The following is a 285,970-nucleotide window of genomic DNA, read 5'->3' as shown; positions in this document are numbered from 1 at the left end:
ATAAGGGTTTTAGACCCGATAAGACACGATCTGCGAGTTCATTAAACGGCTTAGAAAACTGATGATGTATGTTTTCATATTGTACAGAATACTTTACGAAATGAACCAAGTTTGATAGAGAAAATCCAAGTGCAAGTTTATGCAAATGAAGACGAATCTATATCAGATATAAAATCACCTTCATGGTCATAGTTCCTATGATTGTGTTTCCTTCATGAATTATTAATGAGTTTTCTAACAGAATTTTGTACACTTTGAGCGGTAGACCTCAACACGGCTCAATGGTCAAGTTAAACTTCCAACAGAATTCTGTACACTTTGAGCGGTAGACCTCAACACGGCTCAATGGTCAAGTTAAACTTCCAACAGAATTTTGCACACTTTGAGCGGTAGACCTCAACACGGTTCAATTCAATGGTCAAGTTAAACTCTTAACAGAATTTGGTACACTTTGAGTGGTAGACCTCAACACGGCTCAATGGTCAAGTTAAACTTCCAAAACAAACGAGAAGGCAAAATACGATTGAATTATACCTCAGTTAACATAGAAAAGGAGGTCAGAACCTGTTGTTCTGGGTCGTAGATGAGAGTGACACAAAAGGGAGTGTTCACGTTAATATATGTATAGCAATGCATGATATTTTATCTTATTTTTACTTATAGCCAACTCTTAGGTTATCGATATCTAGTGGGTTAAAGAAAGAAGACTATAAAACGTATCGCTGAATAATAAGAGATCAAATAAGAAAGGCTAGGAATCTACTACAGGTTTTCCCCAATTACAATAGATCCTGTCAACTAAACGGTATGAATAAATGATTTAAACTAAACTGACCTAAATCGGTCCTTAGAACTTAACCTAATAATTCTCCAAGCTAAACTAAATGGGAAAAAGGAACAAATGGTCTCTACTGAGTAAAACCTTTCAATTAACGTTTCGGTCAGTTTTGTGAAAAGAAGAAGTCGTTGAGTATTTCGTAGAATTAAGATTCAGCTTGGGTAGAAGTAGAAGTATCTTCATGATTCCATTTGATGCCAGGGAAGTTGAATCCACCTGCCATGATTACACGGTCATAGCGGGAACAAAGAAGATTCAGCAGGGCTCGGAATTGGCCAATCCACGTGTCTGGAGAATCAGGGGGTCTGTAGATGCAAGCAAGCATGTAAATACTCAAGCAAGCATGTAAATACTCGCTATTATTCTTAGCACTTATAATAGGAAAACATTACGCCCGAGTCGAGGAAGTTTATTAGAAGACTTTTTTCTGGTGCCATCGAGAAGGAAAAACTTGCTTCTCTTGCTAAGATACTGATTACACAATACTGCACACAGAGTGAAATAAATATTAGTCTAATAGTCACATTAGCAGACCCTAATTGCATTGTCTTCTTTAGTGCCTATTTGACTATAACATGTTGACTAGTATTTTTTTCATTTCTCGGTTTTAAATTCCTTCACTCTAATAAAAGAACTCCAATCACACCCGGGTGATATTTTCTCATTGTAAGATCTAATTTTCTAGAGCTTGGTGCAGAACACGTTTTCTCACAAGCATTTACTGGGAAGGTGTGACGTAAGGTAGCGGGGGATAGCTCAGTGTGACGATCACTCTAAGTCTTACAAGTCATGTCTGTAATAACCTGTAAAGCCAGAATTGAAAATAAAAATGGACATGAAATTTACGAAAGCAAAAACAAAATACAGGACGTTTTCGATGTTTAAAGCTTTCTGAATAAGAATTGCAATTGCCTTTTGTTAAATTATATTAAGGTTACTAATTTGTTTTCAAATAAATAAAGGTAATATATATGTATATATGTATATATGTATATACATATATTGAAATAGCTTTACGAGAAAGTAGTTGTCGTTAGCGAATACCTGAAAGTAGAATTGCTCGAGGTTCTGAGCAGAATTTTGTGAAAAATTTAAAACACAAGAGACACGAATGAAACACTAAAGGTTTTTTAGCATGAATGAGAGAGAAAGAAAAAAATTGCGAAAGTAGCAGCCTTGTTGTTTATCTGCTCTGTCCACATAGAGTGTATAGCATAAGTAAATAGACTTTTTCTCCTCAGGCATATTGTTTTCCATTTTAGACCATGTCTTGTTTAACGGTTATCTTGTTCGCAAAGGAATGAAACGTGGTCCAAAATAGGAAAACATTACGCCCGAGTCGAGGAAGTTTATTAGGAGGAAAAAAATTGTCTTGCTAAGATACTGATAACACAATAACTGCACAAAGAGTGAAATAGATATTAGACTAATAGTCACATTAGTAGACCCTAATTCCATTGTCTTCTTTAGTGCCTATTTGACTATAACATGTTGACTAGTATTTTTTTCATTTCTCGGTTTTAAATTCCTTCACTCTAATAAGAGAACTCCAATCACACCCGGGTGATATTTTCTCATTGTAAGATCTAATTTTCTAGAGCTTGGTGCAGAACACGTTTTCTCACAGGCATTTACTGGGAAGGTGTGACGTAAGGTAGCGGGGGATAGCTCAGTGTGACGATCACTCTAAGTCTTACAAGTCATGTCTGTAATAACCTGTAAAGCCAGAATTGAAAATAAAAATGGACATGAAATTTACGAAAGCAAAAGCAAAATACAGGACGTTTTCGATGTTTAAAGCTCTCTGAATAAGAATTGCAATTGCCTTTTGTTAAATCATATTAAGGTTACTAATGTGCTTTCAAATAAATAAAGGTAATGTATATGTATATATATACATATATTGAGATAGCTTTACGAGAAAGTAGTTGTCGTTAGCAAATATCTCAAAGTAGAATTGCTCGAGGTTCTGAGCAGAATTGTGTGAAAAATTAAAGCACAAGAGACACGAATGAAAACACTAACGGTTTTTTAGCAGGAATGAGAGAGAAAGAAAAAAATTGCGAAAGTAGCAGCCTTGTTGTTTATCTGCTCTGTCCACATAGAGTGTATAGCATAAGTAAATAGACTTTCTCTGCTCAGGCATATTGTTTTCCATTTTAGACCATGTCTTGTGCATAGTTTAACGGTTACACTCGGTTGCTCAAGAGAAGACACTTGAATATGGATACAAACCAAACAAAGAATCTTGTTCGGAAGGAATGAAACGTGGTCCAAAATAGGAAAACATTACGCCCGAGTCGAGGAAGTTTATTAGGAGGAAAAAAATTGGCTTGTCTTACTGAGATACTGATAACACATACTGCACAAGAGTGAGATAGATATTAGACTAATAGTCACATTTGTAGACCCTAATTCCATTGTCTTCTTTAGTGCCTATTTGACTATAACATGTTGACTAGTATTTTTTTCATTTCTCGGTTTTAAATTCCTTCACTCTAATAAGAGAACTCCAATCACACCCGGGTGATATTTTCTCATTGTAAGATCTAATTTTCTAGAGCTTGGTGCAGAACACGTTTTCTCACAGGCATTTACTGGGAAGGTGTGACGTAAGGTAGCGGGGGATAGCTCAGTGTGACGATCACTCTAAGTCTTACAAGTCATGTCTGTAATAACCTGTAAAGCCAGAATTGAAAATAAAAATGGACATGAAATTTACGAAAGCAAAAGCAAAATACAGGACGTTTTCGATGTTTAAAGCTCTCTGAATAAGAATTGCAATTGCCTTTTGTTAAATCATATTAAGGTTACTAATGTGCTTTCAAATAAATAAAGGTAATGTATATGTATATATATACATATATTGAGATAGCTTTACGAGAAAGTAGTTGTCGTTAGCAAATATCTCAAAGTAGAATTGCTCGAGGTTCTGAGCAGAATTGTGTGAAAAATTTAAAGCACAAGAGACACGAATGAAACACTAACGGTTTTTTAGCAGGAATGAGAGAGAAAGAAAAAAATTGCGAAAGTAGCAGCCTTGTTGTTTATCTGCTCTGTCCACATAGAGTGTATAGCATAAGTAAATAGACTTTCTCTGCTCAGGCATATTGTTTTCCATTTTAGACCATGTCTTGTGCATGTTTAACGGTTACACTCGGTTGCTCAAGAGAAGACACTTGAATATGGATACAAACCAAACAAAGAATCTTGTTCGGAAAGGAATGAAACGTGGTCCAAAATAGGAAAACATTACGCCCGAGTCGAGGAAGTTTATTAGGAGGAAAAAAATTGCTTGTCTTACTGAGATACTGATAACACAATACTGCACAAAGAGTGAGATAGATATTAGACTAATAGTCACATTTGTAGACCCTAATTCCATTGTCTTCTTTAGTGCCTATTTGACTATAACATGTTAACTAGTATTTTTTTCATTTCTCGTTTTTAAATTCCTTCACTCTAATAAAAGAACTCCAATCACACCCGGGTGATGTTTTCTCATTGTAAGATCTAATTTTCTAGAGCTTGGTGCAGAACACAGGCATTTACTGGGAAGGTGTGACGTAAGGTAGCGGGGGATAGCTCAGTGTGACGATCACTCTAAGTCTTACAAGTCATGTCTGTAATAACCTGTAAAGCCAGAATTGAAAATAAAAATGGACATGAAATTTACGAAAGCAAAAGCAAAATACAGGACGTTTTCGATGTTTAAAGCTCTCTGAATAAGAATTGCAATTGCCTTTTGTTAAATCATATTAAGGTTACTAATGTGCTTTCAAATAAATAAAGGTAATGTATATGTATATATATACATATATTGAGATAGCTTTACGAGAAAGTAGTTGTCGTTAGCAAATATCTCAAAGTAGAATTGCTCGAGGTTCTGAGCAGAATTGTGTGAAAAATTTAAAGCACAAGAGACACGAATGAAACACTAACGGTTTTTTAGCAGGAATGAGAGAGAAAGAAAAAAATTGCGAAAGTAGCAGCCTTGTTGTTTATCTGCTCTTTCCACATAGAGTGTATAGCATAAGTAAATAGACTTTCTCTGCTCAGGCATATTGTTTTCCATTTTAGACCATGTCTTGTGCATGTTTAACGGTTACACTCGGTTGCTCAAGAGAAGACACTTGAATATGGATACAAACCAAACAAAGAATCTTGTTCGGAAAGGAATGAAACGTGGTCCAAAATAGGAAAACATTACGCCCGAGTCGAGGAAGTTTATTAGGAGGAAAAAAATTGCTTGTCTTACTGAGATACTGATAACACAATACTGCACAAAGAGTGAGATAGATATTAGACTAATAGTCACATTTGTAGACCCTAATTCCATTGTCTTCTTTAGTGCCTATTTGACTATAACATGTTAACTAGTATTTTTTTCATTTCTCGGTTTTAAATTCCTTCACTCTAATAAGAGAACTCCAATCACACCCGGGTGATATTTTCTCATTGTAAGATCTAATTTTCTAGAGCTTGGTGCAGAACACGTTTTCTCACAGGCATTTACTGGGAAGGTGTGACGTAAGGTAGCGGGGGATAGCTCAGTGTGACGATCACTCTAAGTCTTACAAGTCATGTCTGTAATAACCTGTAAAGCCAGAATTGAAAATAAAAATGGACATGAAATTTACGAAAGCAAAAGCAAAATACAGGACGTTTTCGATGTTTAAAGCTCTCTGAATAAAATTGCAATTGCCTTTTGTTAAATCATATTAAGGTTACTAATGTGTTTTCAAATAAATAAAGGTAATGTATATGTATATATATACATATATTGAGATAGCTTTACGAGAAAGTAGTTGTCGTTAGCAAATATCTCAAAGTAGAATTGCTCGAGGTTCTGAGCAGAATTGTGTGAAAAATTTAAAGCACAAGAGACACGAATGAAACACTAACGGTTTTTTAGCAGGAATGAGAGAGAAAGAAAAAAATTGCGAAAGTAGCAGCCTTGTCGTTTTTCTGCTCTTTCCACATAGAGTGTATAGCATAAGTAAATAGACTTTCTCTGCTCAGGCATATTGTTTTCCATTTTAGACCATGTCTTGTGCATGTTTAACGGTTACACTCGGTTGCTCAAGAGAAGACACTTGAATATGGATACAAACCAAACAAAGAATCTTGTTCGGAAAGGAATGAAACGTGGTCCAAAATAGGAAAACATTACGCCCGAGTCGAGGAAGTTTGTTAGGAGGAAAAAAATTGCTTGTCTTACTGAGATACTGATAACACAATACTGCACAAAGAGTGAAATAAATATTAGACTAATAGTCACATTAGTAGACCCTAATTCCATTGTCTTCTTTAGTGCCTATTTGACTATAACATGTTGACTAGTATTTTTTTCATTTCTCGTTTTTAAATTCCTTCACTCTAATAAAAGAACGCCAATCACACCCGGGTGATGTTTTCTCATTGTAAGATCTAATTTTCTAGAGCTTGGTGCAGAACACAGGCATTTACTGGGAAGGTGTGACGTAAGGTAGCGGGGGATAGCTCAGTGTGACGATCACTCTAAGTCTTACAAGTCATGTCTGTAATAACCTGTAAAGCCAGAATTGAAAATAAAAATGGACATGAAATTTACGAAAGCAAAAGCAAAATACAGGACGTTTTCGATGTTTAAAGCTCTCTGAATAAGAATTGCAATTGCCTTTTGTTAAATCATATTAAGGTTACTAATGTGTTTTCAAATAAATAAAGGTAATATATATGTATATGCATATATTGAGATAGCTTTACGAGAAAGTAGTTGTCGTTAGCGATGCCTCCATAGAATGAGATTATTGAACTTCTACAGGATCCCAATGGATTCTTCCTGTAAAATGTTAAATAGATTAAACTTAAGCACCGATTGTTCAGAATCTTTTGCAACGAAAACATTGGGGTTTCTTTCTTTGTGACAAAGAATTAGACACCGCAATGTGTCTAAAGGGTCGCAATTTTCGTTAGCCATAAGGTAATATATTATATGTATATAAAATATATTTAAATAGCTGTACGAGAAAGGATTTGTCGTTAGCGTCGCCTCGGAAGGATGGATGGAAGTATATTGAATTACTGTGGATCCCAATGGGCTCTTCTCGTTATTAATACCTTTCTCGTTAGAACCTCTAAGGCCCGCCATTCATAAGCAAACTTAAACAAGGCTTAAAAATTGTAAGGTTTTCGTGTCCAACATGTTGCTTGTAAATATGCATTAGGATAGCCATTTTTCCCTCTAAATATAATATTGCTTTGTATTTGTTTCAGTTTTAATAAAATGTATGTAAGATATGCTTCGGAAGCACGATTAGCGTAGGTAGCGTTGAGAGTCCCGCAGGGCTCGTCGTCGCGTGTTAGTCAGTAGAGTTGCTTATAGGTTTTATATATTCTGTGCTACAAGTAATTTTCTACGGTTTTCCTCTCTCCACAAAACCTAACAATCCAAAATCCAGTTGTTAGACATACCCTGACTTAGGTTAGAGTTTTTTATATTCAGTTATATTTGTTGTTTTTATTTAATTGAACCGCATAGAATGCCTCAAAGATAAGAAATCACAGTTGCAATTCAAACGATATCGGAAATAGAATCAATGAATTCTGAAACGAATTTTAAGATAACAATAAAATCTGGTCCTAGCTAAACTTGTAACTGTGTATATACGAAATACACAATAGATGCGTTGTCATTATTATCATTATGTATTTATTAGGTATTTATATACCTGCGGGGTCCTTCAGGACTACTGATAAATACTAATTACAATCATTAAAGTGCTAATCTTTCCTTCAACACAATATTTCCAAAGAAGTGATGGGGAGGGGCGGGAAAATGTTTAATGCATGAATTAGACCATATAAAGTGCGCTGCTTCATGCTCTTGCTTCATAGATGTCATCAGCTGAACACTCTTAAGGAGCACCAGCAGTTAAGGTAATAGATGTTTCTAAGTATTGGTAACTTGTTCATTTTCTATTTATACTATCTCTTGTCCCTATCTGTTTAATCCCTTGTGTGTATATCCAATCTTTCTATACTACAGAATAATATTAAAGGGAGTCTATGGATGGCGACTAGTGCTCTCACCTCTGTGGTGTAGAGTTTCATTCCAGCAACCCATGTATAGTTTTTTTGTCTCTTTCTTGATTAAAAGGTTTTTCTTCGGGTTCTCCGGTCCTTTCTTCACAAAATCCTAACAAGCTATATTCCAGTTTAATCTGTGAATTAGCCAAGCTCGGCTGACTTGTACCAGCCTAGAGATTGCTTAAATCTTTTAATTTGATAGTTAGCTTTTTTTCAACTGACATTTTAACACGAAAAGTGATAGGATTTTTTTATTATTGATGCAATAAAAATATTTTTCAATAATGATTGAAGGTATCCACGAAGCCACGATCGAGGTAGTGAACTCGCCATTTCTAAAACTCATGATTCGTTTTTATTTAACATTTTAACACGAAAAGTATTAGGTTTTTGTTGTTATTAATACAATTTAAAAAAAAAAAAACGGGTTCCATCTGTGAGTCAGTAAACGTGCCTTGACTGAGATCAGCCCAGAGGTTCTTTCAGTGTTCAATCTGTTAGTTAGCCATGCCCTGACTTGGATCAGCCCAGAGGTTGTTTCAGTGTTCAATCTGTTAGTTAGTCATTTCCTGAGTTGGATCAGCCCAGAGGTTGTTTCAGGGTTCGATCTGTGAGTTAACCGTGTCCTGACTTAGATCAGCCCAGGGATTGTCTAAGGTTTTCATAAAATAGCACTTTTGAACGCTAAATCGAAGTTATCGAAACAATACAAATTTCGATAAGCATATACACTTACAAAACTAAATTATTATTACATATTTTGTACTGTTTCACGGATTTAGTGTTTGTCCTTTAATTCTCGAAAATAAACTGAATTTTGAAACAAAGACAAAAATCATTTTGAAAAAGAAAGGAAACGAACCACTTTATCCGATTATCATTTTTCGTTGCCACCACCAGCAACGAGACAGTCTTTCAGGAATGTCCTGCCTAAGGCGCGTTCGTATAGCTATATCTCTCGACCTTCACCTATCTGCTTCGAAGCAAGTGACACGTAAAGGCTTCTACAGTAGCTACACTTCTAGGTTATTATTATTTTTGTTATTATTAATGCAATAAAAATTATTTTCAGTGATAATTGTTGAAGTTAGTCGGAACTCGCCATTTTTAAAACTCGTGATTCATTTTTATTTCAAATTTTAACGCGAAAAGTGATAGGATTTTGTTATTATCAATACAATAAAAATACTTTCAATAATTATTGAAGGTATCCACGAAGGTACGATCGAGGTAGTGAACTCGCCACTCTAAAACTATTCTCACTGCATACATAATTGGCGTGTCACGTAGGAATTTAGCAACCCCCCATATGTGGACATTGGAGTTTGCGCAGTGCAGGTGTAATGCTTTACAACCCCTGCATATATAAGCACCACACCCAGATCTTCGAATCATTCCGTCGGAAGCTGCCTAAGGAGAGAGTAGAAGATTGCGGTTGAGGACGCATCGCATGCTTTTCGCGTGCTCATTGCCAGCAGTCGCGGTCACCTTCCGTTTCTTAATTCCCTTGACTCGGTAATGAGTATGCAGTGAGGATAAAATACTCATGATTCGTTTTTATTTATCTGACCTTTTAACAGGAAAAGTGATAGGATTTTGTTATTATTATACAAAAATATTTTCGAGAATTGTTGAAAGTTTCCTAAAAGCCACGATCGAGGTAGTGAACTCGTCATTTCTAAGATCAAATAGATCTTACAGATCAAGCCATGAAGCAACCAATGACAAGTCAGGATACGGCTAACTCACAGATTGAGCCCCGATGCCCCCTAAGTGACACGCCGTATACAGATGGAAGCACACTGACCTTGGACAATTTCATTTTTCAGTTTTGATTTAATTTTTCTCCCATATCTTTTTGGCTTTACTAACAGGATGTCGTCTCTACTTGTTTCAATTTTGGTTCTGTTGTGTTTAGGCACTGCGAGTGCTCTTGGTAAGTACATAGCCCGCCTGTTTTTTCAGTTAGCTGATTTAACCATCGCTGTTAAAGTGCTACTTGGACGAAAATCGCTCCAAAATTAAAACTCTTTCATTCGAGCTGGAACTTTGCTGAAATAATCTTGAATACATTAAGAACCACTCACTGAAATATCTTTCTGATATTCGAAAGAAAAGGGCCAAAATGTTACGATTTATTTTCGTCCGCCATTAATTTCTTGTTACAAGAATTCGGCTCAAGAAGACTGGCACGAGTAACGTATGACGTCATACATTCAACCCAAACCAAAATATTGGTGGCTAATGTATGTGCCATGTTCGTAAATCTCGGTTTATTTGGTTTATTCAGAAAATATATGTTTCATTTGATTCCTTAACTACTATATGACCAAACAATGTCTAGGCGCTAGTTTCAATAATATTGACGATCATAATTGGGAAATTTCAATACATCTCGGCACGCCAAGAATCACAACAAAGTTCAGAACGCAAGAGAGAGATTCTAGAGGCTCTATCGCGCGAAGTGTCGGGGAGATTCGGGATTTATTCGAATCATTCTAAGGATAACACTAAGGATAAAAACTTTTCAAGATATATTTACATACGAGCGCAAAGAGCAACCTCACAATTTATGCACTAGTCAATTGAAACCCCCACCCCCCGACCCCCGCGAAATACCGGGGAATTTAACGTTTGAGTGGTGTTAAAATCAGACATTTTCCCCGGTAGTCGGGGGCATATTCACTGTTAAAACCCCCGCTATTGTGGCCCCGTTATTTTGGTTTAGTAGTTAACAAGGAAACATTTCACGCCAACTCCAAAATCTTGTGCTACACAGAGCCAATTGTTGTGTGTTTCATGCACTAAATATTCGTGCTCAATATTTTCATGGGCTCTGAACCTCAAATCGTGCGAAAGCATTTAGGTTTACGTCTAGCCAGCTGAGAATTTAATGGTATCAAATTAAAAATGAACAATGCTTATAAATATTGCGAAGCATTAGTTTTAAAAGATTAATCATGATCTGATTCTACATTCGAACTGACCGCCACGACTGAACAAAACCCGCGTATAAGAACCTAGGTTTTAAGAACCTGTTAGGCTAAAATTTTCACTTTAAGACCCCTCCACACGAGAACCTATTAAGGCTACAATTTTAAGAAAGGTTCTTATCAGTGGAGTTCAGTGTAAAAGTGTATAGGTAGAAACTGCTATAAGTTTGTTTGAGCATGTCCCGGGGAGCATGTGTTTTCTGAGGAAACACAACGCCTTCTTGTTTTTTTTTTCAAGATGGCCGACCTCTTGTTTCCAGGCCCTTACATATTCAAACGAGTGTTAAAATCCCCGCTCGATTCCCCGCTGAGAAAACCATTCGTTAAATCCCCGAACCCCCGGTGCAATCATGCTCTTAAAAGCACATCAAAAACGCGTCACGTCCCCGTTCAGTGCCCCGCTTGCCGCGGGGGTTTCAATTGACTAGTGCATTAGGTCCGCGAGACATCCGACACAAAAGTGACAGACGCCGCTGTCGGGCGGGTAATAAATAAGAAACCTTTGACGTTTTTTTTACAAAGATAATGTTAGATAATCGTATGTTTTTACCTATCAAATGCAGAATAAACATTTTGGAGTAAATAATAAACGTTCTGTAGCAAATCAATTACGAGCTCCTCACATTCTGAATTATTCGGCACATAGATCTAAGTATAAATTATCACAAATCTTTATATCACAACGCAGAATTCAAAAGGCAATCAGATATTTTCACATCATCAATAGCTGTTAGGTTATGTTGAAACCTCAAATTTAAATCTTTATATCATGGACAGTACGTAGCAAATACAAATCATGGAATGAAAGCAAGGAATTCTTATGAAAACCATTACACAAGCATTGCTTCTTCTTCTAGTTCGGCTTTCTTCGTTGGTAGCAACTGGTTCTAACTCTTCAGGATTGACAAAGAGAGCGTCCAAAGGACTTTCCACCATTTGGAAAGGTATCAAAGCTTTAAAAAAAGTTAACTGAGTTCATTCTTTTGACGATAACGCGTATAAAACATCAAATAAACTTCAGGTAATCGAACAAGAAATGTATGGTGAAAGCGACGCTAACTTGAATGGGTTGCATGTATGACGTCACAGAGAGAAACCGCTGTACTTAATGACTCTTTGGCCGTGAGACAAACAAATTAATGGCGGACGAAAATCAACCATAAAATTTCGGCACTTTTCTTTCGAATATCAGAAAGATATTTCAGTGAGTGATTATTAATGTATCAAAGATTATTTCAGCAAAGTTTCAGCTCAAATGAAAGAAGTTTTAATTTTGGAGCGATTTTCGTCCAAGTAGTTTAGGCACTGCCTAAAAGCGGAGCTCCCTATACGGAAGTCACAGGGAGAACAATTTGCATGAAACTGAAAGGTAAAAATAAGATCTGTGGGAAAAATCTTCAATTATTTTTTATTCGAGATGAAGATCCAATACAAAATCAGGCTTAGTGAAATTCACCTCGAATGTCTTTCATTGAAATCGAAAATCTGGAGATTTAGGACAAATCGAGACCAAAAAACAGATTGAAAACTGGTTAAGGTGAGCAAAAAACTTAATAACGGAGCATCCGGCCCGCGCGAGCGGAGCCCCATACTTAAGAAAAAATGGTAAACCATCGAGTTGATTTTTCATGGTTTGGCTGACGTCACTTCCGTCCGTCCGTCCGTCCGTCCGTCCGTCCGTCCGTCCGTCCGTCCGTCCTTCCGTGTACACAACACAGGAATCCCGCTTGATATCAAAGCAAAACTACTCACAAATGCGGCTCTCAAATGCACAGAAAAAATCGCTTTAGGACAAATTATAGGCCAAAAACAATTAAAAAAACACTTTCATGTAGTCAAAGATAGATCAAGAAGTGTTCTTCAAGAATTCAGGTGTGTGTTTTTTAGCAAACAATCATATATATATATATATATTTTTTTTTTGACAAGCATTTTTCTCGACGAATCGACAAATCAAAGACTTTCTCTCAAAACGTTTTATATTTCTATCGATAAGATTAATTTATTTTAACGCTGGAGGAAATATAACATGAAGAGCATATTACAACAAATATTCGTCCTTTTTTTAGCTTTGTAAATCTTTAAAAATTCGGTTGTTTTTAACCAGCTATCGTATGTTTTTCGTTCAAGAAAAAGCTTTGTTCGCCTCCTATCGCGGGGTCCAGTCGGCAAAACAAAGAAGACTTTCATTTAATAATTTTATATCTTTCTACACGGATAATTTATTTAATCATTAAATGAAATATAAATTTTTACCAAATATTCAACTGTTTATTAAGCTCTTCGAGTAAGTATGATTATAAAAATGAGCTTAAATTTGTGTTGTTGAAAGATGTTATTGTATAAAGACCTACTAGACTTTCACTCTAAAAAGCTAAAAAATATTCAAAAACATTTACAAACGCCAATTTACTGCCAAAGAAATGAGTCATTTTGTATTTTGCATTGCCTTTTGCATTATTTTTTATTTTGTCTCAGTTGTTCTTGTCAACTGTTTAAATGAATGTAAGCTCTGTTTTTTTAAGTAAACCTCATTTTTTGCTCACCTTAACCAGTTTTAAAGTCTGTTTTTTGGTCTTGATTTGTCCTAATTTTCGATCTCAATGAAAGACATCCGAGGTAAATTTCACTAAACTTGATATTGTATTGTATTATCTGTAGTTAGCTTTCGTTTTTCTTTAAGTAAAAGAGATTCAAAGCCTAAAACTGTCGGCCTTGGAAAACTTTTTGTCGAAGAATCTTCCAAGAACAAAACTAGCCCCTGAGGGTGGTGGTAAGTTGTGTACAAAATTCCTAAGTGGGAGAGTATGCTCGCGCAAAAAAAAAAACAAAAAAACAAAAAAACAACAACAACAAAAAAAAAACAAACAAAACAAACAAAAAACAAGCAAACAAACAAAAAACGATGTAGTGCATTTTGATTCGATTTCACTGCATGGTTTTTATTATGAGAGAAATTATCATCATTTCGAATAAAAAATAATTGAAGATTTTTCCCCCGATCTTATTTTTACCTTTCAGTTTCATTCAAATTGTTCTCCCTGTGACTTCCGTATCGGGAGCTCCGCTTTTAGGCAGTGCCTAAATATATATATTTACGTCTTTTACAGAACGAGACGAAGTTTACATTCAGTTAAACTTCAGAAGGACAACTGAGACAAAATAGAACATAATGCGAAAGGCAATGCAAAATGCAAAATGACGAATTTCTTTGTCAGTAAATTGGCGTAATTTACCTTTTTTTCTTACGTATGGTGCTCCGCTCGCGCAGGAGCTCCGCTATAAATAATTAGCAATTATTCGCCGAAGGCGAAGTGAATATCGGGGAATATTTACAAGTCTTCGAAAGAAGTAGACCTTTGTGGACGGAACAAAACTGGACAGTCCGGGAGAAAATATCTCAAACCAACAAGCAACTCTACTGAAAGCAAAAACAGGGATCGGAAACAGAAATAACCAAGAGTTCTAAAATTGCATTGTCGCTTCCAGAAGCATTATTGAAGGTTTCAATATGGAACTAATGGCAGAGAAAATGCTCAATGATATCAATTACATGAATACTCGTTCCAGTCTCGCTCCACAAATAGCCTCTTGTTCAAATAGTTTGTGCAGTGTTGTCAGTGTCATGAACATTAATTGTACTTATGATTTTTTCCCAGAGCCTAAATCCACTCGAGGTCACTTTGGAATAGCATTGGGCAAAAGAACGCCTAGTGGGTCGTTTGATAAAGGAAAGGAAAATCCCAGTCTTAGTAATGATCCTTTCTTTGGTATTGGAGGAAAAATAGGAATCGGTCATAATCATGGTGATTGTGATGGTCATTCGCATGGAATTGGCGTTAGCGCAGGCGTCGGATTGGGTAAAAGAACGCCTAGTGGGTCGTTTGATAAAGGAAAGGAAAATCCCGGTCTTAGTAATGATCCTTTATTTGGTATTGGAGCAAACTTAGGAATCGGTCATAATCATGGTGATTGTGATGGTCATTCGCATGGAATTGGCGTTAGCGCAGGCGTCGGATTGGGTAAAAGAACGCCTAGTGGGTCGTTTGATAAAGGAAAGGAAAATCCCGGTCTTAGTAATGATCCTTTATTTGGTATTGGAGCAAACTTAGGAATCGGTCATAATCATGGTGATTGTGATGGTCATTCGCATGGAATTGGCGTTAGCGCAGGCGTCGGATTGGGTAAAAGAACGCCTAGTGGGTCGTTTGATAAAGGAAAGGAAAATCCCAGTCTTAGTAATGACCCTTTCTTTGGTATTGGAGGAAAAATAGGAATCGGTCATAATCATGGTGATTGTGATGGTCATGGTCATGGAATTGGCGTTAGCGCAGGCGTCGGATTGGGTAAAAGAACGCCTAGTGGGTCGTTTGATAAAGGAAAGGAAAATCCCAGTCTTAGTAATGACCCTTTCTTTGGTATTGGAGGAAGAGTAGGAATCGGTCATAATCATGGTGATTGTGATGGTCATGGTCATGGAATTGGCGTTAGCGCAGGCCTCGGATTGCTTGGCAAAAGAGCGGGTCGTGTAATGAAGGAAAGGAAAATCCCTGTCAAAGTAAATAAATGATGCGATTTCATTGAATACCTAGCTAGAAAAGCAATAAACTGAAATGGTAAATAAACTAGATTGGCATGGAAAGATTTCTTTTTTCCCTTTTTACTCTGACTGAACAGCAGCAGTAATAATCATATTTGGTGTAATTAATACTTTATCCTGTCCTGTCCTGTCCTGTCCTGTCCTGTCCTGTCCTGTCCATGGCTAAAAAGCCATGTAGGCGAACAATGTAAGCCATAATGCAAAACTGAGGAGTACTGAAAAATGTCCAGCGGTCAATATTAAAGTTGCCACAAAATAACTCAAATCCTTTATGTTACGTCATAGTCATTAACATATTGGAAATATAAAACTTCGTATCTCAAAGACCCGACATTAAATGAACGAATTATTTTCACAATCAACTATTCACTATTTAAAGAATCAATTCTGAAAATATTGTGTAAAGGCTTATAAGCACCTTAATATTGTGTCAGTATTATCAAGTGCTCATTAGTTTGGTGGCCTGAAGAAAATCGCTGATTTGGAGAGGAAAAGTTACACCTCAGTTTTGAAAATAAGTGTTCTTGATTTTGATTGCCTAACATTTTTTCCCAAATCAGCTAGCCTTTCTCGTCAATCTTTGTCTTTTAAAAAACTCGGAAAAATTGCGACATCCTACATATTTTTGAATGTACTACATGGTAACCATTGTCCCGATCAGATAGAGATTTGCAAAATTAAACCCGCGTTTAAGAAGTCAGCGGTTCTAGGTCATGTCAACAAAGCCGGATAGCGATTGATCGAGCTCTAGAGCAAAAAGTGTAGCAGATAATCGCTTAATTTCAAGGATTTCATAAAGTTAAACTCGGGATCTGAGAACATGTACAATGCAGTTTTCTGTAGAGAAGAATCATTGATCTGTTGTGCTGAAGGGATTTTGGAGACAAAGGAAGGATTAAACATGATATTTGTGGCTATCAAGGCACGAGTGGAAGGGAAGGGATGGCGCTGAAGGGATTTTGAAGGCACTCACTCGCTCACGGACTCGCTTGTTTGCGATATGACATGGAAACTCGTGAATAAAAACGATATCAAGCTTTTAACATGTGATAATCTCTATATATTTTACAGCAATTATAAATGATAAATTTGAGATTATAAAAAAGTGCAGAATGAGTGTTTGATAAAAACATGAATTGCTAGTTTTGAAATGATCTTTACATTCAGCAGCCTTTAAACTTTCACATTTTATCGATAAATTGGAACAGCCTCTGGGCTGTCTAATCCAGGACAATGCTAACTCACAGGCGCTTTCAAGAGCCAAATATTCTTTATAAAAAAATGAAAATGCATGTGAAAACGTTATTGACAAACTATAAAAACTATATAAGCGGCATATTGAATAAATTAATTAATAAATTTTAATAAAAAAATAAAATTTTAACATTTTAAAAAACTGGATACCCGAATGATGGGTGGTATATGCATGCCTAATAAAAATCTAATCAATAACTATTCATTTCTATAAAAACTATTTACAATTTGTGCATTGTCTATGTCATAATTTAATTTCTTAATAGTTCTCGTTCCTCGTGTATACTCGTATATATTCGTTATAAATAGTTCCCAACAAAATTTTGAAGATTCAGACATAGAGTTAGCAAAAATCTTCCAAAAGAAAGTATTACATGCCCAGTTAAAGATTGTCTTTCAGTTATCCAAGACCTTACTCATCCTTAGAAGATTTCAGTGCGCAGTCACTGTACGTAAACCTGAGAAGCCAAACTATAGATATATATCCATAAACACAAGAAAAAGAAAAATTATGCGGTTTTGAATGAAAATACGTTTACCTGCAGATGTTTTCTTTGAAATATTCTTCCTTTGGTGATTACGAACACTGAGATCTATATGTCGGACGAATAGAGCTTGTATTTTAAGCTTCCATTCTTGTTCAAAAAAGTCGACACACGCTCATTATAGCTTTGCATCTAAACAAATTCGGTGACTCCCATTTGTAACTTTGTTTTCTACTCTTGTACTCAAAAGCTAACTTAGTGCCAATTTTTATGACATTTTTCATCAAGAACAAATTAATGATTTAATGATAATTATTTATGATTGATATTATATTTATATTTATATAGCGCTATAAATGTAGATATAATCAAAGGCGCTTTACAATGAATATGAGTGTGAGATTGCTTTTTAGGCAATTTACAAACATGAAAAAGCAAAAAATGTACGATCGCATCAGCTTAATTTAGTGGGCTAAGAACAAATGAGTTGGGATATTTCCTCTATCAAGGAATCATACATTTTGACAAGCCTCAATCTAAAACTACTAATGTCGATCTTAAACACCCAAGAAATTGCCGATTCAAAACTATTCGTTTCAGATTGCCTTGATGTTCTTTGCAGCTCCCTCTTGCACGGCAAGACTATGCTGATGAGCGCATCGGTGTACTTCAGGAATATATAGGTATAGGAAGCACACCTGTTTTAAGCATTGTTAATATATAAATTTAGGCACTGCCTAAAAGCGGAGCTCCAAATAGCAAAGGGAACCCAATTTAGATAAAACTGAAAGATGAAAATAAAATCGGGCAAAAGATCTTCAATTTTTTCTTTCCATCGAAATGAAGATAATGTTCCCCATAAGGAAAACCATGAAGCGAAAAAATGAAATGGAAATGCACTACATCGTTTTCTTCGCACGAGTCTTTGTTTTCGAACTTACATGATACACAATCCACCACCGTCCACCCCAGGGGCTAGTTTTCTTCTTGAAAAATTCTTCGACAAAGTTTTGCATGGCTGACATTTTTATGCTTTGAATTCCTAGTTAATTTCACTTGAAAAACGAAAGACAACTACAGATAATTCAATAAAATATCAAGCTTAGTGAAATTTACCTTGGATGTATTTCATTAAAATCCAAATTTCGGAGATTTCCTGAACTTTTTTTGGACAAATGAACACGGCACATAAAGACAGACTAGAAAACTGCTTGAAAAGGTGAGCAAAACATAAGCTTACTCTTACTTCTTTTACATGATAATGTTTGGTTATCCATATGAAGGGGTTAGGTTTTTATAAAGAACCGTATTTTTACCGCAATGAAATTAAGAAAATAAATGATTTGGTAGCATCAGAGAGAAAATTGAATGAAGATCATAACTAGCCTAAACTTGTGAAATGAAGGCACTGAAATATCTCGAAACCTAATGTGTCATCAGTCAAATAGTATTCTGATCCTAATTATTCATTAAAATATTTGTATTCCTTTTATATACGCGTTAACTACTTTTCGATAAGCTTGAAAACTTAGCTGTTAATACTATATATATAGATTTTGAGATTCGATTTTAATTTGATTTTTTTTTCCATCTGTTTTCATGCGCGAGAAAGATACGGAAATCACGAACGACCGAAAAGGTTTTAAAGTTTTTAAACTTTTTAAAAAACAACTGAGAGAAAATATAAAATAATGCAAAATACAAAATGATGGATTTCTTTGTCAGTAAATTGGCATTTGTAGATGTTTTTGATTATTTTTTAGCTTTTTAAAGTGAAAGACAAGGCCTTTATACAATAACTAACATCTCTCAACAACACAAATTTAAAGCTCAATTGTATAATCATACTAACTCGAACAGCTTAATAAACAGTTAAATATTTGGTGCAATTTTATATTGCATTCAATATTTAAATAAATTATCGATAGAAAGATATAAAATTATTGAATGAAAGTCTTCTTTTGTTTATAGGAGGCGAAAAGCCGCAATTTTCTTGAACGAAAACATACTATAGTTGGTAAAAAACCACCGAATTGTTAAATATTTACAAAGCTAAATAAAGGACGAATATTTGTTGTAATATTTGCTCTCCGTATTATATTTCATCCAGCATTAAAATCAATTAAGCTTATCTATAGAAATATTAAAAGTTTTGACACAAAATCCTTTGATTTGTCGATAAACATTCTCGTCATAAAAAATATCAATATGATAATAATAATAATAATAATAATAATAATAATAATAACTTTATTTCTTAATATAGCATGTTTCACAAAATCTCAACACGCTTTACAAAGCCTAAAAGAAAAAACATATTAACAATATTGAAACAGATTTTTAAAAATGAAAACTTATAGAAATATACAATTGTAAAATGTATATTTAAAAAAAATTTAACATCATAAAAATTAAAATAAGTAAATAATAGTTCATTGTTTTTAATAAAATTTAACGTCATGTTCAAAGAAAAATATTTTTAAATGTACGATTGTTTGCTAAAAACCCACACCTGAATTCTTGTAGAACACTTCTTGATCCACCCTTGAGTACATGAAAGTTTTTTTCATTTTCTGTTGTTCTATAATTTGTCCTAAAGCGATTTTTCTGTGCATTTGAGAGCCGCATTTGCGAGTAGTTTTACATTGACATCAAGCGGGATTCCTGTGTTGTGTATACGTACGCATGTACGTACGGACGGACGGACGGAAGTGACGTCAGCCAAGCCATGAAAAATCAACTCGATGGTTTACCATTTTGTCTTAAGTATGGTGCGGGAGCTCCGCTATTACTGCCGGTTGTCACAGTGGGCTATTTTTTTTATAGCTATTTGCGAATGATTTTGAAAAATTGTACATGTAGCCAAATCAGTATTTAGTTCAACATCACTTGAGCTATTTTGTTTGCCCTCGGTTTATTTTTTTATATCTATAAAGATAGTTTTGCAATTGAATATAATATTATCAGGAGTAGTCCTTTTACCTTGAAGTGCTCTTACATGGGATCCGTCGTCGTTTCAACGTATGTCATTCTCTTCACATTTTCAAGCTTTGCTTTAAGGGTATCGTAAGTGTAGATTGGACAGAAGGAACTAGATAGAAAACTAAAATTATCGTAATTCACCAAGGAGATCTATCACTACAAACTGTCTTAGGACCCAACCACACTATGCCGGATAAATTTGAATCCGATTTTTTTTTTTCGGTTAGGCCTACCGTCTACACTAGTCCGGGCGAATCCGGAACAATTTTTCACCGAAAACGAATTTTTGAAATGGAACAGAAGAAACTATAGAAATTCGGATTCAAATTTATCCGGCATATTGTGGACGGGGCCTTAATGTCAATTTATTATACGACACACTCGATTTCCCGTGTATAACGACCATTTTCCGAGTCCAATTACAGAGCGATAACACTTTACACGGTGAACCGGTTTTGAATAATTTTTTTTTGCTGATGTCAGTGCGAGGATATTTTTTCCTTTTCGTTTGTTCAGCTCACATATCAGTGACACGAGTGAAAAACTTCTGCGCATGCTCTGAATCCTTATGCAAATTAGTCAAATCATATGTAAATTTGACTTTCAGACATGCCTGATAAATTGGACTTCACAAAATGCCAAAACTTAGTGTCCATGCTTGAAACTTAAGGCTAATTCTTTCATTTTGTTTTATTTAATACAGTATCGTGGTCTGACGAAAGTATACTCGCGAAATATTTTGTTATACTTGGAGAAAACAAACATTTTTTTCCCACTCTAACTCTTCAAAATTCTTAGAAAACGTGGTGAAATGCGCGCATGCGCAAACGTTTCTCTCTAGTGTCCACGTCAGTGGTTTGCCTCGTGAACAAAATTAATCATGAAACTGTACTTTTCTCGTCCCTGCGGGGCTCGAAAAAATACGGCCGTTTTCACTCGTAAAATTATGTGGCTGTAAAACACAAACTAGTAGTGTAATGACCTCTATTTGAATACCGACAAAGCTACCCTTGTTCCTGTACTGTCAAAGAATGTTCACCACTTTCCTCTTATGACCCACCATGCATTCTTGTGGCTCGCTCATTAAATTTGAATATTGGTAGGCTATCGCATCTATATAAAAGTGGTTTTCGACGACGAAAATATGAAACTCGTGAAAAAAAATAAAAATTTAAATTATAAAATTATAAAAGTAGTTTATGCCACGACTGCCGCCAGCGTATTTCTCAGGATTAAAAACTCCGATAGCTGAAAATTAATTTTAGTTGTTCCTATTGTTAATTGTCCTGTGAAAATAATAAAGGAGCGTGTAGATGGAGCTGACCAGGCAGAAAATTGCTAGGGTCATGGAAAACGAGGTCTGCCATACCAGGTGCCTGGGACCTGTGTGCTATAGCTTCAATAAACTGAAATCGTCACACCCTCCATCGCCTTCAGGGACTCAGGTCCATAATTACCCAAGCCGTTGTTCTTGGTTTCTGAACATGGATACACAGGAATAGATCGATGGGCTAGCTTCCTCTAAAGGCTAGGGATAGACAAAAGGAAAACCGGAGGGTATGAGCCGAAACGAACAAAAGTTTCCACTTATAAGAAAACATAACTCCTTCAATAACGAAACGCGTATATGTCAATAACTGCGAGACCCGAGCCTCCTGGAAGGATGGTATGACAGCCTGACCGAGTAAAACTGGGGGGAGGGATTTTGCTCCTGTTTCAGGCCGATACCATCCTAGCAGAAGGAGAACCAAAACACAGGAAGAAGAACAGGGCAAAGTGGAAAGCAAACAAAATTTTATTCAAATACAGGAGATAAAACACTCAGCTACGAAAAACCTGGAGGTGTGGAAGCATTACCCTTGGGCAATGAAACAATATAAACGCGCTCATAAGGGCCAAATTCCAAGAGAAATTTGTATTTTCAACTTTCAAATCAAACAAAGAAAGAAAGGAAAACATGTAAGCATGTATGGATAGCGATAAACTTTTGATAGTAAATAGGTGGTAGACCTCGACAATGGTCAAGTTAAACTTCTAAGTACTGTTTAAAAAACGAGCCGGAGTGTTTTATCGGGTATAAAACACGAGGCGCAGCCGAGTGGTTTTAGACCCGATAAGACACGATCTGCGAGTTTATTAAACGGCTTAGAAAACTGATGATGTACGTTTTCATATTGTACAGAATACTTTACGAAATGAACCAAGTTTGATAGAGAAAATCCAAGTGCAAGTTTATGCAAATGAAGACGAATCTATATCAGATATAAAATCACCTTCATGGTCATGATTCCTATGATTGTGTTTCCTTCATGAATTATTAATGAGTTTTCTAACAGAATTTGGTACACTTTGAGTGGAAGACCTCAACACGGCTCAATGGTCAAGTTAAACTCTTAACAGAATTTGGTACACTTTGAGTGGTAGACCTCAACCCGGCTCAATGGTCAAGTTAAACTTCCAACAGAATTTTGCACACTTTGAGCGGTAGACCTCAGCACGGCTCAATGGTCAAGTTAAACTTCCAACAGAATTTTGCACACTTTGAGCGGTAGACCTCAACCCGGCTCAATGGTCAAGTTAAACTTCCAACAGAATTTTGCACACTTTGAGCGGTAGACCTCAACACGGCTCAATGGTCAAGTTAAACTTCCAACAGAATTTTGCACACTTTGAGCGGTAGACCTCAGCACGGCTCAATGGTCAAGTTAAACTTCCAACAGAATTTTGCACACTTTGAGCGGTAGACCTCAACACGGCTCAATTCAATGGTCAAGTTAAACTCTTAACAGAATTTGGTACACTTTGAGTGGTAGACCTCAACACGGCTCAATGGTCAAGTTAAACTTCCAAAACAAACGAGAAGGCAAAATACGATTGAATTATACCTCAGTTAACATAGAAAAGGAGGTCAGAACCTGTTGTTCTGGGTCGTAGATGAGAGTGACACAAAAGGGAGTGTTCACGCTAATATATGTATAGCAATGCATGATGGGATATTTTATCTTATTTTTACTTATAGCCAACTCTTAGGTTATCGATATCTAGTGGGTTAAAGAAAGAAGACTATAAAACGTATCGCTGAATAATAAGAGATCAAATAAGAGAGGCTAGGAATCTACTACAGGTTTTCCCCAATTACAATAGATCCTATCAACTAAACGGTATGAATAAATGATTTAAACTAAACTGACCTAAATCGGTCCTTAGAACTTAACCTAATAATTCTCCAAGCTAAACTAAATGGGAAAAAGGAACAAATGGTCTCTACTGAGTAAAACCTTTCAATTAACGTTTCGGTCAGTTTTGTGACAAGAAGAAGTCGTTGAGTATTTCGTAGAATTAAGATTCAGCTTGGGTAGAAGTAGAAGTATCTTCATGATTCCATTTGATGCCAGGGAAGTTGAATCCACCTGCCATGATTACACGGTCATAGCAGGAACAAAGAAGATTCAGCAGGGCTCGGAATTGGCCAATTCACGTGTCTGGAGAATCAGGCGGTCTGTAGATGCAAGCAAGCATGTAAGAGCGACTTTCTGTAAGAGTCGACCAAACATCGGCACAAGTCAAAAAATCGATTTTCGCTCATATTTTGTTTTTAGATAGCCCTTAGTGTAAAATAAATCGAGGTGTTGTTAGTTTTGAAGAAAAAAAATTTTTCCCCCACGAAATTTACGAAAATAGATTTCGCCCAAATGCAGGGGGAAAATGACCGACGAGGTCAAGGAATTTGGTACAAAAATAAGCGCATCCTACAGCTAAACTACTTAACAATTTTTTCGGTTGGTACTTTTTACCGAAGGAATAGGTATTCCTCTTGCTTTTCGTTGTATCTATTCTAGAATATTTGGCGATTTAAGATTCGAAATAATTTTTCTACCGTGTACACTTTTTCCAAAGTTTAAAAACGCAAATTAAGGCCTTAAAATACTGCTTATAAAAACTATGTGCAGAGATACCAAATTATTCAAAACCTACACCCAGAGGATTATCTAATGTATTTCTATCAGATTCAAAAGAAAAATCTCTGGGCAAATCATTTTTAGCTTTCCGTTGAGGTCTTTTTATGATCTCTATTTCGCGATATTTCAACCGTAAACAGCTTGTTGCGTTACCTCCACCGACGTGACTATAATTTTAATTGCAATCATTCCATCGCTGAATTTGCTAAAACTAGGGGATCAAACCAAGAAAAAGACATCATAGTAATACCCAACACATTTCAATTGCGAAATATTGACATATTTTATCACATACTTTTTTAACTCATTCTATTGCGTGACACAAAGCATGCTTTGTCAGTAAAATGAACACGCAGATGAAAATCGGACAACAATAACTTTCAAACTAAATATATCAGTGAACTAACTTTATTTTATTTAGCAGCTCTTTCATTGGATTTTAAAAATATGGTTTTACTTATCCAGTAGCATTTAACAACAGCAATTTCCTTCAATAAACATTGTTTTGATAATGCATGAAACTAAAATTGAGTTGACTGCAGCAATGATTAAAATTACGGGCCATCTTTCCATGGGAAAGTTCAGCAAGCACTGTATAAACATGGAAGTGGTTTGTTCGTTTTAATAGTTCTATAGTTGGAGGTCCGTGTAGCTATGATCGAAGAGACAGAAATAAGTCAGTCGAGCCGTTACCCGTCAAACGCAAGAAGCTATATCAGACAAGCTCGAACAGATAGGCAAGTCCTGTTCCTGCTCTTGAGATAATGCACTTGTCATCGGCTTCCACGAGGGGGGGGGGGGGGGGGGGGGGGGGGGGACCCCGGGCAAATGTGGGGACTTTGCTTTGAGACTAGAGGAAAGCTATCTGTATTTCCCCAGATATGGGGCAAGGTTCTTAGAAAATACCCCTATATTCCACCAGCCCCTGGGGCAAAATTGTTATGGAGTTGAAATAACAGATCACAAAAGTAACACAAAACAGTAGAGTGCACACACTAAGTCCATAAAACAAACTGGAGACAAGATCTTAGTCACATGTATAGCAAATAGAGCATTTGATAATATCTTAACTTTCTACAAACTCTTACTGAAATACTAAATCAGCATCTGTCTCAAGCTTTCACTTGCTGCTACAGTTGACGTGTCGCTACAGTTACAGTAACTTGACCTTAAGTATCCGCCATTTTGTGCATGAGTTAGTTAGTAGTTGATGCATAGTTTTCAGTTTACGAGCGGCGTAGGTTAACACAGCAACCCCAATGCCATTAAATCGAAGTCAAAATAAAACTCAAACAAAAAACGATGTTTATACCTCCGTTTGCTTTTTTAGACCTTTAGAGTCCAATACTTTATTGAAAACAGCTCTTTACAAAGAACTCTAATGATGCTTCTAGGGGGTTTCAGAACATTTTATCTATCTACCACTATTTCCCCAGGTACTGGGGCAAGGATTTAAGGCTAAGTCCCCACTTTCCCCCACATTTCCCCGAGTCTAGCCCGGGGTCCCCCCACCCCCCTCCTCGTGGAAGCCGATGACAAGTGCATAAAGTTGGTATGGATGAAATTGCTTCTCGGCTTCTAGTGAAGAAGATATATGAAAATTGCATTCTGACGAAAATACGCACATTGTGGTAGTTAGTCCTCCTACGTACTACTTTTGACATTTGGTAAATAACGCTAACTTGATAAAAGTATCCTATATTCAATAACAAAAACCAATACCCCAAAGGAGGGTTTGACATTGATTGTTTTTTAAAATCTTTTTCCTTGTTGTGTCATCGTGTTGAATAATTAAAGTAATCTTTCACACCAACCCAGGCATCCATCTCTCTCGCTGGAGTACTTCCCGGTAACTTCGACCGAGAAGTACTGGAGCAAGTCTAAGATCTATATTAATTATCGTTTCAGAGATAAATGTATACACTTATTTCAATAAAGTTAGTCACCAAAAACCTAGAAAGCTGAGATCACTGATATGAGCATCATGGGAAACTTTTCATATCAAGGAAGCATATATATACAAAGCTTTTTTAATACAAACTGCAGCTCGATGATGCTCAGAAGAGGTGAGACTATAACCGGTAAAAGATTCGCAAGTCCATGAACAGTTATCAAGCGGTTGAACGTGTAAAATGAATCTACCCATAATCCTTGTCGGCCTCAGCTTTATAGCTTTTCGGGTGACTAACTTTTTTGAAATAAGTGTATAAACTTTTTATAGACAGACAAACATATTTTATTTGGCGTTTTGTACATAGTTGCACATCAACTTAGTTCCAAATAAGTTAGAGTGCTCACACTAAATCCGTGAAACAAATGCTAATTTTTAGCACTAAATAGTGATAATTAAACAATAGAAAACAAAGGATTCTGTATGAAATAGTACTAATTAGTACTATTTAATGTTCACGGTTTTAGTGCGTGCACTCTACGAGTATATACGTATGTTTATGTATGCGCATAATATCTATATTCACATATTCCACACATACACGTCAGACGTACATATATATTCTGTATATATGAATGTTCATATAATTAATTCGATAAAATGCGTTACTAATCCTAATCATCTTTATGCAATATTATAAAAGTATTGATTTTTATTTGTTTTGTTGTTGTTGTTATATGAGGCTGCGTTAATAATGTATGGCAGAGGGGGGGGGGGGGGGGGGGCAGGTAGAAGTTTGAAATGTCCAGAATAATTCTCAACATCCCCCCTTAAAGTCATGCAAAAAAATACGATCCCCCCTAAGCAAGGCTTGTAGCTTCTTTCAAAAATTGTGCATCCCCCTTTTTCCTACCAAAATTTTCCCGATCCCCCCTAAATTTCACCTGCCCCCCCCCCCTCCCCCCCCCTCCCCCTCCCCCCTTTTATACGTTATGAACGCAGCCTAATTTAAGTTATTTACACGAGTGAATTTCGCTGGTTGGCAATACGCACCATTTTTATGATGTTAATATATGTTGAATGTTTGGAAATGTTCTGCATCTAAATGAGGACAGTTCAGCTGTTTCAAAGTCACGCTGAAGATCTTGCGAAAGCATATATCAATCGCAAAAATGTGAGATTGGAGCCGGTTTAGTTCACATACTTTTTACTGACAAAGCATGCTTTGTGTCACGCAATAGAATGAGTTAAAAAAGTATGTGATAAAATATGTCAATATTTCGCAATTGAAATGTGTTGGGTATTACTATGATGTCTTTTTCTTGGTTTGATCCCCTAGTTTTAGCAAATTCAGCGATGGAATGATTGCAATTAAAATTATAGTCACGTCGGTGGAGGTAACGCAACAAGCTGTTTACGGTTGAAATATCGCGAAATAGAGATCATAAAAAGACCTCAACGGAAAGCTAAAAATGATTTGCCCAGAGATTTTTCTTTTGAATCTGATAGAAATACATTAGATAATCCTCTGGGTGTAGGTTTTGAATAATTTGGTATCTCTGCACATAGTTTTTATAAGCAGTATTTTAAGGCCTTAATTTGCGTTTTTAAACTTTGGAAAAAGTGTACACGGTAGAAAAATTATTTCGAATCTTAAATCGCCAAATATTCTAGAATAGATACAACGAAAAGCAAGAGGAATACCTATTCCTTCGGTAAAAAGTACCAACCGAAAAAATTGTTAAGTAGTTTAGCTGTAGGATGCGCTTATTTTTGTACCAAATTCCTTGACCTCGTCGGTCATTTTCCCCCTGCATTTGGGCGAAATCTATTTTCGTAAATTTCGTGGGGAAAAAATTTTTTTTCTTCAAAACTAACAACACCTCGATTTATTTTACACTAAGGGCTATCTAAAAACAAAATATGAGCGAAAATCGATTTTTTGACTTGTGCCATGAAAATTCGATTTTGGTCGATCCTTACAGACAGTCGCTCGTAAATACTCAAGCAAGCATGTAAATACTCTCTATTATTCTTAGCACTTAGAATAGGAAAACATTACGCCCGAGTCGAGGAAGTTTATTAGAAGACTTTTTTCTGGTGCCACCGAGAAGGAAAAACTTGCTTCTCTTGCTAAGATACTGATTACACAATACTGCACACAGAGTGAAATAGATATTAGTCTAATAGTCACATTAGCAGACCCTAATTGCATTGTCTTCTTTAGTGCATATTTGACTATAACATGTTGACTAGTATTTTTTTCATTTCTCGTTTTTAAATTCCTTCACTCTAATAAAAGAACGCCAATCACACCCGGGTGATGTTTTCTCATTGTAAGATCTAATTTTCTAGAGCTTGGTGCAGAACACAGGCATTTACTGGGAAGGTGTGGCGTAAGGTAGCGGGGGATAGCTCAGTGTGACGATCACTCTAAGTCTTACAAGTCATGTCTGTAATAACCTGTAAAGCCAGAATTGAAAATAAAAATGGACATGAAATTTACGAAAGCAAAAGCAAAATACAGGACGTTTTCGATGTTTAAAGCTCTCTGAATAAGAATTGCAATTGCCTTTTGTTAAATTATATTAAGGTTACTAATGTGTTTTCAAATAAATAAAGGTAATATATATGTATATACATATATCGAGATAGCTTCACGAGAAAGTAGTTGTCGTTAGCGATGCCTCCATAGAATGAGATTATTGAACTTCTACAGGATCCCAATGGATTCTTCCTGTAAAATGTTAAATAGATTAAACTTAAGCACCGATTGTTCAGAATCTTTTGCAACGAAAACATTGGGGTTTCTTTCTTTGTGACAAAGAATTAGACACCGCAATGTTTTCGCAATATATATGTATATACATATATCGAGATAGCTTCACGAGAAAGTAGTTGTCGTTAGCGACACCTCCATAGAATGAGATTATTTAACTTCTGGATTCTTCCTGTAAAATGTTAAATAGATTAAACTTGAGCACCGATTGCTTATGCTTATGAAGAAATATGGGTACGAATTTTGCAAACATCGTACACACTTCAAAATCTTTTGCAACGAAAACATTGAGGTGTCTTTCTTTGTGACAAAGAATTAGACACCGCAATGTTTTCGTTGCAAAAGATTATGAAGGGCACCCTTGCGTTAATGATCAAGAGGGTCGCAATTTTCGTTAGCCATAAAGTATTACGTAATATTTATATAAAATATTTCTAAATAGCTGTACGAGAAAGGAGTTTTCGTTAGCGTCGCCTCGGAAGGATGGATGGAAGCATATTGAATTTCTATTGATCCCTATGGGCTCTTCTCGTTGTTAATGCCTTTCTCGTTAGAACCTCTAAGGCCCGCTCTTCATAAGCAAACTTAAACAAGGCTTAAGAATTGTAAGGTTTTCCTGTCCAACATGTTGCTTGTAAATATGCATTAGGATAGACGTTTTGCCCTCTAAATATAATATGCTTTGTATTTGTTTCAGTTTTAATAAAATGCATGTAAGATATGCTTCGGAAGCACGATTAGCGTAGGTAGCGTTGAGAGTCCCGCAGAGCTCGTCGTCGCGTGTTAGTAAGTAGAGTTGCTTATAGGTTTTATATATCCTGTGCTTAGAGGGCAGAAAAACGGGTTCTACTTTCGACGTTTATGCGTTAATAAGCTTTATATTTCATAAGCAGGCCTTTTTGGGTTGATTGAAAAAATACCAAAAGTTGGGAAAATTAAAGAATGCGTATTTGAAATATAACGCCTTCAACGTTGGGAGAGATGATATTTTGATCAGCACAAAAACTCAGAACATTTTCGCTAATACCTCGAGGAAGAATTGCTCGAGGTTAGCAGAATTGTGTGAAAAATGTAAAGCACAAGAGACACGAATGAAACACTAAACGATTTTTAGCATGAATGAGAGATAAAGAAAAAAAATGCTAAAGTAGCAGCCTTGTCGTTTTTCTGCTCCTTCTCCTGTGCCACAAGTATTTTTCTTTCGGCTTTCCTCCACAAAACCTAACAATCCAAAATCCAGTTTAATCTGTAAGTTAGACATACCCTGACTTAGGGTCTTAGGTTGGAGTTTTTTATATTCAGTTATATTTGTTGTTTTTATTTAATTGAACCACATAGAATGCCTCAAAGAAAAGAAATCACAGTTGCAGTTCGAAAACCCTATAGTAAATAGAATCAATGAATTCTGAAACGAATTTTAAGATAACAATAAAATCTGGTCCTAGCTAAACTTGTAACTATGTATATACAAATACACAATAGATACGTTGTCATAAATATTATTAGGTATTTATCAGGCATTTATCTACATGTTGGTCCTTCTGGATTACTGATAAATACTAATTACAATCATATTAAATATTTGTCCTATAAATTCTCTCCCCCTCCCCTCCACCTTCCCCTCCCCCTCCCCCTCCCCCTCCCCCTCCCCCTCCCCCTCCCCCTTTCTTTGCTCTCTCTCTCTCTCTCTCTCTCTCTCTCTCTCTCTCTCTCTCTCTCTCCTTCAACACAATATTTCCAAAGAAGAGATGGGAAGGGGAAAATGTTTAATGCATGAATTTGGCCGTATAAAGTGCACTACTTCATGCTCTTGTTTCATAGATGTCATCAGCTAAACACTCTTAAGGAGCACCAGCAGTTAAGGTAATAGATGTTGCTAAATATTGGTAACTATCTCTTGTCTATCTGTTTAAACACTTGTGTGTATATCTAACCTTTCTATACTACCGAATATTATGAAAGGGAATCTATGGATGGTGGCAATAGTGCTCTCGCCTTTGTGGTGTAGAGTTTCATTCCAGCAACCCATGTATAGTCTTTTTTGTCTCTTTCTTGATTAAAAGGTTTTTCTTCGGGTTCTCCAGTTTTCCTTCCTTCACAAAAATCGAACAAGCTATATTCCAGTTTAATCTGTGAATTAGCCAAGTCCGGCTGACTTGTACCAGCTTAGAGATTCCTTAAATATTCCATGCAACTTGAGAGTTAGCTTTTATTTAACTGACATTTTAACACGAAAAGTGATAGGATTTTTTTATCATTAATACAATAAAAATATTTTTCAATCATTATTGAAGGTATCCACGAAGCCACGATCGAGGTAGTGAACTCGCTACTCCAAAACTCATGATTCGTTTTTTATTTAACTGACATTTTAAAACGAAAAGTGATAGGATTTTTTTATTATTAATACAATAAAAATATTTTTATAATATTTAGATCAGCCCAGAGGCCTCATTCAGTGTTCAATCTGTGAGTTAGCAATGTCCTGAATTAGATCAGCCCAGACGAGGTGGTTTCAGGGTTCCAACTGTGAGTCAGTAAACGTGCCCTGACTTAGATCAGCCCAGGGGTTGTTTCAGTGTTCGATCTGTGAGTTAGCCATGTTTTGACTTAGATCAGCCCAGGGATTGTCTAAGGGTTTCATAAAATAGCACTTTTGAACGCTAAATCGAAGTTATCGAAACAATACAAATTTCGATAAGCATATACACTTACAAAACTAAATTATTATTACATATTTTGTACTGTTTCACGGATTAAGTGTTTGTCCTTTAATTCTCGAAAATAGACTGGATTTTGAAACAAAGATAAAAATCATTTTGAAAAAGAAGGGAAACGAACTTCTTTACGCGATTATCATTTTTCGTTGCCACCACCAGCACCGAGACAGTCTTTCAGGAATGTCCTGCCTAAGGCGCGTTCGCATAGCTATATCTCTCGACCTTCACCTATCTGCTTCGAAGCAAGTGACACGTAAAGGCTTCTACAGTAGCTACACTTCTAGGTTATTATTATTTTTGTTATTATTAATGCAATAAAAATTATTTTCAGTGATAATGGTTGAAGTTAGTCGGAACTCGCCATTTTTAAAACTCGTGATTCATTTTTATTTCAAATTTTAACACGAAAAGTGATAGGATTTTTTTAATATTATACAATAAAAAATATTTTCGAGAATTGTTGAAAGTTTTCTAAAAGCCACGATCGAGGTAATGAACTCGTCATTTCTAAGATCAAATAGATCTTACAGATCAAGCCCTGAAACAAACACTGGCAAGTCAGGAGACGGCTAACTCACAGATTGAGTCCCGACCTCCCTAAGTGACACGCCGTATACAGATGAAAACACACTGACCTTGGACAATTTCATTTTTCAGTTTTGATTTAATTTTTCTCCCATATCTTTTTGGTTTTACTAACAGGATGTCGTCTCTACTTGGCTCAATATTGGTTCTGTTGTGTTTAGGCACTGCGAGTGCTCTTGGTAAGTATGTAGCCCACCTGCTTTTTCAGTTAGCTGATTTAACCATCGCTGTTAATATGAATAATGTCTATTATAATACGTTTCATTTTAATTAATCTTGTAGAATGGGAAGCCCTTGGATGTTATAAGGACAGTAGTGACCGCGCGATGGGCAATTACTTCCATTCAGCTAAATACGATGCTCAAAATCCGAAATTCCAGGCTATGTTCGAAGAGTGCCGAATTAAAGCCGAAGCTGAAGGTTATGACTATTTTGGTATCCAAAACAAGATCGAATGTTGGGGATCAAATGACGCAGAAAAAACCTATAACAAGTATGGCTGTGCTTCAAACTGCTTGGTGGGAAACGATGATGACTATGGCATAGGGCAAGAATGGTCTAATTTTCTTTATCGGGTGAAGAAAGGTAATGTGATGAGTACCTTAAAACTCAAAACTTTCATGTTTTATTATTGATACCCTAAGCCAGCATCTGGGCTCACAGATAGAACCAATGCGTGAGACAACATCTGGGCTGATCAAAATCAGGGCATGGCTAACCCACAGACCGAACCCTAAAACAATCTCTGGACTGATCTAAGTCAGGGCACGGATCGAACCCAGTGAGACAGCTTCTGGACTGTCGACCTAAGTCAATACATGGCCGAACTCACAGATCGAATTATTGAGATCATAATTATTGGAGAAAAACCATCGAGGGAAAAACTTAGCAATATCAAACTCTACTCACAAGTTATGCCGAGTCTGATAATCGAACCCGAAACTCAAGAGGTGAAAGGCAACGAAGTGCACTTTCACTACTCCACCCCTACTAGTTGATTCCCACTTACATTGAAAGGTCTAGGATATTTGAAGGAGGTGCGATCGATAGAGTTATTCCATTCTCTGAAACAAGGAGAAGTAGTTTGATAGACATTAGCAGTCATTGATTCTTTTATTTTAATTTGAAATGTTCACATTGACCATTAGTCAAAATATTCGCGAAGATTGAATGCAATCCTTCTGCAAATGTGTACGTTTTGAGTATTCCCTTGATTTCATTACCACCTAGCTTTTTTTCACCTTTTGATTTTCTAAAGCGGAAAGAAAAAAAGCCAAATCAAAAAAGGGAAATAAAACATTTAAGGATTGAAAAGGTCGATAAAGGCGAAAGTAGTTTCCGTTAAGAATCTTGATTTTTAATGCGTAAATTTTTTTAATGTTTAGAACCTCGTATCATGAAATTAACTAAATCTTTTGCAATCCAAGCAAAGAAAATATCAGTTATTTGGAAATCTGGTTTTGGAAATACAAAGAAATTTTAAAAATACTTTATTTTGTCTTGTAGAGTGGACAAGCTGCGACAATACGAAATGCGTTCAGTATAAAATTGTGACTTCTCCAACCTCCAACAACGATTGTCCCTCTTTTAACAAGGAGGTCAAAGTGACAGAAACTTCACGACCATGTGAAAATAAAGACAAATGTGTTTGTAAGTATCGCAATTATTTACACCGTTTACTTAAATGATCTTATAAACCCAAAGGCAACTACTGACTTGACAAATTATGTCATACCAAAGGGCTTCCCTTCTAGCAGAGTCTCCCTCGTTGGCGATTCTTGATGGAGACTCTACTTGCAGGGAAACAAAAGGCGGTACGTCAACGATGAAATCACTCATGGCCTAATTTCAGTCTAGTACAGTTATGTTAATTTGAAATAGTGAGAATTATCTATCCGAGAATAAAAACGATTACATAATCGGATCGAAAATCTGTCTTCGATAAAAGGAATCTATCCATTTTTTTTACGCGCCAAAGAGGAATTCTTGGCAATCTCCAGGATGTTTTTAATCTTGGGAAAAGGGTCTTAAGATGACTGCCTACTTTTGGAAAACAATTTAAACTTTTTTTAAACTTCGATTTTCCTAATTGAAATTTAATGCTGATTCCAAATCTAGGAAGAAGATTGGGTGTCTCTAGCTTGTTTTCGAGATAATCAGCATTTAATGGAAGCCTACGCGCGAGCTTTTGGAGCAAAACTTGCTCCACCGGAAGAGATTAGAAAAAACTTAAGATTCATAAGATAATAGCTATTTGCAGACTATATGATTGCACGAATGAAGGCTAGTCAATAATTCTACAATAATACATGGATATTTTCGACAAAAAGACAAAGAGATACATTGATTTGTCATATTTTGTAGTTTCGGTGCTCTTAAAAAATCTCATAAAGTGAAATAAAATTCCCTACAAAAATCTATTTTTTCATGTGTTATTGATATAAACTTTTTCTAAAATGTTAAAACCTAGATTTTTATGAGTTTTTTCAAATGAGCTATTAAAAAATAGAGAGTCCAGTGCAAAATTTGAGGGTTTTGCCCTGTTGAAGCTCAGAACGCGTATGGTTCTTCAATAAAATGTTGTAGACTTTTCAGCGGTTTTTGAGCGCGCGCACATCGTGGGCTCAAATCCAACGTTCATAAGTAGGCAGTCACCTTAACAAGAAAATATGTATCAAGGGCGAGAAAGTTGCACATGCAGTTCAAGATAGCTGCTACAAAACTCAATTGATTTCTTTATTAAACCTTTGATAGAAGACAATGCAAGACTGACTTTATATATATATATCTCACGATATGGCTTGTTCGTATAGTTTATTCGGTGGTACAAGCAAATTGTTTTTGACTCGGAGGCCAGACAACTGGGTACCTTTTCTGACAGAACCGCAATTCTTTTTATTTTTTACTCTCGGGCTCTTTGATGCCTGAGCAATGGACAAGGAGTTCTAATGTATGATGAACAAATGAAGAAAATCATTCGACGTGTTAAAGGACGTGTTACATTCAAACAAGCTCAAGCGTTGACCCCTAGATTCGAGTAATGAAGTCATTAGTTAATTATTCCTTTTATACGTACGAACCGGAATAATGCAATATTGCAATATTCAAATGAAAATTCAGTTCATTATTCGACTTGTGATGAAGAAGGTAAATCATCTAAATTACAGATACTATCGAGCAGAAGTCGCTCTCTTATTTCATAAGCATACACGCTAGGTTTTGTAATTTCCATGCCTCAATTACTTGGAGGATATCATCAGTAATTTTGTAGGGAACGCTCCGAAATGGAGGCACAGTTCCATGTTGTCGATAATGTTGAAGTATTTTCTGGACTCCCCAACTAGAAATTTTCAGTTGTCGCAAAATTGCTTTATTGGACAATCCGCTATTGCTGAGATGAACAATTTCCTGTCGAATAATATCAGGTAAAGGCCTTCCCGGCACATAAACACGGCCAAGACTATTTCTGACCGCCATGTTTTCTTGGTCTTCCTGTGTTAACACTGACTAACTAATCAAAATATCGTATATTGAATTTAAAGTTGATTGGAATTTTCATATCTTCGTTTTCGACGTTGTAAATTTCAACTGAATAATGAAATCAAAGTTCGAAAATTCAAATAATTAATCGACTCTAGGGGTCAACACGTGAGCTTGTTTGACTGTAAACGTGTGTTAAAAAGACGTACATGAATGGACTCGAGAAATGCAAGAAAATGACCTAATCAGTCGACCTGAATTAATTCTTTTTTTACTTTCTTGCCCTGATTATAACATGTAGTCGTGTTTTATCACGAAGTACAAAATATAAAAATAATATCCAGCGGTTTCGTGATTTTTTCCAGCTAATGGTGGGTGGAGTGAATACTCAGAATGGTCGGAATGTACTGTAAGTTGTGGCGGTGGGACGAGAGAAAGAACTCGCACCTGTACGAACCCTTCTCCAGCAAACGGAGGCAAAACCTGTGAGGGAGAAAGTAAACAGACCCAAGTCTGCAACCAAAACAAGTGTGGTAAGTTAAGCGGATATTTTTAACACTTGATTAAGGGCGCTTGCAGGCATTGTTTGCGCGCATCCTTTCTACTCATGGGGGCGTAATGTATAAAGGCAATTGGCAACAAAATAAATACATCGTCCTTGATTTACGAGAGAACAAACCTGTGGTCCTCATTCCATGATCAAATTGGTAAGATGTAGACCTTTGTGGATGGAGCAAAACTGGACAATCCGGGAGAAAATCTCTCAAACAAGCAAGACCAGGGATCGGAAACAGAAATAACCAAAAGTTCAAACATGACATTGTCGCTTCCAGAAGCATTATTGAAGGTTTCAATATGAAACTGATGGCGGAGAAAATGCTCAATGATATCAATTACATGAATACTCGTTCCGGTCCCGTTCGAAAAATAGCCTCTTTCACAAATAGTTTGCGCAGTGATGTCTCGTGTTATGAACATTATTTGTACCTATGATTTTTTCCCAGAGCCTAAACCCACTCCAGGTCCTAGCCTTAGTCCAGGTCGTTGTTCAAGCTGCAGTAGATCTTGCGGAGGAGGTGTCCAAACATGTAGGTGCGATGGTGGTCACGAAGGTCACGGGGGTCACGGAGGTCATGGTCACGGTTTACACTTTGGAATAGGATTGGGATTAGGCAAAAGAACGCCTAGCGGGTCGTTTGATAAAGGAAAGGAAAATCCCAGTCTTAGTAATGATCCTTTCTTTGGTATTGGAGGAGGCATAGGTATCGGTTTCGGTCACGGCAATGGTCACGGTCACAGACCTTGCACGAAAGGATCTACATACACACGAAGCTGCAACGTGGAAACATGTCACCACAACATTTTCTGGTAACCCTATGAGGCGGGTGACAACTCTACCTTACAATTAGAATGAATGTGACCACAGACAAAGTAAATAAATGATGTAATTTCATAATTTCATTGAATACCTAGCTAGAAAAGCAATAAACTGAAATGCTTAATAAACTAGATTGGCACGGAAAATTTTCTATTTTTCCCTTTTTACTCTGGCTGAACAGAAGCAGTAATAATCATATTTAGTGTAATACTTTAGCGGGCACCTATCCTATCCTATCCTATCCTATCCTATCCTATCCTATCCTATCCTATCCTATCCTATCCTATCCTATCCTATCCTATTCTATCCTATCCCATCCTATCCCATCCCATCTCATCCCATCTCATCCCATCTCATCCCATCTCATCCCATCTCATCCCATCCCATCCCATCCCATCCCATCCTATCCTATTCTAAAAAGCCATGTAGGCGAACAATGTAAGCGATAATGCAAAACTGAGAAATTCTGAAGCCTGCGAAAATTTACCAGCGCGAAAAACAAAATACATTCCCGACATTGCACTAAAAATAGTGCTTATAAGCCTTTGCACAATATTTTAAGAATTTATTCTTTATAGATAGTGGATAGTTGATTTTGAAAATATTTCGTCATTTGAATGTCGGGTCTTAAATGTACGAAGGTCTATATTCCCAATATGTTAATGACTATGACGTAACATAAGGGATAGTTTGATATACAACACTGAACTCGTTCTGTGAATAAAGTATTTTAAAAGCATCTCCCTTTCACTCGTGACTCATGCAAAGCTTCTTACAAATTCTAAAAAAATGTAAAGCGTTCAATATTAAAAGTTGCCACGAAATAACTCAAATCCGTTATGTTATACGTCATAGTCATATCATATTGGAAATATAAACCTTCGTATCTCGAAGACCCGACATTCAAATGACGAATTATTTTCACAATCAACTATTCACTAATTAAAGAATCAATTTTGAAAATATTGTGTCACAAGTGCTCGTTAGTATGGTGGCCTGAAGAAAATCGCTATTTTGGAGAGGGAAAGTAACACATCAGTTTTGCAAATAAATGTGTTTGGTTTTGCTTGCCTAACATTTTTTTTCCAGATCAGCTGGCCTTTCTTGTCAATCTTTGTCTTTTACAAAACTTGTCGGAAAAATTGCGGCATCCTACATATTTTTGAATGTACTACATGGTAACCATTGTCCCGATCAGATAGAGATTTGCAAAATTAAGCCCGCGGTTAAGAAGTCAACAGTCCTAGGCCATGTCAACGAAGCCGCATAGCGATTGATCGAGCTCTAGAGCAAAAAGTGTAGCAGATAGCAAGCAGGTTTATCATGAGCTATGCAGGCGCATAAACATGCATCAACATGGCTTCCTGTGTTATATGAGAGGCTCGGCAGCTGGTTCTGGATCACGGGAAAGCAAAATGGCGTAGGAGGATATGTGTTATTCGTGTTTTGCAACCACGAAATACGTTTGTATTTCTTGTGAAATGCCAATATGCAATAAGTGTTCATGTTTTGAAAGCGATAAAGAACAGCCTGGTCAGTGAGTTGCAGGAAGAAGTATAGGATGGACGAGCGGGGGACTGCGGCACTGCGGAAGAGTCTGATTTCTATATTACTGTATGTCAACCGCTGTCCTAAATGCATGACTTGGAAAAATCTAATTGGATCTACTGAATTTGGTACGACGTCTAAATCAAAAGTAGATATTTGACGATCTTTGGTCGATCTTCAACGTGTTAGGTTCGGTTCATGAAAAGTTCGACGTATGAAACGGGCCTGAGCTGTCTAATCCAAGACAAGGGTAACTCACAGGCGCTTTCAAGAGCCAAATATTCTCTATAAAAAAATGAACGTGCATGTGAAAACTTTATTGACAAACTATAAAAACTATATAAGCGGCATATTGAATAAATTAATTAATAAATTTTGATTAAAAAATAAAATCAAAAAATCAAAAAAGAAACTGGACACCCGAATGATGGGTGGTATATGCATGCCTAATAAAAATCTAATCAATAACTATTCATTTCTATAAAAACTATTTACAATTTGTGCATTGTCTATGTCATAATTTAATTTCTTAATAGTTCTCGTTCATCGTGTATACTCGTATATATTCGTTATAAATAGTTCCCATCAAAATTTTGAAGATTCAGACATAGAGTTAGCAAAAATCTTCCAAAAGAAAGTATTACATGCCCAGTTAAAGATTGTCTTTCAGTTAGACCTTACTCATCCTTAGAAGATTTCAGTGCGCAGTCACTGTACGTAAACCTGAGAAGCCAAACTGTTGATGTACATCCATAAACACAAGAAGAAAAAATTATGCGGTTTTGAATGAAAATACGTTTACCTGCAGATGTTTTCTTTGAAATATTCTAGCTTTCTTTGGTGATTACCAACACTGAGATCTATATGCCGGACGAATAGAGCTTGTATTTTAAGCTTCCATTCTTGTTCAAAAAAGTCGACACACGCTCGTTATAGCTTTGCATCTAAACAAATTCGGTGACTCCCATTTGTAACTTTGTTTTCTACTCTTGTACTCAAAAGCTATCTTAGTGTTAATTTTTATGACATTTTCATCGAGAACAAATTAATGATCTAATGATAATAATTTATGATTTATATTATATTTATATTTATATAGCGCTATGTAGATATAATCAAAGGCGCTTTACAATGAATATGAGTGTCAGATTACTTTTTAAGCAATTTACTTGAAAAAGCAAAAAAAAAAAGTACGATCACATCAGCTTAATTTAGTGGGCTAAGAACAAATGGGTTGGGATATTTCCTCTATCAAGGAATCATACATTTTGATACGCCTCAATCTAAAACTACTAATGTCAATCTTAAACACCCAAGAAATTGCCGATTCAAAACTATTCGCTTCAGATTGCCTTGATGTTCTTTGCAGCTCTCTCTTGCACGGCAAGACTATGCTGATGAGCGCATCGGTGTGCTTCAGGAATATTGTAGCGGTCAATTAATATAAACTATTAGGCTATTGTTATTTTTCTCGTTGTACCGTTCGTTGTAATCACTTTCTAGTCTCTAGCAAGTGTATTCGTTATGTTAATTTCTCCTTAAAGTCAGCCTTCGTAAAATTAATCAGTTACGGTTCAAGTCATAGTCAGTTACCATACAAGTTATTTTTCGCCAACGTATGTAATAATAATAATAATAATAATAATAATTACATGTTTTACCAGGGTAAGCTCGTCAGCAAACAGCTGTTATCAAGGAGCGCCCTGGGGGCAACAAAAATTATCAACAAAATAATAAGATAATTAAATATATATATACTGTAAAATACTAAAATGTTAGTAAAAATCAATACAATTCATTAAAACATTTAAAAAATATCTTTGAGATTAGACTTAAATAATAATAAAGAATTAATCTCTTTAAGAGAGCTAGGTAGACTATTGTAAATGATAGCTCCAGAATAATAAAACGTTTTCTTGGCTGATTCAGTCCTAACTTTTGGTATGATAATATTTAAACCATTTTGTCTAGTATTATAGCCATGTGAGACATAATTAAAGTAACCATTAAAAATCTCAGGTGCAATGCCATTTAAGCACTTAAAAATAAAAATAAGCTTATGAATTGAACATCTATTTCGAAGACTCTTCCAGCCCAATTTATCTATCACCTTATCATGGTCTAAGCTACAATCCTTTAAAATTATTCGGCCAGCTTTCGTTTGTAAATGATCTAAAGAGACATTAATAGAAGCAGCCAAATTGATATTCCATGTAAAATCACAATAATCTAATTTTGGTAAAACCATAGTGGTATAGATTTTGTTAGCTGCATACGTAGTGAGACTATTTCTCAATCTACTCAGTAAGCCAAGCTGACTTGAAACTTTCTTTATAAGTCTGTGGACATGTTCTTTAAAGGATAGCGATTGGTCTAGGTATACTCCTAAATACTTATAAAAGCTCTTACGTTCAAGAATATCGTTATCTAAATAAACATCAAAGTTTAAATTAGAGTCAATTTGATTAAGTTTCATATGAGTTCCAAATACCACATATTTGGTTTTCTTGGGGTGGATGTAGAGATCATTTAACTTTGACCAATCAGCAAGGTTTTTAAGCTCGTTGTTTAGCTTTTGAGTTAACTGAGCCATGTTTGGGGCAGAGCAGTAAATAACGGTATCATCAGCATACATCAGTATTTTAGTGTTTTGTAAACAATTCGGAAGATCTGAAACATAAAGAGAAAACAACAAAGGGCCTAATACGGATCCTTGTGGTACTCCAGAAACCATAACTTGAGGATCTGACAATGAACCACCAAGAAATACTGACTGGGTACGATTTTTAAGATATTCGGCCATCCAACGTTGCTCTTTATCACAGATACCAAGTAGCTTCAGTTTTTCTAGTAAGGTAGCATGCTCAATAGTGTCAAACGCCTTTCGATAATCTACAAATACCGCACCTGTCAATAATCCCTCATCCATATTCTTTCTAATGGAGTCTGTAACGAAATTTATTGCTGCTTGCGTGGAGTACTTGCGGCGAAAACCACATTGGTATTTTGACATAAGATTGTGTTCATTAAGATACTCAATTAATTGTACTTGAACTGCCTTCTCTAGGATTTTTGATAGCACTGGTAGAATGGAAATTGGACGGTAGTTGTCCATTTCGTCTCTCCCTCCTTCCTTGAATAACGGTATAATCTTTGCATGTTTCCAGTCAAGAGGAATTTGTTGTGTTCTGATGGAAAGATTTATAATAGACGTTACAGCTGCACTAATGTACACAGCTCCATCTTTTAACAATCGTGATGGAAGACCATCAAGCCCAGTCGCTTTGTTTGTCTTTAACTGCAAGAGTTGTTTACAGACAAAGCCGATATTAACTTCACTCAAGTGGAACTTGTGATTAGTAGATCTGCTAAGGGGAAAGAAGATTGTTGACGAATGATTTCTATTCACGCCTGATATCCGAGCTTTTACATCTGTGAAAAATTTACAAAAACTGTTAGAGATGCATTCTTTATCCGTGATAGTTTGACCATTGATCTTTAGTTGATTGATTGCATCTGCTTTTGGAGATTTACTCGGGAGGATTTTTTTAACTGCTTTCCAAAAGTTTCTCGGAGAGTCCATATTTTCTTCAATAAAGTTCCTATTATAGTCAGATTTTACGCGCCTTATTGCAGCAGTAACTCGATTACGACATGAGCGATAAATGAACCAATCTTCGTCTTTCCCAGAAAGCTTTGCTTTACGTAAATGATAGTCTCTAGTGTGTATTAAGCATGAAATTTCTGGCGTCATCCAAGGATTAGAACAACCACGAACCTTTCTTGTTTTCACAGGAGCATGTAAATCACAAATTTTGGTAAAAATGCTTTTAAAATTATTCCAAGCATCATTAACACTATTAGAATAAGACACTGAGTCCCACGAAGCATTCTTTAGATCGTTCACAAAGGAATCTTTGTTGTATTTACTATAAGTACGGCCCGAAACCATGTATGTAAGTATTTCTCTTAGTTTTCCAGTTCAAGTTTATTCGTTTTCTTCCGTCTTCTAATTCTATTATGTTTAATTTATTCTAGTTGGATCGTTTCATAGTTTATTACATCCATTTTGAAATCACAAGCAAATCCTGCAATCTGATTGGTTCCCTGCAGCAGTGATTTCAGCATAAATTGCACGATTTTGAGCTCTAAATTGCACGATTTTGCACATCAACTGATATGAACCAATCACAAGAGAGACATGTCATTTTCTAGCCAATTATATCAAGGAATCCATCTGAGTGTTGAGCTCACCGCTTCTTGCGAAAAAAAAGAGCCACGGCTCAAAAAAAATTTTCTGAAGAACAATTTTACCGTCAAAAGTCGTAAAAAAGACTTTAAAAGCCTTAAAAAGGACTTAAAAAGACCAACTGATCACTTAAAATTGTCAAAAGCATCTTTGTAATGTAACTGCTTAAGTAAGTTGAAGATATTACAGCGAAAAGCAGTGGGGGAAAGTGCAATCGGCAGCTTTTGAATGTGACTTCTTTGCGATTGATCGTGGAAAGTGGTTTCCTTTTCAATCTGTAAAGCATAACAACACATCGAAAATACAGTCATTAAAAGAAGTTTTTCTTAAGAAGAAGATTTTTGCTGAGCTACGTGACTTCTTAAGGACAACCGAAGGACTAAACAACCTTGGATTTTTGATGTTTTCTCGGCACAAGTGTGATCTTAACATGTTGAACAGAAATCTTAAAAATACAAGCAGTGAGCATTGGCTGTATGGACAACAGCCAGTTCATTACAACCCTTTTGGGCAGGATTGTCTTGCTATTTAACGTAAGTAAATGATTCTTAATACATGTAATGCCTTTTGGTCCTGTATAAATTAATTTTAGTTTTGGATTGAAAGTGTTGGTTTTCAAGATGAGAATCATTGCTCGATCAGTATAAACAAGTTCTCTTGACAGCATGTTTGAATCGACTGCTTTTAGATTGTAAGTCATTTCGGTTTAACTGGAAAAAACGTCTTTTTCAAAAAAGATTTCAAAATGGATATAATAAAGTGGTAATTAAACTTCGTGTCGTGCAATTTTGGTCTGAAATCAAACTTGCGATTTTGTAATCGCGCGTTTGATTTCAGACCAAATTGCACTCCACTCAGTTTAATTACCATTATAAATCATAACGTATGCCAAATTAGCGAGATCTTAGTACTGACTAGTAAAGTATTTAAAGTTAAAGTCTACAAATATATAGGTATAGGAAGCAAATTTACGGATGTTGGCTGGTAGGGAATTATTATATTTTTAATGATATTACGATGAAGATAGCAATGGTGATAATGAGATGATGAGAATTATGATGAAGATGATAATGGTGATGTTAAGGTTGAGGTTGATGATTTTTTTTTTATTAAAAAGTAAGTAATTTTACTGCGCTGATCAATATGAGAACACAAAAAATATTTTCAAACTAATTCAAGCCATCTTATTTTTGTAAATACAGTAAATAAAATTCCATGTCAGCTGATGCCGAAAACTTGATTAAATGTACATAGTACTCATTGTGGATATCAAAGAACCTCGGATAATAAAGAAAACAAACACCCTGTATGAGTTTGAATAAATCTCAAGTCGAACCCTTTAAATAATTTACAAGAAAATAAAGGAGTTTCATAATTGAAAAGTGAATCTTTTTAATATATTTATAGGAAGAAAAGACTAGAACTTTTGCAATGAGAGATATGGAAAAAGATATGAAAAAATAATGTATATTTATTCTAAATACTTTCTATTGAGTCATTCTTTTAGAAGAAGAAAATTTCGGCTCCGTTCTACTTGAAGTCGGTCATGTTTCATTTTGAAAATCTACAAAAGCACATTCGTGGTTTTACTTCGAATTCATTGTTTGATTTTCTCGCCGGCTCTTAGCAATTGCCTTCATCTTGCGGTATTAGTCATCAGTTTGTTATTTAACTTCCACAAATAATCATAAAAAATCCAGAGAACTCAAATAATGAATGCTTTCCGTTATTGTAAATGGTGGCTGGTTGCGATGAACGAAAAAAGAACCGAGTCAGAAAGGAAAAAAAAAAAAAAAAACCAAACAGCAAAGGAAAAAGAAAGGAAAAAGAGGAAAACGAAAAGTCAACAAATTACGACGAAATGAAATCAAATAATAACAATAAGAAGTAAAAAGGTTAAGTGGTCGGATGCCATTAGATGTTTTCAGAAATTATGAGGGAGTTAAAACGCACAACACTGTAACCATGCTCCGAAATATTCAGATATGCAAATTAGAAGTTTCGATTACTATATTTGGAATTTTGGTTTTCAGATGGCTGCTTTTCTCATATATGAAACTTTTCACTAACTTTCCTAACTTCCAGAGGAGAGTTGAATCTTTCAATTGAACATTTGGGATATCTGTCTACAATTCAGTTTTTGGAATTTTTGAAGCAAAAGGACTAAACACTAAACTATGTATGGCTGTTGCATGTTTCGATCCCGTTATTATTTTCTCAGATATTTTGTCAGTTCAAATATGCCTTTTTAGCTTGCACGTAATGTTTTCCTATTTCATTTCATCTGCTATACTCTTGACAACAATATTCCGGCACTCCTATGTCTTTTTATTTGCAACCATGACAATACCCTAGGAAATGACACGTGTATGAAATAGGAAAGCAATACGCCCAAACTAAAGAGGTCTTACTTTTTATAGTTTGTAGTGATCAAGTCAAAAAATACAGAGAGCTCAAGGAGCAGTCAAATAGTCGGCTCCATTAACTTTATTATAGCTGAAATCTTTTTAAGTCAAAATACTTTACAGTCGTGACTTGATAAAGTCTTATGTCATATCGCCTGTCTTTCGTAATTTATTCTATTCTTTGCCTCAGATTTCTATTAGAGAAGGGATTTGCTCAAAATTGCTGCACCCAACGTTAGGTTATAAATGAACTTTACTTAAATACCTTAAAACACTTTTTCACATCTTATTTTCAGGTTAATGTTCTTATTTAAGTAACTTTGTGAATCTTTAATTTATTTGAAAGAATTTGCTAAAGCTTATTAAAGATTACGTCTCGTCTTCATTCAGATAAGAACGAACGTTATTTGAGATACTTTTTCACGATGTCTTCTTGTTAGGCAAATGTTTTCATTCGGGTAACTTTCTGAACCTCAAAGTTTTATATTTTCCTTGTAGCTTGTGCCATCAGCTGCTTTGAATGATCCAACGCTTTTGAACGGATTCTGATTTTGATCAAGTTTCGTCCATGGAGCGTCTTTCCTTGCTGTTCGTTCTGGGCTGTGCTGGGTTTGACTTTGCAATAGAGCGGCGCAAGGAATGCTGTACGAAAGTCAGGTATGCGTGCAATGTAAATGAATACATCAAGCCCATAATTACTAAGCTGCAGGGATTTAGTAGCAAACAGCCACTCTATTTACAAAATCGGACATGTTTTATAAAAGAAGAAAATGATTTAGACAAGAGCGTGACAATAAGGAGCGTGACAACTAGCCTTCGGTCACGCACAGCCTGGATTTTAATGAGGGACCGTTTTTGGCATGTATTGACTTCGATCCCAATGTACGAGAAGAAATTCATGGCGTCGTGAAAACTCAACAAATTGGCGACGAGTACGGGATCTTTTCCACGCTTAAACTCAGGAAAACAATCCTAGAGAGTCCCTCGATTGGAAAATTGGCTGAAAGCTTCCAGGATATAAGCTGTATGTAAGGCAAAAAAGGGGAAAATGCCGGATGAAGCGCCGGAGTCCAATGAAGGCTGTCGGGTAAGTCCAGAAGTATGTTGTTGGAAGCGACTGGGAGTCGTATGCTGAGCCGCTAGACTTTTACTTCGTGGCCAACGGTATTAAGGACGCAAATAGGAAGAAAGCTATCCTCCTAACAAATATTCCGACGGAAAAATACCAGCTTATAAAGGATTTAGTGGCCCCAGAAACACTAAGAAGCGATTCAATTACGTACGATGTTATCTTCGAGCGGCTTGCGGGTCAGCTAAAACCACAAAAGTCTGCCATGGTAGCCAGGTATGAATTCGACAATCGAGCCAGGAAACTGGATGAGTCAGTCAATGAATATGTCGCAGTTCTGAAGCATTTAGCTACGGAGTGCAAGCTTAATGAAGCGATGGGAGCCGAACGTCTTCGCGATAGATTGATCTCGGGAATTCGCGACGCCAAGATGATAAGCGAGCTGCTCAAGGTCAAGCTCCCAGACCTCACGTTTGATGTCGCAGTGTGAAAATGCTTGGCGATCGAACAATCGAATAAAGACGTCAGTACATCGAAGGGCGATGCAAACGGGTCTGTTGTCCCCAGAGAGCAAGTAAATAAATTACATGCAAAGAAACCTGGAAAGAAAACCCAGCCCAAAGCCCAAGCAAGCAAACAACCCAACCCGACATCCGCGCCAGGCGAAGCGAACTGCTATCGCTGTGATGGGCACCATGCCCCAAAAAGTTGCCCTTTCCGTAACGAAAAGTGTCACTACTGTAAGAAGGTGGGGCACATCAAAAAGGTCTGTAGGAAAAGAAGGGGTGAAGAGAAAGGCAAGACCCCTGTGAACACCATGCAGGATGGTGGGAAGGGAGAAGAGACGGATAGTGATTTTGGAGACATAATCACGTATCTTCAAAAGGGGTGGATCACCCATTATTGTCACGCTACTTGTGGAAGGTCAAGAGTTGTCAATGGAGCTTGATACAGGGTCAGCCGTGTCGGTCATCGCCAACTATTCCGGTCATGCGCCCGCGTGCAAATGCAGCGGTGTCACTTGAAAGTGCTAAGCGAGTTAAGTCAGATTTTACAAAGAAATGTATAGAGAGTCAAGATAGTTTTCGATTTATAAATTTCTGTGTAAACAGTTTTCCACTTGCCGGGGTAGAAGAACATTATATAACATTAAAGCATTTAATTTTTACCAAACATACTTTAATTTGTTTGGAAAAACCTTTTCGTCTCGATAGTTAGATTTTAACAGCCTCCTTGCCATATGTGCTTTGTTAAATTGCAAGAAAAACACAAGAAGTCAAATATTATGAACAGGATTTCTCAAAATCAGAACAAGTTACCTCGTTTGCTGGGGTCGATCCTTAAAATACACACATTCTAAATTACTGATGTCGAATCTGTGGTCGATTGAACGAATTTATACCTTTCGTTTTTTACTTTCAAAAAGCTCCGATTTGAGACGAGTATTTGTGAGATCCTTTCTTCAAGAATAGTCACTTTGTGAAGTAAAAACCTTGGAAATTATTCACAAAATACGGCATGTTTGGTACCAAAATAAAGTTTGAATCTTAGCTCTCGTTTGCCATCGTTTCAATATTACAGTATCAGGAACAGATACATGTTCTCCATTTGTATGTTGTCGAAAAGGGAGGACCCACCTTCTTTGGCCGGGACTGGCTAAAGTACATTCGCTTGAATTGGCCTCTGTTAAAACTGGGGACGGCAGACAGGCTACACGACGTGCTCGATAAGCACAAAGTGGTTTTCTCGGAGGGTCTTGGGAAGTTGAAGAATTTCAAAGCGCACACCGAGCTAAAAGAAAATGCACGGCCCAAGTTTGGAAACCTCGACTCGTAGCGCTAGCACGCAAGCTGGCGGTGGAACAAGCCCTTGATGAGCTAGAGGCTGAGGGAGTGATAGTGGGGGTGAATTATAGCAAATGGGCAGCGCAATTAGAAGTCGACGAATACCCCCTTCCACGCATAGAAGACATCTACGCCAGTCTTAGTGGGGGGAAACAGTTCAGCACTCTTGATTTACGCCAGGCCTACCTCCAAATGGAGGTAGATGAACAGTCCAAGCATTACCTTACCGTCAATACTCACCGAGGGCTGTTCCAATATCAACGCTTACCGTACGGTGTGGCCTCGGCACCTGCCATCTGGCAGAGAGCGATGGATCACGTATTACAGTGCCTTCCAGGAGTACAGTGTTACCTAGATGATATCGTAGTGACCGGTAAGTTTGAAAGAGAACACCTGGATGTGCTGGACAAGGTGTTGCAGAGGCTGGAGGAGCATAGGCTAAAGGTCAACAAAGAGAAATGCAAGTTCCTCCAAGATTCCGTGGAGTATCTGGGTCACGTGATTTCTGCGGAGGGTCTACGCCAATCGCCCAAAAAGACTAAAGCCATCGTAGAGATGCCAGCACCCCAGGACGTAGCACAGCTGCGCTCGTTCCTAGACATGGTCCAGTACTATACAAAGTTCATACCGGATCTCGCTACGGTCCTAGTGCCACTTCATCATTTGCTTAAGAAGAATGTTAAAAGGACCTGGTCGAAGAAGGAAGCAGATTGCTTTGAGTCTGTTAAGAAGATGCTGGAGGTCAAAATACTAACCCACTCGGACCCCGACCTCCCGCTAGTTATGGCTGGCGACAGCTCATCGTATGGCTTTGGAGCTGTCCTATCTCATCGTATGCCGAATGGAAACGAGAGGCCGATCGCGTTCGCCTCTTGTTCATTGTCCAACAATGAAAAAAAGGATTCGAAGATCGAGAAAGAGGCGTTGTCCATCGTGTGGGGAGTAAAAAGGTTCCAGACATATCTCGAAGGGAGGAGTTTCGAGCTAATAACAGACCACAAGTCGCTGAAATATATTATGGACCCTGGGAAGGCAGTACCAGTTATCGCTGCCGCAAGGCTGCAACGTTGGTGCCTTTTCCTGGGAGCCTTCACGTACGCCACCCAACACCGAAACGCCAAACAGCACGCGAACTGTGACAGACGTTCTCGCCTACCGCTGGCGGAAAGCCCTAAGGACAAACCCCATGAAGCCGAAGTTTATTAATGATGACTGTGGTGAAAGATCTCCCAGTGAAAGAGAAGGAGCTCACGAGGCACACTCGCAGAGATCCAGTTCTGGCCCATGTCCTCGAATTAGTGCAGAAAGGATGGGAGGACGATACGATTACTCTGAAAATCGCCCCTTATGATCACCGCATAAATGACCTTACTGCACGGAGAGATCCTGATGTGGGGAACCAGAGTTATTGTTCCGAAGAAGTTGCAAGTCAGGGTTCTGCAAACTCTTCACGAGGGACATATCGGGGTGGTTAAAATGAAGGGCCTCGCCCGCGGTCACGTGTGGTGGCCAAACATCGATAAAGACATCGAGCGTGTTGGGAGACAGTGCGAGGGCTGTCAAGAACTGGCAAGAAATCCATCATCTGCATTCCTACATCGATGGGAGTTCCCCGCGCAACCTTGGCAGCGAGTCCACATAGACTTCGCGGGACCTTTCCAGGGGAGAATGCTCCTAGTCTGCGTTGATGCCCCTACGAAATGGCCGGAAATAGTGGTCATGAAGAACACTACTGCTAAAGGGACTGTGGAGGCTCTGCGCTCACTTTTTGCTAGACTGGGTCTCCCAGAACAAATAGTGTCAGACAACGGGCCGCAGTTCACTTCTGCAGAGTTTAGGAAGTTCACAGAAGGGAACAGAATCCGTCACGTTACAGGATCGTCCTACCACCCAGCAACCAACGGTATGGCTGAGAGGCTAGTCCAGAGTTTTAAGCATGCAGTGAAAGCAGAAGAGTGGAATAGAACGCTCCAACACAAGATTGATCGGTTCTTGCTGGCGTATCGCACTGCGCCGCATGCTACTACTGGTATAAGTCCAGCGCAGTTGGTGTTCCAGAGGAATCCAAGGACCAGGTTAGATCTCCTTAAACCGAGAGTCAAGAGCACTGTAGACGGAAAGAACCTACAAGATGAAACTAGGCCTTTCTTTGTTTTCCGCGAGGGTGACCGAGTCTGGATTCGGAACTATCGAGATGGTCCCAAGTGGGTTCATGGTACTGTACTGGAGTAGGTGGGGCCGGTGTTATACAAGTGTATACGGTGTTATAAGTCCAAACACAAGGGAAAGTATGGAGGAGACATTTTGAACAACTGCGTCGTGACCAGTTCCAGTTGTCACCTAGGCAAGAGCCCCCGGCTAGTACAGACGCTGTGAACTTGAGTGGTCATGATGTCAAGGTCAGCACTGACTGCCCAGCTGAGGGTGAAAGAGCGCCATCAACCGCTGATCCTACCATGGATGTCAGTCAACCCGTTGATGCTCCTAGGCCGCAGCAGAGTCAAGCAGCTAAAGGTCTAAAGTCTACTCGCTCTGGCCGGGCTATTGGACCCCAGCAAGGTTCAAGGATTTGACTGCTCTGGACGATAAGCCTAAGAACGCTTAATATTGAACATTGTTGAGTTTTCCATGTATTTGAGCGGTAGACCTCAACCCGGCTCAATGGTCAAGTTAAACTTCTAACAGAATTTGGTACACTTTGAGCGGTAGACCTCAACATGGCTCAATGGTCAAGTTAAACTTCCAACAGCATTTTGTACACTTTGAGCGGTAGACCTCAACATGGCTCAGTGGTCAAGTTAAACTTCTAACAGAATTTGGTACACTTTGAGTGGTAGACCTCAACACGGCTGAATGGTCAAGTTAAACTTCCAAAACAAACGAGAAGGCAAAATACGATTGAATAATATCTCAATTCCTGGCCTGGAAGAGGGATAATGGGAGGAACCTGTCCTAGTGCTGGATATTGGATCTGATTTCCCTCTGCCATGACGCGTTGTGAAACGTTCAGTTAACGTAGAAAAGGAGGTCAGAACCAGGTGTTATGCGTCGTAGAGTGACACAAAAGGGAGTGTTCAAGCTAATATTTGCATAGCAATGCATGATGGGATATATATTGTTATTTAAACACTCGCTTTTATTCTTAGCACTTAGTGTGACAATCACTCTAAGTCTGACAAAGTCTGTAATAACCTGAAAAGCCAGAATTGAAAATAAAAATGGACATGAAATTTACGAAAGCAAAAGCAAAATACAGGACGTTTTCGATGTTTAAAGCTTTCTGAATAAGAATTGCAATTGCCTTTTGTTCAATTATATTAAGGTTACGTACTAATGTGTTTTCAAATAAATACAGGTCAGTAATATATACATATGTATATACATATATTGAGATAGCTTTACGAGAAAGTAGTTGTCGTTAGCGATGCCTTCATAGAATGGGATTATTGAACTTTTACTGTATCCCAATGGATCTTCCTGTAAAATGTTAAATAGATGAAACCGATTGCTTATAATTTTAAGAAAATATATGGGGACGAATTTTGCAAACATCGTACACACTTCAGAATCTTTTGCAACGAAAACATTGCGGTGTCTTTCTTTGTGACAAAGAATTAGACACCGCAATGTTTTCGTTGCAAAAGATTATGAAGGGCACCCTTGCGTTAATGATCAAAAGGGTCGCAATTTTCGTTGACCATAAGGTAATATGTTATATGTATATAAATATTTTTAAATAGCTGTAAGAGAAAGGAGTTTTCGTTAGCATCGCTTGGAAGGATGGATGGAAGTATATTGACTTTCTATGCATCCCAATTGGTTATTCCTGTTATTAATGCCTTTCTCGTTAGAACCTCTAAGGCCCGCCCTACATAAGCAAACTTAAACAAGGCTTAAAAATTGAAAGGTTTTCCTGTACAACATGTTGCTTGTAAATATGCATTGGGATAGCCGTTTTGCCCTCTAAATATAATATGCTTTGTATTTGTTTCAGTTTTAATTAAATGTATGTAAGATAGTCTAGGAAGCACGATTAGCGTAGGTAGCGTTGAGAGTCCCGCACGGCTCGTCGTCGCGTGTTAGTAAGTAGAGTTGCTTATAGGTTTTATATATCCTGTGCTACAAGTATTTTTCTACGGTTTTCCTCCTTCCACAAAACCTAAAAATCCAAATTCCAGTTTAATCTGTGAGATAGACATACCCTGACTTAGGTTGGAGTTTTTTATATTCAGTTATATTTGTTGTTTTTATTTAATCGAACCGCATAGAATGCCTCAAAGAAAAGAAATCACAGTTGCAGTTGGGAAACCCTATAGGAAATAGAATCAATGAATTCTGAAACGAATTTTAAGATAACAATAAAATCTGGTCCTAGCTAAACTTGTAACTGTGTATATACGAAATACACAATAGATGCATTGTCATTATTATCATTATGCATTTATCAGTTATCCAAATTCCAGTTTAATCTGTGAGATAGACATACCCTGACTTAGGTTGGAGTTTTTTATATTCAGTTATATTTGTTGTTTTTATTTAATCGAACCGCATAGAATGCCTCAAAGAAAAGAAATCACAGTTGCAGTTGGGAAACCCTATAGGAAATAGAATCAATGAAATCTGAATTTTAAGATAATAATAAAATCTGGTCCTAGCTAAACTTGTAACTATGTGTATACGAAATACACAATAGATGCATTGTCATTATTATCATTATGCATTTATCAGGTATTTATCTACCTGTGGGTCCTTCAGGATTACTGATAAATACTAATTACAATCATATTAAATATTTGTCATATAAATTCCCTCCCCCTCCCCCCCCCCCCCCCCCCCCCCCCCCCCTCGCTTCGTTCTTTGCTCTCTCTCTCCCTCTCTTTCCTTCAACACGATATTTCCAAAGAAGAGATGGGAAAGGGAAAATGTTTAATGCATGAATTTGACCATATAAAGTGCACTACTTCATGCTCTTGTTTCATAGATGTCATCAGCTAAACACTCTTAAGGAGCACCAGCAGTTAAGGTAATAGATGGTAACTTGTTCATTTTCTATTTATACTATCTCTTGACTATCTGTTTAATCACTTGTGTGTATATCTAATCTTTCTATACTACCGAATATTATGAAAGGGAGTCTATGGATAGTGGCAATAGTGCTCTCAGCTCTGTGGTGTAGAGTTTCATTCCAGCAACCCATGTATAGTCTTTTCTGTCTCTTTCTTGATTAAAAGGTTTTTCTTCGGGTTCTCCAGTTTTCCTTCCTTCACAAAAAAACTAACAAGCTATATTTCAGTTTAATCTGTGAATTAGCCAAGTCCGGCTGACTTGTACCAGCCTAGAGATGCTTAAATATTCCATCTTTTAATTTGAGAGTTACCGTGCCCTAATTTGGATCAGCTCAGAAGATGTTTCAGGCGGGTTCGATGTGTACATGTGAGTTGGCCATGTCCTTACTTAAGATCAGTCCAGAGGTTGTTTTAGGGTTTGATCTGTGCGATATCCGTGCCCTGACTCAGATCAGAGCAGAGTTTTTTTGGGGGGTTCGATCTGTGAGTTAGCAATGTCCTGAATTAGATCTCTGAGCCCAGAGGTTGTTTCAGGGTTCCAACTGTGAGTCAGTAAACGTGCCATGGCTTAGATCAGCCCAGGGGTTGTTTCAGTGTTCGATCTGTGAGTTAGCCATGTCTTGACTTAGATCAGCCCAGAGGTTGTTTAAGGGTTTCATAAAATAGCACTTTTGAACACTAAATCGTAGTTATCGAAACATTACAAATTTCGATAAGCATATACACTTACAAAATTAAATTATTATTTTATATTTTGTACTGTTTCACGAATTAAGTGTTTGTCCTTTAATTCTCGAAAATAAACTGAATTTTGAAACAAAGACAAAAATCATCTTGAAAAAGAAGGGAAACGAACCACTTTATCCGATTATCATTTTTCGTTGCCACCACCAGCAACGAGACAGTCTGTCAGGAATTTCCCGATATAAGGCGCGTCGGTATAGCTATTTCCCTCGACCTTCACCTATCTGCTTCGAAGCAAGTGACACGTAAAGGCTTCTACAGTAGCTACACTTCTAGGTTATTATTATTTTCGTTATTATTAATGCAATAAAAATTATTTTCAGCGATAATTGTTGAAGTTGGTCGGAACTCGCCATTTTTAAAACTCGTGATTCATTTTTATTTAAAATTTTAACGCGAAAAGTGATAGGATTTTGTTATTATCAATACATTAAAAAATATTTTTCAATAATTATTTAGGGTATCCACGAAGCCACGATCGAGGTAGTGAACTCGCCATTTCTAAAACTCATGATTCGTTTTTATTCAACATTTTAACACGAAAAAATTAATAGGATTTTGTTATTATTATACAATAAAAAATATAATCGAGAATTGTTCAAGGTATCCTAAAAGCCACGATCTTGTTATTGAACTCGCCATTTCTAATAGATCTTACAGATCAAACCCGGAAACAACCACTGGTTTGATATACGTCAGGATACAGCTAATTCACAGATTGAGCCCCCCCCCCTCCCCCAAGTGGCACGTACACAGATGAAAACACACTAACCTTGAACAATTTCATTTTTTGATTCAATTTTTCTCCCATATCTTTTTGGCTTTACTAACAGGATGACGTCTCTACTTGGCTCAATTTTAGTTCTGTTGTGTTTAGGCACTGCGAGTGCTCTTGGTAAGTACGTAGCCCGCCTGCTTTTTCAGTTAACTGATTTGACCATCGCTGTCAATATGAATAGTCTATTATAATACGTTTCATTTTAATTCATCCTAAGACTTGAACAGAGTGCGAGGAAATTCATTGTAAAGTGTTATAGAGTGTAATATATGACGTTATAGAAATTTATCAAATTATTATTATTATTATTATTATTATTATCATCATCATCATCATCATTATTATTATTATTATTATTATTATATGTTTATTTCAACTTCAGACATTTTTGCTTCATGAATACAGAATATTGCGGGCATGAATAGTCTAAGCAAATATCTGCATGACTGGTTTTACAAAGATGTATACAAATTTAACAATTGTACAGACGATTCACAATCTCACAGTTCTGTGAAATAACCCATTTCTGACAATTTCTTACAATTTTTAGACCATCAGTGAGGCCTACATCAGCCAGTTTACTAATTATCATCATCATCATCATCATCATCATTATTATTATTATTATTATTATTATTATATATATTATTATATTTTATTTTTATTATAGAATGGGAAGCCCTTGGATGTTATAAGGACAGTAGTGACCGCGCGATGGGCAATTACTTCCATTCAGCTAAATACGATGCTCAAAATCCGAATTTCCAGGCTATGTTCGAAGAGTGCCGAATTAAAGCCGAAGCTGAAGGTTATGACTATTTTGGTATCCAAAACAAGATCGAATGTTGGGGATCAAATGACGCAGAAAAAACCTATAACAAGTATGGCTGTGCTTCAAACTGCTTGGTGGGAAACGATGATGACTATGGCATAGGGCAAGAATGGTCTAATTTTCTTTATCGGGTGAAGAAAGGTAATGTGATGAGTACCTTAAAACTCAAAACTTTCATGTTTTATTATTGATACCCTAAGCCAGCATCTGGGCTCACAGATAGAACCCATGCGTGAGACAACATCTGGGCTGATCAAAATCAGGGCATGGCTAACCCACAGACCGAACCCTAAAACAATCTCTGGACTGATCTAAGTCTAGGCATGGCTAACTGACAGATTGAACCCTGAAACAACCTCTGGGCTGATCTAAGTCAGGACACGGCTAACTCAAAGATTGAACCTAGTGAGACAACTTCTGGGCTGTCAGAACATGGACGAACTCACAGATCGAATTATTGAGATCATAATTTTTGAAGAAAAACCCGGGAAAAAAGGTAAAGTCCTAGCAATAGCAAACTCAACTCACAAGTGGTAATACTTAGTCTTAGAATGGAACCCGAAACTCCCGAGGTGAAAGGCAACGAAGTACAGTTTCACTACACCACCCCCACTAGTTGATTCCCACTTACATTGAACTGCGATAGTTGAAGAAGGTGAATGTAATCCTTCTGCAAATGTGTAAGTTTTGAGTGTTCACTTTGATTTCATTGCCAACCTAACTTTTTCACCTTTTGATTTTCTAAAGCGGAAAGAAAGCCAAATCAAAAAAAGGAAATAAATCATTTAAGAATTGAAAAGGTCGATAAAGGCGAAAGTAGTTTCCGTTAAGAATCTTGATTTTTAATGCGTAAATTTTTTTTACTGTTTAGAACCTCGTATCATGAAATTAACTAAATCTTTTGCAATCCAAGCAAAGAAAATATCGGTTGTTTGGAAATCCGGTTTTGGAAATACAAAGAAATTTCCGCCTTCAGCACTAACATCATGTAGAAATTAAAAATAAAATAAAATAAAAAATAAAAAGAGAAGAAGGACAAAAAACCGAAGAGCTTGCAACTGAAGCGGAAACGGTCAAAATGTCAAAATACTGTCAACCAAGACTCTGCAGGGGATTAAGAACGGTGGACCTTATAAAAGAAGTGTAAGCACTAATCAGTAAATACTTTATTTTGTCTTGTAGAGTGGACAAGCTGCGACAATACGAAATGCGTTCAGTATAAGATTGTGACTTATCCAACCTCCAACAACGATTGTCCCTCTTTTAACAAGGAGGTCAAAGTGACAGAAACTTCACGACCATGTGAAAATAAAGACAAATGTGTTCGTAAGTATCGCAATTATTTACACTGTTTTCTTAAAATATCTTATAAACCCAAAGGCAACTACTGACTTGACAAATTATGTCATACCAAAGGGCTTCCCTTCTAGCAGAGTCTCCCTCGTTGGCGATTCTTGATGGAGACTCTACTAGCAGGGAAACAAAAGGCGGTACGTCAACGATGAAATCACTCATGGCCTAATTTCAGTCTAGTACTGTTACACTCATTTCAATAAAGTTAGTCACCAAAAACCTAGAAAGCTGAGATCACTGAGCATCATGGGAAACTTTTCATATCAAAAAAGCATATATATACAAAGCTTTTTTAATACAAACTGCAGCTCGATGATGCTCAGAAGAGGTGAGACTGTAAGTCCATGAACAGTTATCAAGCGGTTGAACGTGTTAAATGAATTTACCCATAATCCTTGTCGGCCTAAGCTTTATAGCTTTTCAGGTGACTAACTTTATTGAATTACCCGAGAGAGAGAGAAGAAAAAAACGATTACACAATCGGATCGAAAATCTGTCTTTGAAAAAAGGAATATATCCCTTTTTATACTCGCCAAAGAGGAATTCTTGGCAATTTACAGGATGTTTTTAATCTTGGGAAAAGTGTATTAACATAAAATATGTATCAAGGGCGAGGAAGTCGCACATGCAGTTCAAGATAGCTGCTACAAAACTCAATTGCTTAGAGCGTGCGGTGGTTGATAGGATTTCGTTATTAAACCTTTGATAGAAGACGATGCGAGACTGACTATATATAAATCTCATGATATTCTCACGATTACATGATTAATTCGGCTTGTTCGTATAGTTTATTTGGTGGTACAAGCACCTTGTTTATGACTCGGAGGCCAGACAGCTGGGTACAATTTGTGACAGAACCGCAATTCGTTTTTTTTTTTAACTCTCGGGCCCTTTGATGCCAGAGCAATGTACAAGGAGTTCTAATGTATGATGAACAAATGAAAATATCATTCGACGTGTTAAAGGACGTGTTAAACGAGTGATTAACCGCCACCCGGTTAGCTCAGTTGGTAAGAGCGTCGGTCTGTTGTGCGGAAGGTCGTGGTTCTAGCCTCGGACGGACCAACACTCAGGGTCTTAAAATAACTGAGGAGAAGGTGCTGCCTTTGTAATTATATCTGCAAACGGTTAGACCTTCAAGTCTTCTCGGACAACCCTTCCTAACCTACAGTAAATGGGGGGGACATAAAAGAACCACTGGGGCCGTAAAAAGAAACCCTGGCAGTGACCACCTTCAGTGCCTCCACTTCATACTAACCATCTGTCATGCTTGTAAATTGCATTAAAAGCTAAGCAATCTGTCATTCACAACTCCATGTGAAAGCGCCTTTGATTATATCCACATAGAAAAGGGCGCTATATAAATCATAATCATCAATCATCATCAAAAAGACGAACATGAATGGACTCGAGAAATGCAAGAAAATGATCTATCCAGTCGACCTAAATTAATTCATTTCAAAATATTAAAAAAGAAAAACAAATCCCGCGGTTTCGTGATTTTTTTCCAGTTGATGGTGGGTGGAGTGAATACTCAGAATGGTCGGAATGTACTGTAAGTTGTGGCGGTGGGACGAGAGAAAGAACTCGCACCTGTACAAACCCTGCTCCAGCAAACGGAGGCAAAAACTGTGAGGGAGAAAGTAAACAGACCCAAGCCTGCAACCAAAACAAGTGTGGTAAGAAAAGCGGAATATTTTTTTAACACTTGATTAAGGACGCTTGCAGGCATTGTTTGCGCGCATCCTTTCTACTCATGGGGGCGTAATGTATAAAGGCAATTGGCAACGAATAAATACATAGTCCTTGATTTACGAGAGAACAAACCTGTGGTCCTCATTCCATGATCAAATTGGTAAGAAGTAGATTTTTGTGGACGGAAACAAAACTGGACAATCGGGGAGAGAATCTCTCAAACCAACAAGCAACTCCACTGAAAGAAAACCCAGGGATCGGAAACAGAAATAACCAAGAGTTCAAACATGACATTGTCGCTTCCAGAAGCATTATTGAAAGCTTCAATACGAAACTAATGGCGGAGAAAATGCTCAATGATATCAATTACATGAATACTCGTTCCGGTCCCGCTCGACAAATAGCCTCTTGTTCAAATAGTTTGTGCAGTGTTTTCTCGTGTCATGAACATTATTTGTACTTATGACTTTTTCCCAGAGCCTAAACCCACTCCAGGTCCTAGCCCTGGTCCAGGTCGTTGTTCAAGCTGCAGTAGATCTTGCGGAGGAGGTGTACAAACATGTAGGTGCGATGGTGGTCACGGGGGTCACGGGGGTCACGGAGGTCATGGCCACGGAGGTCATGGTCACGGAGGTCATGGTCACAGAGGTCATGGTCACGGAGGTCATGGTCACGGAGGTCATGGTCACGGAGGTTATGGTCACAGAGGTCATGGTCACAGAGGTCATGGTCACAGAGGTCATGGTCACGGAGGTCATGGTCACGGAGGTCATGGTCACGGTCACGGTTTACACTTTGGAATAGGATTAGGATTTGGCAAAAGAACGCCTAGCGGGTCATTTGATAAAAGAAAGGAAAATCCCAGTCTTAGTAATGATCCCTTCTTTGGTATTGGAGCAAACCTAGGAATCGGTTTCGGTCACGGTCACGGCCACGGCCACGGTTATGGTCATGGTCATGGTCATGGTCATGGTCATGGTCATGGTCATGGTCATGGTCATGGTCATGGTCATGGTCATGGTCATGGTCATGGTCATGGTCATGGTCATGGTCATGGTCATGGTCTTGGTCATGGTGATGGTCATGGTCATGGTCATGGTCATGGTCATGGTCACGGTCACGGTTATGGTCATGGTCACGGTCACGGTGGGGGTCACGGTCACGGTGGGGGTCATGGTCATGGTCATGGTGGGGGTCATGGTCATGGTGGGGGTCATGGCCATGGTGGTGACCACGGTCACGGCCACAGACCTTGCAGGAAAGGATCTACATACACACGAAGCTGCAACATGGCACCATGTCAGTAAAAATATTTCTGGTAACCCTTTTACAACTCTACCTTACAATTAAAAGCAATGTTACCACAGACAAAGTAAATAAATGATGCAACAAACTGAAATGGTAAATAAACTAGATTGGCATGGAAAGATTTCTTTTTTTTTTCTTTTTACTCTGACTGAACGGAGGCAGTAATAATCATATTTAGTGTTATACTTTAGCGGGCACCTATCCTATCCTATCCTATCCTATCCTATCCTAGTCATTGACATATTGGAAATATAAGCCTTCGTATCTCGAAGACCCGACATTCAAATGACGAATTATTTTCACGATCAACTATTCACTATATAAAGAATCAATTCTGAAAATATTGTGTAAAGACTTATAAGCACTTTAATATTGTGTCACTATTATCAAGTGCTCATTAGTTAGTTTTTCTTGGTGGCCTGAAGAAAATACCTAATTTGAAGAGGAAAAGTAACACCTTAGTTTTGCAAGTAAAGTTCTTGATCATGATTGGCTAACATTGTTTCCAGATCAGCTGGCCCTTTTTGTCAATCTTTGTCTTTTAAAAAACTTGTAAAAAATTGCGGCATCCTACATATTTTTGAATGTACTACATGGTAACCATTGTCCAAACAGATAGAGATTTGCAAAATTAAGCCCGCAGTTAAGAAGTCAGCGGTTCTAGGTCATGTCAACGAAGCCGGATAGCGATTGATCGAGCTCTAGAGCAAAAAGTGTAGCAGATAATCGCTTAATTTCAAGGATTTCATAAAGTTAAACTCGGGATCTGAGAAAATAATGCAGTTTTCTGTAGAGAAGAATCATTGAGCTGTTGTGCTGAAGGGATTTTTGAGGCAAAGGAAGGATTAAACATGATATTCGTGGCTATCAAACACGAGTGGTGTCGAGCTGGAGTCGCCAGCCTAGTTTATTAACTGGTGGGTTAATCGTCTAAAAACTGCCCTAAAACGACAAAAAATCACCCAGAACGAGTCAAATACCATTAACAACAAACAAGAGCAAGGTATGTTCAAATTTATTGAAAACAAAATTACAATTTTTGTTTCGTCATGCTTGCTATCGTAAATGCCTTCGTACACACCACAATCAAATAGTTTGGGCTGCCTTTGCTCCAACTAAACTGCTGTCTCAAAGTTTTTATTTTTGCTCAAAGACTTGCGAATGATAAGAGCTTCCAGAATCACTCCTCGAGCAGAACGAAAGATAACCAATGAAATAGAGGCATACATCTGTAAGGTCACGTTGCCATAGCAGCAAGATATCTCGTCCCGAACGAGCATATACAAGTTATGCACCTATCATTGTAAGTCCCGTTGGGTGAGGGGGGGGTATTCGGGCAAGGGGTGGGGATTTGAAAAAATGCTCTTAACAAAATTCAATTGCCCCAGGGTAGAGAAGAAGTTGTCAATCAAATTTTTCAAAAAGCCCTAACCAGAGAGCAATATTTGCAATATAGTGCAAACAAGATTTATTCACCTTTTTCTTTGAGCTCCTCAAAATTATTTGCACTACGAAGAAAAACAGCTCAAATACCATGAGGCTTTGCTTAGTGACCGCTCCTAGAATGTTACCACAGGAATCTCAAGCACTTTCAAAAATCAAATTTCCCGACCTTCGGGACAAGGTTGTGATTAAATTCTCGACCCAGGGGGACATAATTACTATCAAATCCCCACCCTTTGCCCCGAATCCCCCCCCCCCCCCCCCACCCCACGGGACTTACATTGATAGGTGCATTAAAATGTAGACTCCTACACAGGTGACAGACACTAAGAACTTCTGCATAAGGAGGACAGTTAAAATGTTGAGTAAACTTAGATAATTTTAATACTTAGTACAATAATTATACTGATTATATTCTTATAATTATTATAATTATTATTATACTATAATTATACTAAAATCCGTCAATTGAATAATAATGATGATGATGTTTATGATGTTTATGATGATGATGATCAATACGTAGTTATTATTGCTCATTAATAATCTTATTTTATTATTTTAGATGATAAGTGGCTGATAGAAGTTATTCTATTACGAAAAAACAGAAAATTTTATCTAATCGTCATTTGGTATCCTTACAGCGCTTTTCAATCAGACGCGCTAAATCGTAAACATTTCGCGACAAAATAAGGTTTTGGTGGACGTAAACCAAAGTTTTTCCATGACGTTGCCGGAAAACAAAAAGCTTTCGAGAGCACGTGCCTATGGAATGTTGTGAAAACGCCTTGATTGACGTCCACCAAAACCTACTTCGTCGCGACGCCACGATTTCGCACGTGTGATTGAGAGGCGCTGTAAAACTTTCCATTTCTCTTGTAACCCCACTTATCGTTCTTGATCAAAAGTTTTGTCATCGAATTGATTTCTTTTTCCAAAAGAAAACAAAATCTGATATTTAATTTTAACTTTAAAAATAACTTAATGGACGGGAATAGAAAAGAAAAGAAAATACTAGAAATAGGTTTTCCAAGAATGAAATGATACTAGAAGGATGATTGTCTTTGAAAACAGCTGGTGGCAGAAACATATGTAATTGAATTTGAGCAAAGTGACATTAGTTGATTTACGAACGTAACATCTGCGCGTAGCGCACTTTACATCTCATATAATTTTGCTTTGCAATATCCGTCATTACATTAATATTATTGTAAAATAAATGGCTTATTCCTTAGGAAATAGCAGCACACCTGTATTCTATCAAGGCCCAGTTGTACGTAGCCTGGATAGCGCTATCCGGCGGATAAACCCTTATTCAGTGGATAAGTCGATGCTGTTTTCCAACAAGTTTATCCATTGGATAAGATTTATCCGTCGGATAGCGCTATCCAGGCTTCGTACGACCGGGCCCTGTACTGTATTCGGTGACCCCCACTTTTTATTTCATATTCTTTTTAAAAAGTCAAAAACATGCATTCGTTCAGTTTTTGAAAAAGAATGACATTCATTTATCGCACGGAAATGCCACAGACATTTTCTGCTTTATGTTGACTCGCGAGAGCGACATAAAGCGATAGCATTGTTCGAGCTGTACCTTGTTTGTTTTTCCGCTCTCAAAAAGAGAGTGTTAATTTTATTGCCTCATAAACAAAAACCGTACAGAAAATAAGCTATAACTGCATTTTAATTGATATTTTTTTCTCTATAACGGTGTAAGAATCACAAATGATTTGTAATTTTTTTACATGTGAGGAACTATTTTTTGTCTTAACCGCCTGATGACTTGCACGTTGCTCGTGATTTATATGGTAGTCGTGGAAATGATATCGAATACTAAGTTATTTTTACTTGCAGGATTGCCTAGTAACCCCTATTATTTTTTGGCCTAATTTGGCGTGTCTTCTTGTTGTTTTAATCACTGGTTATTATATTAAGTTTCAGAAAATTGACCGATTTTCTTCACATTTGATTGCCTGCGAACATCCTTAATAGTGATATTGATCATGAGACTAAGATCTCGCACTCTAGAAGTTTTTTGAGTTATATCTTTTTACGATACAAGACTTTAAACTCTGCCACTTTCATGAGAAAATTTCTAAAACTTGTTAAATAATATCAAATTTGCAATTTTCATTATTTATTAAAGCAGCGGGGAATGCTTGATTCATCAAGGCTGTCACAGGCTGTAAAACAATGTAGTATTATGAGACTAGGCTTTTACTTCTTCATGGAAATGTTTTTTAAGCTTGTTAAAAATAACAAATTTCAGTTGCACTGTTACTATTTTATCAAAGCAGCAGGGATTCGTGGCTTGAACCATCAAAGCTGTAACCTAATAAAACAATGTAGTATTCTAAGGCTTTTACTTTTTCATGGGAAATTTTTTAAAACTAGTTTAAAAAATATCAAATTTGCACTGTTAATATTTTATAAAAGCAACGGGGGGTTGTGTCTTGATCCATCAAAGCTGTCAAATACTGATAAAACAATGTAGTCTTGTGAGAATAGAAAGCTTTTACTTCTGTTTGTTTTGTTTGATCACGGAACTATTATAAAATAATCTCTAGGGATCATATCAAGCCAGAAGCAAAAAACACATTTGACGGGACATCTATCTTTTCACATCCACGGTAAGTTAACATCCTTTTATACAGCTTCCACAACATAAAAAAAGGTTTTGTAACTTTATCTAGTCTAGTTTTATCGTTTACTTGCTGAACTATTTCAGTTTCAGCTTTCCTAGATTTTCGATAATCTTGTTTTAGAATTGCAAAAAAAAATTTTCGACTCGCTGCAGGAATTTTTTTCGGCATGATTTCATTTGCAGGAATTCATTTTTATCGCAGTGAGTTTATAATTTTTTTAATACACAATAAAGTTGCCAAAGGCCAATGTTGGTGGTCAGAAATTGCTATTTAAGGGAGTCTCCCCCAGAGAAAATTTTGCAAGATGTCCGGAAATGCTTCGAAACATGGAGCTTTGCACGATTTATTTTTCTCTGGGGTTTGTTCTGCACGATATTTTTTATCTTTAGGATATTTCTAGCAGAGAAACCTCTTTTAACCTCTAGGAAAGCTTTCGATAATACTTCACTGATAGATTGGTCACTTTTATTGGTAAATGTCGCAATAATATGAAATTTATATTCTTCTCTGCTAAATAAAGTTTCACCGCATGGAAATTGCGCGACCTCGAGTATAATTATTAATTAATAGGCACAGATGGCTTACGACTAGGGGAGTTCAATTTTAAAACTTTCAAAACAGTACACACGTTTTTTTTCCCCTTCTTCTTCTTCTTTAATTGTATTTTCAAGTAGCTTAAAGTAGTTTTCGTATGACTTAAAAAAGCCTTACGGCACGAACACGGTCGTGACAATGCAAGGCTTACGAAAGACCAATCACATTGTACGAGAATTTACTCTTCATCCATTCTCGAACTCATTAATAATTCATGAGTTGATTGCCCAATCGGAAGCGCGCTTTTTGGTCACGTGCATGGGTTTGGATATCCCGATCTCAAACTGGGATCTCAACCGATGGGTTTGGATCAGACATCCAAATCCATGGTCTTTGGATCTCATTAGCATAAAAGTAATTTCCCATTCTTTCCACTAACTTCACTCTCTTTTTCCCTTACCTAATTATTTCCCTAACATTCGGTGTATTTCGTAAATAATGTCCAGTGACTCAAAACAAGGTACCTCTGGCTTTATATTCTAGAGCCTTATTAACGAATCTAACTGTGAAATCGTTGAAAGTTTTGGGTTGAGAGAACTAATATATATAAAAGACACGAAAAAAAAACACCAAAAAACAAAAACGGAATCAACATTTATCCAGGGGCACCCAGTTTAACAAAGCTAGTTTAATGGAGCCCCGAAAGCCCAAGATCGAATCAGAATTGAGAAGTTGATTTTGCATAAGTAAAACAACCCAAAATTTTATTCCAAACGTTTGGGGATATGCAATTAGAGGCATTGTGCCCTATAGAAACAAAGCTCGCCTACTATTTACTCATGGAAGCATTTGACTTTCTTTCATGAATTATTATGAATCAGAGAAGCCATTTCTTAAACTCGAGCTTCGCTTTGGATCAGAGGTTTCAAACACCTCGAAACAATAAAAGCACTCGGCCTACGGCCTCGTGCCTTCATTAGTTTCTCGGTGTTTGGAACACCTGATCCAGCACTTGCTCTCGTTTAAGAATACATCAAATACACAAAACACGGCACGAACACGGGGGGACACGGTCACGCCAATGTCAGGAAACTGCCAGAACAATCACATTCCCCGAGGAAAAAATCCCCCAATCAACATTCTAGGAAACATCACAGTCGCGGCAGGGCCCGCATACGGCACTGACTCACCGGATACGTGTGGACGGTGGGCCAATCCGCTTAAAAAAAAAAAAAAAAAAAACGAAAACAAAATACAAACAAAAAACAAAAACAAACAAGCGAAACAAAACAACAACAAAAAATCCGTTGTCGGAAATATCCGGATATGTGGACTGGCCATAAGATATTGTAGACCTCAAGATTTATTTACAAAGGAAATGTACTAGCCAAATAGAGTAAAGTGCAAAATACTTGGGCCACACCGCAACCCCAATCTAAGGATTAAAAATAATATCATATAAATATGTTTGATATGGGCCTCTTTTTTTAAGTAGCACAAATATGATAAGTAGTAAATGTAATTTAAGGAGACTGACTACTTTAGCGAAAGGAATGTTTTTAGTTTGAAAGATATTTTATACCGAGAAGTTAACGTTGATTCTAAAAAATGAAAAGACACTATGGGGTATCCTGAGTTTGTTAAGATATTAATGTAATTTAGTTTGGGGATGCAGCCTAGTTGATTAAAGTCATGATACAAAGGTAGTTGATAAAGATTAGCGCCTAAATGGAACTTCTGAACCCCAGCAAGATTGTGGTTCCCTAGAGTTTTCGGTAGTTCCAATTAATAGGACACAATGCAGGCTCACACGTTGATACCCAAAGGGCCAACCACATTAAAGTTCATGAGTTTTTTGTTCAATTTTTATGAATCTGACACACTATAACACTATAACACTATAATGAAGGTTATTCTCTTCTTTTAAAAAATTAAGAACTCAAGTTTTCCACGGTGATTTTTAATTTTTTTTATTTATAATAAAAGTACGTTACCTCACCTTTCATTTGACGCAATGCAAAAGCATTCGGTACTACAGAATTTCAAATAATGCGAAATCTCGAATTTGCTGAATAAAAAACATTCCATAGTACCGAATCTCTAAATATTTTGACAACTGTTTAACCTTTACATGATAAAAATGTATAGAATTTTTTGAACACATTTTACCGTCCAGTTTTTGAGTTTTTTTTTTTTTAATAACGCGTGCGAACGAAGTTTTCATGACGTCAAAATAAAAATTCTTCAAGTTCTGGTTCTGCGCAATATCAATTATTTAATATTAATAATGTAATTTAATTTGGGGATGCTCCCTAGTTGATTAAAGTCATGATACAAAGATAGTATAGATAAAGAAGAGCGCCTTAATGGAACTGAACAACACCAGTAAGTACGAGAGGTATCTTTTAAGAAGCACAAATAAAATCTTTAATATTAATAACGTAATTTAATTTGGGTGCTCCCTAGTTGATTAAAGTCATACAAAGCTAGTAGATAAAGACGCGCGCCCGAAAAGAACTCAAAATATAAAACAAAGCGAGGATAATAAAATAGCGGCCTTGGAACCTTAAGGTGGCCGACTACTTTGGTTAAAAATAAACATGAAATTGAAAATTAGATAAAGACAAGCGATTGAAAAGAACCTAAAGTATAAAACAAAGCCAGGATAATATAATAGCGACCTTGGAACCTTAAGGTGGCTGACTACTTTGGTTAAAAATAAACATGAAATTGAAAATTAAGATTTTTTAAACCTGAAATTTAATGCTGATTCCAAATATGAAAAGAAACATGGGTTGTCCTGGGCTTGTTTTCGAGATAATCAGCCTTTAATGGTTCCTACGCGCGAGTTTTGAAGCAAATATATATTGCGCCAACGGAAGTGATCAGAAAAAAATTAAGATTCATAAGATGATAATTATTTTCAGACTCTAAGATTGCACGAATGATGGCTAGTCAATCATTCTACAATAATAAGTGGATATTTTTGACAAAACGACCAAGAAACACATCGATTTGTCGTATTTTGTCCTTTCAGCCTCTCAAAAACTCTCTGAAAGTCGAACAAAAAATCCTACAAAAATCTATTTTTTCATGTGTTAGAAAAAAACAACTTTTTCTAAAGAAATGATAAATATGACCTAGATTTTTAGAAATTTTTTCAAATGAGCTCATACTTGGATATTTTTAACAAAACGCCACAAAGAAATACATCGATTTGTCATATTTTGTCCTTTCAGCCTCTCAAAAACTCTCATAAAGTCGAACAAAAATTCCTACAAAAATCAATTTTTTCATGTGTTAGAAAAAAAACATCTTTTTCCAAAGAAATGATAAATTTGATCTAGATTTTTAGACGTTTTTTCAAATAAGCTCATAAGTCCCGTGCAAAATTTGAGGGTTTTGCCCTCTTGAAGTTCAAAGCGTGTATGGTTCTTCAATAAAATTGTGAAGATTATTCGGCGGTTTTTGAGCGCGCGCACATCGTGGACTCAAATCGATCGCTCAAAAGTAGTCGGCCACCTTAATTCATATGAAAGAAACAACAACAACAACAACAACAAATGAGCTGTCGCGAAGAACTTTTTACAAAATTCAAAGCCCTATTTCAATGATGTTCTTGTTAACAGAGGTGACGTCAGAAGTCCATAAATGGACGACTTCTGGTGACGTGCCTAGCTAACTTTATTGCAACGTTTTTGTTGTCGTATGATTTATGATAGTAGTTGTTTAACGACAGCAGGCGTATCCGCATTCATCTGATTTGATCTACGAGTGATAAATTTTCTGCAATTCGTGCATTTGTCATTAAACTTCATATTTCATTTTGTCAATTCCGTTTATAGGCTAGGCTTCAAAATGAATGTGAGTACAAACACGACGGTTAAGTCGCCATCCATGTCCAAACTTAATCAGGTGATCTTCATAGCCAAAATGACGTCACTAGGGCTGCTTGGTGCCATCATAATCTTAGGTAACCTGGCCTCCATCATCACCTTTGTCAAGACCCAGTCTCTTCGCAGACGATCTCACTACCTTATCATCTGCTTATCTGCAGCAGATCTCCTCGTTGGCGTGGTGGCTTCCTTGTTGTTGTACCATTTCCTTACTGGCCCCAAATTAAACGCCTATGCGTATGCTCTTGAATTTCTCGACACCTTAACAGGAGTGGCGTCTCTTCTTATTCTGTCAGTTATTTCTGTTGAGCGGTTCTCAGCAATCCTATTCCCATTTCGTCATCGTATGTTACGATTCAGAGTGTACGTTGCACTGTCTTCATTTCCTTGGATTTTGGCCACTGTTATTGCTGTCATGAGCATCATAGGCCACTTCAAACGATCGGTTTATTATACATATTTGCATATCTCTTTCGTTATTGTCGCCCTGGCGTTACTGACTATCGCGGTTTCGTACATCAGTATGGGGTGCAAGATGAGACGCCAAAGTAACGTAAGAGCAGAAAACCAGAACCGTGCATTGCGTGACAAGAAACTTGTCATCACGTTACTGATAGTCACGCTTTCCTCACTCCTCACCTGGATGCCATTACAAGGTTACGTTGTTGTGAAAAACTTTTGCAAGGAATGCCCCTTGCCAGACTCCAACGATATCTTCATTATGAAGTTCCTTCAGTTCTGCAATTCTGGTCTTAACGTTTTCATCTACATGGTGCGCATGCCTGAGTTTCGTGTCGCGTTTCTTGCTATCTTTTGTAGAAGAAAGAGACGCACTATGAAACGACCAAATGACACTATGCAGAAGACCAACCAAGCATTTACGACCGATGAGAACACTCGAGTATCTCGAAGTACCATAGTTCAAACCACTGAATTCGATGATTTGCAAGGCAAAGAACAAAACCCTTTCAACCAAGAAACCAATGTTATCGATAACCAGATCAGCAACACTATCTACAATAACAAGATAACAGTGTTCTCACAAGCCAATAACAAGCCTAAGAAATTTAACGGTGAACGTGGAAACACCTTTGGAAAGCCCAATGAAAAGAATACAGAGACACTGAGCAATCAAGGACACATTGAAGAAACGCAAGGCAGCAATGATCGTGAGATACTACAAGCTTATCCTGAAAATGGTTTCTCATCTTCAAAGTATGAAATCGCCCTCGACAAGCTTGAAGATTACGATACACCAATGTAAATCATGCCACACCATACTCCTCTTTCATAATGCCAGATTTGTAAATCCGGTACCTAGATCTTCTTTCACTGAAACAGCCTAAACTATCTGAAAGAGTTTTTACAGTGCGACTACTCCAACCAAAGCCACTTCGACAAATTTTCTGCAAATTATCCAATAGTGTTTGAGTATTTAGACAATATTGTAGCGGCAAATTTTGAATTTAGATATTGTTCCGTTGTTCCGGTTGGTAAAACTAAATGATGAAGAAGAGCTTGTAATATATTTTCTTCGCAAATTAGTGATTTGTGTCACCAAAGATAGAGAAAATTAGTAATGTACGACTTCAAATACGACAGGAAAGCAAATTAGAAACCGTATGAAAGACAGTCATTATGATTACAGTGTTTTTCTTCCAGACAAAGATATTATCAGGCTGACACTGTGAGATCTTATCACCATGTTGCTATGCGACAGCACGCTTATATTCGACAACAGAGGTGCCGTCAGTCTTCTCAGCCGTGTAAACCCATGGATATTTGTAGCAATTCTATTGTTCAGATTCCTACTTTTGATTGGCTAATTTGTAGGAAATTTGTCGAGGTAGGTGGCTTTGGTTGGAGTAGTCGCACTGTAATTAAAGCCGTCAATAAATGTACAAAGTCTGCGAGATGAACAGGTAACACGGTCATAAACTTAACGCTTATCGTGTTCATTATTGTACTATAATTATTTATGTTATATATGTTATATATTATTTATGTTATATATCCCTTAGATATATGATAATTAAAAGAAAAGGAAAACGTGATTTAAAAAAGATTAATAAGAAATTCATCTTTTTAATTTTTTTAATTTTTGCTCAGGCAAAATTTAATTAATTTTGCAATGAGAATGTACTGTTTTGCATCATATTCTCTAAAGATATAAAAATAGTCCAAAATCGACCAAAACTACGGTCCATGCTATATAACAAAATATTGGAAAATATTCTATTTAGCATCCATATCAGAAATTTCATATCTTCTCATGTGCAAAATGGCCAAAAATCGGTCAGAACCCATGAACTAAAATATTTGTTTGTATGTTTGGTTTTTGCTAAAGCTCAAGAAAAATGAAAACAAAAAGAAGACAAAGGTTTACGAAAACTTTCTTTTATTAAATATTTACAATCAGACAAAATGAAATAAAATTTTGACTAACTTTTTGTCAACTATTTAGACTGGGATTAAATAATTATGTATAGGTATATTGAAACATTAATTAAGCTTTAAAAAATAGCGTAAGTAATATAACATGATAATAATGCGAAATAATGTGCCACCGATCTTGTTTGAATATCTCTGGGATTCAGGCGGTAAACTGTTCAATAAATCTAAAAGTGAAAAACAATAGAGAAGTGATTAATAGGTTTCTGTATCTTCTGTGTAATAAAAAGGAAGGGAAGATAAGTTATAGTGATACTGCATTTAATAATATTCAATGATCACGCGTTCGTTATATCTGGTTATGTGGTGAAGGGGTTCATGGGTATTTGTTTGATATCAATTGCTAGGTGGGTGGGTTGGTGGGTTGCTTGGTGAGTGTATGGGTGGGTTGGTTGGTGAGTGGGGGGGAGGGGGTGTGTGGGTTGGTTGGTTGGTTGGTTGTTTTTTCCCAGTTTTTTGTTTGGTTGGCTATTTAGTTAGTCTTGGTTAGCTGTCTTGTTGTTATTGTTGTTGTTGTTGTTGTTGTTGTTTTCGTCGTTGCTGCTGCTGCTGTGGTTGGCTGATTGGCTGTCTTGCTGATTGGTCGTTTGTTTAAAAGAAATAGAGAAGTACCGTTTTTTGCCAGGTCTTGATAGCGGTGGGCCATTTTCTACGAAAAGGAATAAACAATGAAGAGGAATTAATTTAATTCTAAATAATCATTAATTTTCGTTATTCTAGCTGAGAGTATAGTAATCTGGTATAGTATCTATTTCAGCTTCTTTTCCTTGATATACGTCAGGGTTTATTATTTTTTTTACAACGGCGTTGTTTAATTTCATTCTTTACCTGCATTCATATCGGCGTCTTGGTCATCCAATTCTAAAACTGAAATAAAATCGTGAAAAATGAAAAATCTCTTGTGCTGTGCTGTGCTGTGCTGTGCTGTGCTGTGCTGTGCTGTGCTGTGCTGTGCTGTGCTGTGCTGTGCTGTGCTGTGCTGTGCTGTGCTGTGCTGTGCTGTGCTGTGCTGTGCTGTGCTGTGCTGTGCTGTGCTGTGCTGTGCTGTGCTGTGCTGTGCTGTGCTGTGCTGTGCTGTGCTGTGCTGTGCTGTGCTGTGCTGTGCTGTGCTGTGCTGTGCTGTGCTGTGCTGTGTACGAATTCCTCGGACAACCTTTCTCAAGCCCGCTAACTCAGATAGTTTTTCACCATTTTTGCGTTGATTATTGCGAAGACTTTAAAAATATTTAATTTAACTTACGCCTCTTGAAAATTTCTTCTTTTCTACGGTACTCGTCGCCTTCTTTTTCCTTCCCTTCAAGAAAATCAAAATCAAAATTTCATCTTAAATGGTGATGATTTTTTGAGTGGTGATTATAAGGATACTGATAACGTTATACAGTGTAGCGGTGTAGCGGTGTAGCGGTGTAGCGGTGTAGCGGTGTAGCGGTGTAGCGGTGTAGCGGTGTAGCGGTGTAGCGGTGTAGCGGTGTAGCGGTGTAGCGGTGTAGCGGTGTAGCGGTGTAGCGGTGTAGCGGTGTAGCGGTGTAGCGGTGTAGCGGTGTAGCGGTGTAGCGGTGTAGCGTAGCAGTGTAGCGGTGTAGTGTAGCAGTGTAACGGTGTAGCGTAGCGGTGTAGTGTAGCAATGTCGCGGTGTAGCAGAGGTTTTCTGGGTATGTTCTTAGCAGTTCTAAGTAATAAATAAAATATATGAGTAGCCATATGTTGTATATTACAATATACACAAACGTCTAGCGTTATTTCCCTTTTTTTTTTTTCCACTGAACTTTTGAAGATAAAAGTGAATCTTCCCAAGAAAATAGAAGTGAAAATAGAAAAAAAAAGTTAAAGTTTATGCAAATAAACAAGAATTATAAAACTCTTCACGGTCATGATTCCTATTGTGTCTCCTTAGGAATTGTTATGCTTGTTAATATTCGCATGTATACACCTACTTCAAACAAAAATAATAAAATAAAAAGAAAGAAAGAAAGAAAGAAAGAAAGAAAGAGTTTTCGGAGCGAACAGAGATACGATAGCGATATGATAGGTCTTTCCAAGACGGAAAGGAATTATGGCATACATAATTCAAATAAATTTCGTCGACTACAAACAACCAAACAACAAACGACACTGAGTGTCTTAACACTAAGCTCTGTTATCTTGAGGAGAATAATAAGAAAGACTAGAATAGCTGGTTATTCCGCCATAGCCATCTCCTATCGCTTATCGCCTATCATTCCAACAACTTTTTTTGAATAGGCATAAATAGGAATGTGTTTTCATTAGGACAATTTAAACTAGCTTAAATATAACACCGGAAATAAGGAAAAGTTAAACTACCTAGCAAGATGGTTTAAGTTGTCCTACCAAATAAATGGGCTAATCACAGTGTTATTCTTGAAAGGTGGTTGTCGGATTAAAACACCTCCAGGAATTTTAGGCAAGTTAACATTTCTAGTGAAAACACAGCCTATTATGGCTCCGATTAAAATAAAGCGTGTTTGGATTCGTTTGCTCGCGTGCCTAACGGCTTCAACTTGTTAATTCTAAGCCCAATACTTTTAATCCGATAAAATATGGCTGGGGCGTTCATTTTTACACTTCAATGACTGAACCAAAAACACGAAACCGAAATTTTCGTTTCCACTCAATCTCTTCGAATTAAAAAAACACTCATTGTGGTCAAAAAAATAGATATAGACTCAACAAATAGAATGTTGTTGAGATTTGAAAGATGCACAAAATTTAACATTGAGAAAGTTGATGTAAATTCAAAAAAGGCTCCACGCATTACCATGACAACGCGAGCTTCAAGGTTCCTCGAGTGCATCGAGTTGTAAAAAGCAACATGGCATTTAGTTATGAGTTTGGTTTGAATTCTGTTCCAATATCTGTCAAACCTTTTAAAAGCTTTCCTAACGGTCGGTCATAGATAATTAATGCAAAACGTCGTTATGATGTCTAAAATCAAGTTTTTAATGAAGTTTATTTTTATTTTCAAAATGTCTAAAAAATGCATTATCAATAGATAGAGGGGAAAGCATTTATCAATAAAGATGTTATTTATGTTCTTGGTTATTAGAGCTATTTAAGTCTTGGCCATCAACAGAAAAGGTGTGTTGCTAGAACATATAATATACCTCTGCGTTCCTTTGACATGTATCGACTTTCCACGGTCAGAATAAAAAGAACCAACATCATCAGTGCTAAAAGCAGCTTTTTGGCCATCGTGAAGTTAATGTGTTACTCGAACCTGGCAAGAGAAAAATGTAGAACTGATCTATCATATGTTACATTATCATTATTCACATTCTTATTTATGCCATGCATATTCAGAAGCAATTTTTTGAAAGATCTATAGAAATACTGTTATAGTTTGAGAATGGGCTCCGTAGCGTTTTATCTTCAAACATGCCAGGAAAGCTAAAGATATAACCTTGAAAAATATCACTCACAAAATTGTCAAATTTTAAAAATGGGCTAGCTAGTTACCCCCTAAGATTATACTTATCATTTTTACAATTACTAATTTTTGATTTAAAAAATTTAAATTTAATCTAAAAATTTAATTTTGATTGTCATTTGAGGCAAGTTTTCTAGTTCGTTAGGTTTCAAATCTTTCAAATTTCAATTTGAGAAAAGAATACCAAGTTTAAATTTAAATCGAGAAAGAAGTTAAAAGAGAACTCGAGAAACAAATTTCAGGGATTTAAGTGAATTAGATTTTGAAAGCGTCTTAGAAAATTAAATCTGTCCAAGCAAAGGTCTCAAGAAATAGAAAATAAAATTACCTTACCTTAAGAAACTGAACACCTTTCTGTACGCTCACTGATTAGGAAATGTGCCGTTGAAACACTGATAGCATACTTAAGTAGGCTTGCTTTTTTGGATATGACGTAATGAGTGATACAGTTGTGGTTTTTGCAGCGTCCTCCATGTGATTTTATCCATATTTGTACGGCGTGTATCATTATGCTATGAGTACCCATTCAAGGAGTTATTATCAGAGCAGCTTGAGTGCATTGTATAAAAGAATAACCAACCAACCACTTAAAAGAGGTTTCTTGAGTACATCCTTAACTGTCTCCTCTAGGGTATTTATAAATGAGTCGGTCGATGTAGAGGTATGTGTCGCACTACACCTTTACTACGACCACTACTACGGGTATCCTCCATTATATTGAATAAACGTTTACAAATAGTATAGCATTATTCTATCCTGTAAGCCAAAAAGATGCCGAAATGTGTAATGAATAAAAGAAGGTACCGACTTGGAATGATTCGCTAGAGTGCATTTCAAAATTCGATAGGATTCTGCTTTTATTTCAGTGTAATTTTAAACGGCCTTCTTTAATTTCTGCAGAGGAGCTGTGTTGAACTACCACTCATTGTCAGCATGGATCCGAAGCATCTCAATAAAATATAATATCATGGCAAGTTATCTTTTAATAAAATGTAAAAACGACATACTTCTTTTTAGTTGGGATCGTATGCTTCGCAGATTGGTAGCCATTTGAAATACGTTAGCAGCTCTATCAATGGTTTTTGAAATTTCAGCATATTAAGCATCAAATGTCGGGGGGGGGGGAACTTTTTTTAATGTTCGTATATATTATTTCGCCAAAAGCCCCCCTCTCCCCCGGCTCCGCGGTCCCCTGTAGTTACCACGAGTCGTCTAAAATGTATACGTTAATGTTAATTAGAGCGGCTGTCAATGTCCTAAAATCTGTTGGAAAAGATGAAAATAATGACAAAGGATAATCTAGATCTGGAATGTGCTAGAACGTTTTTATGACCACATCGTCAGTTCCAAGACAAAGAAAAAATTGATGATGCAATAAAAGATGCATTAGAAAACCAACACCCAGATTTAGAAAAAATTAGACGACACTCTAAGAGTGTGTAGTCGGGCTACATGTGGGAGAATAACTAGTATATGTATTGTAGATGATAGCATCCATGGATAGAAATTTATTTAGCAGTCAAAAAATGATAGTTGTAAGTAAACAACTTGGCATATCGAGACCTGCATTCCTCTATTAATATTGGGATTCTTTATTATGATACAGATGTAGAGATAACTGTGCTGCTCTCTGAAATACATCACTGTCATTTTCTATAGAATCTATCCTAGTCTTGGTCGATATTATGAACTGGTGTACAAACAAAGCCACGTATGTACAAAACAGCCATTAACGCGCTCGTTATGATGCCCATTCGAACAAACTACACACTTTTCAACATTATGAACGAAAACAAAATAATACACAGCAAACTTATCGTTAGAATAAGTGCAAGGCTTCTTCGCTGTTTATTTAATGAGTTGAAGAATTCTAATATGACACCCATGTCGTTGTTGGCGGTGGAGATATTTTTTCTGTCTCTCTCATCTTCAGAGTAGGCAACAAAGCCCCTGCCTACTAAAGAGTTAAGAGTCAAGTCCCTCTGAATAACTTCTAATAATTTCGGTAGATTTGAGTTCATTTGAGTTTGAGTACATAGTTTTGCTTTTGAGTTCGCGGAACGGCCCGTTTCGAAACTGACGCTCGACAACAGTATCAGTATCAGTGTCATTCCGCTATTTCCAACTATAAGTTGATCAGCAGGGACTATATAGTCTACACAGAGCCAAAGTTCTGATGTAGTAGTCCTTTTAGAACTTTTCTGTCTTGTGTAGATTTCTTAGCTTGGTGTTTATCAACATTAAGTAGTTGACTAATTTTGATCCATGGATCTCTAACATATTTAGCAGATGGAATTGCAAACAGCAACTGTTTCGTTAAATTTGAATTTGGTCTTCTACAAACATGTGCAATGTACTTCAAGTAGCGTATGTATATAAAATCACGAAGTGCCAGGGTTCCCACTATTCTCTCCAGGTCTAAGTTCCTATATTTAAAGGCAAACGTTTCTTCTCCGTCACTATTAATTTTCCTTTCCCAGCCATTCCGTACCATTCTTCTTAGTAGACCAAACCAACAGGATTCAAGCTTTTTCAGTTCATCTTCATTTGGTAGTTCAGCCTCAGTACAGTAAGTAAGTCTGGATCTGATACAGGATTCCAAGAGTTTTCTACGTGTATTCATAGATACTTTATGATCTGTAAGGACGTTCTTGAGCTCATGGAATTTTCCTGTTGCACTTAGTATTCTGTTATCGACAAAACTTTCCTTCTGATCACTATAAAACATATGACCAAGATACTTGAACTCTTTTACATTTTCTATATCATGTCCTGATATATTTAATAAGCTCTTCTTTTCCATAAGCTGCGCATCATGAAATACCTGTGTTTTGGTTTTCTTAAAACTTAACTCAAGCCCATATCTTAAGCATGTTCCATGGATAATTTCCAGTATCTCCTGTAGATCAGTAAGATCCTTTGACAGCACAACAACATCATCAGCATATAAAAGCCATTTAATTATCTCCACACCATTCATTCGTCCAGTACTCCGTTGATGACATGCATTAGCGATTGTATATGTACATGGTATTCACCATCCATTTGGAAAGCGTTGGTCAATTTCACGGGCAGCGACCTTGAGTACCCAGTCAAAGAACCAATTGAATACTGGAGGACTTTCCACACCACCTTGTCTGGTCCCTGCTTCAATAGGAAAATCAGTTTTATCTCCACATATTTTCCCGATTGTTCCATCATATAATAACCATAGAATATCAATTAACTTCTCACATCCAGTTCTAACTTTCAGAACTTCATACATAATATGTCTGGGTACCTTGTCAAATGCAGCTGTTAGATCAATATACAGTACAATTATACCACCTTCAGTGTTCTTTATTATCTGTCGTAGTAGAAAAACTCCATCAGTCGTTGATCTATCCCTTCTGAAGCCAAACTGAGCCTTTGAAATATTTTCCTCATAACATTCTTTCAGTCGTGTGATAATTATCTTTGACAAAATCTTAGAGATGTTAGAGCCCACTGACAGTGCACGGCAATTACTTGCTTGATGTTTACCTCCTTTCTTATGGAGACAGGTGATAGAAAGCTTTAGCCAATCAGCAGGAATCGTCATTGTTAACCAGATACTATTTAATAACATCCAGAGAGCTGTAATTAAATGATTTGAGTGGATTCCATACTTCAACCCTTCAGGTGGTATATTGTCGGTGCCAAAGCTCTTCCCATTATTAAAACTCTTAAGAGCAGATATAATTTCTTCTTTTTCAGGTGGATTGGAATTAATTTCTATTTTCCGGTCATTAAATAAATCTGGATATTTCTCAGAATTTGCAAGCTCTGCAGGCATTTCAATGTCAGCTCTCTTCTTGAAGTGATCTTCAAAATAACTTTTAAGGTCAGAGGGTTTAATTTCAACCCTATTCTGTAACTTTGGGATCATACTGTAATTCTTTGAGAGAGCAAACTCACGTTCAACTTTTCTTGCGTTACTAGCATCATTCAGTTCATTTGCCTTTTTCTCATAATATTCATTTTTGAGCTTTAATTTTAACTTCTTAATCTTATCACGTTGTTCTTTAGAGTTGTCAGAATTCTTGATTAGATCTAATAGTTCACTTGATTCCCATGGTTTTTTTAACTCTTTCTCCTTTTGCGCTACCGGGATTTCACTGTCTAACGCTTCATGAATGGCATAAACAATGTTTTTGTTGATTTCTTCAGGTGCTGTGCAATCAAAATTGCAATCGCTTAAGATACTGTCAATTCTTTTGCAGTATTGTTTTTTACATTCACCATCATCTCTAAGATGAGTAACATCCCACTTTCTCTTTTGGACCTTTTTTGTTGCCTTCTTTTTGAGTTGTTGTTTTAAGGAGTTTCTGTTACATGGTATGCTTATATCAGATATCAGAATCTTGTGATCAGTACCAATTGTTTGCTTCCAGCTGTTTGTTGGTTTATTGTAGACTCTACAATGTTTCATTAGCTTAAGAAGTTGGGTTCCTGCCAGTATGTAATCAAGTCTTCGATTGATACCATTAGGAAGAGTGTGCGTGTGTGGGTCTACCGCTAACGACGTGTAGGTGTTTATGTACTTGGAGCGACACAGAAGGAAAGGTACTCGCCATAAGTGTCAAATTCTAGAAAACCAGTGGTCGCTAATGGAAGGTACATCGAAACGAAGAAAGCATAAATATGGTTTCCTTAACCCCGTGGCGTTATGATGTCATTTAATCACGTGGTTGCCTCGTTTTCATGGCACATTCGCGACGTGAAGATAGAAAAGGTAAACCTAGAGTCGGCCTTGAAGGTAGCCCGACTAAAAAAGATACTCTCCCGTTAAATGAATTGGACGAAGTATAAACTTCTGGGCTTAAATTGTGATCTTCGAAATTATTTTTTAAACATCCAGGCCCTGCAAATTTTGAAAATATTTTAGCAGGCAATTTTTTTAATTTTGGTGTAAGTGCGACCTGGACCTAATGTCTTTAATTTTTCAAGTATCAATTTAATGAATTGAAAGAGAGTAAGAGTATGAACAAATAAGTCTATATTTCTCTAACGAAACAATTGAACAAATTCCAGATGGTTTGGTGTGGTATTTCCCTCTTATTTACCGTGATATGACGTCAGCAGTTGATCAAAATGTATAGCATAGTCGTGCGGAGTCTAGAGATTTTTTATTGGCCATACCAGTCCCGATTTTGAAGTATCCCTTACCTGCTTTACGAGTATCCCTTCAACTGATTTAGGAGTATCCCTTCACCTGCTTTACGAGTATCCCTTCAACTGATTTAGGAGTATCCCTTCACCTGCTTTACGAGTATCCCTTCAACTGATTTAGGAGTATCCCTTCAACTGATTTAGGAGTATCCCTTCACCTGCTTTACGAGTATCCCTTCAACTGATTTAGGAGTATCCCTTCACCTGATTTAAGAGTATCCATTCACCTGATTTAAGAGTATCCATTCACCTGATTTAGGAGTATCCCTTCACCTGATTTAAGAGTATCCATTCACCTGATTTAGGAGTATCCCTTAACCTGATTTAGGAGTATCTGATTTACCTGATTTAGTAAAAGAAGGTACCGACTTGGAATGACGGATTCGCTAGAGTGCTTTTCAATAATACGATAAGATTTTTCTTTTAACTTTAAACGAGCCAGCTGTGATAAGACCTGCTATTTTTTCAGCACGGCCTTCTTTAATTTCTGCAGAGGAGCTGTGATGAACTACCACTCACTGTCGGCATGGATCCGAAGCCACAACAAAATGTAATATCCACAAGTTGTCTTTTATGGAAAACGAGATACGTCTTTTAGACTTTGGGGATTGCATACGTCGCAGATGTGCAGTGATGCCAAGTCAAGTAAACTAAACTTTCTTAAATGATCGAGTGCAAATAAGATTACCCTCATCAGCAAACTGACCAACAACTCCATGGTTATTAAGAAGTGCAAAACAGAATTAGATGGTTTGTCATATAAAATGTTACTAATTGAAATGCAACAACCATCACTGAATGTTAAGTCAGACTCCCTTAGGGCAAAATTATGGATGTCAATTTCAATCAGCAAAATAAAGAAAAAATATGATTAATTTTTATATGCTTCTGTGAACTTTCAAAATTACGCTATAAAATAAGTCGTATATAAAACGCGAACTCTGCCGATTGGTCATGGCCGGCGTGCTCTATAAGAGCACACGGCGTGCACGAAAGAATAATGTGTATTCTAGCTATAAAAGAAATTTGAAAAGTTTGTCTGCTGTGCTTTGTGCAGTTATACAGCATTTGGGATCGATCAGAACACTAAGAAGCGTTGTCATATACTCGTCGTGCGTCATCCATCAATTGTCTCATGTTTAAATCAATCCCTCGTGCTATATAAATACAGATAATACGCGGGCTCGCGTTTTCTTTTCTTTTTTCCTTTCCTTCTTTCAAAAGATGTACTTTTTCCCTGGTTACCTCTGACCTCAAAATCGCTGGCCTAGTGCTTAAAGTTATGCTTGGAATGTGACGCGTCAGCAGCAGCACTGTTTACCTTATGGCTTTTGTTTTGCATATTCCATGTCAGCAGCGAGAGCGAGAGCGAATGTGAATATTCTGCTTGCAACGTTGTGGTTTACTAGGTTGTTCAAATTAACTAGGTGAGTACAAGACCAATGTCTTTCCTATATTGTACTTTATTGTAGCTGTGTCTGGACAACTGAATACACGGCATTCAAAGTGAAAGTAAAACATTTTGTTATCTAACTTCGACCAACTTCGACTAACTTCGACCAGGAAGTATACTATCATGCTAATAACGTTATATACTGACAAATGTCGTAATTCTAAAACAAATATGGTGTAATTTTCCAGTGTTAAAGTGCACATGAACACTTTGACAATACTTCCAGTACTGATTCTACGCGAGATAAATATTTAAAATGGTAAAATATTTCTTGATTTGAGTGATTCTTCTTTAAGTTATATAGGTTTATATTTTCATTATGTTAATGACTGTGACCTCCGGTACAACGTCTGTGAGTGTATTTCAATTTAACTCGTAATACTAAATTCTGTCGAATTCTGGCCATTATGTGGGGAAATGAATCTGAAGTTACATTGATGTAAACCATGAGTAAAACAATGATGCTCTTTATATACTGTTGGTGTGAAACAGTTCAATTTTGAATATTAGTATTAAAGCCTAATAGACGTCACAGTCACTTAATATCCCTGGTCAAAGGGTTCATGTGCACCTTAAAATCTAAAAAAATAAGCCACAAATATAAGAAATTAAATCTTGAAAAATACAGAGAATTGAGAGGCAGGCAGACCATAGTGCTCTGGTTGCCGAACGACTGTCAATTGGCGAGTTTTTTGTCGTTTCGAGTACGTTTGGTATCATTTCCTCATTTGAACTGAATCTCAAGTAATCACTCATGAATTACAATATCGCTGTTCTGAAATTAAATTGAACTGAAATGCTACTTCAAAAGCGTAGTAAACACGGTGTCATTTAAAGCTGCTTTTATTGTTTTGACTACACATACAACACTAGTTCATCTTGGATTTTTCGCTTCTCTACTGTAGTTTCAGCATATTTACATTGGTCTTTCTGGAAAATTACTCTGGCTCATCTTATTCTGATTTGATATGATTATTGAATCGAGTATTTCTCGAAAGGTCGATGAACACTTCAAAATATTTGCCTACAACTGTCGTATGTAAGCTGTTTACAGCCTGATTGGGTAGTGCTAGCGAGTTGTAGGCTTCTTGTTAAATTATGCATTACGCGCGCAGGTTGCATGCATATATAAAGCATTTTCTCCTCCACCCCCCCCCCCCCCCTCTGACTTCAATAACGACTGGTGCCTAATGATAAGGGTGATGATGAGGATGATGACAACGACGATGATAATTAGGATGATGATGATGATGATGATGATAATAATAATAATAATAATAATAATAATAGTAATAGTAATAGTAATAATAGAGACTTTATGCAATCTGTAGTGCAATTGAACGGATAATAAAATAATAATAATAATAATAATAATAATAATAATAACGGTTTAATGATGACATATCTACATATCTATGAATCTATTAATTGAGAAAAGTTATAAATAAGAAAGCATACATAAATATGTATATAAATAAGAATTAAGAAAAAAATGTATATGTAATAATTAATGCCTAATGAATTAAACAGTCTATAGACCGGGCAGAGGTTCCTACCTGGAGCCCAAATCGTAGAAAGAACAGCAAATAATAATAATAATAATAATAATAATAACAATAATAATAATAATAATAATAATAATAATAATAATAATAATAATAATAATAATAATAGAGATGTCCGTTAATATTTTCTTATGTTCTACAGATATCCATGGACGAGGACTTCTTGAGAAAAGCGAGAATTTTTGTCCGAGTAAGCTTACAGTACGCAGCAACTGGTGCACTCAACCTCACTGCTGAAGAATGCCTCCATCTTTACCTAGAAGCCTTTACCATGGCAGACTTCCTAGAAGACAAAGACACCATAATGCTAGTGTGCAACCAACTTGGAATGTTATTTGAGATGCTACAAGTTTACAATGAGGCTCTGCAATACCGCAAACTTCATTTGACCTTCGCACTTAAATCAGAGAATAAAGCAGCTCAAATTGAAGCTTACACGGGTTTAGGAAATGTCTCTATAATAGTCAACAACCATCGAGATGCTCTTGCTTGCTATCAAAAAGCGAGGAACATTGCAATGGAGATAGGAGACAAGGACAATGAAGTAGCCTGCTGTGCAACCATAGGAAATCTATACAACACATTAGGATACCATGGTGACGCTATAAGCTATTCCAAGCAGTGTCTCGCTCTGGCCTTGGAGACGAAAAATGCAGTATACCAGAAGTTGTCATACGTTAATATGGTATCTGCTTACACTGTAATGAAGGACTTTCCACAGGTCGTCAACTGTTGTGAAGAATGCTTGTTAATTGCCACGGAAGATGACAAAGAGGTGAACGTGAATATTTATAAATTACTTGGAGATGCCTACCAAGAACTGAAAGACTCCCAACGAGCCATTGAAAGTTACAAAAAGACACTGGAGATCGCCAAGCAGCTTCAAATCTACGACATGGAAAGAGTTGCTTACCAATGCCTAGGAAATTTCTATTTCACTCAATCGAAGTTCCACTTAGCTGTTGACTATCTGGAGAAAGAGTTAATGTGTGCGATCGAGATGGACGACAAAAACAATGTGGCAAGAGTGTATAGTGAGCTAGGTGGAGTGAGCGCAACCTTAGGTAACTATATTCAGTGTTAACGATGTAATCAGTTGTACGTTAGGGAAACCGGTAGTCGTTTTAATGTTCTTGGTTTGTCTTTAGTTACTCGCCGCGTAATAATAATGCAGAAAAACTGCGTCTTTGCATTTAATTTATAATATATATTAGTAATTCAATTTCATTTTACTACATCTAGGTAACTATGGTGAAGCCATTGAGAAATGCCAAAAAGCTCTCGAAATTGCTGAGAGTATTGGTGATAAGTATGTCGAGGCGTCAGCACTGAAGCACCTTGGTATTGCTCATCGAAATCAAGGCGACTATCACAAATCTATCAAATATCTTGAGCGCAGCTTGCAAATTGCTACAGACCTTGATTCCAAGGATGGACAAGCTCGAGCCTACAGTGGTTTGGGAATGGCTTACCAGTCATTGGGTAAATACTACGAAACAGTGAAGTATCAAAGCAAAGCTTTGGAAGTAAGTGTTGAGATTGACTACAAGAAGGGCGAGGAAACTGCGCATGGCAATTTAGGAGTAGTCCTCGCATTGCTCGGCCAATACCAAGAAGCCATTGTACATCTAAAGAAAAACCTACAAATTGCAAGGCAAATCGATGACAAATGTGTCGAAGGAAGAGCTATTTCTAATTTAGGAACTTGTTACTTTAAGGTCGATAAACTTGAAGAAGCAGCAAATTGTTTCGAAGAAGCTCTAGAGATCGCTCGCCAAGTGAAGGACAAAGAAGGCGAGGTAGATGGTTATGGAAATCTTGGAAGTTGTAAGGCAGCTTTTGGCCAGTATGACAAGGCATTAGAAATGTTTGATGACAAGATCCGTCTGGCTGAAGAGATCGATGAAAAAAGTCAACAAGCCAGGGGATATAGCGAAAAGGGATGTGTTTATATAAGTTTAAACGAACGCGGCAAAGCAATGGAATGCTTTCAAAAGGAGTTGAAAATTGCTATCGAGACGGACAGCAAAAGCGAACAATCATCCAGCTACAATAACCTCGGAAGTTTGTATGCAATTTTATCACTTGAGAACAAAAACAACGGTGGACAAGAGAAAGAAAGAGAGGAGTGTATTAACAAGTCCATACACTACTTAAGAGAATCGCTGCGGTGTAGTGAATGGCTATACAACCATCTTCAAGAACAAGACCATTTCAAGATATCTATCGTTGATACTTTCATCGAGCAGTATAAGCTCCTGAGCACGATGCTGCTGCACAATAACGAAGGCAAGGAGGCTCTTTTGGTATTAGAGCGTGGAAAAGCTCGAGCTTTGGACGATCTTTTGATTTCAAAGTATAACCTGAACCAAGACACCCACTCAGGACGAAATCCAATGTCTTACGCTGCCATAGAAAAGATGGGATCAGAGTGCTCCATTCTCTTTTATTCTCTTCAATCGTCATTCATTTTCACTTGGATCATGAATTCCGCCAACTTAGTAGCTTTGAGCATTGGTAAAAGTAAAGCTGGAACAGTACTTTCTGATGCTGTGAACGACGCCTATAACACAATGAAAGTCAGAGAGGTCAAGTGCGAGGACCGATCAATTCAAACAGAGCAGCATGAAGACAAAGTAAATGTGTCAGTCGTCCCACAGACGTCCGGTTCTCTGGACGTAGCAGAGAAGGTGCTGATGTCTTCGTATGGAAAAATCAAACAAAGATGCATACCAGACGAAGATTTGTACGATGACGATAATCCAAACCCACTTGAAGGCTTGTATAACACTCTGATATCTCCAGTTCTCCCCCTTCTCACTAAAGACGAGATTGTCATCATCCCTGACGGGGTCTTATTTACTGTACCATTTGCAGCACTTCGTGACCCAAAAACTGGACGGTTTCTCTCCGAAACGAAGCAGATTCGCCTCGCACCATCCCTGACGTTTTTAAAGACGATACAAGAATGCCCTGAAGATTTTCACAGCAGGAAAGGTGCACTGATAATTGGAAACCCCAAGGTTGGCACAGTGATGTTCAGAGGGAAAAAAGAAAAGATCTCCGATCTTCCGTCTGCAGAACAAGAAGCTCAAATAATTGGTGAGTTGCTTGGTGTCAAGCCATTTATAGGATCACGAGCCACCAAAGAGACCATCAAACAAAGCCTCCGAGAGGGTGTGGCTGTAGTTCACTTTGCAGCACACGGAACTACCGATGGAGAAATATTCCTAACACCCTCAGGAGCCTGCGACTCGCCTAGTGAGGAGGATTACATCCTGACAATGAAAGAAGTCCAGGAAACTGGTGTTCGTCCTCAACTCGTTGTCCTTAGTTGTTGTCACAGTGGTCGTGGTGACATCAAAGCAGAGGGGGTGGTTGGGATGAGTCGAGCATTCCTTGCGGCTGGAGCTCGTGCTGTGGTAGCGTCACTGTGGGCGATTGCTGACCAACCTACTATGGCGTTCATGGAAAAATTTTACACTCATCTGAAAAACGGTCAAAGTGCAAGTAAGAGCCTTCAGCAAGCCATGAAAGATATTAGAGAAATCCCAAGTTACAGCGACGCGCAGTTCTGGGCCCCATTCTTTCTCATTGGTGATGACGTTACCATCAATATTTTAAAGTGATTTTTTCCAAGTGACTTTTAAAAGGTATTATTTCAATGTAATATTATTCCTTCTTTAATGAATTTCCTTTTGAAATCAGTGGTGATTTCTACAATCTGATTGCATCCCAGCAGTGCGATCTAATCGCGAATCGTGGAAGACGAAATTGAACTTTGTGTCGTGGAATTTTTGTCTGAAATCAAACTTGTGATCAACATATTGTCATGCAACTTTCTAATCACTGTTTGATTTCAGACCAAATTGCACTCCAGTCATTTTAATTACCATTATGAAGGGCCTAGACCAGATCTTGATAGGTGCTTACTAAATTGCTTATTAATTGTCAAGCAACGTTGTAATCACTCGTTTGAATTCAGAAGTGCATTCCACTCATTTCAATTACCATTATCAAGCGCCTAGAGAGAATCGGAATACGTGCTTACTTAATTGTGATTATTATTCGTTTTGCAAATTTTATTTGAAAGTGATCTTTGATTTCATATATATTGATTCTAGTATATATAAGGAAAGCTATTTTCCAATAAAACCATGTATAATCAGTACGCTATTCTTAGAAATATTGCAATATCAGTTAATTTGGTCCATTTTCGGGCAAATAGGATGGCTTATATCCCATGGTTTTGATGATATTTTGACCTAATTTCAAACCTTTTGGAAAAATTTGAAAAATTTATGGACGTATCAAATTCAATTATTTTTGGCCATTTTCGGGCAAAAAGCAGGGACTATAGCCCATGGTTTTGATAAATTGTGTCCTGTTTTCACAACTTTTTGGAAAAATATGAATCATTTATGAAGGTATCAAATTCAATGATTTTCTGCTATTTTAGGGCAAAAGCATGGACTATAGCCCATGGTTTTGATGAATTGTGTCCCATTTTCACACCTTTAGGAAAAATATGAATCATCTATAATAGTATCAAATTCAATGATTTTTGGCCATTTTAGGGCAAAAAGCATGGACTATAGCCCATGGTTTTGATGAGTTTTGGCACATTTTCACACCTTTTGGAAAAATATGAATCATTTATGAAAGTATCAAATTCAATGATTTTTGGCCATTTTAGGGCAAAAAGGATGGACTATAGCCCATGGTTTTGATGAATTGTGTCCCATTTTCACACCTCTTAGAAAAATATGAATCATCTATGAAAGTATCAAATTCAATGATTTTTGGTCATTTTAGGGCAAAAAGCATGGACTATAGACCATGGTTTTGATGAGTTTTGGACCATTTTCATACCTTTTGGAAAAATATGAATCATCTATGAAAGTATCAAATTCAATGATGTTTGGCCATTTGATTGCGAAAAGCATGGACTATAACCCATGGTTTTGATGAATTGTGTCCCATTTTCACACCTCTTGGAAAAATATGAATCATCTATGAAGTATCAAATTCAATGATTTTTGGCCATTTTAGGGCGAAAAGCATGGACTATAACCCATGGTTTCGATGAGTTTTGGCACATTTTCACTCCTTTTGGAAAAATATGAATTATTCATGAACGTATCAAATTCAATGATTTTTGGCCATTTTAGGGCGAAAAGCATGGACTATAAGCCATGGTTTCGATGAGTTTTGGCACATTTTCACACCTTTTGGAAAAATATGAATCATCTATGAAAGTATCAAATTCAATGATGTTTGGCCATTTTAGGGCGAAAAGCATGGACTATAACCCATGGTTTCGATGAGGTTTGGACCATTTTCATACCTTTTGGAAAAATATGAATCATTTATGAAGGTATCAAATTCAATGATGTTTGGCCATTTTAGGGCGAAAAGCATGAACTATAAGCCATAGTTTTGATGAGATTTGGCCCATTTTCACACCTTTTGGAAAAATATGAATTATTCATGAACGTATCAAATTCAATGATTTTTGGCCATTTTAGGGCGAAAAGCAGGGACTATAAGCCATGGTTTTCATGAATTGTGTCCCAATTTCACACCTTTTGGAAAAATATGAATCATTTATGAAAGTATCAAATTCAATGATTTTTGGCCCTCTTATAATTAGGGCGAAAAGCATGGACTATAGCCCATGGTTTTGATGAGGTTTGGACCATTTTCATACCTTTTGGAAAAATATGAATCATTTATGAACGTATCAAATTCAATGATTTTTGGCACTCTTAGGGCGAAAAGCAGGGACTATAGCCCATGGTTTTGATGAGTTATGGACCATTTTCATACCTTTTGGAAAAATATGAATCATTTATGAAGGTATCAAATTCAATGATTTTTGGCCCTCTTAGGGCGAAAAGCATGGACTATAGCCCATGGTTTTCATGAATTGTGTCCCATTTTCACACCTTTTGGAAAAATATGAATCATCTATGAAAGTATCAAATTCAATGATTTTTGGCCATTTTAGGGCAAAAAGCATGGACTAGAGCCCATGGTTTCGATGAGTTTTGGCACATTTTCACACCTTTTGGAAAAATATGAATTATTTATGAACGTATTAAATTCAATGATTTTTGGCCATTTTCGTGGAAAAAAATGGACTATAGCCCAAGGTTTTAATGAATTGTGTCCCATTTTCACACCTTTTTGGAAAATATGAATTATTTGAAAACATATTAAATTTAATGATTTTTGGCCATTTTAGGGCAAAAAGCATGGACTATAGGCTATTGTTTTGATGAGATTTGGCACATTTTCACTCCTTTTGGAAAAATATGAATTATTCATGAACGTATCAAATTCAATGATTTTTGGCCATTTTAGGGCGAAAAGCATGGACTATAACCCATGGTTTTCATGAATTGTGTCCCATTTTTACACCTTTTGGAAAAATATGAATCATCTATGAAAGTATCAAATTCAATGATTTTTGACCATGTTAGGGCGAAAAGCATGGGCTATAGCCCATGGTTTTCATGAATTTTTGCCTATTTTAACACCTTTTTTAAAAATATGAATCATTTGTGAATGTATCAAATTCAATGATTTTTGGCCATTTTAGGGCAAAAAGCATGGACTATAGCCCATGGTTTTGATGAATTTTGTCCAATATTTTTAGGGTATAAAAGAAGTAATTATTTGTGAAGAATGTAAATTCAGTAATATTGGGACATCATTTATGAAACATCAATTAATCATTCATGAAGATTTCCAATCTTCTTAGAACTGGAATCTATTGTTTTGCTTCCCGGATTGAGCTGCATTTCAAAGTGCTTCAATGAGTCTATTGTATATTTTATAAAGTTAAGTTGGTCTTGGCACTGCTTCTTTGATAGTTTTTTGGAGTTCTCACAAGAAATATATTTGTTTAATATAACAACAATCAATAGTTTCAAACTGTATTCTTTATTATTTTCTAAGTATAATTTGAGATTTTTCTATTTCATATGTTGAAATTAAATGTACAAGCAAGCTGGTGATGTTAAAGCATTATTGTTGAATTTAACATTACATGGTTATGGAATTGATTGAAAGTCAGGATGAAACTAGCTAGAAACAGAGGCTTTCCCTTTGCCGATAATCTGTCTTCTCTCTGTGTTAATCATTCAGTAATTCTCTTGAAAAAGGCTAAAACACAAGGAAAATAAGAAATTGAATTAGAAATGCAAAACATATTTATTCATAACAGGGCGGCAGAGAAATAAATAATTTTGTTAGCATCACATTATATTATACACGTTAAGCCATAGTGCAAACCATATATTCGTGAAATAGGACAAAATCTAAATAGCACTAAACACAATATATATTGCTTTTGTTTTCAGTTGTTTCATTGGTCGCATGTTGTACTAATTACTTAGTAATATTTTATGGATATATAGTTTGCACACTTCTGCCGATTAATCATCGCAATTGCTGGCGATGATGTATTTGGAAACCAAAACGAGAAATCTAAATTTGAAAGAAATTTTAATGAGAAATTTTATATTATAGAATAGAGTAAGTATCTCGTACCGCTTTTGAAATTCAGTTATATTTGGAAAGTCGAGGTCTAATATATCCTTATTGAGTTCCAAATCACCGCTGTGTTTAATTTCTTGATTACAGACTTATTTGCTCAGGCTAAGCCTCGAATCAGTGTCTAATTACTCGCAAATACCAACGGTAAAGTAAAGAATGCACAAACTCAACAATACGAACACTTTGAAACTTGACGGGCCTTGACTGGAAAACGTGAGTATTCATAAAATCGAGGCTAAGCCTGAGCAAATGAGTCTGTAATCAAGAAACACAGCGGTAATTTGGAGCTCGAAAAGGGTCTATTGAAAGAAAAGTAGAAAACAAAAGCAGGTTCGAGACTTGTGCGAGGATGTGCTGAAAGAGGCAAGACCTACCGTTTTCTGCCTGGTCGGGGTAGAGGGCCGGGTGGTAAATCTTCTAGGAAAAAAGAAACAGTTTTAGAATTTTATTATTGAGATCATTAGTCTTTCTTTTTTTTCTTTTTTTTTTCTTTCTTTTTTTTTTTTTAGTAATTTTTGTGTGTTTGTTTTTCTTTATTGTTCAGTTCTGATATTTAATTTGCATTGCATTCTTCTGTGTTTGTTCCATCTCTTTTTCTACCTGTTTTCTTTTTTTTATTTTTTTTATTTTTTTATTTTAATTATTTTAATTTATATTCTGTGTTGTTGTTGTTGTTTATATTTTTATCTCTCTCTCTCTTTTTTTTTTTTTTTTTTTGCTTATTTTGTAATGTCTTAATGTTTTGCTTCTTTTTTCTATTCATTTCTTTGTTTTATTTCCTTTTTTGTTGTCTTTCACTCACCATAGTCTTCTTCTTGTCCATCGTATTCTGTTAAATTAAGCAATAAAAAAGAAAATGTTTCAACAAAACTAGAAAAAAAAATTCAACTAAAAAAAATATTTTCAAAGAAAATGAAAACGTTTTGCGTATGCTACTTCTATTCATTATTATTAGCCATTTGTATCTATTATATTATCCTTTATCTCTATTACTGAATACACGAGTTTGTCAAGTTCGAAGACGTTTGAAAATAATGGAGGGTGGGGGGGGGGTGCATAATCTACATCTATATTTATTGTGTTAGCAAAAACTATTAATAATAATTAATAGGTAACAATGACTATAAAACTATACTTCATCTTACGTTTCTTTCCTGGTCTTGGGCGGTATCCATCGGCTTGTACAATTCCTTAATTAAAAAAAAAAAAAAAAGAAAGAAAAAAAAAGAAAGAAAACAATAAATATAAAACGTAGTAGGTCTGCGGTGATGATGCATGAGGCTTTTTAATCAAATAATAATCTAACATTCTTTATTAAATAAGAATCTAATAAAATATATTCAAATAACATATACACAGACAAACGACAGACAACATCCTGCAAGGCTGTCTGTGTTTACAGTATGCAATAACTAAAGATTTTTGTGTCGTATGTAAGTAGCGTTGCTCGTTAGTTCTATCGTGTGCTTTAAGAGTTTTTCTCCACGTTCTCCGGTTTTCCTCCCTCTACAAAAAAATATATTCCAATTCGATCATGGAATGAGGGCCACGGTTTGTTAGCCACTGGCCAATCAAGTGCCACCCTCGTATAACAAGAGAGGACGATTTACATTAATTATTTGATTAGAGACAAAATAAGTACATAGTAGCTCAGTATTCACCTGCTTTTTGCCGACATTCTACAGACAGGACAAACACCGCCATCAACAGAGCCATACATAGCAGTAATTTACTCGCCATTTTTTAGTTTTCGGTTGAATCTGAACTGGTCTGGAAAAGAGCAAAACCAAAAGTTCGATTTAAAGAATTTAAATTTAAAGTTTTTTAAGGTGGCAAATAACAGATGTCATCATCAACATAGAGCTATCAGCTATGACGTCCCAGTTAAAATAGCTTTCTGGGTTTAAAATGAAAAAGCCAATTCTGTAAAAAAATAAAAAAATCATCTGATATTGCACCCGGAAAAACGTCAAAAATCTCTATTCTAGACACCTCGCATGCATTTGAGACGATCGTTTTTGACGTAGGCTGTTTGTGACGTGATAAAAATATAAAAAAGATTAGAGAAGAGGTGATATTTTTTATATTGCATTTTCATCATAGACATAAGCTCCCAGACTATCATTATTCCGATATTTTTCTCCATATTTTAAGGTGTTTCTCCTTTCACAAAATCTAACACTTTAATCACGAATCTTCTCCAAGTCCTGACCAAAGCGCATGCATTATTGTAAAGGGCGTCACCTTTAATGTTTTTTTCAATTTCGACCAAAACACAGCCACCGTCTCTTTTTGAATGGGCCGACTTTTTAACAACGTGCAAGCATAAGCGGTTCTCTAGCGGATTCTTTAACTTCTTTTAATTTTTTTCTTCAATTTCGTCCAAGACATAACAACCATCTCCCTTTGAATGGACCGAAGTGTTATTGACGTGCGCGCAAAGCCGGTTCTCCAGCGAATGATTTCAAGTTTAGGAAAAACAAAACTTGATTTCACCATCATGTTCATATAACTAGGAAATTATGCGTCATACCCTTCTTTTTTTGGTTTTTGTTTACTTTGGCCTACCCAGGGCTCCGAAGGTTCTATTTCGCTTCTTGTAGCGAGCGCGCGCCAAAGGGACTTCCCTTCAAAACAACAAACGCCGGAGCGAGAATAAATAACCTCTGGACTCCTGGGTAACTCTTTCTCATGTAAACGAGCTTTAATATTCTATAAACCTCACAGGACATGCACAGAAGAATAATTATCATAGCTGGAAAGAGAGTAGTGTTAAAGTTAGAAAAACTGTGAACCTTGAAGAAAGGAAGTCGCAAAAGATATTAATTTTCAAAAATCGAAATTTTGTACGAAAACATTCGTTAGAGGCGTCACTTGCCTCCTGCAAAGCCATATGAGCATATTTCTCCCAAACTCCCCAGTTTTACTGTCTTTAACATGCTCTTTCTAGCTCTGGTAATTCTTTTTTCTGTCAGAGTAATTTAAGAAAATCCATTTAAAAGCTTAAGTGATACTGAATCTGATACTGTAACTCAACCAACTTGCTAATATCTTAGCTTCGATTCCTAAGCAGTGTACTTTGGTAGCTTTAAGTGTTTCTTTGACGACCTAGCCTCCTTTGCAGCCGTTCTTAGGGTCGTCTGCAAAGGAGGCTATTGGCGGCCTTGATTTAAAAAAATTGTGTAAACAAGAATACGAACTATAAATTAAATAAGTTATTTATTTATTTATTTATTTATTTTACAAAATGCTCCAGTTTCGAGTTCTCTGTTGCTCAGGGTTAGCCTCGATTTTGCGCAGAATATTGACGAGTTGCAGTAGAAATCCTTGGATTTTCAAAGTGATTGTATTGTAGAAGTTGTGCATTCTTTACTTTACTATTAAATTTAAATAGAGAACAAAGCATCGACGAATCGGCCAGCTTAATGATCAATCGAGGTTTCTCGGTCTTTCTCTCTCTTTCATTCCAATTTTACCCGCCATCTTTGGCTTATATATACTAAAAACACTAGTCAATATAGAAATTAAGGCCGACTACTTTAAAAGGCTTGTAATAATGCATTATTTTTTCCTTTGAAGAACTGTAAAAATACGATGGAATGTTATCCTAAAAAATCGTCAAAAAAAAATCTATAACTTAATACCTCCTGTGTGAAAACTTACCGTTATGTCTAGTCCAGTTGGCTTAGAGTTGTTGACTGCTCTAATGCGCTGAAAGTGAATCTTACGAACTGTGATGATAATGATAAAAAGTCCTCTGGTACCTACTTTAAATATCCTCCATTTGCATGACGGAAAAACCGGAGGTTTTATATATATCCTAATAAGTATGACACATCGTATTAATTAATTTTCTCCCCTGAGCAATACGAATAAACGGATGCATATATGCAACGCAATATAGTTTTTGACCGTTTATGAGCCTCTTTTTATAATAACTTAAATAATACACAAGGTCTCTTTGAGTTGAAAGAAATTTCATTTCCAGTCAAAAAGACCCGTGATAAAGATTTGCAGTCAGTCTTAGACTGAATGGGTTATTTAATGTGTTATTACGGTAAGGAGTTGATCACAGACTGTTCATCAAGTTATAGTAAAGCGTTATTACTTTGATTTGACTTCCGAAATGATCTTTGAGATTAAATTAAATTAATAGACAGCATTTGGGTACTTTTGATGAGTAAGCTATTCCGTTACCAAATCATTGTTCTATTTATATATTATATACATATTTATTTACTTCTTTCTTTTTTATCTTTCAATCTTACAGGTTTTTTTTTTTTTTTTTTTTTTTCAATCTATGTATCTTTTTATATCTTTCTTTCTTTCTTTCTTTCTTTCTTTCTTCCTTTCTTTCTCTCTTTCTTTCTCTCTTTCTTTCTCTCTTCCTTTCTTCCTTTCTCTCTTTCTTTCTCTCTTAGTAATCATTTTCGTTTTCTTTCTCTTTTCCTTCTTCTTTTTCTTATCATTCATTCATTCATTCATACTTTTTTGCTAATCAATCCTTCTTTTTTCATTTATATAATAAACTGTCTGCAGTCTCTACATTTCATTTTATCATCATATCAAATATATGAGAAATCCGATGAAAGTTCATCAAGGTTATCATTGTTACTTCAACAGATTCTCATTCACTTTTCAACAAACACGAAAAAAAAAATCAGATAAATAACTTTTAATTCGATTGTAATTTGTTTCTCAGTATTTTTCTTAATAATTGGATTGAACTTTGAAAGAAGTATTGGCAGTTGAAAATCAAAGAGCTTGATGATCGCCCCAGGCAATATCATTATTCCTGCTAAACTAATAATTGTAAAAACTGCAAGAGGTTTAATGATAACATAGGACGTGATAAAACCAAGTCACTTCATTGGTAAAATGAATGATAAACCCGCCCTCTTCCGTCGACCTTGAAAAAAAACACAAAGCTAACAAATCCCGCATATTAAACGAACGGAACAACAAGACTGCAAGTGTTTATAACCGATCGACAAGACCCCGATATTGAAAAACTTTTATTCATATTTAATGCTAAGATTTATTAATGCAGTTGAAGAGAAATATGTTGAACCTTATAACACCTTTAGTCAGTTAGAGAAATTATAGCGACAGCCTCTTGGAAGCCAAATTCACGTTAGTAAATATTAGAAAAGATTAAGCTTCTTATTTAACATTCAGACGGTTCTTTTATCGTTAAGTTTTGTCGTTTGTTAATAAACTTACCGGGCTACCTGTAGCAGGGTGATAAGTCGAAAATTCCATTTTTAATGTTTAATTGGATTTTAGATATTATGGTCGTGAAGTTTTCTCTGCGCTGGTTCATAGTTATTGCAATTTGTTATTAATTTAGGATGTATATAAAAAATACAGAAAATATATTCTTCTGGACTTGTATTCCGATAATCAGTTATTCAATATGCAGTATTTACTGTACAACGGTGCAGATCATTTTGAAATTATTGCCACTGATATGAACTACGATACTCAGGACTGTTCATAAATATGAAGATATAACTAGCTAAAAACTAGTGTGAGCTGCGTCGGTGTTTCTAATGAAACAGTAATGATAAAAAGGTAAATTATATACCGTGAAAAGATGAAAAAACTTACTGACGTTTCGGACGCTAGTCCTTCGTCGGAGTAAAAGAAGGACTAGCGTCCGAAACGTCAGTAAGTTTTTTCATCTTTTCACGGTGTATAATTTACCTTTTTATTATTACTGTTTATAAATATGTAGAATTCTTTCTTTCTTTCTTTCAGTTCTCTAATAATAAGCGAAATCAGTTCCCCCAAGAGATAAAAGTGTAACAAGTCAATGAAAACCCCAAAACAACACTGATCATTGGCCGGGCACGTCTTCCCATTAGTTTCAGGCAAACTTCGTGAAGATGAACTGAAGGCCAGTATAAAATACAATGTTCGAGTCCTAACTAAACTAGCTGAAGTCAAAACTTGGGCTTAATTAAATTTTACACGATGAGTTTCGACAGTAGAAAATGACCAAATATTGTTTAAAATAATAAAGTTTTGGTGTTAAATTGATCTTACGAAACCAGGAAGTGCCCTAAGCAACGCACAACTAGCTCGAATCCCTGTCAATCGTTGGCGGTTATTAAAATTATTGCTCCTAGAGGTGCCGCTCAAAGTTTTTTCTTTTCAGTAATATTCAAGGTATCATTGTTTTATTTAAGATCTTTATCGTTTATATTATATTACTAATCCGACAAAGACTTGTCACATACTTGCTTCTTTAGCGAAAACAAATCAAAATCATATCATAGTAATATATTTTTTTATCGACCTAAGGCATTCTTGGTTTTTACGTGATATAATCAAAAAACTAAAATCCAAAGTATTCACCGCACAAAACGAATATAGTCGAATATTTTGTTTATCATAAGAAGAGTCCTATCAACTTCTTTTAGCTAGAATTTTGGCCACTTTTGTGGCCTGTGGAAGTTTTTTTAATAAAAATCGTTGCAAAAATTTTGATGACGTAGGTGGAAACCAAGAATAGACCGACTTGCACTTATATGTCACGTGATCCTACCTCCCTTAAAACGAGCAGTTGTGTGAAAACGAACTTTATGATTGAAAAGAGCAGCTTTATATCAGTAAGAGGGCGAAGTTTCAGATCATAATATTGAATATAGGATGAATGGCATTAAATATAAAATAGAATATATTATACGGATTTGCCAGTATGGGAAAATGTGCTGGATGGCAATTTCCTGCTTCGCTTGTTATGAGCTGAAACTCCTCCACCCGAATAATATCGAGGTGCTCTTTTCATCGTTGTTGTTCATTTTAACACAGCTGCTCGTTTCAAGGGAAGTAGGGTCACGTGACCCGTTAGTGCTATTAAGGAAGTCTTCGATAAACAGACGTGAAGGTTTTGTTTATACGTATAAGATATTTTTCTTCTTTTGTTTTTTGCTTAGTTTTAATTTTAGTTTTTGTTTTATTCGTTTACTTGCTTATTCCAAAGGAAATCTAATGGTGATTTTTTGTTTTTTGTTTTTGTTTTTTTGTTTTTTTGTTTTTGTTTTTTGTTTTGTTTTTGTTTGTTTGTTGTTGTTGTTGTTGTTGCTTTTGCATGCAAATAATCTGCATTTCGCTGTTTTTTACTTGTTTATAATTATACTGAAGTCATTATATAGCCCTTGATAATGGTGTCAGTATGAGTTCGAAAAGTCGGTTTCTTTCGCTAGTTTTTACTCGTTATCAATATTCTGCAACACGAAAAAGCGCCACGTTTATAAAGAAGAATAGAAACTTTTTCCTACTAAAAAATGAAGCAATAAATAAGAGGTTTAAATTCATTTTAAATTCATTTAATGAAGCTACCGTCGGTGCCCTAAATTAAACTTCCCCTCTAATCATGCGTTTTCGAAACGCTTCGTTTTAGTCTTTCACCGATGCATCGCCGTAAATCTAAGCTTCCTCACTAGCGTTTTCACCCGTTCACACCAAAACGATCAAAAACGAAGATATCATCATCTGTGCATGAGAAAACAGATGTGCAAGTGTGAACGACGTCAGCGTTTTCAAAAGTCTCTGTTTTCGCTGTCCATACTAAAACGAGTTAATAAGGGCTTCGTTTTCAACTGTCTCCAATCTGGAGAGCATTTTCAAATGTATGGGCGTTTTGAGCGTTTTCGATTGTTTTAGTCTGGACGCAAGTCGATGGAAAAGCATGTGCATTCAAACGAACATGCACTAGTGTTAACGATGAACGAGGACTTATTGAGTTTGTTTTTATAACATTTAACAGTTGTGCATGAGAAGACACATGAATGTGGAAACAACTGAAACAAAGAATATTATTCTCAAGGTAATAACACGTGGTATGAAATGGAAAAGTATTACGATTAAGGTAAAGAGACTCATTCGTGTCGTCAGCATGTCGCGCTCGACATTTGTGAGAAAATCGAGAGAATTTGAGAGAAAATCGTATCGTAGATAACGGCTTTTACATATTTGATAATCTGTTGTCTTTCTATGTTTTTTAATTTGTTTTTATATAGTCAATATATTCTTATTATCAACTTACCGCTATGTTTGGTTTTCAATACATTAAAATTTTTTTTTGAAAATTCAATCCCACACATGCGCAATATGGTAGTAAACCTTGTTTGTTTTTTTGATTTCGTTATTTCTTTATCTACCGTTTTCTTTATCTTTTTTTTTTTTTTTTTCCTGTAATAAGATAAAAAAGAAACCTATTGCAAGGTACAATGAATTAATGAATGATAATAATAAAAATTTCGAATTGTAAAATGTTGTTTTTCCATTAAAATATGGTTGAATATAAAGTGTAATTCAAAGGTTTACCTTCCTCTTATCAAGATATCTAGTTTTACATTTCCTGACTGGAATTCCACTCATACAGCTTATTAATGTTACTTGAAGTGTACATTTATGCCTCGAGGCTGTCATACGAATCGTACAAGCCACTATTAAAGTATTATTAGCCTAAAAGTTTGCCTGGAAGGCTTGAGAACGATCATCGGATACGAAATGGAGAAGCAATCGATAACAGTTCTAAGAGATTCAATTTTTTGTGTTTTCATCAAGCTGTCACATTTACTAAAGAGCAGACTAAAGATGGCCCTAGAGTTGTCATTTTGCAGAACTAATTACGCACATAGACAAGGTGCTGCTTCGCTTCAATAAAAAAAAAAAAAACACTTAAAAATAAAATGCGACAATCAAATTTCCAGAACGCGTGATGGAGCAAGTTAGATTGAAACAAAATGCTACTTGAGATAAAATAACTACATTTCAACATGGTCTTACTCTAAAGAAATGCAAATTGAATTGTGCATTTAATACTAAGTGCAGAGTTACATAATTGGTAAGGGCAAATGACTAGGTTTTCTGTCGGTAGGATCATGCAGAAACATTGTAAGCTGTTTTGGAAGATCAAAATGAATGAGCGAGAGAGAGAAAGAAAGAAAACGAAATGATCTCCTACCGTACAGAATAAGAGGGAATAAGCAAGAATCAAGAAAGTAAGAAAGAAAGGAAGAAAGAAAGGAAGAAGAAAAAGACCAGTAGCAAAGAACGAAGCAGGAAGAAGTAACCCTCACCCACCCCGACTTACACCATCCCCTTCCGCCACTTCCTACCCCTTCAGACTAATCCTCTCCTTCCTCCTCCCCTTCCTCCTTCCCCTTCCTCCTCCCTTCCTCCCTTCCTCCCTTCCCTCCCCTTCCTCCCCCGCCTCCTTCCCCTTCCTTTCCTCCTCCTTCTCCCTCCCTTCCGCCACCCTCCCGCCTCACGCCCGCCGACAAGCCCGACCCGCCCCTTCGACCCTCCGAAAAAGAAAGAAAGAAATAGAAAGTTAATTTTTAACTCTTTAACCTATAGCACTATAACAAAACCTTTTCTTTATCATATAGTAATATATGGATGCTTTCTAGCTTGCGTGTTTTCGATCCCAACCAAAGTAATAAAAACATCACCAGCATTAATCAACTTTTCTAATTTATTATCCAATATATTTTTCTTGACGGGAGGGCAAAAAAATGACATACCATAGAAAAATATGTTTCTTTATTTTAATTACATTTGTAAATAATAAATATTTACTCAAAACTCCATTGGAACTCTAAATATTTTTTTCACACAGAATCAAAATATTTGTATTTTGTAATTATCTTATTTTGGGAAAATTCCCGATGTCGCTTATTTTATCTTCCACCTACAGAATACAAACATACAGATCTTAAAAAAGTTCATTTTTGGTCTAATTTTAGTTCCCCTAGTCGCTGGTAGTGGTCGCCGTGCGGTTTAAACCGTATTTAAATCATATTTATAAAACAAAAGCCAGAGCGAATGAATTGAGAGTTTTATAACAACAAGTTGATTACAAGTATTCTGCATGAAATTTCTATTAAAAGACTATGAGAGAGAGTTCAATAAAAGCTTTGCACCATCCCGTGCCGTCGAGCATAATTCAGCGTGGACTGCCTGTGACCAGATGGCAGAACAAAACCCTTTTCAAAGCCTCTATGACCTAAGCCGTAGAAATGAAAGGTAAAAATAGCACAAATTGGAGCCAGGTAAACATGAGTGTTTATGCCAAACATTTTGTATTATTTCCTTCTATGCTCGTCCATAATAAAAATGAGAACATCACGAGTCAAAAGTATTACACAGGAAGTAATTGTCGTGATAATGAGGTTGACTTTCATTGATGCTTGGATAAGTGGAAAGCAAGCTTAACCCGGTACACCTGGTAGATACGCCTATCTCACACAATATGTTGTTGGTTGGAGATCTGAAATTGGAGACCGAATAACCCGCTGCAAAATATATTGAATGCCGCAGAACGGGTGGGGCAGGTATCCGTTTTTTCCATACTAGTCTCTTATACTTTGCAATATTAACCCCTCCCCTTCCCCCCGTCCCCCCTGCCCACTTTTAAGGGTGCTCCGCGGCCCCTGATTCCTTTTAGACTGGAGTATGAAGCATGGCTTCTGAGTATCTTCGTCAGAATCACAGATCGCCCATTTCAGATCTGCAACCGATGTTTTTTTCAAATAGGTGTATATGTATGGATAAATAGATGAATTTAATTCCTTTGGCTCGTGTGTGTTTCTTTTGTTGTTTTTAAAAATTAAAATTTTCCTTCAATTTCACAAAAAAAGAAAATTAAAAAGCGCAAATCCTTGAAGGCAACTCGGACAACGAACGACTCTCCTACAATTTTTGAAGGAATTGACTTCCTCTTTTCTGGAATATCATACCAATTAATCCTACAGTTTAAGTAGTTATATCGTTTCTTAAGCTAGTTAAAATTAATGAAATAAGCGGCAAAGATAATTGATTAGTTTTGATTAATTAAAGTGAAGTAAAGTTGTGTCATATATCAAACACTTGTGGTTTTGCCCGAGTTAATGAGACTATAAAGTTTAATTACCCTTCATTTTATGATCAAATTCCCAGAAGTCGAAGACAAGATCAATGCTCACCGGAATTTGTTGGTGTGATAGCGAGAATATTCGTTGCTGTAGTGTAATGTATGCTCACCCAAAATGGACAAAATGAAGAGAGAAAGAGAGAGAGAGAGAGAGAGAGGGAGAGAGGGAAAGAGAGAGAGGAAGAGAGAGTCGTGTTCTCGTTGACAGTTCTAATTATTCCCTAAAAAGGACATTTAAACAAAGAACATTCGTATAGTTATGTAGACACTGAAACTCCTATTGAAATTTATAAATGATCGAAGAAAAGATATTCGTTGTCAAAAACTAAGATTTTCCCTTAAAACAAGCGTCGGTAATCGGTGCATGTAAACGTATGACAATAAAACTTTGTTGACATTGATTTACAATCCTATCCATGGCAGTGTGCCCTTTCCCTGGGGTAGTATTGTTTATGGATGTCAGCTATCGTAAATGCTGGCAGGTTTAGCCAAAAAGGACGAACAAGTGACTAATCACAAGATGTTCTTTGGATCTTAATTTACATTTCAAGCCCAATCCACTGATACAACTTATTCCTTCCGTTCTACAGCCTCCCTCCTCCGGGTTCTCGGGTTTCCTCCCTCTATAAAAATGAACATGTGAGTTGAGAGTTGTTTGACCACTAGTAATAGACATTTGGATAGGTTTCTTCATCAGGAACCACGTCCCTTTGGCGTCATACACAAACTATGTCGACAGTCACAAAAGTCCCTCAAAACTGAACCTAAGAGTTGCCCACACTAGTAGCTCAACTCCAGACAGAGTTGGATCCTATAATTTTACTTTTTCGTGAGAAAAAGTTATTTTTTTGAATTAAAAAAAAAAAAAAAAAAAAAAAAAAAAACGCATTTTCGCAAACGTTTTGTTCTTTAGAAATTAATTACGACGAAATGTTACGGAAATTCATTAATTTGAACTCAAACCTTCTCTTTTTCGAACCAGTTTGCCCTAGTCAATTATTTTGTCGTTCCTGACTTTAATTGATATGTGCCTTTGACGGTCAACCATCAATGATCATTAAAAATGTCAAGCTGCTAATGCTTTTCTTAAAAGTGAGATACAAGTAAAATGGACCCTTTCATCATCTGTAAAGGAAAATAACGAAGATTTTATTTCAATCGAGAAGACAAGCTACTACTTTCGTTTGCTGGTTATAAAGTAGCACTCAGCGTCATAGAAAAGTCAGCGTACATCGGAAACACTTAAAACTATATTCCGAGTTGTTTTCTTAGTATTTTTCTAATTTAAAGAAAGGGCTATTTTGTTTTGTTTATAATTCTTATATTTGAATAAGGTTTTTTGTTTCTGTTTAAAACAAAAGGCTTCAAAAGTGCTTTCTTCGAACCTATGCCAACCTTAATTTACTTCCTGGAAAAAATCTATTTATTCTTTTATTTTTCTTATCAACTTATTTTTCTTGTTTTAAGTATGTACAACTTATACGTAGCCAGTTTTTTTTTAAATCTTTCTTTACTAAGTATTTCACACGCCTCTTGTTCAAGGATCTGGTTACTAATAACTTTTAGCAAAACATATATTTATAATAATGGTTTATATAACTCTAGTTGCTGCAATCATTATTCATTTTAAGGCGCCGATAATGCGTTCTTCCTTAATAAACTTAAGATTACCAAGCGAAATGATAACTTATCGGTAATTGCTGGCATGGCTCAATATGACACAGGTGAACTTGAGATTTCAAATGTCAGATTTAAAACGGCTCAATAGCAGTTTGATTGATAGTAAACATATGGATTTTTAAATTTTAATGTCAAATATATAATAAGCAAGATCATAGTATATAGATATTATTCAATAGCAGAAGGAATGTTGAAAAAACGATATACCATTTCAAGTAAAACATGTCAAGCTAATTTCGGGCTTCGCCCTAATTTTAGGGCGCGCGACCACTGTCGTCATGCCTGGGGGTGGTGCCGGCACAAGTGCTTTCTATATTACTCAATTTTATATGTAAAAACACAATTCATTAAAAAGAAAAGGGGAGTGAAATGTAGAAAAAACAGATGAATTTTGTTCTCTACATATTTTATTGACAATAATAAGTTTTATCAAGACAGGAATAGTATTTGCCATGGAAGATTTGATCAGCTTTAATAAGCGAAAAAAACACTGAAAATGACTGATAAAAAAAAAATTCATGAAAAACATTGGGGGAAAATTGGCCATTGCAAGAGAATATTCGAAACGGTAGGGAATTTTCAAAGAGGAAGCAAGGATGGTTAACAGCGCCGCGGAAAAATGATGGCTCAGTGAAAGCTATAGGGTACTTTAATGAAATGCCGAATTATTGAAGATGAATAAAGAACCTATGTGATAAAGCAATGAAACTGTGGGAGACTTTACAAAAGAGGCTATGCATGAAAAAGTGTTTTCGAAGTCAAAGGCACGAAAACTACAGGATATTCAGGAAAACCAATTTTTACGGAGAGAAATAAATGAAACAAAAAAATAAAAATAATAAAAATAAAAATGAAACGATGCCTGTAGGAGTCTAAAATGATTAAAAATGAGTAAAAATGGTAGATAGTATTCATAATATGTACCTTAATTTCTTGTGTTCAGTTAGTGTCCTTTCGCCTTGGCGTCTTCTGCCAAAATGTGGAGATCTTCGAGAAGGTAGCCAGTCTTAAATAGCCATCACATGTGGGATCCCTCGTCAACATCATAACAACATCGCTCACTTCCAAGGCTTCCGCTGCGAAGTAGTTTAGACTAATTACCCCATGGCTATGATTACTCCTAAAAGTCTTTTAAAAAGCATCTATTCAGTTTCCAATGAGTGCAGACTTGTGACAGCTTTTCGAAATAGCACCGTGTTTCTTTCAAATTAAACTCTTTCTTGAAGTGTTTCGTCATTTGCGCCCATTTTCGAACGAAAATTATGACATTTTTTTGATAAATTGGCTGTCAGCGAAAAGCTCAAACGCTACATACCCTGTTATAACAAACGGCGTATAAAGACAACATCTTAATTATATGTTGATTCAACAAACGGTAATAGGCTTCAAAAAGTTCCTTACTTGCCCAAACGAGAGAATAGTCGGAAAATTAATTAAAGACCCCTAAACACTATTAGGGATATATCCTTTATTTTTACTATCAATCTCATTAAAAGTAATGACATCATTCCATTTTGCCAGAAGCAGATTTAGAAGCTAGTTTACTATCAAAACTTCGTCTTCAAAATCTGCACATGATGATGTCATAATTTAATCTTCCATCGGTTGAGTTTCTTTCTAGATTTTAAATGTCATGTAATTTTAAAATCTATTGAAAAAAATAAAAGGCATTTTAAACAATTGTGAAGGGGAACGTCCGACAATATAGAGAATGTTTAGATTTGAAATTTCGTTTACTTCCGGGACCTTCCTACTGACGCCAAATACGAATTGAGTTGCGTCATCTCCCATGAACGCAATTCTTATTTTGTTGTAACGTTGAGGCTAGCGCTTAAAGCTCTAATACGTCTACTATGAATCTAACAAACTTAGGAAACCCAATTTAGACTAATTGTTTTAATCAACATGGATGTAGAAAACATGTCGCGAAGACAATATCGTGAATGAAAAACCGCGCACTTTCTTGGCATCGACAAGGTTGTTTGCGTAGGAATGATGCCATAAATTCATTTAAGACTCCTAAAATATTAGCTAATACTAATGAGGAACTGTTACGTAAAGGTTTTTCTACCATTTCAAAGCAAGCCTAAAGTATTATATTCAATTCTAGGTCTTTTGAGCCAAGTCAACCCATGGTTTTTTCTGTCATGGCAATTTCTGATATTTCTGTCAATCCATGGTTATTTCTGACAGTTTATTAGGTTTAAGAAGACTTGTCAAGTTCAAGGACAGTTGTTAAAGTGGTTTACTTTTTATGTTTAATGAATCGTAATAAGTGACCGTTAACGTTAATAATGTTCAACAAGGTTTTTTTTAAAAAACCTGTTTAGCATTTCGATGAATACGAGAAAAATCCTATTTGAAACTGCTTTAAAAAATATAAAATGGTTTTATGTGCTCTGACTTTTATTTAGTGGGGAAAAGTGTGTATGTCGAGTGTCATTTTTATCCAATCAGGAATGATTCTTTCGATCATTTTATGTGGAAGAAGAAAATGGATTTTAAATTATCTACTGTGCATCAATAATTTATTGAGAACTGAAGATTTAACATCGTGTGTTTAAAATATGGCTTTTACTTGGAAAAAGAATTGTTAGTGAGCATTTGTATTTGGTGAACTTGTTTCCCATCAGGAGCGGTTTTTGTATATAAAACGTGTGCTAAAAGCAAAGAACAACGAAGGATAACAATTTGTTTTTCTATGGGTCCATCACGTCTGCAGAGAATTTTATATAGAACGAGCGAGTGCAAAACACAATGAAGGAAAAAAAATCAAGTCTTAAAAACCTTTTAGCGTGCGTTTTTACTAAGACATTATAAGTGCCAGTGGTACAAAAGAGTCAGTTTTTAAAAGAAAACTTTAACTACTGTAAGAGTGCTTCTTCAAAATATTTAAAAAATAAACAATTTGGAAAGAATTCAAATTTTCGTTCGTCGTCGACTTCTTTGTAGAATAATTTGATGACCCCTTGCAGGATACTCTCAGTTGAAGATGTAACATTGAGAGATTATAAAATGGAACGATAAGGTTTTTTTTTTCTTTTTCTTTTTCTTTTTCTTTTTCTTTCAAGAGGGTGGAAATTAGAAAGTGTTGTATTAGAAAGTTTTAGATGGACAACGTTTTCATCGTTTTCCTTTATTTCACTTTACCTTTTGCAAACCTTCACACCAAATGATATCTACTACTTGGATATTTTTTCGATTCCTTTTTACTCATTTTAACTAATTGTACACTGGTCACTGATCATGACGTTTCACACTTTTGCCCGTGAACGAAAGCTCCAAATCTTTACCTTTAGCATGATGTTCTTGCTAGCCCCGCAAACGTCAAACTGCAATTCGACGTCAGGCGTTTTCCTTACTTTCGACATTTATCAAGGTTTCATAACGAAGTTGTCGATGGAAGAGTCGCCATATTAAATTTCATCGATGCCAAGTGTTTCTTCGCGTTTGCGGGCGTTTTTCGGGGCCTGATTCCTAGCGGTTAGCGGTAAACACGATGCTAAAGGTCTCTTCAACCTGAACTGAACAGGGCGAATCGTTGAAACCATTCCACGCGCGCGCGCGAACATTTTGTTTCTAGTTAACCTATAGATAAAGATGTCTTTATAAGATAAAATGAAAATATTTTCTTTCATTGTATCGCTTTAAATCCTCAGTTCCTTATAAATTAATCGAAAGTTTCTTCAATTACTTTTCAAAGATTAGAATGTTGCTTTTCTGCAACTAATGATAAGCGGATCTCATCGCACGCAAAACCTTCCCACATCACGATACTCGCAATACCAGCCGATTAACTTTTAAGAATATATCGAAGAATATTTTCAACACTTCATACCTTTAGTGATTTATCCCGACAAAAATACCAAGGTATCTAAAGCTGCTTGAAAAAGATTTCATATACAAATGTTATTTTTACAATTTCTGTGTAATTGTCGAGTCGTAAACTGACGTAATGTTTTTTCGTTCTGTGCCGGGGCAATGTGCTTAACTGCGCTCCGTAAGATTTACGGATGATCTTAAAGCACCGTTGAGAACTAATGGCCATATAATTTTTGCGTTTGCAGTTTATTCTAATTAGGGAGTTCTAAATATCGTGTTTGGAGGACACTTCCCCGCTGGTTTAATGCTAAAGAAATTAATAGAAAAACCTAAACTCAGTGAGAGATACAGGATGTAGAGATCTTACCCCACTGAACGTTCATGTCTTTATGTCAATGACAATGGGAAAATCACGGAGGAAATTTGAAAACAAGTTTACTTGATCTTCGTATTTGTGCTTTTCCTACGTTCCTTTCCTTTCTTTTGGCATTTTTTCTGTTTCCTTTCTCTCAGTTCTCGTCTCGTGTCTTTTCTTTTGTCTCATCTATTCTCTATTCTTCTATTTCTCATGGGGAAAAATTATAAATCATATTCTCTTCTCTTCTCACTCTCTTGTCTTTCAATTACTCCTCTTCTATTCTATTTTCTTCCTTTCACTTTCCTATATTTTCTTTCCTTTTATAATAGTTCTAGTGCTAAGAAGTTTTCTTTTTTCCTGTACTTCACGAAGCCCTCGTAACTGACAATCAACCATTTGGTTTTCAGGGGCCCTTTTCTTGCTGTGGTGCCAAGTCCTCCTAAGTAGTCCTTACCGATAAGCATTTATCAAGTGTTTGTATAACATCAAAAAAACCATCTCCTTTATCCCTTTTCTAAAATGATTTTTTAGATATATAAAATAATTATGATGAACAGTCAATAAATTTCGAACAAACACAAAAACACAACATCGAAATGTCAATTCACCACAGCATACTTAATATATATTTTTTACCCTATTTGATATTTATATACATTAATTTTTAACCAATTTTTTAAAACTCTTCTTGGAAAAAAATTCCAATTTTATTTTGTTACGAAGATTTCCATCCATTCATAGTTTTCCTGTTTAATATTTAGTGTCTCCAGACTGTCTCAGTTTGTAATATTGTTACGAATATAGTAAGTTAGTTCATTGAGAATTGTTTTAATGAACACGACCAGTCAAGTCAATATTGGTTTTATTTACATAAACATTTTTACTTTATTTTCCCTTTTCTCAGTACCTTAATTTATACTCTATCTCTCTCTCTCTCTCTCTCTATATATATATATATAATAATAATAATAATAATAATAATAATAATAATAATAATAATAATAATATCATTGATTTTCGGTCAATTTGCTTGATTTCAACTTTTATATTATTGTTTTTGTTTTAGTTTTTTAATGTTTATATTTATTATCTCAATATTTTATAGTGGTAACGAACTTTTTATATTTTTTATTTCTATCGATATCATCACATCTCATTATCGCTATAACTGTGTCGACTTTCGTTTTTTTTTTTTTTTTGTTTTTTTTGGTTTTCTTCTTCATTTTGCTTTGCATTTGATGTTCATTAAAAAGTTATTGATTTTCTTCATTGCTATATTTAACTCGCTCAACAGTTATTTTTATTTTCCCCTCTTTATTTTAAACCTACGTATACGAGAAGCTGAGTCCTTTCTAATCAATTAAAATTATATTAACTAGGTGTTATAAGAATTAATTAGCTGTACTTCTCAGTGTCGAAACTACTTGACAGAGGACGTTATTCTCTTTCATTTCTGATGTACTTGTCAGGCAAGAGACATGATCTGGAGAATCTAGTAATAATTATTGATAACGCTTCCAGCTGAGTGTTTACATTATAAATATGGTTGCATTCTCTCAGGAAAGCAAAAACAGCTGAGAGGGCAAAAGATTTAGAGTCGAATTTTTGAATTATAGGCAATTATTATTTTTTGTCTATTGAAAAGACCCGTTTTGCTTTGGGGTAATTTTCCCCCACTTTAGACCACGTGTCCTTTTCATGAGCATAACTGCTTGTTTGGGTAAATTCTTGAGTGTAACCGTCAAGCAAAGAAATGATACTCTAGGGAATGGCGCGTGGAGAGAAATGGGAAAACATAACGCGCAAACTCAATCATTATGGGTCTATTCTAAGCTAAAATGTCTTTTACGCTATCCTATCGAAGTAAAATGTTATTACTTTGTATTTATTAACAGTGAGTGAAGGGCACAAAAGGTAAAAATTTAGAGAGTTTTAGATTTACGTTCACGGCAAACGTGAAGTGTTAGTTGACCATTTGAAAATCATTTTAAATAGCTTAAAAAGAATGGCCAAAAAGTCCAAGTAGCAGAAAAACAAAAGAATATTTGTCTTCGGTGAGAAGGTTTGTAAAAGGTAAAGTAAAATACAGAAAAACGATGAAAACGTGGTCACGTTTGCCGTTTGCGGGAAGAAAAAAAGTCAATCTAAAACTCTCTACTAACTTACAGCACGAATACGGTACGACTTGCCGTAACATTGAAATGGCTTTCTATAAGAATGGTTATCTTATGAGTAGGAAATATGAGGTACCGACTTAAAGCACGTACACGGTACGACATGCCGCAACATTGAATGGCTTTACATAAGAATGTTTATCGCATGAGTGGGAAAGGTAAGGTACTGAATTTTAGTACGCACACGATAGTTACGGCTACGGTAAGATACGCGGTACGGTTGCAATACTTAACGGCTACGAATTTGCTGTATTCGCGTTTCCCATTGATACGAAATCCTCTCTAGTGTACTATGAGTAGTGTCTTAATGTAAGAGAATAAAATATTGAAACCAGAAATCAGCGTGAAACGTTATTAGGGCTTAACATGCCTCGTATCATTGTACAAGGTCGTAAACTCTGTAGTAGCTTGGCAAAGTAACGTTGTTGGGTGTCAATCAAACTGTTTCCATGACAAGCGTACGCCTTTTTGAAATGTCATGGAAACGCTCGTCTTACGTCCACCAAAACCTACTTTGTCGTAGTGACAAATTGTCGAGTACGATTCTACGGGTGCTCTTGCAAACAAAAGCAAAAAATGCACAAACTTATTTTTGCAGGCAATTTGAAAAGATTTATCTTGATGGCGCCTATATACCCTGATAAGTGGTTTTATATGACTCTATGTCTTACACCACTGTAAAAGGGACCCTAAATAGCTTTTGTACAAGCCTAGCTACGTCACATTTCACTTGTCTTGAACAGCCGCTGTGGTAGACGTGGGAACACGACGGTCGATCTGAAAGCCGCTCTTTTTGCCTTTTCGAAGTTGAAAGACTATGGACCTTTATCACACGGCAGCCATGTTTATTCTCATGAGAATAAAAACCTTTGTTTCACCCGCATAAACTCATTCTCAAACTCTTGTATGCGAGGCTACGCGTGGTAGAATCTATTGTTCCAACCAACATGGCTGCCGCGTGAAAAAGGCCCATACCACTGGTAACCTCGTGTTGCAAAGGATTCTGGGACGGAATATGACTGTGTGGCGGTACTTTCCTCAGTCCAACTTTCACAAAAGTCATCCTTGCTTTTGAAGAACAAGAAAGAAGTCTAAAATACCTTTCTAATTTAAAATGTAGTTTCATTCGGATTTCAATAAAATAAACGCAGTATTTATTCAAAATTTTATTTTTTAGCAGAAAACTATGAGGAAGGTGAAAGATGCTTTAGGTTGGGCTCTTTCGCATAAAGTGGCAAAATCTCATTAATTAATTTTAATCAGATTAGTTGATGGCTTATTTTTAATCGACATTGTATAGGCGTTTTGATCCCTTCTCAGACCTTCTTCGGTGTAAAGACGTTAGAATTGCTCGCGCATTTTGAATCATCATTCTATCGAAAATTACCATCGAATCACTGCCTTCAACCTTTCCATTGACTAAGCCCTCTAGAACTCCTCTCTCGATCTGTCTAGTGCTGGAAATAAATAAATATTTAAGACCAAAAAACGAACACTATAATAACGGCAGGGCTGTCAACCCCCAAGATATTCAAATCTGGAGAATTGATAGGGAAGGGACATGAAAAGACGTCATTCACTTTGTAACATTTGATGTGATTGGTTTATTTCTGACCAATCAGATTATTGCTTATATTACAGTGGCCTGCTTGCAAGAACAGTTTATCAGGAATGTTTTGATTTTGTTAGCGATGTAAGATAACTCTGAGAAAGTCGAGTCTCACAAGAAATGGTGAGCTTCGGCGATTATCCGGGAGAATTGAGACTCTAATTTGGAGACCGGGAGATACGGTCCAAAATCTGGAGACTCCCGGTTTATTCGGGAGAGTTGACAGCCCTGAATGGAAGGAGTAGACTGTAGTCATGATTCAGAATTTCAAAATAACGGTTACTGTTTGATTTGATTCTTCTGATAAGCTGTTTTTAAAGGAGACATATTCTTATCTTAAAACTTAGAAGTTTTAAAGCTTAGTTTTAAGACTAAGCTTTAAGGCTAGTTTTCAATCACTTTGCACCAATACACCGTCGATTTTTGTGTGGGTTAGAAATTCAATTGCCTTATTGTACAGCAGGCAAAAACGATAAAGCAAATTAGTCAGAAAAAAACAAGAGGTCTTACATAAATAAGTTTTGAAAAAGGGAAAATAGGAAAAGAAGGAAAAGAAGACATGAATAAAATGGTTTGGAAGAGGAGGGAAAAAATTTAAAAAAAAGGAAGGTCAATAAATTTGTTTTTGAAAGCAGCCAACGGCTGTTGAAGAGGCCATGTTTTGCATACCACGTGATGGTAGGACCAGCTTACCAGCTGCTCTAACGAAAACTATGACAACAAGCCAGTCTTCAACAAAGGAATAAATAATAATGAGCCTCTCGGGAACTTTGTTCATACCTCTATAAAAAATATTAAATTAATGCTTAACATCAAGGCGAGGCATTAATAATATTCATTTTCTACGAACAAGACACCAAGTACAATAATAGAAGAGGTTTTGTCGTTCTTAACCATGTTCGACAAGCGAGGGACCGACATTATTTCACTGGTTCTATTTATTTTGATGTTATCGACGACTTTTCGATCTCTTGATTGTACGACCACTTCTTCGGCCGCTGAGGAATCCCTACGCTCTCAAGTTAAGGACACGGAGTGAGTAAAATAATATTTCAAGGATTGAAATCATGGAATATTTGGTTTCTTTGAACGAATTTTAATATACGTCGATAAACTGGTAAAGATTCGGGGGCAAAACTAAACACTAGGTAAAAATTAATGCAAGTAGCAGGTGGAATCAAAACTAATCGAGCTGATTCACACAAAAAAGGACTGTCTTTCTACTACAGTAGTACTGTTCTATATTTACAAGTCAAATTTATTCTATCGTCTGTTGAACTAATCCGGCTAAGCTATTCTGAACCATTAACCGGCTATATAAGTCAAACGACTTCTTTATCCGATTAAGAAATTTTTATTTACAGTAATATATTTTTAAACCTTTTGCATAATCTTTTCTTATTATCCTTCTTTCTCCATTTTTCCAATTTATAAACACTTTTAAAAATAATTGATTTTTCTATATTTTTGTATCTATTTTGAAGTTCGAATTTCTTGTGGAAAAATAAAAACATTTGAAACCTTTACTCCGTATTATAAGTCGCCTATATTTACACCTTGATCTCGTCTTTATATTTGAGTCTTTTTAAAGGTAACAGAGGTTAGGACTAATGGAAACAATTTTATTAGAATTCAAAGGAATACTAATGCTGATTCATCACATCACAAGCCACTGAGAAGCAACAAAAATATATAAATAAATAAATAAAAAATTAAAAAAATTAAAATCCGACAGTTTTATTTTAAAATCTTTAACACGAAAATAATTCATAATATTCGAGCTGGTGAATGGTGATGGTGAGTTGTACGTGATATTTGATTAACATACTTTTATTGTTTAAAATCTAGATAATCCAACTGAGCATTTGCTAACTTTGAAAGTATCACACTAATCCACGTGATCTATTTTTAACACACCAAGCCGAGAGCGAGACACGTTTCAAGTAATACTAAAATAATTCTTATTTCCACACCTTATTTTTCGATCGATTTTTCCCGCCAATCTCAAATCATTCTCGACGCCCTTACTTGATTGATAGGAAGATTCAGGGGTATATGTAAAATATATTCCTAAAATTACTTAAATAAAGGCTTTGCACTACGTTTTTAACTGAGATGAATAATTGTATAAACGAAAGTTAGGAACTGAAAATTCAACTGGATTTTAAAAGTTGAAGGCGATTTGCATTGGACACGAAAAAATATCATTTTCGAAATAAACGAAAGCATGAGAGAGAAGGAATGAGAAGGGGAATAAAAGAACGAAAGAGAGAACGAATTCATCGATAGAGAATAGGAAGAGAGAGAGAGCATTAGATAAACAGCTATGCAAGGGGGGCTGGGAAGAGTCGAAGGAAACAGAATTTTTTTTCCAAACATCATTTTGGGGCACATAAAACCTAAGATATTCTAAGTGCACATCAAAATAGTTTTTATTGGCAAAAAAATAAACTTTGATAAGCAATAATTATAATATACTACAATATCTAAGTATAAAGATTGATGGCGCTATCATTTTTAGGCATTTAGCTGAACATTTACAAGAGCATTTTGGTATGGATGAAGCAGCTGCAAAGAAGTATTTAAAGGTACATAGATACCCGTTATCATTAGAGTACAAACACTAAAAGTATACAACACTTTGCACCACTTAGAAGTAATTAAACAATAGAAAACAATAGGATTAGCATAATTTAGCAGTATTTAGTGGTATTTATGTTACACACTTATAGTGTTAGTACTCTAACATATGGGGTTTTTTAACTTATTTTTATGCAGGGGAGGAAAATCAGAAAATCGTCTCAACTTTTGCAAGAATATTTGCTATTTTATGCTTTTTTTTTGGACGATAAAATTTTCTTCAACAAGCTCGTCCCTAAACCTACTGTTATCAGCAAAATTGTCATTCAATTATGCAAACTTGCGGATAATTATCTTTCAGGACAACGATGAAAATGCTCAGTACTTCCTAACACATGATAATAATAACGACAGTAAGCTGGACGGCCTAGAGATATTACAAGCACTTTCCCATCACGGCATAGGCGAAGAGAATGGTGAGCAATACCCGGTTCAAGTTGATAATATAATATTCTTTAAGTCCGTTTTCGAACACCTTAGAACCCCCGGGCCCGCTATAATAAGCCGAGGGCTTAGACTCATTTGTAAGTTTTTTTTTATTGGGTTTATAACTGGCGAGAGGGGTGCTTACAAATAAAAGGAAAATAGTTTGGTATAAAGAAGAATCATGGTGCATTGTGGTCTAGTTCGGGTACAGATAACTTCATACCTTATATGGTGTTAGTCGAAGTATGAAAGTAATTCTGGTAGCGGCAGCAAACACTTTTACTGAGACAGCAATCGGCATGGTGCATTATGGTCTAGCTTGGGTAAAAGCATCACCTTTCGTTCACCAGTTGCCTGATATAGTGTTATTTGTACCCAAGCTAGACAACAGTGCACCCTGTTTATCGAAATTAATTTCTGTCTCTTATGTTCTTGATCAGCAAACAAAACACAAGAAGAATCCGACAAAGCACTAGTGGATTTTGTGGACATGATTCTGACGGATCAAGATGTTAATAAGGATGGTTATATCACGTACCCTGAGTTTGTGTCCTATATGAACAAGTATACCAATGCACATGGTGGCCAACAGGATGATCAACAAAACAAGACATAACGATATATAGAATATATATATACACCGACCAGCCCTTTTAAAATGACCACGTCTTAATGAGAATGAAACGATAGCATAACACTTTGTCTGATATTTATACAGAATAACCATATTGATACTGTAAGACCGACCAGCAATTCTAAAATGACCACCTCTTACTGAGAATGAAACGATAGCATAACACTTTGTCTGATATTTATACAGAGTGGCCATATTGACACTGTAACACCGACCTGCCCCCTCTAAAATGACAAATCTTACGGACAACAAAGTGACAACCAAAACAAAAACATGACAATGACATTCATACAGAGTAACAACAAGAGCACACCCTTTGCAAAAAAAAGATAATATTCTTAACAAGACATAAACTGATATCTATAGACAGCAACCTACTGATCCTGAGCCAGTCTCTCTTACTGGCCAAGTTTTGCACACAACAAGATGATAGCACAAACAAGTCATAACACCATTACTTACAGAGAAACGTTTTTATACTTAGATGATATAATTAGCTCTCACAAAGAAAGTGTGTCTGGATAGTAAAACATGTCATCGCAATTTATAAGATGTTGTTTTATTGAAAATGGACAAAAGACTTGACTGAAAGGTGGATTACGTGACAGGATCAGCAATTCGTCTGTAAACACCAACTAGTTTAATACCGGTATTTCGGGTTACTTTTTTGCCTTCTTCTGTGCTATCATAGAGCTTGGAAACCACGATATCTTTCTCCTTCAAAAATAAATTACAATCATTACTTGTCTAAGTTAACACTAAAGTTTGATTGATTGTTTATGTGCTTGTATTTTCTTCAACAAAAACCTTCAAATTCAATGTTACCCTGAAACAACTTCTGTGCTGATTCAAGTCAGGACATGTCTAACTCACAGATCGAACCCTGCAACAACTTGGGGTCTGATTAAAGTCAGGGCATGGCTAACTCACAGATCGAACCCTGCAACAACTTGGGGTATGATTAAAGTCAGGGAATGGCTAACTCACAGATCGAACCCTGCAACAACTTGGGGTATGATTAAAGTCAGGGAATGGCTAACTCACATATCGAACCCTGAAACAACTTCTGGGCTAATTAAGATCTGTGCATGGCTAACTCACAGGTTGAACCCTGAAACAAGCTGTGGGTTGATCAAAGTCAGGACAAGGCTAGCTATCCAAACTCCTAGGCAGATGGAATTGAAATAGACCCTTTTAGCTTGGGAATAATGTTTTTCCATCTAAGACCTTGTGTCATTCGATCCCTAGAGTATCATTTGTTTATTTTTGCCTTAGCTAAAAGCTTTTGGTCTACAGTATTTAGTGCATCATGTTTTGTGGGAGTTAAAAAACCAATACCCTGAAAAACCCTTGGGTGAAAATCAAGGGAGAAAATCAAGGGAGATAACTAACAAACTCTTCACATATTGTGAAGTCATGTCAATAGAACGTCCCTGGTAAACTTACTAATTCTTCATCACTGACTTCCTCAAACAGTGGATGTTCAAGAAAGTGTTTTTTCATCCAGTCGTATAATTCTGGTACATCAGTAATTGTGTAAGCCAAACCCTACAACACAAAGGAAAACACTGTTCAGCAGACTTCTTTATTTAAAGTGGCTCGATATAATTTTCGTATGTGCTCACTAGGTTGTGCATGAGCATGCGCAGAACCAGAACTTGAAGAATTTTTATTTTGATGACATCAAGAAAAAATCTTTTGCACACCTAAACTTTTTCTAAAATAACTCAAAAACTAGACAGTAAAATGTCTTCAAAGTTCTATATTCCTTTTATCATATAAAGGTTAAACAGTTGTCAAAATATTTAGAAATTTAGCACTGTGGAATTTTTTTCTATTGGGCTAATTCAAGATTTCGCATTATTTGAAATTCTGTAGTACCTAATGCTGTAGCATTGTATCAAATGTAAGGTGAGGCAGGGGTGGATCCAGGGTTTGGACATGAGTAGTTTACTCTGACAGACCAAGCAATTTATACCCAACCCACCATACCCCTATTAGTTATAAACTACCTAAAAGGATACATCTAGCATAGCATGCTGTCTGCAGTCAAGATCCTTGCACAGATTTATCTCAGTTGAAGAATCTAGCACATCAAAGGACATCATGTGAAAAAATGACATCAAAAGTATTAGTATGTAAAAGTACAATGCAAAATATATGCTATTAAAGGAAAAGTGGCATGGCAGCAAATTGAATACTTTATGAAAAATAGAGAACATACAGTCACAATATCATACATGTACTAGCAAATTATACAAAATGAATACATTACCTTATTTAGATTGAGGTGTTCCACTAGATGAGTTCATTGCTGAGTTCAGTTGAGAATATGTAAAGGCCATTCAAGCTTAATTAAAACCCAGTGAATAATATTATAGATTTCAGAAAAGAATAAGTTTTTTAAAATATTCCACCTTGTTCCTGTACTGTTCCCCATCAGTTTAAGGATTAAAAATCAGATAATTATTAATCCAGATGGAACATAACTCACAAGTACTCTAAGAACACTGGTGGTCAAAAAAATATTATATAAAATATTACTGTAAGATATCTCCATTCTCATTCGTCTAGGATTTAAAGTAGCAAATAAATCTATTATTTCCTCAAGATCTAAGTCCACGTCTCTGTGGGAATGCATCAGTGCCAGTTTATTCATTCTGTCTTGGGCCATAGTATTTCTTAAGTAGTTCTTAAGATTACGGAGGGTTGAAATGGACCTGAAAGTTTCCTGATAGACTAGCATTTGTTGGGTCATCATCGCGTTGACCCCGGAGAGCTATGTTGTTTCGCCCACAGAAAATTATCGTTTCAAACAAAGACTTAAGGACCGTCCTATTTCTATCGATTTGCTGTTGAACAATATTATTCAACTGCTGATCTACTGGGACCGCTTGCTGCCTCATTGTTTTCAAAAAATTATCCATGGCAATTACAGCAAAATTGTGCATCTCACATTTACCGCTGGCGTGTTTTGTAAGTCTCGAAGCCGCTGTAGTCCAACATGTGAGTGGGTACTTCAACAACTTGTCTAATTTATGAGCATTTCTACCAGATTCTACTCCAAACAAAACACAGGGAAAACAAAATGCTCCATCGAGATATTTAGAGTATGCAAGGCAGGGATATCTTCTAAGCCATTCAAAGACAAACTTACGAGGCTTTCTATTTTCTATTGACACTGGGAAATCAAAAATCTCACCTGGTTTCCACACATTCTCAATGAACCCCAGCTTATCTTGTGGTGATGAAGAGCCAATTTCTTTAAAGTACAAGCCAATGTCGAAAGGAGAACAGTCCTCTCTCCTGCAAATCGGGTAGCCACGCATTGTAGAATATTAAATCCTTCGTTCAAACTACACTGAGCAAGTCTATGACTCTAATCATAAGAACGAAAGAGACCCAACGGGGGTAGGCCTAGCTTTTTATAGTTTTGCTGGTAGTTTATGAGGTAGTTTGCAAAGTAGATAGCCAATCAGAAAAGGGCTTGAGTGGTTTCCAAAACAATCAATGTGTTTCCAGCCAATCAGAGAAGTCTTTGAGTAGTTTACGATCATCACACCGGCCTAGCTCTACAACTACGCACGCTCACTCCCTGAGGTTCTATTTGACAAAGGCTGTTTTCCGATCGTTTTCCGATAGCATTCCGATGCGTACCGACGGAGATATCCGAAACCCGAAATTTTTTGCGGGAATCGGTAAGAAATCGGCAGAAATGACGAGTTACTCATTTTTGTTTGACTTTTCTTTTTAAAGAAAAATAATTAACTGAATAATTAAAATAATTAACTGAAAAACAAACAAGTGAGTTGTTTCTAGTAGTTCCTAGAATAATGTAATACACATATTTTGTCATTATTTAGAAAGAAGTGTGTAGCTTTGAAAAAAATTGAGTAGTTTACGGAAATCACGTAAACTACCCTGGATCCACCCCTGTGAGGTACGTAATGTACGTAATGTACAGTACTTTCATTAGAAAAACTCTTTCATTATAGCTGACGTAGCATTACCACCTTATATGTGATCAGCTCGATAAAAATTGAATCCTAAACTCATGAACTTGATATGGTTGGCCTGTTGGTATTAATGTGAGAGCCTGCATTAGCCATAGATTACTACATGTATGTCCTATTGATTGCAACTACCGAAAACTCTAGGGAGCCACCTTAAAGTGTTAACTAATCACACACACACAGAGTTGTACAATCTGCTGTTGTGGCAAAATGGGGTTTACGTGGAAGTCGATCAAAATGCTGTTCAAACCATGACATTGTTGGAAAACACAAAGTTTTCCAGGGGTTTCTTTTGAGGGTATATACAGCTGACGACTTACAAAATGTTCCTATTGGTCTGGAATTATGCAAATTCCAAGTTTAGGTACAAGATAACAGTTCACCTACCCCAATAGATAGTACATGATATATTATGCATACTCAGTCAAAAGGTACAAGATAACAGTTCACCTACCCCAATAGATAGTACATAATATATTATGCATACTCAGTCAAAAGGTACAAGATAACAGTTCACCTACCCCAATAGATAGTACATAATATATTATGCATACTCAGTCAAAAGGTACAAGATAACAGTTCACCTACCCCAATAGATAGTACATAATATATTATGCATACTCAGCCGAAAGGTACAAGATAACAGTTCACCTACCCCAATAGATAGTACATAATATATTATGCATACTCAGTCAAAAGGTACAAGATAACAGTTCACCTACCCCAATAGATAGTACATAATATATTATGCATACTCAGTCAAAAGGTACAAGATAACAGTTCACCTACCCCAATAGATAGTACATAATATATTATACATACTCAGTCAAAAGGTACAAGATAACAGTTCACCTACCCCAATAGATAGTACATAATATATTATGCATACTCAGTCAAAAGGTACAAGATAACAGTTCACCTACCCCAATAGATAGTACATAATATATTATGCATACTCAGTCAAAAGGTACAAGATGACAGTTCACCTACCCCAATAGATAGTACATAATATATTATACATACTCAGTCAAAAGGTACAAGATAACAGTTCAACTACCCCAATTGATAGTACATAATATATTATGCATACTCAGCCAAAAGGTACAAGATAACAGTTCACCTACCCCAATTGATAGTACATAATATATTATGCATACTCAGCCAAAAGGTACAAGATAACAGTTCACCTACCCCAATTGATAGTACATAATATATTATGCATACTCAGCCAAAAGGTACAAGATAACAGTTCACCTACCCCAATAGATAGTACATAACATATTATGCATACTCAGCCAAAAGGTACAAGATAACAGTTCACCTACCCCAATAGATAGTACATATGCATACTCAGCTAAAAGACCTTGACTGTTGAATGAAAAAAAGATCAAATTCAGATACATGTATTGTGTTAAATGTAGCCATAGGGCACATACATGTAATAAGTCATGTATTATACAATACACATATATAATTACTTGTCAAACTGATTAATAATGCATGAGGAAAACACAACAAAAAACATGACCGTGAAGAGTGTTGTAAATCTGATACAAAATTGTCATCATTTGCATAAACTTTAAGTTGGATTTTTTTGGCCAGATTCACTTTAATTTTGAAAATTTTAGTGAAACACAAAGGAACTAACCTAGACATTTGACAATCAATCTACAGTATTCATGTCCGTGTTGTATCCGATATACAATCTTGAGGCTACAACACGGCTACTCATACTGTATATATTACATAACTTCTAACCTTATAATTCTCCATTTATGTTTCTTTTGTTTAAAATGAGGATCAGGGAATAAGAAAAACATCTTTCTTAACTGAAAAAAGGGGGGGGGAAAAAAGGAAAAAATCAAAAGAAAAAAAAATAGGAAAACTAGAAAAAGCTGGTATTGGCAAGTTTTATAAGAGGAAAAGTGAGTTTATTAAAATCAATTGAAAGCAGAATCTCCACATGTACATGTACTAAGGACTGTATTTTGCACATCAAAGTTTGTATTTTCAAGTTCAATCCAAGTTACAGTCCATAGCCACTATGAGGCAGTTGCCTTGGTAAATTGTTACGAATGCCCCTCCATACTCTATTAAATCTCATTTCCAAGGGTCTAAATTTCAAAATTTTCTCCCTAGTTGCTCCCACCAAAAATGTTGGTCTGGCTACGGCCTAGCCTCCTATTCAGATGCTCTTAGTGTCTGTCACGCAACATTTCCCTCACTGCAACTGTGTAGGAGGCTTGCTACGACCCTGAGTTAGTATCACTGACTTCATTATATTTCAATTTTTATATTCCATGTACCTGTCCTTTTTTGAAGAAGTTTGGCAAATATTTCATTGCATTTGTCCTAATAACACTGATATTCTGGTACTGTCCTGGGTGACTTTGTCTGAGAGCTAAGATTCTGTCATTGACATAATCACTGACCTGATCAGGAGAAAATGCATGGTTGGTTATCTAATTATAGTAACAAAGAAAAAGTTAATAAACGCCCGAGATTATAAGCCCTCCCACATCCCCCCCCCCCCCCCCCCCCTCCGAGATGACCCCCTCCCCCAAAAACAATAAGCCCATTTACATGTACAGTACAGGTCTGCTTACGAAAATTTCCTATCCCATTGTAAGTCCCTCCATAAATGAAGCTCATGCAGCCCCGTGGAACACTGACTTAATCTGCTCAGATTAAAATGTCTCTGAGCACATTTGTCTTTAAAAGCTTTTACAGGTATTTAATATGGTTCTGATACAGCTATTGTTGCATGGATACTATTGTTTGATTGAAATGAACACAAAATTATAAGCCCAAACTATGTAACTAATTTTAAATTCATCACCAATAACTGTATCTAGAGCAATATTTTATAGTCTTGAATACCTTAACTCTAATTTCCATTCCAAGCATTAGTGTTTTAGGAAATAATGGAGATAGCTGAACTACAACAAAGTAAAAAAATATTGTTATTTTATGCACAACTTTAATTTTCATGAAAACTTTTAAGAAAATAGTTTGTAAAAGAGTCTGTAGTTAAGGAACATAGAGCTGCCGTATTTAGGGAAATGGAATAAGATCTTTTTTTTTCAATTTGCAAAAGCTGATATAAATTTACTCATATATATTGCCCATTGATCTTCTTGACCATTTATGAAATATTGAACACTACAAAACCCTGTGGACTTATCTGAGTGTATTGAAAGGTCACAGATTAAATTGGAATTGGAATACACTACATGTATATGTTAGAATTGAGAAAGGAAGTACATGTAAAGAGGCTTCCTTTGCTAATGGAACACGAAACTACCGGGCCTAGTTATCGTTTCTTTGTTCTCAGACTCCTATAGAGGGAGACAGACAGACAGACAAAGCAAGCCTCCTATATAGAGGATAGTGTGACAATTAAGTGTCAAACTCCTCCCCTTGATTGCCGATAATCATGTCATAATATTTATTTAATCAATATTATTTTAATATTAATCAATATTAATTTAATCATTGCTTTATAAATCAAGATCTTTTCTACAATGTTTAAACTGTGGTCTTACCTAATAATCCACCATAACCACAGCCTATATCAGCAAACTCTACCCTTGGTTTATCATTGTTGTTTGTTATTAATTTCTGTCCGTTTTCTGCTTCAGTTGATGATTTGTCGTAGAATGCTGGATAATGTGATGTCCAATCCATATCATCAGGGCAAACTGGACTATCAATCAATTCAATTTAAATAAATAATTAATTAATTAATGCATATAAATAGACATGAATAGGCAGGAGAAATACAGGTATGGCTATGAATGCAATAGATGACCAGTCCATATCATCAGCGCATATACTGGACTATCAATCAATATATATGACATTAACAAACAATAATAGACATAATAAATGACAGGTATGTGATCAAAACGTTGCGTTTATCAGGTAAGTATCATTCTCCACTGACTCGGTCAGTGTGACTGGTGCCTGGAGGTAGACCGGGTTGAGCGGCCATGGTTACCTCCGCTGTGAGCAGTAGCACGACCTGACACAGTTTTCAGGCACCTCCCTCCAATCCATCAGTGCCGATGAGTTTAACATCTGGATAATCTCAAGCTTTCAATATAATTCTTTTTGATTGACAGCACATGGTGGTCAGTGTTTGACCACCATTTGGAGCAGTAGTGAGATTCAAAGACTTTTTTACTATCAGCTGACTGTCCATGTATTATTAGGACAAACTGGACATTCACCATATGGCATTATTACCGTTTGCATTACTAAGCGGCCACCCCAGACACAAATCGCGTCGTGTAGTTTGCAATAGACTGCCGTCAATCAAACACCTCATTCTAATTGGATGTACTCAAACTCTTTGCAATCGCTTTCGGAACTTTTCTTCGTGATATCTGACTGAGAAAGTTTGATAGAAAAGCCAACTCACTGATCCAAACGTGTATAAATGGCGTCAACATGAATGATTGATGGTAGTCTATTGCAAACTACACGACTCAATTTGTGTCTGGGGTGGCCGCATAGTAATGCAAACGACTGTAATAAGTATGAATAGTCATTATACAAGACAAGTATGCATCAAAACTATTAAAGTAAGTATACAATCAAAACTAAACAGACTAGGAATCGCAAAAGAAAATAAAACTTATGGTATCATTGTCTCCTTTGCGGCCGATCTTAGTGTCGGTCTAAAATCCTAAAAGGGATATTAACCTCCCCACTAACTAGTGGGGAGGGATTTTAGACCGACACTACGAACGGCTGCAAAGGAAACTAATGGTAACACACTGGTTGTATAACACGTGAAGTGTGGCCCTGTCTCTCAGTAAATTAGCTTTCCCCTAGCATATTTAACACCAAAAGGACTAGAAATCTAAGCATATGATTTATGTGCTGTTTAGAACATATGCATTACTTACTAGTCAAAGGTATGGTCTGCCATCGGGTTAGAATGCGCTCTTTGTCGATAGTACTTCTTTTGCGGTAAAGCCGCCATCTTGAATATCTCCCTTAAAGCTTTGCGGCCCGTGACGATCAACACAGGTACCCCACCCAAGTAGTTAGTTAAAAAATATATCCCTGGTTCTGAATCCTCTATTGCTATGTCCCATTAAGCTAAAATATCTTTTACAAGAATGACATTACACGTTCTCGTAGTTTGAGTTGCGTTGTGAAGAAAAAACGAGATTATTACCCCTCCCCACCCCTCCCCCCCATTCAAGATATTCACCATAACACAACGACTTCGCAGTAAGGGTTAACCATTAAATTTTATGGCAACTATTCGCGATCGTTAACCGGAAGTCTCAATCACTTATAACGTACAACATTCGTGGAAATTGATGTTTGAACTTGGGCTCAAAGATTCCTAGATGGGCCTCTGCTAATTTATATTATACTAAAAAAGGCACTCCTTTATTCTGTGAATTTAATCATTATTTATTTATGTACATAACTTTATCCATGACAATCAACTAAGTTCCTAAGCTATCATGGAAGGGGTAAGCACAACAGAGCTTGGCTCCAAATTAAGTGCACCCTAACAAAATTTTTAAATATAATACCAACAACATAATACGGATAATGATAAACTATAAGTGAAAAAATCGAGTGAAGATTTACCAATTATACTTAGATGATAGTAGCTAATTTAAAGGCTAAGAGTATGGCAAAAAGTAGTCTCCGATCTGTTCCTTGATTATATCTTATTGTCATTTCATTTTGCTGCTCAGTCAAACCGGAAAGTTGAGTCTGCCAGGTATCGTGTTCCTATCGTGTGTTCAGCTGGAGCTGTTTAAAATTCTGGGAAAACAAAATGTAACAGAATTCAGTTGTTGTTAGGAAATATAATACTGTTTGCAAGTTCAAAATAGGTATTTTATAATTTTACACCGAGGTATGTAACCTAAGCAAAATAAAAACAAACAAACAAACAAAAAAAAAAAAGCACTGCAACACCAGCAGCAGTTACAATAGTGGTAGCAGCAACAACATTAGCAACAGCAACAAAAACAACAACTGTAACAACATCGTCGAAACTAACATCATGAGCAACAATAGTACTAGCAGCAAAAAAACAACAAGAGTAGCATGGACAACAGCAACACTGAGAAGCGTGCAGAAGCAGCAGCAGCAACAGCCCAGAACTGAAAAACTACAACAACAACAGCAGTAATATTTAACAAGAATAAATGGGTCCATACCGATGCAAAGGCCACATGTTCTTGGACAAACCGTGAAGGCTAGAACATGATCACAATGAAAACTCTGCCTTTACATTTTCTTCGTTACAATTCGAGTTCCAGTTAACGCATGCTGGAACAGAAAAGAACAGGCGTTAACCATGATTGACCCCTTGCAGCACATTGGAATGCAGCTCAATCTGGGAGACAAAACAATAGGTACCAATTCTCAGGAGATTGGAATTTTTTTGTTTTGTCCCCCAAATTGAGCTGCTTTGACGTCACATGCAAGAATGCTATTGCTGGCTTTCACCAGACATTATTTCCTGTCTCGTGGGGAATGTTCATCAGCTGAATCGCAAGTTTTAAATACAATTCTATCGGGCCAGACATCATTTCCTGTCTTGTGGGGAATGTTCATCAGCTGAATCGCAAGTTCTAAATACAATTCTATCGGGCACTGCTAAACAGCGAAACCGCAGCAAACTTTTGTTTGAATAAACATGGCATCGCCCGAGAACTTTAGCTTTTTTCACAATTTTTTTGGTGTAGATACTAGAGACAGAAGCAGTTAAGACTAATGCTTGTTTTATTAAAAGAACCATTGGAATCCTTCAAATTCGAGAAATAATTGCATTGATAGCCAGCGAAAAGACATGGTTAATAAAAGGCAATAAACGATCGATACGGATCACAGATCATAAAGCACAAGCATAAAGGTAAGCTTTATCGCTTTTATATCATTGTACTATCGTGTATTTTGATTTTTTTATATTTTTTATTGCATGATATTTGTAATATCACGAATTTGTCCCTGTTTCGTTCCGGTGTTTCGTTTCGGTGTTTCGCTGTTTAGCAGTGCCCAATTCTACCTGGCTGACAGCACATGGTGGTCAGTGTTTGAGCACCATGTGGAGCTGATAATGATATTCAAAATCTTTTATGATCAGCTGAGTGAAAGCCAGCAATAGGTATTATAAACCTTTTCTTCTTTTCTTTTCAATTATTTTTTGCGTCTTCATTTTCAGCCAATGGCAATAGCTCTTTCTTTAGAATAACGTTTATTTCACGTAATCAGTCTCAGCCAATCGCTATAGTTCTTTCTTCAAACACTGTGTTCATTACACGTGACCACTTTCAGCTAACCGCCCAATCGCTCTTTCTTGAACACTATTCTAAGTACCGAAAATAAAATATGAAATTAACATAACATTAGATATCCCATAATTCCTTGCGATGTATAAATTACTACCATTCAAGAATATGAGTGACCCACCCTCCCATCCCCGATTGATGTGGTGCGCGGCGTCTGTGATAAACGTTAATATACCGCAGCCCACTCTTGTGGACATCATCCATTGTCGGCTATTCCATATCTCATTGTATATTCCTGTGTATTGTAGGTACTGTAAATATATTACTAGTGGTTGTATCATGAATTCAAAATGTCCCAAAGGGTTTATGATTTATTAGTGAATTTCAAAAGTTTTTTTACAGCATTTATGACCGTGTTGTATCGCCAATACAATCCTTCGCCTCTGGCACGTGGTTGTATAGCCGATACGACACGGCCGCTCATATTGAAAACATATTACTTACATTCCTGGGTAGAGTTATTGGTGTTGCAGTATGTATTGTATTCTCGGGTAGGTTTCTTGGTGTTGCAGGATGTATTGTATTCTTGTTCAGGTTTTTGGTGTTGCTGGCCGATGTATTGTATTCTTGGTCAGGTTTCTTGGTGTTGCAGGATCTATTGTACTTTTGGTAGGGTTTCTTGGTGTTGCAGGATGTATTGTATTCTTGGCCAGGTTTCTTGGTGTTGCAGGATGTATTGTATTCTTAACTTAGTAAGGTTTCTTGGTGTTGCAGGATGTATTGTATTCTTGGTCAGGCTTCTTGATGTTGCAGGCCTGTATTGTACTTTTGGTAAGGTTTCTTGGTGTCGCAGGACGTATTGCACTTTTGGTAAGGTTTCTTGGTGTTGCACGATGTCTTGTATTCTTGGTCAGGTTTCTTGGTGTTGCAGAATGCATTGTACTTTTGGTCAAGTTTCTTGGTTTCGCAGGATGTATTGTATTCTTGGTCAGGTTTCTTGGTGTTGCAGGATGTATTGTGTTCTTGATCAGGTTTCTTGGTGTTGCAGGATGTATCGTATTTTTGGTCAGGTTTCTTGGTGTTGCAGGATATATTGTATTATTGGTGAGGTTTCTTGGTGTTGCAGGATGTATTGTAATATTGGTCAGGTTTCTTGGTGTTGCAGAGTGTATTGTATTCTAGGTCAGGTTCCTTGGTGTTACAGAATATATTGTATTCTTGGTCAGGTTTCTTGGTGTTGCAGGATGTATTGTATTCTTGGTCAGGTTTCTTGGTGTTGCAGGATGTATTGCATTCTTGGTAAGGTTTCTTGGTGTTGCAGGATGTATTATACCCTTGGTCAGGTTTCTTGGTGTTGCAGGATGTATTGTATTCTTGGTCAGGTTTCTTGGTGTTGCAGGATGTATTGTATTCTAGGTCAGGTTCCTTGGTGTTGCAGGATGTGTTGTACTCTTGGCCAGGTTTCTTGGTGTTGCAGGATGTATTGTGTTCTTGGTCAGGTTTCTTGGTGTTGCAGGATGTATTGTATTCTTGGTCAGGTTTCTTGGTGTTGCAGGATGTATTGTATTCTTGGTCAGGTTTCTTGGTGTTGCAGAATGTATTGTATTCTTGGTCAGGCTTCTTGATGTTGCAGGATGTATTGTATTCTTGGTGAGATTTCTTGGTGTCGCAGGACGTATTGCACTTTTGGTAAGGTTTCTTGGTGTTGCAGGATGTGTTGTATTCTTGGTCAGGTTTCTTGGTGTTGTAGGATGTGTTGTACTCTTAGCCAGGTTTCTTGGTGTTGCAGGATGTATTGTATTCTTGGTCAGGTTTCTTGGTGTTGCAGGATGTATTGTATTCTAGGTCAGGTTCCTTGGTGTTGCAGGATGTGTTGTACTCTTGGCCAGGTTTCTTGGTGTTGCAGGATGTATTGTGTTCTTGGTCAGGTTTCTTGGTGTTGCAGGATGTATTGTATTCTTGGTCAGGTTTCTTGGTGTTGCAGGATGTATTGTATTCTTGGTCAGGTTTCTTGGTGTTGCAGAATGTATTGTATTCTTGGTCAGGCTTCTTGATGTTGCAGGATGTATTGTATTCTTGGTGAGATTTCTTGGTGTCGCAGGACGTATTGCACTTTTGGTAAGGTTTCTTGGTGTTGCAGGATGTATTGTATTCTTGGTCAGGTTTCTTGGTGTTGCAGGATGTATTGTATTCTTGGTCAGGCTTCTTGATGTTGCAGGATGTATTGTATTCTTGGTGAGATTTCTTGGTGTTGCAGGATGTATTGTATTCTTGGTGAGATTTCTTGGTGTCGCAGGACGTATTGCACTTTTGGTCAGGTTTCTTGGTGTTGCAGGATGTATTGTATTCTTGGTCAGGTTTCTTGGTGTTGCAGGATGTATTGTATTCTTGGTCAGGCTTCTTGATGTTGCAGGATGTATTGTATTCTTGGTGAGATTTCTTGATGTCGCAGGACGTATTGCACTTTGGTAAGGTTTCTTGGTGTTGCAGGATGTATTGTATTCTTGGTGAGATTTCTTGGTGTTGCAGGATGTATTGTATTCTTGGTCAGGTTTCTTGGTGTCGCAGGATGTATTATATTCTTGGTCAGGTTTCTTGATGTCGCAGGACGTATTGCACTTTTGGTAAGGTTTCTTGGTGTTGCAGGATGTATTGTATTCTTGGTGAGATTTCTTGGAGTTGCAGGATGTATTGTATTCTTGGTCAGGTTTCTTGGTGTCGCAGGATGTATTATATTCTTGGTCAGGTTTCTTGGTGTTGCAGGATGTATTGTATTCTTGGTGAGATTTCTTGGTGTTGCAGGATGTATTGTATTCTTGGTCAGGTTTCTTGGTGTTGCAGGATGTATTGTATTCTTGGTCAGGTTTCTTGGTGTTGCAGGATGTATTGTATTCTTGGTCAGGTTTCTTGGTGTTGCAGAAGGTATTGTATTCTTGGTCAGATTTCTTGGTATAGTATTCTTGGTGTTGCAGAGTGTATTGTATTCTTGGTCAGGTTTCTTGGTGTTGCAGGATGTATTGTATTTTTGGTGCGTTTTCTTGGTGTTGCAGGATGTATTGTATTCTCGGTCAGGTTTCTTGGTGTTGCAGGATGTATAGTACTCTTGGCCAGGTTTCTTGGTGTTGCAGGATGTATTGTGTTCTTGGTCAGGTTTCTTGGTGTTGCAGGATGTATTGTATTCTTGGTCAGGTTTCTTGGTGTTGCAGAAGGTATTGTATTCTTGGTCAGATTTCTTGGTATAGTATTCTTGGTGTTGCAGAGTGTATTGTATTCTTGGTCAGGTTTCTTGGTGTTGCAGGATGTATTGTATTTTTGGTGAGTTTTCTTGGTGTTGCAGGATGTATTGTATTCTCGGTCAGGTTTCTTGGTGTTGCAGGATGTATAGTACTCTTGGCCAGGTTTCTTGGTGTTGCAGGATGTATTGTGTTCTTGGTCAGGTTTCTTGGTGTTGCAGGATGTATTGTATTCTTGGTCAGGTTTCTTGGTGTTGCAGGATGTATTGTATTCTTGGTCAGGTTTCTTGGTGTTGCAGAATGTATTGTATTCTTGGTCAGGCTTCTTGATGTTGCGGGATGTATTGTATTCTTGGTGAGATTTCTTGGTGTCGCAGGACGTATTGCACTTTTGGTAAGGTTTCTTGGTGTTGCAGGATGTATTGTATTCTTGGTCAGGTTTCTTGGTGTTGCAGGATGTATTGTATTTTTGGTGAGTTTTCTTGATGTTGCAGGATGTATTGTATTCTTGGTGAGATTTCTTGGTGTTGCAGGACGTATTGTAATTTTGGTAAGGTTTCTTGGTGTTGCAGGATGTATTGTATTCTTGGTGAGATTTCTTGGTGTTGCAGGATGTATTGTGTTCTTGGTCAGGTTTCTTGGTGTTGCAGGATGTATTGTATTCTTGGTCAGGTTTCTTGGTGTTGCAGGATGTATTGTATTCTTGGTCAGGTTTCTTGGTGTTGCAGAATGTATTGTATTCTTGGTCAGGCTTCTTGATGTTGCAGGATGTATTGTATTCTTGGTGAGATTTCTTGGTGTCGCAGGACGTATTGCACTTTTGGTAAGGTTTCTTGGTGTTGCAGGATGTATTGTATTCTTGGTGAGATTTCTTGGTGTTGCAGGATGTATTGTATTCTTGGTCAGGTTTCTTGGTGTTGCAGGATGTATTATATTCTTGGTCAGGTTTCTTGGTGTTGCAGGATGTATTGTATTCTTGGTCAGGTTTCTTGGTGTTGTAGGATGTATTGTATTCTTGGTCAGGTTTCTTGGTGTTGCAGGATGTATTGTATTCTTGGTCAGGTTTCTTGGTGTTGCAGGATGTATTGTATTCTTGGTCAGGTTTCTTGGTGTTGCAGAAGGTATTGTATTCTTGGTCAGATTTCTTGGTATAGTATTCTTGGTGTTGCAGAGTGTATTGTATTATTGGTCAGGTTTCTTGGTGTTGCAGGATGTATTGTATTTTTGGTGAGGTTTCTTGGTGTTGCAGGATGTATTGTATTCTCGGTCAGGTTTCTTGGTGTTGCAGGATGTATAGTACTCTTGGGCAGGTTTTTTGGCGTGCAGGATGTATTATAGTCTTAGTTAGGTTAAATTCCTTTTTTTGCAGGATTTATTGTGTTATTGGTCAATTGTCTTAGCTTAGCATAATGTCAGGTTTATTGGTATTTCTGGGCAATGCATTGGTTTTAAATAATGTAATACATTGTTTTAAAACTTTAATTTTATAAGTACATGATGGATGTACTCTTCTCTCTTGGAGGTCTAATGACGATGTACCTCTTTGAAAAGCAGATGAAATGTTTTTGGATTGAAACTTTTGATTTGGTAGCTATCGAATGACGTATTATCTTTCTAGATTTCTTGGTGATTTAGTTCCTTTATTTTTCATGCCATGTACAGTTTTGACATCTAATGCTCTTGCAGGATAAACAGGGCTAGATCGTTAAATTCAAAATTCTTTCTGATGATTTTAATAATTTTGTTGAAGTAAAAAGTCTTTCGCTTAGTAAGACACGACTAATCGTTTTCATTCTCGCGTTGAACGATTTCAAACCTCTCACAATGTTCTTCACACAACCACAGCCATTTGCCACTCTTGTCTACATTTGTACAAACCAGAGGACCAAAGTTACGTCCTTTGGCTTCAACCTCCAAAAACCTGGATAAATCACTGCGTAGTAGACCAGAAGATGATTTCAAATCACTGAAGTCATCCTTAGATGAGCCAAGTGAAGGCTTTAAGTGAGGGTACTTGTTTAGATAGCTGTCCAGAAGGGACTTAAGCTCTTGGCAGACAGACTCGGCACCAATACCAACAGTAGCTCCTGCCCTAAAGTGAGGATCAAGTAATGCGGCAGCTAATATAGGTCTAGAAAGGGTTGAGATAAACCGCAGAGCTTTGCACACACGTTTGCCATACGTCTTAAAGAACTCTTTGGGTTTACCAACACGAAGCCCAGGAGAATCCACAAAGTGCCATTGGTCTGGACACTCGCAGAGGAGATGAACTGCAAATCCATCTCTGAAGTAGGAGTAAACCAAACGATCTTTCAATGATAGGCATTCAAGATTAATAGGCAGAACTACAAACAACTTAGGACAGAAATGATTCTCTAAAGTTTCTCTAACAATTCGGGTTGTTTGAGCAATCCACAAGGGAACAATCTCGGCCGAACTGTAATTAACTATCTTGGTTGCGGCCGACAATGTGTCCTACTGAACAAACACCGTCATGTGGAATATTGTATTTAAACGAAGCTGGAGGCTGAATTCTCTTCATCACACATTCGGGACACAACACACTTTCCCTATAAGTGATACCTGGATAGCGGCGACGCTTGACAGTTTCTATCGTAGATCTTATGCCAGGTATGATAGACGGTGGATCAGGACCTCTGACAGCAACAGTTAACGAGTTATTATAAGGCATGAGTTCATAGTGAACTGTATGCAACACAGGTGAATATTGTGGAGGGAGGCAGTTGCCCGGCTCGTCTTTAGTAGCATCGTCTTTCGCACCAGCGTCAAGATCATGAAAAGAGCTACTCGGTTCCTGATCTTTTCTGATGTAGACGATATTAAAACGATAGTACAACGGCTTCACATTTCTAGCAAAGGTCTCATTCTTTTTGTTGACTTCAACTATGAGGTCTGGAAAGAATGATGGAGGTACGAAGCTAAATTCAAAAAGAAGACACGTTTGATTTTGTCCTGGCGTTGGCACTGGAGGCCATATCTCTCGATCGGGCCAACCAACTGGCAAATTGCAAGGAAATAACTCTTCTGTGTCCGAGATGGGGAAGCACAAGCCCACATTCCTGAAAAGAGCCAAAAGGCTCCGTCGATTATCGTCTGACATCTGAGACCACACTGTGGAGAGTTCTGAAAGATGAAGAACTCCATCGCAAATAGAGCTAACAGAAGGACGATGGGAGATAAGCGTACGCAGCTGATCTGACAACCACTGCGGGTCGATTATGACGATGTCTTTCATTTCAGGCAGATCCTCGTACCAGAGAAACGTACCTTGGGAATGGAAAAACCTCAGCATTGCTATCACTCTTTCCTCCTTGTGAATCTCTAACTTTAACGCAATGTCATAGACAAGAGACAAGGGCAACAAGGGTTGCTGTTTTAGAGCATCATCAGAAGACAGATTTTGAGCAATACCTTTGCGAAATGAAAGCCATTGTTTAGGAATTTTATCGGTTCCTGTTGCTTTCGTTATATTGGAAATGGAAGAAGCTACCAAAGACTTTAGCCCTTCAACATTGGTATTTTTAAACCTCAGTAGTGAACTAGGATATTTTTTAATACTGCTGACTTCAAAGTAGCCAAGAATGTGTGGAATTTGGCCGCAGGTGGTTTCTCTACTTGATGTGTCCGTCATTAAACACGTTAAATATTCGAGATTTTCGGGACATTTTTCTGGGTTACAAATGAAGCATTCTTCGCAATTGTCAGTTCGACAGAAGGCTCTGTGCGACGCACAATACTTGATTAAAACCTCTGCCAAAAGCTTTCGGTTTTTATCGATGATCTCGCTGTTCACCAAAGGTCGGTCGGCATGGGTGCCTACAAGGATGACGTTTGAATTGGGATCTTGAGATGCAATTGTTTCCAGCCACAGCCGAAGTCGACACATATGATCTACAGATCGTACTCCTTTGTCAACAATGACTCTGCTTAGGTCATAGACAATCAAATAAAGAGTGTTGGAAGAAAGAAAAAGAGAATGTGTATTGAGATATTCCACATCTCCCGCCAAGTCATACACCTTGCACTGGATGTCTTTCAAAGGCAGAACAGAAATGTCAACGCCATCTGTTTTGGGTGGAGGTTTATTCTTGGTAAGCCAGCGACTACGTCTCATTGCTTTGATAAGGGTGCTTTTACCAACTCCTTCCTCTCCTGCGACAATCAACTTTGATTCTGTATTCAGAACTGGATATTCTTCCAACGCTTCAAAGTAATTAATGATGTCTCTGGCAGATCTCTTTAACACTTCAGGTGGAGGAAAGTACACATTCTCATGATCAATAAGTAGGGTGTGTAGCTTCTTGAGAGAACCCAGCGTTGAGGGAATTTTCTTAAACTTGTTATTGGCAAGGTTCAAAATTTCCAGATTAACAAGGTTTCCTATCTTATAAGGCACATCTGTAGCTTGTGTTATTCCACAGTTATTCAGTACTAAATGTTTCATGGTATAATGGAGATGTGGAGGAAAGGTTAAGGTAGCCAGGTCGACTGCAGTATTAACAATGATCATGTACTCCAGACCAGTAAACTTAGCCAAGAATAAGAAATCCAGCGTTCCAGAGCAGTTAATAATGATTAAGCTTCTCACCAACAATTGATCCCTGGTACTAAGAAAACTAGCAATAGACTCACAGTTGTTGGAAACGAAGTGGAGATTTGCGGGGCATGTCGAGCAATTCATGTCTTTGTGAGATTCAGCCCGCGCAATACTAAATGATCGGCACTGAAAGATCTGGGCCCGGTTCTTGTAACATTCATGAAAATACCACAGAGTACAAGTCGGTGGTGAACTTTTATACACGTCACGATCAACAACCGTACAAGGTATTCCGTATGAAAGTTGAAGTCTGTCAAACTCCAAAACGCGATATATCAAAAAGCTTTTACGTGAATCTTCCTCTGTGATGTGAAGAAAACTCTGTTCTACTAGATAAAAATTAGGATCTTGCCGAAGAGATGGCTTAATAAAAGGAAACCAATTTAATGAATCTAGCCGGTCGAACTGATCCCAGAGAAATCTGGCCCAATTGCTATTTCTGTCAGTCATTATATTAATTGCCGCATACAAATGTTTTCCAATAAATTCAGAATTTGAATTACTCAAATGGGAACGGACAGCCTCTTCTAATACTTTATGCACGTTAAAGTTTGTTATGGAGGAGCATTCTATGTACTTTACGGCTCCAAGACATCTGGCAAGTAAAGGACCCAGTTCACAAGGAAAAAGGTGCTTTTCATTTACCCCTTTGAGGTCAGCTTTAGCTCCAGCAAGCAGCACTGGTGTTTCTGGAATATAAGTTTTTCGAATATAAGGAATATCAACATCAATAGCTTGTTTTAGAGAAAGTAGGCTTTCAATGGCAAAAAGTTCAATGATGATATCTGCCGATGGATAATACCAGGGATAAATAGAAAATCCTACATGACTGTCTGGTATCAATATTCTAATCGTGTATTTCACTTGGTCGACCAACAAGGGAATATAGAAATCATATCCAAAATCCAATGAATAATTATATGCAAATGTTTCCCGCAAGGACAAGCATCTTCCAATTACTGATGGGTCACCAAGAACATATATTCTTTTTATCTCCCCTTCCATTCAGGTTTTTGTTGACGTCTCAGCTACGACTGAAATGAAAATATCAAAAATATATCACGACAAAACGAATCAAGTTTCAGTGTTTTAGCAAAACTGATGAATTACAAATGTGTTGTGCATGCAGGCTTGAAGCAAACAAATTGACATTATTTATCTTTGTTGTTCACAAGGCTTTATTTTTTTATAACCCTCATTATAAATGAGAGGTCAATATGGAGTACAAACACTAAAAGTGTGCAACACTTTGCACTATTTAGTAGTAAATAGTGCTAATTAAACAATAGAAAACAATAGGATTAGCATAATTTAGCAGTATATAGTGGTATTTATGTTACACACTTTAAGTGTTATTTTTAGTGTTAAACATTTGATAGAAAACATTAATAATAATAAATATGTTTTTATATAGCGCATCATAGATTCTCAATGCGCTTTACAAATATTACGATGAAATGTTAAGTGAAAAAATAGATTAAAGTTACAAATTGAACAAAAATGTTTTTAGTTTTCTCTTGAATATTTCCAAAGACTGCGATTCATCTCATTCATATCATTCTCAATTGATAAATAAAATACTTAATTACCTCGAACGTCAGCCCTCAGGATGTATATGACTTATTGTCTCCGTTCTCGGTAATTAACTCTTACATATTACTATTAAATTGAGAACTACGCATACGATGGCCGAGGAGGGCTCCTTCCGAGTTCCGACTAGGTACGAGTCGAAACTCAGAAGTCGGAACTCAAAAGTCGGAACTTGGAAGTCGGAACTTGGAAGTCGGAACTTAGAAGTCGGAACTCAGAAGTCGGAACTTGGAAGTCGGAACTTGGAAGTCCAAACTCAGAAGTCGGAACTTGGAAGTCGGAACTTGGAAGTCGGAACTTGGAAGTCGAAACTCAGAAGTCGAAACTTGGAAGTCGGAACTCAAAAGTCGGAACTTGGAAGTCGGAACTTGGAAGTCGAAACTCAGAAGTCGAAACTTAGAAGTCGGAACTTGGAAGTCGGAACTTGGAAGTCGAAACTCAGAAGTCGAAACTTGTAAGTCGGAACTTGGAAGTCGGAACTTGGAAGTCGAAACTCAGAAGTCGAAACTCAGAAGTCGAAACTTGGAAGTCGGAACTTGGAAGTCGAAACTCAGAAGTCGAAACTTGGAAGTCGGAACTTGGAAGTCGGAACTTGGAAGTCGCAACTTAGAAGTCGAAACTCAGAAGTCGAAACTTGGAAGTCGGAACTTGGAAGTCGAAACTTGGAAGTCGAAAGTCAGAAGTCGGAACTTGGAAGTCGGAACTTGGAAGTCGAAACTCAGAAGTCGGAACTGAGAAGTCGAAACTCAGAAGTCGAAACTCAGAAGTCGGAACTTGGAAGTCGAAACTCAGAAGTCGGAAATCAGAAGTCGGAACTTGGAAGTCGGAACTTGGAAGTCGGAACTTAGAAGTCGGAACTCAGAAGTCGGAACTTAGAAGTCGGAACTTAGAAGTCGGAATTTAGAAGTCGGAACTCAGAAGTCGGAACTTAGAAGTCGGAACTTAGAAGTCGGAACTTACAAGTCGGAACTTGGAAGTCGGAACTTAGAAGTCGGAACTTCGAAGTCGGAACTTCGAAGTCGGAACTCAGAAGTCGGAACTTAGAAGTCGGAACTTGGAAGTCGGAACTTAGAAGTCGGAACTTCGAAGTCGGAAGTTAGAAGTCGGAAGTTAGAAGTCGGAACTCAGAAGTCGGAACTTAGAAGTCGGAACTTAGAAGTCGGAACTTAGAAGTCGGAACTTAGAAGTCGGAACTTGGAAGTCGGAACTTCGAAGTCGGAACTCAGAAGTCGGAACTTAGAAGTCGGAACTTGGAAGTCGGAACTTAGAAGTCGGAACTTAGAAGTCGGAAGTTAGAAGTCGGAAGTTAGAAGTCGGAACTCAGAAGTCGGAACTTAGAAGTCGGAACTTGGAAGTCGGAACTTAGAAGTCGGAACTTAGAAGTCGGAACTTAGAAGTCGGAACTTGGAAGTCGGAACTTAGAAGTCGGAACTTAGAAGTCGGAACTTGGAAGTCGGAACTTAGAAGTCGGAACTTAGAAGTCGGAACTTGGAAGTCGGAACTTAGGAGTCGGAACTTGGAAGTCGGAACTTAGAAGTCGGAACTTGGAAGTCGGCAAGACACTCGTTCTGTGGTAAGTGTTTTCCCTCAGGATTTTTTATCTTTCGTAGTAGGAGAACTGACGTAAAGTGTTATTTGTAAAGTGATTTAATACATAAGGGATTGAGGGTTGCATTTTTTGTTACTTTTTTTATTTTTGAAGAGACACAGTAAATTTAATTGAAGGCATATAGTCATGAATGAAAATCAAACATGACGCTCTCCATGCTCGTTGGCAGACTGGCAAAACAAATCGCTCTTTTTGTACTTTCAGTGAAAGAGTCCATAATATAGCCTGCTTTTTAGATAATTTAGCTATTTGCAGATATGTATGTCTGAATTGAGTACCTTTATTTACTAGAAATCATGCCTTTTGGTTGGCATGATCGTTTTCAATTAGTCAAGATATTGCACTTGCCTGACCGAAGTCGCAAGTCTAAGGCCCCGTCCACACGTATCCGGAAATTTTTGTATCCGCAAATTATTTTTTGCGGATACGAAAATGTTTGCGTCCACGCGCAGCGTATTCGAATCGTTTTCACCGTCCACACGCATCCGTTTTCGTAAAATTTGCGGATACGGACACAAGAATTTGCGCAACGTGTGGACGCAACCCGTATCCGCAAAAAAAAAAAAAAAAATTGCGGATACAAAAATTTCTGGATACGTGTGGACGGGGCCTAAAGCCAAGCAAACCCAGTGAATGTGAAAATATAGCAAAGAAGCTATCTCCTATATTTTCTACAGAGGAAAAGCCAGTAAGCCTCATGGGTCGTGCATGCAGAGAAAGATTGGAAAGAATTATCGAAAAGTATAAGGATGAAGAAAAATATCACTGAAAAGGTACGCTAAAATTTGTTTACAAAGTTTTCTTGACCTTTTTAATTTATATAAAAGCCTCGTCTGGTCTTTAATTTACTCTCCAATTATACTAAATGAGTTTAGACATAAATTGTATGAAAATAAGGATATATTCAATTAATTGTTAGATATATGACTCTGTGATTGTTTTGTTTTTAATCAGATTGAAATTTAGCTTGCTCTCTTCAAATGAAAGGAAATAGTCAGAATAAAGAAATATCTGAAATATGACTTTACCGACCTTGCAGCAGCCGCCGTGTTCTTGAGAAAAATACCCACAATCCTCAGGTTTTTGTCGTATGTAAAATACGATTTGCTAAACCCCTCAAAAAATCTATACTTCGAACCGCAAACCGCTGACTTCAAGCTGCGGTTAGTGGTTCGCGATTTCTCTCGGTAAACGTCATGCTAAACCTCTCTATTTAAAACGAGCGAACGAACGAATAAACGAACGAGCGAAAGAGCGAACGAACGAACGATCTAGTGAACGAACGAACAAACGAACGAGCGAGCGAACTTGAAGTCACGGATCTCTTCTTCCCCTCAGGATGATTAGAATGTCCCAGTCATACTTATCTGTGGGGAGAGGGGGGGGGACTATTTTTATCCATAGATTAACTGGATATCCGTAACAAAACTCATCAAACAAAGAATCGAAGATTAGGAATTTCAAATTTGGCTTGGAGACTTATATAACGACGAAGGACAAAAGATGAGATTCACGAAAAAATAAATTGAGAGCGTATAGAAGGTTTAAAACAGACTATAAACCAGAAGAATATCTGAGAGGAGTTAGCAACATCAAACATAGAATAAGTCTTACGGAAATCAGCGATCACTGTCTTCAGATTGAAGTGGGCAGATACACCTATAAGTAATACCATGGCACAAGGGAAAATAGTGATTACATTTCCCCGAATAACGAGGGAAAATTTGTGGAAGTCCCGAGGGGGCAGCCCAAGGGGCTTTTACAAATTTTCCCGAGGTGTCGGGGAAATTTAATCACTAATTTCCCGAGTGACATGAGTACTTTGTAATACAATGATCACCTCGGAAATAAGGAAAAAAATCGCGGTTTTAGATGTTCGGTTTTCTAGGTCACGGAATCTTAAACAACGAAACAAAGCCTTCACAAACTCTCATTAGCATGCATGGAATGAAAATATGGTTTTCAAATAACAAAACTTTGTTTGTGTTGCGCTAGAATGATTCTCACAAAGTCGCAAAAAAATGTGCGTATTCAACTTTGATAATCAGACTAAAACAATAGAAAGCAAAAGAATTATGTGATAGTACAAAATACCCTGAAATGCACTAACTGGTTTATTAAAACCTATTTATGTATAGCTCTGAATTGGTGGCTGTTATGTTAATTTTGAAATCTCTGTGCACACAGACAAAAAGCATTATATGAAGCAAAACTGAAACGCAACACTCTATGTACTGTTTAATAAACTCGCAGGAGTGTTTTATTAGGATTTAATAACACGAGGCGTAGCCGAGTTTATTGAACGGCTTCAAAAACTAATGATGATGTTCTCATATTTTACTGAATTCTTTACGAAATGAACCAAGTTTGATAGAGAAAATCCAAGTTAAAGTTTATGCAAATGAAGACGAATCTATATCAGATACAAAATCACCTTCATGGCCATGATTTCTATTGTGTTCCCTTCATGAATTTTCAATGAGTTTTTGAAGCGAAGAGATGCTTAATTAAATAATGGAATAAAACAAAAATACATATAAACAGTTTGTCAAATTCCTATATTGAAACCACCTAAGTTATGTATCTATAGTAGTTGTGTAAATACTGTCGCAAATAGAACAGTTAAATACAACACAAACTGGGGCCTACAAACATCTCAGAATTCCTGCGTTCAAAGTTGGAACTCCTTACCTAATGACATTAAATTACTTTCGTCTTTAAGAAAATTTAAAAGAGCACTAAAATGTTCTTTTTTGATTAGAAGCTAATTTTTAGGTTAAAATTATATATATACATATATTATATATTATATACTTACATATACTTTTATTTTTACTTTTTATTTATTTATCCATTATTAATTAATTAATTTATATATTTTTTCTTTATTGTCTTTTACATATCGTTTTTTTTAAATTATTTTACTTGTATATTTCTTAATGCAGTTCCCTATTGTAAATCACTAATGTGACATAGGTTTCCTGTCGAAAGAAAGAAATATTATTATATTATTAATACTTTTTTCCAATCAAACAATCTCTATCATGCAAAATTAATTGCCACCTACGTTTAGCCGCAGGAGGTTCAAATTTCTTACTTATAATACTTTGATATATTTGCCAAGTTTTACTTTAATTAATTCGATAGACTGTTCGAAAACTTTAATTTTTCTAGTAAGAGTAAGTGCCCCAATTGGACAGTGGAGATTTCTTTTCAGTGTTTTAATCCAAGGTGCTGGCTGCTAAAGCCTTTATAATCCCCATCCAAGTTAACCAATCCTTGTTTGAAAGACCCTATTCCACCACATCCTCCCACCTAAAACCAGTATTTGGGTTCCAAATGTCATTCACGTCTAATATTACAATTCAGTCAACGCGCTACATACACTTTACATCACAGGTAAACTTTATAAAAATGTTATTCCACAGTGATTGTTTCAGGATGCTTTCCACATTATTATCGTCTATCTTTGTATAACTTAATTCAGCTCAGGCCCTAAGGGCTTTAGAATAAAATTTTGACACGTCACTAGGTATTTTACTAACATCGAAATTTTCTTGAATACATTCAATTCCTCCCATCGGCTTTAGCTCTTTTAAGGGTGGTAATTTACTAACTCTTCGCTGTTGAATCACAGCGTGGGACAATCACAATAGAGCTAGGCTCCAAACTAAGTGAAAGTAAGTGAAAGCCCAAAGATCGAATTAGAATTTGTTAGCTGATTTTGGTAGCTGACTTTTGAGGAGGGAGGAAAACCGGAGGACCCGGAGAAAACCCCTCGAAGCACAGGAGAGAACCAACAAACAACTCTACTCACATACGACATCGAGATCACCAGGACTCGAACTCGGGCCGCATTGGTGAAAGGCCGCGCATTAGCAGCGCATGCCACCGGTGCTTCCCTAAAACTCTCCAAAACTTGTAAGTTCCATACATTAGCCTAAAGACCTAAAGAATTAACCACCTGGATTTTCCCAATATAGGAGTCAATGATCTGCCTTTCCAGATAGTTAAAAATAGTTTTGACGTGTTCAAATATTCTTTCATAATTATCTATATCATAATACGCTCTGTTATGAGAAAAATAAATACCTAGGATTTTTATTCCCACTTCATGTAAATTAATCCATTTAAGATCGCGATGTTCCGAGTTAGCAAGATCATTATTAGGTGGGGTTCTTAATTTTCAGGTTCTTACTCGCGGGTTTTTACTGTATTCCAACAGATCCTCAATGAATCTGATGTGTCTTCATGTGTTAAATATAATACACTCTTGTTAGAAAACGCATACTTGCAGTTATAAAATATAAATAACGGTCATGCTAATCCGGGAGGTTGTTTTACAAAAGAATGAGTGAATAGACATTCGTTTGTATCATCGTTTCTCCCCCTGATCTCAGTAGCGGTTTACTGGTAGTTTCAAATTTAGGTGACGTCAGCTAAAATAGTAACAGTACTTATCTAATTTAGGTGACGTACACTATTCAACAGTTTGACTGGATGCACTTTATCATTAGAGGCTAAGTTAAAAGTGTTCTAGAATGCATTTACAACAAATACGTGGAAAGCGGCGAAGCGTACGACCTACGGTATGGTAGAAATGTAGCGTGTTTGAAATACCAGTTCTTTTGATTCTGGGCATTCATGCTCGATGAATCGGACATAATTTTTGGATTACAAACAGTAAATTAGAAAAAGGTATAGCACTCAATTCTTAAACTGAATTATTTTGCTTTCGATATTCTGCGAACTCGGTAGTTTTTCGCTATCGTTATTCAAAAATACTAAGTCGGTATTCTGACTGGCGTTGAAATGTTTATATTTTGCTGACGTCTTGGCTTCAAGTCGATTATATGAAGAAATTAAGGACGACAATTAACACAGCTACTTACTTTGTAGTAATACCTTGATTTCACATTCAGTATTTTCATAAGTATATTTTGTGCACTGTTGACGTCTTGGCTTCAAGTCGATTATATGAAGAAATGAAGGGCCAAAATTATATAAAGTAATTGCGATTTTGAGACAATTCCACGAAATATTTTAACGGCTAGTTGGGAGAAAATATATTCGATATTGGGCGGAGTCACGAGGCGATGGAGCCCAATATTGAATATTTTTTCTTCCAACGCCGTCAATATTTCGTGGTATTGTGGTCTCAAAATCGTAATTAATTTGGTATCGCGATTCCAAAGAATTTAACACACGAAGGAGGAAAAAAACTAACCGATTTTCTTTGATTATAAGCGAAATTCTCCTCACGAGCTTGCGCTAAACCAACAAGCGTAAAAATTTGACGCGTGTGCGCTCAAGCTTCCCTTTTCGTCGCGCGTTAGCCAATCAGAAACCTTTTAATTTTGAAACGACAATACCACAAAATATTTTCTTCTCAAAAATATAAGAAACTACTTAGTGAATCGCGATACACAAAGTTACTTACTTTGTAGTAATACCTTGATTTCATATTCAGCTGCCATTTTTTAAGGCGCAAAGAAACTAGTTTCTTTAGGGAGAAAGAGCCATCTTCATGTCATTTCCGTCCTCCTAGCCTTCCTAAGTATATTTAGGGTCGTCACGCAACGCTTCACTAACTTTCGTTCCGCTGCGTGTCATACGTCAAATCACACCAAGGTTAAATCAACTTGCTATTCAAACTGGTGTTACATAAATTCATGGGAACTGATTAAGAAAACAGAAAAATCATACCATGAATTCACACTGGACAATTTATGCAAAATTATTTAAGAACCAATGCACAAGATCAGAATTTAATTCGGCCTCTTTAAAACGTGCCCCCACCCCTAACTCAATATTATTATTATTATTATTAATATTGTTATTATCATTATTATTATTATTTCTGCATGAAGTGAATAGTTGAATGGTAAAATATTTATACATGATTTTCATGCACCTTGAAGACATCAAGGTTTATATAGTTTCAATATGTCTGAATGACTGTGATGTCATAGGAGGCATTTGAGTTTATTTGTCATCAAATGAAACACTGATTACTACATGAGGAAGCAAATTTTCAATAAATACTCATTACTGTATGATTATTCAAATATTAGATATCTTTATTAAATCAATTTATCCCATTTTGAGGGGTTTCCCGAGCTAATATTTTACAGGCATTTTAAAACTTTACAGCACTCTAAGATGTGGCCCTAGTATAGCAATAAACTACAGTCGGTTGACCCAGCAGGTTCGTAATGTTGAAGACCACGTCTCTTTCCTTACATAATACAGAAATCCTTTTTGTCCATCCCTTACGCCATTTAATTTTAGATTTCTACCTGGTTATCGGCCGCAATTCACTATGCAATATTCAGAACTCCAAACAACATTTTGGAAATAGCTATATTTCAGTGCTCCCCCACCCCACCTCCAACCCCAAAACAAGAAAAAAATATTTCAAATGTTCTTCTTTGCCCTATTTCTGGTACCTTTTATGGTACACCATTCAGTGTTGATATCACCATGTTCAATCCTTCGTTAGGTAAAGTAAGTGATTGAAAAGTACTGCATCTATGGCTTGAATTAAGAACACATTCGCAAAATGGATTTCTTTTGAGATTGTGAGCTAAAAATGCTCCATTACAGGCCGTCAATGCTAATAATTTTACTTGTACTGACAGACGGAATAGTACTGTTCCCCTCATCTATAGCTAATTACAGTCTAAAAATTAGCAAAGCGAGTTGCATCAGTTCATTTCCCGATCAAATTGCCACGACAACCATGAATAACGCTTAACGCTAAGTCTTATACTAATAGTCTTCTAGTACTACTCCTGATTATGCATGTGGTCGGCCGGATTCAATGATGAGGATTAAAATAAAGAATTTTTAGAATATTTTTTCTATATTAAAGCAACTATTTTCCCATTGAGTGCTGACAAGTTCCACTTCTCAGTCGTTATGGTATTCTTCCATCACATTGAGAACACTGGCGTTGCAATAACAGCTAGGAATCAAAATAACAGAAAAATGTTAGTGGATTCGTAAAGTAATGGCTCAAAGACATGCGTCATGCGGACGGAAATAGTTTATGAGCAACATTGTTATGGGTGCTTCATTCATGAGCGACATGTAAGGTCGAGAAGCAGAAAGAGTGCCCAAAGATTTAACACGTGGTTTTGCTTCTCCTAACACTTCTCTCATGTTCTGCCAATCTCAGCGTGCTTTACAGCGGCATGCAACATGCGCCAAAATGAACGTACTAGTCAGTTCCATCAATGATCGAGGTTTTCAAATCTTCTGAAAGAGGAAGACCTCTCTGAAATGTTCTGCCTTGTCGAGTAACGTTCATTTTGGCGCGTTTTTACGAGATTACCGACGTCATAATTTTATGCCGTTGCCCCTAACAACATAGTAGTTTTGACGGCAAAATTTAACTCTCAAAACTGTCTCGTTTCTTACTCAAGTGATAAGCGCAGTATCTGGACACCTATTGTTATGTCCTCCAACTTGAGCTGCATTCCGACCTGCTGCAAGGGGTCTATATACCATTCTCATGCGGCAGCCATCTTAGCTTTAACAATATTTTTTCCCTTGCAGCCTCTCATTCAAGTGTTTCAGGACGAGGTCATGCGGGGTAAACAGAGGTTTTTGGTCTCATGGAAATAAACATGGCGCCATATGACCAAGGTCCATTAAAGTCTATCTAATTAAAATGTATTTTTATAAACCAGGTAAACAAGATTTTCAGGACTTACTGTCATTAATGCTTCTTGCAACTCTAGCTGCCCTGGTAAACACTTCTCTAGCGACATCTATTCTTGGCAATCTTTGTGTGATTACTTGTTGCGTGGCAGCGATATTATATTCCATTGTAGGGATGAAGACTTCACGTGTGTGACGTGAAAGAACTGCTCCGGGTTCTATGATGTACATAGCGAAACATCAAAACAAAATAATAAATGTTTTAACAAATGCTTTCTTCAAAGTGGTTATTCTTCCATTCATTCATGATCATTCATAAAAATGATGATGATGATAATGTTAATGGTGGATGATGGAGATGTTGATGGTGGTGCAGGTGTTGTTGATAATGATTATGATGATGGTGGTAGTGGTAGTGGTGGTGGTGATCATGATGATCATGATCATGATTATGTCCGTGGTAATGGTGATGAAGATGATGATGATTATGGTGGTGGTAATGTTGATGGTGCATGGTGCAGGTTTTTTTGGTAATGATTATAATGATGGTGGAGTGGTGGTGGTGATTATGATGATGATGATGATGGTGGTGATCATGTTGATGATGATAATGTTAATGGTGGATGATGATAGTGTTAATGGTGGATGATGGAGATGTTGATGGTGGTGCAGGTGTCGTTGGTAATGATTATGGTGGTGGTGGTGGTGGCGATCATGATGCTGATGATGGTGGTGTTAGTAATGATGAAGATGATAATTATGGTGTTGGTCGTAATGATAATGATGGTAGCTGTAGTGGTAGTGGTAATGATGATGATAATGATGGTAGCTGTAGTGGTAATGATGATGATGGTGGTGGTGGTGGTGGTGGTAATGAGGATGATAATCGTGATGCTGTCCATGACTATTTGCAAAAAGTTTATCATCTTCATCACCATCGTTTCTGATCAATTTCTATTACATACCTTCATAAACACTGTGAAATGCAAAATGAAGATAAAGAAGGAACAAAAGATGCAATGCAGCAACAAAACAACCAGCAATAATTCCATGGCGACGATTCCATGTTCTGCTTGCATATACACTGACCTGAAAATGGAATCAATGGTATGATATTGCCTGTACATTTAGCAGTAGCAGGTCCATAGTGATGCCATTGGCCACCTCATTACTAAATTTTCCTATGAATATACAATATGACAAAATTATCCCAAGGGGGAAGGGGGGGTTGGGGTAGGCCCTTCCCCCTGCTACAGGCCAAAGTCCAGGTGTCCAAAAATTGTGGATGTTGCTGAAGCATGAAAAGAATTAAGATTTTAACTTACCAGTTTCATAGCAGAAAGTCCTCCAAAGATCATCCAGAGAGCATAGAAGAATGAATGTGAATGATGATAGCCAATGGTGGTGAAGAACAGACATAGCACACTACCAAACAGAGCATATCCCTAGAGAATAGCAATGAATTGTATGATTTATATAAATTATAGACATATTTTTTTATTGATTTTTCATGGCAATCACACTAGTACGCATGTACACGTGCAATTGGGGCTTAGCCCTGTGACTCTATCCCTGCAATTGCGGCAAAGTGATTAAATTAAAAAATAAATAAATAAAATGAGAAACCATTGTTTTAGCATAATCACTTGTGTTAACTAGTTAATCTTTTACAAAGTTTTTTATTATATGATTAAGTGACTCGATACCTCAGTCAATCAATCTATGACACGTGCTTTTTCAGTAGTATCATATAGCTTTCTCGACGCTAACTACACCGTATTATCAGTCTTCAATCTATCAAAATTCTACCTTCTTTCTCAATCTTTATCCTATCCACGTACATCAAAGTAAGTGAATTTATTGATCTTGTAATAGCTAGCATAATTGATCTTAAATTAATGTTGTGTTTTAACCTGTATTTCAGTTCGAACCAGTTTCTTAGTTTCTTAAGATCGTAACAATATCTACCGTCAATAAATCTACTCTAGTCACTGCAACTGCGTTCGAATGGTGTACTCTATGGTTATCTACTAAAGGCTATCTTCTATCAGTGGTTGTAGACTACATTTAGTTCGAATTTGGTACGTATAGCTGTGTTATTTACGACTGTACATTGCTGTATAACTTCTACTTCGCCGTACTTGATTTCGTTGGAATGATCGGAATGCTGTATGGTTCAAAGGAACATTGATAACCGCATGGTCAAAGGAATGATCGGAATTCAATAATCTGCCAATCCAATAATGGAAGAACTGCGACAACTGAAACGAGCTAGGAGCGCCGCCAAAGGGCTTATTACAAAAACACAAAATGAAATCAAAGAAATGCTACTCAGCGTCGACAATTTAGAATCCATAAAATTGAAAATTCCCGAACTGGATGACGCGATGGACAATTTTCGAACTGCTCACGAAACTTACCACGCCAATCTGTCTGACGAATGCGATATAGAAGAATCCCATGAATACTTCGAAGCAGAGATGACAAGAGTTTGCGATTTAAAACGAAGAATAGACTCTATAGCCACAGCATCAGAGTTGGAGAAGAAGTCATGCGATCCAAAGGTCGATGACGACAACGCCAGTGTCACGTCTCATCGCAGCTCACGTTCGTCAAGGTCAAATATCGCCGCACGAAAGGCAGCGTTGAAGGTTCAAGTGACGCTTCTTAAAAAACGACAAGCACTTCAAGAAGAAGAACTGCGTTTGAAACAGAAAATGGAACAATTGGAACTGGAAACAGAAATAGCAAAGGCCACCGCCGAAGAAAATGCCTACGAAGGTGAGAGCAGTTACGAGACAGTTTCCAATGAATCGAGCGGCGAAGAAACAGACGAGGACAGTACGGAAGAAAACGGAGATTTTAAAAGGCCTAAGACACCATTAACACCACCACCGATGCTCAACTTACCAGCCGACCTTAAAATATCAATCAACGAGAAGAAGACAGAGGACTTGAAGAAGGACATCAAGATAAAATCGGAAAACGAAGAAGCTATTCTTAGCGCGATGGCGGCCCAGAGAATGCAAGCTCAACAAATAGAGAGCCTACTGGTTCAGCAACAGCGACACACCCTTGCCTTGATGCTACCTCAGCCTGAGGTACCAACCTTTGACGGAAATCCGATAGAATATTGCAGCTTCGTCCGAGCCTTTGAGAATATCATCGAGTCCAAAACGGAGAGCGACAATGCAAGATTGTACTATCTTGTACAATATACAGCTGGAGACGTACAGGAGCTGATGCGGAGTTGCCTTTCAATGCCCCCCGCAGAAGGCTATCGCGAAGCCCGAAAACTTCTTAAGCAAAGATACGGCCAAAGCTACAAAATAGCAGCATCGTATGTTGGTAGACTAACCGAAGGCAACCCGATAAAGACCGAATCTGGCGAAGCACTGCGTAAGTTCTCAACCCTTCTCACGAGCTGCAGGAACACCCTAAGAGAGATTGGATTTTCGAGTAAAATAGAAAACCCGGACACGCTGAAGCGCATTGTGGACAAGCTGCCATACGGGTTACGCCTGAAGTGGCGCGACATCGCAGATAGGATCACCGAAAGGGACGGAAGAGAAATTACCATTGACGATGTAGCCGCATTCGTGGAGGATCGCGCGAGAATTGCAGCCCATCCAATATTCGGTGACATGTCAAACAACAGCAACCTGAATACAAACAAGCCAAGAAGTTACAACGAACGAAACACTAGGAGAACAATGTCGTTCGCAACTCAAGTCGACCCGAGAACATCTCCAAACAGCAATAACAAGAACAGCGAATGTCTCAATACTACGACGTCTCGGAGACTTCCAGAATGCCCGTCATGCAGCAATAATCACTGGCTTTCTCAGTGCTCCGTCTTCAGAGGAATGAGCTTAGAAGAAAGACACAAACTTGTTCGCAACAAGAGATTGTGTGACAACTGTCTTACCAATGGTCACGTAGCTAATTCTTGTTCAAAGGCAAGCTTTTGCAAGGTGGATGGATGCACACAAAAACATTCGACCTTTCTTCACCCAAAGTCGAGTACAGCTAAAGAATCCAAACAAGATGGCGAGGCAACAAGCAGTGATTCGAAACAAACCACCAACCAAAGTTCCTCCCAGGTTCGAAACGGCTATGTCAAGAGTCACCCAACAGTCCCGACCCGGAAGATAATAGCCTTGCCTATAGTTCCTGTGAAGGTCAAGGCAAGAGACTCCAACAAGGTAGTACAAACGTACGCGTTCCTGGATGGGGGATCAAATACCACCTTTTGCACAGAAAGACTCAAACACATGCTCAATGCCCAAGGAAAGGAAACCACTTTATCTATCACGACGATAGAGAAGGTCAACAGCAAAACTGAGACAACAGTTCTTGGCCTAGAGGTATCAGCCCTGGATGGTACTGGCCATCTAGAAATTCCTACCGTATTCTCCATTGCGAATCTTCCTGTCTCGACAGAAAGTATGGCTAGTCAAGTAGATGTAAACAGTTGGCAACACTTCAAAGGTCTTAGTATACCAAGCATCAATGCAGAGGTCGACTTACTGATTGGCAGCGACGTTCCCAGAGCCCTGCAACCGGAGGAAATCAGAGCAGGATTAGAAGGAGAACCATACGCAATGAAGACCATTCTAGGATGGGCGGTTGTCGGACCACTGAAAAATGGAGCCCACGAATTCCACATGTCGAACTTTGTTCAATCTGAAGCAAATCTCGAACATCAATTTAAGAGTTTCTGCAATATGGAGTTCAACGACTCACAATACGACAACAAGAGAACTATGTCAATGGAAGACAGGCGAGCTCTAAAGATCATGGAGGAAACTATTTGTCGTAAAGATGGGCATTACGAGTTGGCGCTGCCTTGGAAGAATGACGCGCCCTCTCTTGAAAACAACAGATGCCTTGCTATGCACCGTCTTCTGCTCCTGAAGAAACGACTCGGGAAGGACCCCAAGCTACACGAGATGTATTCAAGATTCATCGACAATCTGCTCGAGAAAGACTACGCCAGAAAGGTCACTGACTGTTACGTCGCCACGAATGTTACCTGGTATCTGCCTCACCACCCTGTGTTCCATCCAAAAAAACCCGACAAGGTCCGCGTCGTATATGACTGCTCAGCTAAGCATAAAGGCAAAGCATTGAACGATGAGCTTCTACAGGGGCCGGACCTTAACAACTCTCTGATTGGGGTGCTTACGAGATTCCGCGAGGAACCAATTGCCCTCATGTCAGACATTGAATCAATGTTCTATCAGGTACGAGTACCGGAAGGAGATCGTGACGCTCTACGATTTCTATGGTTTAAGGATGGAGATCTCGAAGGTGAAATAGAAGAGTTCCAGATGAATGTCCATCTGTTCGGAGGAACTTCATCGCCTAGTTGCGCAACGTTTGCTCTACGCAAGACAGCTGACGACTACTCAGGAGAATTCAGTACACAGGCAATCGAGACAGTTAAGAGAAATTTCTACGTCGACGATTGCCTCAAGTCTGTGGCTACCGAGAAAGCTGCAGTTCATCTCGCTAAAGAGCTGCGTGATCTATTGGCAAAGGGAGGCTTTCGTTTGACAAAGTGGATGTCAAACTCCGCTGCGGTTCTCTCGACAATCCCAGAACAGGAAAGAGCGCCTTCTACGAAGACTCTGGACTTCGATTCTACATGCATTGAGAGAGCTCTTGGCGTTCAGTGGAAAGTCTCATCCGACACCTTTGGATTCGCTATCGTTATCAAGGACAGACCCGCCACCAGACGAGGTATACTTTCGGTAGTCAGTTCGATTTACGACCCGCTGGGATTCGTTGCTCCATATACGCTACCGGCTAAGCTGCTGCTCCAAGACCTGTGCCGCCAAAGACTAGGGTGGGATGATCCTATGACAGAGGCAGACCTTCAACGCTGGCAGAGCTGGTTGCAAGATTTACCACATCTGGAAAGCTTAGCTATCCGTCGTTGCTTCAAACCAGACGGATTCGGTGAAGTCTCATCAAGCCAATTGCACCACTTCTCTGACGCTTCTCAACTAGGCTATGGAGCAGTAACATACCTCAGACTAGTCAATCGAGAAGGGAGAATTCACTGTTCTTTCGTCAATGGCAAGTCGAGGCTAGCACCCCTCAAACCAGTTACCATACCGAGGTTGGAGTTGTCTGCGGCTGTTCTCTCCACTAGACTCGATCAGATGTCTCTCAAAGAGCTTTCCATCCCAGTGCTAGAAGATTCGAGATTTTGGACCGACAGCACATGCGTACTTGCATACATCGAGAATGAGGACAAACGATTCCATACGTTTGTAGCAAACAGAGTGACTGCAATACGCGAGAAGTCAACAAGGACTCAATGGTCGTATGTCGACACAAGGTCCAACCCTGCAGACGATGCGTCAAGAGGTTTGTCGCCTAAAGCGGCCTTAGGAGATAACCGCTGGCTGAATGGTCCAGGCTTCCTTTGGAATTCAGAAGAGAACTGGCCTCGACGTCCTGCTGTGAAACTGGAAGATAACGACCCAGAAGTGAAGAGGGAAGCAGTAGTCAACGTTATCTCCACAGCGGAAATGAACGGGGATATGGTAAAGCGCTTCGAACGGTTCTCCAGTTGGACCCGCCTGCGCAAGTCCGTTGCCTGGATGTTGCGGTTGAAGTCAAATCTCCGTAACCTGTGCCGCAAGCGTCGGGCTCAAGAGACTGTCAACACTTCGAACAAGCTGGATCCGATAACAGTGGACGAGATGAATGCGGCAGAAAGGGAAATCCTCAAGTTAGTGCAGAAGTCGGCCTTTCCCGAAGAGGTTGTCGCTCTATCTTCACGTAATTCCACAGTGTTGCAGTCAAGTTCTATCTACAACCTCAGTCCTCAGCTGATTGATGGCCTGATATGTGTAGGAGGTCGTCTGGCGAACGCACCGATAGACGAAGATCACAAGCACCAAATTATTCTCCCTAGCAAGCAGCATGTCACCGAGCTGTTGATTAGACACCACCACGTTACTAATGGTCACTGTGGCGCAGAGCATGTTTTATCTCATCTAAGACAAAGATACTGGATTGTCAAGGCCCGAGCAGCGGTGCGCCGTGCCATCGGTACATGCTTCTTTTGCAGAAAGAATCACGGCAAACCACAGCAGCAAAAAATGGCGGACCTGCCAAGAGACCGCGTGACTCCGGATAATCCACCGTTCACATCCGTCGGGATTGACTTCCTTGGACCGTTCTTGGTACGTCGTGGAAGAACAACAGTAAAGAGATACGGCGTGATCTTCACTTGTCTTACCGTACGAGCTGTTCATATAGAAATTTCACACAGCCTAGATACAGATTCCTTTATAAACACGCTAAGGCGATTTATCGCAAGAAGAGGCCCACCTAAAGAAATTAGGACGGATAATGGGACGAACTTCGTCGGGGGCGAAAGGGAACTTCGCGAATCGATCCAATCAATGAATCAGCAAGCCATCCACGACGCGCTTCTAGCAAAGAATGTAAAGTGGACATTCAATCCACCTTCAGGCTCGCACCATGGCGGTGTGTGGGAGCGATGTATCAGATCGACCAGGAAGATTCTCCAAGGACTTTTAAAACAACAAACCATCTGCGACGAAACGTTATCCACCCTGATGTGCGAAGTAGAAATGATCATGAACAGCCGCCCACTTACAAAGGTTTCTGAAGACCCGCGAGACCTTGAAGCTCTGACTCCCAACCATCTGCTACTGCTACGTCCAGGTTCGACCATTCCCCCAGGTATTTTTGCAAAGGAAGACGTCTACAGTCGGCGAAGGTGGCGACAGGTGCAGTACCTAGCCGACGTTTTTTGGAGGAGGTGGGTGAAAGAGTACCTGCCCAGTCTACAAGCCCGCCAAAAGTGGATCAAAAAGCAACGGAATCTGCAACCCAACGACGTCGTGATGATCGTTGATGATACCACACAGCGATTTTCATGGCCACTAGGCAGAGTACTAGAAGTTTACCAGAATAGTGTGGATGGCTTAGTACGGTCCGCTAAAATAAGGACGAAGACATCGACGCTTGTACGTCCAGTCAGTAAGATTGTACTTCTGGAGGAAGCAGATGTTGCAGCCTAAACAAAGGACTCTACGATATACTATTGTGCAATGCACGAGGGACACTAACTTTGAACTCTTAGTTTATTACATACCATTTACGATTATTATTGTTACCGTTCAGTTTTCTTGTCCTCCGGCCTTTATCCTTATAGTTTATTGTAAAGGCAGTACTTAGCGCCTTTAAGGGGCCGGAATGTTAACTAGTTAATCTTTTACAAAGTTTTTTATTATATGATTAAGTGACTCGATACCTCAGTCAATCAATCTATGACACGTGCTTTTTCAGTAGTATCATATAGCTTTCTCGACGCTAACTACACCGTATTATCAGTCTTCAATCTATCAAAATTCTACCTTCTTTCTCAATCTTTATCCTATCCACGTACATCAAAGTAAGTGAATTTATTGATCTTGTAATAGCTAGCATAATTGATCTTAAATTAATGTTGTGTTTTAACCTGTATTTCAGTTCGAACCAGTTTCTTAGTTTCTTAAGATCGTAACAATATCTACCGTCAATAAATCTACTCTAGTCACTGCAACTGCGTTCGAATGGTGTACTCTATGGTTATCTACTAAAGGCTATCTTCTATCAGTGGTTGTAGACTACAACTTGGGATTAAAGTGCTTATAAGTCTTTACACAATATTTTCAGAACTGATTCTTTAAATAGTGAATAGTTGATTGTGAAAATAATTCGTCATTTGAATGTTGGGTCTTTAAGATACGAAGGTTTATATTTCCAATATGTTAATGACTATGACGTATCATAAGGGATTTGAGTTATTTTGTTGCAACTTTTAATATTGAACGCTGGACATTTTTTGAAAACAAATTTGTAAGAACCTTTACGTGAGTCACGAGTAAAAGGGTGATGCTTTTAAAATACTGTATTCCAGAACAAGTGCAGTGTCGTATATTAAATGATCCCTTATGTGTCGTCATAGTCATTAACATATTGGGAACATAATCCTGCGTATCTCAAAGACCCGACATTCAAATGACGAAATATTTGCACGATCAACTATCCACTATCTAAAGAATCAATTCTGAAAATATTGTGCAAAGGCTTATAAGCACTTTAAAGCTGCATAGGCCGAAGGTTGTTCCAGTGCACTTTCCGTATTTTAGTACTTTCTAACTGCGCCCTTTTCCCTGACTTGAGGTTGCTCTCCTTGGTTTTCTTTATTTCCACCCTCCCTCCCATTAACTGTTTTGGTTCTTTGTAGAGCTCGACCAGGTTTACTTCTCCATTTCTCATTGTGGGACTGCCGTGAATAGAATACTCTGAGAATCACAAGAAAATTTTAAATGCCTTCCTGATAATTATTTCACTAACTGTAAGCAGTATGAATAACGGAAAATTATCAGATCATTTGAATAAACTGACTACCAGTTACCAGTTCAGACTACGTTGGTGTGTTGTTGTTGTTATCAGTTTTTACTACTTTAACTGTGTTTAATTTTCCAAGACAATTCTCTATTGATTTATATCGTTAGTCAAAAGGAAATGCCTAGCATGGGACCTAGAGTACCTTTCGCACTTTTCGCTTTGGGTAGCATGTTGGTTCTGTATTTTTCCTTCCTAATTGATACCCAATAAAAGTTGTAAATCAAAAAAGAAAACAATAAGTGAATGATAAGGAAACTTAAACACCCTGTAGAAAGGTTTGCAACTTATACCAATATTTCTGATGTGGTTGAAACAAAAAATTGTGATTTCGGATGTTGTTCCTTTATTGGGCTAAAAGTAAGAAAATATGAATACTTACAGTTGAAGAAAGAATTTGAAGAAAGGTTAGATGGGTGTTACAGAAATAGGCCACACAATAGCAGAAGGCAGAACCACCAAACCAGTATCCAAAACATAGTCCACAAGCTGTGCCCATTAACGTGCCTTCTTGCTGCAAATAATATGACAAGACCAATTAACAGGGGGCAACTCTTTTCAGGTTCTATGGTTTTCCTCTCTCAGTAACAATCAATAATGTGAGTTGTATTGAAGAAATACAAAAAGCGCACACGTGCTGTGTGCAGTCATAAAGCACGCAGGGGCTGGCAGAACACGAGAGAAAAGTTAGGAGAAGCACGACACAGAGCAGAGTGCTTCTTGACACTTCTCGAGTGTTCTGTCAATCCCCAAGTGCTTTATAACCCAACACAGCACAGCAAGCAACTTTTTTTATTTCTTTTATAAAATACAATTACAATAAAAGTTATTTTGGATAGGAATGACCCCACATTTGTTCTACATCTCGTGTCTGGTTGCGTGGTTGGTACTTGAAGTGTGTTTTGTTCAACGTATTGTACAATGAAACCAAGGACTTGAGTCCCAACAAGGGCATACTATATTTTCTTTTTCAATAACGTACAGTGTAGTTGGTATTGTGATTATTGCTTACCACAGTGTGTCCTGATGACTTCATACCAAACAGTAGCACAGTAATCAAAGTGAATACCAACATCAATGGTCCATACAGTTCACCTACGACTGTCTGCAAGGATAAAATACACATAAAATATCTAACATGAAGTCATAAGTCACACTGTTTGTGATGCTTCAAACTTGTTTTTATGAGTTTACATGTCAGACATTTCCAACAGGCTTGCAATGCAATTCTTGCAAGTTTACTGTGTGACACTTTTTAGATAGTGCCATTCACAACCATCTATAAAGATTTGCATTTGAAGCTTGCAAACTTTTACCTTGCAAATTTCTGAGATATAAACTTATAAAAACAAGTTTGTCAGGTCACACTTCACAGTTGCTTGCAAATTGTAGCAGGCATAATGAAGACATTATAACTGAATGGTATTTTACTTAATGTTCAGCATGAAAAGTGTTCATTTACCTGAGGGGATGTTACTGAAGGGAACTTAGGTATCAGTGAATAGAGAAGCCTATGGAAAGTAATACATAATATTATCAGATAATTTATTGATATAAATAATTGATATAATACATAAATAACTATATATATTGGTAGGTCTGTGGGGCAGCACCTGCTCTTGGAAGCTGTCTTAAGAAGGATGACAAGTAAGGGATCTATGGGAATTGCAAAAAAATATCCTAATAAGTTAAAAGTCTCAGAGTTTAGAGTGCTTATAAGCCTTTACACAATATTTTCAGAATTGAGTCTTTAAATAGTGAATAGTTGATTGTGAAAATAATTTGTCATTTGAATGTCGGGTCTTTGAGATACGAAGGTTTATATTTCCAATATGTTAATGACTATGATGTAACATGAGGGATTTGAGTTATTTTGTGGCAACTTTTAATATTGAACGCTGGACATTTTTTGAAAACAAATTTGTAAGAACCTTTACGTGAGTCACGAGTAGGAGGGTGATGCTTTTAAAATAATGTATTCCAGAACGAGTGCAGTGTTGTATATTAAATGATCCCTTATGTTACGTCATAGTCATTAACATATTGGGAATAAAAACCTTCGTATCTTAAAGACCCGACATTCAAATGATGAAATATTTTCACAATCAATGTACTATCCACTATCTATAAAGAATCACTTCTGAAAATATGGTGCAAAGGATGATAAGCACTTTAAGTTTTAGACGTACAATGACGTACAATACAAACTTAAAAAATACAAACTTAAGAGGGTTAGCAATTATAGTGTTTTGCAACACCAATTCTACATCTCTTTTAAGATACACACAATTACAAAATCATTGTGGGGTTAACAAGGCATAGATAGGTCAAGCTGATTTTGCAATTCATTTCTCTCTTCTTGATAGTTACTTGACTAATGAGTACATACAGTATTAACTGCATCTATGTTCCTTACCTGTTTCTGACATCTGCTGGTTCCACATCAAAGTATGGCCGTAAGATATCAATATTGGCATACAAATCAAAAGCTCTCTTAGCAGACTTGGTTCCAGCTTGCCACACCTGTTTTCAAAGGGAGAAAAAATTGTAATGGATTTGCAGGATAACATAGACCAAAGCCTTCATATTTTATTAATATCTTATTCAACCTATGAACCAATGAATCTTTTACAATATAATGCAGTTATTTTTCAAAAGAAAAATTTAGTTAACGAATAAAACAACTTTTACTGTGCTCCATTCAGTAATAAAGCACAAAGGAAGTTCCAAGTTCCATATTTAACATTAATATATAATTCCCATGACTTACATATCCACTAACTTCAGAAGCCATTCGTTCCTGTATTCTTTCCATGAATTCCTTTTCTGAAATGCCTTGCTTCTTTGGACTGCCTTCTGCAGGGCTATAACAGATGTAAATCAACATAAGCATATGCACTTAATGCTTAAAAATAAATGAATGAACCAAAGAATGCACCATGCAGCCACGCATGAATGCACACACACACAAACGATCAATTGATCGAATGAACGAACAAAAGAATGATTTAATGAAAGCATAAATAAAAGAATAAAATATCTTTTTATTTTATGTTGTGATAGTGGGAGTCGTTGCCATGTCTCACTAGTCAGAGGCTACAACCCTCTCCCGCTCACTATAGTACCACTACATTAATATTACAGTGTAAGCACACAACTAGGCAACCCTGAGAAAAAACCTTCATGGCAAGGGAGAGAACACATTGAACAAACTCTATTAATTAATATATGGTGTCTGCAGAACCACAAACCAGTGACCGGACCTGAGAGTCATAGTGGTGAAAGACCAAAGTTTTACCACTGCACTACCCTTAAAGAAAGTTAGAATGAAAGGATTGATGGACAGTTTGATAGATGAATTAATGTGTGGATGTATTGAGGCAACGAATAAAGGAAAAAGTCCACAATTACTGGTAGAACTGTTGATAGTATTCAAAGACAATTTTAGAAAAGATTTCCCAATCCACCCAACCAGAGGGCCACTACGCAGGCTAATTTTACACAGATTCTAATTTTCTTAGGAGTTTCTTTGGCTTTATCTGCCTTACCTTTCAAGTGATATAACACCATTTCCTTCAGATTGTAGATCATCAGAATCTCCAATATCAATCACAGTTGATGATGTATCCTATAGATATACAAGGATTACAGAACAAATTAATAATCCATACACACTGAATCCAAATATGGTGACCAATCTAAACAATTATTTCTGGATTTTAGAGGATTACAGGATTAAGATCTTTAATCAGTCTAAAATCTCTCACAAGATATTGTTTTTTATTTCAATTCTTTGATTGGCTGTCCATGAAATGCTAGTCAGCGAACAAGATATTGAACTTCGTGGGTTGCACTTCAACGAAGGAAAGTGAACTATAGAAAACTAGTCATTATACAGTAAACAAAAAATTTCTTTTCTGCTTTAAAACTCTTCTACTATTAGATTCCTATTCATGTTTCATTATTACCCACAAATGGGAAAGGTGAATGCAAGTTGTGAGCTACATGTACTAATAAATTTTAATATTTAAGCTCATACTACTTCCAGAAAATATTTAATTATTATGCAACAATATTACTCAACAATTTAATTATATAATTTCTTTAGTTTCCTTTAATAAATATATAGTCTATAATATATCCTATAGAGAAATATTTTGACAATGTATAAATAAAGCTTAGTGCAAAACGAAAACAAACGAGAATAAGCCTTTTGTTTATTAATAAGTGAATAAAAAGTGATGGGTAATTTTGGAATCTTTTGAGTTTATATTTTCCCCAAAAATATTATTCCATTCTATTGCCAATGCGATCGAAATAAAATACATATATATATAATGATATTTAAGATGTGAATCACAGCAGTACAAGTGAATGTAGAGTAAAGGAATAACAATGTAAAGTAAAGACGTGTCAGAGACACATAATAATATTCAACCAATTTTCAATTTGTAAACAAGACTGGCTGGAACTAAAAATTTGACATAAACACAAAAAATATAAATGTATTCACAGAGCTACATCATAGGAAGGGGAATATATTAATACCTGGACTAAATACCAGCTTGAACGGCTTCCACTGGAGCTTGAACTGCCCCTGTCTTCTTCTTTCTCGCCCAAAGTCGCCATCTTGGATTCTTGTGTTGTTGTCTGGGAGGGCGAAAGGGTTCATGGGTAATGTAGAATTCCCGCGATGACGTTGCCAAAAGGGACTTACGTAAGCCGAAAATCTCCGGCGTAGCTACAGCTGTTCAGCACTCGATATCTGGAAGTATGTTCCTTTTTTAAAGTGCACCTAACCCCTGATACAATACTTTCAGTATTGATTCTTTTTATAAACTGTTATGAACCAGTCAAAATTTGTATATTTAATGAAGCCTGGGGTGACGTCACAGTCAGAGTAACATAGTGGAAGTATAAACCTTCATAACTTAAAGACGCAACATTCAAATGAAGAAATATTTCATCATTCAACTATTCGCTTTAAATAAAAATCCAAAAATCCTATTTCCATACCAGATAATTATACGCTTTGAAGATCAAATTTACTATGATGCACATTCTGTTTAGTTTTACTAAACGCATCCCACATGGAAAGGAGTGAGAATGCGTTCAAAGCCTTCAGATTCACAATCAAGTTAGGCTTCGGCCGAGTTCCTGATCAGTCTGTAAATCCAGGGATAGCGGTGTCGGGATCTCCGGCGTAGCCATAAATGCTTTGCGCTGCCATACGACGGTTCAGCACTCGATGTCTGCATGGGAGTATGATCCTTTTTTAGTGAATAGAGAAGAAAAAATCTTGCACAATAGATCTAGACGGTCTATTCTCGATGTATCAGAAGGGTCCATTGCCCAAGCATGTCCAAATATACAAAACAGACAATCACAATATGCGTGTATTTGTGTTTTTTGCCGACCATTAGATTATTGACGTGGGGGGGTAGTTGCGCAAATCCCCTAAAAATATGAGAAAACATTTCACCTAGGAAAAAATATATATCGCTCAATCTCTCCTTCCAGAAAAGAAATATCGACCAAACACTAAAAATATCGTGCAACATAAATTCAGTAAATTTAATAAATAAATTTAGTGATGTAATTGTCGATCCTTTTGCGTACTACTTTTACTAGTTACACTATTGTCAAAACAAAGCAATTTAATGGTCGCTCGCTATAATTGACGAATTGCATCAATCACGGACCGATCGCGGTTCGCTTAGAACCGTTCACACTTGGCACGTTTGTCTTTAGATCGGATTTCAGATCGATCTCAGCTAGTGCCCCTTAAAGATTTGTTATCTTTTGTTTATTTATTTATTTATTTTTAGTTATATCAATCAAAATCGTGGCCAAGTGTCAATTTATGCTCGAAAGAAGGAATGTACACTACTAAACATGTAAAAAGGTTGGATGTGGCTCTGAAACAAATATAAAAAAGGTCCAAACGTCACTTTCTCCGGCTTCAATGATGAATCCGTTTCATTCACTGCAGTTTCATTGTTAGCACACAAAGATAGTGAAACGTAACACAAACTGTCGCAGATTTTCAATAAGCCTGAAGCGAGATGACGTTTTACCCCCCCCCCCCCCCCTCTATACCATAATAGTTTCTAAAATTCTTTCATATTAAAGTTTTTGATTCCTTAGAGAATACGGGAACAATAGTCACGATTAAAGAACAAAAGCAGTGTGAAAAGGATTATGGTCTAGAGACGGGGGTAAAACGTCATCTCGCTTCAGGCTTATTGACCGCTTTCTCAAGGTTGCGTCGCATCCAAATTTAAGGATGCGCACGCAACCTTAGGCCACGATACCAGAACATGAGGATTCTCATGCATTGCTATGATTTTTTTAAAGATAAGAATTCATAAAATCAATTTATATTCTCCTCTTTAAATATAAAACTGTCTTCTCAATTTTACTGAATTTGCGTTTTTCAGTTTTGTGGCCCGTCAAGTTGGATGCGCACGCAACCTTGAGAAAACGGTCTGTTAATAAGGCTAAGATTCCTTGTTTGCCAAAGGCACTTATTTCAATAAATAGGACGTTTGTACGATAGCGTTATTTAACTACAACTACCAGAATGCTTAGCGAATTTTCTCAAAAGCTTTTATTTGCTCTTTTATTTTTGGTGGTAATTAAGCCTGCGTTTACACGGTAACGGACGAATTTTTAACCGACCAATAATCAGTTGATCTGTAAATACCGTTTACACGGAACCGTCTCTTTAATTGTATTGCAAATACCTTCTGTTTACACGGAACTGTATCGAAATTTGCATGGTTAGGCGTAAGAATAAAAAATTAATATATTTGTCCGGTACCATGTAAACGCAGCCTAAGTAACGGGAACACACAATAAAGTGTTGAAGAGATTCTGCTAGTGATAGCAAATAATGCTGTTATGCAAACGGCTTATTTCTCAAACTGATATTACGCATAAGAAAGGGTAATTAAACGGTCATCTGACAATATGACGAGATGCAAATATCTGACAGGTACTGCCAGAAAACGTCATAGCGACCGGCCTGAGGTGACGGATAATTTATTTACAGGCACACATTTTCCATGCCTGACTATATTTTCCTTTTTCAGTAGCCCAACATGATGTCATCTTGGAAGTCTGTGACGACACCACGTGTGGATGGATGTATTCTTTTCCATTTGAAATATTCACGATTGCTCTTATCGTCACTCCCTGCTTCGCTTCGACGTAGAGCACATAAAACATACTTTTGGTCTTGGCACCATAAACCGGCTCACAGTTAGTACAATGTCCCGCATCTTTTGACCACTTAAACTTCAGAACTTCATTATTAGGAGTAAGCGTAGTCGCTGCTTTGATTTTTGAGAATTCTAATTTTTGACAAACGTCTGCCATTTTGGGATCCTCGGATATACCTTTATTCACGTGTTGGAGGACTTTACGGGCGGCGTTTTGGAGAACTTTTATGTTTGCATCAATCTTGTGAACTGACAAACATGGACACCACTGCTTGGGAATTCCCAGGTCTTCACAAGAACGTTTGGAAGTGTCGGGGATTGGTTCCAGTAAGTTGGCGCCCATACCTCCAGCACGACGCGGAATGCTAGGCACCGCACTCCTTAAGGTAGAATATAAATCATATGGAGTCACAAGCCCTTTGGAATTTTCTTTGAGATTCGGAATAGCATCTAATAAAACCTTGGGAGCTTTCGGAGGTAAGGTTATAGAGAGGTATGGATTGCGTTCCTCGAGTTTTCCTTGAAGGGTCTTTCTTAGAAGTTCGCTTCTCGATCCATGTTCACTGACAATAGTTATCATCGTATGGTCCAGATGTCCTTCCACCTTTAACCAAGCTAAGAACCGAGCGAAGTCCTTATCCATGTATCCCAGACCGTTGGGGTTCCATGAGGAGAGCTCTGAAAGCATAGCAATGGCTAGTTTGGGGAGCTTGGTGTAGATTGTCATGAAGTCGCGCAAGTAGCTGAAAGTGATGTTGTGGATAGCTTTCTGACCCAGACAAAATGTGTTCTGCCCTCGACTGTACGTTCTGCATAAAATCAAAAAACACAATGGTTAGTTATACTCTTGAAACATTAAACTAAGTTGAACTAATAACATTATCCTTCAAGCCCACAGGAAGCCCACGCTCCATATATGGTTCTCTCCGAGAGTTTTTCCATTTCAGACCACGTCATTTTCTTGAGAATAAGATTTTTCGTTCGAGTTGTGCAAACGTTTAACAAAGAAATAATATTTTAGGGAATGACACGTGGTCTGGAATGGGAAAACATTATGCCTAAGGTGATATGGGTGTGTGGTAGATGTTTTACTCAGTAATTTACCCCCACCCCCTCCCCCTAAATAAAAATGTAAGGGGAAGGCAAGGTTTACCACTATAAACATGTAGTAATTCTGAATGAAAAAAATCAGGAGCTTGGGCCACCTGTGAATTGAAATAGTTGGAAAATGAAATAGAATAGGAAAAGGTAACATGTTTGTCATGAAGTGTGATCATCCGGGGTTAGTGTAGTCTTGAGAAAGACTGTTGTTGGTGGTGGTGACTGACATTTCGACAACCTGAGCTCAAGTTATCTTCAGAGAAAACGAAATACAGTCAATGGTATTTATACTTTAAAGGAAACAACTTACTGGTGGACTGCTGACCAAAACGGAAGGGCAAAATGATCTGTTGGTGATTTCGAGAACCCACACAGAGTATCTTTGTACTGTGCAGAACAAGGTAGGTCCTCAGAAAAAAGTGTTGCATATCCTTGCTCCTTGTGAAGAGTATGAATCCAAGGCAGTTCATCGAAACTGTTATGACTAGCAATATTATTAGGTGTAATACCAGACAACATTGCAGCCAACTGAGACTTGGAGCTGTCATCAAAAACACTGAACCCTTTAAAGAACACAGTACCAGCGAGTTGATTGAGATAAGCATAAGTCTTGGGCAACTTTCTTCTGAAGTGAGCAAAGGATACGGAATTGAGTATTAAGATTAACATGTTGGGTTTCAGATGAGCATCCTTGGGTTCCTGTAGAGAAAACTTTGGAGATACTTGAAGATGGTATTCCATGTGTTGTTGACTTGGTAAGGCATCTGCATACTGGACACTGACTTGAATAAAATCATCTGATACATCTGTGTTGATGTCTGTCTTCTTGTTTTTACCTGTAAATGGAGAATAACCAATTATTTTTTGAGCATGGTGAAATGGACCACAATTAATCCTCTTAAAGACAAATTTTATGTTTTCCGATTTCTGACCAGTGTCATTCCCTAGAGTATTATTTCTTTGCTTAATGGTTGTGCATAAGAAGACATATAAATATTGGCACGACTCAAACCAAGACTCTTATTCTCAAGCGAATGACACTTGCTCTGAAATGAAAAAAACATTAACCAAGTGGACTTGATCCGTTCATGACAGTGTGAAAACCAGAGTACAAAAACAAAACAAAAAAGACAAAGAATCAGCATCACTGTGCTATAGCTGTGTTTTAAGAAAGGAAAAGCACACTAGAGAGTTTTAGATTTACATTCACAGCAAACGTGAAACGTCAGTTGACCAGTAAAAAATTCTCTTAAATGACTGAAAAAGAATCGCAAAAAAGTCCAAGTAGTAGAAAAACAAAAGAGTATTTGCGCTTGGTGAGAAGGTTTGTAAACAGTAAAGTAAAATACTGGAAAACTATGAAAACGTGGTCACGTTTGCCGTTTGTGGGGAGAAAAAAAGTCAATCTAAAACTCTCTACTACCTAGAATAATACCTCAAGGCAAAGGAGAGAACAACACATCAAAAAACAAACTCAATGGACCTTTAGCCATAACGCTATGAAATGCACTACTCTATGGACTTTTCAAGAAGCCAGCATCATGCTTATTCTGAGAATAGAAGCATTTGTAAACAATGGCTGTCATGAATAAGGAAAACTATGGAGAGCAAATACAGGTCAGGGGAGGGAGTACATCAAGACAATACTTAAATATTAGAAGTGCAATGGATCAAAATTCAATAAAGAAAACCAAGGAAACCAACAGCAGGTCAGGGGAGGGACTACAGCAAGACAGTACTAATATACATTATAATAATATTAGAAGTGTGGGTCTAATTGTCAGAGCTGCAGTGATTATGCAAATTCAGTGACTTCTCATACATGCAAACTACCAAAGCTGCTGTGAAAAGGAATAAAGACGTGAGCTACATACCTTTCTTGAAATCTGAAGCCCATCCAAATCTCATCTTCCAGTTTTCCTTACAGTCAGCATAAAACACTAATGGCACATCGTTAGGTGGATCCAAGTCCAAGGATTGAAAATGAACACACATTTCACTTGACATGTGCTGAAGAAACCCATTCTCTAGCCCCTTGAACTTAGTGGAGTCATCACATCTGTCTGTTATAGTAAGAGGCTTGTTAGACTGAGCTATTTCTGCTTTTGGCCCAACACAGTATCCAGACATCTTGTGTCTGAGAGTGCCATCTTCTTCTAGTGTAAACTCTAATCGATCTTCCCCACATAAGTCATATAGAACTAATTGCGATCCAGGCCTGATGTTTCCTCCATAAGAATGGATACATTTTCCAAGAAAATGGGCAATGGAGTCAGAACCACCTGCAATAAATGAGCAAACAAATGGGAATGGATGAATTGGAATGGATGGATGAATTAATGAATGAGAGAATGAATGAATAAGTGAGGTACCACACAATTAGCCAATAAGGGTTTTGCATCATCACGTGCCCATCCCATAATACTGCTTGGGCTTCCTGTGGTTAGATGGCAGAACAATAAAATTCCTTTGCTCTTGGGAATAGAATTCTTTATCATGTAAAATGACTGTAGTCCTGCCATCTAACATGGCTGCCGTCACGCAGTGGTGCAAAACCTCTATAAGGATCACATTAGAGATTGCATTTTCTTTCTAAATTGAGATGCCTGTGTTTGGTAAGGTCTTGTTACAAATTCACTTTAATGCTATTGCTTTCCCTCTTGGATTTGGCAATGCAAGATCCTCACCCATAAACAACTAATATACCTGTCTTCAAAGGATAAAAACATTACTAGAGGGTTTTCATTGTCTTCCTATGATAAACTGTTGTCATAAAAAGGAATGACTTTATATAAGAAAGCCCTTTTTAAAAAGGGGGTAATATGGGTATAAACTCCTTAAATAGCAGGGGAAGTTAGGGGGGGGGGGGGATGGAGGAATGGATAGGGGCTGTAAATACCTACCAGGAGTTAACTGCACTTGAGCTGTTATAACTGCCATCCGATCACCAAGGACAAAACTAGCCTTTGGATCTTCCGAAGGTTGGATGGCTTGATAGGTAACTTCTTGTAGGCCAGTACCTTTAACAGACAGCACTCCTCCCTCAAGTTTTGTAGCCTCCGGACCTGAACACTTGAGTTCTCCTAGATCTTTCTGATTCTTTGTAACTTCTTCGTTGAATGGATCCAAATCTAGCAGCAAACACTGTGAACTGCCAAATAAACTCAATGAGTTGTCTTTGACGTCATCAAAATGGAACTCGTGTTCAGGAATATAAATATCAGTCTTCTTTACCGTTGCCTTATCACGGGCACTTCCCAAAGGATTAGAAATAATGTTAGACATGACCGACTGTACTGACGAAAGAGGTTTCCTTACTGGAAAAGGAAAAAACGCCGAAAAAATTACAACGACAGCTACAGTTAAAAGAAACAATCGTTTATGTCTGAAGTAGAGTCGAAGAAGAGGTCTGAAAATCCATAAAAACGCCATGTGGATCAATAAATATGCTTAAATCTGTAAAGCTTAAGGATCTTGCAAATGATAACTAAATTGGTTAAGCTTCCATGGTTCATTAATTTACAAACAGCCCATCGATTTGTTGCCCAGTTAAACTACCAGCCATCTTGTACAATAATAACTTTACCGAAATTTTGAATTACTGTAATAATACTAAGGATAGTTTGATATAAAAAACAACAACACCTGAGTAAAAATGTTTAGTTGATGAAACAAAGCGATCCTCGAACCAAGCCACGAGTAAACGGAAGGAGACTGTGACGAGACTAGACTTGTAAATGATATTCCCCTCTAGGACCCCGTAGGGACTAATAAAATATTTCAGCTTGATTGCAGCCCAGATTGACTAAGCATTAAATTTAAAAAAAAACTTGTATCTGTAAACAGTTTATCATAAGATAACGTAATTTTGGACTTGCTATATAAAAAATACTCCATCTTGAAGGGGTAATTTCGGTACAAACTTGTAAATCCTGTCCCCTCCAGGAAGAGTATCATTTGCTCTGATACAATCTCGTACCCAGGCCCACGTTCCTCATGCTCTGAAACTGTCTGCAACTATATTTCCTATAGGGAGGGGTGGGTTGAAAATTGTTGTATTGAAAATTGTTATTCTATTTAACCATTGAACAAGTTTTTTTGAAATTAAGTATCAAGTAATTAAACAAATTAAATCTTAGTTTACGAAATTTGAATTATAGTTCGCACAAGTATATTCTAACTGTATTGTTTTTGACAATTCCTTCCCTACCCTACCCCAATCAAAGTCACTATGGCGTGACAGCAAGTGAGTGCATCACGTGTTTACTAGGAAGTTCATACAGAAGAACAGACAGGAAGAAATGGGGGCACGAAACATAAAAGGACATTTAGCCTTAAAAAAGTGGTTTTTCATCGTTATAGTCCTCGTTCTTACTACTACCCTTGGAAATGCAAGTCGCTTGGTACCTAATAAGCCTAATGCGAGTATAAAATTTCGGGATATCGAGAGATCAAGAGCTCAAAATGATGAATTTTTTAGTTCATCATTGTGCAACAGCACCAACGAGACGTGTTCACTGAACATAAAACAATCAGACATTGATGATTTCCTGGCACTTATACTCGACAAAGAAGCTCTTGCAGTCTTCATGTATGTCACTCTTACCAACGATACCGAAGATGTAGATGATGGAAAAGGAGAAGGGAATGGAAAAGTCTTTCCATTGTCGCTACAGAAGAAAGAAAAGTGGGCATGGTTACGAAACAGAAAGGCGAAGTTTCTTGCAACTTTGCCATACGACTTCGATATTCTTTCCCTTACTACGCTAACTAAAGATGTCTATGATCTAACGTTGAAAGTAAACTCCACGCCTTCGGATTGCTACTTGAAGCTAAGCTCAAACTGTTTACAAGATGAGATCGCGAAGATGATTTTGAACAATATTATGGCTGACATTAAAATGGGCACTGTTTGTCAGAAAGTTGGCGGGCTGTCTAGTGTAGTTGAAGATCATGGGTATAATTGCTGTCATCAAATCAGAAATGGCAGTGTCATTTGTAATGCTCCAATCAAAGATAATAAGTGGGTGAAATATGCACTTACATTCTTGTGGGCCATTTCATTTTCATTTGGTCTGCTTTCACCTTTGCTTTTGAATTACCTGCCGAAGGAGTTCAAGAAAGGGGGTAGACTTAAAAGATCAAGTTGTCGGGGTATGAAGAAGTCTGATTCTTGCTCGTCCTATGAGGGGTTTGAAGCAGCAGTGCTGAACAATGGTCGTCAAGTCATGATTTCTAAAGACAGTGGTCTACTTGATATAGTAAGGACCAGGACAGAATCAACAACTTGTTCCAGAATCAGTCGCTGTTTGTTTGTTATTCTTTTGAGTCTACTTCCTATTCTTCAGACATTATTATATCAATTCCTAAAGAAGTCAGAAGTTGGGATTTCAAACCAACTTTTAGGAGTTGGAAGTGCTTTTTTGACTCTCCTAGCTCCGACGGGGAAATATGTCGTGATGGCAGTCTATTGCTTCTGTATTTTACTGGTGGCAATTTCCATGGCAATCCCAAAAACTCTTTCAGACCTTGCAAGACGACTGTCAGGAAGGAAAGATGAGCAAAGCTTTCTTGGTTTCAAGAAACCACCTGAGCTCATCTGCCACTCAGACAAGCGTGGATTCCAGCTCATGTATGAGAACATGGTATTCCATCTGAATTGTCTGATGATGTACTCATTTTGGAAGTTTGTGTTTTCAGTCATGATTTATCCTCTTGGATGGTCAAAGACAGTGGTCAGTGAGAGCAATCTTGATGAAGAACCAGAAGACCACCATGAAGAACTCATTGAAGAAAATAAATCTGGAACATGTAGTAAATTACTTCGCACAATTTTACTATTGCTCGTTTTTCCAGTTTGGGTAGTTCTAATCATTAGTGCCTTCTTTCTTTACTTGTTGCCGGTTACCTATGTTGCATTCCGTATATGGAAGATGCTTTTCAAATTGGAACCTAACTGTACATGCTGCCAATCTATCCCTGTCTCTGTAAGACTAATTTCACTGCCAGCACTTTATATACTGTTTATAGTGTTTTGTATCTGCGTGGAAGCATCTTATTTCATGCTGATTTTAGAAATTAGCATCAACATTGTATTCCTCGGCAGCGTAATCGGCTTCACTACCATGGGGGTGATATTCTACATTGATGCATATATTTCCTATGTTGTGGTTATTGCCCTTGCTTTGTACTACATTGCAAAGGCAATTCAGAGATTCCATTTCAAACTCAAAAGACTCAAGGGTATCATTTTCAAAGAGTGTGAAGCCCATGATAATGAGCTCAGAGCAGAAGCAAGCATCAGAGAAACATTCAGTGGTCAAACCGGCATGTCAGAAAGGACCTCTTCAACAAGCTCCCTTCAAAAATCAACCAAATCCGTGGTCATTCTTGTCTTCTATGATGAGCAAAACATCCCAAACATATCTCTGAAGCTTTTCCTTATGGTTTTAAATGAGCTACTTCCATTTAAAAGAGTTTTGCTTGCCAAGATCCTGAGTTTATTAGTGATTTTTATTTACTTGATGTTAGTTTTTTTCTTTGTGATGTCATTGGTTGAGTTCCAAGCTGCAAATTCTGTAGTACAGGCACTGGCTCTCTTACTTCTTGGATTAATACCTGCAGTATTCAAGGGTAATCCAAGTGAATTTAAAGAGAAAGAGGAAAAAGGGATGACTTATCAAGTTCAAGAACAAATAAAGAAATACCGCAAGAGGTTTTTATAGGCATAAACACTGACATTTTACTCTTCCAAAGCAAGTTTAGGATCTCCTGGATGGCCATTGTGAAGCGTAAAGAAGGATTGATGGGATTTCTTTGGTGGTCGAGTGGAGCAAAATTAACATCCTTTAACATCCCATGATGTTGCTTAAATGTTTAATGGTCCAATACACAGATTAAAGGTCACCTTGTTGAAGAGACATTTGTTTTTATGAGCTATGACACAAACCTACAAGTCAGATCTAGAACAGTTTAGACTTCATGTATAGACCCTTTGCATCTGACATCAAAGCAGCTCAATTTGGAGGACAAAACAAAGGAATTTCCATCTCCTGAGAATTGGACACCTATTGTTATGTTGAGCTGCATTCCAACATACTGCAAGGAGTCTATTGCTGTTTTGAATATGTTTAAGCCTTGGCCGGCTGGGCAATTGGATCTAACCTGCAACACACAGGCATTGGTAAATGGTCAACCAACAACTTCCTGACACCTTACCATTACATTATCAACCACTTTCCAACACTTTACCGTATGATACAGGTTGGTCAGGATAGCCACCTAGCTGCATATTAGGAAGATAAGCATAATTAGATATACTGAGACTCAGTGCACTTCTGTAGTACACTAAATGCTACTTAAAAGCATCACACAACAAAGTCTGCAAGTGCAAATAAAGCCTTGAATTTTGGTTTAGGCATTTCCTAAACTCTTTCAAAAAGAAAAGAAGTAGCTACAAGTCTGTGAAAACTTATTGATTTATGTTTTTATGCGTATTGAAAATACAAATTATTATATTAATATTATTACATATTGTTTTTTTTCACAAGATATAACAATATCTGCTCTCTGAATCTGTATATAAAATTAATGGACCAATGATGTCCGGTTAAACAAAAGATGAACATCTTTTTCACTAGGTACTGTATGACAGGAATCCAAGATGTGTGACCAGCTAATATTATTTGGCTGCATTACTCTGTATTAGTTTGGATTATTACCAATTTAGATGTACAAATAATATAAATATTGTTTTTATAGAAAGAAAGAAAACATATTCCTGCTAGGATCATTGTAAATGTTAGTAATAGTGTTTTGGTTCACAGTGGCCAAGTACTAGGATTGACAAGCATTGACCAGACATAAAGTATAATCATTAGAGCAGCATTCATTAACCAGTGAAACCAAGTGTACTAATTAAGGTGTAGTAGTCGGATGAACAATAGAAAACAGTGCTAGAGTACAAACACTATAAGTGTGTAACATAAATACCACTAAATACTGCTAAATTATGCTAATCCTATTGTTTTCTATTGTTTAATTAGCACTATTTACTACTAAATAGTGCAAAGTGTTGCACACTTTTAGTGTTTGTACTCTACTAGTACTAAATAGTAATAGTACTAAACATGCTAAAGTGTATGTTTTGGGTTATTGCAAACTACTCCACTACCATTAATGTGCAATATGAAAATTACAGCCATATAGTGTGGACTAAAGTTTGTGACATTATGACCATTAGAGTTAACAAAAAAATTGATTGCAAAATATCAGATATTGTATAATTATGATATTAATTAATAGTAATATAATAAAGTAAAAGGAAACAAGAAATTTCAATGATCTAAGTGTGACGAAATGTTAAATATGGAAGCTCAACATAGCTCCACAGCCCCCGGGGGGCTGGGGGGGTACTCCGCCAGAATTTGGGTAGGAGTGTTCCGCTGGGATTCTGAAAAGGGTACCCTGTTTATGATAAAAAAACTCAAATTTGTAGACCCTGTTTATGACAAGAGATATAATTAATTGCACTGAGTTCCTGTTTCAATTATCATTTCATCTCGCATATCGTTTTTTTACGACCATAATAACCAGTTTCGGTCAATACGAAAGTAGAAACCCTGAATATGACAGGAAACTCAGGAAGAACTTGGAACTTGAGTGAAATTGCATACCCTGTTTATGACAAGAAGCTCGAAAAACCATACCCTGTTCAGCGGATCAACCCCGTATGAGTCCATATGATGGGATTACCCCCACGGGCACAACCCCCTCCGAGAGCGTTGCGTGACGACCATGGTAATTTGTGAATTTGTGGGATCCCTGTGCAATATGAGACCGCTGTTTAGTAAAGCAGAAAGCGCAAGTGGCGCAAAGCTAAAGATGGTGGATGGGGTGATCCTCACGGGAGTGAGTTGAATTCAGTTTATTCTCGTAATAAACTTTCGCTTTGGCTTGAAAAAAGTACTATTCAATAAAGAAAACCACCTTTGTCCTGAACTGGAGGTAAGCTTTTCCCGAAGATCGTTAAAAACTTGTGTTATTTTTGCTTGTTTTTTGGGGGCCAGACGTGACACACAAATTAAGTTTGCACGTGTTGAAATGCTTCAGTATAAAGCTAACTAATATCAATGTCATGATATTATAAGCAGCCATGGAAAAGAATGATGATGAAGTGACTAAAAGCATGCCGGAAGAAATGAAAAATAAGAATAAATGGTACGGAGATGCGATAGATTATTGGAAGGTAAGTAATCGTTGTCAATATTTTTATGGTTACAAGGGAGGGTGTGGGGGGGGGGGGGGGGGGGGGGGATCGGGGGAAGGAAGGAAGTTAAAAATAAAAATTATGCCGACTGAAGCCTACTTGTGGGCATGCATACTTTTCTTTTCTGAAACTACACATTGTGGGCAGACATTGTGCGATGTCTGGCTGTTCTTTTAAGCTCTAAGGTGGAGGTAATATAATTAAAAGTTTGAAATAGCTGTTCATTGGCGAAATATATCAGAACGACATGACTGGCCATTATGTGACCAGTCAATACTAAGTTTTTATTTTTCAAGTCACTGAATAATTTTTCCCTCACTTTACAGGAGATTCCTGCCACAGACAATGGTATGCTTGGAGGTTTTGCTCATATTTCCAGTGCCGATATTGATGGATCAAAAAAGTTTCTGAAACAATTTTTGGTAATTTTCACATTTGATGAAACATGTAGATATTTTTTGCTCACCATTATAAGTACAGTGAGTTTCTCCAGTGAGTTTTTTCTCTTGGGGCAAACTACATAACAAACAATATGTCTAATTAAAAAAAGAGCATTGTGTAGTTCCAGAAATTATCCATCCCACCCCACAGAGGAATTTGGAATTTGCAAAGGGTGGGGGCTCAGAGAAAGAACGAAAATTACAGACTGAGTTTGTTTGAAAGAAAATTGGAATTTCTGGGGGGGAGGGATATGGATAATTTCTGGGACTACACATTACTGTAAAATAACATGAATTATAAAATAACTGTTAGAAATCTCACATTCTGATTGGTTGAATGCACATTACATGCTTCATGAGAGCAAACAGCAGTGAGAAAGCGTGCACACTTTCAGTTTTGTCATTCCTGTAATTTGTATTATAAAAGAAATAAAAAACTTGTTTGCTGTGCTGTGTGCAGTCATAAAGCACTTGGGGATTGGCAGAACATTCAAGAAGTGTCGAGAAGCACTCTGCTACACGTCATGCTTCTCCTAACACTTTTCTCATGCTCTGCCAACCCCTGCATGCTTTATGACTGCACACAGCACACGTGCGCATTTTCTATTTCTTCATGGAAACACAATAATGCACAAATTTAAAAAATATTGTCAACCTCATTGATCACAATCTCTCTGGAAAAAAGGTATAAATTCTGAATCATAATTTGTCATGAGTTTTTGCTCAAAGAATAATTTTTTATATTTAGGAACCACAAGTGAAAAAGCAAAAGACAGAAAGCGACCAACCCAGAACACAATCGAGAGTTGCATTAGGTAACTATTAACCAATAATATTATCTAATATGGGTAAACACAGCCTGTTTGTAATTCATGGTTCTGACTTCAGACTTCACTTTTATTTATTCACTAGACTGTGGTGCTGGTATTGGTCGGGTTACTAAGCAACTGCTCATTCCTCTGTTTGACAAAGTTGACATGTTAGAGCAGAACAAGGATTTCTTAGACCATTGTGATGAATACATGGTATGTGTTCACTAGACAAGAAAACATCTTTTTCTTTAATTGTGTTTTAAATTTTGCATACTGTAATTTTATTATTTCTCATGTACTGTGTTTGAGCTGACATGAGTGGATAATCATCTGTGCAAAAATTTAAATTTAACTTTCAAACATGCCTGATAATAATTATTTGGACTTCACAAAATGCCAAAAAGTAGTGCCCATACTTGAAACTTAAGGTTAATTCTTTCATATTGTGTTTAGAAATACAGTATCTTGGTCTGACATAAGTATACTCGTGAACTTTTTTGTATACTTGGAGAAAACAAACATTTTATTCTCCCTCAAAGTCTTCAAAATTCTTAGAAAACGTGCTGAAATGCACACTTGCGAAAAACTTTTTTTAGTGTTGTGTGGGCTACCTGTGGACCACATTACATACAGAAAGCCCAATCAACTTTTAAAATAATTAAGATATACATTCTTGACTACCTTAAAAGCTTGGTTTTCACAATGGAATTAGAGCCAGAAATGTCTGTGTGTTTAATTTATTGCCAAGTGAAAACCAATCATCATAAACGTAAACACAAGCCAAAGGAATTTTACTCCAAATCTGTCACAGGTAAAATACCTGGCTTAATAATTTTTTTCTTCAATTTAGGGTGATCTAAGAAGTAAAATAGAGAATCTTTATCCTATTGGACTTCAGGTATTTCAAGAATCATGTAAATTTGCCAAATTCAGGGTGATTTCAATGATAGGGCTGTTTTTTAATTTTTTGTTTTTCATTATTCCTTATTCTTATTGCCGTTTGAATAAACAATGTATACAGCAGTAGTACCCTCACCCCTCCCCCCTTGGGTTTTAATTGGGTTTGGTTCCTGCCTCACATAAAAGTAGAGTTTGTTAATCTCTCCTAAGGATTTTTCTTGATGGGTTTTCCACATTTCCTCCCTCCAAAAAAAGGAGAGAAAAAAGCTAGATTCTGATTTAATCTGAACGTTAGTTGAGTTAGAAAGTCCTGAAGGGGTAAAATATGAGGTGGGATTTTGAAAAATGGGATTTTATGCACTGGGAATGGGATTTACAAACGGAGAAAATTGATCAAATATGGGATTGAGATTTGAGAAAAACAGGCTGGGACTATGGGATTTGGTCAAAATGGGGGCTCGGAAATTGAGATTAGGACCTATCCTCAGGAAGCTCATGGGGGGAGGGGTGGGGTTGACGAGTCAGGCAATCCACCACCCCTGGATCTTCCCTAGACATCACTCATCTTTTTACCCTGCAAACCATGTTCATTTGTCCTTCTTTCATCATGTGCCAGACCAATTTATTAACACCTAACATGTAAGTACTTCAACACATTGTCTAAAATACTGACAGTGCTATTTTTTATATAATTTTAAGGAGTTTGACCCAGAGCCAGGCCGATATGATGTGATTTGGTGTCAGTGGGTTATGGGGCATTTGACTGATGGTTAGTTATTAGTATATGTATCATATGTAATAGGACTACATGCTTTCCAATTAAGAAGTATAGGTAATAGGACTACGTGCCAATTTGGAAATAATTGGATGAAGAAAATTCCGAGGACTGACAAAATTGGTAGAGGCCGATAGGTCAAGTCCAATTTGGCAGTCAGTTGAATTTTTTGAATTCAATTATTTCCAAATTGGACAGACATGTAGTCCTATTGCAGACTAATTATATCATTCCAAGCTATACTAGACTGATCGAAAGAATGCGAATGGAAATGATCCAAATTAGTCTTTAATTTGGACAGGAAAGAAAATTTAAAAATAATACAATAGTTGCTTATGTGGGATTATAGAGTGATGATACAATTATTAAATGTAATAGGACTCCATGCTGTCCAATTAAGAAGTATTTGGATGATGAAAATTCCAAGCACTGTCGAAATTGGACGAAGCAGTAGGCCGAGCTTGGAGTCCTATTGGTAAAAGCTGGATTATGACCAGTTATTCTTAGTTATTACTATCAATGACTATTCCATAAAAAAATTTATCCTAATGAACTTTAAAATTCCAAATTTAATTAATTATTATAAAGATAGATGTTCAATTTTTGATTCGACAATTCTTGAAAACCAAAGAATATATTTTCTTTACAGATGACTTCATAGAATTTCTTAATCGATGTAAAAAAGGCTTGGCTGAGGGAGGGATAGTGTGCATAAAAGAAAACATTGTCACCAGGCAGGATTATGATATAGATGCAGTAGACAGTAGCGTAACAAGGTGAGGCAATCCATATCAAGATGTACAAATCTACAGTCAACTCTCTTTACAGTGGATACCCTCAGCATCATCACCTGGTGTGTCCATAATAATTATAGTAATAATGAGAATCTGTAGCACTTTTGCCAGTATTTTTCCCGAGATTTTGCTCCTGTCTACAATATCAAGGTGTCTGTAATATCGGGTTGTCTCCAAGGCGATTGTGACTTATGCTTACCCTAGTATCAGTTTCTTACTGAGTGAAACGCTGAGGGTTAAAACCATTTTTAAAAAGTTTACTGCCAATCACCCAGCTTTTCCTCCCTTCCTCAATAAAAGAATTTTAGATTCTCTCATTTCATTCATACATTGATTCATTCGTTTTTCTTTGTATCAGATCTCATCAACATTTTGCAAAGCTGTTTGAGAGGGCCAATATGACAGTTTTGAAGAGAGAAACTCAATCCAATTTCCCAAAAGAAATCTACAAAGTCAATATGTAAGTAATCTACAACTGAAATTAAGCAATAAAATGCCTACTGTAATACTCCCTACTGGTCATAACTGTCATGCGCAAAAGTTCTTTTAGATTAAAGTCGGGATTACATACTAGAGAAATTTTCTCTGCAACTTTTCTGAAAGAGCGTTGCGACACAAGTTGCATGGAGCATTGCAGCGTGTAACCTACTGCGCAATTTTTTAAAAAAATGTTGTGAGAAAAGTTGCAGCAATTGTTTGCATCTCAGTTGCACTGCGTAAACACTCTTGCAAGAGAAAATTGCTCCGTGTAATCGTGCCTTAAGGAAATCTGATTTTTTTATGCCATTCAGTAATAATCCCATAATTATTTCCTGCAGAGGGCCAGTAAACACAAAAAAAAAAACAATTACATTTTACTCGGTAAAATGAATTAGTGAAATTTCCAGCTCAAATCATTCTTAACTTGAAATTTGGTTTTCGCTGTTCATCAATCAAAAATAATCAGTTGGTACCTTGTATGATTTTGATTGGCAGCAGTGAAAAACCAATTTCACATCAAGTCGTTGAGATGTCTGGGGTTGCAGAATATTGAAAACCGCAGTAATCATATTAATATTAGTTTTATGTTTTTCAGGTATGCACTGGTTGCTAATGACACTCAAGAATAAATTACTTACAGTAGAAATTTTATTTATTTTATATTTTTGTGATAACTACTACCGGTAATAAAGGATGCTTTGATATTAGGAGATGGTGAAATATTGTTTTGTAGTACGTATATTAATTTTGTAGTACGTATATTAAGCAACTAATAACCCTAGACTGTGAGCAGTCCCTCTATTTACCTTGGTCACTGTCCGTCTGTCCAAGGAAGATTGGTTACGAGTCAAAGTCCCTGGGGGAGGGGGCTGGGGAGGGAAGGACGAAATGAAAATAGAGCTCGCAGTCTACTAATAACCCAGAAGTCCTGAGCTGAGTATTCAGTGGTTTAAAGTCTGAGCCATCAAATATTTTTTCCTTAGGACAAACCTGCTTAATAGACCTCCTTAGCTCACGCGTAATGTTTTCCCATTTCCCAATGTGTCAATTAAATGTCCAACCAGACTCACTTAGAGCGGAGGTATTCAATTAGTTGAACATGTACGAGGACTCCCAGTTTGCTTTACTTTCATTCTCGAAAATGTGACTCTTGAGTATACCAGTCTTCGATTTTATATTAAAAATTTCAAGAAACAAACACCTTATTCGTATTCTCAAAAGAATTGTAACAATAAAATATGAAAATATGTTTTAAAAAGGACTGTGGTAGTTTAGGTATGAAACGTCATTGGGGTGAGGGTCTATTGGAGGTTTTAAACCGCTAGCCCTCTAAAATCTCGGGCTCCTCAACGGAACAAGCACTTCAATAGTTCAGTCACAACATGCACATTAAGGCTGTTACCAAGGAGGCGATATCGCTGCTTCACAGAAATGTCTTGTGGAAAACCTAAGATAAAAGATATTTGAGGTTTAAACAAACATTTAATTTAAATTTAGACAACGTCTATACTAATGCGTTTTCGTAACACTCCATCCAAAACCGCTTAGAAAGTTTAGCTTCCACACTAAACTCGCAGAGCTTTGGCTCTGGGCAACAATTAGAAATCATTCAATATCGTCACCTGCGCAAGCGAAAAACAAAAATGCCGGTCATTATATGAAGACTGGCCTCCGTTTTCGCCGTTTATACTAATACGATAGGCCTCCGTTTTCAAATGTCTCCACTCTGGAGAGCTGTTCAAACGTTCTAGTGTGAACGCAAGGCTAAAACACATTGAACTTTACGCCTTCTTTAAACGAAAGACGCATTCAATGATGGGCATCCACATTAATGCGTTTTCGCTGGAAAACGCATACAACTTTTCGATGTCATTTGACCTTGCACCTGTACTAAAACGCTCGAAGACGCTGAGCGTTTTTATCCAAAACGCGTTCATTTGAAAACGCTCTCCAGAGTAGTGACGTTTGAAAACGCCGGAGGCCTATCATATTTGTCTGTGACAGCGAAAACTCGGAGACTTTTGAAAACGCTGACTTCGTATACACCGGCACGTCTGTTTTTCGCATTTTTTAAACATAGCTGATGAATTGCCCGTGGTCAAATAAAGATTATCTATCTATCTGCGCAGATGACGTTATTACACCATTTTTGATAACATCTGCGTTTTTGATGTCTTTAGTTTGGGCAGATAAAAAACGCGATGAAAACGCTTCTATGCGTTTTTGGTGAACCATAAACGGAGCGTTTCGAAAACGCATTAATGCGTACGTGGCCTCAGAGAAACAGGAATATCTCGTTCATTGTGAATTTAGAAGTATATTGATGTTTATAGAAAAGATATATAGAGAGCCTGGAGAGGTACCCAGAAGTACAGTATTTTTGGGTCACTGTGTTCGATGTGAATTTTGAAGTGATGTTTCTAAAAAAAAAAGAGAGATACTGGAGAGGTACCCAGAAGTATTTTTGGGTCACTGTGTTCAATGTGAATTTAGTAGTGTTGATTGATGTTTCTAGAGAATTAATAATTAGAGAACCTGGAGAGGTTCTTGGAACTTCCTTATTTTGCTTACCAAATGATTTTGGAAATTTCATGATATTTGCCACTTCTCTTGGGGTAAAATATCTTAATCTTAGATCAGATAAAACTGCAGCTCTCTGTGAATCACTGGCTTCTGTCCCAAGTGCTCTGTATTCATTGAATATCGCTGTGTCCTGTAACAACAACAAAATCAATAGAGGTTTTTTCACCATCATGTGAAGGCAGCCATGTTAGATGACAGGAACAATACAGTCGTTTTACACATAGTTAATCGAGGGGACTCGATTAACTATGTTTTACATTAGAAAGAATCAAATTCCCGAGAGCAAAGGGACGTTATTGTTCTGCCATTTAACCACAGGAAGCCCAAGCAGTATTATGGGATGGGCACGTGGAATCAGAGTCGGACCCGGAATCAGGAGTATCTTTAGTTATGACCAAGTGTAAACAGAAAACAAAGTCGGAATCGGAGCCAGAAATGCATTGGAATCGAAAGGTTTCTTTTTTTTTTCGACTTTCGCTTTTGCACTAACGTGTACATGATGACGGGCAGTTTTTTATTCGCTTGCAATTTTATGCATGAACTGCTTCCGATTCAGACTCCATCGCAAGTAAGATACCAGGCGGCTTAAGCAATAGAAGAAATACACTGACTGAATGTGGGGGGCTATGTACAATGTAGGGATTTATTGCAATTTTAAAGAATTTCATTCTTGATTTTTTTGACTTTTCTAAGATAGCAGACATGATGCATTGTGGTCTAGCTTAAGTACAAACATCTCTTGTTCATTATATGCATTATATGGTATTATTTGTACCCAAGCTAGACCACAATGCATCATGTTTATCATGTTTAACTCAGAAAAGGCCTATAGTACTTACATCTATATCAGCAGTTCTGAGAACAGATCCTGTGCCTTCTGCATAATGGCCATATCTGTGGTTCAATGTAAAAGCACATTATGTGATTAACTTACTGAAGAAATAGAAAACGCGCGCTCGTGCTGTGTGCAGTTATAAAGCACGCAATGGTTGGCAGAACACGAGAGAAGTAGGAGACTTCTCGAGCGTTTTGCCAATCCCCAAGTGCTTTATAACTGCACACAGCACAGCAAGCAAGTTTTTTATTTCTTTTATAAAATACAAATTACATAAATTACGAAACTGAAAATGCGCGCGCGTGCTATATGCTCTCTTAAAGCACGCTCCCGACCAATCAGAACGCGAGAATTAGAGCAGTTATTTTATAATTAACAAATAAAACAACTTTTTCCGTGCTCCGTTCAGTAATAAAGCACGCAGGAAGTGACATAAGCACGAAAGAAGTCGTAAGGAGATGCACGAGCCGTAGGCGAAGATCATACTTCTTGATCACTGAACGGAGAACGGAAAAAGTTGTTTTATTCGTTTAACTATATAGTTGATAATTTTATTTCGGTATTTAACTTATTTACGCAAAACGAAAGGCGGTCGCAGGATCTATCAGCGCGCGCGGATGGCGTCAGCACTGTGCTCCATTCACTTACAAAGCACAGTTTTTGACCAATCAGCTCGCGCATACTATCCTAACTATATAATAAAGGCATATATTAAGCAAATCTTAACACGAATAACAGGGATCGAAATAAGCAATAGCAACTAGCCAAGTGCTGGTGCTTTTCTTGACTTTGCTTTAGATAAAAAACTATCTACTAGCAAACATTTGCAAGTAAGGACTCGGATAAGGACTTTAAACCGTAGGCCCTGTCTCCCAACCCTTCCTAACCTGCAAAAAAATGGGGGACATAAAAGTACCTGTTGAATTATTCGTTAAGAGTAGGGGATTGTCTCCCGGTTCAACAGCCCACCCCTGTCTGGAGACATAACGCTAATGTACTAACAAAATCACTCATGAAATTGTAAGCTGCACGGCTGCTACTAGCGCCTTAATATGCAGCCCGTAAAGTCCTCCACTGGTCATTAATGTAAAGTGCATTGAGACGTTGTATAAATGCGCTATACAAGAACCTCCCATTATTATTATTATTAAGTAAATGTTTCCGGATCTGACCAATTTTTTAAATTAAGAAACAGAAATTCAAATATCTGCTTATGATTTTTGCATGTGTAATTAAGAAGTGCTGCTTAAACATGAAATCATTCCTTTAAACTTACGCTTTGGTGAAACAACAGGAGTGAGTGGATGCGGGAGTGACGATATCTAGAAAATAACAGTACATTTATCTAAACCAAAGTAAGTCTTCCTTAGTAGGTAATTTGTACAAATCCCTTATAGCTCAAGATATTATATCATGCACTCATATACCTCCCTTATGATGGGACCAGACTAAATCTATGTAAAGTTATGATAATGATGATGACGATAATGATGATGTACACTGTAAATGATGATGATGATAATGATTATGATAATGGGGAAGTATGGGTGGCATAGCGGAGAAAGTGCTCGCCTCTTACCAATGTGACACGGGTTCAATCCTCGGGTTTTCCTCCCTCTGCAAAACTTACAATGTAACTTCTAAATTCTAATTTGATCTACAGTAGAAGGGTCTAGATGAAAATCACTATGTGTAATTCTAGTTACCCTACCGAATTGTGTAGTTTTTTTATTTTTTTATTTTTTATGAGGATAATGATGATATAGATGATGATGATGACTGATGATGATGATGATGAACATGATAATGATGATGATTGATGATGATGATGAGGAACATTGATGATGAGGATCAAGATCATGAACAATGTATATGATGAAGGTTATGATTAATACTAATCTAGAATTATTACTTACCAAGCACAAGTGCAAATCGACTCAGCACTTTTTCAGGCAAGAGAAATTGGCTAAAACATTCCTCGCTTTCCCCTTTTTCCAAATATTCTAAAAGAGTCAGTTTTTTCCTATCAACATTTTGAGATGAAGTCCATTCATTACGACTGTTATCTTCAGTTCTGTTATTCACTCCAAGTTGATTCAATACTGTCGACTCAGATTGATCAGGCTTGCATACTGTTGACGAAGGACAAGTACAAGCCTGTTTATTTTCTAAAGACTGAGGTACATGATTATTGTCACTTGTAGAGAGAGAATCGCTGTTATCTTTGCACAGATTGCTATGTTTTACATCTGTTGTGTTATTGCAGCTTGAGCAAGCAGATTGGTGATTACCATTACTCAACTTTATATTCTTTACAGGTGGAATTTGATTTATAACCTGAAATTAAGGTATAGAAGTATATCATAAAAGCATATATTCAATATATACAAATTTTCTTCAATAGTATATTGTAAAGAAGTAAAAGATCACCATTAGCACACGTACACCATGACCACATCAACATCTTCATCATAATATTTTCAATCTCATCATCATTATCATCATTGACATCATCAACATCATCTTCATCATCACAATCACCACTACCATTGTCTTCATTATCATCACCACCATCATCTTCATCACCATCATCATTATGCACGACCAACACAACTATCATCATCATCTTCATCATGCATCATCAGCACCATTATCATATCCATCACCATCACCGATACCTCATCATCATGCATCACCATCACAACTATCATCATCAATTTCATCATCATGCATCATCAGCACCATTATCATATCCATCACCATCACTGATGCCATCTACTGTAACCAGCACCACAAAAATCACAATCTTCACCATCACCACCACCCTTTTCTCATCTCTATGGCCATCCCGCATTCCCAATCAATATTATTAAGTTAATAATTACCTGCTCTGGCTGAGTACTGAAATAAAACTGATGTGGCTTTCGTTTTGCCAGCATGTAATATCGAAGCCTTGAGTTGGGAATGCCAAACTGACAGAGGTATTAGAAAAATGTGTTATTGAATGTGAACATGAATTCTTAAAACAACATTCCAGTAACTAAATGTTAATGTTTTTTTACCTGATTTGGTGATAACAAGAATTCCTGCAAGTAAATAAATAACATCCATTACTAGTTTTTCTGAAAATCATGAGGTAATATCAAATCAATAAATGATTATATTCGGCCTCTTTTTCTGCCCTCTGTTTTAATTACTTTAATTTTTGAATTATTTGTTACAACAAAGAATTTGCAGCATGTGGGGTGGCAATACAGTATATGAGCAACATTCAATATTTGTGTACTCCATGACCAGCCAAACATCTTGACAATCCTCAGCCAGTTGTTAGCAGTCTATCATTGGTCAACAGTAAGCAGACTTGTCAATCAACATGTTTCAGTTGATCAAAACTGATTCTTTGATGACCTTGTTTTTATGCACTTATTGCCAGGCCTTGCTTGCCATCAGCATAGATTGGTTCATAATCCAATTACATTAAGTATCCATTATCATTCCATGTATAGCTTGGTCCATGCTATTATACTGTGAATATGAAATGCATGTAGACATGCATTACCTGATATGTATAATCTTTTTCTTTCAATGTGTTAATGAACTGTTCCCTGAAAAATCCATAAAAGCATACATAGAAGCATACATGTACATGATTGTAAGTATTGTACTTCACAACACCACAAACCTTAGAGCTAGGAATATTTTTTGAAATCAATGTGGCTTCAATGATAACTTGCACTAACAAGTATACCCCCTTAAAACTAGCAGTTGTGACAAAATGAACATCAGAAATAAGGAGAGCTGCACCTTGATTATTAGTACAAGGGCAAAGTTTCAGCTCTTACAAATCCTTATGAAACATTTAGTTTCATATCTGATTTATGATTTATGATATTTTTTCCCATGAGGGCAGGGACACCACAACAGCATAGCCAATTACAGTGGGCCCTGTTTAGCACGGGCACTGATTATGGTCATCACCAGCTTCTTCAGTGGATCTTTTATGTCCACCTTATACAGGGTTATATCTAGTTAATGCCATTACTTCTATTTTGCTTGTTGTGAGCTGAAACTCTGCCTCCCTACTAATATAGAGATCCTCTTATCGTTCATTTTGACACAACTGCTCATTTAGACGAGGTAGCGTCACATGACCTGTCAGTGCGTTTTCCATTAGGTTGCTGATCAGTCCGAGCGGCCATTTCTCAAATGGTACCAATAGTTTTTAGAACTGGTTTGGCCCTCATTGGTCCAGATCATTATCAGTTTCCTAATTTTAAAAAGCTGGTACAAATAAATGGTTGTGGTTCTAAGAACTGGTACATATACTATTGTAACTGGCTGCTTGGACCGATTGGCTCAACTTACTGCAATGTTCATAAACATGCAAACTCTGTTTGCGAGCTGCACACTGAAATTTGGTTTTTGCTGGGCACCGCCAGTCAAAAATATGAAAGGTACCAACTGATTAAGTTTGATTGACAGCAGCTAAAAAGACAAATTTCAGAGTACAGCTCGCAGACAGAGAGTTCACACGTTTATGAAAATTGCAGTAACGGAAAGCAACTTGCACCCCAAGACTACCCCAGGTAGCTGACGTCTGTAACATGAAGGGACACAGGAAGTTATCAGCTATCGCATTATGGTACATGGTACATACCTGGTGTCAGATTCCTCAAATCCTTTTACATTTTCCATCAGAATATAATCAGGTGGGTGTGATAATCTATGAATTCATTATAAAGAAATATGAGACAAAAAAATTACAAATCATGGAACCTGATTGCAATAAAAAGATTTTTTTAGTTATTCTTACTTTGAGATTAAATCCAAAATGTGTAGAAAACTCTTACATCTAGGATCACTTGAAGCACCTTTGAGACCAACCCTTATAAACAATAAAAAACATTGACCAATCAAGCATATTAAATATTCCATAGCTGGGTTTCACTCAGCTGATAAAAGTCTTAGAATCTCATTATCTGCTTCACAATATGGTGGTCAAACACTGACCACCATGTACTGTCAGCCAGAAAGAATTACTGGGTTTCAATCTGCTCTTAAAAGTTTTTGAATTACCTAAACTGCTCCAAATGGTGGTCAAACACTGAGCACCATGTGCTGTCAAGCATGAAGAATCTATCTCCAAAACTTGTGATTCAGCGGATTAACAAGAAACAGTGTCTATAATGGTCCCCCTCCCTCAACCCCTGAACAAGAGAGCTGCTATGCAAGCTAATAGTTGAAAAGCTAGTAAATTGTTTATTATATAAACAAAAATAGATATTTCATTGCTAATTATATAATATAAACAGTTATTACCTGGTAAATGGTTGACAAGGAGGAGACATCAATATTACATCAGCATTCATTTTATCAAGGTCACTTGTAGAAAGGCCCTGAAAAGAAAATTTTTATTCATCACTGGTATGTATTATAGAAAATTTACTAGCCTGCATAGTGGCACTCAATCATGGGGTTGAAATTTGGAGTGAGACTGGCAAGGAGGAGGGGGAGGGGGAGGGAAAAGGGGCATATTTAGCAAAGGATTCCATCAGGGCTGAGCCTGCTTAATATTTCATCAGGTAGGGTTAAAATTGACTGCTGAATGCCTATGTTAAGACATGATGACTGCTCAAACACAAGACTGATTGAGTGACCAGACAATGTAACTGGTCAAGAAGACCAGCCTATTAAAGAGGCATTTGACTGGACAACGTGCCAGATTTGGACAGCCATCCATTTATCATGTACATTCCAGTTCCTTCCCAAGCAAACAAAAGGACAGAACATGACCAACATCAGGCAACCTGGCTGACCAACAGCCTGGATAGTCTAAGAGCCTTTGGCTTCATGGGCTAGCGAATGTTTCTGTCGCGACGAAGAAGGTTTTGGTGGACGTCAATCACAAGGCCTTTCCATAACATTGTTGGAAAACACAAAGCTTATGGGCACGTGCCTATAGAATGTCATGGAAACGCCTTGATTGACGTCCACCAAAAGCTTCTTCGTCGCGACAGAAACAATCGCTAGAGCGACGCGAGTGATTGAGAATGGCTGTAACTCATCTTATACTAAAATTGGTATATGATCGTATGTGATCACATGAAATATCTACACAAACCTCGATGTTCCGTTGGCACAAAGAGGTTTCAGGAAAGTTATGTTTGTAGACAGAATTTGCCGTAGTATTGATTTCAAAAGCAGCGACTACGTTTGTTTTTAAACCACAGGCTGAAAAAATACAAGAATATCAATAGAAACGTAAAATTTTGTCAGCTGTTTAGCTCTTTGGAAAACAAATACCAACATTACAAAAGTTATCATGCCTTTAGCTGCATAGTGCATGCCTCCTATACCGCTGTAAAACTCCAGAACACGATAAACTTTGTCTCTTTTTTCAAAATCACTGGAAGCCGCCATTTTGGATTTGGCGCTCAGCCTCGTTGATACCACAGGGAGCCCAAGGAGCCGCGATATCGTTTGCAAACTCATCTCATAAGATGTTTAAAACACGTTATAAATTTTTTTTATTATCTCATTAATACTACTTATTTTGCTTACTTGTGTATCATGGATTATTCGTAATCAATTTTCAACATTCTAAATTCTCAAACTATACTTATTCACATTTTTCCCCGCTACTTTCAACCATATTTTTTCCAAATAACACTAGGGTGTAGGAAGCTTCTTCATTAACTCTTTGGGTTGTATTCCTGCACTCTACCACCATAATAATTTACCCTTATGTATTTTCATGTATTATTTTATATTGTTGTAAGTGGAAAAAAACTTGAAATCTTGAAGTGCTTGCTCGATACGTTTTGGTGGATTTAAGCAGCTCCCCCCCCCCCCCCCCCCCCCCCCCCCCCCCCCCCCATCATTATATAATGGTCCGTCCCTAATATAAAAAACGTTATCATCATCATCATCATTTCATCATCATTATCATCAGTCTTCTTCATTATTACTATTTGTTTATTTCAACTTTGATGTATGCTATACTTCAAAAGAGTATCGCAGATATAGTGCACTAATAGACGACTCGCACTAACAAAAAGAACAAGAGAAATGAAAGGAGTACCTCGATAAATAGGGAGGCGAAGTTTCAGCTTATAATGTCGAACATAGAAGAAATTGCATTAAATATAAAATCGAATATTTTATAAAGACTTGTAAGGTAAAAGCGTTGGATGGCAAGCTAGCATTTTACCATACAAGTCCTTATAATAGCGGTTTCGCATATCATAAGTTGAAAATCCGCCTTCCTAATGCTGAGGTGCTCTTTTTATTTCCGTTGGTCATTCTAACAGAGCTGCTCCTTTTCAGCGGGTAGGGCCACGTCACCTGTTAGTGGTGCGAATAGTCTACATATGAACCAAATACAGCCTTTGCATTACTTTATGAATATCTTTATTTTAAAATAAAGTTTGCTCCTGGGGGGAGTTCCCTTATCATTCGTTGAATTTATAATTCATTAAACCATGAAGTTCGAGAATGCGTTAATTTATATATAATTAAACTACAGCAAAAGGAACACAAAATCATTCTTCGCAAAGGTTTTTGTTGCACCTGAACTTACGTTTTTTTCTTTGCTCTGTGGGGATTCCATTTGGAAGTTGAGGAAAATACTGGGTCGAATTGGCATTACAGAGCATATGGTCTTTCTCGTCCCAAAAACAGTCCCACGGTGCACTGCAACGCCAACTTGACCCAGAAGCCTTTAGTAGCCGACGTTTAATGTGGTTCCTTATCTAACACTCCCATCTAACTAAGGGTAGTTGAACAAGAATTAAAACCCAACATTAAAGGGGCACTTGGATGAAAACGCCCCAATTTTTGAAGGTCCAAATAATTGAAGTATTTGAGGATAATATGACTAGATTATGACTATGTAAACATGATTAGTGAAATTTTAGCCTTGGAGCCACTTGCTATTGAGATATTTTGGTTTAAAAGCAAAAAGTCATTTACTCGCAATTTATATGCTGAATAAAATTGATAATTTTTATCCGCCACTTTTTTACTGTAAAGAAAATATGTTCCTTGGCTACCATTGGGGCCATATAGATAAGTGTAAACAAGTTTCAAGTCATTCAAGTTATTTCCAAGTGCCCCTTTAAAGATTCCTATTTACTGTTAAAATAAATCGAAAAATGCTCTCAAAGATTTATCCTCGACGTGAATTTTTGGACAGCAAATCCTGTCCTGAAGAAAACGGAAGAAAAATCTTTATAGAACTGCTTTTAGTTTTGGACCCGGAAGTAGTTTTTCCATACTATTGACGTCCCACTTATTTAAATAAAAATCCTACATAAGTAGTCCTACCACAAGAATACTTGGAATGAGGATCAATACCGAACTCTTCTCTTACATTGAATTGCTTCTGTGCAATTATTATTATTATCATTATTATTATTATTATTGTTATTATCATTATTATTATCATTATCATTGTCATTGTCATTGTTATTGTCATTGTCATTGTCATTATCATTATTATTATTATTATTATCATTATTATGGCAAGTTTTATTTCTCTGTATATATCATGTTTACATTGACCAGCGGATTAAGTCTAGGCTGGTTATTGTTATTATTATTATTATTATTATTATTGTTGTTGTTGTTGTTATTATTATTATTATTGTTGTTGTTGTTGTTGTTATTATTATTATTATTGTTATTATTATTATTATTATTATTATTATTATTATCATTATTGATCCGTACGTATTGCGTTAATTATTCTAGATTTTCTCCACATACGTGGAAGGAATTGCCCCCTCCACGTTCCCACTTCTGCCAATAACCCAACCATTGCCTTCATCACGAACTTGAACGATGATCTGCAATATTAAATAAGCAGTCTTAGAAGGTTGACGTTTAAGAAGAAAATCATGAGCACCTTGTAAAAAAAAGGTTTAGAACTATAGACCCCTTGCAATGAGTCCCGAGAGGAGTTGTTCTGGCGGACAAAACAATGGATTTTGTTTTGCATAAGAAAAGACGGCTTACTCAGGTTTTGTACCCCAAAACAATTCCTTTAGGAAATCAATGGAAGAGCACTTCGCTGTTTTTATTTTATAATACACCTCTTTACCTTGGGTGTCATGTTTTCCCATTTCAGACCACGTGTCGCTCCCTAAGAGGTCATTTCTTTGTTCAACAGTTGTCCATGAGAAGACACATGAATATAATATTATATATATAATATTCTCAAGAGAATGACACGTGGTCTAAAATGGGAAAACATTACGCCCGAGCCGAGGAGGTCTATTCCGCATATCTTAATGCATTTGCGACACGTCTTCAAACTCATTTTCTTTCCTTCTAATTTCCCTGACTTACATCAGCTCGGAGGTTGTTTCAGGGCTTAATCTGTGAGTTAACCGTGCCCTGACTTTGATCAGTCCAGAGTTTGTTTCAGGATTAGATCTGAGAGTTAACCGTGCTCTGACTTAGATCACCCCAAAGGATGTTTCAGAATTTGATCTGTGAGTTAGCCGTGCCCTGACTTACATCAGCCCAGAGGTTGTTTCAGGGTTTGATCTGTGAGTTAGCCATGCCCTGACTTAGATCAGCCCAGAGGTTGTTTCAGGACTTGATCTGTTAGTTAGCCATGCCCTGACTTAGATTAGCCCAGAGGTTGTTTCAGGGTTCTATCTGTGAGTTAGCTGTTCCCTGACTTAGATCAGCCCAGAGGTTGTTTCAGGGTTTGATCTGTGAGTTAGCCATGCCCTGACTTAGATCAGCCCAGAGGTTGTTTCAGGGTTCGATCTGTGAGTTAGCCATGCCCTGACTTAGATCAGCCCAGAGGTTGTTTCAGGCTTTGATCTGTGAGTTAGCCATGCCCTGACTTAGATCAGCCCAGAGGTTGTTTCAGGACTTGATCTGTTAGTTAGCCGTGCCCTGACTTAGATCAGCCCAGAGGTTGTTTCAGGGTTTGATCTGTGAGTTAGCCATGCCCTGACTTAGATCAGCCCAGAGGTTGTTTCAGGGTTTGATCTGTGAGTTAGCCATGCCCTGACTTAGATCAGCCCAGAGGTTGTTTCAGGGTTTTTACCCAGTATTCATAAGAAAACCATTTTTCGAAATATCCCAGCATATCAAACCATACTTGATTCTCGACGACTGAGAGTTCGTCTCCTTCTTGAGCATTGAAGTCAAACAGGCACTTCAGAATGACGCTTTCTTTTGAGATCTCCTGTCAATCAAACATGGTAAAATTGAGTCTGTCATTTTACTAGACAACTTGCTATGATTGGTTATAACATCCTACCCAGGCAACCCTCGGATTTTAGTCAATACAACCAGAATCGGTTTTTGTGCTTGGGGTCCCCATGTATGACAGTTGACGAGAGGGGCTAGGAATGAGTACGAGAGAGAAGAGACTTATTTCCAGATTTCGTCTTACTTATAATATACACAACACAGGACTTCCAAAAAAGGATAAAGCGGACGTTACAAGCGGAAGGGGCTACATTGATATTCTTTTTATTTTTTATTGAGTGCATTACACAGTAAAGCCGTCGTATATTCGGCAGTAATCTACTGTTCCTTCCCATCAGGCACTGCAGCCTAGGCGTATTTTCATTGGTGCGGGATGAAATGGCTATACAATGCTTTCTCGTGGCACACCATAGACAAGCGATATTCCATGATATGGCACTCAAAACCGTTGTATAACTAGTATATATATATCTATTATCTATGGTATGTACCTGGATATATGATGCTGGGAAAAAGCCTGATCGTCCCTTACAGGTACCCTAAATGATAGTAAAAGATATCAATCAATCAATAAGCCAATATATTTAACAATTAGCCCTTATGGTCTAGGACTCAATAACCCATGAAGCCAAACGGGCTATTGGGAGCAATGGGTCTAGTTGTTTTAGTACAAATAAATGGATAAGGCTGCAATAATTTTTCCATTGTTTTCGTTTTCAAAACCGTCACTTTTCATCACTAGTGATCTATCACCAATAGACCACTAGCAGCTCAGCCAATCAGATCACAGTATTTGATAGACCACAAGTTTATACTAAATACAAATTTATTTGCTTTACTTGGCTCAGGTCATTCTACACGGTGATTAGGGGAAGAGCCACTTCTCATTGCTGTGACATTGTTAGATATTAGAGTTGTTAGATATCTTCTGTGCTTCGAGGGTTTTTCAGGGTTATCTGGTTTTCCTCCCTCCGCAAAAATCAATTCCTAAATTAATTCCATAAAAAAATCAATTTCTAAATTAAGTATACAGCTTCTCATTAATCCCATATAGGTGACTGTCAAATTATTTCCTTAATTGGAAAGGTTTGTTGATATGGGATTAATTAGGCAGCTATATAATTAATAGGTAATGGGATTTCATGCTCTCCAATCAAGAAATAATTAGACTAAAAAAATAAAATTCCTCTGACTGCCAAATTGGACTCAGCCTACGGCCTCATCCAATTTTGGAAGTCCTCGGAATTTTCCTCATCCAATTATTTCTTAATTGGACAGCATGGAGTCCTATTACATATACTAATTACAATTTGATCAACTGGTTTGTTACGACTGGCAAAGATTAAAAAACTAGTGTTGGTCACCCTGTTGTTTTACTTATGATAAGCCATACACTACTACTCACCTCCCACCAATTACTGTCAGAAGTGTTGGTTAAGGATATCTTATCACCAGCACTGAAACAAAGAAAGAAAGATAATGCTGATCACTGTTGTCATGGTTGTCACAAGGAACCTATAAATAGATATCGCAAAGCCTTGTGGGATTAAAATGCGGACGAGCATTGCGAATAAAGGCTTCGATTACATGGAAAAGAAGAATTATATCAGCCAAAACTATAGTTGTTCCATGAATTAGAAAACAAAAAAACATCATTGCAGCATGTTAGTATGTGTGCTGTGCTTTGTTGGCTGCATTTCAATCGCATGATGCACAACTGTGACGTCATCTGTGGAAAACGCTATTTCCTGACTTCCCGTTGCAAACACAATGCACATACCTTAACTTGAGATCGCCTGCATTTTCTCCACCATAGTCATATAATGCTACACCATATGAATTCTGCATAAGATAAAGGTATGGTAAGTCTTCCCCACTGGCGACTCTGCAGTTGCAACTCTGCAGTTTTGGATTGGGATAACTATACCTCCCTTCCTCTTGTGCAGTCCACAGGGATCTAGACGTAAATACAGAGATTTTCCTACAAACTAAGGGGTCTTAGGGATCGTGGAAGACCATCCTAGAGATGGAAGGGGAGAGAGGGAAAGTGGTAATCATTGTGCCACTTTTTTCAAACACTCGAGGTCATTCTCTATCTTCTTATTCTTAATAAAAGAACTAATTTTGTTTATTCTTGCACCCTTTTTTACTTCATTTCTTCGTTGCTACCCTTATTCGATCAATCTAACTCGTTCATCCCTCCATGTCTGCTTTCATCCCTTCCTTTCTCATTTCCATCTTCCTTCTTTTCTTCCTTTAATTTCTTCTTTTCCTTTCTTCCCTTCCCCTCTCCTCTCCTACACGGAAAAAAACTAGTTTGGTGATATAAAAAAATAATAAAAATAAAAAAATAAAAATAAAAAGACTGGTTCCACAGTGGTTTCACATATTCTTCGTTTGCACGTTACGTCATCGCGGCCATGTTGGTACCATTTAACAAAAGAGTTCTCATTAGAATCCATTGTTAACGGTACCACAATGGCCGCCATGATTTTGTCTTTTAACTGTCTTGGGAATGCTTGCAACGCATCAATTGGCTCTTCTGCCACTGGATTCCAATTTGAATTTAGAAGTTGATTTTTGTGGAGTGCAAAAAAAAACAAACAAAACTGCAGATCAACAAATATTCTCTATAATGAAGGAATAATATATGAACAATATGCAGCAGACTTACCCCTGCCAAACATTCCTCAGCTACATCTAATGAAATAAACTGGTATTAGTTTGGACTCAAAGACAGAGTTAATTTTCCCCTTCACAGTTCTCTGCGCCATCTTGAAAGGTAGCCGTGCCTTTGCATCGCAGCGAGATGAACAGTGGGCTTGCAATGATAGATACCTTTTTTAACACCTTGAACAATTATTCACATGTCTCTATCATTGCAAGCTCACCGTTCGTCTTGCTACGATGCAAAGGCACGGCTACCTTTCAAGATGGCGCAGGGAACTGTGAAGGGGTCTATTAGCCCTCATGATCACAATTCACTGATAATCTACAACCATAACCTATATATGCTCATATAGCCTACCGTAAAGATCAGCTGCATGTCTTGGCGGTGATGGTTTCTGTGGGATCTTCCTGATGGAGGGTGGGGTGGGTGCCTCATCTATGTCACTGTACGAAGCATCATCAAAATCATCAAAGTCATCGAATTCGCTGTCAAAGCTCAAGCTTGCTGCTGCTTTTGCCATACCTGACTTGCGTTTTGAAGGCAGCTGGAATAATATAGAAAAAAAAGATTAAAGATAAATAAAAAAAGACTGTATAAAACAACAAATAAACCCTCTTAGTATAAATACAGTGACAGTAAAGGGTTTCTCAGTGGGCATATGTTGGCTCACAAACCCAGTATATGGGAGGTGCAGGGTTGTAGCTAGGGGAGTTTTGTGGGGGGACAGTCATTCAATAATTCCGGCTATTTGTTGACATTTAATACAGGTTGTAGCAGGGGGAAGGGACTGGAGATCAAGCCAACCCCTTCCCCCCAATATCTTTGGACTTGACTCAGCCCTGAAATGGCCCCTCCTTGTAATGGGCTCCTGATCTGGGAATATATGCTGGCTCAAAGACCCAGTATGGGAGATGGATGCACCTAGTAATGGGCTCCTAATCTAGGAATATGCTGACTCACAGACCCAGTATAGGAGATGGATGCTCCTAGTAATGGGCTCCTGATCTGGGAATATATGCTAGCTCAAAGACCGAGTATGGGAGATGGATGCACCTAGTAATAGGCTCCTGATCTAGGAATATGCTGACTCACAGACCCATAGGAGATAGATGCTCCTATTAATGGGCTCCTGATCTGGGAATATATGCTGGCTCACAGATACAGTATGGGAGAAGGATGACTCTGGTAATGATATGCTCCCGGTCTGGGAATATAATGGCTCATAGACCCAGTATGGGAGATGGACACATCTAGTAATGCAAGACTCCTGATGTACAAATGTTTAAACCTACCAGTTCGCCTGAACAGTCTGGTACATTTTCTTGACATTTATAATGAACACTCATTCGGCATGTCTTGCACTTCACGCCTTGCTTCAAGAATCCTAAAATTGTGGAAAAAGAAAACACTTGGTTTTCACTGGTTGCCCAAGCAGCTCACTTTCTCACAAGTTGTTCACAATATCTATTAGGCAAAACCATAATATGCTAAGTTCAATAATATTTTAGCCATGCCCTGACATAGGTTAACTCAAGGTTGTTTCAGGGTATCGATGAAACTTGTTTTTTCTGCTTAGATACTGGCTTTGCTGCTTGCTTGGCTCCTCAAAAACTCCCTGAACCCCCTAGTTCAACCCCTGGAATGAGAGCCATAGGTTTGTTAGCCACTGGCTATCAATAAACGATAAACAAGGAAGATTTTGAAGTCCTAGTCAGGGTGTCCGCACAGTGCAATAATGATAGCAAGTTACCTTTTAAAAGTTTGTTGCAGTAATAACAAAATACTGGTTTCTTGAATGTATGTTCTACAAAGTCATGCTTGGCTGCACGAGTAGTCTTTGGTTTTGCCATGACGTTGGAAATCATACTTTGACGTTTATCATACACATCCAGAAGACTTTCATCATCATCATACTCATCATCTTTTAAATCCATTTCTGTGATGTGGAGTTTTCGCTGTATGTCTGGCGTAAACAGGTTAAGCTGTAACAAAATAATAATAATAATCAGATTTTTTTCAATTAATAAACAATACTTTTGAAAATATTAGTTGATCTGCTACTTTTACAGCCGATTGGAAATCAGATATATATAGGAAACTGCAATTATCTGTTATGTTCATACTTATAAAGGGAACATTGCATTAAATAAAAGAAATTATAAAAAAGTGTGACAAGCATTCCGCTATGTGTCGTGGGTCTCCTAGGAAACATTCTCTCATGTTCTGCAAGTTACTGCTCGTGCTTTAGAAAAGCGCACGGCATATGCGCAAGCTTCATAACCGCACACAGCATGCGCACAGGCTCTCTATTTCTCGAATTCCGCCTGTAGTATGTGGAGTGCATGTACAATACCTGAGCATCAGTTATTTCTTTGTGCAATTCTTTGTTTCTTATGCCATTCTTCTGTATTACAATATCGATATCCACATCATCAGGTCGGCCATAAGATGGGTTTTGCGTGTAACTGCATGTAGGAAAAAGACAGTTTAACTCATCGTTTTAATTTCGTCTCGCCAAAAAAGCATGAAAAACTTCGCTTTCTCACTAGAGTTTGTCCACACTAAAATGATCAAAAACACAGATAAGATTGAAAATGATGTAATGTCATTATCTGTGCATGCGAAAGTGACAGACGTGCTGGTGTGAATGATGTGGTGTTCTCAAAAGCCTTGGTTTTCGCCTGTCAACCATTTCTCCACGTTCCACTCTGGAGAGCGTATTCAAATTTATGCGTTTAATTTCAATGAAAACGATCAAAGTTCCGATCGTTTCAGTGCGGACGCAAACGCATTGAAAATAATGCATTTTTAAAGGAAAACGTATTAGTGTGAAAGCGGTTATATGCAGTCCTTTGACTAAACGTTGTCGTTTGATCGGCTTCATCCCTACACGCCTAGACCGAAAAGGATCATGGGGATAATTAATTCACAGTTACTAGCTCAAACGTCTTGAGCTCGCTGTTTTCGATCCCATTTAATTTGCTAAAACCATGCCTTGAGCATACGGCGAAGATTTAAACTGGCGAGCAGTTTGGATGACGCAAGTTCTGGGTAATTTAGCCGTTATCCTTTTAAGTCTAGGCGCGTAGGGATGATCCGATCAATGACAACGCTTAGTCAAAGGACTGTATAAACAATGAATTCCCATTTCAGCGGAAGTGTGATTTCCTATAGTATCATTTCTTTGTTTGATTGTTGTGCATGAGAAGACACAGGAATATGGATACTCTACTCAAACAAAGAATGACACCTGGTCTGAAAAGGGAAAAACTTGAAGCGCACTATACAGTTAAAGAGGTCTATTCCTCATATGAGGATTAAAGGATTAAAGGGGAACAATAATTGACACTGATCTTCAAAATTACGCAACCATATCAGCCCAAGACTTCTAGGTTGTTAGCTTCCATCAATCAAAAAATACTACCTCAGACCTTTGGAGATTTGACTGACGGAAGCAAGAACAACTCAGACATCTCGAATTATAGCAAATATATATGAAAATAGGAGTAAGGACCTCGTCAATATCAATATCATACCTATCTCTTAAGCCCTTAACAGATCTGAGAGTTAGTCTTTCCTTCTCTATTGTATTTGATAAATGTCTAGACTGAAATAAAATCAACAAACTATGTCAAGCTGGCTATGTAACAGAGGGCCTTGAAGCCGGTCTTACAGGGCCGTAACCAGGGGGGAGCACAGGGTGCAGTGCATCCCCAATAAAAGCTTTTGGTCCACTCATCTATCTCCTTTTGCTTTAAAATTGCATGTAAATGTTTTTTGATTAAATGAAGACCGCTTCCCATCTGCACATTGTATCATTTTTAAGAACCACTCACCCATTATTCCATTTTTTTTAAGTTTTATTTTTTTTGGTTTTTTTTTCGGTTCTGTTGTCTTTTTATTGGTTACCTTTTTTTTTTTTTGGTAACCGCTGTTTTGTTTTTTTTGTTTTTTGTTTTGTTTTTTTTTTTTGTTCTGCAAATCATTGCCTGGGCACCTCCCCTGCAAGATCCCTGGTTACTCCACTGTCTTACAGGTATAGAAAGGATAAGACAATAGAAATGTTTTCCCATTTCAGTCCATGTTTCATTCCCTAGTCATTCCCCAATATTATCTAAGACACGTGAATATGGATAAAAGTCAAACAAAGAATCTAATTCTCAAAAGAATGACACGTTGTCCAAGATGGGAAAACATTACGCCCAAGCCTACTTAGCTCTCTTAATAGCATTTCGAGAACTGCAGTTCATGGCAACAACTTTGATGAGTGAACAAGGCCTAAACTCGCAAACTCCACTGGATGAATTAAAGTTCAAAGAATCCTGTTGAATAAACAATAATTAAGACACACCTTTTTGGATAATGCAATATATTTTCTTTTTAGGACTGGTTCTGTTGTCGTGTGAAGGGACAGCTTGTTATCAGGTACAGACTGAAATGAAAACAAAAAGATAAAGTGCATGCCAAACAACCTGTTAGAAAGACCAACAAGGAAAACAGCCATTGGGACGGAGGGGGGAGGGGGTGATCAGCTCACATCATGAAATGGTTAGACCGTTTATCGAAAATAATTTGGATGCAAGGCTCTCAGTCAAAATCAAACAATTGAAATACCACAGATTCGCCTTTAAGAAAAATTGTGAAATCTTTTTTTCCAGCTTCCTATTAGCCTCACATCTAAATAACTATTGAAAAGGGTCTATAAAATCAAAAATAGTTACACCGTACACTTTCCGGATTTCAACTGAGTTTAGACATAAACATTAGGACAAAAAAAAAAACACACAAGAAATTTAACTTCAACTTCTACACTTTAATGTTTGACACTCAAGGGTCAACTGCTCCCTTAAAAATAACATAATGCATCTGCGGTTATAATGGCCAGCGGTTGTCAAGAAAATCGTTCGTAAGTGTCAATTTTAAGTCGATTCATTCATATTTTCGATTGAAGTGTTTTTACTTATCAATAACGCCTTTTAAACCAATACTTTCAACCATGAAGTTCGATTGTGATACTATGTTCCCAGTCTTTAAAGCGGTGTCTACGATTTCCGTGGGTTTATTCGCTGGTGGAGGGATATACATCAATATTGTAGAACACAATGCGAGAATGGCGTTGGACACCAAGTCTTGTCATGCACAATGGAAAGCAAGCTTCGATCGAGCCAAGATCCATCAGCGTAGACTAGCCTTGATAACAGCTATCAGTGGGGCTGGGGCCTTCTATTGCAAGCCTTCTGAAGGGATGACCTTCCTCATCGGTGGATGTAGTATGCTGCTGATATTCCCATACACGCTCTTCATTCTCAAGCCAGCATCAATCGACCCGATCTATGATGACTACGACAAAATTGTGGATCGCGAGTCCGAGGAGTTTGTTCGTGATACCATTGTGAAGTGGAACAACTACCATTCAGTAAGGAGTGTATTGTCTTTGGGTGTACTGGTTGGATTTGTCTCCCAGATTCTACATGAAACACCCTTCTTCTGAACCACAAGGACAACACATGATCTGCCACGAGAGCACGTGTATTAAACGTTTTGATAACGAAGAAAATATTATATTAAATCGATTCTTTATGGGAACTGAAGTACTGGTTAAAGAGTAGCATGCAAAAGTCGTGAATCTTAAGGTTATATTGGTGGTATCTGAGCGAACTAGATTTATAAATTTCTTATCTTAAATTTTGTACAATTTAAATATTTATTTCTATACATGTTTTGCGTAGTTAAATAATTGTCAATAAGGCAATTGTTTTTTGTTTTCGTTTTAAACGCATTGCTTCTCCAAATCAGGATTTTTCAATAATGTGTAAGCTTTTAACATTTAATTAAAGCAAGAAACGTTATGGAAATTTCGTAATTGCTGGTTTGTTTAAACACTGTCAATATATTTGCAAAATGAATAAATTACAAAGCACACAATTGTGAAGTGAAACAACTACCATTCGGTAAGGAGTGTATTGTCTTTGGGTGTACTGGTTGGATTTGTCTCCCAGATTCTACATGAAACACCCTTCTTCTGAACAACAAGATGACAACGCACGATCTGCCTTGGGAACACTTATAAAACTGATCTGAAGAGATAAACTTTGATTTCGTCAGTACTTTATTGCCATTATAGTTCTTTCTCTCTGTAGAAATGTTCTCATGCACTGGTCAATTGAACCCCCCAGACCCCGAAGAGGGAAGGGGATTTTTAAAAGCATTCATGTAGTGTTAAATTCAGCACTTTCCCGCAGTTCCAATGAAAAGATTAAAATTCTTGAAATTGTTACTGTTAAAATTGTTAAACTGTTGAAGTATATTCCACGTATGTTCGTGCATTCATACTTTTTAATGCGCGTAAATCCGTGGTCTCGCCGCGTTAATTCCACAGGAAGCCCGAGCGAAATATTTCTTAATAGGCCAGTCTCTCACGGACTCGACTTACCCAGGAAGCCCGGTCAGAACATTTTAATTCAGCCTCTTGTTTGCTCGTTGATTCAGATGTTCTAGCCTTTGTTCTTGCCCAAACGAGAAACGCCTTCGCCATGGGTTTTGATCGTGATGCCTTATTGCCCTTCCTCAAAGCAACTTCTACCATTTCAATAGGAATGTTCGCTGGAGGAGCGATATATATCAACGTGGTCGAACATCCATCAAGGATGACATTGGACACCAAGACCTGCCATAAGCAGTGGAAAGAAAGCTTCGATAGAGCAAGGGTTTTCCAGGGAAGATTGGCTTTGATAGGTGCTGTAAGTTCCGTTGGTGCCTACTTTTGCAAGCCTTCCAGTGGCTTGACGTATCTTCTTGGAGGATGTACGATGGCTTTGATATTTCCTTATACACTCTTCATACTCAAACCAGCTTCAATCGACCCGATTTATGCTGATTATGACAAGCTGGTCGCACGAGAATCGGAAGAATTCGTTCGCAATACGATTGAGAAGTGGAACAAGTACCATGCTGTGCGAAGCGTTTTATCGTTGACGGTTTTGGTTGAACTTGTGGCTCAAATCCTCCACCAAACGCCATTCTTTTGAACTGATTGTAGAACTGAATCAATGTGTCTTCCAATTTTTGATTAAGCTTATATTTTTCGTTTTATTTTTATGCCTGAAATACAAGCTTTTTCCCATGCATTTCTACAAGAAAAGCTTCATATATATTATTTTTTAAATGTTAAATTATTTTTATCCGAATTTTTTTTCAATATGAATTTGTCCCAGATCTACTTATCATGTATGTCAATCATAATTTGATTTGAATAAAATTTGGAACTTTCAAGTCGAGAGTAAAGTAAAGAATTAAATGATCATATTAAGATAAATTAAATTTATTTTAGGAAATAATTAGTCAATACACATTGATGGTTTTAACGGCAGCCATGTTGGAGGAACTTAGGAAAAGAATTGTTAATGAATTCTTTTGTTATATCCTCCAACATGGCCACCGTGTCTTTTGTTATTTAATTCTCTTGGGGATGGTTGAAAGCCATCAATTCTTTGATTGCACATTTATGTCTTCACAGCCTCTCTGAGGAGAGCATTGGTCACCATGTTTTTATCTTTTGGCTCTCTTGGGAATTCTTGCAGGCCAACAATAGGGAGGGTAACTCAGATTCAGGATCTTTTAAGGAGGGGTGCACCAGGTATGATCAGGAAGTTGATAAACTCAAGCATCAATAATGCGGCCATATAGGGGAGGGGGGTTTGGTTGCCAACCCTATACTCCTCCCCTAAACCTACCCCTGTAACCTTACTACTAGGGCTTGCTTTCTCTTACTTATTCTTCTATTTTTCTTTTAAACACACCCTTGTTCCCTTAGTAGCAGGGATATTCTAGCCTTTTGGTAGCCCTGGATATCTAGCTCCCTTTTGATAGGGTAAGCTTTCTAGGGGCTAAAGGCTAAAGACCTAAAGTCATGATAAATGATTGGTCACTCCTAAAGGTTTTTCTACATGCTAGGATTCCATTTAGTCTTCAAGGCTGAACATATTACACACTCGATAGAGGTCTTGTACCAACAAGTGCCAGCATCCATAATACAGTTTGGTCTGCCTGTGGTTAGATGGCAGAACAAAATCCCTTTGCTCTCAGGAAATGAATTATTTCTTATGTAAAACAATTGTATTGTTCCTGCCATCTAACATGGCTGCTGTCACATGATATTGCAAAACCTCTATTGCAAAATCATTGTCAGGATTATAGAGTTTAGAAGCTGAGAGCCAGGGGTATTTTGTGAAATAAAATTATGATATGATTTATTTATTTACACTATTTAATTTAGTCGATATAATATAACAAAAGCATATTCAGATAACATTCATTTAAGAGCGACTTGGCTTTTAATTTTTATCAGAGTTGATACATAGCCTGCCCACATCTGGAATTTTCTTTGTAGATCGAGACCGTATTTACGAAGAAAATTCTGGATGTGACGCAGGCTAGTTGATGCATAGAAAAAAACGTCCAAACTAAATATGCATAGAAAGCACATCTTACCACAACATGTCCATCTTCTGGTTTTTGGAAGGCTTTTTTAGGGAGAGTGTATTGGCCAGGGTTGTTTGAATTCTTCACAAAATTGATAATGTCTGTTGAACTGTCGACCATTTTAAATACTTTATCCAGGTTAGCAAGTCTCTGGATACTCTCTTCATGCTGAGAAAAGAGGAACATAAACTGTCAGCACTTTTTGAATTCTAGTACATAAAATTTAGGTATGTGTACATATGCATGCATGTGAGCAGTTGATGCAAAAAAAAATATTAGCTATAATCATAAGGTAGAGTTGGCATTACAGTGCTTTTATATAGTAGTAAATAATATAATAAGGTCATTTATAATTTTTTAGATTAGATTAGACTTGAGTTTTCTTCTATTTTTTGACTACCACATATTATATATAGGTTTGTAGTTTTATAGTCTCATAGTCGTATCATTTACTTTATGTATTTATATTTATATTGCTTTAGGATACTAGTGAAAAGCACTTATAGTGATCTAGGTATCCTCATTATTATTATTAAATTATCAATATTATAATAATAAAATACTATTAATGTATTATATATACACCTAATGTTATACCAATATTATCGCCATTGGCATTGCTACGCAGCCACCCCAGACGAAAATCGTGACGTGCACTTTGCAATAGACTGCCGTCAATCAAACATGTTGACATAATTTACACGCATGTGTGATTCAAAGGCGCCAAAACTTGTCGATTGTTTACAACTATTATGAGCCACACTCTCACCGGGCCTATCTGGGTGGATCCAAACACGTGTAAATGACCTCAACATGTTTGATTGACTGCAGTCTATTGCAAAGTGCATGTTGCGATTTTTGTCTGGGGTGGCTGCATAGCAATGCAAATGGCAGTAATCCAAATTACTTACATTTTCCTTTTCTATATTTGAGCATACTTTGAACGTTTGGGCCATGGATCGTGTGCCTTCCTCAAGTACTGTTTGGAGATCCTTCAAGAACAAGGAAAAATTTAGAAATGCAATAAAAGGTTTTCATTTATTGAATCGGAGCTGACGCTGCAGGGGCAGGGGTAAAAGGGGAGAGGGACGAAATGGGCTATATAAAATGCACATATAAAAATTCTTTTAAATTTAAATTTTAAACCTTACACCCTGAAACGACCTCTGAGCTATCAAAGTCAGGGACAGAACTGGAGAACACTGAAAAAACTTGAATCAAGCTAGACGAAAGAGAGATGCTCAAATGAGATGCCATCCCTGTTCAGGAACAACACCCCAGAGGTGAGTAGGGAGTATATACCACACCACCCTTGATTCTCTCAAATATAGCATCAAATAAAAAATATAACTGTCTAAGGTTATAATATGTCAGTAATATTAAATATATTGCTACTTACATCTAACATTCGAGGTAAAGAAGTGGAATAAAAAACCTCCTGCATTCCATTTAGTGCCGATAACTGAAGTACGTATGAATTATGTGCATTGTGACAAAGGGTTGTGTAATGTTCTTGCTGAAATATAGAGGTTGCAGAAAATTAATTAAAGATTGTTGAGGCAATAGACAACAATATGGATCTTTGTCATATAGAAATTTTCTGAGATAATGAACAAGGTGTATTGTGGATCCGGGGGGGTACTCCCCTATATTTGCTATGTGGGTACATGCCGCCAAACAGGGTATGGTTTTCATCGATTCTACTCTAAAACAGGGTATATAAAATCATGCTTGCTCTGGAACAGGGTATATGAAATCACGCTCTCTCCTCTCCGGAACAGGGTTTTCAGCGATCTTGCTCTGGAACAGGGTATTAATTTCAGCGATTTTTAATCTGGAACAGGGTCAGGGTTCAGAGGGCTCAGCGGCACATCCCTACCCTAAACGGGCAAGAGAACCCCCCAGGATTGTGGACTAACTTTAGCACAAACATCTTTCGTTCATCATGCCTTATATGCCTTGTTCGTACTGAAGCTAGACTACAATGTATTCTGTTTTTTGCCTCTTTCCCCCTTCTTTGAAAGTATTATATAGTTTCAAGGTGCAGAAATATTCTCTTAACCCTTTTGGGTTGTTTTTCTTCTGCTCCTCCCAGTTAATTTTTTAAAAATAGTGATGTAAAGTATAAAATTCTCATTCTGGGAAATAAAAAAACCTTGAAACCTTGTTTTTCCAACTCAGAAAACTTAGGCCGAATTCATGACAATTCATAACTTCCTCTTACCTTTCCTTCTTTAGCTTGCTCCATATTTTGTGCTTTGTTCAATTTTGTACATGCATCACAATACTGTTTGTAGTGCTAAAATGACATGTATTAACTTAAGCCATTAATATTTATAATTTATTTATTTATTTAATTATTAGCTTTTCCCATGAGGGCAGCTGGGACACCACAACAGCTTTTTGCCAATTACGTACAGGGGTGGACCCGGAAGATGGTCGTCACCAGCATCTTCAGTGTGTCCTTTAAGTCTGCCTTATACAGGGTTATAATATTATATTGAAAACAGATGGGGCCTACGGTTTGAGGGTCTCTATCAGCCAGGGTTCTAAAGATTTCCTCCCTCCACAAAAAGTTACAAGGTTGCTATTCAAATTCCAATTCAATCTGTGTTCAGTACGTGGTTGGCTACCTTTTGACTGGCCTCCTCAGCTTTTTCAATTCTATTTTCTCCTGCTTCCCGAAAGGCAAATATCTGTTGTAACAAGATTAAAAACACAAATTTTAGTAACATATTCCCTGTATTTATAGCATATACCAAGCTACAGTCAACGTCTCCCTAAGGACATTTCATTATTACGGACACCACAGTAGTGTTTATTAATGACAAATATTTAGGTCCCAGGAAAATCAACATACACTCTTTGCTTCATACACCTGACCTCTACACTGTATCAATATGGACACTTTTTCCTGGCCCTTTAATTTGACATCATATATTTAGAGGTTTCACTGTACTAAAATGCCAGGGAGTATCTACTACGAGCAGTAGCTTCATGTAGGTACACAGACCTTATATGCCTAGTTGTTAAATAAGATGCCTCTCAACTGATGTGCCGAACAAGTTTACATGTTATCAATGAATCATGTTTAACAAATTCAAAGAGCCGGGTCTTAACTTAAGTTTATTACAGCAGTTTTATGTTGGTAAAGCAAATAAATCACATAATGGTGACTTACATGGAGTCAAAAACTTAATCATATTTAGATAGTGCTTTTATCATGTGCCGAACCTAATATACACATCCATCATGACAACTGATTATGTAATTACGTATACCCCAGCCTGTAAGACTGATTCAGAAGTTCATTTAGGTTCAGGACAAGACTATACCATCTGGATCAGTTTTTGCTAAGTTTGGCACATTAGGGCTCGCAAGTGGCTCATATAGAAGGGGTAATATATTATAGATCCTGGCAATTGATACACTGGTCAGGAATACTGACTCTTCTCAAAACACACCTTTTTGCAAATGGCTTTTCTTTTTGCAGCTTCTTCTGACAGCGGCTTGTCCACATTTTGAGCTAACTTTGTACACATCTTAAGCATGTCCTGAAAATATGGTAACCAGTAGTACTTAATTATGATCACATAGCATACCATACAATTGATTTTCTTTTTTTTTCTTCTTTCCAACAACAGTGTTATTACAGCTGTGCACATATAATTATATAAAAAATGAATTGTTAAAAATGCCAAGGAATTCCCACTTAGCTTGTCTATCTAAAGAGTTTTGTTAAATTGAGTTTTAAAAAAGGTACACCCTAAAAGATTGTAAAGTGTAATAATCTGTAAATAATAATAATTACTTGTGCTTCTCTTTCATATTCTCCAAGCAATGTCTCCCATGTACTCATGGAACTACTGAGAGCACACCTAAAACAAAGAAAATACAAAGAAAAATGAATGAATATGCACTATTTCAGGTGACACAGTACGTAGGTCTTCAAAAAAAATTCCAGACTGGACAGTGGGTGATCTGGCATTTTACTATCATGTTTCAATAATTATACATTTGTTTTCTAGAAACAAAGCTGGGACCATTACATGGTACATCAGTGGTTATTACAAAAAGCTCTGGCATGTGCCACAGGTAGCCCAGCAGTGAACTCAAGACTTGTCTCAGGATTTTTTTTTTTTTTTTTTTTTTTTTTTGAAAAAAAGATAGGTATGGTTCTTCATTTATCAACCAAAACCTTTCAAATCTCCCGAAACTAGGTAACTTCTGTCAAATTTCAATGTCAAGCTTTTTAAGTTAATTAATAAATCGTGCTAATACCTACTTCGAAATTAGATAATTATATATCACACCGCATAAGCAGTAGTAGATGCAGAAGCTGAAAAATCTTATTCTTGTAACATAATTATAAAAAATCCAATTATTTCATGTATAAATAAATAATGCAAATGTTATGATATATATTTATATAATGCATTCATTTCTCAATATATAATACCACCTCTTGAAGTCCTTTTGATGGACCAGTGCAGACTGTCACAGAAAATCAGAAATGAAATTGAAAAATGTTGCTTTATTTCAGAAGTTATTTCTTCAAAAATAAATGTAAAAAACCAAAACTTATTATTTTTCTTTCTACTCAATCTGTGAAAGACTCAAGAACTTTTGAACTTTTTTAAACTTCGTAAAAAATCGTTGGTTTCATTTTATATAAATAGTTTTTTATTTTGTCTGTTTCTTTATTTTTAATTTTTAATCGTTTACTTTATTTAAATCAGTTTCCCATATTAAATGGAGCACATAAGAAAATAAAAATACGTACAATGACAAAATATCTAGAAATATTCATAGAAGCACATATAATTCGATCCTTCAAATCATTTTAAAATATTTCAATTAATATGATGATCCTTTAGCTTTACAATATAAACCAAACCCACATAAATAAAAAAATATAAATTAAAATCAAAGCTGCAGACAGGACAAATACCAGAAAACAAACAAAACCCAGACGTGAGGTATTAACATATTATCAATCACCAACCTATCTTTCTTCATCTCTGTGCTCTTTCTTCTAAACGTTTCCACCGCAGACAAGAGGTTGTGAGCATATTGTTCCTTTATACTACGAATCTTGTGAATAAACTCCCCAGCTGTACAAAACAATATAAAAAGTCAAGAATAAAATGTTGTGTTTCAACATTGAAAACTAAGTTGTTTGTTCTATAGACAAAATATTATGAACGTGCTAAAAGCTATGGATGATATTCTTAATGTTTGATTATTTTCTTATGATTCGAGTATATTAGTCTATTAACTTATTGAAGTTTTCATTGAAGTGTGAAGGTACGTGTAAGTTGAAATATTTGCCTCGACAAGTTACCAAAGGCAAAAATTATACATATATATTAAAAAGAACTCTAATGACTAAATAATGTGGTGAAATTCTAGCATTGTATAGCTATTGTTTATAACTTAGCCGTAAATCTTAGCTTATATACGAATTAATCAAAGCTTTTGACCCTTCGTATTACGACTCTAGACAGACTCTAGTTATTCATCATGTCTTCAGAGCTCACCTGTTTTTATGAGTTTAACCAGATTTTGAGAATTACTTTTCAAAGCATCGTTCATGGTGGGATTTGTTAGTTCTCTGAGCGACTCCCCTTTAACACCGGACATCGTGGACGGCCGGAAATTCTGCTGAAGTTCATTCATTTTTGGCTTCTTACCACAAAGTCTACTCAAGTCTTGATGCACCTACTGTATTTTGACGCTTCGAACTTCCGAGTTAATATTTATTCCATATATGGAAATAAAAACCCTCTATAAACCGACCGACCTCTCTTAATCGACCACTAAATAGCTCAAAAAGCTATGATGCATTTCCGAGAATAAAACTTTTGGTCAACTATGAGGACAAAGCAAGAAAAAAAAAATTTTTTTAACTGCTTGGTATTCCACAGGAAGCCCATACAAGCTTTGAGAACTGAATGTAATTTAACGAAAACAATTAAAAATAAAATAAATAAAAGCTAATATTTACTCACATGAAGTGTTGTTTACGTCATCCTAGTTCAATTCTTTAGTAGTGATTTCGAGCCAATTTAACGATTTTTTAAAAAATTTTCCCTTGAAAATTCTCAAAGCTTGTATGGCCTTCCTATGGGTATTTTGGAACCGAAAGTGGTTTTCGCATTGACGCCACTCTTTTCAAAGCTTCAAGTTTCTTTATTTCACACATCAGTCTTACATCAAGTAAACATAAAACTTCAATTTTAGATGGGACTAATATAAACATCTACACTACCCGACCTCAGGTAGGTCAGCAATCCATCGAACTTCCAAACTCTTTATTCCATATATGGAAGTTAATGTTCAAGGAACGCCTGGCAAGAATCAACATATTGATCATTGTTTATCTTGTGAGTTGTTTGAGGGGCCTATATCGACAACATTTTAAGAAAAAGCGTAGTAAATCAAGCAAGGAGGATCGAGTATTGAGGTCTAAATAACGATAAAATTCATCCAGGAATCTATAGAAGGCCGTTCAATCTTGAAGAAAATAAGTTTGAATAGTAATCTTGATTCAGTCTACTAACTAAACACAAAGCCGGCTTCTAGAGAACTTTCAATTATTTTGCATTCTTTCATTATTCTTTGGACCAAGCAATGCGGAACTTTGAATATTTTCCTGTAGGATTAACGAGAGATGAACATATCTACTTAAATAAGATGACCAGTTGACGCCAAGCTGACACATCTAGATAGTGTCTTTGTCTCTTGTGAAACAAGATGGCGTCGTCCAGTGTAATCATCGAGATTGAAGATCCCCAGCCTATCCCCGACAAAGCTATCAAACTATATGAATACCATGAAATTCCCTATTTTTTGCGAGGAAATGCATATATTACGGATGGCTATCGTGCGTATTTGAACTCTAAATGGTGCATCAAAAGGTAAGGGAAGCTTTACATATAGTATTGTTTTTTTTATTGGTGGTTTTTACAGCCCCCATATGTTGGATTGATTGTGTTTGACATGATTGATTGAGTCTCTTCTTTTAGTATAGCCTATTCTTTGTTTGTAATCTATTTACTCCTGTTTCTGTTTCAGTTTGTTTATGATGTCTAATGAGTCTATTAACATCTGGTCCCACATCTTAGGATTTTGGTACTTCTCTTTCCTGTTAATTTATGATAATTTCCTCAAGATTCCTTATGTTGCTGGATCAACTCTTGCAGATTATTTGGTGTTTTCTGCACTGCTTATTGGATTCCAGGTAAATTAAATGCCATCATGGCTTCACATTACAAGCTAAAATATTGTGTGCCTATTTGTTTACTCTTCAATAAATCAATAGCTAGTTGCAGTCCCAATATTTTTACCCACTTATTCACTATAAAATAAACCTCTATTTCAGGAGACACTATTTATTAAAGTGCCTATCACCCTTCTGACAATATTCTCAGTGTTGATTCTACATGGAGTAAGATGTGGAATAACCCAAAAATATTTCATAGTTTGAGTGCGGCTTCTTGAAGTTATAAAGGTTTTTCCATGCCATATGCTAATGTTGTGACGCATGAGGAGCCATTTATGGTTATTTGTCGTTCCTTGTAATTCAAAACACGGGCTTCTATGTGAAAAATAGCTTGCAATAATTTCAATAAGAGCAATGGGAAAAACAATGACGCATTCCAAATTTTATTTATGTGTGCCAGTAATGTTTTGTATATCAAATGATTACTTCTCATATGTCACAGCATTAGTGTATGGCATGGAAAAACCTTTATGATTTCAAGAAGCTGCACTCAAACTATGAAATATTTTTGGGTTATTCCACATCTTACCCCATGTAGAATCAATAATCAGAATGTTATCAGAAGGGTGATAGGCACTTTAAACAAACTTCAGGCCCAGCCCTCAAAGTGTCTGCTAAGGGCCCATCATAAAATAACTGTTATGAATGTCGCGTTCTGATTGGTTTGGGGCGCATGCTTCCTATTCATTATTGTAATTTGTATTTAATAAAAGAAATAAAAAACTTGCTTGCTGTGCCGTGTGTAGTCATAAAGCACTTGGGGATTGGCAGAACACTCGAGAAGTGTCCAGAAGCACTTCGCTACACGTCATGCTTCTCCTAACTCTTCTCTCATGTTCTGCCAACCCCAACGTGCTTTATGACAGCACACATCACACACAGTAAAAAATTAATGGCTCATTAATAGATTTGCCACTGTATTCGAATTCTAAGGCCATTAATTCTTTCAACTATAATTATTTTTACTAACTCTAAAATATAAATTAAAATTAATTTATATATACCTGTCTTACAGTTATGCATGCTCTTTTCTGCTGGATATCACGTGTTCTGTTGTCACTCCGAGAGGGTTTTTCATCGATGGTTTGCTTTAGATCTTGCTGGAATATCACTTGGTTTATGTACCTGTTACATCCCTTCTGTTTATTATGCATTTTATTGTCATGTGGTAAGTCCATCAAGCTGGATAATCAACTGCTTGAATAAATACCTGAAAGAAAGCAAAGATTCCTTTTGATACCACTGTCTGAAATGCGACATTTGCTTCATGCTGAGAAAGACAAAAAATAATAATAATAACTTGACAATGTTAATATGTTGCAAGGTCAACTTGCAAGGTTAACTTGCTAGAAATGCGACCTGGAATATTTTCTATAGACAAAAAATAAAACAGGGCTTAAAATATTGGCCAGACACTGGAAAATGTCAAGCCCAGAACAGGGACTTGTCTGGTCAAATCTTTGCCTTGCCGGTCATTTTGACCAGTAATGTTTAGCCAGAAATAAAGATAGCTAAGCTTAAACTAATTTGGCCTGTGATTGTGGCCGGTGACTGATCAGCTATATTAGGCCCTAGAAAATCAATGAGCATTTTGTCATTTTGCTTGTGCAGATGTCGCCAGTAGTTGTGTTGTTGGGAGGTGCAGTAAAAGTACATATTCATTTACCTGTCACTTCAGAGATATGCCTTGGCTTGATCCTGTGAGTAAGAGTTTGTTGGGTCTCCTCAGATCTGAGAATGTTTTATTAGCAATACTTGACCTCCTTGAGAATTTAGGTTTAAATTTAAAAAACAAATTAATACCTGACCTCTTATACCAGAGCCTTCCAAGCACCAAAACCTGCATACGTGAAACTAAGTTATTAGACACAATTGATGCATACAAGGCACAGTTAACAGCATACAACACTGAGTATGCCAGGGCTAAAGATAATGGCCGGTCAGCCGCAGGTTGATGACTGGCCAAATTACTTTTAGCTTGGTCATACCTGAGTCATTTCTGGTTCGACATTACTGGTCAAAATGAATGGTATGTAGGACAAAGATTTGGTCAGACAAGTTTCAATTCTGGCTGGACATTGTTATTACTTTTAGTTCCCTGTATGTGCTATATATGCATGCTGATAACATGATGAAAAATATAATTTTAATGTACAATTCATTATTTATAGACTCTACGAACATTATACCTCACTGGGGTGTGTATACTTACTATCCTAACTATCAGCTTTCAAGCTCATCCACATTTTCTTACATCACACTGGGCACGGAGGAGGCTGCTACTGTTTTGTAGTATGGTGGCATATGGAGTGATGCCCTCAACTCACTGGGTCTATCTTAATGGTGGATGGGACCAAGAAATTGTTAAGGTTAGCTCTACGTTATGATATAGGAAATATTTATAAAATGCCTGTGCTCTTTCGTTATGCTGCCATGCAAGGTGGCCAATTTTGGAAGGGTTAGCCTCATTTTGGAAGGGACCAAGTAATCATCAACATTAACTGTGATGGTGCCAGCTTGCTTGAGAGGGCTGCGGAACAAATAACGATGAAAGGACTGTGGTCCCACACAGAGAAAAGAGCAACGTTGAGTAACGTCTTTACCCATCAAAATCTTGACGCCCTTTGATTTTGTCGTACAAATCATATATATTAAAATATCAGATTACAAACATTGATTGTTGCTATGAGCGCTTAATCCTTAATCAAGCTAGATATATAAAATTACAATAATTTGCTGAGAGACAATAAAACAAGTAAATATAAAATCAAAATATAATCAAATGCAAATTAAAGCTAAGGGCATACCAACGCCGTTACATTAACTCTGTTATGATATAAGAATTAATAAAATACCTCTGTGCTCCTTGATTACACAGCCATGTTAGGTGACATATTTAGTCAGGGTTAGCCTCATTTTAGCACCAAAATATTCACAAACCTTGTTTTCTAGCCACATGTTTCTTACAAGATGTCCCTCATCATTACAATACTGGTTTTTTTCCCTCATCAGCTGTTTATCCCAAGGGTTGTAGTACAGTATATCCTAGGAATCCTAGCACTGTCATTCTATGCATTTAAGATTCCTGAAAGATACTTTCCAGGTTGGTAAAAAATATTAAACTTAAATGTTCTACACTGTTGTTAAGCAACATGGCATTGATGATGATGGTGGTGGTGGTGGTGGTGATGATGATGATCATAATGATGCTGATGTTCATGATGGTGATGATAATGATGATGATCATGACGATCATGACTAAGGCACTAATATTTAAAAAATTGAACTCATAGATACTTAATTATTGTGTTCCAGGAAAGCTGAACTACATAGGATCAAGTCATCAATGGTGGCATCTATTAGTAGTTATTGCATTTTGTTGGTGGCATCAGTCATGTATATTTTATATGGAGTATTTAAAGGAACATGAATGTGAAGCTACTACTGTATACACAGACAACATGCCTGTGTTATGACCACTGTTAGATGTAGGGGATATAAGTAAGACATAATTTTAAGTCGGTTACTTCATAGTGCTATTTTTAAGAAACTTTGGAGGGGCAAATGGCAAATGGCGATCAGTTATTGGCAATTGCAAGACCAAAAGACACAGTGAGCATCTAAACATGCATGTAAACATGCATAATCGAGGCATTTTAAATGGTGTCATAGACTTTGTGAACACTAAATATCTCAACAACAACAGCTGTGTTATTGCCAAGAATAATGACAAGAAATACAAGTCATTTTGCATCTTGGAATAACGTATCACCTATTGCTTATTACCTATCACTGTTCACCCCTTCAAACGTTTTTGAAATATCTGTAAAATGTGAATAAACGAATGTGGGTGAGAAAGACGTATGGGAATGAAAACAAAAGATGTGTAAAGATCAGAAACTGCAGCCAACAGGAAAGTCTATTGATGTAACAAAGTCTCCGGAAACTTTGGGGTCTATATTGAAATATTTTAATTATTTATTTTTGTGAATAGTCTTGACTGTAATAATGTATAATAACAGAGGCAGACCCAGGAATCTGAGAAGGGAACCAGTGAAAATTCAGCATCAGAAAAATCTTACACTATGCAAAATGAAAGTAGAGGAGGTCTGGGGCATGCTCCCAATGAAATTCTTAAAATATGGTTTCTAGAAATGCTATATCCTGCATTCTGGCAATATTGCGTACAAAAAAGGTATATAAAAACATGCATCCCAACTAAAAGCGTAGGCCAAGGCCCCATCAGCTTCCCTAAATCCACCTCTGATGAACTAAAGACAACTTGAGATGAACAAGAAAAAATATTTAATTTGATATGTAATTCTAAAGTGTTCTTTATACATCATGGTTATTAAAATTTATATAAATTTATGATAATAGAAAGCTATTTACATTATTAGCCATTAATAAAAAAATATTTTACAATTTAAACAATCAAATTCATTTGTCATTTTTCAGAAGATAGTATTATCAAAAACATAATTTTGTAATATCCCAACATTTCCCTACTTGCAGAATAAGTACCATAGTGACTCAGAAGAAGAGTTCGGTGACATTTCTTTTACCTTTCCCTGTTTACTAATTCTCCAAATTATTTTTTAATTTGAGGAAAGAGTTCTTAAAGTACTTAAGACGTTTCTCCGTCCATGTAAATGTCTACCCAATCTTTCACTCAAAGACAAAGGAACGAAAACATCTTCCAACGGTGACTCGCTGTTTTCCTTTTCGTCAGTTTTTTCTAGCGAGTTTGGCGTAGATACTTCTTCATTTTTGTGTATTGAGCTGCAAACCTGATGTTGTTCGTGAGTGGATGGTTGTAGCTTGGTTACTTGTCTAATGTTAAAGTCAGATTGCTTTGTCTTTAGTTGACTGGCTGTTGAATTGTACTCTATATTCTGTAGTTTGCTTCGTATTTTCGCGCCACTGGTTTCAGTGTACTTAGGATGAGTTTGGTTTGGTTGAGTTTGGTTCACATCGTTGGTAAGACAAGGAATCTTCATGTCCAAGAGTTTACTAGATGACATCTTGCCTTTCATCTTCTCGAAGGTTTTAGTAGACGACATCTTTCTTTCTTTTTTCTTTGGCTTCTTAACATTTTCACCTGATTTTGTTTCTTCTGCTTCTTCTTTCTCATCACCAGAAGCAGAAGCAGTAGCAACACCATCACCGCCACAAGCATTTTGATCACTATCACCAGAAATGCTAGCACCTCCTCCACTGGAAATGTACCATGAATTGTCATTGCCAACACGGTCATCACCGCCACCATGATCACCACCACCAGAAGCAGCAGCAGCAACACTGCCACTACCGCCATTTCTACTGTCAACGTACCATGAATCATCACCAACATCACCATGATCACCGCCACCAGAAGCAGCAGCAGCAACAACACTGCCACTACCACCATTTCCACTGTCAACGTACCATGAATCATCACCAACACCACCATGATCACCACCACCAGAAGCAGCAGCAACAACACTGCCACTACCACCATTTCCACTGTCAAAGTACCATGAATCATCACCACCGCCACCATGATCACCACCGCCAGAAGCAGCAGCAACAATACTGCCACCACCACCATTTCCACTGTCAAAGTACCATGAATCATCATCATCACTAGAATCGCTAGAAAAATAGACCCTCTGAATGACTTTTGTTTTCAGATTTGAACGAATGTTTTTCTCACGATGCAGCCGACTTTCTCGACCCAGGGACACCCTTCTTGCATTTTCTCTGTTTTCACATGACAAAGAAACAGCTGACGAACCACCACCCTTTTCTAGCGACCTGTCGCTGCTAGGCAACGAAGAGGCACTCCGTTCATCATAGTTGACTGGTTCTTTCTTCATTTCAATCGCATTCTTTGCGCCAACATTTTTCATTTTCCCCGAGGCCATGTGGCCATGATAACCAGCTTTGGAACATATAGTTTCCTTAGCCAACAGCACGAGTCCTAGTTCTTTTTTTACTTCTTTTCCGTTCAATGCAGCATCAGCCTTTGCTTTTTCCAAAGGATGGATTTCGCGCTCTGTTCGAGCGCACGAATTCCCCCTTCCTAAAGCCGTCATTTCAACATCAGATTCTACATGTTGGCTCGTTTTTGTATCGTCTTTCCTAGAGCTAGCTCCTTCCAAAGCAGGTCTCTCCAAGACACGCGATAACTCTTCTTGCCCCTTCAGGCGACTATTTTCTTTGCCTCGTGATTTTAGACAAACATCACGCTCTTCTTCGTCCTCACTAGATTCAATTAAAACAACTTGTACTTCATTGTCTATTTCGTTCTTTTCTTTGCTTTTCTGTATGTTCTTAGTATCTACTGAGTCAGCATCAACAGGAATGTCTATCTCCACGTTGTGACTGTTTTTACTGCATTGTGCTTCTATCCTCCGCGCAAGAGGAGCAAAAAACTCACAGACCAAAGAATCAGACATCTCATCTTCGGAAGACGTATCGCTCGAATCTAAAAGGTTATCCATTCTATCGACATTTACTTTTAAATTTTCTTTGCATTTCGAATTTTTCTTTCCATTTTGGACTTTTGGAACCAAATTATGTTTCTTCGCATATTTTGCTTCCTCACAATGGTGTTGCTCGTCTTCTTCTTCATAATGTTGTTGTTGTTGTTCGTGTCTTTTTTGTTTTTCCTGTGAACCATGTACGACATTTTCATCATCTAGTGATGGGTTACCTGCATGTTTGTTCTGCATTTTTGTCTCTGCCATTTCGTCATCATGGTTTAGTTTTGTATGGTTCGTTGAATGTCGAAGAGAGTCCCTCTCTACAGCCAGCGACAAGGCATCGAGATTACTGCAGAGTTCTTCCACTGGATTGCTGTTATCGTTTGGCAAGTCTTTTGAATTATCTTTTGCTTTTCTTTTACCTAAAGAGTAAATAATTAATAAATGAACGAACATACAATGAACGAATGAACGAACTTATTATAACATAGGCAAGATATAACGCATGCTCTGATTGGCTAATTTGCTATGTGAAAAAAATGGATATCCCATAGAGATATCCCATAGAAATGTTTTTACGGTGAATCGGCGAAAAATTCACCATTGGTTCGCTAGCCGTAGCAAATAGCAAAGTGTTTCGTGACTCAAAACTAGAAATATGGCTTCTTTTCCATCTAACAAAGATTATGAGCTTCCTAATTTTGATTTTGAGTTTGAACAAAACATTGAACCCCCAGTTAATAAACAACAAACAAATTCGGCTACGCTTCGAGCATCTCTTACGCTGCTCTCGTGCTTCCAGAACTGGATATACGCACGCTCATTATGGACCATTCCTTAACGAACGAATGGATGATATTATTAATCTATAATAACTATTAAAATCCAGCTTTTTTTTAAATTGCGTTTGATATTCTAACGTATCGTGATTTTACTTCCCCCCCCCCCCCCCCCCCCCAACTTCCATCGATATTCCAGTGCAGCTCAGAAAAAAATTAAATACCTGACTTCTTGGTCTTTTTGTGGTTTTGCAATACTTCAAATTCCTCTACAAGAACAGGGTAGACCTGTCCGAACAGCTGAAACATCAAAACAAAAACAAAAACAACAAAAAAACCCGATTATTTGCAATCACTTGTCTATTAGAGCGGTTTTTGTATGAGGGGGAACGTATGGTGCTATAACTTACACGGTACACGGTCCGACAAGTTGAGACATTGAAATTGCTTCCCATATGAGTATGGTAATCGTATGAGTGGGAAACATACGGTACTGACTTACAGCACGAACACGGTACATGCTGTAACATTGAAATGTCTTCCCATAAGAATGGTTATCGTATGAGTGGGAAACATACGACCCTGACTTACAGCACTTACACGGTACGATATGCCGTAACATTGAAATGTCTTCCCATAAGAATGGTTATCGTATGAGTGGGAAACATATGGCACTGACTTACAGCACGAACACGGTACATGCCGTAACATTGAAATGTCTTCCCACAAGAATGGTTATCTTATGAGTAGGAAACATAAATTCCCGGTCTCGCCGCGTTAAATCCTCACCCTGTCCAAGGGATCGGGAGGTTCAATTGACTAGTTTTTTTTCTAATCCCATTCCCATCAAATAAGGAGTGCAATACTGCATTCTCACCGATCTTGTTTCTATGGTAACGAAGGTTGATTGACAGGCATCCCCAATGTCATTATTCTTCCAAAGGACTTCATAACATTCGATCCAGTTCTGAACTCTAGCCTTGACAATTCTGAAAGCCATAAATTGAAGGTTTTTCAATAAATAAATAAATCGCCCTTGTATAGCGAGGGTAGACCACTTATTAGTCTAAACCTTCTTATGGTCTATCACAAATTCTGCACTGATTGGCTGAGTACCAGTAGTGTATTAGTGATATACCACTATTAGCGAAAAGTAACGGTTTTGAAAACCAAAACAACTATTTAATTGACAAATTTGTAGCTTTATACTAAAACAATTAGACCTCTCACCTCTTGACTCGCAACCAATCCGGTTGCGGGTCTAACTGTTAAATAGCAATAACTATTGAAGATTAACTTGGAATTTAGAATTTGATTTTTGAGAAGGGACCCTCAAGTTGCAAGGTTCTTCTTTCTGTTGCTTTTGTTTGTTATTGATGTTTGTAAATGTTGTTGTTGTTGCTGTTACGTGTTGCTAATACTGCTGTTGCTATTGGTTCTGCTATTGTTGTGGTCATAGTTTATAATTGGTGTTATCTATATTGCTATTGTTGTTCTTTTCGCATTTACCTTTCAGGAGTAACAACGCATCTTTGGTTACAATGTTTAACAGACATCCCCTTTTCCATCTGCCAGTAGGTCACAAGAGGTAAAATCTGCAAAAAGAATGTGGGGTATTTTATAAAATAATTATACAGCTTCTCATTAATCCCATATAGGTAACTGTCCAATTATTTTCTTAATTGGACAGGTCTTGCTGATACAAGATTAATTAGGCAGCTATATGATTAACAGGTAATGGGATTTCATGCTGTCCAATTAAGAAATAATTAGAATCGAAAAATTCCTCTGACTGCCAAATTGGACTCGGCCTACGGCCTCATCCAATTTTGTCAGTCCTCGGAATTTTCCTCGTCCAATTATTTCTTAATTGGACAGCATGGAGTCTTATTACATATACTAACTGTTATAAATTTCGTGTTCTGATTGGTTGGGAGCACGTCTATTATGAAAACACACAGCACGTGCGCGCATGCACTCATAGACTGCGAGTGGTCCCACTTTTCCCTCCAGACTCAGTAAAGACGAGTGTTTTGGTTGGGATTTCTGTGGAAGCGCGCGGAGGACACCACTCGTCTTACCGTGGAAGGGATGTGCGTGGGGTCGTTATTGCTTGATTCCCAAAGTGGATCCATTACTAATTGGTATCAAGTATAGATGAATACATAAAACTAGAAATGCTATACCTTTTCTGTAGTGTAGTCTTCAGGCCACTCCAAATAATTCAAACAAAACTCCTACGAATAATAATAAAACATTACAAATGAACTGATTTTTCAGTCATGAAATTCTGCTTCAGCATCTGCTAGTCAAACGTTCTCGCCAAAAATACAATTAAAGGTCACATAAGAAAAGAAAGTCCTGTTTTTACCTGTAATCCTTTAACATCGGGACACTTGTTGCCCTTTGGAATTGTTAGGTGCTGTGTTTCTAGTTTAGGACACATGAATTCATTGATAACCTGTAGATTTTTGTAAAAAACAAACAAACAGAAAATGTTATTATTACACTTATCATATTATTACAGTAAATTATTATATAATCAAATCATTAAATTATTAAATTATTATATTATTATATTGTTATGATTACTATATTATAATATTATACTATTATATTATTGTATTTCAGACACATAAATTCATTTATAGCCTGTAGAATATGTAAAAAAAACAGAAAATGTTATTATATTATTATATTATTAAATTATTATATTATCATATTGTTATGATTACTATATAACTATATTATATTATTATTTAACAATTATTCGCCGAAGGCGAAGTGATTATCGGGGAATACTTACCGAGACGCGAGCCTTCCAGCGGCAAGGCAAATATTCCCCAATAATCACTGAGCCTGAGGCAAATAATTGTTTTAATATGAATACACAGGTGATTCTTTCAAAAAAAGAAAAAAAAGAAGATAAAAGGCATTTTTTTTTGGGAACAGCAACGAAGCGGCTGGCCGCCATTTTGGATTTTCGCTCGAGGTGATTATAGTGTGACAGTGTGAGTTTCTTGACCAATCAGCGCGCGAGATTTTCAATAATCACCTGTGTATTTTATTATATTTCAGACACATAAATTCATTTATAACCTGTAAAATATGTATAAACAAAAACCAGAAGATGTTATTATTATATCAAAGCTATCATGATAACATTTGTTCATTTGTCTGCTATGTCAGGAAAACAAAGAACTGATACTCAAATGAATGACACATGGTTGGAAGGGGCGAAATATTACACATACCGTATATACTCGAATAAGCACCTCCCCGAATAAGCGCCTCGCACCTTAAGGGGGTGCTTTTTCGAGGAATCGCGCATAATGCTACAATCTAACTAAATCGCACACATTTTAATGAATAAAAGTTGATAGAACACATGTACACGACGTTAATATATAGAAAATTAACATAATTGCTTCTTCTCGTCATAGTATACTAATACCAGTACTGTTGTAGTAGTATAACATTAATACTTAAAAAAAAGCAAACTTTGACAGTTGTGTACGCGTTTCCTCCCATTGAATAGGCGCCTCCCTCGAATAAACGTCTCCCCCGAATAAGCGCCCCGTTTTAGACGTGAAAAATTTAATAAGCGGCGGGGCGCTGGAAGTGACCACGAGATACTTTAGCGATCGATAAGAAAATTAAATTGATTTATTGTACATCACTGAGGTGGCTCGTATGAGGGTAGTTTCTGATAATAGTAATTGAGAATATACTGTCTAAATTTTATCAGCGACAACGGCGTTGGATTTTAATGAAAGATATCCAAGGTAAATTTCACTAAACTTGATAATCTGTAATTATCTAGTAATCTGGATTATCTGTAGTTATCTTTCGTTTTTCAAGTAAAATTAACTAGGAATTGCCCTATTTTACTATGACGTCACATCAAAACAATCTTTTGTTTAAACGCAAAGGATCATGGTCGTCGGAGGGGGTCAATTCAACGCAAATTCACCGAAAATTGTTCTAAAACCCGTGTCAATTCACGAAGAGAAGTAGAATAGCCAGCAAACGCTCAGAATATTTTTAGTACATATTAACACATATTATATCTGAAAACCAGGCCATTTTAGATTAAACTGTTTCGCTAGAAGCAAATTTCGTTGAATTTTCTATTGGATTTGGCGATTCTATCCCCCACATAAACAAGCAGTGACGTGTCATAGAGAAATAGGGCAATTCAAAGCGCAAAAATGTCGGCCATGGAAAACCACAGGAAGCCCATACAAGCTTTGATAACTGAATGCAATTTTAACGAAAAGAATAATAATAAAAGCTAATATTTACTCACATGAAGTGTTATTTACGTCGTCCTTGTTCTTTAGTAGTGATTTCGAGCCATTTTAGCGAATTTTTTAAATAATTCTCTTCCCCTCTATACAAGAAGACAAATGGCTCGAAATCACTACCAAAGTACAAGGACGACGTAAACAACACTCCATGTGAGTAAATATTAGCTTTTATTATTATTTTTTTCGTTAAAATTACATTCAGTTCTCAAAGCTTGTATGGGCTTCCTGTGGGAAAACTTTGTCGAAGAATTTTTCAAGAACAAAACTAGCCCCTGGGGTGGCTGGTCGTGGGTTGTGTACATGTGACAAAATTCCTAAGTGGGAGAGGAATAAGGTCGAAAACAAAGATTCGTGCGAAGAAAACGATGTAATGCATTTCGATTTCATTTTTCACTTCATAGTTTTTTTGTTTGTTTTTTGTTTTTGTTTTTTTTTTTTTTCATTATGGGGAACATTATCTCCTCTCCCCTACCCTACCCTCTCCTCCCCTCCCTCCCCTCTCTCCCCCTCCCCTCCCCTCTCCTCCTCTTTTCTCCTCTCCCCTCCCTTCCCCTCCCCTCCCATATTTAGGTTTTATTTGTAATAGACCGGGCGAAAGCCAATCAGAAATCGCTTCTTATTTCGGGTCACGGGACCAAGAATTCTGGCGCTGTTTCACAGACGGTTACTTCTAGGGAATTGTTGCACAACTGTAAGGCAAATACAGCTCTCCAGACAACGCAAAAATGAACTTGAACGTTGACATTCATAACGATGCCTATGCTCAATGCTACAAGAGTTACCTCGAAAGATCAAGCCAACGAGATGCAGATAAATGTTGTCTACAGCAAAAAATTCCAGCAGAATTACATAAGCTACAACTTGGCAAAGACAAGCCGAGGTTCAGCATACTCAGTATTGGGGCTGGAGATGGTTTTTTTGATCAGGAAATGCTGAAGATTGTGCTAGAAAAATATCTGAATGCAGGCGACAAACAGTTGCAAGAAGTTGAGATCCTGAATGCAGCAGTTGAACCAAATCCTGCGCTCCTTGGCCAATATAAAGAATCCATTGAAAGGTCATCTGACGGGTCAAAAGGCCTTTCAAATCAAAGGTCTGTTAAGTTTGATCTGAAACTGATGTCATTCGAAGGATACGCAGAGAGTAAACACGATCAAAACCAGTATGACTTGGTCCATGCCATACACAGTCTATACTATGTGGACATAGAGTCTACATTGAAGCATTGCTATCACAACGAACTGGGAGAAAAAGGATTGATTGTATGCCTGCTTGGAGACAATTCCAATTTAACAGCATTAACAAGTTTGATCTTAGATAAACATCGCCCTGAATGCCAAAGAAAGCCTTGGAGCAACCCGCCAGCAAATGTTATAAGCATAGCGGAAAAGAATTCGATGAAGTATGAAAAGGTGGTTGTTCCTTTCAAGGTTGACATCACAAGCGTTTTCGATGAAAGTTCTGAGGAAGGACGTCAGATGCTCGACTTCTTCACGCACGAAAATAATTATCGTCAAACAGCCGACCAAAAGGAGCTCAACGAGGTTTTGAAGATGTATCGAGAAATTTCTACGGAAGATGATAATGGAAAGTTGATCGCAAACGGAACTCACGTACTGATATTGATTTCCAAAAATCTCCAAAATCATGTAATTGTTAATGATGTGTAATCAAAATTTCAATAAAATCAAAACTGATACTGCCTATATAAGTTGTTGCTAAACCAAAAAAACAACAAACACTACAGGGAGCCCGGCTTGGTGATGAACACCAGTGTTTGTAACGCGTATCTTAATACCGTGATAAATTCAAATTCAAATACGTAACGCACGCGTTACGGGGCATCTAACACTATTGCATAACAAGTTCTATTACGTAGTGACCGTTTCAGTATATGGGTGTATTGAGTTACGATTATTATGTAATGTCATCAATATATGAAACGTGATCGTTTTACCGATTTGGCATCACCAAGCCGGGCTCCCTGTGACACAAGGTCAGTGTTCATCATGGTCAATAATTATTCATGGCACATCAGGTAAACATCACATGATTTGAATTTTGCAGTTGACATTGCTGTACCGTCCAAAGATCGATAAAACACTATGATGCATAAATTTCAATTTGATGAATGGCGATAGAGTGACCACAGTAAATCCGTGAAACTTTAGTAATACTAAATAGTATTTCCATTGTTTTCTATTTTTTAACTAGCACTATTTTTAGTGTTTCACGGATTTACTGTGGTCACTCTATTATTAAAAAAATAGCGCTTATAAAGCGCATGTAGCACTGCTAGTAATCGAATTTATAGTTTCATAGAAATTTGTTGAAGATATCTATTTAAGGAGTTTTTGATGTGGTGATATGATGTCGTTTTATGTTTTATATTCGTTGATATAGTATACAGCTATTTCAAATAACTTTGTCATCTTCCAAAGGTGGCGGGCGGTAGGCAAAAAGCCACAGGAGATAGGTCATTCCAAGATCCAAGAATAGCTGGAATGACTTGTGTTTCTGCTTCTTATTCTCAAGAACATATAGACCTTAGTGTTGAGACCGATTCAATCTTCTTTGTGTTCAACCTTACCATGTCGGAATCAGGCGATGACAACGATTATTGAATTAAGTGTATATATAATACGAAGATAAAAACTGTGGAAGCATACAGAAATAGTATTAAATGGCAGTAAATCATACTTTCTTTTAATCAAACAGTTATCGTAGATTGATAAGTTTTACACCGTAGTGAAAATAGGAACTGACGTTTCGGACGTTAGTCCTTCGTCGGAGTCAATAGAAAGTAAGAGTGAGAGAGATGTTTATATAGTAGAGGAGAAAGAAAACAAACCAATAAGAAAAAAGCAAGCCATAAAACAAAGGAAAACAAAAGGATCGAAAGCAACTATAGGTGAGAAATAACTTAATTATAAGCGAAGAATTCGTTCATCCCGTGGGGATTAACGGTGCCAAGTGAATGAATTAAGCGCATTTCTTTTGTTTTACGATGATTGTTGCTGCCGTGGGTTAAACACAGACCAAAAACAATAGCATTAAGCTCAGAGTGATTAGCAGAGTTAAAGTGCCGAGCAACTGGTTTAGATAAATCTTTCTTGCGAATGTCGGCGCAAACGTAAGAATTGCGAAAAAGGAATAGAATTGAGAGTGTGTTTAGGGTGTGAGGAGGAATAAAGTAAATATGAATGAGAGTCTGTGGGCTTATAATGAATAGTGGTATGTGGTATGGTAGATGATTAGCAGAAATACTCACAGAAATGTCAAGAAATGTGACAGAAGTTTCACTAATGTCCAAGTGAATTCAAGAGCTGGGTGAAAATAATTGACATAGAGAATAAAAGAATCTAGGTCTTGTTTTGAACAAGAGGTAGCACCAATACAATCGTCAATGTAGCGACCAAAAAGTTCAGGTTTAATGCCTGGATAGAGATCAAAAATCTGTTGCTCGATGTAGCCAACAAATAAATTAGCATAGCTAGGTCCCATTTTGGTGCCCATAGCTACACCGTTAATCTGTCGAAAAAAGCGGTCGCCAAAGGAAAAACAATTAAGGGTGAGAACAAGTTCAGCTAAACGCAATAAAGTAGGAGTGCTAGGTTCTAAAACGGTGCGACGATCAAAAAAATGTTTGAGAGCATTGAGACCTTCATCATTAGGAATGACGGTATATAAAGAATTAACATCCATGGTAAATAAAAACTTGGATTGAGAATTTTGAAAATGAAAGTCATTAAAAATCCTGAGGGCGTGATTAGTGTCTTTAATGTAGGTGGGTAGAGTCTGAACGATAGGTGACATAAGAGAGTCAAGAAAGCTAGAAATAAGTTCGGTGGGACAACTACAAGCTGATACAATAGGACGGCCAGGATCATTAGGTTTGTGAATTTTAGGTAAAAAGTAAACATGAGAGGTGCGGGGAGTGTTAATGATAAGATTGTTGGCAGTAGCTGGAAGACTGCCATCAGAAATAAAAGAGTTAATAGTGTCTTTGACAGTTTGCTGGTAGGTAGGTGTGAGGTCTTTGTTGATTTCAAGGTAAAAATTGGTGTCTGAGAGTTTTTTTAATCAATTCCTCTTTCGAGCTTCAGTCATTTTGCGATAGGATTTTACAAGATATAGTATTCATCAATGCTCAATATTCCTCTTTCGAGGCTCAATCATCCCACAATGGGGCTCAATATTCCTCTTTCGAGGCTCAATCATCCCACAATGGGGCTCAATATTCCTCTTTCGAGGCTCAATCATCCCACAATGGGGCTCAATATTCCTCTTTCGAGGCTCAATCATCCCACAGACTCAATATTCCTCTTTCGAGGCTCAATCATCCCACAATGGGGCTCAATATTCCTCTTTCGAGGCTCAATCATCCCACAATGGGGCTCAATATTCCTCTTTCGAGGCTCAATCATCCCACAATGGGGCTCAATATTCCTCTTTCGAGGCTCAATCATCCCACAGACTCAATATTCCTCTTTCGAGGCTCAATTATCCCACAACGGGGCTCAATATTCATCTCTCGGGGCTCACTTTTCCGGTAATGAAGCTTAATATCCTGCTTTCGAGGATGATGTATTTCTTTTGTTTGCATGCTTCTGGTTCTTGTTCAATGATCCATATCTCTGTAAACATTGGCCTGTTATATCTCGGTTGAAACCTTTCAATATCAGTTTCTCTGCTTGATCGTGGACCATGACGTAGTTTTCGGGAAAACGACGTAACGACGAGTAAACAACGACATTTATACGTTTGAGCGTTGATTGGTTCCAAGGGTGCGGAAATTTTCGAGAAGATACGAGAAGTTATTTTTTTCCGGTCCGGTATCCTAAAAAATCGTGCGTTCTGATTGACTGTTTGAGCGGGCGTTATTTTGTCAGTATCTGCCCGCGCGCGCGGTCCGGTATCATTTGCCGCTAAACGACAACACAAAACGATTACAAAAACAAGTTAAAAAATATTGATCGTTTCGCTTGGTATCGGATCATATGATACTGCTACGAAATGCGGTATTGGGGTTTCTGTAAAGGTTTAGTTACTCACGGACATGGATCGATAGTATATTTTACAATAACTTACAAATTTCTCGCGCACTGATTGTTTTTTTTTTTTTTTTTTTGTTATCATCAATAAGAGGACAGGCAGATAAAGCTGACGTCAACGAGCGCGCGTGACAATTAATTACTGTGACAATGTGATGACGCAATTTATCGTTAATAAGGGGGCTGACACAAAAAAAACTGATGTCTATTTGTTAAGTAGTACTATTTTATAAAATAACTAAGATATAACGCGCGCTCTGATTGGTCAATTACCGTTTCCTATAACTCAACATAGATCGTGAGGAAATGACGTCAGAAAGGCAAGCGATGTTTTATTATTTCTTTTCAGTTAATCGTTAGTTATATCTTAGTTATTTTGTAAAAGAGATAGAAAACTCCCCTTGCTTCTGCTATGTTGAGTTAAACAAGCACTTGGGAAATTGCTTGAGCCCTCGAGAAGTGCCGAAAAGCACCTAGCACTTCTCTCGGACGTTTTTTCTCTCGGGACAATTTCCCGCGTGCTTGTATAACTCAAAGTAGCACGCGATCGTTTTCTTTGTCTTCATTGAATGAGTGTTGCAAAACTGGTGATGCAGTGAAGCAAGAAAGAATTTGACTCACCGCTTCGTTGGGGAATCCAGAAACTTTTGAAGCTTTTCTGAACAAAAAAGGAAAATGTATTAAATGCTACATAAAATGATCAAGTCTGGCTGCATGTCATGATTATCTATAAAGTGAAAGACAGGGAAAGGAAAGGGAAAGAGAAAGAAAAAGAAAAAGAAAGGATGGGTAGAAAATTGCAATAGAAAAAATAAATATATAAGGGAAAGAGGGGAATAGAACGAAAAGAAAAGGAAAGGAAAAAAAGGAAAAAAAAGAAAAGGAAAAGGATGACTAGGTGCTAGAAGGAAGGAAGAAAAACAAAATGGATCGTCAAATGGAGAAAAAATGTAGATTTAGGGCGTTTCCCATTAAATTGCACCAATCGGTCTGAGCGGCCAGTTCTCAAATAGTATGCGTTAGTTCTAAGAACTGGTTGGGACATGTACCAATTGAGAATAGCAGGGGCGGCGGAAGCTGAAAAACTTTGGGGGCACTGAAATATTGTATTTAACGCTATGTGATAATGACCACTGTTTTGTTTGATTGCAGACGCATGCGCCGTAAAACAAGGACTGAGAAACAATATTTTGTTGGGGGCTCTGCCGCCCCTGAACTGGTCACTTGAATCAATTGGTTCTAACAAAGTGGTTAGGAGACCACATTTTTTTGAAAGTCAGCTTTTTGGGGGGAAAATTGAGTCTTCGAAAGTCGTTAATGCACTTACTGCTTCACAGTTTTCTCAATCTTGGACATATCATCTTCACACACTTTGAAGTTGCTCCAGTCTTGAAATCTTTGAAGAATAAAACAGATAATTTGTGTAGATTGACTAACTGTTAAGAAAAACTAAACCTATAAATAACTAGGTCCCTTCTTGGGACATGGCTTTGAATTTGCCACTAAACCACTGGAATACCATAGATTTAAGGAATATAAAATGCACACGGATGTCTCTGTACTGTAATATAAACACACTGAGAGCTATAGAGCAAGAGAGAAACAATAAACATAAGGGATAGTTGAGTGCTTCTCTTGCTTCTTGAGCTCTGTACTATTACCAGAGAATTTATATCACAGTACACACACTGTAAGCAGCTGTTTAAATTATATTGCTTATATATAACATTTTTGAACAATTTTGCATGAATGTCTGTCGTCTTATATGAACAAGGTGTAGAGCAGAGCAGAGGTGTAGTCTAGAGCATTTATGTCACTGACAGTACACACACTATAAGCAGCCGTTATATATTGCTTATACATAATGTTTTTGAACAATTTTGCATGAGTGTCTCTCTGTCCTCTGATATAAACAAGGTAGCCAGCCAATCAGTGGGTGTTATATCTCCAATATTTTATAATATTATAGCATGATTATAATGGTACCTCTGAAGTAGGTTAACACCTTGTAAGGCTTGCACGAGTTTCAATCCCATCTCTTTACCAACACCTGGTACTCCTTGAGGAAGATAGTCACAGCCAAGAAGAATAGCAAGACTGACAAGCTTTTCCCTGTTCAGACCTAGTATTCAATTATGAAACAACAATAGAAAGTCAGAATATGATGCAGGCCAGAGCTGCATAGTTGTTCTTTTACTTCCCTCCAATGTCCCAATCATTTTCAACCAGCCCATGGCAGTCTTTGAGTATAGTCTAAATGGGTAACAGTATTTTGCATGGAAATTCAAAGAATTTTTTGCATTGTCTTCATACCACAGTTTGCATTTAGGCACAAACACCAGACATCAAAACATGTTTATCTGGCTTCCAAAACTTTCAAATGAGACTGCCATTGAAATCGATAAATGTTAAAACATTTTTAGCCGACAAACAACAAGTGTCAAGGAGCCAGTTAGAATAGCTTTGATGCCTGGTTTTGCATGCCTAGATCATGCAAATAAAAAGCTTTACATTAAGAAATAAAGTATTTTTTACATTAAGTTTAACTTACAAATTTTAGTCTCAACATCATCCATACAATAAAAGTCCATCGTGCACTCCTAGTTAAAGACATCAAAAAATTATGATCAATAAACTTAGTAAAAATGTACTGCAGTCAGCACAAACTGCTCATGTAACCTTTCTGAGAAACATATTTAAGAATATAATTTTAGACTTGAATATAAAGTTTTGCAAGCTGTGATTATGAGACAATATTTGCTGCTTAAGCAGTAATTATAAGGTTTCTCAAAGTTTGCCACAGTGGAAGTATACATGTATAATACTAAAACGTTTTTTCATCCAGAATTTTGTCTTTTCTCTGATATACAAGCCTAATAGACCCCTTGCACTGAGTCCTGAGAGGAATTGTTCTGGAGGACAAAACAATGGATGTTTTTTTTTTGCATAAGAAAAGACGGCCTATTGTTTTGTCCTCCAGAACAATTCCTCTAGGAATTCAATGCAAGGGATCTATATTATAGAATATACTAAAACAATTATATACCTTAGGCTCTGGGAATATAGGGAATATTTATCTTGCTGCTTAAAGACTATGCAGCTTGGTAAATAATACTTGATATCCACTTTATTACTGATATTATTATTGTTAATTATTATTATTGTTGAATATCTTTAAATCTTGTATGGCTATAGCATTGACTTTCTCATGAAGGTATAGAGTGAACTTAGACCTTTCTTTGGATGTCAGAGATACAACAGTCTTCACTTTAAACTTGGATTTTTGGACTGACATGCTTGGTCATCACATTTTGAACAAAATATGAAAACAAATCCCATTTTTTATGTAAAACGAACATATCCACAATTGCTCAAAATTGGTCATATATATCATTGTTAAATTGTACATTATTTGTAGTATGTCATATTTGTTATGAATTTGTTCTTCACAGTTATTTGAAAATGTACATCCCACCTTTGAATGTATGAATGATAGCTACATAATATATCATTTTGTACAAACTTAAAAGCCATTCATTTTTATTTCACTTCATATTTCCATTTATTTTAATATTGCACAGTTACTAATACCTTGTTAGTAATGCACAAGTCCTTGTAAACAGTTCTTGCTCCATATAGAAAAGCATCCCCATCATTTGTAATGCATCCATCAACAATCTACAATTATATTATATATATTAATCAAATCTGGTTAACAGTTCAATGCTGACTGAATATATATTAATGCAGGTACATGACATATTTAATTCATTTGACTTTGGCACAAAGGTGGAGTGGCATATGGAATGGGCCTGAAAAGTGTTTGCAATGAGCAGCTTATGAATGGCATTAAAGTGCTACTCTGAGGAAAATCGCTCAAACTTGGATTCAGCTGAAACTTCCTAAGAATACTCTTTAAAGGTCCAATAATCACTGTATGAAGTGTTTTCTCGATATTCAGGACGAAAGTATGATATTTTTACGATTATTTTTTGGAGTCTGTGACGTCATACACTCAACATCAAACATCGTTCCATACATTTCTTTGTAGTTTGTGATCAAAATATCAGTAGTAAAGGGAGAAAGAAATACCCAAACACCCCAAAATATAAATTATAGTCACAAGTAATGTGAAATAAGCACATTAGTCACCCTTTGGGCTTCATAGGAATAAAATTAATTAAGGATTTATATACAAAGAAATATATGTAACAATGTTTGACGCTGAGTGTATGACGTCACAGACTCCAAAAAATAATCGTAAAAATATCATACTTTCGTCCTGAATACCGAGAAAACACTTCATACAGTGATTATTGGACCTTTAAAGAGTATTCTTAGGAAGTTTCAACTGAATCCAAGTTTGAGCGATTTTCGTCAGAGTAGCACTTTAAAAACAAATGTCCTTTCCATAATAATTGTATTTATTATAGGTTACAATCATGAAACTCAGTTAATAATGTCAGATCATGATAAGCTGTAAGCTATTTTAGATTGACAAAGATGCCGTACCCTTTTAGCATCCATCCAAGCACAGAGTGCCTCAGCTTCACCAGCACTTTCTACATAGGGTATTCCAAGTAGTTTAAGCAAAGTTGTACACTGGAATCAAATACAATATCTTTATTTATTTGTACAATTACATTGACAAGAGCATAGAAAACATATTTAGAAAAAAAAATTGGAAAATAGCAAGAAAGGAAAGACGTGGAGATTTATTGTATAGAACGGTCTGAACCTAGGTGAATGAATGTTAATCGAAGTAATATGATCATCCGGGTGGATGTAGTCCTGAGAAGGACTGTTTGATGTGACTGATGTTTCAACAACCTGAGCGGAAGTCATCTTCAGAGTCAAGTGAAGCTTATTAGAAACAATAAAACCGCCCACAACACCGAAACAGTGACTTGCACTCATTAGACCGATGCAGCCAATTACACTTCTTCATGTAATTAGGCTATTGTTACCGTGGCAGTATAAATATGACCAATCTGACTTTTATTCTTCACTTGACTCTGAATATGACTTCCGCTCAGGTTGTCGAAACGTCAGTCACATCAAACAGTCCTTCTCAGGACTACATCCACCCGGATGATCATATTACTTCAATTAACAGGGGAGATTTACTAAAATAGAAGACTTATAAATAGACCTCAATCTAGCCTGGATGTAATGTTTTCCCTTTTCAGACCAAATGTCATTTTCTTGAGAATACAGAAAGATTCATTGTTCGAGTTGTATCCATATATTCATGTGCCTTCCCATGTGCAACCATTAAAGACCCATTGCCACTTACCGTGATGCATCACAATTTGTTTACATTTTGAATCGTGTCACCACTGAAAAAAAAAATTCTAACCTTTTGAATAAACTCTTAAAAGAATGTAAAAGAATCATTATTGTGCCTTAGTGCTATGTCGGAAAAGGATTTAATATGAAGTTATTATTCAATATATGAATCTTTGAATTTCATGGACCACGAAATTCATCTGTGACCGCGGTGCATCACGGTAAGTGGCAAAGGGTCTTTAAACAAATAAAAAACACTCTAGAGAATGACACATGGTCTGAAATATGAATTCAAAACATTATGCCCAAGCTAAAAAGATCTATTATGAGAAAAATAATGAAATATAGAAGTTTACCACCTTCCATACATCAGTTCACTGGTCAAACACAAAGCATTCAATCAAGGCTGCGAGTTAGTTTTTAAAGGATTATTAAAGGAAATTTGAACCTCACAGCCTCAGTTGAATGCCTTGTATTCGACCAGTAAAAGTAGATGTATGGAAATTGGTCAGTATTGCTGATATTATAGCACAAATAACTCACCTCATTTACCCAGATCCTAAAATTCGATCGTCCTACTTTTTTCCTCTGTCCTTTGGCCACCCCCCTCCCTCTTCCTCTATCCATTCCTTTATTACCCCATCCATCATAAGCATGGCGAGCTTCATTCCTCTTAACAATAGCTTCCCACTTCACTTCAGGCGCATCCCCATCAACCACAAACACTAACTTCACTCCAACTCGAGTTAAATTCCACACACGAAAGAATAAATTCCTGAGGTGAGGTTTCAGGATATTGGCTTTGAGTCCTTTCGAACCTTGTGCTTCACATATCCAACCACTTAAATCCACACATAACGTCTTTCCCTTCAGCGATGCCAGGTCTCCTTGACGTTTCACCGGTTCTAGAATATTCCATAGTTGTGTAACTCCCATCGTAGCTGGAATTAGGCCATTTTGATTAATTTTTGACGTGATTTTTCGAATTAAGATGAAGAAAAATTTTGTCGTATGAAAATAGAATTTTGATTTCAGGCGCGTAGAACCCAGTCTCTCTCAGTTTTGCATCGCGTGATGTATTATGGGTAGTTTTTGTATGATCGAACAAGAGAAAAGCCGGCATTTTTCTTTCCAAAATTATTAAAAAATAAGAAACATATTTTTGGAAAGTTAAAGCGTTATAGTATTTAGTGCTTCCAAGATATGAAGGATTAAAGGAAGGACTTTACTGCTGAATTTTGCAGTCTGGACTAACCACAGGTAGCCCAAGGCTCTGTTTGTGTATCAGGAGATAGAGAACATATGGACAAAAAATTCATTGGAAAAGGGAACTCCTTAAGGTATGCAATTTTCTTTTTTTGCGAAATCTTCAAGGACTTGAACGCGTATTTGCAATTGAATAGTTATCCTAAACTTGCGTATACCGAATATACTTCATGGAAAAGAGCGTTTACCCATGGGCGACACCGAAGCTATTTTGGGTCTGCTGGTCACAGCAAGGGGTTAATCATCTACGGCCTAGGGACCGACTAACCTCTCCCTTAGGCTTTGACCGAGCTTCCTGATCAGTCTGTAAATCCAGGGATAGCGGTGTCGAGGCCGAAATCTCCGGCGTAGCCGTAAATGCTTCGCGCTGCCCGCGACGGTTCAGCACTCTATGTCTGTCGAAGTATGGTCCCAAATTATATCAATTGATATAAACATTTCAAAACTGGAATAATAGAGTGCTTACACTATATGTCCATGAAATAAAATCTAAATAGTTACTACCTAACAGTTTTTATTTAGCGACTATTAGTGACTATCACTCAACTGGAACAGCTTTAGTAACAATACACAAAGTATTATCTTTCTATAGTCTTGAGTATTTGATCTCCCTTGTGTATTGTTAGGTAGTAACTATTTAGATTTTATTTCATAGATATAGTGTAAGCACTCTAAGGGACTGCTGACCACAATGAAAACTTCAAGTTATTAAAATAAGAACGTTTAATCATTTACCCGCAGTATGCTTACGCACCAGGCTTGACGCATGTCTAAATTTTATAATGCTGCAACCAAAACTAGCCAGAGACCCACAGATGTGCCATCTAAATTTGTTTAATCTAAACCTACTAACAGTCGTCTATCACGAATAGTTCGCGCTCTTTGATTGGCTCAGCTACTAGTTATAGACCACTATCTAGCTAAATCTGCTAGCTATAGCACTCGGGAAATGTTGGTTTTTAATTAAGACCAGAAATTAAAAACGGTCTCATGTTTTCAACCTATAGATATTTGTACCCATTTATTTGACCTAGTAGGTTAAGACTAAAATAATTTCAACCTTCGGCTGAATGTGGTCTACGAGTCAATAGCCCATGAGGCCGAAGGGCCTAATTGATAAATAGTCACCCGATCAATCTCTGTTTGGCAATGTTATAGTCCCGGCTCTAGCGGAGCCGGCATATACAGTCAATTCAAAAAACGTTGTCGTCGACCAACTCAAGCCTACGCGACTCGACCGAAAGGAACTCTGGGTAGCAAAAATTGAGGCCGAGTCGACTGCAGTAGTTTTATCTGACTAGTTATGCTTGGTTTACATGCAGCACGAACCTTCGTAGGCGAGCGGGAAGTGTTGAAGGAGACGTATCTTTAATGCCTTCATATTTTCGAAATTGTGAACTGAATCATAACTACTTTGTTTTTCTTTTCCTAAACCCAAAGACATGCATTTGATTGATTGTTTCTCGCCAATATTATCTTATTACTAGCGGGAACAATTAATAATTCGCAGAACGAATATTTAACTGCTTCAGTGATTTTAATCCATATTCCCTTTCGGTCCAGTCGCGTACGTAGGCTTGAGCCGGTCGACAACAACGTTTTTTGAATTGACTGTATACCAGAATTTGTTGCACGCTAGGTTACATATGTTGCACTTGGGGCTACAAAATACAGTTACATTGCTTTAACTTTTGAAAATAACCAGCGTTATGACACAACTTTGTATGATGATCTCACTAGCTCTTTGCAACGGAGTTTTAACTACTTAAATATATATAAATGACGTAGAATAATAAGATTTAATAGTATATCGAAGTGAATAAAGTCGTAATGGGACTGGTTTTTCTGGAAAGCTAGCGCACCAATAGAAGAGCTGCGGGTCTTGAATCACTCGCTTAGATCGGTTATATGATTTTTTAAACTTTAGTTTGTGATTAGATCATCTATTGATGGTACAGCAGGGGATCCAGAGGAGGGTGCAGGGGGTGCGCACCCCTCCCTGGTTCGACTTTGTGTCCCTACTACGAAGATAACCAATACTTTTTTCCTTTGATTCTAAGGGGTGCACCCCTCCCTGGGTTAACTTTGTGCGCAGCACTCCTCCCTGAACAAAATACTGGATCCGCCCCTGTACAACGTGTGTTACCACGTGCATAGACGCTTTTCTGATAGCCAGCGCAGTGCATTCTGGTCTTTTATGGTGTGAACACTATATATAAGAAACCTAATGAATAACAGGTGTTTGCACCCAAGCTATAGCAGAATGAATCTCGTATCTATATATTCTCGATTTCTATTTATATGGGTTGTAATTGACTGGTTTGTTAAGGTGCTGACACATGGTGCAACATTGCACGCAACATTGCAAGCAACAAATTTGAATCGGGGTGACACCACATTGCAACAAAATCATGCAACATCGCTTGTGTCAGCCTGCTATGTTAAGTGATATTTGGTCAGAAGTTATAAATTTGGTGCAAGCTGATTGGCTTGAAATTTCAAAATGTTGCAGGTAATGTTGCAGCCATGTTCATGTGATGAAATTTGTTGCGCGCTATGTTCTTCAGATTTGTTGCATGCAACGTTGTGTGCACCAAGTTTGGGGTAGACACAGGCTACAAAAGTCCTGTTGCGTGCGATGTTGCATCGAGTGTCAGCACCTTTATTCTCGACAGTTTGAGGGGCATGCACTTTACATAAGTACAATAGCTTGTTATCCTTCACTGCACATGAAAATTATTGCGTTTATGCAAAGTGCCCCTCAAATCTGATGCAAAGCTCTATGGGTTGTAAGAAACCTGAACAGTCAGTTACCATGCGTTGCCAATAAGCCTGAAGCGAGATGACGTTTTACCCCCGACTCTATACCATAATAGTTTTTAAAATTCTTTCATATTAAAATTTTTGATTCCTTAGAGAATACAGGAACAATAGTCATAATTAAAGAACAAAAGCAGTGTGAAAAGGATTATGGTCTAGAGACGGGGGTAAAACGTCATCTCGCTTCAGGCTTATTGCCTAGTTCCATGTGGATCAGTGAAACCGATCCCATGCTACAATGTTGTCAGAGTATAATGCCTTAAGGGCATGGCAGGAAGGGTGTGGAGGGGGGGGGGGGGGCTTATTGACGATTATTAGTAATTGTATTTCATTTAACACTTGACAAAAGTGGGTTGTGGGTTGTGTCTTGTGGTTTTCTAAAGCAGGGCCCGGTCGTACGAAAAGTGAATAGCGCTATATATATCCGGCGGATACATGTTATCCCATTGATAAATTTATTGAACAACAGCATATACTTATCCTATGGTTAAGGAATTATCCGTCGGATAGCGCTATTCACCCTTCGTATAACCGGGTCCAGGACTATCTAGCTATAAATGAGCTCAACCCTTGTTACAGACACCGAGTAACAGCCCCGTGGGTGTCCGCTGTAACGAGAGTCGACTGGATGGGTCTGGTGTTTAAAACAAATGCATCCCCATGGCCTCCACCACCTCAAAATCTTCATGTCGTAGTTCAGGTGAGTCTTGTAAGGCAAGGAATATGTCTGATACGACTACCTCTATCTTGGCATTGGACTTGAGGTTGACGGTAACGACATGTGGAAGACTGCAAGAAGACACAAGTCATCATTACTAAACCAGGGTGACAACGTACGTGGTAGTGGTTGGAGATATTTCAGGTAATTCACGTACTGAAGCTTTTCTAGTGAGGGGTTAGGTAAAAATAGTAGGTCGGCCCGAAATTTTGGTGGTGCACAGGATTATTACCAGCTACATGAGCACACATCCATGTGTGTTGAGTTTATTTGAAGTATTATCTCTTGTGCCAACTGTTGTTTTTATCCGGGTTCTCCAATTTTCTTCCCTTCGTAAAAATCAACGTGTGAATTGAGAGTCGTATGCAAAATATTTAATGTAGTGGTAGTGGGTGTGTGAGTGACAGTGGGCCAAATTTAGAGTTATTGTCATGGGTTTGAGGAAGAATGTGATTCTACGTGCCCGCGAGAAAAATGGGACCTAGCAAAAAAAGGGACACTTCTTTTTTTGCTCGGTTTCAATTTTCGCTCGTTCTAAATTTCCAAAGTTCCCCCAAAACCCAGGTTTTCCCCGGCCCAAACCCACAAGAACACCTGCTTTGCAAGCTAGGCCAAATTAGAAACCAGTAAACTGACATATATACTGAATTTGTATCCCACTATTTTTTTTAAAAAATTTTTTTTATTCAGAGGGATTATTAATTTATTTAGCGTTTACTGGGGTATATTTATCCCAACGCTCACCTCATCAATTTCATCGCCGACTCGGCAGTCAGCTCCCTCGTACCGTTGCAGTACTTGTTGTAAAAGTCCTTGTGCTCTTCTGGTATATCTGTCCTCGGTTTTGCAGCGCTTTTAGCAACTGTGTTTAACCAATAGAAATTCAGGGCTTCCAGGGCCTCTGCTTCATCTCTATCTACCTCTTCTACAAATAATTTGAGAAGAAAAAGTTAGCATTAATAGTTAGTTAATCGATACCGTCCATGAAAAAATGGGCGGGAAAACTCACAGATGTAATTAGAAGTTTAAGTATAGGTTAGGTCTCGTGGAGGGAGGAAAAGTGCTTATTAGATAGTGGGGGAGGGGAGGGGGAGGGTGTGACAATTGTGATGCATGTTGGCAATACTAACCTCCAAGGAAGTCGTACAGAAACGAATCTCTTGGACCTGTCAACAAAAAACATATCAGATGACCATATGGAAACCATGCACATGTTATAATGCCTGATACTGTGTCCATGGACTATGCATCGTAATAGCGACCTCTTTAGCTTGAGCGTGATGTTTTCCCCATTTTCAGACCACCCTGTCTCTAAAAACATTTCTTTAAATTTGTTGCGCATGATCGAAAAGATACATGAATTTACCAGTTTTTGTTTGTAATCACATTGTGGGACAATCACAAACGCAACCCTCAGATCCATGCTAGTTGAGAACCCAGGATCAAATTGGAATTTAGAAGTTGATTTTTGCGGAGGGAGGAAAACCGGAGAACCCGGAGAAAAACCCTCGAAGCACAGGAGAGAACTAACAAACAACTCTACTCGGGGCTCGAACTCAGGTCGCATAGGTGAGAGACGACGCATAAGAAGCGCACGCCACCCGTGAATTTATATGGATACAACTAGGCAATTCAATCAAAGGATTTTTGATTTCTGAAATGGGAAAACACTACGCAAGCTAAAGACTGGTTTACCATGTATTTCATTTTATTTTTCATAAGTGTGTTTAAATTGAATAATGCCTCCAATACTCGATTTGCTTTTATAATTGATTTATTTAGTTATTCACTGTCCCCTAAATAAAATATAAATAAACAAATTGTTTTGTTTTATTTACAAAATTTGGCCCACTGTCACTCCCACACACCACCACTACATTAGATATTGTATATGCAATTGATAAGAAATTCATAACCTTCCTATAAGTGAACAAGGAAAAGCTTTCGTCAAAATAAAAAGGATTGATCCTTGATCCACAAAAGTTCAGATGTTTACTGATGACCCTTCCCTCTGACTAGCCGCGGCCTTCTCCCCCAATAGAAAAACGTACATTCTCTTAGTCAGTACGTGTACTCCTATCGAAGGATGACAATATTTTACCTTTGCTGCCAACAGAAATGCTTCGCTTGCCTTCGATTGTCGCCCACATTTGCTCAATTTCTTTGATTTCATCTTTCAACGACCTCGAACCCACAACTTAAACAAAAGCCACATAATTATCTAACAGATATATCAATTAAAGTTAAGACAGACACAGAGACGTGAATGCTTTCTCTTTCATCCTCTTTATTCTGCATAAATGCCTTGGGCTCCACTCACAGTTTTTCTATACTCGCGATGATACTTGCGACCATGATTGATGCATTGATTGCATAATTAAAGTTAAAGCTCTCTCGGGGATACATAGTGTAACATTGCGCGCAATATTGCAGACAATGCTGCTGAAGTAGAAAATAGAATTGTTTTCCACTTCAGCAACATTATATTGCGCGCGTGCAAAAAATGGTGTCGTGTGACAGGGCTCGCAACATCGATATTGCCTGCACCATGATTGCGCGCAATGTAGCATCCGCCGTATACGTCTATTAATGGTAGAAGTTATTTTCAATCAGCCTTGAAAATCATTTATAAATGTCGGATCTAAAATAATTCAAAATATCAAAGTAAATCATATTCCTGATAATTACTTTAGCGATGGAGTAATACATCGAAGAATACGGCGAAGCGCTTTTGAAAGTGGGCTTTGACGAACATGATGCTTGTAAATTCTCCACTATCCCCGATGCACATTTGCATATTCTTTGGGTGCATGTTACGTCATGGCCACCATGTTGGTTGACGATAACAACTTTAACATTAATCATGAAGCTTCTCTCGTACTTTTTCGTGTTAGATCAACCGAGATGGCGGCGGTTTCATTGTTATTTATAAGTCGAGGGATTTTTCGGTCACGTGGTTTCACTCCAAGAATATTTGTGTCTGGGATAGTGGCAGACCCCACAAACATCATAATCATATAATAATTATTATTCATTATGATGATATACAAACTACATATCATGATCGCGTACCTACTGCATCGTCCTTTCTGTTCAAGCCAGTATTTTGCATATCTTCCTCAGCAGCACGCTCTTTGATAGCTTCCTCAACGACGATTTCAACGCTCTTGTCGTTCTTATCAGAAGATTCTCGGTCGGTTCTTTCACCCAGGGGCTCCTCCTCTCTTTGTTTTATAGAAACACTCACAGTATCAGATACAATCTTATCGATTTCTGCTGATGATACAAGCTTCTGGGCAGCATCAGAGGCTGGACCTGATTTCTAAAAGCAATCGTGTCTATCAGACATCATGGCCATGGTCCAAAAATATATAGGGACGCTATTTAATTCATCAATTTAGATAGGGTACCGTCGAAAACCCCTCCCCCTCAACAGATCGAGACATGATGAAATGTTAAATACCCGATGTCAGTAGTGACTTTTTCATGCACAAGTACGGTTATTTAGCATGCATGAAATTAGACAGTACATTCATTTCTGCGATTTGACATCCGGGATTTCACTTTCAGAGGTGATGGGCGATTACCGGATAATTCTTAATTTTTAAAAATGTGATAACCCGATTGATCACTAATTTATTCGCATCAGTGAGTGCGAAAGGAGATATTGAGATTAGCCCTATCGTGAATATCTCCTAGGGTCGAATTAGAATATTTAGTAGTTGGCTTTTGCTGACCTCTTTTGTAATTTTAGAACTGCCGCGCTCATTATCAGTGGTCGGGGGACTGGTACGCTCTCTTATTTTCTTCTCGATGGGTTTCTTGTTGACTCGAGGTTTTCCATTGTTTTCATCGTTACTACTAGCAGTTTCCTATGTTGAAAGAATAATAGGAAGTCAGTTCTCCAACCATTTGGACGTACATAACTGATTCCATGGTGGAAATACGTTAGAAATATGTTAGAAATATGTTGGAAATATCATAGGAAGACGTTGGATATTAGTAGGTGATGGTGCGTGCGTTTTAAAAAAAATTATTGGAAATACGTTGGAAATACAGTCAGTGTCATTAACGGTTGTCCACCGAAAAAAGACATTTAAACATTTACACATTTAGACTAAAGTGAGCCTGAACTTTAAATATAAAATTCAACTCGTTAATCGAAAATCCAGAATGCCCTGACCATTTAGTAAGGACTTAAGATGGAGAATTGTATTTCAGCGTTTGTTTTATGACAGAACGTTCGAAGAAACGCGTGATATTTCTTTTAGTCTAAATGTGTAAATGTCTTTTTTCGGTGGACAACGTTAATGACATTGACTGTATGTTGGAAGGAATGACTTAAGTCTATGATATTTCTACAGCTTGGAAACGACGCGTGCGCATTAATGACTACCGTATGGAAGTGTCGACAATACTGAAAACTTTTTAGCTTCGTTGTTTGTTGAGCACATTTCAGACCATGTGACGCCACTCTTGGGAGTTGATTCTTTCATGTGTAAATATTTTCACATGTTCTTCATAAAAGGACAATTCTCAAGGGAAGGCCATGGGATCTGAAATGGGCAATTTGCAAAAGGTCTGGTACGGTATGGAAATGTGTTGGAAGTCGCCATTTGAAACACTGATACTTCCATCATCTGTAGCGGGCACGTTTATTCCAGAGAATACTGGTTAAGATTTTAAAAGTAGTATATTTCTTACCTCATTGCTGCTGTAGCGTCTCTTAGATGCGCATGCCTCGCATGTCTTCGGTTTCATTTTGTTTGTCAGCGGTGAGGTCTGTAACAGTAGAAGGAGCTGACTCTGCTTCTAAAACTGAATAAAGAAAGCAGAAAAGGATATTTTGAGGGTCACGTTGGAAGGTTCTAGAAAAGTTAAATTAAGAAGTTATTGTGCGGGCCGAGGAAGGACAAGCGGAAACTTTATACATATAATAGCCACTCAATGTCTTTGTGAAGTTTAATACAAAAATACGCGTTTTTGTGGTGTCGAAATTCAAGTTTAATTACGATTACTAGCTGGATCTTGAGACAAGAGTTTATAACCTTCTTTTTAAGGTGGCCATCGGGACATGCAGCAAGTTGCTGTAAATAAGAAACGAGTTGCTGCAAATATGAAACGAGTTCAGTGCTGCAAATAAGAAACGAGGTCAGTGATGCAAATTAGCCGAAACGACGACTGTTGCTGCGGAGCAAATTAGACAAGTTGCTGCATGTTAAAATAATAAGTATATCACAAATTCTAATCGCATTAAAATATTATTTTACGAAAAATAAAAAAAATCTCAAGCGATTCTCATATCGTTAATAATGAGATTGCAATCAATTGACGTGTTTGTCTTTTCTTGAAACGTAATCACGAACGACGCTCTTCGTGGCATTCAGAAAATATCCTCATACTACCAAGGTATTATGATTCTGTGAAGAAACTTAAAGCAATTTCAATTTGAAGTGTTTGTTTTGAATTGTACTCGTATGACTCTTTAGAGAATGCCACGTGGTCTGAAATGGGAAAACATTAAGACCAAGCTAGAAGGATCCAATCTATTCTATTCTGATTTTGCGCATTATGTTTTGTGATATTTATTTTGAACTCATTTTCTAGTTCGACTCAAGTTCAAAGGTCGACTTGCGTCAGACCATGGTTCGGAAAAAAAAAAAGAATTGCGCCAAGATTTTACTGTAATATTTCTAAATTCGTTAAAGGATTTCTAGAGGAATCTTTAGGTACTTTAGGTTCACTTGTCTCAGCAAAACAAGGTCAGTTTCAAGCGCCATGAATATAAACTTTGACCTTCTACTTTGCTGAGGGAAAACGAGATGAGAGGATTACTGACGAGTTCGCTACCTCAACAAACAGATAGTATCTCCACTTTGGTTTACGTATTTGAATCTTTATATTAACGCAAAATAGAAACAACGACACGGAAACGTATGTTATGCAGGAAAACGAAATAATTATAGCCTGGTGTGTAATATCTTAAATGCTCAATATGTACTGATGGCATTGAAGGATTTTCCTTCATCTTCTGCCTTAGTTACGCATTATTTACCGCCATCATGATTTCTACCAAAAATATTTCTAACAAAACAATAAAAAAGTAAGAAATTGATAATATTTTATAGTCTGCTGGCCACAGCGGTCGTTAGTTCCTTAAAATATGAGCAGCCAATGTCGCATAGTCTAGATCATTCAGTCAGAAAGGAAAATTCTATTGAGTACCTACCCAATTTTTCTTATGAACCTTCGTGTTTGATTTCTGACAATGTAGAATCGAAATATTATGAACTTTCAACCGATTCTCTACATTCTTTGTGCGATATAACACCCACTGTGATTGGCCTGTTACTGACAGCTGACAAGTTCTATATATATAAACTAGATATAAAGCGCGCTAGGATTCGTTTGTTGCTTTTGATACAACGAGTACTTAAAAAAAGGCTGATTTCCCGCAAAGAAACAGGCCGCGTTGTCTACGCGACAAGTACTGACTTAGAAAAGAATACTTCTGGTGTAAAAAAAATCACTCTCAGGACTTACTGAATTTGTGAAAAAACAAAATGAAAAAGTTTTAACTTTCTGATTCTTAGGAAAATATATTATACACCCCATTTCAAAAACACTTGTCGGAGCCAAAAGGAGATAGGTGATAGGTGATTCCAAGACCGAGAGGAATAATGGGCATACAATTAAGAACGCAAAATCAAGGCCTTTGAAATGGTTTCATCGACCGACAACGCGTTTTTAGCGAGAGTAATACTAGTAAGAAAAACCTTTATTACTGCTATTCTTAGATCTTGGAATGGCCTATCGTCTATCACCTATCCCCTTTGGCTCCACAACCTATTTTGGCACATTGCGGCTCATGTATAACAAATAGAATTGATCCCTAATTGCTATGACTAACATTTATTTTATGACTTCAGTTACGGCGGTCGGAGCACCCTTCGATGTGTGCGCGTGTCAATGTGCTTTATAAGTGGGGAGGGGGGGGGGGGGGGGGGGGGGAGGAGAGCCCCAGAGCCCATCCCAGCACCAAAATTAACTTGATTTCAATATTAAACTAATATGACTTTACTTAACTTATTATTTCTATTCTCCTCTCTGTATTGAACTAATTAATTACATGAGCTGTATTTATAATAATTCTATGACAGGTGTCATTCTATAATCAATGTGATAATATCGTTGAATCATGATTGGCTAAAAGAATAAGTAAATTCCTGAGCGCGTGATATCTTAATAAAGAGTAATACGAGCTTAAGTAATACGATTAAACAGAGCTTAAACTAAAGTTAATATATGAATATATTGTAAATGTATAGAGAAGCCTACGAGGAATATTTCTATCATAAGACTCAAAAGAATAGTGATAAAATAACTAAGCAAAGGGATAGAAACTGTGTAGGGCGTAACCAGAGGTACAAATGCTAATAGGAGGAGCTTAAGAGGATTACTTGTGAATTCAATGAATACCATTACTTTGTGCGTGATGGTAGCCTTGCTGAAATCTTATATCGATATTTTTATATACCTAATCGATTATTCTTTATCTTGCTTTAATAGGATAAGTAATAGTAATTAGAAAGCTGATATCTTGCTTAGTTTGTCTGTACAAATATTCATTTTCCCTCTCATAACAATTTATTAGTACGGACGGTAGATTATCAAATTATACCACTCAAAAAAGCTACAATGAATGACAATTAAGAGTTGTTTTAACAAAAAAGCCTTAAAAACTGATCGAGTCTGTTTATTAAGTGAACTTTCAGTGCACGGAAGAGGCATTTTCAGAAGCGTTTTCAATCTACGTCCTCGGCAAAAATTACATTTATGCCAATAAATGCGCAGGGAAAGTGGGTTGGAAATTCGATCTTTAAGTATCATTTGCTGCAAGTGTTCCTTTGTGGAGCGTCGTTTTCATTTATGTCGATGTGTAATTGTTCAGTCATGATTTGAATTAAAAATCTCATTCGCCAAGAAAGCGCAATTCAGCAAATCATTCTCAATAGTAGCTATGGAGTCTGTCTCTTTAGGCGAATCTTTCTTTGTAGGTTTTGAACTCCAAGCTATAAAATGGTTACTTTTGAAATGGCAAAATTTGAAGTTGTGTTTACAAAGGAGTTCTACTGAATTCTCCATGCAGCACACATTGTTAACGTAACGGACTTAAATTAAGAGAGCAGAATTTGTATACTTGTTTATGGAAATCTAGACAACAGATGGAGAACGAACGTGTAGAGCAGAATATAAAATATGGTGACAGAATAAGCCAATCATTGGCAAGACTTGAAAGGAAAGCAAGGATAGAGCAAAAACAACGTTGTCTGGGGTCCACCAATATATATGACTAGATGATATACATGAAAACAAATATGAGAAAATTGCAGCAAATTTGTTTTCTGCGTTCAGTTGCTGTTTGAAAAAACGAACTTGATTTTTTTAAATACATTAAGATGGATCAAACTTGATTTAATAGAAAAAAATATTGACATAGCAAAACAAAAAATAAAACAAATAAAATATAAAAAACATACGTATTGTTGGTGATTCAAATATAAAACCCGCGCAATCTTGAGTCTATAGAATACCGTTTTTTGCTCGTTTTCTGCTTTGATATAAATCGGAGGGAAAGAGCCATTTTGTTTACAAAAATACAGACGAGACTCATCGTTAAATTCACGTGGAAAAACCGGCGAGAGTGAACCTCGTTTAACACAACTTCTTTATATTACTCACTAGCTACCGCCACTGTTGATAGCTTGTCCGAGTCTAAACTTACCAGATAATGCATTTAATATATATCTTGTGCTTGATAAAACTCTATCCGCGCTGCTTTTGGTAGCACGGAAAAACCTCGATTCTTCAGCTGTCAGTGATGTTTTCAGTTCATATTCATTCGGCTTCACTCTTTTTAGCAGTGTTTTCAAGCTGTGTTTATAGTGCAACCGATGCTAGGGTTTTTATTGCACTCAATGAGATCGATTTTGCTTCAGGTTGTAGACTTTTTTTAAATTTGAAAATAGATAACTTTGATAGGGCTTCAAGCGAACGAGAGGAAGTCTTTTGTTTTTCTTTAAATATTGCGGTCGTAAAAACAACATTAGCAGGGATGGAAGCAGAATGATGTATGATAACGTTTTCGATATATCTTGTAATAATAATGAGTTATATATACCTCTTTACTTTAGACGTAATGTTTTTTACCATTCCAGTCTACATGTCATTCTCTTGAGAATAAGATTCTTTGTTTTAGTTGTATCCTTTTTCATGCGTCTTCTCATGCGCAACCGTTAAACGAAGAAATGATACTCTTGGGAATGGCAAGTGGTTTGATGAGTGGGCAAAACATTACGCTCAAGAAATGCAGTCGGTGATTCCTGTGTTCCTGCTATACATGTAGTGTCATACGACTAAAGCTTAGTACTCAAATATGAATTTTAGATGCCCCCAAAACATGTTTAACCGTCATCACCCTTCACAAGTTCACCATTGCTTGTCTTCTCACGAGATATCAAATGTTCAGCTCTCGTCGTTGTTATAGTGTTGGTTCACAACAAATTAATTTATTGCTGACATCGCTCCTCACAGCTGGATATGGCTATCCGATTAAGCACTTCACTTTAAATTTTCAATAAAAATTCTATTAAGATTTTTTAATATATTGACTTGAACTTTTGATCCATTAACTACAAATAAAGTAACATGTTGACAGTCTTAGTTTATAGCTGACATTTTCTTCCTCGCGTTATTTTTTGGCTCTTTTTATTTCTAAATGAATTTTCTTTTTTCCATACTCGAATTCAATTAGCAACAGAACTGAAATAGGTGATAATCAAACTGAGGGGTGCTGTTTTTAAGAAGCGCAATTTATTTCTGAAAGCCCTAAATGAAGGATTTGAACATTGGCTAATTTAGGAGTTGCTTGTCCTTTAAATCTCGAGTTTTAAACTGCGGAGAAGTCTACAGGGATTATTTTTTCTTTTGACGACTGATGTGGCAAAACACCTGCAAATAACACATTCAAACGTGCACTTCTACACGTTATTCAGCTCTTGAGCCTGCGGTGTTCTAGGCAGGGATTCCAACTGCTTGAGGTTGTTTTGATTGGTGGCTCCATTTACAATCTAGGCGCGCAATGCATTAATTTGTTCGTCACAGCGAAATTTCCGTCAAAACCAAATATCTTTAATCAACAACGACCAATGTGATATTCCTAAAAGATATTTGATGATTTTTTAAAAATCAGTATTTTCTTTATTTTTGAGTCTAAGGAAGACCGAAGGTAGGAAACATACAGTCAATTAAAAAACGTTGTCGTCGACCGACTCAAGCCTACGCGACTGGACCGAAAGGAATATGGGTAAAAATCACTGAAGCAGTTAAATATTCGTTCTCAATTAATTGTTCCCGCTAGTAATAAGATAATAATGGCGAGAAACAATCCATCAAATGCATGTATTCGGGTTTAGGGAAAGAAAAACAAGGTAGTTATGATTCAGCTGTACAATTTCGAAAATATGAAAAGGCATTAAAAAAACGTCTCCTTCAACACTTCCCGCTCGCCTACGAAGGTTCGTGCTGTAAACCAGGCATAACTAGTCAGATAATATTAAGGAGTCAACTCGGCTTCAATTATTGCTAGAGTTCCTTATGGTCCAGTTGCGTAGGCTTGAGTTGCTCGACGACAACATTTTTTGAATTGACTGTATGTTGAGCCTATCAACAAAATACCCACTGATTGATAATGCGTACGGGCTGACAGAAATGAAATCACGCTATTGAACAACGACAATTAAAACAACTTACCTAAATTTAATTGATGTAAGTCTTTCTTCCTTTGTTTTGTGGTTTTTGTTTGTTTGATTGTTTTGTTTTGTTTACTGAATCAAAGCTCGTTGGTCGTACCTGTTCGTCCTCTATTTCAAGAAAAGTTGTCGGTACGATCGGAGGTCTGAAATCAGCAATCTGAGACAAAACGGATTAGTCGTGCTTTTATTTATTTTTCGTTATTAATTAAAGTACGGAAAATCACATTTCTAACTCAATAGTACGTCATTCTTCGTATTCCAATCTAAAGGGAAATTACGTTGTTCGCCATTGAATATACTACAATTTGCAGCGTGTTACTCCATCTCAGATTTCAAATTTAATTTCAGATCTTCGACCAGTAACGTTTTTTGAAACAGGTGTTTTAACTTGGTGTATATTTTAGCCCTTTCTTCCGTCATATTCCTTTTTTCCGTTCCTCTTTTCTTGCTTTTCCTATTTCCTTTTCAGTACCCCTTTGTTTTTACCACAAAATACAAACTGATCTTCTTGTTTAGAATTAAACAAATGCACAAAAAATCAGGAAATTATTAAACGACTTTGTCTGATAAGAATAAGCCGGAGGAAGGCAGCATTTGAGTAACAGCTTTATTTTATTTTTATCTCCTATAATCTTGAAATTAAGATAGTATATTTGCATGATATACACGTAACTGCAAGAACGTTGTCATATAAAAATAAAATAAATAAAATTCAATATTACTATTAGTATTACTTTTTTTTAAAAATCAAAATGAAAAAACAGGTTTGATTATTTCACTATTTCAAAGGTATAGACTAGCAATTTCGATATTACCTCGTCGGTATATACTAAAACAGCTATTCTTATCGATCTAGGGGGCTTTACTGAATCCGAATAGAAAAGGTTTTTCTAATAAATTCCTATTTGTTATTTTGTTACTTTTTTTTAATTATTTTGGACGACAACATTCTTGCAATTAGGTGTATATTAGAAATATCAAATCAGTAGAAATATATATACAAATTTTGGCATTACGTTTTATGAAGGATACCCGTTATATTTTTATCTCATTTAGTATCTCATTTTAGATCTTTGGTATTTTTCCAGAGCTTTCCATTTTAGCTTTTCTTCTCGGATCTTATCTTTTCTTTTTCTAAGCTGTGTTTACGTGTCAGTGGTTGATAGCCAATACAATTGAACATGAGCTTGGCCAGTCTAGTGTAGTATCTTATTCATATCCGTTTAGTATTAAGATCGAAATCTTTAAAAAAGGCAACTAATAGAGATCGGAAAAAGATATCACACATCGCAGTCTTAAACTGAACTTCTTGCTGCAATTTTTTTTTTCTTGTTTCAGAGGAAAATTAAATAATTTTTTCCCCCGGAATATTATCGGCATCGTAAGCAAAGCAAAAACGTAGACCCCTTTGATCACAATTTTCAACCGTTCTTAGTGTTTAAATTGATTTTTTAAGCTGATCTAGGTAAAGGCAGACAACTGAGGTTCAATCGGACATACCGGTTTGCATGATGTTATTTTACTCCCACTACCAATATGCTTCGCGAATTGTCTTTCTTATTTCTAAGTCCACAATGGCTCACGGCAGGGAGAAAACGAGGCATCGAACCCTAAAACAACCTCTTGGCTGAGTTAACGTCAGGGCACGGCTAACTCACAGATCGAACCCTGAAACAACTTAACCTCTGGGCTGATCTAAGTCAGGGCATGGGTAACTCACAGATCGAACCCTGAAACAACCTCTTGGCTGATCTCAGTCAGGGCACGGCTAACTCACAGACCTAATCCTGAAACAACCTCTGGGCGGATTTAAGCTAGAACAGGAACAGCTTGATTACAGGTGGAATTGGTCAACTTTTACTGAAAATTTACCAACTGTAAAATCTTCACTAGCTAAATAAACGAAAATGCTTTCTTTTTTATCAATAAAAGTTGTTATATGTAAGGGTTTAAAAGCAGCCAAATTTTTCTTGCCTTTCTCACGTGTATCAGGACCCCAGGACATCAGTTATGTAACCTTTTGGTGTGATGAATGTGCACTTGGCCCGGTAGAGAGTTCTTAGTTCTTAATTGTTTCTCTAATGGAGAGTAAACTTCAAGAAAGCGTGAGACAATTATTCAGCTTGATTGATTCCCGGAGGACTGTGATCTGCGTTAACTCATCCTTTGAATTTCCAAAATGAGTTGAAAATTAATTTATAGTGCGCAAAATTGGCCTTTTCGTAGTAAGTTACAGAATGCATTGCAGCATGGGGTTGTTTAGGGGACGCTTCTAAGGGGTCTTCATCGCTTGATGACAGTAAAAAGTACGGTAAATAAGCAAACATTTCCACACGTATCTTGAGTCTGAATCCGCAACTTTTTCTTTGACGATTGGTCTTCCGTCTACGTCACGTATCTGGTAAAACTGTTGCGGCTTCAAAAATATTTCGATACGTGAAAGGGTTCGAAATAACTAGATATTCTAGTAGAAGATTTTCAGCTAAAACCGTTGCACAAAGTTTTTTAAAGAAATTAGAGGAACTAACACAGGAATAGCTTGAATTAAATCAAAATACCTGTTATTGGAAGTCCATTTCAGCTGAATAACTACGAAACAAACGGCTGTTGTTCTCCATTCTATTGCTATCGAGGATTGTCGTAGCTATACTCCGTGCGTGGCTTTTCCATGTCATCAAACTGACGTTTCCTTTCTCGCGACCAATCAAATTTCGCGACTGAAGTGAGTAGGCGACACGGACGTACCGACGCCTCCGAACAAATGGTTGGATTTTAGTTATTGTCATCTTTGGATTCTTGATTTCATAATTCAATTCGAGCATTAATTATTGAAAACGAAGCCTTCAAAAGCCTAGACTATACAAAAGGCAAGAACAACTTTTTGTGCAAGGAATATGCACGGGCACGGGTTCAAATCCCGTTCAAGACACAGAAGTTTTTCTGAGTCTTTCAATTTGCAGCTGCATAAGTTGCTTGATATACTGCGAGGATCAGCTCAATTTGATACATTACAACCGCAGTACAAATATATATTTCATATATATTCTTATACAAATATGTAATATTAATGTCGACTTACCTTTTGTTTCCGCTAAAAACAAGAGCATACAGTCTAAGTTAATTTTCAAACTACTCTTCCAATTTGAATATCGAACGCTTCGTTTTCAATAATAAAGTTAAAATCGAAAAATGAAATCAAGAGTCCAAATAAAAAAGGATCATTTATAACCTCTGCGTGTTCACGCTTGAGGTGGTTTGACTGTAACGTTACATCAACACTCTCTTAAGTAAATTCCCGTTTTCATTTTTCTCAAATTCAATTTAGGTGGGCGGGAAAATGCACTGGGCACTAATCGCTTTTATTAATGTGTTCTAATGATGATCCACAAGGAATGCAAAGCCATCAATTTAATGAATGAATGAAAGATTTTACCTGATCAATTTAACACGGCCCTCTAGTGAAATACCGTATTTAGCTAAAGTTGTTATAGCAACCGCACGTACTTTCTTTTCGTCGACGGATGCACTTTAAGATGTTGACCTAATCCAATGTTTTCCCATTTTTAGAACACCTGTCATTCCCTAGTGTATCATTTCTTTGTTTAACGGTTGTGCATGAGAAGACACAAATATGGATACTACTCACACGAAGTATCTTATTCTCAATAAAATATTTCGACATGTAGCACGAGCTATATAATCTATTAAATTATTATAAGCTATTAAATTATAGAATCACATTCATAGCTAGAATCACATATGGTCTGGAATAGGAAAATATCACGCCTTGGTGACATGGATACTACTCAAACGAACAATCTTATTATCAAGGGAATATTTCGACATGTAGCACGAGCTATATAAACTAGTAAATTATTATAAGCTATTAAATTATAGAATCACATTCATAGAATCACATATGGCCTGAAATCGGAAAATATCACGCCTTGGTGACATGGATACTACTCAAACAAAGAATCTTATTATCAAGATAATATTTTGACATGTAGCACGAGCTATATAAACTATTAAATTATTATTAGCTATTAAATTATAGAATCACATTCATAGAATCACATATGGCCTGGAATAGGAAAATATCACGCCTTGGTGACATGGATACTACTCAAACAAAGAATCTTATTATTAAGAGAATATTTCGACATGTAGCACGAGCTATATAAACTAGTAAATTATTATAAGCTATTAAATTATAGAATCACATTCATAGAATCACATATGGCCTGAAATCGGAAAATATCACGCCTTGGTGACATGGATACTACTCAAACAAAGAATCTTATTATCAAGGGAATATTTCGACATGTAGCACGAGCTATATAAACTAGTAAATTATTATAAGCTATTAGATTATAGAATCACATTCATAGAATCACATATGGCCTGGAATAGGAAAATATCACGCCTTGGTGACATGGATACTACTCAAACAAAGAATCTTATTATCAAGATAATATTTTGACATGTAGCACGAGCTATATAAACTAGTAAATTATTATAAGCTATTAAATTATAGAATCACATTCATAGAATCACATATGGCCTGGAATAGGAAAATATCACGCCTTGGTGACATGGATACTACTCAAACAAAGAATCTTATTATTAAGAGAATATTTCGACATGTAGCACGAGCTATATAAACTAGTAAATTATTATAAGCTATTAGATTATAGAATCACATTCATAAAATCACATATGGCCTGAAATCGGAAAATATCACGCCTTGGTGACATGGATACTACTCAAACGAAGAATCTTATTATCAGGAAGCTAAGCTATTAAGTTATAGAATCACATATGGTCTGAAAAGGGAAAATATCACGTCTTGGGGGATAGCGTCCACTTCTCCTCGTAATATGATAATGTTCATTTTATCTTGTTTCGTCTTTATTTCGACATTACCATACAGATGTATTTGTTGTGGACGAGAAAATCATATCCTCGGTAATTTAGTTAATTTAGTTTTGCCATCGTTTGTGTTCACTTCATTATATTACTTCATAAAGACAAACATTCCAGCGTGTTATATTATAACATGATTAGGAGGAAAACTCACTTACGATCGGACTTGCGATCTTGAAGAACTAGTAGGAAAAACAAAAAAACACCTTCACAATTCATTACCGTAAATTCTTATCGATATCCTAAAACCGCTTGGTAAGTTGCATGTCCTGACTTAATTAGATCAGCCCAGAGGTTCAGTTTTCGGGGTTCGATCTGTGAGTTTGCCGTGCCCTGACGTAGATCAGGACAGAGGTTGTTTCAGGGTTCGATCTGTTAGTTAGTCGTGCCCTGACTTAGATCAGCCCTGAGGTTGTTTCAGGGTTTGATCTGTGAGTTAGCCGTGCCCTGGCTTATGCCAGCCAAGAGGTTGTTTCAGGGTTCGATCTGTTAGTTAGCCGTGCCCTGACTTATGCCAGCCAAGAGGTTGTTTCAGGGTTCGATCTGTTAGTTAGCCGTGCCCTGACTTAAATCAGCCCTGAGGTTGTTTCAGGGTTCGATCTGTGAGTCAGCCATGCCCTGACTTATGCCAGCCAAGAGGTTGTTTCAGGGTTTGATCTGCGAGTTAGACATGCCCTTGGCTTGGATCAGACGCAGATGGCTAACTATAAGATCGAATTAGGGCATGTGGCGGGAGGAAAACCGAAAAAGTCAGAGAAAAACCGTTGAATCTACATAGTCAAGGGAGAGACAAAAAAAAAAAACAACAAAAAACAAACAAACAAAAAATGAAAGGACGCTTGGCAGCCTGACTAAGAACAGTTTCCTAAGGTTCCTTTAGTTCCTTTAGTTTGTTTTGATTGGATGTAGATATCTCCCTGGTGGGTTATTAATGTGTTCTTTAAAGTTCTGCCTTCGATTCACCATTAGCTAATTGATTGTCGATCCGCTTCCAGACCACTCGATCAATCTAGAAGCAGTGCTGCTTTCCCGCCGGACGTAGAGAAAGCACATCCATTAGAGGTTGTTACCGATTTTGAGTTTATAACCAACGAAAGATGTAAAACGAGTCAGTCTGAATTTTTAAGCAGATGTTTGAAGAAAGGCTCCTTTACTTACGGTCCAATGCCTGTTTTTCGACAAAGAAGACAGGCTATTCACAGAGATATTGATGGGCTGCAAGCATTCCTTAGAGGGTCTCGAGACAAAGACATGCCGGCTAAGGGCACTAGGACACCGAATATGGCTGGATTTCTATATAGTTTTTTTCCTTTCGATTATTTGAATTAAATTAACCTTATACTTGTTTACTTATCTTGTGTCCATGTTCCTTCGCCGGGAGCTCTATATGGAACTTAAGGTGAATTTGATTAACCATATCAACTCTAGGACGGTTGAATATTACTGACGTAAGGAGCATCGCGCGGTCGCGTTGTTGTTGGTACAAGCAGAGTACAGTACGAACGGTTATTCAAACCATTTGACCTTTGGAAGAAAACGTCTGCATCATAACAGCGAAGGAACACGAACACAAGATAAGTAAACAAGTATAACATTAATTTAATTCAAATAATCGAAAGAAAAAAAAACCTATAGAAATCCAACCACGTTCGGTGTCCTAGTGCCCTTGGTGATGACGTAACGTGCAATTGAAGAAACGTTAGCAATAGGCCCTTTGCAGTTCACAGTCACGTGTCTGTACTGGTGATCAAATTTTTTTTATTTTATTTTAAATTGGTGATTCTTTTTAGCTACTTGTAAAGAACTTAATGAAACAATGTGTAACCAGTGTGTCACGAAATGCAGTTTTATTACGATCTCTCGAAACAGGTTGTAGAAATTTTGTTTGCTCAATATTTCACCCATGGGAATCAAGATGTTCATTCATTTGTTCTAAATGAATTAATCAGCACGTGATTACTGAGCTGCAAAGGACTTAATACGATTCTTAGACCATTTTCCCGGTATTTTAATATGGAGAAAAACGGTACTGAGAAGGGATGCTCCATATACACCAAAAGCCTCAAGCAACAAGCCAAGACCGCAGAGAACGCCAGTACTTTTGGCTGTAATTAGTTTATTCATGGTGCATTTTCATTTATTGACTTCACAAATTGCTCCAAGCAAGGCTGCTTGAGATGATAATTAGTGCGAGAGGTATAGCCACTTGCATGAACTATGAATAAATCAATTACAATTAAAAGTACCGACTTTCTCTGGAGCCTTGGCTTGTTACCTGAGGCTCTTGGTGCGACAACGATTTTCGAAATAGGTGTATATGTATATACAAAACTACACAACCAATTAACACTTATTGACTGAGACCGATCGACAAAACACACTGCTATTTCCCGAAGTTCCAGTCAATAAGTGTTTTGTTATATACAAACTGTCAAATAATACGCAGCAATTACTTAATTTGTTGATTATGTGATTTTGAAAAACTTACATTTCCGGGGAAATCACTTCCGGTATTGCTATTTCCGGTCAACGACATATTGTTGCCCGCTGAGAGGCGTTGCCGGGGAAACATCAAAACTTGTTCACGTGAAGTGACACCCTCTCGCCCAATCAGAGTATGAGAAAAATGGACCTTGACAGTTGGTATATAACAACACGTTTTTTTATATTCTGTTCTCTGTTTCAATTCATTCATGTTACCAAAACACCAATATCAGGTTTACATGTGAGGCTCTTTCTGCTTTCAAGAGAATTCAAAACCGCTCGTAAACGAGAGCTGGTGCAATTCGTGCGTTACCATCGTGACAACTACATATTACTTGTCACAAATATGTCTTGCGTTACTTCAAAGTACTTCATATGACTTGTCACACATGTGGGTCACATTTCTTGCGTCACTCCATGGCGTTTCACATTTCTCGCGTTACTCCATGGCGCCTCACATTTTCTAGCGTTACTCCATGGCGCTTCACATTTCTAGCGTTACTCCATGCGCTTCAAACTACTTCACACAAATATGTGTCACATTTCTCGCGTTACTCCATGGCGCTTCATACTAGTTGTCATAGATATGTGACGCAATTCTTGCGTTATTTCATGACGCTTCACAAAACCGATGACCGAGAAGCACTGGAGCGAGATAGCATCTGGAACCTAGGCTACTGTGTTTCGTATCACAATTTTTGCGTTACTCCATGGCGCTTCAAACTGCTTGTCACAAATATGTGTCACATTTCTTGCGTTACTCCATAACGCTTCATACTACTTGCGTGGAACATCTGTGGTTTTATGATCTTTTGTTCACTTCAGCATTCTGTTATGAGCCCTGGGTTGTGTCACGCTTTAGTCCTTATTGCCTACCATTTTCTTAAAAAATTGGTTCGCAAAGGTCTTGCGTGACGAGATATTTTCTACTCTTTGTTGCACATTGCAAATATATATATAATCATCGCGTTGCGTGATGACTCTGAGGTACCTTTAGGTAGCGCTAGTCACGGCTCTTCACAATTTTCTTTCACTTTAAGCTTTTCCCTGACAAAACGTACGTCGTCGTCTCACCTAGACCCTGAAGAAAGAAGAACATTTTTGCTAATCAGATAAAAATTAAAAACTCGCAACAGCCTTTAGAGGATTTGCACCATCACGTGTCGGCGCCCATAATACAGATTGGATTGCCTGTGGTGAGATGGCAAAACAATGAAATGTCTTTGCTTTCGGAAATTTAATTCTTTATGTAAAACGATTGTATCGTTTCTGGCATTTAACATGGCTGCCGTCACGTGATGGTACAAAGCTTCAATATGGAAGTATTTGATAACATAACCTAGTTGTTAACCTAAACCACTTTGTACCTTCACGAGAATGTTATGCCTTGCTTCGTAAGTAAAGCCTCCAATCTCTTCAAGAAACGACTTGCACTTTTCGCTCATGTGAATGTGTTGCGCTGTAAAAAAATAGAGCATCCAACAATAGGACAACAATGGTCAGGGAAAAGATAAAGAAAGTAGGTCAAAGGTCATATGGGCAAGATGTCAAAGGTGACATGGTCAAATATCTTATTTAGATATTAATTTCTATATCCCACTTTGTGGGACTGTTTTAGGGAAAAATAGACGCCATCTTGGAACATGCCCCTTAAAACAGTCCCACAATGCACTGCAATGCAGCTCGACCAATTCTTTCCCTCAACCTCGGGATGGCTAATAATCTTACGTAATCCAGTTGCTTCTAGTTGCTTAGCAACGTTGACTGTCTCGCCGAAGATGTCATACCGTGGTGTTTTGAGACCAACAATGCCAGCTACGCATGGACCTGATTGGAAGGGAGAAAAAGGCATTTAGATCTTGAAGAGCTCGTAAAGCACTGGATTCTCCCGTTTTCTCGCTCCTGAAAATTAGACTTTAATCTTAAATTTGATCGTGGAACGAGAACCACAGGTTTGTTAACCACTAACTATCAAGTGCTAAACAAGAACGATTCTAAACCTATTAATAGAGGTTTTGCACCATCACGTGACGGCAGCCATGTTAGATAATTCAATTCCCAAGAGCAAAGGGATTTTGTTGTTCTGCTATCTAGGCACAGGCAGTCCAAGCTGTATTATGGGCGCCTACACGTGATGATGCAAAACCTCTATATTCTATCAAAAATTCTGCGCTCTGATTGGTTGAGCTTCTATTATTGATAGAATACTAGAATCAAAAAATGCCGGGTTTAAAAACCGAAACAACGCAAAAAAAAAAAAAAAAAAAAAAAAAAAAATCATTTCAACCTAATTTCCAAACAATTAGACCTCTCACACCATGGTCTACGAGTCAACAAGCCGTTAGGCGCCCTCTGGCTCAGGGGTTATTGACTCGTAATAGCTTCCCACATGCATGGCTTACATACCTGTATGAATCCCCATTTTGAATTCTAAACTCTGATCAGTTAAGTGCTGTATTTTGAAATCTTTGAAATAAAATAAAAGGTGTAGGGCCATGGATGCTATCTCAGCCGCGTGTCTTTTGCCATTCCTTTCAGGTAATCCTGACACCACGAGATAGGAATCACACATTGTTTCTACCTGTGAAGTAACATTTAGACTTGAATATTGATGGTTTTCACGGCGGCCATGTTGGAGGAACTTAACAAAAGAATTGTCACGAATTCTTTTGCTATATCCTTCAACATGGCCGCCGTGTCTTTTGTTCTTTAATTCTCTTGGGAATGGTTGAAAACCATCAATAGTATTCTTGGAGTTACGTTACGTATGTAGCTAACTGTTCTTTATTTCTCCAAATATTAATCAGTCATGACCAGCTTCAGGCTTTTCAGCTTGATTGTATTGCCTCTTTTCCCTAAGCAACAACATTTTTCAGCAGCCGTACAACTCTGAGCTCCAATCCCGTTTTCTCTTGCTCTGTCACACCGCTCTGTCCCTAAATAAGCCACTCCCCATTCTCATGAGACCCACGCTCCCACGCACCACGCGCATTCCATGCATGTCACAAGTATGGCATGGCCGCCATTTTTGTGGATGATAATAAAACATTCCTCATTAGCTTCTTGTTAGATCAACCAAGCGGCTGTTTCATTGTTATTCATATCTCAAGGGATTTTGAGTATTGTGGTAGCACTCCAAGAATATAATATATGCATAAATGGATTGGTATGAAGTACGACCAACTACAGCTTTCTCCTTAATTAGCTTCTAAGCCCTTTATCAGATGCAATATTTATTGCATTTTACCTTAAAGACATGATAACGAGAAATAACTGTGTCGTACAATGAATACAGATCGTTTAGAAGGTTTATCAGCTGCAAATAAAAATACGATGAAAGTTAACCCATTTTTTCAGACCTGAGTCTGATAGACGCCAAGGACAATCTTGAATACAAATGTTCTTTTTCCCCGTATTCGAGTCAATGAGTCCCTTTTACAGTTCCACAGCTCCATCTTTAAAATTAGCCTGCCTTTGCATCGAAGCGAGACGAACGGTGAGCTTGCAATGATGGAGACCTTTTTTAACACCTTGGACAACTAATCACATGTGTCTATCATTGCAAGCTCAACGTTCCAGTTCTTCTCGTTTCGATGCAAGGGCACGGCTACCTTTCAAGATGGCATAGGGAACTGTGAAAGGGACTATTCTCCACATTCCATACATAGGCTCACTAGTCAAATAAAATATGAAGTATTATATCAAGGGGCTTCAAGGTTAAATTTGATTAATCCTTTAAAATTAATTACCTTGCAGGCTCGATTAAATGTTTTCTGCTCGACCAGTGAACCGATGTATGGAAATAGGCCCTTTGCAGGTAATGGTCACGTGTCTGTACTGGAGGGCAAAATTTATGTTTTTATAAAGAAATGAATGAAAAGATGTGTATCTAGTGTGTTACGAAATGCAGTTTTATTACGATCTCTCGAAACATGTTGTAGAAAGTTTGTTTGCTCTACAGTAAATGTCACCCATGGGAATCAAGATTTTCATTCATTTGCTCTCAGTGAATTAGTCAGCAGGTGATTGTTTAGCTGCAAAGGGCCTATTGATATATATTTTAGTTGTTTTATATGAATCGCATAATGATAGCGTTTCCACGGATGACGTCACTATCGTGCATCATGGGATTGAAATGCGGACAAGCCAAGCTAAGCGCACATGCTAATATATAACATACTGCAACAATGTTTTGTAGTCTCGTTGTTTCTAATTCATGGTTTTGAATGATATTCTTCTCCTTTTCCATGTAATCGAAGCCTTTATTTCCAATGTTTGTCCGCATTTTGATCCCACAAGACTTTGCGATATCTATTTTTAGTAACAGTGAAAAAGGTTATTACCTCTATCGGTGAGCTTTGTTCCGCTATTTCTGCAAATCCTAATATCTCACTAAAGAAAACTGTCACGTGTTCGTAACTCTCAGCCTTCATCTGTAAGCCGGTCTTGAGCTGGTCAGCGACACTCCTGTCAAACGGTCAATATAATAATTTTGTTACTTATAACGCGCAAATTAGCATGTGTATATGATCAAATGCACGTGAATACGTCATTTATAACGCGTTACAATAAAATAGAGAGCATGTAGAAAAAAAGAAAATTATTGCGCGCTCATAGTGTTAATACGAGCAACATACTACGACACTTTGCTACGAGATACTATGCTGTCCTCAGTATTGTGCCTTATAAACGTTTAATAATCCAGATAAAGAGAACGATAATAGGCATTGTTTCTGTGCATCCTTTCTGCTCGCGCGTGAACTTTCAAATGATAGAGGAACGCCTCGCTGATTTTTAAATAGATACTAAACATCACACATAAGGCAAACACGATATTAATGAGATGACGTCATACCTAGGCATCATTTTGTAAAGCAATTCATCAGTCTTGGCCTTTTCAGTCTCTAGCTGCCGCGTTCGTTCCTTGACGAGAGACTCTAGATTATTGGTGTATTTCTCCATCATTGATAGCATATTGTCTACTATGTTTGTCGCTCTGTGGAAGCCAAACTTATCATCATTTAAAAGACCAACATATATTTTTCGAATACATAAAATACCGCTCATTTTTAAGTAAGGGCGGGTCCAAGGGGGTGGATTAGATGGCAAGCCACACGCCTTTGGAGTTGAAAAATAACAGATGTTTTTCTAGGTATCTGCCACCCCCTTGAAATCGCTCTGGATCCGCCACTGGTTAGACTCATTTTAATGTCCAACGAACTTTCCTGGAACTAGTGAATATCCATCTGTATAAAATCGAGAATATTACAATTTGAAACTGGAGTTTTGCATCAAAGCACCATCTAAAGACCAGTTGCCAACTTTCACATTTTTACGGATCCCTTTGCCTAGAGGTATGCGCGCGCATGTCGAGCACTAATATTTTCTATAGCCATTGAGTTTGAAGGTCTATTTAATTGCATTTTCCCTGAAATTTACACATTTGTTAGAAGTGATAATTAGCAGCCTTCCACATAGAGCGTTTTCACGTGACGTCACAGCGGCCATTATGGGGTAACAAAACAATACATTTTCTATCCTTCGGGAATTGAACTCTATTTTTTATGCAAATACTGTGCAGAAAGTTTCTATTGTTTATGGCTGCCTTCTCACGTGAGTGAAAACGCTCTATATTAAAACAATTCGTCACTCGTTTTGCCTACAGGGGTGCGCGGGCATCGTGTTTATGAAATAGCATGACATAGCAATGCAACATTTCTATTATCTCGCTACAGCTCCTCCCGGTAACGAAGACTTGGAACCCAGTACGCCTATTAATACTCACTTTCCTTTGTTGATTTTTTTGAGGATTTTTAAGACCCCTGAGAATGTTGGTCTTCTTTCAGGGGTCTCATCCCAGCACATCGTCATAAGTTCCCTAAATGTCCCCGGTGCACTATCTGGAGGAATGTTGGGTCGACAGTGTGGTTTTAGTCCTTTTTTGACATGATGGATGATTTCTGAAAAGAAATAAAACAAAAATAAATAATCTTATCTTCCTCATCACAACTGTGGCCACCATCACCAAATATCATCATCAGTTGCGTCTAACAAACCTGTGGCCCTCGTCCCATGATCGAATTGATTTTTTTGGAGGTAGGAAAATCGGATAACCCGGAGAAAAAAAAAACTCTCGAAGCACAGGAGAGAACCAACAAGCAACTCTGCTCACATGTGACACCGAGAGCCCAGCGAGGCTAGCGGTCCCATTATATAGCTACGCCACCCGTACTTCCCATCGTCGCTTTCATGGGAAAACGTCACCACAATTACCAGATGTCATTACCGATTATCATCATCACACCATCGTCGTCGTCATCAGACATTATCTTCATCGGCCTATCTTATCTAAGACTCCGGTCATACTGCTTGACTGGACGCGGGTTCGAGTCCCGGGCTGACCTCGCATACAAGAAGATTTTTTGAGTATGGTCTTCCCGTTACACTAAAACATTCTACCAATTGATTTTTTTAAGGATCCAAAGAACAATAAATCTACCTTTTGGTCCAAGGAGAGACGTGGAATACGGTTTCTCTCGTAACACAATCTCTTGTAGGATTATTCCATAGCTATATACGTCGCCACTCTGTGCGTGTCCTGTGTCAACTGTATTGCGCAGCTGTTCAGGTGCGGTCCACAACATATCTGAAATCAAATCAAGCACAATCATATTGGACAGACATACTTTAATCCCGCGGAGAGAAGAGAGGGAGTAAGTGCTTTGGTCACAGGAGGGTCCCAAATAAGCTGGTTGGTTAAGAATGTGCAACTGAGATCCCCAAAGCCTGACCATAGCTAAAATAACAAAATCTTGAAATGACTTGCCTTATTCAAGACATTTCATTGTAAATTATATAACTCCCTACCATCCCCAAGACTTTGGTAGACAGTGGTGGGTCTTATAAGTAGATCGATTGCCCAACAGAGGGGGGGATGGGTGAGGAGCGACTTATGGCGGAGCAATGGCAGAAACCCTCAGAAAGGTTAGGAAGACTAGAACTGCTTTGGTCCCCCCCCCCCCCCCCAAGTGGTTCTGGGACTGCTTTGATTCTCGCTTCCTGCGTCAACCCGCTGAATAAAATGCCGGAGAACACCGAGGACCTCTGTAAATTGTCCTTCTATAACTCCGTCCCTGCCATTAATACTGACCACTGAACAAAGTATCTTCTTTTACCAAAGTGCCACGGTTTCCTGATTTGAAAGCTCGTAGTCCAAAGTCCGCTATCTTACAGATCCAATAACCATCAACTACTATGTTGGTGGATTTAAGATTGCCATGGTAACCAATATTACTTTTGTGGAGTTCCTCCATTCCCTGTGAGGACAAAGAATCTTGAATCACGAAAGGAATTATGTGTCACTATTCTTAGTAAAAGGATTTTTAAACGAATTTAAAGAAAATAAATCAGGTTTCAAAACTATATCTTTAACTGTCTACACTTATAACACATAACAAAAACCAGATTGATGTTTTTCTAATTATCTGACAGAGTTTGTGACTTTGAAAAAACAAAAAAAATGCTTTCCTAAAATATTGCCCATCGAAACATTCAAATGACGTGATCACGATGAGGGCACGCGCACAAACTCATGCGCACTACGGATGCGCACGAACGATACGATGCCTACATTTGTTGTTCAATCTACCTAGATTGAGATACTGGACCTACCCGTGCAATGTCGGTGGAAAAGGACATCTTGAAATTCCAGTCTAATTTAAGGTACTCATCAAGAAGTATATCCTAAAAATAGACGTTGTTTAAAAAAATATTCGCGAGCACATCAATAGACAACTGACAATGAGCGGCATGGGACAGTTATGTAGAGAATCTTTTAAGTCTTTAGAGCAATAAAACCATGAAATAAAAACAAAGTTGATACTGACAAATAGTAGCTATTTAGTGACTGGTTGAGTGGTTCTGGTCGAGTGATAGCAACTATTACTCACTAAATAGCTACTATTTGTCAGTATCAACTTTGTTTTTATTTCATGGTTTTACTGCATGCGCTCTAAAAAGCTTGTGTATATTGTTTTCACATTTAAGACTACGTGTCATTCCCCAGCGTTTAACGGTTGCGCATGAGAAGAAACTTGTGGATACAACTCGCGGTCTAACTAAAATGATCTTTTTAGAGGTCTGTTAGGTACGATTGACTTGACTGTAAACGTCCGTCCCTTGGTACGCAGTATCCAGGTACAGAAAGGTCTTCATAGGTACAGTAATGACTTACCTTTAAACGTCCCTTGGTACAGTGTCCAGGTACAGAAAGATCTACATAGGTACAGTAATGACTTACCTTTAAACGTCCCTTGGTACAATATTCAGATACTATACAGAGGTCTAGTGGTTCAACGCATACACCGAGGTAAGGGTTGATGTTAACATGACGCAGCTCACATGCCTTGGAATTAAAATTATAAAACAGGCAATAATTTCAGTTCACTTTACTTACAATATGCAACAGCTAGTTAGACATAGCGCAATATTGTTGTTGCTTGTAGATTTCCTTATGTTTTTTTTTTTCAAAATGCAACTCACGACTTTAACAGATCACCGCCCTAATCATTAATAGGCAGGTAGGTGGGCATACGATAAGCAAATTTGTTTTGGGTGATCGGAGTTAAATATATTGCATTTTTTACTATACGACTGTTCTAATTTACCTGTCTAATTTCGTTTTTTATTAGTCGTGTTATATTGAGCACATCATGGTGGAGACGTTTGACATAAACCTTTTTACCCTAATTAAAAATAATTGAGAAATAAATACGCAATATTAGTTAAATCGAGAATGATTCTCGTTGAATGTATATGAAAGCCAAATGAAGAGCAGTCTTCGTATAACCGTGTGAAAAGCTCGGTGCCGTACGACCGTGATGTTTTCTAGACTTTTGATTGGCTGATTTTTTTCTCGCGCAATGTGATTCGCTTAGCGTACTTAGACTAAGTGCCGTGACCATGTCGTGACTGTTTTTGCAATATATACTATACAATATACAGGGTTTTTGAAAATAGTTTTACATGTATTTTGAGGGGAGAGGTGGGGTTTGTGGAGGAAATGAAAAGGTAGTGTGATTCCCCGTACGAGAAATCCTGGACATAGTTAATGGAGTCCATTAACTATGTCCTGGATAACAAAATACACATTACGAATAAATTAAACCTGGTAAAGTGCAGCGGTGAAGATGGGTTGTAGAGGGTGCCCAGTAGAGATCTTATCGCTGTCTCGTAACAATAAAGTAGGCGTTTGCGATGTCGAGAACTGTAAAGAAAAAATCAGAAAACAAATGTAGGCTACCTTCGGTCAACGACTTTTTCCGGACTTGTTGATCGTAAATTATTTCTTCCTTTTCTATTTTGTTGGGCTACCTTTGAATTTTGTTGAAATTTTCGCGCCAAAACGCGTGTGTTCGCCCCTCTATGTTAACTTTCCATGTTACTCTCGTTGCGCCATTGCGCATGCTTGGCTTATCGAATTCAATTTATCTCTTTTTGTAATTATTGGATGACTATGTACTATTCTGTATTGGTTAAGGCCACCTTTTAGACAACTGCTTTATAAGATATGTACATTATTACTAATCAGAAAACACACTTACCTGGTTTATATGTATGTGGGATTTTTGTCCCCCCACCTCATCCTGTTCATCGTAACACGGTGTCAGGTCTGTGTAATTCAACAGCCATGTCTTGAACATGCTTTCTTTATCCATTTGACGTTTCCTATACAAAAAATAATAAAGGGTATCACGGTTTGTGTAAAATAATGGCCAAGTCATCCTAAGCTAAGTACTTCGTGAGATATGTTGAGGGGCAACGAGGGAGAAGGGAGAAGGTTGGAGCCGGGTAGGGAGAAGGGGTAAGGAGGAAGCAGGAGTAGGGGAAGGGGGCAGAAGAGTAAGGGGTTGGTGAAGTTAGTTTGAGGGTAGGGGTCACGGAGAAGGGGTAAGAAGGAAAGAGGGTAGGGGAAAGGGGCAGAAGAGAAGGGGTAGTGGAAGTAAGTAGGAGGGTAGGGTTCAGGGAGAAGGTGTAAGCAAGAAAGAGCGGTAGGGAAGGGGGCAGGGGAGTAGGGGGTAGTGGAAGTAAGTAGGAGGGTAGGGGTCAGGGAGTAGGTGTAAGCAAGAAAGAGCGGTAGGGAAGGGGGCAGGGGAGTAGGGGGTAGTGGAAGTAAGTAGGAGGGTAGAGTTCAGGGAGAGGGGGTAAGGAGGAAAGAGCAGTAGGGGAAGAGGAAGGGAGCAGGAGAGTAGAGGGTAGTGAAAGTAAGTGGGAGGGTAGGATACAGGAAAAAGTGGTAAAGAGGAAGATGGGTAGGGGAAGGGGGCAGAAGAGTAGGTGTAGTGGAAGTAAGTAGGAGGGTAGGGTTCAGGAAGAGGGAGTAAGAAGGAAAGAGGAGTAGGGGAAGAGGAATGGAGCAGGAGAGTAGAGGGTAAAGAAAGTAAGTAGGAGGGTAGGGTACAGGGAGAAGTGGTAAAGAGGAAAGATGGGTAGGGGTAGGGGACAGGAGAGAACGTTTCACTCGGTTTATGCTCACCTTATGTAAAGTATGAGAACTAAGAGAAGACAGCAACCAAAAACTGTCAGCGAAATCGTCAAAGTATCTGTAAAAGCCACAATAAATTATACTTGTTTTAAGACTAAGCTAGCTAGAGAGGGCGTACGTTCGCGTGAGTAATCAACACTTTCAAGTCGACTGCTCTTCTTTCTTAGAAAATAGATATCTTTACATTGGACGTAATATTTTGCCCATTTAAGACCACGTGTCATTCCCTACGGTATTATTTCTTATGAATGCCACTCAAACAAAGACTTTTAAATACTAAGAGAATGACACGTATGGTATGGTCTGAAATGGGAAGATATTATCCCAAAGCTAAAGCGACTCCTTAAGCCAGCAAATTGAAAGAAAAATAAATGGTAGTTTAGAAAAACATAGGGTTGATGTTGTTTGGGTGCATAGAAAGTCCTTATCATACATTCTTTTTTTGCCTCAAAAATGACCATGTGGGCGCAAAGCTAATGTAAGGCGATTCACAGCGACATTTATTCGGACGTTAAGTATTTAAAAAAGTTTAAAATCGACTGTATGTAAACTTAATTTTTCATGACTGTAAAACGGCATGGCACTGCACGCCTCAAAGCATGTACTGTGATGGTGCGGAATTGACAACATTTGTTGAGAAAATCACAGTGCGCGGCACAAAAATGCTTAGACGTAACACCGTCACGGTCACGGCACGTCCGTACCGTGCATTCTTCACTGTCACGCAAATTTTACTCTGTAGACCCTTTGCAGCACGTCGGAATGCAGCTCGATTTGAAGGACATAACAATGGGTTTCCAATTCTCGTGAGATTGAAATTCTTTTGGTTTGTCCTCCAAATGGAGCTGACTTGACGTCACATGACTTACAATGCTCATCATGAGACGAGGCGTTTTCTTTACAGAGCTCCCCATCGAAGCCACAGCCTGGTGTACTTTTTGGTATGTTGGTCGTACCTCCAGGCCACACGATATTCGAATCAAACAGAAGCCTTCTGCTTGTGAGGTCCTCTTTTGTTAAGAAAATACTGTGGTTGATGATCGGTACATACAAGCCGTGTCGGAAATTCCCGACCACGAAGCTTGGGACTCGAGTACCGTTCACCATGACAACCTGGCCTGATTCTCCTAAAATAAGATAAAAACAGAATCATTTACGTCCGCAGGCCAGCTGAGTTTTTCAAAATAAAGAAACTAAAAACCAACAAATGAACAAACTGCCAGCATAAACAGTTCAACCAACCAACGACAATGCTTGAGCGCAACAAGAATAGTGGACGTAAAGCAGCAACCACAAAGCAAAAAGGATAATTTGGTTTAAAAAATATAACGGGATTTGTCATTGCAGGATAAACGGCAGAAAGTATAGCAGGTTTTACGACCCAATGTACTTGATTAGGCAGCCGATAGATCAAATTAGAATTTAGCAGTTGATCTTTGAGGAGCAAGGAAAAACGAATCAAACCCAAATCGAACTTTGGTAGCATTAGTGAGAGGCGACGCATTAGCGGCGCACGAAACCTGCGCTTCCCACCGGCAGCTAGCAACAGCGATAACAAGTAACGAAAATGATCAGAATGATAAGAAGCAATATCATCAATGATTATACCTGGAAAATTCAAGTTGAATAAGTGTTTGACCGCTGTGGAGGTGTTTTTGACGCCAAACCCTTCACTGATGGTGGCATTTAAAGCAAGTCCAGCCAGCCAAAGAGCATCGTAGAGAAAGGCAGCATACCATGATGGCTATAAAGAAACAGCAAAAGACACGACATGCAAATGTTACATAAAATACTACCCCTTGTGCACACAAAACGTAAGTTTCTTTTGGAAGCATTATTTGAAAAGACATATGTTAGCCATTCCAAGGTTGAGACCAAAAAAAGCTGGTGTCGAGTAGCATTGCAGTGCACTGTGAGACAGTTTTTGGGGACATTTCCGAGATGGTATCTGCTTTGTGCCCTAAAACAGTGCAACGATACACTGTAATGCCAACTGACCAATGCAGTTTTTTCCTTACATTAACCTCTGAATGGCTAATAATCTTCAATATTTGCAAGAAGAATTATATTCAAAGTAATTACTACGAATAGAGGATCGATGAATGGATTTACTTACATTATCTATCAGTTGTGACTGTATATGTGAAGGCAAAGAAGATTTCATTCCGTGATAACGTCCCAAAAAGTCCCTTGTCAGAACAGGTCTTTTTACACTCAGATCAAGGATACCGTCCAGCCCCTGGTCATATTGGGTCCCAGGCCCCTCATTACCAGTCCAGTTGTTATTAGAGTAGAACACGTCCGTGTTAAGGTCTATGGTTACAAAGGCGTAGCTCCCATCAGTCATGCCCAATTTCTTGGCTGCGTACATGAATTCGGCGACGTCGTTGACGTAGCATAACAGAAGAATAACTAAATAAAGAAATAAAGAAAATCGTTTGAAAAAAAAATATGCTTTATCTTTGATAAAAGTGATTGTGAAAAAGAAAATGCATCCATCTTAAAATTGACCTGGATCACGTACTTATTGAAAAAGCATTTCTAAAGTGGGAATCCTGTGCTTTGTTTCGCCTTACCTCGTACTCTTTCTTTCGCCTTTGTCAGCAATGTTTCTTTCTTCAGATTCTTGTAGAAGTTTTCAAAGATTGGTATCTCAACTGCAGGTGTAATTGCATCGCGTATTTCTGTCGCCAAGGTTTTCCATTCGATTTCAGATGAACTTAAAATGCCGCATACTGCAATAACAGTTCAGAACATTCTCGATATTTCTGATTCTCAGTCAACCACTGTATGATGGAATATCTAATAGACCTCTTGCACTGAGTCCCGAGAGGAATTGTTCTGGGAGGCAAAACAATTTTTTTTTTTTTTTGCAAAAGAAAACGGCCTATTGTTTTGTCCCCCAGAGCAATTCCACTAGGAAATCAATGCATGGGGTTTATTCTGACTCAACGACCTGCAAATTAGGCAGATCTAGGGATAGATTTGTGTTTTTTTCTGGTTGGCACAGTTACGTGAGCACCGGCCCGTTGTGTGGGAGGTCATGGGTTCAAGCCTCGGTCTAACCAACGCTCAGGATCTTAAAATATCTGAACAGAAGGTGCTGCCTTTGCTCTAAAAAAATCTGCAAATGGCAAAACCTTTGCCGTGGCTCCTAAGACCGTACGTAAAATGGCGTTCCCGTATCATTCATTGACGTTAAACATAGAGGGCCACAAGTTTGTAATTTGTCACGTGTTACTTTATCTAAAGAAATAGAGTTGATTATGCCCAAAGTAATGACAACCATGAACCCCCTTACTAGAAAAAAAAGGGTAGTTGCAATGTTTGGAAAGCACTCATGACTGGCAAGAGGATTTTAGTGAAATTCGATCTTTTTGAAATGCTTTGATTTAAAGCTAGCTTACCTGTCCAATTGAAAGCGCGCATCAGACCTGCCACGAAAGATGTAGTGTGGTAAGTGTTTCTTCTTCCATAAGCTGTGACAGTGGATGTAGTAGAGAATACCTCCTTATCCAGGAACTTCCTGGCAGAAGCAGCGTAGGTAATGATGGGTTTATCCCAGATCTTTGCTAACAGAGCCACAGGCTCCATTGCTGTGGAACAAGCCGGACCAATGATAACATCCATTTCTTGATAATTAACCATTCCTCGTATTCCCTTTTCTTTGTTGCACCCACTATCATGTATCTGGTAGGATATATTATAACCAGGGAGTATTGATTTATTCTGCATGATGTCATGAACTGCTAAAGGGACCGATGCTGCAGTGCGTGTGCCAATTGGCCAGTAGCCAACCATGGGGAGGAGAACACCTATTTTGATTTCTTTGCAAAAGAAAATTATAAACTTTGTTGAAAAGAGTAAATTAAACAGAAATTATTATATGATAAGAACATGATATTCTCTACTTTCACATCCCCATAATGCCTTGTGTTTTTGAGGGGGTAACCAATCAAAAAACTGTCCCAAATTCAAAGGTTTCTTAATTAAATTTATACTTTACCTGCTTTTATCTGTACAATACTGATTATCAGTTTATTCCAAGTTATTTTTTCGTGTACAGATCATCAAGAGTTTTGGCGGTCTTATAGAAAATGTATGGACTTACGAAAAAATGTTTAAAATTTACCTTAAACGTCTTCAAGCTTCTATCTTTTTCTGTTTTTTACTTCTTCATTTTATCTTTGGATACCAAACAAGGTAATTCAACATTGTCTGATCAGCCTTCAGCTAAATAAGTGGGTTTTTACCCTCTGGTTACCCCCCAAAGACGCAAGGTATTATGGGGATGTGAAAGTAGAGAATATACCGTTTTTCATATCATATCTTTGACTCGCTCGCGTACTCGTTCGTTTGCGATATAATATGTAAACTCGTGAATAAAACGATATCAAGCTCTTAACACGTGATAGCTTTTATCTATTACACATTTAGAGTCGATATCAGCGTGATAAAGTCGTGAATAGAAACTACATTATTGAGGTGATACGATATGAGACATAATATTTGCAATACAAAACTCATGAGTAATTAAAAATTTTGATCAAACTGGCATGACCATAAATGTGACGTGCATGGAGCTTTGTACCCGATAAAGTCTTCTTCATTATAGGAATCTTTCTATAAAGATCGGTTACGCCTCCTGCATTTATATTGAAGTCATTAAACCCGTGAAATAGATATTAGACTAATACACTTTAGTATCCCCTAATTCCATTGTTTTCTTTTCTTACCTGGTTTGACCAGATTACACGTTGACTAGTACTTTTTATTTCACGTATTAAAATGCCTTCACTCTAAACCTCTGACGATAAAAACTCGTGCTTGTTTACTAAATAATACTTGTAAAATTTTCGCCTGAAGTAAATGTGGCTGATCGATCTTGGAGTGAAACCACATGACTCACTACTACCCGTCGAGATATAAATAACAATGAAGCAACCGCCATGTTGGTTGGTCTAATGAGGAATGCTTTGTTATCGTCAACCAACATGGCGGCTATGACGTAACATGCACCCCAAGAATTCTTAGAGTGCAACCACATGACTCAAAATCCCTTGAGATATAAATAACAATGATACAACCGCCATGTTGGTTGATCTAACAAGAGAAGTTAATGAGAAACACTTTGTTATCGTCAACCAACATGGCGGCTATGATTCGCATTCCAAAGATAGGCTGTCTTTTATAAGAACATCCAATTATTTATATTAATTAATAAATAGTTCTTTCAAAAGTCCTCACCTTTTTCATCTTGTGATGTAACCTTAGAAGTGACGAAAAAAATAGCCTGCAGAACAAGAGGGTAAATATAAATATGCATGAAAAAATCCATCTATCACTACTTGTTAGCCCCGGGAGAAGGGGAGCGGGAGGATGAATAGGGCAAAAGCGTGTAGCAAGATACTAGGTTCCAATTGGGGAGGGGGGGGGAGGGGGGACACCAAGAGTAACAGAAAAAGTGAAGGGAAAAAAACCTGGAAACAAAAAATAATAATAATTTTTTTTCATTCATTCAATCTTTTTAAGAAATTTTAAACATTGCGCTACGCCACTGACTAGGGGTTAACATTGCATGACTAGGGGTTAACATTGCATGACTAGGGGTTAACATTGCATGACTAGGGGTTAACATTGCCCGAATCCATGAGATCCGCATAAAACTTGCTCAAATTCGAATCCGAAAATAAATTGACAGTTGCCTTTTATTCCTTGTCTCGCCAGACAAAGACAAAGGTAAAACATTTCAGAAGATGCGAACTTTATAGACCGATAAATTCGTAGTCTGCGTTGCATTTACAGGATCCAATTTTACTCTGAATCCGTATTCCGGACTTAATATTTACGAATTCAATCCGTAGACCTAAAGTCTCCCCCTCGAACGGTTAGCTACCGAGTACCATTTTATCTTGATTCAGAATCATTTTTTATAATGATATAGTAGGATGACGTCTGCTTAGAAAGACAAGATATCCATCCACCAAAATTCCCTGTGTGGTTTAAATATTACTGAAGAACTCATGAGATTTAATTCAAGAGAGAAAGTCCGAAGACTCGAAGGGGTGAGGCGCCATTCATCATCGATTTGTTAATTATTGCGTCGCCAAAAAATTGAAGCACAGAAATTACTATCGGCTTTAATTATCGCAGCAAAACGAAATTTTAATAAAAGGACACACATAATGAAACGTCAGTCTTATTGAACAAACTTTTTTAGACTAGTAGCTAATTGCGTTGTAACTATCGAGAAAAGCGACGTTTTAAAGTTATTTCTCTAAGAAAATATATTTTGATTATTAATATTTTTCATCTTCATAAATAGAAAAACCAAAAAAGAAAATTACTAGCTCGGTAACGGTGGCCCTCGGTGGGATGCAGTGTAGCAACCTAAATTTTGCTTTCAACAATAACTTCAAGAAATATTAATAGTTTGGGTCATTTGAAATGGCCCAAACTGAACTTGAAAATTGGTTAAAAGAAGCTGCATTTCTTTTTTAATATTTTCAAAGGTTAATTTAACCCTAAATTTAACAAAAAAAATTTGTCGGGCTTTCGACCTATAAGTGGTCATCTTCAGGACCGCTACTGAAAGACTGAGCGTATTCCGCTTTTGGTCTTCTTGCTTTCTTTCTTTTTCTTTCCTTTTTCCTTTTTCCTATTTACCCGGTTTCCTAGTGGTCTGACATCTGTATGGTGAAGCCATTTGAAAGGATAAAAAGAGCATTCCATTTTATACCCAAACAACTCACATGCACAATTAGTCAAAAAACGCATTCAAATTTTTCTCTCTTTTTTCAAGTTTCCTAGTGATCGGATGTTTGGTAAAACACCTTGCTATTGTGTTTGAAGTATATCAAGAAAAAAAGACGGCCATTTCATTTGAAATTAATTATCGAGTCCCCAATTTGTTCAATCCTCGAGCTCTCATTTGAAGAAGACGATTGTTACGAGGTCGACCAACTAATGGGGATTTTGTCGTAAGATTAAATATTAATTTTTCACTTCTTGTAAAAATTGTCGTGGGTTTTGGTGGGATTAACTCAGGAAACAAGAATTAATTAAGGCTCCCCCACTATACTGTTCTTAGTTATTAGGGGAATACAAAACATATTGTATTTTTCACAGAAGTAAGAAATAAGAAATTAAACAAAAGAATATTTGATTTTCGATAATGCAAGGTGTTTCTTGTAAAACGAATTATTAACTTTGCCATTTTTGGTGGCTAAATCGAAAGTTTAAACTACTTTAACCACTACTGCACACTCGACTTATTCGGCACGCTTTCCAATTCTATGTTCTTTTTTCTCCTTTAAGTTTTAAGCGTGACTTTCTGTAATTTATAAACTAAATTTGAAAATGATGTGTGTGTGTGCAATAAACATCAGTCTTAAGTCTCTAAATAAGTAATTTGTTTCATTCCTATTTTTTTCATCCCCCCCCCCCCCCCCCCCCCCGACAAATAACGCATTATATGTACAAAAACTTACCAAAACCGTGCTGAAATATAGTATATAGTGAAATGCCATTATGTGTTGTCCGTCGAAGTAAACTGAAGACAGACGATCTGAAGCAGAGTAAACAAACACGAGTTACCATGGGTAAAATTCGCTGAAATAAAAAATTTACATTGATTGAAACTAAGAATAGAATAAGTGTGGATATTGGCTGTTATTACAGTTGAGCCTGCAATGCGCTTTTCTTTTGTTTTAAGAATCATACAATGCATTGAGGCTATCGAATTGATACAATACTTGTCTCATTTGCATCTCATTTGCATCCTCATTCGAGTAAGGGTTCTTTCATCAGTGTTTTGGAAGCGCGTGGAGTGGGGACGAGTTTGAAGCAGCAGTCTACCACGAGTTTGCCAATGCGAGTACCAAATTTTCAGTTGACTACTAATTTTTCGGCCGAATGTCAGTTTACTGTAATAACTTTCTTAACCAGAGAAATAAAATATCAGTTAACTGTTAAATACTAATTTTAAGTTATTTGTCAGTTAACTACTACTTTTTTGTAATGTTTAATAAACGAGCAGGAGTGTTTTATCGGGTATAAAACACGAGGCGTAGCCGAGTGGTTTTAGACCCGATAAAACACGATCTGCGAGTTTATTGAACGGCTTAGAAAACTCATGATGTATGTTCTCATATTGTACTGAATTCTTTACGAAATGAACCAAGTTTGATAGAGAAAATCCAAGTTAAAGTTTATGCAAATGAAGACGAATCTATATCCGATATAAAACCTCCTTCATGGTCATGATTTCTATTGTGTTTTCTTCATGAATTATTAATGAGTTTTCTAAGTAATAGATAAAATATGAGCGGGAGACCTTTATGGGCATTTAAAACGGCGAGCCGCAGGCGAGCCGTTTTAAAGCCCATAAAGGTCGGACGGGAATATTTTATCTTACTTGTGAAATTCATTAATAATGCATGAGTTTTGAAATGTTATTAACAAATGAGGACTTAGTTGATTGTATGACGAAATTGAATAGCATATTATTCATTGATAATAACAAAATTCTTTCATGGCTTAGTTGCCGGAATGAGTTCTCCCAAAGGAGTTTCGAAATATTGAACACTGAATTTAGCAGTTCATTTTCATAGAGAGGTTGTAGTAGAAACATGGCTGATCGGTTTCGCTCTGCAAAGAGTAAAGAAGAAGAGTCCAGTTTAGTGTCGGAAGCTACTCCAAAAGCTACTCAATACAACACTAAATGGGGCATAAAAGTTTTCGAGGAATGGCAGGAACAACGGCCAAATAAATTAGCAATGTTAGAACACGTTGGAGTGGCCGGTCTCAAAGGTGATGACGTTCAAGATCTGACCGTTAATCTGGAGCACATGTTGCCAAATACCTCAAACTTTTGGTTGTGTAAGTTCGTTGGCGAAGTGGCCAAGAAAAATGGAGAGCGTTATCCACCTAAAACGCTTTATTTGGTAATTTGTGCGATTAACCGACATTTAAGTGAGACGAGAGGAGAGAATGCATTGAACGTTCTCAATAAAGCTGACAAGAGGCAAGTAAATTTATTGGGTGTTTTAAATGAATTGCCTTAAATCGCATTTTATATTTAGGTGGAAAAATATTTATTTCAGAGGATTCGTTGAGCAGTAATATTAATAATTTTTGTGCAAGTTCAGTATTTAACAACTGCAATATCAACTTTGGGTACGCGAATAAGTAATATCTATAATATTAGCATGTATTCATGTACAAACTTATTGATTAATAAACCTTGTAGAATTCCAAAGAACACGACTATTTATAAAAGTTAAGCATACTAATTAGGCGGGTTAGAGATCTTTATAAAAGTTAAAAATACTAATTAGGTGGGTTAGAGATCTTTTTATAAAAGTTAATCATATTAATAAGCATACTATTTACAATTCATCAACCCCAGCTTTTCCCTGCTGACTATTCAACCCTCCCCGTGCTTTAAGTTTCACACGTCCTGTATCGAGAATTACAAACCATCCACGTGACCTGAATCCAGGTCTTTCACTGGGTAATTACCTCATGCATTATTAATGAATTTTACAAGACAATATATTGTCAGTTAACTACTAATCCGATTGGCACCATCTCCCACTCAGCCATTAAGTTATCGGACTTAATTTGAATTACCTGAGTTTTGATGGAAGTAAACTAAACTTACATCAAGGAAATGAAAAAAAAAATCTTTCTATACTAAAGTTTTTTGATTACTTCTATCAGAACTGTATTTCTTCCATAGCTTCTGACTTGCTCGTTTTTCACCTGTCTTCGAGAACACAAAAGTTATTATAGTTCACAGTCGTGTCCCGGATTCTGTTAACAATATCTTCATTTCATGATCAGTGAATTTATATTATGATCACTTCCGATTTTGTTTGCCGTACGCGAGTTCTCAAGGTACGAGGGACTTATTCCTGATCTTTACATTTATTTGTTGACAGTCTAAACCGTATTTAAACGTATTGATATAATTTCATCTTAATGGAATAATTATTACATCTCATTCGGTATAGAAAATCATATTTAATTTGCTAAAACTAAGCAATAAAATACTGTGTATATCACGATTGAAATATAGATAACTGAAGCAAGTATATATTAAGTCTAATCAATGTATTGGCAAGATGTCTAAGAGGGGTGCCAATGAGGTTAGTAGTTAACTGACATTCGGCCGAAAAACTATTAGTTAAAGTGCACATGAACCCTTCGACAATACTTTCAGTACTGGTTCTGCATAAAGTAAATAGTTGAATGGTAAAATATTTCTTGATTTGAGTGATGTGTCTCTAAGTTATAAAGGTTTATACTTCCAATATGCTAATAAGTGTGACGTCTATTAAGGCTTAATTAAATATACAAAATTGAACTGGTTCATAGAAACAGTATTTAAAAAGCATCATTATTTTACTCATGTTTTACATGAAAGCAATTTTGAATTTGTATTTTCAAAATGGCCAGCATTTAGTATTACTAGTTACAACAAAAACACTCAAATACCTTACCTGACGTCACACTTATTAGCATATTGGAAGTATAAACCTTCATAACTTAGAGATGCATCACTCAAATCAAGAAATATCATACCATTCAACTATTTACTTCATGTAGCATCAGTACTGAAAGTATTGTCGAAGGGTTCATTTGCACTTTAACTGACAATTGGGTACGTACCCCCTTAGCACCCTCGTCTAAGGTATGGGCAATTTTCTGCTAATGCCAATGTGCATATCATAACTCTTAGACGTCTTGGTGGTCCCCTGCGACATATCTCATTATTGGTTAAGTACCGTAAACGCTTTCGGACCGTTGGCCTAATGCATTTTGTTAGGTATGGAATATTTTCTGCTAATACTTGAATATTTCGTGCAAATTATAACTCTTGGACGTCTAGGTGGTCTCCTGTGATAAGTGTCAAGCTGGGTTAAGGACTATATTGACTCTTTTAAAACGCTTTATGACCGCCCTTGGCCTAATAACTTTTTCGGGAAGGCAAAAACACTTGAATGATATTAAAGAAGAACTTCTTCCCTACCTTAACTTTGCCTATATACCCCTCGTACGTCGCGGAACACAGCTCAATTTGCAGGACGACATAACACAATAGGTGTCCAATTCTCTAGAGATTGTAATTCTTGTTTTTTCCTCCAAGTTGAGCTGTGTTCCGCGACGTATAAGTTAACTGTTAACTACTAATTTTAGATTATTTGTCAGTTAACTAATAGTTTTTCGGCCGAATGTCAGTTAACTACTCATTTTTAGGCCGAATGTTAGTTGACTGTAATAATTTTACAAGCGCTGGCCATAATATGAACCAAAATAATGAAATATCAGTTAACTGTTGACTACTTATTTTAGGTTATTTGTCAGTTAACTAATAGTTTTTCGGCCGAATGTCAGTTAACTAAAAACCCCATTGGCATCCCTCTTTGGGGAATTGGACTAGACGTTTAGATGATGATTGCAATTTAGTCTTCATTAACGCATGCCTTAAGGATTAGTTCTGTCTTTAATTGCTAACACATTAACTATTCAACTAATCAAAATATACCGAACTAAAAAACAAGTTTTAAATGAATCGATTCTTAAACATCTGATGCACGGAAGATCAGTAATTATATTAAAACTATTTATTACCTAATGGTGCGAAAAAAATTGCTTTGGTGTTCCGTGGCACTTTTTTCAACAGAATTTTAACCCTAGGTTCCCGTTGATAACCCTTTCTTTAGTTAAAGCGGAAGATGTTTTTCTACCTTTTATGATTTTTTTTTTTCAATCTGTTGTCTGCGTGGCAGACCCACGAGTTAGCATCGTCCCCGTATCCTTCCTCGATTTTCCAAAGTTTTTCTTTTTCTACTTGTCTTTTTTTTTCTTTTCTTTTCTTCTTCAAAAATGTTCATGTCGAATTCGTTATAAAACGACGGCCTTTTTGTTTGCCGCTTTTTCGCACAATCCAAATATGGAATAGATCATACCATATATGGAGTGAGCTTTTCTCTACTCCAACTTCGACACTAACATATAGAGTAAAGCTCGATATGCAGACTTCGTATGTTCATAGTTAACGTTAATTTATTAACACTTTTTTTTTTTACAAAATTTTACAAATGGGTCCCAAATGATGACCCATTCTTTAGTTGAAGTGGAAGATGTTTTTCCACCACAGGGTACCTACCCCTCTCGAACAGCAACAAAAACCAAATCAACAAAAACCTTAGCGAGTAGGCTGCTGAGGAGGCTAAGCTAATTCAATTTTGATTTATGGGTGCAGAAAAATCAACTTCTAATTTCTAAATTGCATTTCCCTCATGGATCACGATGCTCGAGTCATTCCGATCTAGTAGATGATTGAGTAAGTTTGGACTGAGCATGTCGACAAGAAAGCATGTCTGTAGGCAACTCAAAGATTAAATATATTATTCAACACATTAACTAAAGGTACACTCAATTTTACTGATATAACTGAATAAAGATATAAATAAATAAATAAATAATCCTTGTTTTACGAGGGTGTCACTTATTTAGCCAGAGCCTAACAAACCTGTGGCCTTCATCATGCCAAGATTGAATAAGCCTGAAGCGAGATGACGTTTTACTCCCGTCTCTAGACCATAATCCTTTTCACACTGCTTTCGTTCTTTAATTATGACTATTGTTCCTGTATTCTCTAAGGAATCAAAAATCTTAATATGAAAGAATTTTAAAAACTATTATGGTCTAGAGACGGGGGTAAAACGTCATCTCGCTTCAGGCTTATTGGAATTTAAAAATTAGAAGCTCATTTTTGCCATATACCGAAGCAGTATTTTAATGAAATACCCCTTTGGAAAAATACCCCGCGGTTTGAGGCTATTTTAGATGTTTGTTAGGGATCTGGGTTTCTAGTTTGTTGTTTATCACATCTTCATTCATTTAAATATTTTGGGAACCACGGGTGGCGTGCGATGGAACTAATGATCGATCTATTGACTACCTTTTTAGGTTGCACCTGTTTGGCATAAAATCGTCCACCTAGGAGTGGCAAACACATTAGAAAGGCTTCTCGTCGAGATTAATGTGATTCAAGTACATGTTTCAGTGTTGTCCTATACTACACTGACTCATCTCAGAGATTTCATTTTCGGTTTCCTTTACTGTGGAGAAGACTCGTGCGCACCGCTGCTACTTCCTTACGAGCTCCAAAAAAAACTAATAAAGAATGACTCATGCACGAGGGCGAGTAATTTCTAACCTTATTGTTATCTAGAATTTTCCTCTCTTGTTTGCTTTCCTTTGGCCTTTATCTAGAATAAACGTAATTTCTAAAGTTAAAAAAATGACAACGACAAAGCCACCTCATTATGCTTTGTATTTATATCTATTTCGAAAAACATTGTCGGTCGCACATCTCAAATCTGAAATCTGAGACGATCGAGTTGCACGCTGCAAATATATAACATAATATAGTATATAACACATATCATTTCAAACGATCATTTGTATAAACATAATAGTGCCGCCTTATTTGTAGCTAGGGGTTTGTTCATGATAGCACTATTTGTCAGGAATATTTAGACATTATCAGAATTCAATTTTTGCACTCATTACTAGAGAGTTTAAGATCCTCGTTTACGGCAAACGTAAAACGTCAGTTGACCATTAAAAAATTCTTTAAAATTAGTGAAAAGGAATCGAAAAAATCTCCAAGTAGTAGATAAACAAAAGAGTACTTGTCTTTGTCGAGAAGGTTTGCAAGAGGTAAAGTGAAATGTAGGGAAACGATGAAAACGTTGTCACGTTTGCCGTTTGCGGGAATGAAAAACGGGAATCTTAATCTGCCTACTGTCGCTCTACTTTAACCGGGAACACTAAAATGAACTATCATATTACAAGCATGAACACATCGAACCTCGAATTAGTCTGTTAAAAGTCCCTCTTTTCGCTCCAAACTTGCTCACTAGTAGAATAGAATAGAATAGAAATCTTTATTTAAACGCGATAAATTTTGAAAGCTATACAGCTTATGGGGTCGTGTAGTCGTGGGGTCCTTTAGTAGATTAGAGTTTGAAAAAAAACCTACTCGACTGAGTTAGGAGGAAATAGAGGGACTAGAGACCTTTAGCATCAAGTTTACCGCTAACCACTAACCACTAACTGCTAGGGATCAGATACAGAAACAGGCCTAAAAAACACGGAGAAAATATAGGCATGAATGAAATAAATTTGGCGGCTCTTCCAGCAAAAACTTTGTTATGACGCCTCGCAAAATGTCGAAAGTTTTTAAAACGCAAAGCGCCTGACATCGAACTGCAGTTTGAGGTTTGCGGTACCTAGCAAGAACGTCGCGCTAAAGGTCTCTAATGTTAACATTCTAACCTCGACTTGAAACCATTGTTATGTGGCCACGATTAAGCGATAAAGATCTAAATATTGGCATATTACCAGAGTTCAAAATATTATCATATATAAAATACATGTATAAACACATTAAGATAATTAACTCATTGTTTGAGCTTCAGGCAGCTGTAGATAGGTAAACATTTGGGACTATCGCATAAAATGTTAGACTTCCTATATTTTCTAGTTTAAAAAAGTTGTCTATCACTAGCGGGCTTTCTGAAAAATATAACAGGGATGATATACAATAATAAGTGATATAATTTTGATATACTTGTATGTATATAAATATATATAATTGTTCCAAACCTTTGTTAAAACTCGGCTACCCCTCGTGTTCCTAAGATTACTTCTCTCTTTCTCTAAAGCTCCCAGCGTGTTTATATCACATGGTGCGCATTTTATATTCCTCTTATATTCCTCTTGTCTGGCAAGACAAAAAATTATGCATTGTAGCGCCTCATAGCGTTTACTAGTTTGCGGGATTCGCCCCTCACGTGTTTTATAATCAGTTTTATTTTACTTAATGTACACACAGAACAAATACAGAACACGGTATGAACAAAGCAGCTTCTTTCTTAGATAAAAAAGGTTGCTGAGCGGTTATGGGAAGTATGTTGACAGATGGTTGTCGCCAGAAATAAAACATCGATGGAACCAAAGAAATCATGACGCCATTTCAAAAAAAGCCAGTTAGTAATATCTTTGTTTTCGGTGCTTGGCATAAGAACTGCAAGCTTTCAGTTCGCCTGCATCGATCAATAGACCATTTGAATTGGACGTGGTGTTTCCCATTTCAAAAACCTTGGAAATTACTAGCCATTTCGAGCTCGAGGGGAAAACTTGCATTCGGTCGAGTACTTTTGGCATTGCAGGGTATTTTGGGACTGTTTTATTCACCATTTTCCATTTCCATACATTGGTTCACTGGTCAAACACAAAGCGCTCAAGCGAGGCCTCAAGGTACTTTCAAAGGATTATTCCAATTTGAACCTTGCAACCTCGACTGAATGCTTTGTGTTTGACCAGTGAACCGATGGATGGAAAATGGTAAATGGAACGAAATAGACGCCATCTTGGAAATATGTTTATCACACATATCTTAAGTTATCTCCTAATTAAGATTTGGATTGTTTCTTAACTGAAGTTAGCAAAAATTATACGTAACGTCTAACACTGAGATAAATTTGAAGATTTCAGCTTTTCACGCTTTCCAGATAAATCAGCCGCCATATTGTTTTGTTTGTGCCATGTGCGAATCCGCTGACAAAACACTGCTCAAGCAGTTTAGACAAATCCGGTATTTGTGGGGAAAATTGTATGATATGAAAGGAAAAACCATAAGTATACTAGGAAAACTGCACATTTTTAACCTTCAATTTTTATTCTGAAACAACCTCAGGGCTGATCTAAGTCAGGGACCGCCGGGCTAATTCACAGATCGAATCCTGAAACAACCTCTGGGCTGATCTAAGTCAGGAAACGGCTAGCTCACAGATCGAACCCTGAAACAACCTCTGGGCTGATCTAAGTCAGGAAACGGCTAGCTCACAGATCGAACCCTGTAACAATCTCTGGGCTGATCTAAGTCAGGGAACTCCTAGCTCACAGATCGAACCCTGAAACAACCTCTGGGCTGATCTAAGTCAGGGCACATAGTAACTCACAGATCGAACCCTGAAACAACCTCTGGGCTGATCTAAGTCAGGGCACATAGTAACTCACAGATCGAACCCTGAAACAACCTCTGGGCTGATCTAAGTCAGGGCACATAGTAACTCACAGATCGAACCCTGAAACAACCTCTGGGCTGATCTAAGTCAGGGCACATAGTAGCTCACAGATCGAATCCTGAAACAACCTCTGGGCTGATCTAAGTCAGGGCACATAGTAACTCACAGATCGAACCCTGAACAAAATATAATTTAAGAGGAGTTCTAATTTTGCTGCAGGGACATTCTAGGCAAGACAAGAATTTAAATTAAAGTTAACATTTGTTTTTTATTTTTGTTCCGAAAAGCCAGCCAAACAAGCATAGAAACCAAACACTTTATTAAAATTAACAAGATCTCAAATTAACTAAAATAAAGACAAATAAATTACAAACATTTGAACGAAGATTTGGGACATTATGCATATTAATAGAGAGTTTTAGATTGACTTTTTTTTCTCCCCGCAAACGGCAAACGTGACCACTTTTTCATAGTTTTCCTTTATTTTACTTTACTATTTACAAACCTTCTCACCAAGCGCAGATACTCTTTTGTTTTTCTACTACTTGGACTTTTTTGCGATTCTTTTTCAGTAATTTAAAAGAATTTTTTACTGGTCAACTGACGTTTCACGTTTGTCATGAACGTAAATCTAAAACTCTCTAATATTCCCGTTTTTCCTTCCCGCAAACGGCAAACGTGACAACGTTTTCATCGTTTCCCTACATTTCACTGTTACCTTTTGCAAACCTTCTCGACAAAAACAAGTATTCTTTTGTTTATCTACTACTTGGAGATTTTACCGATTCTTTTTCACTAATTTAAAATATTTTTCAATGGTCAACTGACGTTTCACGTTTGCCGTAAACGAGCATCTTAAAACTCTTAATCACGTGATCATACATATCACATGTTTGGTCTCTTCATTTGCTCTCTCCGCAAAACCTAAAACGCTATATCCCAATTCCATCGGTAAGTTAACCGTGCGAAACTCCAGCCGCCGAACAATCAATCGCTCTCACGATCGGCCTAGCCATGTCACTCAGTCGGGGTCGTTTTATATAGGGTTCCATAAAATGAGTTTTAAATCTAAGCTTGAAAAACAATCCGTTTTGAAAAGTTATTTAATTCACTAACTCATCGACGATGACGGGAGACTCTTGGCGTCTTGACAAATTGATGCTTAATTTGTCAAGAAGCCAGAGTATCTTACCATTCACATCTCATCGTCGATGAGTTGGTGAATTCAAGTTAAAGCCTTTAAGATTGCTTCATTAAAGACAAAAATCATGATAATATAGTGCATAGACTAGATATTATACAAACAATTCTCTTAATTCAAAGTTCTTCTACCTAGGCGTAAAATTTAAATAATGGGAACTAAGTGCTATTTTATATTTTTATTTGAAGTCACTTTAGTTTTGGCACAATTCGAAGAAATTAGAAGTTATATCCACTGAACAGTATATAAGCGATTCTCTTAATTCAGAATTTTGGAAAATAATATCGACATTGATGACTTAGACAATGGAACGAATCCAGCACAGTCATTTATACAGTGTATTAACTAAATATGTGCTAACATTTCTGTTACGATAGATCCCGAGAATTTTGAATTTAACTCAAATGATAGTACCTAAACATTATTTTACTCAATTAGATTTTGGCTAGATTGAGATTCAGAATTAAAGTATCCGCGAGCTAAGAAGCAATAGGCTTTACCTCAAATCGCGTCAGTTATCTTGCTTGCCTTTATATTCGTCCAGAAATTGGCCAGTTTTTTTTTTCACATTGAGAATATTCAAGGATACAAGGCAAAAACTCAGCAGAGCCTTAGTTGGTATGATCCAGACTATTCGCTTTTTTAGATTAGATTTCTTTAAGATTAAGTCTTGGTCGGGCATACGAAATAAAATGCAAAGACTTCACTACCCCAAAGCAATTAAACAATTCACTTGCGAGTGATTTTTGAATTGGCAAGGAATATGGAAATGAGTCATTTATATCATGACTTTCATATTAATTGCATACCAGTCATGATGTCCGATACACTCCAGAATTAAGTACTCTACTTGAAATACTTAGAGAACGCGAAAACACATTAAGAAGGCAAACATCCTTAGATTAAAACTGAATCGTTGCTAAGCACCGGACATGAAAACGAATACGCAAGCCGAGTTTTTAAATTTCTTCCTAGCTCTATCCAGTAAAAACAGCCTTGAGCAGAGAGACGCGCGTAAAGTAATCCACATGAGCATGCGTGGCACAGCAAAAAATAATACCATTTCTGCTAAATATGTGCGAATTCTTATCAACGAAATTTTGGCGATCTCAAAACATATTTTTCACACACAAGGTACTTAGCAGTCGGCGTTATCATACGCAGCTTTATCGCTATGCTAGAAAACCTGTTCAGTGTCATTACATATGAAAGGCTTCCCAATTTATTCGATGGCTTAAATTTTCCTGGTTTTCTTTAGTTTAATGGCGGAAGCCATTCGACTGTTGGTGCAACCAACATCGGACTAATGTATCCGCAGGTGAAAATGTGATGGAAATTATCAGACTGTTATATAAAAGATGATAAAAAAATCTGACAGTTAAAAATGAAAAATTTGCCCTGCGGAATACTCAACTGACATTTCTATATAAAATGTGCTTCACCGCTTGAGGTGGCAGACTTCCTTTAACTAGATTCCATGAGGGTTGAACACGCTATTAGGCTGTCATGTAACGGAACCTATCGTGTTTATTTTATATTTTCGTCGTTCTTCGTGACTGTCGTTTTTTTGCCTCCGTCTTCCTTGTATTTCTAAAGTCTTCCGCCTTTTCTTAACTTTTTCTAAAGCAAATATACTTTTTCTATTTTGAAGGCGCGATTACGCAGAGCATTTCATCTATGCAACTGAGTTACATGGAGCATTGCAGTCTGTAAACTACAGCACATTTGAAAAAATATTGCGAGACAGGTTGCACCTGCCAATCGTTGCAAAAAATAGAATTCCTTTCTACTTTTGGCAAATATTTCGTCTCCGTTGCATCGTGTTATAAACACTCTTGCAACTTGTGCGCAACGCTGTTGCGAGACTAAATGCATTGAAAATTGCTCCGTGCAATCGCGCCTTATTAGTCGCAACTGCAATTTCTGCATAACTTTTCTTTGAATATATTTTTTTCTCGACCAGCGAAGATTTTTCTATAAATTTAATACTAGCTTGGTTCGACAAGTCAGCGTGACGTCAACCGTATATAGCAAAACGACTTTCGAGGTTTAAAACGAAAAGCAGTTCTTTTTAAAAAGATTCGCTGATCTTTATCTTCATGACAGGTTTTGTTTTCCAAAGTTCTATCTGTTTATAGATCATTGAAAACATTTATCGCTCAGTGGAATCTCAGACCGCGCGCGCGTATGGCTGCTGTTGGTTTTTTCCCAAGAGAACATAAATATTCTTTCCTATTAATAGTTAATACAAAAAAAAAAAGTACTACTAGACAACATCTTAAAGGAGATATTCATTGAAGCAAAATTTAGAACGTTAGAATGTCAAACAAAGTATACAAAATGTTTGTTGCCATTTCAATTAGAAGACAAACATCAAGACAAGCCAGGCTAGTCAGTCTTGACTACCAAATGGCTTTTACTTCTTTATTTTATCTTATATATCGTTGGTATCGATATTTACGTAAAATAGATAAATCCTATAAGTATTTACCAGATGGCAGCCATCTTGGTCGGGATCAAAGCTTAGGAAAAAACTGGATCGAGCTACTTTTACGGTTCACTGTAGGGCTTCTCTTAAAACATACCCCACATGCAATGCACTGTAATGCAAACCCGACCCAGTCTTTTCCTTAACCTAGGAACGGCTAATAATTTTATAGTTTCCTAAGGTTTGTTATGAACACTGTCCGAAAATGCCTCCTTTTCGAATTCATATCTAGGTCTGAGATATTTATGAAAGAGCCCGCGTGCTATTTCTATCATAGAGCAGTTTTTGTATGACCGTGAAAAGTTCACGGCACGAACACGGTCGTGACACGGCAAGGGATACGCCAGATCAATTACATTGCACGAAAATTTACTCTCCATCCAATCAAATACCCGGAGCGCGGCATAAACACGGCGTGGACACGGTTTCGCCAAGATTACGGTAATGCCAGATCAATCACATTGCGCCACGAAAAAAATCAGCCAATCCAATACTCCATTTTACAGTTCCGTTCGAGTGACCACGAATAATAGTTGCAAGTCGAGGCTGCAGTTTCCGCGCATAGCAAAACTATACTTTTTATCATGCGCGGAAACTCCAGCCTCGGCTTGGAACGGAACTGTAAAATGGAGTATTCTAGAAAGCATCACGGTCACGGCACGTCATGCTTACGGCACTGAGCTTTTCACAGTCATACGAAAACTACTGCTCTATTTCCAGGTATATTCCCAGGGTCCAACTGCCCACAAAAACCATCAAACTAAAGTGAAAAATGTTTACCTGAGACAATTAGAACTTTGGAAAACAAATTCTGGACAACAAATCCTGTCATGAAAAGAAAGCAAGAAAAATATTTATGGAGCTACTTTCTACTTTAGTTTTGAGCCCGGAAGTCGTTTTTCCATACGATTGACGCCACACTTAAAAGCTCTATATTACAAATGAGGGTTTCATTTATTCTACTTAATCAAACTACACTAATAGATGATTCATCTGAGATGTACGTCAGACACTCTTAAAAGCGTGATTAATAAGGGTTCTATAGATAAAAGCTACAATTATCCAGTTTAATAAGTTTGGTTGGCAATGAATAGCGAAGCCATTGACTCTTGTGTCCATAAATAATCAACAAGTATGTGTGGGTTGGTTCGTTTGACAAGTATTATTATATAATATATATATAATTGTGAGTTCCAACTACAGTTTGTGTGCCAAATAATGTACACGCACAGACAAATCACTGACATTTTCTTTCTTTCATTTTTCTCCTTTTGAAAGAAAATATTTTTCGACAATTTCGTAGGGAAATGTTTATAGAACTAGATATAAATGTTAATTCTTCGTTTGCAATAGACGTCATAACCGCCATGTTGGAAGAATTTGACAAAAGATTTTTCAATCAATTCTTTTGTTATATCTTCCAACATGGCGGACATCCCTTTTGTTATTGCGCTCTCTTGGGATTGATTGAAAACCAAGAATAAGGACGAAGGGCGATAAAATTGTTTTGCAGCTAGCAAATGTGTCGCATTTTACTTCTACGATTATTTAGGTCATATATCAAATATATTTAATATTACCTGAATAGTTTCCCATTATAGATACTCTAAAAGGCAGGTTGCTTGGAAGTACATTTATAAATTTAATAATAGACTAATGATAATAATAATCATGATGATAAAACTATTGTTCTTCACTGACACTAGAGAATGACTATGGGAATACACGTGAAAACGATTTTGAAACACGAGGCTAGTCAGTCGCTAGTCAGTGCAGAACAATAGCAAAAGTTAGCGACATATTTCGAATTGGTGTATAATAATTTGCATTTGCTTGAGGAAGGTCCAATTTGAAATATTTTAAGGAAACGTTTTTAATTAGAAATACAAGCTTATAGTTAATTGGAATTTCGACTAAGTTTTAAATTTAAGATTGAGTTTAAGCACTAAGTTCTAGTTTGGTTTTTCAATGAAGAAACGGTCATGTTGTTAAAGCCGTTTAAAAGATGTAAGACCGATGGTCTATAGGTTACGCTAAGTTGGCGCCCTATAGTGTCTTGAGCGCTTATTCAGAGCATTCATATATATTGCAATAATAATATAAGGTAGAAACTGATTATGAACGTATTCGAATCCCATTTATAAGCTATCTTTAACTTACCTTTAGATGAAATAATGCAAACTGCTACTCAAGGCAAATAAATCTTGGGGTTATATATCCTCTTTCAACTTGTGTTATATTGGACTTTCTAAGAATAAGATGAACACTTAGATATAAATAATATTGTCTGAATTCGTTTTTAAAGTGTGAAAGGGTTTGGGTATATTTTCGTTTCTAGTTAAGTGCTGGGGTCCAGCTGTCGACGACTTTTCTGTCAAAACTCTATTCACCTTGGGTTGAATCCTACGCATAAAAGTGAACTGGTTACGACTTTGCGGTGTGCATGGGTTTATGGGGCTGGGACGAAATCAAAAGGCACTGTAACCACGCATTCCCGTTATCAATCCCACAGAGGTCCTCCTCTACCCCGCTAGGAAGCGAGAGGAAAAAAAATTTCTTTTCCTCTCGCATGCTAGTAGGAAAGAAAGGACCTCTGCTCGGAGACTAGAAAGGTATGACTGTTCTAAGCTAACGCTTTATCTTTTAAAAAGTATAAATAAATAAATAAAATGAGGAACGCGTCCTAGGCAGCATTATATGGCTTTTTCTTATACACTTATTTAAAAAACGACTGAACGTTGTAATGCATTTACAAAGGAACAACGCATTTTCCTTTTTAGATATTGGAGTATGAAGCATGACACGAATTTTTTTCTGCGGGGGGGGATTTTAGTAAGAAAACGTATAAGCACAAACCGTTCCGTTTAGTCTCAGATCGCCCATATCAGATCTTGGACTGACCCCTTTTTTTTGAAATCCTATTCCTATTCAGCATATTCAGAACATCAGGCCTGCAGGCGCTTCAAAGTGGTTGGCAAAGAAATGCAAGAGTACGCATCTCCATTGCGCTTCTTTCAGGATTG

General features: G+C 37.2%; 24 protein-coding genes and 2 long non-coding RNA genes across 42 annotated transcripts; 13 read left to right on the top strand and 13 right to left on the bottom strand.

Annotated features, from left to right (window-relative positions):
* Positions 1–7,685: 7,685 nt before the first annotated feature.
* On the top strand, positions 7,686–15,544 carry LOC148905424 (uncharacterized). The gene is made up of 3 exons (XM_089040549.1): positions 7,686–7,759; positions 9,784–9,845; positions 14,562–15,544. The coding sequence occupies exons 1-3, from the start codon at positions 7,701–7,703 to the stop codon at positions 15,470–15,472; spliced, it is 1,032 nt and encodes a 343-aa protein (XP_088896675.1). The 5' UTR covers positions 7,686–7,700; the 3' UTR covers positions 15,473–15,544.
* A 15,029-nt stretch (positions 15,545–30,573) lies between these two features.
* On the top strand, positions 30,574–37,161 carry LOC148905423 (uncharacterized). The gene is made up of 6 exons (XM_089040167.1): positions 30,574–30,715; positions 32,275–32,336; positions 32,440–32,742; positions 33,664–33,807; positions 36,003–36,170; positions 36,642–37,161. The coding sequence occupies exons 1-6, from the start codon at positions 30,657–30,659 to the stop codon at positions 37,007–37,009; spliced, it is 1,104 nt and encodes a 367-aa protein (XP_088896293.1). The 5' UTR covers positions 30,574–30,656; the 3' UTR covers positions 37,010–37,161.
* Positions 37,162–53,011: 15,850 nt separating this feature from the next.
* Positions 53,012–60,025, top strand: LOC116306447 (uncharacterized). The gene is made up of 6 exons (XM_089040166.1): positions 53,012–53,153; positions 54,774–54,835; positions 55,389–55,691; positions 56,733–56,876; positions 58,415–58,582; positions 59,076–60,025. The coding sequence occupies exons 1-6, from the start codon at positions 53,095–53,097 to the stop codon at positions 59,903–59,905; spliced, it is 1,566 nt and encodes a 521-aa protein (XP_088896292.1). The 5' UTR covers positions 53,012–53,094; the 3' UTR covers positions 59,906–60,025.
* An 8,358-nt stretch (positions 60,026–68,383) lies between these two features.
* Positions 68,384–70,471, top strand: LOC116306442 (neuropeptide FF receptor 2-like). The gene has a single exon (XM_031716509.2). It carries the CDS (start codon positions 68,387–68,389, stop codon positions 69,686–69,688), a length of 1,302 nt encoding a protein of 433 aa, XP_031572369.2. The 5' UTR covers positions 68,384–68,386; the 3' UTR covers positions 69,689–70,471.
* A 377-nt stretch (positions 70,472–70,848) lies between these two features.
* On the bottom strand, positions 70,849–74,707 carry LOC148905422 (uncharacterized). The gene is made up of 6 exons (XR_016121765.1): positions 74,654–74,707; positions 73,998–74,110; positions 72,116–72,169; positions 71,704–71,742; positions 71,488–71,524; positions 70,849–71,042 (listed from the first exon to the last, which is right to left on the bottom strand). It is a non-coding gene; the product is annotated as an uncharacterized LOC148905422 (long non-coding RNA).
* A 1,768-nt stretch (positions 74,708–76,475) lies between these two features.
* Positions 76,476–77,300, bottom strand: LOC148905421 (uncharacterized). The gene has a single exon (XM_089040307.1). It carries the CDS (start codon positions 77,298–77,300, stop codon positions 76,476–76,478), a length of 825 nt encoding a protein of 274 aa, XP_088896433.1.
* A 3,549-nt stretch (positions 77,301–80,849) lies between these two features.
* Positions 80,850–98,179, top strand: LOC116306431 (uncharacterized). Of its 3 annotated transcripts, none has more exons than XM_089040072.1 (4): positions 80,850–80,937; positions 82,671–83,592; positions 83,771–86,181; positions 97,866–98,179. In XM_089040072.1, exons 2-3 carry the CDS (start codon positions 82,677–82,679, stop codon positions 86,155–86,157), a joined length of 3,303 nt encoding a protein of 1,100 aa, XP_088896198.1. In that variant the 5' UTR covers positions 80,850–80,937; positions 82,671–82,676; the 3' UTR covers positions 86,158–86,181; positions 97,866–98,179. The 3 variants fall into 3 exon arrangements, with proteins under 3 accessions (XP_088896198.1, XP_031572361.2, XP_031572360.2); XM_031716501.2 differs by lacking the exon at positions 97,866–98,179 and adding an exon at positions 95,852–96,223; XM_031716500.2 differs by lacking the exon at positions 97,866–98,179 and having other exon boundaries at positions 83,771–86,696.
* On the bottom strand, positions 89,458–103,777 carry LOC116306432 (uncharacterized). 3 transcript variants are annotated; one of them, XR_004198263.2, is made up of 6 exons: positions 103,623–103,777; positions 91,753–91,861; positions 91,237–91,281; positions 90,894–90,920; positions 90,466–90,508; positions 89,458–89,698 (listed from the first exon to the last, which is right to left on the bottom strand). It is a non-coding gene; the product is annotated as an uncharacterized LOC116306432 (long non-coding RNA). The 3 variants fall into 3 exon arrangements; XR_016121727.1 differs by having other exon boundaries at positions 90,466–90,505; XR_004198266.2 differs by lacking the exon at positions 103,623–103,777 and adding an exon at positions 93,755–93,856.
* A 7,619-nt stretch (positions 103,778–111,396) lies between these two features.
* Positions 111,397–115,112, top strand: LOC116306440 (multiple coagulation factor deficiency protein 2 homolog). The gene is made up of 4 exons (XM_031716507.2): positions 111,397–111,696; positions 113,183–113,249; positions 113,603–113,717; positions 114,168–115,112. Exons 1-4 carry the CDS (start codon positions 111,557–111,559, stop codon positions 114,341–114,343), a joined length of 498 nt encoding a protein of 165 aa, XP_031572367.1. The 5' UTR covers positions 111,397–111,556; the 3' UTR covers positions 114,344–115,112.
* Positions 114,905–123,420, bottom strand: LOC116306439 (tRNA (guanine-N(7)-)-methyltransferase-like). Its single transcript, XM_031716506.2, has 8 exons — positions 123,288–123,420; positions 121,920–122,080; positions 121,255–121,313; positions 120,681–120,806; positions 120,133–120,203; positions 119,700–119,742; positions 115,808–115,909; positions 114,905–115,078 (listed from the first exon to the last, which is right to left on the bottom strand). Exons 1-8 carry the CDS (start codon positions 123,362–123,364, stop codon positions 114,959–114,961), a joined length of 759 nt encoding a protein of 252 aa, XP_031572366.1. The 5' UTR covers positions 123,365–123,420; the 3' UTR covers positions 114,905–114,958.
* Positions 123,421–123,782: 362 nt separating this feature from the next.
* LOC116306459 (uncharacterized) lies at positions 123,783–131,204 on the bottom strand. Its single transcript, XM_089040306.1, has 6 exons — positions 131,086–131,204; positions 130,757–130,970; positions 126,150–127,406; positions 125,533–125,725; positions 124,572–124,683; positions 123,783–124,170 (listed from the first exon to the last, which is right to left on the bottom strand). The coding sequence occupies exons 1-3, from the start codon at positions 131,202–131,204 to the stop codon at positions 126,744–126,746; spliced, it is 996 nt and encodes a 331-aa protein (XP_088896432.1). The 3' UTR covers positions 123,783–124,170; positions 124,572–124,683; positions 125,533–125,725; positions 126,150–126,743.
* LOC116306428 (uncharacterized) lies at positions 129,903–142,238 on the bottom strand. Of its 2 annotated transcripts, none has more exons than XM_031716496.2 (2): positions 142,136–142,238; positions 129,903–134,530 (listed from the first exon to the last, which is right to left on the bottom strand). In XM_031716496.2, the coding sequence occupies exon 2, from the start codon at positions 134,499–134,501 to the stop codon at positions 131,322–131,324; it is 3,180 nt and encodes a 1,059-aa protein (XP_031572356.2). In that variant the 5' UTR covers positions 134,502–134,530; positions 142,136–142,238; the 3' UTR covers positions 129,903–131,321. The 2 variants fall into 2 exon arrangements, with proteins under 2 accessions (XP_031572356.2, XP_031572355.2); XM_031716495.2 differs by lacking the exon at positions 142,136–142,238 and adding an exon at positions 141,588–141,731.
* A 513-nt stretch (positions 142,239–142,751) lies between these two features.
* Positions 142,752–158,461, bottom strand: LOC116306429 (protein YIPF3). Its single transcript, XM_031716497.2, has 11 exons — positions 158,350–158,461; positions 157,350–157,429; positions 156,572–156,665; positions 156,218–156,324; positions 155,264–155,312; positions 154,814–154,906; positions 154,184–154,315; positions 145,686–145,805; positions 145,326–145,449; positions 144,414–144,578; positions 142,752–143,662 (listed from the first exon to the last, which is right to left on the bottom strand). The coding sequence occupies exons 1-11, from the start codon at positions 158,428–158,430 to the stop codon at positions 143,631–143,633; spliced, it is 1,077 nt and encodes a 358-aa protein (XP_031572357.2). The 5' UTR covers positions 158,431–158,461; the 3' UTR covers positions 142,752–143,630.
* Positions 146,013–152,953, top strand: LOC148905420 (uncharacterized). 2 transcript variants are annotated; one of them, XR_016121784.1, is made up of 2 exons: positions 146,013–152,803; positions 152,881–152,953. XR_016121784.1 is itself a non-coding variant. In XM_089040540.1 (2 exons), the coding sequence occupies exon 2, from the start codon at positions 146,604–146,606 to the stop codon at positions 152,427–152,429; it is 5,826 nt and encodes a 1,941-aa protein (XP_088896666.1). In that variant the 5' UTR covers positions 146,013–146,207; positions 146,285–146,603; the 3' UTR covers positions 152,430–152,953. The 2 variants fall into 2 exon arrangements, 1 of the variants encoding a protein (XP_088896666.1); XM_089040540.1 differs by having other exon boundaries at positions 146,013–146,207; positions 146,285–152,953.
* A 1,422-nt stretch (positions 158,462–159,883) lies between the features above and the next one.
* LOC116306449 (uncharacterized) lies at positions 159,884–165,824 on the bottom strand. Its single transcript, XM_089040422.1, has 5 exons — positions 165,771–165,824; positions 165,029–165,442; positions 164,000–164,407; positions 162,436–162,961; positions 159,884–161,833 (listed from the first exon to the last, which is right to left on the bottom strand). The coding sequence occupies exons 2-5, from the start codon at positions 165,408–165,410 to the stop codon at positions 160,846–160,848; spliced, it is 2,304 nt and encodes a 767-aa protein (XP_088896548.1). The 5' UTR covers positions 165,411–165,442; positions 165,771–165,824; the 3' UTR covers positions 159,884–160,845.
* Positions 165,825–166,412: 588 nt separating this feature from the next.
* On the top strand, positions 166,413–170,447 carry LOC116306441 (uncharacterized). The gene has a single exon (XM_031716508.1). It carries the CDS (start codon positions 166,427–166,429, stop codon positions 168,848–168,850), a length of 2,424 nt encoding a protein of 807 aa, XP_031572368.1. The 5' UTR covers positions 166,413–166,426; the 3' UTR covers positions 168,851–170,447.
* Positions 170,448–170,990: 543 nt separating this feature from the next.
* LOC116306455 (N-terminal Xaa-Pro-Lys N-methyltransferase 1) lies at positions 170,991–176,301 on the top strand. 2 transcript variants are annotated; one of them, XM_031716520.1, is made up of 10 exons: positions 170,991–171,131; positions 171,278–171,372; positions 171,720–171,815; positions 172,582–172,648; positions 172,746–172,858; positions 173,496–173,543; positions 174,245–174,314; positions 174,970–175,096; positions 175,473–175,574; positions 176,190–176,301. In XM_031716520.1, the coding sequence occupies exons 2-10, from the start codon at positions 171,280–171,282 to the stop codon at positions 176,221–176,223; spliced, it is 750 nt and encodes a 249-aa protein (XP_031572380.1). In that variant the 5' UTR covers positions 170,991–171,131; positions 171,278–171,279; the 3' UTR covers positions 176,224–176,301. The 2 variants fall into 2 exon arrangements, with proteins under 2 accessions (XP_031572380.1, XP_031572381.1); XM_031716521.1 differs by having other exon boundaries at positions 170,999–171,131; positions 171,275–171,372.
* Positions 176,302–176,749: 448 nt separating this feature from the next.
* Positions 176,750–185,440, bottom strand: LOC116306454 (tRNA (cytosine(38)-C(5))-methyltransferase). The gene is made up of 13 exons (XM_031716519.2): positions 185,339–185,440; positions 185,134–185,243; positions 184,332–184,408; positions 183,826–183,897; positions 183,670–183,735; positions 182,572–182,617; positions 182,075–182,098; positions 181,898–181,984; positions 180,929–181,349; positions 180,289–180,334; positions 179,017–179,071; positions 178,166–178,307; positions 176,750–177,041 (listed from the first exon to the last, which is right to left on the bottom strand). Exons 1-13 carry the CDS (start codon positions 185,430–185,432, stop codon positions 176,941–176,943), a joined length of 1,341 nt encoding a protein of 446 aa, XP_031572379.1. The 5' UTR covers positions 185,433–185,440; the 3' UTR covers positions 176,750–176,940.
* A 965-nt stretch (positions 185,441–186,405) lies between these two features.
* Positions 186,406–206,243, bottom strand: LOC116306435 (uncharacterized). Its single transcript, XM_089040541.1, has 21 exons — positions 205,935–206,243; positions 205,400–205,508; positions 204,206–204,272; positions 203,859–203,948; positions 203,028–203,090; positions 202,619–202,693; positions 201,794–201,910; positions 201,306–201,386; positions 200,404–200,562; positions 196,265–196,345; positions 195,450–195,520; positions 194,267–194,378; positions 193,664–193,895; positions 193,206–193,297; positions 192,271–192,457; positions 191,917–191,942; positions 191,023–191,084; positions 190,648–190,699; positions 189,734–189,781; positions 189,130–189,216; positions 186,406–187,858 (listed from the first exon to the last, which is right to left on the bottom strand). The coding sequence occupies exons 1-21, from the start codon at positions 206,071–206,073 to the stop codon at positions 187,760–187,762; spliced, it is 2,049 nt and encodes a 682-aa protein (XP_088896667.1). The 5' UTR covers positions 206,074–206,243; the 3' UTR covers positions 186,406–187,759.
* On the top strand, positions 196,816–198,190 carry LOC116306437 (uncharacterized). The gene has a single exon (XM_031716504.2). It carries the CDS (start codon positions 196,910–196,912, stop codon positions 197,402–197,404), a length of 495 nt encoding a protein of 164 aa, XP_031572364.1. The 5' UTR covers positions 196,816–196,909; the 3' UTR covers positions 197,405–198,190.
* Positions 198,357–199,185, top strand: LOC116306438 (uncharacterized). Its single transcript, XM_031716505.2, has one exon. The coding sequence runs from the start codon at positions 198,447–198,449 to the stop codon at positions 198,939–198,941; it is 495 nt and encodes a 164-aa protein (XP_031572365.1). The 5' UTR covers positions 198,357–198,446; the 3' UTR covers positions 198,942–199,185.
* Positions 206,244–206,769: 526 nt separating the features above from the next.
* LOC116306450 (progestin and adipoQ receptor family member 3) lies at positions 206,770–211,658 on the top strand. The gene is made up of 6 exons (XM_031716517.2): positions 206,770–207,314; positions 207,472–207,637; positions 208,695–208,847; positions 209,851–210,048; positions 210,692–210,782; positions 210,995–211,658. Exons 1-6 carry the CDS (start codon positions 207,151–207,153, stop codon positions 211,153–211,155), a joined length of 933 nt encoding a protein of 310 aa, XP_031572377.1. The 5' UTR covers positions 206,770–207,150; the 3' UTR covers positions 211,156–211,658.
* A 14-nt stretch (positions 211,659–211,672) lies between these two features.
* On the bottom strand, positions 211,673–230,572 carry LOC116306446 (uncharacterized). Of its 3 annotated transcripts, none has more exons than XM_089040367.1 (13): positions 230,122–230,572; positions 228,802–228,891; positions 227,881–227,967; positions 226,841–226,889; positions 226,276–226,411; positions 225,617–225,685; positions 224,911–224,947; positions 217,297–217,386; positions 217,112–217,162; positions 216,435–216,520; positions 215,803–215,914; positions 215,150–215,225; positions 211,673–214,568 (listed from the first exon to the last, which is right to left on the bottom strand). In XM_089040367.1, the coding sequence occupies exons 1-13, from the start codon at positions 230,512–230,514 to the stop codon at positions 212,278–212,280; spliced, it is 3,567 nt and encodes a 1,188-aa protein (XP_088896493.1). In that variant the 5' UTR covers positions 230,515–230,572; the 3' UTR covers positions 211,673–212,277. The 3 variants fall into 3 exon arrangements, with proteins under 3 accessions (XP_088896493.1, XP_088896494.1, XP_088896495.1); XM_089040368.1 differs by lacking the exon at positions 230,122–230,572 and adding an exon at positions 229,586–230,102; XM_089040369.1 differs by lacking the exons at positions 226,841–226,889; positions 228,802–228,891; positions 230,122–230,572 and having other exon boundaries at positions 227,881–227,914.
* A 977-nt stretch (positions 230,573–231,549) lies between these two features.
* LOC116306458 (uncharacterized) lies at positions 231,550–248,282 on the bottom strand. 4 transcript variants are annotated; one of them, XM_031716525.2, is made up of 8 exons: positions 247,755–248,282; positions 239,087–239,200; positions 238,120–238,254; positions 237,455–237,704; positions 236,484–236,579; positions 235,513–235,548; positions 235,127–235,307; positions 231,550–234,453 (listed from the first exon to the last, which is right to left on the bottom strand). In XM_031716525.2, the coding sequence occupies exons 2-8, from the start codon at positions 239,141–239,143 to the stop codon at positions 234,306–234,308; spliced, it is 903 nt and encodes a 300-aa protein (XP_031572385.2). In that variant the 5' UTR covers positions 239,144–239,200; positions 247,755–248,282; the 3' UTR covers positions 231,550–234,305. The 4 variants fall into 4 exon arrangements, with proteins under 4 accessions (XP_031572385.2, XP_031572388.2, XP_031572386.2 ...); XM_031716528.2 differs by lacking the exon at positions 247,755–248,282 and adding an exon at positions 245,195–245,254; XM_031716526.2 differs by lacking the exon at positions 247,755–248,282 and adding an exon at positions 243,564–243,910.
* Positions 248,283–251,863: 3,581 nt separating this feature from the next.
* LOC116306448 (atrial natriuretic peptide receptor 1) lies at positions 251,864–285,197 on the bottom strand. Of its 5 annotated transcripts, XM_089040445.1 has the most exons (25): positions 285,108–285,197; positions 276,381–276,432; positions 270,640–270,716; positions 268,397–268,442; positions 266,557–266,976; positions 265,726–265,884; positions 265,266–265,561; positions 264,758–264,893; positions 264,019–264,276; positions 263,141–263,207; positions 262,209–262,332; positions 261,773–261,871; positions 261,273–261,350; positions 260,840–261,010; positions 260,278–260,349; positions 259,757–259,922; positions 259,106–259,252; positions 258,392–258,566; positions 257,462–257,602; positions 256,950–257,073; positions 255,854–255,922; positions 255,013–255,187; positions 254,335–254,433; positions 253,974–254,065; positions 251,864–253,687 (listed from the first exon to the last, which is right to left on the bottom strand). In XM_089040445.1, the coding sequence occupies exons 3-25, from the start codon at positions 270,676–270,678 to the stop codon at positions 253,637–253,639; spliced, it is 3,204 nt and encodes a 1,067-aa protein (XP_088896571.1). In that variant the 5' UTR covers positions 270,679–270,716; positions 276,381–276,432; positions 285,108–285,197; the 3' UTR covers positions 251,864–253,636. The 5 variants fall into 5 exon arrangements, 1 of the variants encoding a protein (XP_088896571.1); XR_016121767.1 differs by having other exon boundaries at positions 253,656–253,687; positions 253,974–254,433; XR_004198268.2 differs by having other exon boundaries at positions 253,656–253,687; positions 253,974–254,433; positions 260,906–261,010.
* On the top strand, positions 271,629–272,277 carry LOC148905419 (uncharacterized). Its single transcript, XM_089040542.1, has one exon. The coding sequence runs from the start codon at positions 271,780–271,782 to the stop codon at positions 272,212–272,214; it is 435 nt and encodes a 144-aa protein (XP_088896668.1). The 5' UTR covers positions 271,629–271,779; the 3' UTR covers positions 272,215–272,277.
* Positions 285,198–285,970: the final 773 nt, after the last annotated feature.

Source organism: Actinia tenebrosa, unplaced genomic scaffold (genome assembly GCF_029948245.1).
Source record: "Actinia tenebrosa isolate PJP-AT-01 unplaced genomic scaffold, QUT_ActTen_1.0 PGA_scaffold7__59_contigs__length_16204524, whole genome shotgun sequence".
Taxonomy (NCBI): Eukaryota; Metazoa; Cnidaria; class Anthozoa; order Actiniaria; family Actiniidae; genus Actinia; species Actinia tenebrosa.
The sequence above is the reverse complement of the archived record's forward strand: the minus strand, read 5'-3'. Positions and strand labels throughout refer to the sequence as shown.

Coding starts and splice junctions, on each gene's coding strand:
- LOC116306458 (XM_031716525.2), bottom strand. CDS start 239,143: ATGAAACCGAAGACATGCGAGGCATGCGCATCTAAGAGACGCTACAGC. Junction 236,580..237,454: donor CAGAAAGGACGATGCAGTAG/GTACGCGATCAT, acceptor CTTTTGTTTAAG/TTGTGGGTTCGAGGTCGTTG. Junction 235,549..236,483: donor CATTTCTGTTGGCAGCAAAG/GTAAAATATTGT, acceptor TTTTGTTGACAG/GTCCAAGAGATTCGTTTCTG.
- LOC116306449 (XM_089040422.1), bottom strand. CDS start 165,410: ATGTCTAACATTATTTCTAATCCTTTGGGAAGTGCCCGTGATAAGGCA. Junction 164,408..165,028: donor TCAAGTGCAGTTAACTCCTG/GTAGGTATTTAC, acceptor CATTTATTGCAG/GTGGTTCTGACTCCATTGCC. Junction 161,834..162,435: donor TTTTGGTCAGCAGTCCACCA/GTAAGTTGTTTC, acceptor GATTTTATGCAG/AACGTACAGTCGAGGGCAGA.
- LOC148905420 (XM_089040540.1), top strand. CDS start 146,604: ATGGAAGAACTGCGACAACTGAAACGAGCTAGGAGCGCCGCCAAAGGG.
- LOC148905424 (XM_089040549.1), top strand. CDS start 7,701: ATGCTCTTGCTTCATAGATGTCATCAGCTGAACACTCTTAAGGAGCAC. Junction 7,760..9,783: donor AAGGAGCACCAGCAGTTAAG/GTAATAGATGTT, acceptor CTTTACTAACAG/GATGTCGTCTCTACTTGTTT. Junction 9,846..14,561: donor AGGCACTGCGAGTGCTCTTG/GTAAGTACATAG, acceptor ATTTTTTCCCAG/AGCCTAAATCCACTCGAGGT.
- LOC148905421 (XM_089040307.1), bottom strand. CDS start 77,300: ATGAATGGTGTGGAGATAATTAAATGGCTTTTATATGCTGATGATGTT.
- LOC116306454 (XM_031716519.2), bottom strand. CDS start 185,432: ATGGCGGCTTCCAGTGATTTTGAAAAAAGAGACAAAGTTTATCGTGTT. Junction 185,244..185,338: donor CATGCACTATGCAGCTAAAG/GCATGATAACTT, acceptor GTATTTTTTCAG/CCTGTGGTTTAAAAACAAAC. Junction 180,335..180,928: donor TCGATTTGCACTTGTGCTTG/GTAAGTAATAAT, acceptor GTTATTTTCTAG/ATATCGTCACTCCCGCATCC.
- LOC116306439 (XM_031716506.2), bottom strand. CDS start 123,364: ATGGCGGCTTTACCGCAAAAGAAGTACTATCGACAAAGAGCGCATTCT. Junction 115,910..119,699: donor CATATGTACTATCTATTGGG/GTAGGTGAACTG, acceptor TTTGTGTTGTAG/GGTTTGGCTTACACAATTAC. Junction 115,079..115,807: donor AAGTCAGTGATGAAGAATTA/GTAAGTTTACCA, acceptor TTATTTTTGAAG/GAGAAAGATATCGTGGTTTC.
- LOC116306447 (XM_089040166.1), top strand. CDS start 53,095: ATGCTCTTGTTTCATAGATGTCATCAGCTAAACACTCTTAAGGAGCAC. Junction 53,154..54,773: donor AAGGAGCACCAGCAGTTAAG/GTAATAGATGGT, acceptor CTTTACTAACAG/GATGACGTCTCTACTTGGCT. Junction 56,877..58,414: donor AAATAAAGACAAATGTGTTC/GTAAGTATCGCA, acceptor ATTTTTTTCCAG/TTGATGGTGGGTGGAGTGAA.
- LOC116306428 (XM_031716496.2), bottom strand. CDS start 134,501: ATGGAAGGGGAGATAAAAAGAATATATGTTCTTGGTGACCCATCAGTA.
- LOC116306459 (XM_089040306.1), bottom strand. CDS start 131,204: ATGCCTATCATTGAAAGATCGTTTGGTTTACTCCTACTTCAGAGATGG. Junction 130,971..131,085: donor TTCTCCTGGGCTTCGTGTTG/GTAAACCCAAAG, acceptor TCCTCACTTTAG/GGCAGGAGCTACTGTTGGTA. Junction 127,407..130,756: donor GACGTAACTTTGGTCCTCTG/GTTTGTACAAAT, acceptor CCTGGCTAAGAG/TACAACACATCCTACAACAC.
- LOC116306450 (XM_031716517.2), top strand. CDS start 207,151: ATGGCGTCGTCCAGTGTAATCATCGAGATTGAAGATCCCCAGCCTATC. Junction 208,848..209,850: donor ATGCATTTTATTGTCATGTG/GTAAGTCCATCA, acceptor CATTATTTATAG/ACTCTACGAACATTATACCT. Junction 210,783..210,994: donor TCCTGAAAGATACTTTCCAG/GTTGGTAAAAAA, acceptor ATTGTGTTCCAG/GAAAGCTGAACTACATAGGA.
- LOC116306429 (XM_031716497.2), bottom strand. CDS start 158,430: ATGGCGACTTTGGGCGAGAAAGAAGAAGACAGGGGCAGTTCAAGCTCC. Junction 156,666..157,349: donor GGTGTTATATCACTTGAAAG/GTAAGGCAGATA, acceptor CATCTGTTATAG/CCCTGCAGAAGGCAGTCCAA. Junction 154,907..155,263: donor CTTCAGTAACATCCCCTCAG/GTAAATGAACAC, acceptor TTATCCTTGCAG/ACAGTCGTAGGTGAACTGTA.
- LOC116306442 (XM_031716509.2), top strand. CDS start 68,387: ATGAATGTGAGTACAAACACGACGGTTAAGTCGCCATCCATGTCCAAA.
- LOC116306437 (XM_031716504.2), top strand. CDS start 196,910: ATGAAGTTCGATTGTGATACTATGTTCCCAGTCTTTAAAGCGGTGTCT.
- LOC116306435 (XM_089040541.1), bottom strand. CDS start 206,073: ATGAATGAACTTCAGCAGAATTTCCGGCCGTCCACGATGTCCGGTGTT. Junction 201,911..202,618: donor AGCAAGCTAAAGAAGGAAAG/GTAAGAGGAAGT, acceptor TCTATATTTCAG/CAAGAACATTACACAACCCT. Junction 189,217..189,733: donor TCCCAGCATCATATATCCAG/GTACATACCATA, acceptor TTTGATTGACAG/GAGATCTCAAAAGAAAGCGT.
- LOC116306431 (XM_089040072.1), top strand. CDS start 82,677: ATGGACGAGGACTTCTTGAGAAAAGCGAGAATTTTTGTCCGAGTAAGC. Junction 83,593..83,770: donor TGGAGTGAGCGCAACCTTAG/GTAACTATATTC, acceptor TACTACATCTAG/GTAACTATGGTGAAGCCATT.
- LOC116306455 (XM_031716520.1), top strand. CDS start 171,280: ATGGAAAAGAATGATGATGAAGTGACTAAAAGCATGCCGGAAGAAATG. Junction 171,816..172,581: donor AGTTTCTGAAACAATTTTTG/GTAATTTTCACA, acceptor TTTTATATTTAG/GAACCACAAGTGAAAAAGCA. Junction 175,575..176,189: donor GAAATCTACAAAGTCAATAT/GTAAGTAATCTA, acceptor TATGTTTTTCAG/GTATGCACTGGTTGCTAATG.
- LOC116306441 (XM_031716508.1), top strand. CDS start 166,427: ATGGGGGCACGAAACATAAAAGGACATTTAGCCTTAAAAAAGTGGTTT.
- LOC116306438 (XM_031716505.2), top strand. CDS start 198,447: ATGGGTTTTGATCGTGATGCCTTATTGCCCTTCCTCAAAGCAACTTCT.
- LOC116306440 (XM_031716507.2), top strand. CDS start 111,557: ATGTTCGACAAGCGAGGGACCGACATTATTTCACTGGTTCTATTTATT. Junction 111,697..113,182: donor TCTCAAGTTAAGGACACGGA/GTGAGTAAAATA, acceptor TATCATTTTTAG/GCATTTAGCTGAACATTTAC. Junction 113,718..114,167: donor CGGCATAGGCGAAGAGAATG/GTGAGCAATACC, acceptor GTTCTTGATCAG/CAAACAAAACACAAGAAGAA.
- LOC148905419 (XM_089040542.1), top strand. CDS start 271,780: ATGGCTGATCGGTTTCGCTCTGCAAAGAGTAAAGAAGAAGAGTCCAGT.
- LOC148905423 (XM_089040167.1), top strand. CDS start 30,657: ATGCTCTTGTTTCATAGATGTCATCAGCTAAACACTCTTAAGGAGCAC. Junction 33,808..36,002: donor AAATAAAGACAAATGTGTTT/GTAAGTATCGCA, acceptor GATTTTTTCCAG/CTAATGGTGGGTGGAGTGAA. Junction 36,171..36,641: donor CTGCAACCAAAACAAGTGTG/GTAAGTTAAGCG, acceptor ATTTTTTCCCAG/AGCCTAAACCCACTCCAGGT.
- LOC116306448 (XM_089040445.1), bottom strand. CDS start 270,678: ATGGCATTTCACTATATACTATATTTCAGCACGGTTTTG. Junction 263,208..264,018: donor CTCGTCTCATGATGAGCATT/GTAAGTCATGTG, acceptor TGGCTTTTACAG/ATACTTTGACGATTTCGCTG. Junction 258,567..259,105: donor GTCTCTCCTTGGACCAAAAG/GTAGATTTATTG, acceptor ATTTCTTTTCAG/AAATCATCCATCATGTCAAA.
- LOC116306446 (XM_089040367.1), bottom strand. CDS start 230,514: ATGGGAGTTACACAACTATGGAATATTCTAGAACCGGTGAAACGTCAA. Junction 215,915..216,434: donor TGCGTTGTTACTCCTGAAAG/GTAAATGCGAAA, acceptor TATGGCTTTCAG/AATTGTCAAGGCTAGAGTTC. Junction 214,569..215,149: donor CAAAAAGACCAAGAAGTCAG/GTATTTAATTTT, acceptor TTTACTCTTTAG/GTAAAAGAAAAGCAAAAGAT.